The following is a 221877-nucleotide window of genomic DNA, read 5'->3' as shown; positions in this document are numbered from 1 at the left end:
GCACCCCCCCCCCCCCTCCCTGGCACACGATGCTAATGGCGCAGTGAACTTTTTCTTGCTGAGCCCGGTGGCGACATCCTCAAGGTGCTCCTCCGCCCAGTGCTTCAGGCAGCCAGCACTCGTCAAAGGGTTTTACGGGCCATTCCCTCAACCTGCTCGCCTTTAGCTCAGGCCATCTGCAGCTCCAGGTCTGTGCCAACGCCGGGTCACCCCCTTCCCACCCCCACACCTCCCAGTCCTGCCTTTTCTTGCCCCCGTGATGATGCGCTGTCTACAGCAGGGGGCAGCAAACTCTCTCTGTACAGAGTCAGGTCCAAATACATTCAGGCCCTAAGGCTGACCCTGCCTTCCAAGCAGTGTGGAAGCTACCGCGGATAATTGTCAATGAGAGGTGAGCCTGCGTGCTAATAAAACTTTATTGACAAAAACAGGTTCAGCCTGGATTTGGCCCGTGGGCTGCTGTTTGCCAACCCTGCTCTACAAAATAGGATGCGGACAGCTTGATGTGCCATAGGAGACTCCCGGGCTGATTTCTTTTTGCTTCTGCACTTTGACCTCCTACACTCCGTTCCTCACCCCCACCCCACACACCGCCAGTCCCACAATGCTCCCAGCCCACCCCCACCCCACCCCTTCGGCCTGGTGTACCTTTTGTGTTTCTGCGTTTACCGATTTCTCATCCTGACGCCTGGGCTCCCTCCTGCCCTTGGCCACCTGGAAAGCTCCTGCCCGTCCCTGCAGATCTGTGTCACCCCTCGTTGGAGGCCTTTCCACGCCCCTGCTCCCTTTCAGGCTTCTTCGCGCCTTGCCTCGGAGGACAGCAGCCCATCTCGCTCCCTCCTCCTAGGCTCCCTCCTGGCTGCTCCCCCTTGGATTCTGTCGGTCTCGGCCCTCCCTGCTCTCACCCCAGGTGTCTCCTCCCCACGCCCTCACTCACCCCCAGACGCTCCCAGAGGCTGCCTCCAGCTGGGCCCCTGCAGCGCTGGCGGTTCCAGGGTTCCCCTGCCTCCCTCAGGGCGTTGCCCCTCCTACCCCCACCTCCCTTCCCGTCTCGCCCGCAGCCCCTCTTTGTGAGAGGGCGTCTCAGCTGGACGTGTGTTGGGGGCATTTCCCAGCGCATGACAACCCCTTGGGCCCAGCAGTCTGTCCTGTGTCCCTGCCCTTGGTCGCACCGGACCCCGCTGCCCAGGGGAGCAGGAGCCCAGCTGGCCAGTCCACCCTCCGCCTGGGGGGTGGGAGGGTCGGAGCAGACAGTGCTGGTGTTTCTCAGGTGGCTGGGCCCAGGCCGGGTGGATGGGAGCTCTGGGTGTGGGGCGGAGTTCCCCCAGCACAGGGCTGGGGAAGCACCAGCAGTGAGAGGGAGAGAGAGAGAGAGAGCGCGAACTGGGCGGGCAGGATCAGAGGTGAGCAGGTCAGGGGACAGCGGGCTGCCCAGATGTTGAGGGGACTGCGAGGGAAGAGCGATGTGGTCCCACGGCTGGTCACCAGGCTTTGTGGCTCCGCCACTCCTTCCACCAGCGTGGCCCCAGGCCCTGAGCTGCTGCTCTCTGCCAGCTGGCAGGTCCCCAGCTCCTCTGAAGCTCCCTCACGCTCTGAGTGGCCGCCCCCACCCCCATCTCTGCCCCTGTGTCCCTCCTTGTTCCAGAAGGGCTGCCCCTCCTTCCCTTGGCCCACCGAGTCCTGACACAGGGTTGAGAGCAGGGAGGGCAGGGCTTGCTCTCGGGTCGGGCGGGTGGCGTTGCCAAAGCCAGGCTGGGCGGCTCCTCCGGGAGCCCGGGGTGGGGTCGGGCGGGCTCAGGCGCCGCTGCCCTATCTGGCTTTGGCACAAAGCGGTGAACCCTGTGTTCCCTCCCAGCCTGGACCGCCCGGTGGGCCGGGTGTGGACATTGCTGCACGGTCTCTGCGACCTCTCTCCAAGGCCGTCTCTTCCAGGGGCACATCCGTGAGAGAGGCGCAGGGGCCACCGAGGGCCGCAGAGGGCTCTCCCGGGGAGTGTAGTTTTAGGGGGCTTCTTAATATGCCTTTGGTCCATTTGGCTTTTCGTGTGTTGGAATGCAGTTCCTGTGGCCTCTCCGCTCCCCCCTGCACCCCTGCCCTCTAGACACCCTGAGACCCACATGCGGCAGGGACAAGCAGTGATGTGACTGGGGGGTGCGGGGTAGGTCGGCCTCATCCTTCAGGAGCAGCCCCACCCTTCCCGCCGCTTCACCCCGAGAAAGCCCCCCAAAGTCCAGGAGGACGGCTGAGAGCTCAGAGGAGCGGGGTGGCCCCTGCAGCCGGCCTGGCCTGCCTGTCCTGGTCTGGAGGCCCTCACTTTCTGTCACTGATCCCCAGGAGGTGCAGATTAGCAAAAGGTTTTGCTTTGGAACAAAACCCTCGGGCGGGGTCAGTTTTGGAGTAACAAGAGTGGGGGTGACGAGAGGTGGGGGCCCCTGACCCCTCGTTTCCACCTGAAAGTGCTGCACACGGGTGGGTGAGTCATTCAGCAGGACTTTACGTGGAGGAGGTGACACTCAGGCCCTGAAGGATGGGCAGCGTCGTGTCTGGGCCGAACAGAGGTGGCTGCGGAGGCTGGGAACCGGGAGAAGTGAGGGACCCGAGGGCATTGCCTGGCGGAGGCTGCGTTGCTGGGGTTGCCACTTCCACATGACCTTAGAGTGTCCTCAGGCATGACGAGACAGAGAGGGCCCTGTCTGTCCGTTTGTCCTGCTGAGCTGAGGCCCGGCCATTGCATGATGCTTGTACACCGTCAGCGCTCAATAGGTGTTGTCTGGAAGGAGGGGTCACCTGTCCACTATCCATCTGGAGACCCAGGAGCCCCCTCTTCTGGTGTCCTGAAGGGGGTGTGGCCACCCCGGGGGGGGGGGCCCTGCACCAGGCACTGCCACCCCTCCACAGGGCAACGGTGTTATTTTCTCTCTGGCATCAGCCTTCCATCATTAACAGTGCCTTTGAAATGCCACCTCTTAATTCCAGGAGCCACCTGCCCCCGGGGAGGGGCCTTTCCCCCAGACCCCCCCCCCCCCGGGGGCACCCTCCCCAGGAAGCACAGAGCAGGCCGCAGGGAGCGTGGGGTCCGTGCACAGGGCCTCTTTCAGGCAGTAGGCCAAATAGAAATTATTTTTAAGCGAAAAGAATTTAATAGAGGTCTTTCTAAAATTCTCCACCTCGTGTTACCTCTTTCCTGTATAAAAAGCACAGAGGGTTTTAATAGCTTAAAAATACTGTTTTGTAGTCGGATATTGAAACTTTAAAATCTGGGGCAGGTGGTGCCCTGGGTCAGAGGGAGGCCCCCTGGGGAAGGGCAAGGGCCCCCAGGGCAGAAAGGCCGAGTGTCCCCAGGATAGCTCTTCTGCCGTAACCCCAAGGTTGTGAACGAGGGGCCTTTGTGAACGTGTTACCCTCCCTCCATGTGAAAACATTCCCTCCGCCACCGCCCCCCCCCCCCCCGCAGGAAGGCAGGTTGTTTGTGTGAAATTGCCAGCCCAGATCGGCAATGACTTTCCCACGTGTTTCAGGGTCTGACCCACATGCCGATTTTCTCTTTGTTCTCAGAAACCAGAAAGAGCCAGCCCGCCAAAGCCAGGAGGGGGCTTCCAGGAAACATCTGGGCAGCCGCTGCCCGCAGAGGTGAGCTGTGACCCCAGCCAGCTGCAGAGCTCAGTGCTCCCCCCACCCCACCCCCCAGGCCAGCCTGCCACCCACCCCTGAGAACCCCACCCCCTGGGGTGTTCCTGGGTTACCTCCCAGCTCTGGGAGCCTGGTGTTTATTTTCATCTCCAAAAGCTCATTAAGATCAAAGTAACTCTGCCGTTCACCCTGGGGGGCCACGTGGTCTGGACAGGCTGCAGCACAACCTTGGCCGGCCCCGTGGGATCGCCAGCCTACCTCGGACCCCTGGGGAACCATTAGCATCATTTTCCTCCTTGGGAGCACGCTTGGAAATTTAGGTGATGCCGTCTAGTCTCTGAGGAGGACGAGGGGCTCGGGCGGAGTCGTGTAGAATCCTGGTGGCAGGTGATACACAGCCAGTCCCTGAAGCAGGTGTGGCGTAACAACTCCAGGCCTGCGTTTCCGGTCTGACTTACCTGCTGAGCAGGTGTCGCGGGTGGCAGGGAGCTGCCAGGGAGGGCCACGCCGCCTCCGCCTGGGGGGGCCTCAGTGAGGGTGTCCGAGGATGCATCTCCTTGCGGCTCCATCCGGATGTTCCGTTTCACATACGTCAGGGTTTCTAGCAGTGGCTTTGTGTCGGCGCCGGTCCAGGCGGTCATTCCCAACGCCCTCTGAGGCTGCCCAGCAGGTTTTCAGGACCAAGCAGACCCCCAGACTCAGGAGGGCAGGGGGCTCTACCCACTGAGACACCCTGAGACCCAGAGCGGGCAGGACAGGGTGTCGGATCCGCCCATCTCTTCTCACCGGGTGACTCCCGTTCTCACGCAAGTCAAACCACCAGGAGGGGCTGTGAGTTTTTTGAGAAAATTGTAACTCAATTTTTTTTAAAGATTTTATTTATTTATCTTTAGAAGGGAAGGGAAGGAGAGAGGGAGAGAAATATCAATGTGTGGTTGCCTCACATGTGTCCCCTGCTGGGAATTGGCCTGCAACCCAGGAATGTGCCCTGACTGGGAATCGAACCGCAAACCTCTGGTTCGCAGGCCCGTGCTCAATCCACTGAGCTACACCAGCTAGGGCTAACTCAATTTTTTCGATTAAAGATTTTATTTATTTATTTTTAGAGAGAGGGGAAGGGGGGGAGGAAGAGAGAGAAACATTGATGAGAGAGAGAAGCATCTATCAGTTGCCTCTGGGGACTGAACTGGAAACCCAGGACCTGGGATTGAAAGGGTGATCTTTTGCTTCATGGGACGATGCCCAGCCAGCCCACTCACCCACATGGGTCAGGGCTTCAAACTCAATTTAAAAAAATCAAATTGCATTTTTGTCAACATGCTCCAACTGTCCCATTCTGATGGCACAGTTGTCCCTGGGGGACTGTTTCCCAAATGCTATGGTTTTGCCAGCTGCGGGGACCTGGGTACGCCCGTGGGGGACACAGGCTTGCTCCTCGCCCGAGGGTCGTACGTGAAGGCCCCGCTCCATTCAGACTTGCTCGCATCTGCCTCCTCTGAGATAAGCGTCCTGGTTTTCGTATCACAGCCTACGCCAAACCGCAGAGGTTGCGAATCCTCTGCTGCTTCTTTCGTGACCCCACAGGCGGCGCAGCAAGCCCCGCCCACTTCCTGCTCACGTGTGCGGTGGCGGGACCTTCCACTCCAGGAGGGGAAGTCAGGAGCGAGGCTCGAACAATAGTGAAGCCTCTCCCGGGGCCGAGCTCCAGCCCTGCTTCCCTGTTCAGAGCTGGCCTGTCTTCAGCTCTGTAATCGCTCGTTTAACAAACTCCCGCCCATCCCCCAGCGCCAGGCCCCTGGCCTGGGACGTGGATTACCTCTACACTCAGGCATGAAGACGTCGATTGTTATCTCTTGCATTCAGTTTGTTCCTTTGGCGGGGTCGCCCAGGTTCCCAGGGGAGCTGTTAGGAAAGGGCCTTCAGGGAGAAGCAGGCAGTCAGGTGGGAGGCTGGGTTTGTGGGAAGGCGGCAGCCCTGCGGGGAGGCTGGTTTCTTGTTGCAAAGGGCAGAGAAAGTGTCCTGACAGACAGCTGGGCCAACTGTCAATCAACCAGCTGTCAACTGATTGGGTGCATTCAGCACACCTGTGCTCATGTGGGGGCCACAGCCCTGGTTGCCAACGTGGGGGACATACAATGACATAACATGGCGAGACCCAGCCCTCGTTGCTGTGAGTCCCTGCCCACAGCAAGCCACTGCTCCCTCTGGATGAACAGGCAGGGAGCGGATCCTTCCACCAGGGGCATCTGTCCCCACCTCCTGGAGCCAGGTGGGACTTCAGCTGCTCCCAGCTGTCCTCTCTCTGTCCTTCGTACATCCCCTTGGACTCTGAGTTGGATGTCCTCAGTGTCTCCCCCCAGCTCAGCCACTTATTCCATGTCAACCTGGCATCGGTCAGCACTTAATTTCTTCGCCTGCGATAAATGCTCCCACTGGTAGGGGTGCTGGAAGGATTAACGGAGCTACCGCACGTACAGTGCTGGCGCCTATTGTTTAATAGGCACCAGGTGGTGTCCTGCCGCTGCGCTCCCGGACTGGGGCTGGCTTGCAGGGGGGCTCTGTGGCTGCATGGGGGGCGGTGGGCAAGCCGCCTAACTCTGTATCTCCTCGTTTTTCTCTTCCCTCCAGCACAGCCCTTCTCAATAGTCACGCCAGGATGTAGAACCCTCACCCCCACCCCTGAATGCGCTTCGGAGTGGCCTGTTGAGCACCCAGGTTCACAGGGGCGCCCTGAACTCAGCCCACTCTCTGTCACCTCCCTCCCCAGGTGAGGTCACAGCACGCTGCAGGGGCATTGTCACAGGGCAGACCCTGATGGTCTTGTAACTCTCTGAGACGGTATGTCCGTGTTTCCGTGTTGTCACAGCGACTGCGTCACCCCTCCACGGCCGTACATTTGCTTCCTCTCTCTCTTCCTTACCCTTCTTTGTTCCCCCATGTGTTTATGTTATTATCCATCCAAAAAGCCTTTCTTAAAAACATCTTCACTCAAGGATCCTTTATTGTTGGTGAGAGAGAGAGAGATCAGTGTGAGAGAGAAACATTGATCAGTTGCCTCCAGTACATGCCTGGACCAGTGACCAAACCCACAACCTGGGTGTACACCCCGACAGGGGATTGAACCCACAACCTTTTGGTGCACAGGATGATGTTCCAGCCAACTGAGTCACCCGGCCAGGGCTATCCAACGAGTCTTTATCGGCCTGTACCATGACAGGGACACCAAGACCACGAAGATGATGAAATAGCGCCCGTGTTCAGTTTGAAGAGAGAGGCCAGCACGTCATCGTGTTGACTGAAGTGAGGCGATAGCAGGTATGAGGGGGCCCTTGCCACACAAGTCTCTGTGCCCTTCTGTGGCACGCAGGGCCTCGCGCACGCCGGCAGCCCTCCGGGGTGCTCTCTGCAGCGTCCCTGTGCCACGCAGGGCCCCGGGAGGAGCTGGCAGCTCCAGGGCCTGGCACGCCGGGTGCTTCTCCCGTGCACCAAGCTTTTCTTGTCCTTCCTGTTTAGGAACTTGAAACAGAGAATCAAGTGGTCAGATATTGTTTTATTGTCTCTCTCAAGTCCTTCAGATACATGACCAAGGAGAAAGTTGCCAGGCCCTTGGCTTCCGGTTTCATCTGGTCACGGAGATAAGGTTCTGGAAGGGTTCCTGAGCGGGGCTCACCTCCCGGTCGGTGCCAGGAGCGGCATAGGTGAAGCAGGCTCTGCCCTGAAGGGTGCGTCTGCCCACGAGTGTCCATCGGCCGCTGGCCACTTCTTCCACACCCTCACCTCCCTCATCTCTGTTTAGGGATTGTACACGGCCCTGTTCTTGGAAGAAATATAAACAGAACCGTGTCCCCTGCCACAGCTGGCTGCGGCGAAGCTAGCAGAGGGAGCTCAGGGGTGTCATTAATTATTGATTAAGTGGATTCAGAGTTTCTAACATTCGACACGTGGAAAATGGGAACCAGCTTTTAAAAGCGATCCAACTTCTTACTTGTCAAGGACATACTCCTGAGCCGAAGGCCAGATGAGGCAGGGTCGTTTCAACACGGGCTGGGGGCGATGTGACCTTCAGGAGCCCCGACTCCAGTCGCCGAGCCTGGGGTGGGCCCTGTCCCACACCCTCCCCTTTCTGTCTGAGGCGGGTGCTTTCTTCCCGTAGCCTCAGGTCAGCCCTCAGTGGACACACTGACCTGCGGATGAGACCGTGGAGGCCCTGGTGTGAATTCAGCGGGTGTCCCTCCCAAAATGCACTTCAGGGCAGAGAGCACGGTGGATGCACTGATGGGCCTGTGGCCCGCAAAGCTCATGCTCAAGTAATTTGTAGGACTGTCTGCCTACTGCGTAAAAGGGGGAGGGGGGCTAGATAGTTGCAGAAATGACTTTTTTGACAGGTGCTGGCTCTAATGCTATTTTGCAGGTTAGTGCTACAGGAGGGTGATGACCTTGTACCTGAGCTACTTAACAAATAGGATCATTCTGGATGGTCCAAGATAAACCTCCCTTTCTGACCTTACATAGGTAAGATGCTATTTTACTGAGATTTTTGAAACCTAAGCATGTAAAAAATCATACCCGCAAAATCACATAAACTTGAAGTAGACCTAAAACTGGCATTTTGTTTGGCAACGGGACTCCTTCTGGAGCGAGGCTGGGACTCCCAGCTCAGGGTACCACGGCTCGCTTTACTAGCCTTTGTGTAAACATACCCAAGCAAGGGAATATCTTCAGCAACTTAGTATAAATATGCAGTTTTTTTCCTGCCAAAACGATCTTGTTAAATAATCTCCAGAGTTATCGAAAAGCTATTCAAGATGACACTGTACAATTTTCAAATAAATCCATGTGGCAGTTACATTTCATCTGTTTAAAAAGCTAAAGTCACACATTATGTTGTTAGTCATTTAAGTAGCTATGTGTTCTGAATGAAATAAATTCAACACACTCTATGCTCCAAATAGGTTTTAGGTTGTACAATCAGTTAGAATGTTCTGACTCAAGCCAAATGAAGATGTTTAAAATAATCATGCAAATTTGACTTTAAACATGCATCTCAAATATTTTATGCCACTGTTCTCAAACATTTTAAACAGATTTAATCGTACTGGATCCTGTTCTAAAGATAGTACCACGATGATAGTGACCTGTGCCCTTGTTAACGAAAAGCGAGTCTTCTAAGACAGCCCTTCGGAAGAGAGACGTACGGGCAATCCCACAGAGTCCGAAATTAGGGCATCAGGGTTGAAAGAGTCATAGCCCTGGCAGGGTGGCTCAGCTGGTTGGAGCGTCATCCTGCACAGAAAAAGGTTGTGGGTTCCATCCCCAGTCAGGGCGCCTGGGAGGCAACGGATTGATGTTTCCCTCTTACATTGATGTTTCTCTCTCCCCCTCTCCTCTTTCTCCCCCCTTTCTCCCTTCCTTAAAAAATGTCAATTAGCATGAAGACTTAAAATAAGAAGGAGTCACAGAGCAAAGAATCCAAGGGTGAAGACCAGGGCAAGTTCACATGCCAGGTGTGCTCAGGGGCACACTCACGAGTGTTCTTTGTCCAGAAATGTAGACCCAAAGCCCAGCAGCTGCCTTCTGAGCAGCACGGGAATGATGGGAGTGAGTTGCCAGTGGGGGCTGGGATCCAAGGGCCAGGAAAACCTGCACGCTGCCCAGGGGGTCGGTGGGTTCAGGTGGGGGAAAGAGCAGACACTCTGGAGTCCTCGGGCCAGGGCAGATTTTCTGCCCCAGCACTGACTCGCTGGGTGTGCCCTGGTGCGAATGTGTTCACCTTCGTGAGTCTCAGTTTCCTCATCCTGGAAATGGGGCTAACGATAGGTGTGCCAGTGACTTGATTTGAGTCATAAATAAGGTGAAGAGTGGAAAGGACTTTCCCCACACCAGGGTCTCACTGGACATTACCAGTCCCCTCCCATTTCTTTCCTTTCTCCACCCACCCCGACGCCAACCTCGGGTGCTCCCTGCTTTTCATAAAGGGCCAGGGCAGGGCGCAGTTTTAGAGACAGGCTGGCACAGTCCCCGAAGAGCTAAAATCAGCACTGATGTGCAAGCCTTAGCTTCGACAGGAAGTGAGAAACAACATGCTAATTACGTATTACATAAACGTCGCCTGCATTTGAACCACAGCAGCTCCTGAGTGCAAGCTGTGGGTGGGCGGGGGGCGGGGCTGCCCTTAGGGACTCACCGTGTGGCAGCTGTGCCAACACAAACCGTGCGTTAGTGTTGTGCCTAAGTCCCACATGACATGAGCAGTAGGTTTTAAAAAGAAACAGTTCATTACATGTTCTGGATGAAGGGAGAGATGAGGGAGCCGGCAGAGCCCAAGACCAAGGCTGAGCAAAGGCTGTTCAGCGCAGTGGGCGGCGACGGTGTGGGAGCAGCGACCACGGCAGGGGGCAGAGAGACATGGGGGCAGTCGAGCCGTGCCCCGAAGGTAGAAAACTTCTTTGCCCACCTTACTGAGAGGAAACAGTTAGTGCCAGGGGAAGCTCTGTTGCTTCGGGTCTTAATCCAGCCTCGTAAAAACTGCATGACTAGGCCAAGAAGCAGAGAATTTACCATAGTCTGACAGTTTCTTACTGAACCAATCCTTTATTTACTTAATAGGGAGAGACACAAAAAGAGATAAAATATGCCGCCTGCCACGGGAACGGACGCCTAGAATATGCACGGTGGTGACAGGTGTATGTGGGGAGTGATGTGCGGGCAGAGAGGCAGGGGGGGCCTTGGGGGGGCAAGGACAGCCACTCTCAGGGGAAGGGGTAAAAGAGGAGGCTTATCTGCAGGCCCATCAGGAGTTTTGTGGACCTGGAGGGTGAAGTGGGTGGGGAAGGAAAGATGACTATAAAAAGGGACAGAGAGAGCTCAGCCTGGCCAAGGTCTACAGGGCAAGTTTCTGAAGGTCACAGAATTAAAAGGTTTTTTTTTTTTTCTGTGGGTATTTCAGGACCCCCAATGCACCCAAACAGAATTTACGTGATTTCTTAACAGTTAGTAATTAGTAAATGTTAACAACAATATAAGCTTAAATAATAATTACTCTCTGAACAAAGGATCTTTAAGTTTTAAGATGAATCCAGCAGCCCTGGCCAGTGTAGCTCAGTTGGTAGGAGCATCATCTGTAACTAATTCCTGGTCCAGGCACAGACCTGGGTTGTGGGTTCAGTCCCCAGTCCAGGTGTGAATACCCTTGGCCTGGGCGCATATGGAAGGCAGCCAATCAATGTTTCTGTCATTGATGTTTCTGTCTTTCCCTTCCTTTCTCAAAGCAATGGGAACAAAAAATGTTCTCAGGTAAGGATTAAAGAACAGAGTCACCCAGCAAGAAGGCTTAGATGTTCAGTTAGAACAGAATGGATGGGAAGACTGCAGATACAACAGTCTTATAGATTCACACACGTGTTACCGGAGGATTCAAAGCGTTTAGAGACACAGAGGAAAAACAGCACAGGTTTTAAAAACGTCTCGACACATCCGCTATTGAAAACACTCTTTAATCTACTCACAGTTGATTAAAAACAGCGACTTAATGAACTGGAAATAAAACGAAGTTGTACTAACTTGAATAATTGCATTGAACCAACCACAGTTGCCTTGCAGGGTAAGAACATTTATTGTCCCCATTTGACAGGTGAGGGAATCGAGGCAGAAAGTGCTGGAGCAGGACAGAGGGAGTCTTGGAAAGGGGTGCAGTGCTCCTGGCCCAGCCCCGTCCTCTGGGTTAAATAAATCAAGATCCCTGACGCGCTTAGAGCCGCCATCTGCAGAGGTAAGAGAGTAAGAGGTAAAGGTTAGCTCTTGCAGTTCTAGGGTTATCCCACCAGAACCTGCTGCTGCTTTTCCTTATCATCTGTTTCCCAACATGTTAGGGTACAAGCGTCCCTCCTCTTTTAAGTTCTCCTGCTGCGGCAGAGGATAGCAGTACTTAGCCCTGTCTGTCCAAATAGTTTCACTTTCTGGCCTCTGATAGTTAAATATTAAGAAGAAAGGTAAAGTAAGTATGTTCTGCAAATATTCCTAAGTGTCAGTGTTTCCAATAAAAAGGAAAAAAGGTGTTATACAGACAGATGTCGTTATTCCACTGTGCTAATCATGAACTGCACTTCCACGAGAACAGAAACCGCTGAGATCAAACGACATCCGTGGAAATGTGTTTTGATCAGATGACTCTGGGGACCCTTTCTGTAGCTCTGGGAGTGTACAGGTTTGTTCCTTATGAAGCAGAGCTACATGGGTTCAGCTGGACTTCCTGCCACATGAAATTTTACCTGCTTCCTAAAAGGTGTTTCAGTTCTGATCGCCTGTGGGAAGTGGAGCCAGATGATGGAATGCTTTACGCTGTGGTTCCTGTATTTCATAGGTAAGCCTTCCTGGGCCCACGTGTGACTTTTGGCTGTTTCAGTGACAGGGCTGAAGACCTTTGCTCCTCCGTCACTTTTCTTTTTCCTTATAAAGGGGGGAAGGGGACCGTGCCTCTCATGCCCACATTAACAAAAGACATGCCTCTTAAAGCGACTTTTATTTTATATATCTGGACAATCCACAACTTGCTAATTGTGGTTGACAGCATCCTTCTGAGAACTAAACGTGGAAATTCTCCACTCTCCACACTCTTGAGTAGTCCTAAAAAAGAAAAAGGAGAGGAAAATACAAACAGCTCCTTTATGGAGACAGTAGCCTAGATATTCATCTGATTTTCCCCAGTATATTTCCCTCCAGAAATAAACAATAGTTATTGTTCAGTGCCTCTGCTTTCAAAATCAGCAGATTTAAAAATGTCTTTAGATCAAATATATAAGGTAGAATGTGAACTGATTCTGTGATTCTGGTAATTTATAATTTTTAACCTCATTTTGTTTATGATGAGATTTTTATAAACCTGATCTTTAAAATGAAGTTTTATTTATTTATTTTACCCCCAAAATGCATCTTCTTTGGCTTCATCCAGGGAAAGATGCAGGGAATGTGGGCTTCAAGGGGAAGCCAGTAGAATCTCAGACACCTGGGTAGAATACATGAGAAAAGAGTGAAGTACTGCGTGGCTTTTAGGGATGGTAATTATTTTAGGGCCCCATGGGTCTGGTGTGGTGTTTTCACTTCATTGTCATTTGCTGCAGAAAAATGTGGTAGGGCTATTATTTCACCTTCAGGGTTAAGGCAACTTGGACTCAGGGCTTTGCCAAAAATCAGGTGGGTTTTGCTGACTTTGAAGTGCAGTGTGCGATTCTGTAGCTCAGATTTCCATCCAGGACCAATTCCATGTCCGAACTTACTCCCCAGAGAGGCTCCGATGAACTCATTCACAGTGGATGTGAATGACTGGATGGCCAAGAAAACTCAATGTGCTAGTTTGCTTTTTTGAGTAAACTCGGTTGCTTTGTAATTATAATTGAGAAAATGAGAGCTCTTGCACCTGAAGCTGGACCATCAATGAAAAGCCTATTTATTATTATAACTTAATGGATAGTGCTTCCAGAGTGGAAATTCACTTAAGTTTACCTAATAAGTTAGGTTAACCTAGTCATCAGGTTAAGAAACACTTTGATTAAAACCACACTACAAAATGGGGAACTTCAACTGGACTGCTTTAAAGTCTCCACCTCAAAGGAAGGAAACCAATTAACCCATAATGATAACTTGTAGAAGAAAAAAAGGGTTAGGATCCATACCAGATAATGATTCAGCATTTTGGAGGCCAGTGTTGCAACCAGACTTGTGAGAAGCAGGTTCAATGGTATCTCAGTGTGTAAGGAGCCACAGAATTTCTTGTGCCATGCTGTTATTGAGCTTTCTCAACCGTATCTCGGTAGGACCTCTTCTTAATATTAACACTTCTCTTCACAGCAGTTGCAGGAACTCTGCGAGTTGTTGGGGACCCTAGGACAGTTCTTACCAATCTCCTTCTGCCCACACTGGCCCCCAGACCGGTTTCTGTCCCGGTGCAGTAGCCATTGACAAGACAAAGAAGCCCAGATCTCCTTCGGAGCCACTGCTTGGCCCGGAGGCTTCTGGAGGATTTTAACACCGTAAGGAAAGCACTAATGGCGTTTTTGCAAGAAGCACCTTCGCTATCGGACAGTTATCTTTAGTTATCATTATGAGTTTATTTTCTTTGTAGTTTTTTACGATCTCTTTCACCAAGCCACCTCGCACCCCAAACTCTCACCGCGAATCGCTAGGCAACTGGCGGGTGCCAGGAGGGAAAGAGCGGGGAGCGTGAGGGTTCCTGGGTGCCAGAGATAAGGCCCCTGCAGGCAGACGCCCCAGGTGCTACCCTGCAGGGGCCGACTCACACGGATCCCGTTGGGCAGATCTGGGGCTTCGCCGCGAAGCGGGGCGGGGCGGGACGGGACGGACGCGCCACGGCGCACGACCAATCCACAGCGCTTGGGACGATTCAAAAGACCAAGGAGCCAATGGAAGCCCGCTCAAGGGGCGGGGCGAGGAGGGGGTGGGGTGCCGGGGAAGCGCGCGCCCGGGCGGCGGGATCGCGGGACGCTAGAGCCCGAGAGCACGAGAGCGCGGCGGGGCGGAGTCGCGCGTGTGGAACAGCCACCGGGTAGCAGCTCGGCTACTCTCCCAGAGTCGTTAGAGTCCCCGCCGGAGTCTGGCGTAGGTGAGCGCCCCCACCCCCGCCCGCTCTCTGCGGTGCGGCCTCCCGGGGGGCGGGCGGGGGAGGACCGCGGCGGGGCGCGGTTTGTGGGCTGGGGTCCCCGGGCGCTGGGCCTGGTGCCTTGGCCTCGCCCTCCCCTTCTCCGGGTCGGTCGGGGCCGCAGCTGGCGGGGCTTGAACTGCGCGCGGCCCAGCCCGGCCAGCTGCGGAAATGGAGCTGCCGGTTTTAAATTGAGGACGTTTCCCTCCATTTTGGACGCGCCGCGTCGCTGTAAAGTGGTGTTGGTTAGAGAGATTTGGGTATTGGTGACCCTCCCTGGACCCTTTGTCCCCGCCCGGCAGCCCCCGCCCTCCTGGGCCAGTGTCTTGCGCTTTTTTGACAGATAACTGGGTAGCTTCGAGGGTTGTGCGGGTGGGGAAGCAGGAAAGGCGCGGCAGCCTGGCGGACGGGGAAGTGGGGTTGCAAAGTTGACTAATTCGCACTAGTTGGCACTGGCCTTGAGGGTCGTGGCCGTCTCGCTTTGGTGGCTCTCCAGTGCGGGCTGCCGGCTCGCTCGCTTGCATGCGTTGCACTCTCGCCTGGTGTTTGCGCACACCCCAAAAGGGATCGTTGGGGAAGGCTGGCGTGCTTCTGCTAAAGTTCAATCCTGTTTTAAGGCATTTAAAAATGCTTCATAATGACCCCCGCTAGCAGTCTCAAGGGCCTCCCAGTAAGCACTTGATTGCAGAGGGCCTGTTTGCAAGGTCTTCACCTACTTGGTTGTATGAGCTCTTGGGAAGTCAGCCTGGGATACTCAGAACGACCCAGTGGATACACTGGACAGCGCTTGGACGATCCAGGAGTTCAGTCCGGAGCCCTTGGGCTTGCTCACCTGCTACGTGAGGCGTGGCCAGAGCCGAGCTAGTCCCAGCTCTCAGGGTCCTGGCAAATGAACGCGAGCAAATCTGTAACCACACCTGTAGCCGCTGCCAGGAAGGGCGGGAAGGGCTTCGGGAGGAGAGCGGCCGGACCCTGAGTTAGACTGAGCCCCAAACCCACTTGTTTTTCTTTCTGAGAGCCATCTTAGAGAGGAGGGAAAAGAGTGAGTGGGGAGAGGAATGAGCCTTACCTTCACTTTTTACTTCTTAGGGGGAACCTCAGGCTATCCTGCCCTTGCATCCTGAGCAAGGTCAGCGATTACCTGCAGAAACGTAGGCCAGATTTGGGCTCAGGTGTTGAAGGAGGGGGGTCAGACTTCATCTGAGCTTTCTGTTTTGGGCCACAATAAGACTAATTTGGAAAAGTGAAGGAAAGATGGCCCGAGACCCTTAGTATTACACAGATAGGCAGAGAATAGCAGCTTTCTCTTGCGTGGCTAAAGAGTAACATTGGAGCCAGATGTGTGAGGATTCTGGCGTGTTAGCAAGCGTGCCGCTTAATGGGGAAAAGCTGGAGACCCCCGTTTCCACCGCTTATGGGGAAGGAGGACGTTGTTCAGTAAGCAAATTTTTTCTTCGCTTGGCTAAAACTTCCCAAGGGAAGCCTAGTCACGTGTCTCTTGCCTCCAAAAAGTGAGTCCACGATGAGATGCACTCATGTCCTTTCTGGGTGACTTCACTCCTGCCCAGGATTGTATTAGGATGTGATTGCACAGCACTGCCCCGTGCGGCAGTGGCGCTTGGATCTTGTGGGAAGGGGGGGTGGACAGGATGTTGCTGGTTCCATCTTTTGGAGCATTTGTACGTAGGATAGTGAGAGCTGGTTTGTTTTTTCTAGTTCAACCACCATGTGCAACATGGCTCTCAGGTCCCAATTCCTCATTTGGTTTTTTAAAAAACTGAGCTTAGAGAGACCTAACATACCCACTAGATATCTGAAAATGTTTAACCCAAAATATTTAATTGGTTACAGAAAGATGCCAATAAATAAGTTTTTGGAAAGGTACAGAATCTGCTGGAGGGCCTTTGGAAAAATCCAGGAGGCCCCTCAGACTGTTTTCAAAAGTTTATGAACAGTAGTTTGAAACTCGAATGGCGTCCCGATGCAGAAAGATGTGCTTGCCTTCTTTCCACCCCGGTTGGCCAACATGGGAGAACTAGTGTCAGTAACAGGGGCTTGATTTGAGGGGGTCCAGGAAGAAAGGGGGGCACAGAGGAGAGAGGAGAGCCCACTTCCTTCCTCTTTCTTAGAACTTGGAGGCTCGAGCTACATGTTGAAACAGGCAAAGCTTGCTGTTGTCACCTTCCTTTTTTGTGCCCTTCCGCCATGTCCCAAGGTGTCCATTGCCCTCGGCTTCCCCAGTCCCTCTCAGGCAGGTGTGACTTCATCCCCAGAGCTTCCGGGCCCCTCTGCCTGGAACTCCACCCCGAACCCATTCATTCCGCCTGCGATGCTATCTGCGTAGGTGCCGGGAAGCAAGCTGTCTCCTCCACCAGATGACTAGTTGTGTTTCCTTTCATCTGCCAGCCTTGCTGCTGTCTTTCTGAACGAATGAAGCTTATTAAGTTTTATCTCAGGTGATTACCTGAAGAAAGGTGGTGTTTATGAAAGATGGTTTTTTTTTGGGGGGGGAGGGGACGGGTAGTGTAACTTTCTCCTTTCCTAATTCCAGAGTTGTGACACGTTCTTAAACGTTGTCATCATTGCATGACCAGCTCTCGGCAGGAGCTGGGTAAGGAGTGTGTACCTTTATGCCCAGATGATATACAGGCGATTGAGGGCGGGCCTTTTCATTGTTCTGCCTGCTTGGTGGCTTAAGCCCAGCCAGTCGAGGTGGTGGTGCAGGTCAGAGGCACTGCATCTGTCCCCGGGACACGGAACTCTGCCGTCAGTGGAGGGAGAAGCGGTACTCCCTGGTGGCTGGAGCACCCAGCAATCAGCTGATGTTTGAGAAAGGGTTGCAGTCAGGCCTCTTGTCAGTAGCAATTCCTGTGGGTTGCTTGTGGCTTCTTAGAATGTCATTTATACAAGGTTTTGTGGGCCACGTTTTGGTTTGGTGGCAAAGACAGTCGTAACGGTGGGGTGAAGGTCCAGGTGTGAGATTGGCCAAGTTCCTGGGTGTGCATTTGGGACTTGAAAGCTTTATGAAAGAACCCCAAATCTGCTGGTCATTGTAGATTTGGATTTTTTCTCTCCCTGTTGGTGGGCTATAATAATGTTAATTATACATCCTTGATTTTTCCAGACTAGTCTGTTTCATAGTTTGTTAACAAATATATTTTTCTTTTATTTTTTATTGTACTCTTTTTCCCATTACCATTTAGTCCCCTTACACCTCTGACCCCTCCCCCCCAACAGTCCCCACACTGTTGTCCATTGTGTGTGAGTCCTTTTCCCTTTTCGCTCAATCCCTATGCTAACCTCCCGGCCGTCATCTGCTCTCCATCTATGATTCTGTCCCTGTTTTGCTTGTTAGTTCACTTTGTTAGATTCCACACGAGTGAGATCATATGGAACTTGTCTTTCTCTGACTGGCTTGTCTCACGCAGTATAACGTTCCCCAGGTCCATCCGTGCTGTCACAGAGGGTAAACTTCTGATCTTTTTTACAACCCAGCAGTATTCCTGGAAATGCCCCAGAGCTGTTCCATCCCCTCACCTACTGAGGGGCACTCGGGCCGCTCCCACATCTTGGAGGTTGTAAATAACGCTGCAGTGAACACAGGGGTGCATATGTTCTTCCGAATTAGTGTTTTGGGTTCCTTCGGATACATTCCCAGAAGTGGCATCTCTGGGTCAGAAGACAGATCCTTTTTAAAATTTTTGAGCCATCTCCATACTGCTCTCCGCAGCGGCTGCACCTGTCTGCATTCCCACCAGAGGTGCAGAAGTTTCCCCCTTCTCCACGTTCTCCCCAGCACTCATTGTTTGTTGATTTATTGATGACGGCCATTCTGACAGGTGTGAGACGGTATCTCACTGTGGTTTTAGTTTGCATTTCTCTGATGATTAGTGATGTTGAGCATCTTTTCACATGTCTGTGGATCATCTGTGTGTCCTCTTTTTGGAGAAGTGTCTAATCAGGTCCTCTGCCCGTTTTTAATTGGATTGTTTGTTTGTTCAGTGTTGAGTTTTGTAAGTTCTTTATAAACTTGGGATGTTAACCCCTTATCAGCTGTATCAGAGAATGTGCTCTCCCATTCTGTGGGCTGTCTTTTTACTTTGTTGATGGTTCCCTTTGCTGAGCAAAAACTTGTTAGTTTGACGTAGTCCCACTTACTTTTCTTTTGTTTCCCTTGTCTGGGGAGATACAGCTGATAAGATATTTCAACAGGCCGTGGCCCAGATTTTGCTGCCTATGTTTTCTTCTACGATTTTTATGGTTTCAGATCTAACATTTAAGTCTTTAATCCATTTTGAATTTATTCTTGTGTGTGGTGTAAGAAGGTGGTCTAGTTTCATTTTTCTGCACGTATCTGTCCAATTTTCCCAACACCATTTTTTGAACAAACTATCTTTAGCCCATTGTATGTGTTTGCTTCCTCTGTCGAATATTAATTGACTATAAAGGTGTGGGTTTATTTCTGGGTTCTCTGTTCTGTTCCACTGAAAAAATTTATTTCCAAAGCCTTTGTAAGGTTAGATGCAAATGTACAAATCAGAAAATGAATCCTTGGGAGATTGTTCCTTGTTGATTAGCAAGACATGTGGTCACATTAGGTGGCAGAGCTTTGCGTGGGCAGCCACTCAGCGTGTCATCATAATTACTCCTTAGTGTCACATGTGCCACAGTGACCCAGCCGTCCAGGTGAAGGGATCCCTAACGGGACACGTTTGGCAGAAGGAACAGCCTCTGTATTGTCCCAACTCTGCATTTCTCGCTGGCTGTTTTCATGCCCTCGGACAAAACAGCATTCTGTCAAGCTTTAGTTTCTCACCTTGAGAATAAGGGCTTGCACACTGCTCCTCCATTCGTCTTTTGGCACTAAAATCCTGACCAATTAAAAGTTTGGAGAGTCGTATTTTAGTGTCCAGTCTATGAAAAAGGACAAAAGTAAGTGGATATGGCACTGACTCTGTTTTTTTCCCTCTAAAACCAGACTGATTTTCGAAAATGCCAAGTAGGAAGTTTGCCGATGGCGAGGTGGTCAGAGGTCGGTGGCCGGGGAGTTCACTTTATTACGAAGTAGAAATCCTGAGCCACGACGGCAAATCCCAGCTTTACACCGTGAAGTACAAAGATGGCACGGAGCTCGAATTGAAAGAGAGTGACATCAAGGTGAGTGCTCCTGTGGTGCAGCCGCGCATGCTCGTCGTAAGCACGTAATAGCGTGGTAGGTGGGGTTTTCCAGGCGGAGTGGTTAGTTCAGGCGCCGTGGGGAGGCACAGGGTCACGCTCCTGCTTTGGGTCCGATATTGTTTCTGGCTCCTGGAATGTGTGAGTGAGACTCAGTGCCCTGCTCCTGAGACGTTCCCAGGTGACTGGAGAAGAAGTACTGACATCGGTCACATTGCTGGCTTAATATGCTGTGTGACAGAAGTTTGTCGTGGGTCGGGGAGGACTCTGGGTTTCAGGGGAGGCTTTTAGAAGTGGTGACACCAGGGCAGAGTGCCGAGACCCAGTAGGAAAAACTCAGGTGACGGAAGGCGGCTTCCACAGAGGGCAGCGTGCAGAAGGCTTGGCGCTGGGCCAGCGCAGCCAGCCAAGGGCTAGAGGGGTGTGGTGGGTGAGGGCCAGTGGGAGGTGGGGTCAGACCTGGAGGGTTTGGGCCTCATCCCAGACCTCGAGGATTCAATCAGGAGAATAACATTAATTAGATTTGAGTCTGGTGAGGGCTGGGCTTTCAGATATCTGACCCATGGTGTACAAGTACTTATGCAAAAAATACCATGAAAATGACAGATGAAAAAGATGTACACAATAAGTCCTAACTTTTTATTATTGGATTCAACATACGTAAAATTACTTTGTCAAAACGCTGCAGACGTTTCTCCACACCTGTTTGTAATTCCGTTCTCTGTTGCAGATCAGTAACACCTGGTCTTTGAACCCCCGCAGGGCGAGTGTGCTGACCAGGGCCGGCAGGGTTGGAATGAAGGGGCAGATAGTCAGTGTTCCGGGCTTTAGGGGCCCCCCTGTTTCTGCGGAGTGAGAGCAGCCCTGGCAGCCGGTGGGGGGGGCGCAGGCAAGGCTGATCCGATGCACCTTTATTTGTGGACACGGAGATTCGAATTTCAGCTAATGCTCACGTGTCACAAAGTCTCGTTCTCCTGTTGGTCTTGTTTGCAAGCAGTTAAAAAATGCAGAGCTGGTCAGCATCACTCAGTAATCCAAGCTGTACTCGTGTCCAAGACCTGCCTATGTGTTTTGTTCGGAGTGAAACTGTGGGGCTCATTTTCTTGTTATTAGCATTTCTGTGGAGATTTCTCTTGTCCCATCATCTCAGCTTTAATCAGTGTTAATTGCAGCTCATCTTGTGAAAATGTACAGCCAGTTGGTTTAGGCACATTCATTTCGTGGCAGTGCTGTCAAAGAAGAACTAGGAGTAGGAGGGCTGCGCGTGTCTCCCCACGGAGGTCCCCTGTTGCAGCAGCCTTGCTTGTGGCCTCATTGGCGTGACCCTCAGGTCCCAGGGTTCCCCGGGCTGGTGGTAGAGTTGACGGCACCAATGACGGCCTTTGCTACCCTCTTGTGATTCGGCTCTGTCTGTGTGTTAGGACTTGTGCTAAAACCCTGCCTTCTGCTCCCTCTCTAGCCTTTAACTTCCTTCAGGCAAAGGAAAAGTGGCTCAACTTCCAGTTCTCCCTCCAGACGTCGAGGGAATCCATCAAGGTCACGGTCTCGATCCCGATCCCCTGGCCGCCGTTCCCCCAGCCGCCGTTCCCCCGGCCGCCGATCCCCTGGCCGGTCCCCTGGCCGACCACCTAAAAGTTCCCACCAGCCTGCCCCTGCCTCGCACCATGCCGACATTAAGGAAATAAGGAAGGAAGTGTTGGAAGTGAAATTGACTCCTCTGGTATTGGTACGTGCCTGTGTCTTTGGGAGATCTTACCCTTGCACAGTGCTCAGTCTGTCCAAGACACAGTCTTCCCCTTTAGGAACACGTTTACTCATATTATGTGCAGTTAGAAGAATTAAAATGCCAGTTGAAACATCAAATCTACGGTAATGACTTTCATAAAGAGATTTCATAGAAAATGAATGTCTGCAAGAATAGAAGGTATAATGCTTTTAAATGCCAATGAAAAACAATTTAAATTACAAGAACACTATGTGTTTTTTAAAGTAATTTTTAATATTAAATAGATGGAGATTGTAGTTTGAACCAGGTAAGCTTTTATAGTGTATAAAAGTTTATGTACAAAATAAACATCTTCTGGCCCCTTCGCATTGATATACTTACTTGATCACTTTTTCTATTCATAGATGACAGTTTTAATGGAATTACTTTAAAAGTTCAAGCGTGGAACTCTTAGGGGTGTGGGGCCTGCTGAACCTTGCACAAAGCTCACTGGACCATAGACCAAACAAGTGATTTTTAAGTAAAAGCTGAACAAAGGTCATTTTTTATTTATCCACTTATTGTTTACTTTTTCTGGATAAAATGCTCATAGATTTTTAAAATTACCTTAAAAAACTGGATTATGGCCCTGACTGGGTGGGTCGGTTGGTTGGAGTGTCGTCCTGTACTCAAAAGATTGCGGGTTCGATTCCCAGTCAGGGCACGTATGGGAGGCAACTGACTGATGTTTCTCACATTGATGTTTCCCTCCCTGTCTTTAAAATCGATGAACACATATCCCTGGGTGAGAATAAAAAAAACCTGGATCATGTACATACTTGTAGTTAGATTTGAAATTTTTTAAATATTGGTAATACCAATACAAATATTGGTACTATATTTTTCTACATCATTTTTGTTGCATGATATTATTTGCATACACAGATATACATACATACACACAATTGTTAAATACAGCTTCCTTATTGATAGGCATTTAGCTTTTTCTTTAGAAATTTTTCACTATTACAAACAAATATATTTTTTAAGATTTTATTTATTTACTTTTAGAGAGAGAGGAAGGAGAAAGAGAAGGAGAGATACATCTACCAGTTGCCCCTCACAGGCCCCCCAACTGGGGACCAGGCCAGCGGCCCAGGCATGTGCCCTGACTGGGAACCAAACCAGCGACCCCTCGGTTCACAGGCTGGTGCTCAGTCCACAGAGCCACACCAGCCAGGGCTATAAACAGATATTTTTATACAACATCTGGTATTTCTTTGGGGTAAATTCTCACTAGTGGAGCTGCCAGGTCAGACGGAGCGCCTCCCACAGGCGCCCTGACGGGGGATGGAACTCACAGCCTTTGGTGAACGGGGATGACGCGCCCACCATCGGAACCACCCAGCCAGGAACAGACTGGGGTGTTTCCTTTGTTTTCCTCCTCTTGGTTCATTAGCATTGCAATTTGTCATAATTTGTCAGTGACAATTTGAAGGAGCAAAGTGGTAGATGAGAGGTGTGCTTTGCCGGAAACAGCCGCAAGCCGAGGCTCTTTCCTTGTTCACGCTCGTGAGAAAATCCGTCTACTGCTTAGAGACAGAGAAAGCACGTTCAAGAAAGGAGACGGAGTCAGGAAATTTAAGGTTAAATAAGAACCAGGCAGCGTGAAATTGAAAAAGTTATCCGTGTGTGAGTCACTAGTAATACTGTTTAGTATCCACTGTTTCCTAAGTTCCCCTTATGGGCCGTTTTGGGGCAGTGAATGTCTTTTTGTCTTTTGTTTTTTTTTAACCAGTTAATGAACTAATTGACCACTTTTTACTTCTCTAACTCACGTAGCAAATACTGTTAGAATAGTTGTCGTTGAACAAGGACATTTTAACATTCAGTATAATTATGTTTATTTATTTTAAAAGACTTTATTTATTTTTAGAGAGGGGAAGGGTGAGAGAAAGAGAGGGAGAGAAGCATCAATGTGTGGTTGCCTCTTGTGTGCCCCCTACTGGGGACCTGGCCTGTAACCCAGGCATATGCCCTGACTGGGAATCGAACTGGCAACCCTTTGGTTCGTAGGCTGGCACTCAGTCCACTGAGCCACTCCAGCCAGGGCTCAGTGTAATTATGTTTAAAAGATGAAAGAACTTATGTGGAATCTGCATTATAAAACCCAATTTTTTGTAGATTGGGAAATTTTAGGTAATTTTATACCTTTTTGTTTTTAACAAAGGTATCCTGAATTCTTCAGAATTAAAGCTATGAAAATCTTTGACTTTCTTTATTGCTTGATAGCACAATGGTAAAGATTTACCATCAGGGTCCTTTTTAGTAAGTGACGATTCATATGGTTAAAATGCCTTATGTGCTTCGATTTAGAAACCATTTGGGAACAGCATCAGCAGGTACAACGGGGAAGCTGAGCACACGGAGAGGAATGACATACCTCACAAAACCCCTCAGGTATGACAGCGTTCATTTTCATCTCCGGTGTTTTCTTCTAAAGACTTTATTTAATTATTTTTAGTAAGGGAAACGGGGGGAAAAAGAAAGGGAGGGAAACATCAATATGTGGCGAGCCCCCTACTGGGGACCTGGCCCACAACCCAGGCATGTGCCCTGACTGGGAATCGAACCAGCGACCCTTTGGTTTGCAGGCTGGTGCTCAGTCCATTTAGCCACACCAGCCAGGGCTCAGGTCATTGTCTGGTAAAGTGACTTTCTCTATGAAGCACATTGAAAACCATAATACTTCTTATAATTGATTCAGAAAATTTGTTCTTCATTCAAGACTGACTGTAACTTAGCAAATTTATTCTTAGCACATGGCTATATTAAGATGCTGAATTAGTTAATATAAGCATTAATGATAATTACTGATTATAGATATTTTTTAACTAGGAAAAATACCATTTGTCAGAAGAAAGAAGTTATATATCTACACAGTACAGCCTTCGTCCAAGAGGAGAAGAGAACAAGTTAAAAGAAATAGACTTTCAGGAAGAAAAAGCTGTTACAAAAGGACCTACATCACTGAGAACCTTTGAAGTGCCTGCTGTGCAGACGAAGGACTTGGAGTTCGGAGGAGTACCTGGTAGGTGTCAGAACTGGGCTCAGGGTGGGGGGGCCCAGGGTGGGGGGCAGGAGTGGCAGTGAAGTGAACAGGCAGGGCCTTCTCCGCGGGGCTCCGGTCGGACGGGGCAGGCAGGTGGTGGGCGGGGTGGGAGCCTGGGGAAGAGCCCTCTAGCTGGGAAGGGCAGCCGGGGTGGGAGCGTCTTTGAGGATTACAATTGAGTAGAAAGGTGCCAGAGTGGCTGTAAATAAAACTTTCAGCAATCGATCGCTAGAATTAGATCAGCAAGGTGACGGGAGGAAGGTTGAAGTGAACTATCAGGGACAGGGAAGTCCGCCAGTCCTCCGACCTGCGGTGACAGGCCTGGCAGCGGCAGGGGCCGCGGGAGGACCCTGCAGTCATGAAATGGGGTTGCGGCATCTGCCTTACCGGCTAGACGGGTTGGCGATGAGAGTCGGAGATCTGATGTGTTCAGAGGCTTGGCGTTATTAAGTGGGCGGTGCTGGTGGAATTTTATGAGCTAGTAAAGGAAAACACTTCTTGACCACATGGTTCAAAATCTGGCGGGGCTTAATTGCTTTGGTTTTGTAAGTTGTTGGCTAGCCGGTCTGTTAAAGATGGCGTCCGGCATCACCGAAAGCCTGTGCACCCTAATTTGCCAGAGTTTTAACATGTTTGCTCCACAGTGGCTGGAGTGTAAATGTTCTAGAGCTTGGATGCTGGAAGTTCAGTGCCGGACAGCTGTGGCTGCACTACTTTAATGGCCACTTTGCTTGCCCACTGGACGCGACAGGTAGAGATGAGGACTTTCCGATGGGACACCAGAAATGGGTTTCCAGCAGCCAGCCAGCCTTGAGTTCTGACCTTAAAAGACCCAAGTGATTCATGGGGGCAGAGGGACGGGAAACACTGGGTTGAAAGCTGAGCCTTGAACTTCACTAATTGTCTGCAGGTGTGTTTCTTATCATGCTTGGCCTGCCTGCCTTCCTCTTCCTGTTGCTGCTGACGTGTGAACAGGAGGAGCCCAGCCTTCTGAATTTCCCGCCTCCTTTGCCAGCTCTGAATGATTTATGGGAAACCAGAGTGTTTGGGGTCTACCTCCTCTGGTTTTTTGTTCAGGCTCTGTTCTACTTACTGCCAATCGGGAGGGTAAGTTTTTGTGGTTGCGGGGTGCAGAGTGAAACCTCTCCGTGTTTATGTAGAAGTTCACAGGTTGAAGGTTAAAAGCTGTCCTTGGTCATAACTACCCAAACTTAGATTGTTAAGCCTTTACTCTTGAATCCAGTGACGCTTGCTTATTAAGTGGCACTTTAAAAATCTGAGTGAGGTCTCTTGTGTAACTTTCCAAACCAAATAGAAAAGAATAAACTATTGTGCAAAATAGCCTAATGGTAGAAGTTGCTGGAAAAAAATGTTCCCTGTAGTATATGTCATTTCAGATACAGAATTTGAAATGATCAGTTGGTAAGCTACTGAACTCAATGGATTTAGTCTGCATCTTTTACTTAATATATTTTTAAAAATAAGGTGAGTTTCTAATTTTCAGAAGTTAGTTGTCAGGAACATTTTCGGTTCTTTCAGACTCGTGAAATGTCTAAAATGTGTTCTCATTGCTAAGGTAGTTTTTTTCTCCTTTTGGTAGAATACTTGGATTATTTAAAGGAACATGAGATTCCTTGAGCAATAAATGATTCATTTGGAGATCTTGTTCTAGGGCTTTGCAAGTTTACCAACTGCCTGTAAACCAAAGGATCAGGTTGACTAGGAGCAGCAAACGCTGGTGACGGGGCGCCAGAGCCGCTGGCTGGGAACACTCAGAAATCTCACGTCACATTATATGGGCTGAGCGAGGGTTTTTGTGCTGTGGACAGTCAGGCATTGTTATGGTCAGCCTCTGTTGTAAAAATCAGCAGTTCAGATTAATTTAGGTAAGGCTAGTTAATCTCAAACTAGATAATATTCATTATGAAAAGCAGGTTTGATGGTTAAATGTGTGTGTCTGTGGGTATATTTATATATAGAGAGAGAGCGGGGGAGAGAGAGAGACACAAACTGAAACCCAGCACAGTATTACGTGAGACCTTTAATAAATTAGGGGCATTTGGAATTAGCATGTGTGGCTTTGCTAATCCTGTGATCTCAGAAGGTACTGAATTTCTCCTGGGTTCCCTTTTATAGCTAATGAAAGGGTCAAGTAGTTTAGCCCAAGAAAAATGATGCCATATTAGTAGTTGGCAGATGGTTTTGGGTAGCGAAATGTGACTGCCATTGACCAGAGGACTTGGACTTGAACTCACCCCATCCAAGGGGTGTGTTTCTTGAGCGCCTGCTTTGCGGGTGCCACCAGTGTTCTGCGTAGAGGTGAGTGGTCCCACCCAGAAGTGCTCAGTCTGCTATTGGAGGAAGAAGGGTCACCTGACAGGTCTAAGGGGGTGAGCATGTCCCTGCAGATGGCCGAGCGGGTCAGTGCGTGAGGGCACAGGCTGCAGCAGCAGGTACACGGGCCAGAGCAGAGGGGTGGGTGGGTGGAGCCCAGATGAAAACGACCTCGCCATAAAATCACATTGTTTACGAGTAAAAAGAAAAAGAAAAAAAAGGGCCTCACCAGTGCAAGACAGTGCAGCTGAAGTCGTTAAAGCTTTTTGACTAGAGATGAGGAAACACAGGGGTCGTTAGAGCTCGTAGTCACGTGGGGTGGTTGGGGGTGGCCGCCGTGATGTCTGGCACACTGAGGAGGGTTGCTAGGGTTGTCTTCCAGACGGTCCCCGAAGGTGGGCTCTCTCGGTCAGGGGGTTTGCCAAGGCAGGTTGGGGGGACTGGGACAATGGTAAAGGCACAATCACTAAAATACAATTAAGAAGAGAAACTTTTCACTAAGTTTCCCTACTAAAGGTAGCCCTCCTTCTTCGGCATGTGCAGATTTGTAGTATTAGAAGACGTGTAGGATGGTGTTATGCTTTTAAAATTTGTAATGAAAATTTTTTTCTTTTAAGGTTGTAGAAGGAACACCGCTGGCTGATGGAAGAAGACTCAAGTACAGATTAAATGGTGATTTTTTCCTAAAGACCCAAACTGATGACTTGATAGCTCGGAACTTTTGAGTGTTGTGCTCTGTGAACTGTCCGAGCTGGTTGGGCCAGAGTGGTGGACCGGGAGTTGTCCCCAGTTGCCCGAGGGCACGCGGTTAGGGTGCTTTGTACCTGCAGCCAGCCTGTAAAACGCGTGGGAAGCTGTCTCAGCGGTGCGGCGTCTTTGTTGAAGATGACCCCCCAGAGGTCTTGTTTGCTCGTGTATCTGCGCGTACTCGGCCTGAATGACCAAACCGAGACCTCAGAACACGACGCTGCCTTACATCGTGTGGGGCGAATCTCGTGCGGCCTCTGCGCTCACCTGAGTTTTTGCCTTTCCTTAAGGGTTCTATGCTTTCCTCCTGACATCCGCGGCGGTCGGGGCCGCACTGTCGTGGGGCGTGGACCTGCACTACGTGTACCGGCACTTCCGCCAGTTCGCACTGGCGGCGCTCGTGTTCTCCGTGGCCCTGAGCGTGTACCTGTACGTGCGGGCGCGGCGCGCGCCCCCGGGCCAGCTGTCGCAGGCCAGCTCAGGTGAGTGAGCGCGCGGGCACCCGCAGGCTTGCGGACACGGAATCTCTTCGAGCTTCGGTTTATGAGATGAAGAGACAAGGACAAATAGATGAAAACACTGAAAGAAAAATAAAGTTAAAGGAAGAAACTTTATTTCCTCCTACTCTATTGGTTTCTCATCTCTTTTTTAGTCGCTTGTTGACCGTAAGGCATTCCAGTACTTTACGTACAGTAACGTTATAGTGGGGTTAATGGCATCATAGTTCATTACACGTATTATTTTTCCCCCAAGTAGTAAATATCCTTTAAAAAAGACATTTCAAATTGGTTGATTCTGACCTAAAGTATTTAAACAACAAAAAAAAAAACGTTGCTTATTTTAAAAAGTTGTGAGTCTACTTTTACAAAAACCCCTGTAGTTTCCCTAGTCAGGGCACCTGGCCCCAGGGGCCCCGGGGCCGAGCAGCGGCTTCGGATGCTTCCAGCTGGGCGGGCGGCACAGCTGCTGGCTGTCCCCTCGGGCTCCTCCTCCTCCTGCCACAGCGACTGTGCGCCAGGCCTCTGGACTGAATTGTGACTCAAAAGCCTCTTATTGGGATTGGAATGGAGCTTTTCTAAAAAGCTGTTTGAATAAGAACCTTTCCCTTTTCAGGAAATGTCATCTATGATTTCTTCATTGGCCGTGAACTAAATCCTCGGATTGGTACTTTTGACCTCAAATACTTTTGTGAACTGCGTCCTGGACTGATTGGATGGGTATGTCTTGTCTTGTGTTTCTTAAATTTCAGTGCAGTAGTGCAAGTTAGTCTTGGATTTAGAAAGAACTGTAGAAAATTTCCAAGTAAGCTGTGGGTGATATATTTTTAGGAATAATTACAGCTTTCCCTAAATCTGTCTACTTAAAATATTTTCTTAGTATAAACATAGTCCAGAGGGGTTCAGATGCCCCTTTAGAGGTTATTAAAGCTTGAAGGAGTTTATTTTTATAGTCGTTTCTGTTTAGGTAGAAAAATGATAGTCGATGCATTCATGTAACAAAAAACATTTTCTTCCCTGTAAAAACAATGTATTTTAGACATAGGAGAGTTGCAAAAGCCGAATGTTCTCTTACGTTGTCCCTCCATATCCCAGTGGTAACGCCTGGCATAGCCCTGGTCTAGTGACCAAAGACAGGGTGGAGACACTGTTTACAGCCTTTTAACTGAACCCACAGGCCTGGAGTTGCACCAGCTTTCCCGCTGGTGACCTCGTGCTGTTCCAGCGCCCTCTGCAGGCCCCACAGTGCATTTCGCCGCTTAGCTTTGGTGTCGTTTGGACACAGTTGCTTGGCCTTTCCTTGTGTCTCCTGACTCTGACCCTTGGAAAGGACACTAATTTGGGTTGGCCCAGTGTTTTCTCACAATTGGAGGGGACGAGGCATTTTGGCAGGGATACTGTGTTCTCCTTAGTGCGTCCTGTCTGGGCTCCTGATGCCGTGTGTCTCCTCAGTGATGGCAGTTGCTCGGTCAGGTGGCGCCCGCAGGGGCCTCTTGGCTGCGAAGGCGCGGTCTTGCCGTCTGGGGGGACTGAGGGCCTCTGCGGAGGTGCCCCAGACTATTCTCGCCCCTTGTATTTCAGGTGGTTGTTAACTTGGTAATGCTTCTGGCTGAGATGAAGTCACAGAATCGTGCTACCCCATCCTTGGCAATGATTTTGGTTAACAGTTTCCAGTTCTTATACGTGGTGGACGCACTCTGGAATGAGGTAATTAATTTTAAAAGCAGAGGCCTTGGGGTCGGAGGGCTTTGAGTGTGGGCGAGTGACCTGACCTCTCAGGGCCCCAGCTTCTCATGTGCAGTGAGGACGACGCCCTGCCCTCGGGGCTCAAGAGCCCGGGGTCGGCGTCAGGGCCCCGAAGTCTGAGCCGGCCCAGTGGGCACAGCAGAAGGCGCCAGGCCCGGAGGTGATCTGGCTGCTCGGCTGTGCTGACCAAATGTGGACAGAAGCGTGTCTGTCCACTCAGCGTGGGAAGTGCGGTGGGCCCTGTCACCGGGTGGCTTGTTTCCTCATGTGGACCATCTGCCTGAAAAGCAAGATGGGATTAGAAGTCGTGCTGGTGCACGTGCACTTGACACAGGCAGCTGGCGATCTCGTTCTCCCGCCAGCAGACACACGACACGTCCTCCATGGCGGGCGGGCGGGCGGCACGCCGTGTGCTGGGACAGCGTGGTGTCCTGGTTTTTACCCCCTGGTCTAGTGGGGGAGAGCGACGTGGTCCCAGTGCCGTCCTACACTTGCTGCAGCCTCTCAGGGGGTGGGGGGGGCAGCGTGAGGAATGCCAAGTGGGAAGGGAGGGGCGGGCCTTGGCTGAGGCTGGAGAGGGGTGTTCCGGGCCTCAGCCAGGGCCAAGGTGGGGCACTAGAGGTGCCCCGGCCGTCCATGACCTCGGAGTGGGGGTGCAGAGTGACAGCAGGTGGAGCCTGCGGGACCATCTGGTGTGAAACACGCGCCGGGGAGCCAGAGTCCCCTCCCCACTTCCAGAACAGTTTCAGCTGAGGCCCTCCCACAGCCCTTATAAATCTGACTGTAAACTAGTACTTTATTTGAATACTTTAAACAGAAACTTTTCTCCCCTCGCCTTTTTAAAAACTTTCTTTCCCTTCTCTGCCCTTCCAGGAAGCAGTGTTGACGACCATGGACATCACCCATGACGGGTTCGGGTTCATGCTGGTGTTTGGGGACTTGGTGTGGGTCCCTTTCATCTACAGCTTCCAGGCCTTTTATTTAGTCCACCATCCGCACGAGGTGTCCTGGCCGGCAGCTTCTTTCATCATTGCTCTGAAACGTGAGTGTTGCCTTCACTCTGGGTGCTGAGCGTCATGCACCAGCTCTGTTGCGCTCTCCTCTCTACGTGTTTGGAACACGCCTTTTTAAGTGGCCGTAGTGAGCTCCATGTTAAATAATTTTGATGGAGGAATGATAAGATTCTTGCATCTTGCAAAGAAAATGGATGCTTCAGTGGTTCTCTAAAGAGAATGATTTGTTTTTAATTTTTTAACATTTAACAAGCTTTTGCAGTTATACTCAATGTTCACTGTTAGTTTGGGTGTGCAGCACAGGGGTTAGACGTTCCTCTAGCCCACACGGCAGTCCCGTCCCAGCCTGGCCCCCGCCCCACTCGGCGTTGTGACAGGAACTGCCGACTCTGTCCCCGCCCCTGCTGCACTTTGCATCTGCATTTTTTTCACTCTGCGCCCCAGACCTCCCACTTTGTGGCAATGATCAGTTTGTTCTAAAGAGACAGTTTTTGAACAAAGCAGTTTGCTTTTGAACTTAACTCAAATGTAATTGTTTAGTGACAATGCATTTTTTTTTTCTATTGAGCACCTGCTTTTTCTGGTAGGCCCCTGAAGAAGTAGGAAGACTAGTCTTGCCTCCTAGGACTTATATTCTGACGGGAGGACTAGACTCTCGGACACTCCCATGAGGCCTACGGAGGAGACTAGAAGAGGGACTGATAGACCAGAGGTGATGGGAGCTGAAGGTAGCGCTTCTCCCGGGGCACGTGGTGTCCAAGCAGAACTGCAGCGGTGACAGCGGGACCAGCGCAGGGTGGCCCCGGGGGAGACGTGCTCGGGAAGAGCGGAGGGCTGCGGCTCACCGTGGGCGAGTGACGTGGATTAGCTTCAGAGGGGCTTTCCTGTCACTGCCCCGCTCACTGAACTCCTCCCCCAGAGCGAGGGGAGGGAAGATCCGCATGGGCCTTCAGGTACAGCTGGTTCTGCCACACGCAGGAGGGTCTGCGGTTTGGCTTAGCCGAGCCAACCCTGCCTGTGGGACGTGTAAGACAGGGCGTTCCAGGTCAGTGGATAATGAGGAGTAACTTGGCTACTTTGTTGAGGACTGACGGTATCACAGTGAACAGTCAGTGGACTGTCAGGGCCTGTTAGCCTGGACAGGTTGAAATTTGAGATGAAGCCACCAGCTTGTAGGGCTGCCGTGGGATTTGACACAGACTCACGTGTGAGGTGCTGCCGTGTTAACAAGTGGTGTTCCTCCTGCGGCCAGTAGGTGTCACCACTGACAGTGTTCCTCAGTGTGCTCAGGCCCCAGTCCCAGCGCTGGTCACTGTGATGTGGGCTGTGTCCCATCCTGTTTGCGGAGGTCACTGTCGTAGGTTAGTTTTGCCTGAACGGCGCTCTACCTTTGGCAGTGTCCTCAGAGCTCAGAAATAACCTCTAAGTGGAGTTACAGATGCCTTTAAATGTTAGATTATATCTAAAGCGCTAACATGAAATTTTTAAAAACCTACAGTTTGTGGCTATGTAATCTTCCGATGTGCAAACGCTCAGAAAAACGCATTCCGGAAAAACCCCACTGATCCAAGGCTCGCACGTAAGTATTGGTTTAATATTTGTATTATTTGTATTGCAAAGGGGGAGGGAGAGGGTGAGAAGCATCACTGTGTGGTTGCCTCTCGAGCACCTGCAACCGGGGACCTGGCCCGAAGCCCAGGCATGTGCCCTGACTGGGAGTTGAACCGGCGACCCTTTGGTTCGCAGGGTGGTGCTCATACTACTGAACCACACCAGCCAGGGCTGAATAAAGATTTTATGCCTCTACTTGTCTGCATATCACCACAAACGTATTTCTGTTTTTATACAGACTTAAAAACCATTCACACCTCCACGGGAAAAAACCTCCTGGTGTCTGGCTGGTGGGGCGTGGTCCGCCACCCCAATTACCTGGGTGATCTCATCATGGCTCTGGCGTGGTCCCTGCCGTGTGGTAAGCCTTCGGGGCCGTGCTAACTTCACTCTCCCCAGCTGCCCACAGGGTCTGTGGGGACACTGTGGTCCAGGGACACTGGCTGGTGTGAGAAGGGCTGCCTGCCCGAGGTCGGGCGAACACGCAGCTCCGTGTACGTCTGGCTTCTGCGGGGAGTCAGCAGCTCCCAGAGCCTGCCATTTCACCCGAACTTCTGAAAGCAGAATTTTCCGTTTGGAACTGCCTTGTGCATCTTGTTACGTGGAGTACATGGAACCCGTGGAGGCTTTTCCTCGGTGTGCCTCCGTGCCGAGACCTGGGCTCTCCCGAGGGGCAGTGGGCGGCTCTGTTTGGTGGTAGCCCTGCTGCGCCCAATACGAGGAGTTGTAGGAATGGATTAATCACACTTTTCACTCAGTGCTGCCTCTGCCCTGCACCAGCGGGACTTCCTGAACTGGTTGAGTTTTCCCGGTTACTAAAGAAAATGAAGGCACTTCAGGGTTCTCTTAGAGGGTTTGGGGAAAAGTGGGCACAAGTGCGTATTGTGCAGGAGTAGAAATCGAAATACCGTTTCCTGCTGTTCTCCACAGGCTTTAACCACATTCTGCCGTATTTCTACGTGATTTACTTCACCCTGCTGCTCCTGCACCGGGAGGAGCGGGACGAGCGCCAGTGCAGGAAGAAGTACGGCGTGGCCTGGGACCGCTACTGCCAGCGCGTGCCCTACCGCATCCTGCCCTACGTCTACTGACCCCCGCCGCCTGTGCCGACAAACGCAAAGCCAGACTCCCCTGCGCTGCACTGAGTGTCTCCAAGTTTCACTGTGTGTGAGTCAGGGCTGCAGGCCCCAAGTCTTTTCCCCTCACCGTGTGTATTTTATTAAATCTGCATAATTAACATCAGGAAAAATCACAGAGGTGTTCGACTTTGCTGGTGTTCTAATAGGAAATTTTCAGTCCTGAAAAGTCTGATCAAGGCCCTGAGAAAAACACTTCTGATGTTTATGTATGAGTTTTGATCCTTTTGTCTTGTCGGTTGGTTCTTAAGTGAAAACCCTGTTACAGCTGAAGTGCATTACGGCGGTAAGAGAATCTTCATTTGTTTCCTTGAAATCGATGCATTAACTAGTCGTGTGACTGGCAAGTAAAATCCAGACTCGTGTCAAATGCGAGATGAGACACAGGGGGTTTATCGGTGGCACTGTTCTAGCGAGACAACTAGCAGTAGTTTGCTTAACCTGAACTTCTGAAACTGTGTTTGAAAATGTAATTGTATATAGCTTTTATGTAATATATGGTGACTTCACTGTTTTCTGTACAGTATTTTGAATGTGAAATAATTGCCAGGACTGAATATCTAACAAAAACATTTGCAGTATTTTAAAATTTAAATTAAATTTTGTAAAGTACTACATGTTAGAATTTTTGAAACAATTAGAATTCATTTACTATTATATGAAAGATGCTATTAAGATAGAGGAAGGATATTTTTCTTAATCCAAAGTTTGCAAATTTGGCTTTTTTCTACCTCAATCGCAGGTGTTTGTTTGCCTTTGTAAACTGTTGCAGATAGGAAAAAAAGATATATTTTTGCAGTAACATCCCTATTTAAACATTTTTACTCAGATTGGTGGTTGAAAATTTGGGGCTAATATTTTTATATATTTTTGACTTTTTTAAACTGTTTTTGCTACTGTCGTGCTCATGCAGTTTATACTGTGTTTCTATTTACAAAATTCTGTGAAGGAGTGTGTTTATCTAAAATCAGTTAAAGGGCATAGTTTAAAATCCTCTCTCTAAAGCCTATTTAGTTTAATAGCTGTGCATAAGGTAGTGTGGGCTGTCAAGTGCTAGTTAAGTTGAGGTAGCCTCATCACTCATTACTCGACATTGGAAAGCAAGTCCGCGGGCCTTCAGTACTCACATTGCAGTTGCCACTGTCTTACGTGTATGGGAGGCACTGAATCACGCGTGTTCTGCAGAGCCGTCTGCAGATGCGACTCAGCCCCTATCGCTGTGGCTCTGAGGTGGCTGCGCCCTGGCCTGGGCCGAGCAAGGAGGCTGTTGGCAGCTACAATTTGTTTTTTATCTTTGACAGGTTTTATATGAAGTTTTAAGTTGGAAATGTTGGGAATAAAAAGTTGTCCTCTTATCACTGTGGAGCCTCGAGTTTTCCTTTGCCCGTTATTCTGGGCTCATCCCAGGGTGCCCAGAAGACCGGCGGGACCCCCAGCCAACGCGGCCTTTAGTTCTTGTATGAGAGGCTGCATGTGTTGGTAGGTTCCTTAAACTGTTTGAGCAAATAAGCTTGCCCACCTTTTGTCTTTCGTTAAAACCCTGTACTTTTTATCATTTTCTTACTAATTCCTAAATGACAGGGACCAGGTCCTTATACTGCTTTTCTGTAACATTGTGTACACTTAACTCTTACTTTCAGACAGTACGATTTCCTAGACAGAACAGTAAACAGACGTTACTGTCTTGTCCATGGCTGTTATGGAGTCTGTTCCAGGTATGGCGGCACCAGCCTCCACGTGTGTAAAACGTGGCAGGTGTAACACACCGGACGGAGGTGGTCTGAGGGCTGTGTAGGTGTCCTCGTGAGTGCTCAATGTAGGGCTCAAGAATAAACACCTTACCTCCAGGAACACGTCAGGGCGTTAATCCAATGTGCTGAATTCTCGGGACTGGCTCTTCAGTGGGGGGAGAAGGCAGAACGAGGCTGTTCTGTGAGGGAAGGTCGTGTGCATGCGCCCGTGTGTGTGTGTTACTGTCTGCAGATGTAGAAACCACTTTTCAGGACCAAAATTTTGCAGAAGCAAGCCCTGGTATCTGCCGGCCGCAGCCCAGGACGTGCCCACTCACCTGCAGTCCAGCCGGGGTGCAGAGTCGTTGCTCAGAAAAGCAGCTGGAGGGTTCCCCCACGTGCTGACGTGTTCCCGAACGGCGAAAGAAAGAGACTGTGCCTGGCTGAACACACAGAGGGCTTTATGAGGGGTGTCACTATGTGCATGTCTTGACACACAAATCCGGTTCCAGGCCGAAATCTGATGGGTGGGGCTGTGAGGTTATTTCTCGTTCTTCTCACATAGCAACGCGACCTGCATGGTGATCCAGTGACTGGGAGGTTTCTTCGTGGGCAGATACACCGACATCAAAAAATTTGAGGGCAAGCCCGTGCTTGTCACAGTCCTTAACCTCTCAGGTGTCTGATAAACCGGGCATTCAAAAGCATAGAGTTCTGAATCTGTCTGGTTAGACGTGTTTGCTGTTTCGGTGGAAATCTTAAAAAAAGAAATTCGATAGTCACATTGCTTGGTTCAAACGCACCAGCAGCTCCCATCTGCTATGTGCCAGACCTGGGGGAACCTGCGAAAAATTCACACCCTTAAGGTCAGGCGTAACTTCTACGTGTAACTGCTTTCGGGGGCAGGGCTTTCTAGTTCGTGTTCTTGAGAAACAACGTTGTTGGCAGAGCATGAACTTGAGATTTTAGCAGTGCTTGGGGCTACTACTTTGGGAGTTCTCTGCCCGAAGCGCATTACCATTTTTAACTTTCCCTGGTGAGGCCACAGGGCGTGGAACTATAGAAGGGACGCTTGTGTGGCTGGGAAAGCGGGGAGGCTCAAGACTTAGTGATAAACACTCGGGCGCTTACCTTTGTGGGCAAGAAGTGAATTTCAGGAAAGTCGCAACACAGCTCGCGAGGCAGCGAGTCTTCCAGGACCTTTTCTCCGTGATCCCACCTCGCCCCCTCGATGAATAAACCAAACACGTGGACACCGACGTGCGTGGAGTCCGTAGCCTAAGATCAAAGAGAGGTGCTGTCGGGGGGTCCCGGGCAGGCTGCACACAGCCTGTGACGTCAGCTGCCCTGGGGACGGGCACGGAGGGGGCGGGCCGCTCCCCTTCCGGCCCAGGGAGGGTCCATCCCTGCGCTGGGCAGGTTTCCTCCAGTTCGAAGGTGAGTAGCAGTAATACACGAATAAACTGTTTTGTGTACGCACAACGAACCTTGCTTCTGCCGCACCCTGTATAATTGTTTCCGTCCCCCTGGGAAGAGTGGGAGAGGAAGTCTAATGGCATCTGGAGTCCAAGGGGGACTGTGCCTTGTGGGTGCTGCCTGTCCAGGGCCCAGCTCGAGCCGAGTGGCAGGTAAAGGTCTGCTGAGGAGGTGATGACTGCTTGCGTGAATGAACGAGTGAATGACGGATGCATGAGTGAGCCGTCTAGTCTCTTAAGCATCCCGGTACCTTGAAGGCTGTCCTGACGATGTTGAGCTTCTTCTGGATGATGACGGAGAGCTCCTTCTCTTCGCGCTCGGCGGTGTCCGAGACCACGTGGTGGGTGAAAGTGAGGGTGTCCATTGAGAGTCCTTGGGACCTTGCGTAGTCTTGAAGCACAGCAGTCAGAAAGGCTGTGGAGAGAAACACACCCTGCGAGTCTCAGGGGACTGTTACCACCACCAGTGTCTCATGGGGAGGGAAGGGTGTGGAGAAGAGAGAGGAGACACCCGAGGTGGGTGGAGGGCAGTGTAAATCCAGCCGCTGCCCGCGGGTCTTGGTGAGGGTCTCAGCGGCTGCTCGAGCTTCCCGAGGAACGTGGGTGGCTTTGTCGGCCCAGAGTCCCTCCCACATTCGTTGTGGGCGTAGAGGGGCTAAACTCCTGGGACCTTACCCACTTCTGACCCAGGCTTGGCTGAGGATAGTATCTTATCCTCCTGGCATCAAAGGTAAGTTCAAAGGTAAGTGCCCTCCTGGCACCCAAGGGCAAGTTCAAGATCCATGTGTATCAGAGACTCTCAAGAAATGATGTGGTAGAGTTTTGGCCAAGATGGAGGCATAGGCAGAAACCCTTCACTTCCTCCCACAACCAAAAGCAGGACAACAACCAACCTAAAATCAATAAACATGCACCCCAATGTTCAGAGCAGCACAATTTACAATAGCCAAAAGCTAGAAGCAACCTAGGTGCCCAGCAGTAAAAGAATGGATCCAAAAACTATGGTATATTTACACAATGGAATTCTATGCAGCAGAAAGAAAGAAGGAGCTCCTACCCTTTGCAACAGCATGGATGGAACTGGAAAGCATTATGCTAAGTGAAATAAGCCAGGCAGTGAAAGATAAATACCATATGATCTCGCCTATAAGTGGAACCTAATCAACAAAACAAACAAGTGAGCAAAATATAACCAGAGATGCTGAAATAGAGAACAGGGGGACAGTGACCAGAGGGGAGAGGATTTCAGGGGAAAAGGGGAAGGATTCACAGGAACAAGTATAAAGGACACATGGACAAAAACTAAGGTGGGGGGGGCAGGCTGGGACGGGAGTAAAAGACAGAAAACTGTACTTGAACAATAATTAAATAAAAAAATAAAATCAATAAATAGCCAGAAGTGCCAGAAAATCCAACTCTGACAACCAAGGAATTGAAACAGTCAACCAGAACAACCAGACAACCAGACCAGTAAGGCGGCTGGGCGGACTGGGTGGGCAGGGCTGACTTCAGAGGAAACTGAGAGTCAGAGTGGCCTGTGGACTGGGGAGAAACTCCCAGTGTCACAGGAGAGTCCCTGGGAAAGTGGGCTAGATCCCAGCAGGGGGCGCTACATTGTTCCCTCTCTGGCCCCTCCCCCACAGGCAGCGCAGCCAGGAGGTTTGCCCCGCCCTGGTGATTACCTAAGGCCCCACCTCCTTACGACTTAACAGGTGTGCCGAACAAAGAAATACGGCCCAAATGAAAGAACAGCAAAACTCCAGAAAGAGAGCTAAGCGATGAGAAAATCGCCAAACTGTCTGATGGAGAGAGTTCAAAACCCTGGTAATTAAAATGCTCACAAGACTGACAGCTTGGTCAAAAAATGAAAAAACAAATAAAAGATACCCAAAGGGAAATAAAGCAAAATATTCAGGGAACCAGCAGTGACAGGAAGGAAACTAGGACTCAAATCAACAATTTGGAACAATAGGAAGAAATAAACATACAACTGGAACAGAATGAAGAAATAAGAATTCAAAAAAAAAATGGAGACTTAGGAACCTTTGGGACAACTTGAAACACTCCAATATCCAAATTACAGGGGTGCCAGAAGGAGAACAGCAGAAAAATGAAAAGTTATTTGAACAAATAATGAAGGAGAACTTCCCCAATCTAGTGAAGGAAATAGACTTCCAGGAAGTCCAGGAAGCTCAGAGTCTCCCAAAGCAGTTGGACCCAAAGAGGAACACACCCGGGCACATTATCATCAAGTTACCCAAGATTAAGTATAAAGACAGAATCCTAAAAGAAGCGAGAGGAAAGGAGAGTTACCTACAAAGGAGTTCCCATTAGTCTATCAGCTGATTTCTCAAAAGAAACCTTGCAGGCAAGAAGGGGCTGGAAAGAAGTATTCCAAGTCATGAAAGGCAAGAACCTACATCCAAGATTGCTCTATCCAGCGAAGCTTTCATTTAAAATGGACAGATAAAGTGCTTCCCAGATAAGGACAAGTTAAAGGAGTTTATCATCACCAAGCCATTATTACATGAAATGTTGAAGGAACTTATCTAAGAAAAATAAGATAAAAAATACAAAGAGTAAAATGATAACAAAGTCACAACTATCAATAAATGAACCTAAAAAAAAAAAAGAAAAGAAAAACAATGAAATCAAAAAGTAAGCAAACAACTAGAACAGAAACAGAATCAGAAAAATGGACATCACCTGGAGGGATTTCAGTGAGGCAGAAGGGAGGAATAAGGGGGAAAAGGTACAGGGAAGAAGCAGCATCACTGGTAGGCATAAAACAGACAGGGAGAGGTCAGACATGGTATAGGAAACAGAATTCAAAGAACTTATATGTACAAGCCATGGACGCGAACTAAGGCAGGGAGATGCTGGAGGGTTAGGGAGTGCAGGGCGGAGGGGGGATAAAGGAGGAAAATTGGGAAAACTGTAATAGCATAACTAACAAAAGAAAAGGAAAAGAAATGACATGTGAACACTGGGAAAGGAAAGCTCTTTTCCCTCCCAACTCACTGATGTGTTTTCCCCAGTTTCGTGCAGAAAGGCTGTGTGCAGCAGAAAAGAACCAACGCAGAGTGGAAACAGCTGAGAGGAGGCAGGCTGAGAGTGACACAGGACAACTGACTACCCGGACCCTGCGTGCCTGGAGCCAGAGCCTTGGCATTCTCCCCATTTATGTGAGCCTTTAACTTGCCCCGTTGAGCTTAACCAAGTTCAGACTGCATTCTGCATCTTGATGTCAAGATACCTACACAGTTTAACTGTTTGTTCTCTTTGCCACCCGCTCCTCTCTCCTGTGATTGATTCCTCCTGCGTAAATCGCCAGTTTAGTAATTGCATCTTACTTCTCGACTGTGTAGCGGCCCTGCCCAGAATCCACCGCACCTGTGCTCACAGTGGATCTCCGTCTCCCTACCTGGGCAGTCAAACTTGCCACACTGGCCCCGTCTTCTCTGTCCCCGCTGCTACACAAAATCACAACCTAGACAGTGCGCCCGTCTCTCTGCCCCTGCTCATGCTGTCTGCCTTGGATCATAGTTCTTAAGTTTCCCTCCAAGTCTGCAAGGCCCAAGAAGCCATCTCTACCGGCACAGGCCGCAGTGACCCTGCCCTCCTCTGAGCCCCCCTCAGAGGGCAGCAGGCTCCAGGAGACAAGACCTGCGTTGACCAGCTTTGCCCCTGCGGCAGTGGCTGTCACACTGTGGCGTCACCTGAGGGGCTCAGTGGCCTTCTGCCTGAGGTCCAGCCAGGATAACCGGCCCTTACTGTCATTGTTCCCATCATCCAGACACCTCGGACGTGACATGGCCATCACCTTGCCCCTTGTCAGTCTGCTGCTCTCCATGCCTCCACAGCCTCAGTGACAGCCATCAGCCTCCGCTCAGTACTCCAAGCCAGAAACCCGGGAGCCACTCCCGCTGACCCTGCCCTCTTGGGCGTGGAGTTTCATGGGCCTGACTCCTGAAGGCCCCCAGTTGACTACTTTCCTCCTGCTCACCACCCCCGTCCTTGTCCACTCACCGCCAGCTCTGGCCTGGACAACACAGCAGGCTCCTGAGGGACTGGGCCCCAGACTGTGGTTTTGTGCCTCTCTGTCCCCATGCCCCGCCCACCCATCAAGCCATGATGTCCCTGGCCTGAAGCTCACCTGCGACTCGCAAGGCCACAAGGTGTAGACGCCCTGAGTGCGTCTCCTACGGCCCCAGCTCCGGGGGCCGGCCCTTGCCCATCCCTCCCCCTCCTTCCTGCACTGTCCCTTTGCTGGGTCCTCCTCTGTCTGGCTGCAATTAGCAGTTGGTTCCTCTACTGTGCTTGTTTTCTGTCTCGTCTCTGGGCCTTTAAATGGTTTCTCTCTAATGAGAACGCTATTCCCAGTTCAGGGCAGCGGTGAGACGTGAATTTCCAAGTTTGACCGAGTTCAAATCTTAGCTTAGTCACTTATTTGCTCTGTGACTTTGGGCAAATTACTTAACTTCTACCAAGATTCTCTTATCTGAAAATAGGGGTAATTACAGCAACAAATCCAGAAGGCTGTTCTGAGAACTGAATGACTTCATATATATATATTAAGTCCTCAGAACAGTGCCTGGCACCACGTAAGCACCACGTAAGGGTGGTGATTATCCTCTGAGTATTCTGTCCCCACCGGGATAATACCTAACTGGTGGCTTTAAGTCTCATCTCACAAGTTACTTCCTTAGTGGCTTCCCTGATCCTTAGCATAGGTCCCCCTGTTTCTTGCTCTGAAGTATTTAATCATTCATACATTCATTCGGGAATTCACCCATTCACTCTTCACAAACTTATTGAGAGCGTTTTAGGTGCGGCCGCGGCGGCCCGAGGCGCTCTGGGAGACGGGGAGGAGTCAGCCCCGCCCTGGCCCCGCCCACACGGAGCCTGCTGGGTAGAGCTGCCCTTTACAACTCCCACGGCTCCCGCCCCCACACACTGTTCTGACCCCACGGCTGGATACCTGTCTCTCCCGCTGGGCGCCTGGGCCGAGCAGGTGCGGCCCAGGACCCAGCCAACCTTCGTTCATTCACTCTTGTTAAATGAATAAATTCAGGAAAATGGCTGAGGCACAGAATTAAGCCCTTGTAGAGGCCTTTGACATCATAAAACCAATGGCCTGGAGTTGAGACAATGAGACACCTGCTCAGGTGCAGGGAGGTGTGTGTGTGGGGGGAGAGACTGCACGCAGGAGGCCCTCATACCTGTGGGGGGCGCAGAAGCCATACTATGGGCCTCTCCTCCGAAAGGGCAGGAGACAGACGGTGGTGGAGGACTGGGCGCAGCCTCCCCGGCCAGGGGTGGGGGCTGGTCCTGGCTCTCAGGCTTACCTTGTGGGAAGAAGAAAGCTGGGAGCCAGTATCTCACAGGAAACCCGCCCAAGAAATTACTGTCTTCATCCACAGGACGTCTGGGGTCGGGGCGAAGTGACGGGACGGTGAGCTTCGAAGCTGCGATAAATCTCTCGTACCTGTTGGAGGGCAGCCCCGGGTGGGTGGTTAAGGGCCTAGTAATCGCGCATGCGCCTCCCAGCGTCCTCCTTTCCTTTTCATCTCCGACTCTCCCCAACTCAGGCACCCTCTCCCGGACTGGACTGGAGCCCAGCTCCGGCCTTGGAACCCTGGCTGGGCCTTGCAGAGCCCTGGGGACTGTCCCGGAGCCTGACCGCTGCAGAGCGCTCGTTGCTGCGCGGCCTAAGAGGCTCTGTAGCGCAGGCTGGGAGCCGGATTTTCCGGGTTTAAATCTGTCCTTCAGCTTTCTAGTGGTGGAACCTCGGGCAGATGACTTGGTGTGCTTGTGCCTCAGTTTCCTCACCTCTAAAGTGAGGACCGTGACAAATGGCAGCACCAGACTTGGGTCCCAGGGCCCCTGTGACAGTCAGCGACTCAGCTGGAGGAAAGCACTGGGTGGGTGGCCCACTGCGAGGCGCTCCGCAAGGGCTAACAGTTTCCCTGCCTCTCAACCTGTTCTGGTCTACATACTGAGCACATTTAAAACGTACACGCTAGCTAATTCTTGTTTCTTTTCATACCCTCCGCCCCCCCCCCAGGTTTTTCACAAGACGGCAGAATAACGGAAGCAGAGATGTGCTGCTTCTGGTTCTCTCGCCATCTCTGACGGCCAAGTGACCCTGGATGAGACTCGGCTTCCTAGGTCTTCATCTCCTCACCCTAAACTGAAGATGAGAATCCCCCCCCACTCATTCCTTACTTCACATGTGGGTGTGAGACCCGAACAGGCCAAACATGTGAGATTCTTTTGTGAACCTCTAAGCTCTAGGTAACAACGAGGAAGCCATGTAAACCGGCTCTCATCCATACCAACGGTGTATTTCCCCATAAGCCATTTTGGCCCAGGTGTTGAAGAAATTCAGTCGCTGGATGAGATCATTAACCCAGGAACTCAGGGGTTTACACGACTTGTAGGCGTATTTCTGTTAGGATAGAGAGACAGGCATTGAATTTTGCAGCCAGTATCCACCTCACTCCCAGCTCCTACTTTACAAAAGAAATGTTTGTAGCCACCAGCCCTCCCCCATGTCCCTGGACACAGCGGCCCGGCTCCCTGTGGCCCCTGGCTCCCGGCAGGCCGGGGCCTGCAGCCAGCTACACTCAGAGCTGACCTGAGCCCTGGGCCGGCCTGGGAGCTGGGCCCCAGCCAGCAGCCCCTTCCAGCTGGCCCCTCTCCCCCCAAATGCCTCCTGGAGGCCCGCCTTGTTGGCTCTCCCCAAACTCTAGTTTGGGTTTCTCAACTCTAAAGCAGGTACACCTTTTCCTAAGCACATACAGGCACATACAAGCATGGATTTTATGTAAGTATATGTATGTTTTCACAGTCCTTAGAGGTGACATTTTTCTGAAACTTAAAAAAAAAATTTAACACAACTGAGCGATCTTTTCCATATCCGAGTAATATAATTTCATGAGATTCTTATGAATAGATGCTCAGTTAGTTTCAGCTTTATGCTGTTATAAACAGTCCTGTGACAAACAGCTCTTCGATACATTTATTTAGGAGAACTGCCAAATTCTCCTCGAAGAGATTTGATGACTATGTACTCACACCAACGCCATGGCAGCATCTTTCAGTGGGCACGTGGTATTCCTTCCCTGCCGCTGGAACCCACGTTTGCACCGAGCGAGGGGACGCGGGCCGTGACGGCCGCCTACCTGCCACAGCGGCGGCACCGCCGACTTCAGGAGAGACTCTTGCGTCTCCTCCAGGTCCTGGCTGAGGATGGTCTCTCCTCTTATGGCAAGTTGAAGGTCCTTCAGAGACTCGTGGATAACAAACAATAACTTATCAAATCGTTCCATTTCTTGCTTCAAAAAGGCTAGCAAGACGCTATGGATCAGGGGGTCGTAGCCTGGATCAAAACAAGAGATAAAATGATGATACCTTTCAGATAAAATGGAGACACACAGGGGCTGGAAGTGAGAGGAGTTTCATTGGTCTAGAGCAGGAACTGAAGACCCTCTTTCGAGGAAGGCCGCTTGGTCACTGGCTCGGCTCAGTGGGCCACACTGTCCGGGTCACAACCACTCCCCCCCTACCCATGGCCCCCACGCCCACCTCGGCGTGAATGCGGGCAGGTGGCAGGAAAATGGACGGCGAGGCTGTGGTCCCGCACGGCCTGACTTGTGGGCACTCAGATTCGATTGCCTTGCAATACGTATCTGTCACAAACTTTTTTCCTCCACCCATTCAAAACCAGGTGAAAATCATGTTAGCCTGCAGCCTTTGCCCAGCCCGATCTGGATGCAGTGAGTGCTGTTCTGACAGACTATTGCTCAACAATTGGTTCCCAAATGAATCTCTTTTAAAGGGTTAAAACGTGGACGTTGAGAATTTCACTGGGCAACTTACCACAGTCTGAAACTTCGGGGCCTCAGAGCTGGGCCTGGAGCTGACCCTGGATGCCCAGGTTCGCCCGTGTCGTCCACCCCCGCCCCCGAGGGTCGCATCAGCAGCCGGCTGGGCCCTCGTGCCCTGGTGCCGCCCCCCGAGGCAGAGAGGCCAGGACGGCAGGGGCCTCCGCGCTTTCCAGAATCTCCCGAGCACACCCGCTGCCTTCCGTTGCTACGGTGATTATTTCCTTCCTCTTAGTCTGGGGGCCATCACTTGCACGCCCTCCAAACCCGCCCCCCAAAACCAAAGAAACCCCCAGTGTCATTTTCTTCTCTGCTCTTCAGCTTCCAACCGGGAGACAGAGGGAGCGAGGATCCGGCTTTCTTTCCATCCATCTGCTCTCGGCCCCCGCACTGCTGTGATGTCCTCTGCTGAGGGGGCTGTGGGGACGGGGGAGGCTCGGGCCGTGCTCACCTTTGAGATTTTTACAAAGGGACTCCCAAAAGGGGCTCGACATAACGCCCCTCAGCGTGCTCTGAGGTCCCGTGCTTTCCTCCCGCTCCACGGTCAGCGGCAGCCGCTTCTGCAGGTCGGATACGATTCCCATCACCAGTTCGTCCTCACTCTTCTCCCGGCTGCGAGAGGAAGGAGGAGAGGGGTGACGTGTGTCCTTGGGTGGGGGGAGGGCCCTGCCGAATTCAGTCCCACCCGAGGCAAACACAGCCGCGGGACAGAACCCCAGTGCCACGAGAGGGAGCCTCGTGGGGGCCATGGCGTCCGTCACGTTTCACAGATGAGAAAACTGGTCCGCACCCCTTGGACACCTGCAAGGACACAGGCGTTTCTGACGCTTTCTTCAGATTTCTCTGTGCAAGTGCTGCCGTCTCGGTCCGTCTGCATGCAGGAAACACCGAGACCCGGGGGAAGAGAGGCAGCCGGGGTGCGCTCAGGTCGCCTCGCGGGTCGTTCGCCTGGGGGCCAGGTCCCTGTGTGTGCACCATGTCCCGTCACATGCTCAGTGGGTGGCGGCGGCAGGACAGCGCCTGTGCTGCAGGTCTGGGTGAGGGGGCGGCGGAGCGGCACCGACGTGGGGGAGCTCCTTGGACCCTGGTCGAGAGGGGGCGCCAGGGCCCAGGGAGGATGGCGGGAGTGCGCACTCCTCTCCCTGCCGGGCACTGGTTTCCCAACAAGCGTCCCAGGTGTCACACCGCCGGGGGGTGTCGTCCTCAGTGAGAAGCCAGGAGCCATGGTGATGCAGGGGGCTTCTCAGCCAGGTGACAGCTCTCGGGAGGTGGCCTGTGTCCTCGCTTTGTCATCCTGCTGGGTGTCTGATGTCAGGAGGAGGGCTGCCCTGTGGAATCCACCCACTGTGGTTCCCGCGGTTGGGCAGGGAGGGGCGGAATGACCCCGTTGGCAACATCGAGGGCTTCGGCCACCACGGTCGTACTTTACAGTCACGGGCTGAGGGGCCCCGAGAACACGGGGGCACGTGCTGTACCCCTGGAGTCTCAGTGCGGCCTCACCGGGTAGACCTGCCTCCACTCAGGGATGAGCCGGAAACGGATGTGGAGCCAGCGTGACCTTGGTCAAGGAGCTAATAGGAGGTAAAACTGACATGGGACTTTAACTGGCGTGGCTCAGGTGGTCGGATGGTCCCACAAAGTGAAGGGTCGTCAGTTCGATTTCTAGTCAGGGCCATGTGCCTGGGTTGCAGGTTCGGTCCCTGACTGGGGTACAGGCAAGAGGCAGCCAATAGATGTTTCTCTCACACGTGGATATTTCTCTCTTCTCTTTATCCCTCCCTTTCCATCTCATTAAAATAAAGAAACAAAATCTTAAAAAAAAACAATAAAAGCAGGGCTCCCTCCTCTTGACTGACTGTGCTGCCTTATTCTTCCCTGTTCCGCAGAAGGGAAATGACTTTTCATATTCAAACAAACTTGTTTTAAAAACACAGCTTACCAGGTACAGTTCAATAACTCACTCAGCAAAGATTTACTGAGCACCTACTACATGCTTGGTAATTCATACGTGTGTGTACTCTGGCTTCTGTGTCATTCAGAGAATCAGGTTTTATGCCTTTCAAGTGTAATTTTAGATTCTACTTTTCTATAAATTTTGTGCTACAGCTCTTCAAAGGGATGTTTTAATAGCTTTTAATAATACGTTTTAACATTTAACTGACGACAGTGAGTCTCACCTGATCATGAGGCTGACTGGGGTGGCTCTCGGTTGCAGGGCAATGAGATGGTTGACGAAATTCTGGCTCTGGGTCTCCCTGAAGCCCCTCATGGCCTCAGGGTGCAGCCCTAAAAGCTCGTGAGGGTCATCGTCCGGCAAGGCCTGGATAATGCGCACGTAATCCTTCATGCATGCCGGTTCTGGCACCGGCTGATGTAGCTGAAAAATTTTAAAATGTCACTTTTCGCCTAGTGAGGTATGTCCTTTCAGTAATGCACGAAGACAGTATTTGCCCATGACATTTTACACAGAAGGCTCTTCTTATTTGTAGGTGGTGTGTTCTAGAAATTTCTACCAAAAGCTACCTCGGGGCCACTGCCCTGGAACGCGCAGCTGCATGACACGCCCAGCTAGTGTTCTCATTGGGACGAGAGAGGAGGAAAGACAGACAAGTAAGGCTAGGGTTGTGCTGGGGTCCCGGGGCCTTGGTCAAGTGTCCCCTGGAGAGTGGACACACTCACGCCTGAACCAATCGTTTTACTTCAGTAAAACCTACAGAATCAACGAGAGAAAGAGAGAGAGAGAGAGCACAAGAGCTTAAGAACAACGGACCACTCAGGAATGGGTGGATGTTGTCAAAAGCTACAGACTTCCAGTTACAAAGAAAATAAGTTAAAAAAAAAGGAAAAAAAGGAAAGTTATTTAATGGGAGAAAAACAGCTCTTTCTCCTGGTTTACCAGTGTGTGTCTTCCTGGTCAGGAGCTGAAACCAGCGCTGGCTGGTCAGAGGCTCTGCAAGGGGAGCAGGGCCCGGATGGACAAAACAGTGATCGAGACAGTGATGGTCAGTTAATTCTGTAATTCTGCAAGTTAATAAAAACCGCCAGAAGGGAACGTCAGCACTGATGTAAGTGCGGATTTTAAATGCTTCACCAGTAGTTTAAAATCAGTCGCAGAAAGACACCGATGCCTCTCTCACCTCCACACTGGAGAAACTGAAGTTGTCTGTCAGCAGGTCGGGGTTACAGAATTTGTGGAGGAGGATGTTCAGGCACCGCTGGTCCCAGGGGTCGGTCACCCGGCCCCCGTAAATCACGTCCCCGATCTGGCAGCGCAGCATCCGCCAGGGCACGGCCGACTGCTGGGTCAGGGCGTTTTCTAGCACCATCATGGCAACCTTTGAAAAAACCCACCAGTTTTTGGTATTTCAGTATGTGTTTCCAGCTTACTTTGGTGTTTGGACATCACATCAGCGACTCTCACACAGCGGTCTAGAAATCCTGGCTGCTAGCGCCGCGGAGCTGGGTGGGCCGGCGGGTCTCTGTACCACCCTGTCGGTGAGGAGGGGACCTGCTGCTGGGTGGGACACTGTGCTTGGGCACAGACCCTCCCGGGGGAGGGGACGCCCTGTCCCCGCAGGGCGGGGTGTTTCCGAGGGGCACTGCCACTCTGACCAGAGCGACCCCTCAGCCTGGAGGGCTCAGTCCACCTTGACGTGCGTTTCCTCCAATGCATCTGCTGTCAGGGGGGCCCCCCAAACCTGGACCCGAGCCGCAAGGGCAGCCCGAGAAACATGATGCATCCGGGAGATCTGGCAGCCAGAGAGAGAAAGAGCACAGGAAATAGAAGAGAAAAGCAAGATCGTTTTCCATGTGTGCACAGGAATGAAAAGTAACAGGGCAGTTTGTTTCTTTCCCACCAGCAAAGCTGCTCTGATGTTTGCCACGCCAGAGGCGCGGTGACCCCTCGTCTCCTACACGGCACGGCTGGTTCTCTTTACCAATGTACCGTCTGCCCATAATGAAGCTTGGAGTGAGGTCTGGACAGGCGCCCAGAGTGCAGCTGTTCCTGCTTAGGGGCCAACGCCTGTTCTCTGCCAGGCTGAGTGCGTGAGCCCGAGGCCTCCTGTGGGAACGGAAAGGCCCCACAAGGGCAGGGAAGAGAGGGAAGGGGCGCCCATCTAAGGTAGGCCCAGGTGACAGATACCCAGAGGCAGAATCAGGATTCTCCTTGGGAAGTTTTTTGGGCATCTGCTGGAACAGAGACATGAACCGGCAGTTAAGGCCATGGTGGTGCAGGAACCTGCAGGCAGAAAAGTGGCCCTGGGGAACCTTTAAGCAGGTGGCACCACGTGCCTGCTGTGGCAACAAGGCAAACAGGCCACAACAGGGGAGCACATAGAGAAGTTACACACAGAGAACAGCACAGCAGGGCTATGCGCGGGGCTTTTCCTCCCACAGTGGGTCCGGGTGCTCCCTCTCGCTTCGTGTGGGTAAGTGAAGGCCCTTCTGCAGCGATGTGTCTGTGTTGGGAACGGCCCTCCGCCCTTCACTTACGTTAACCAGTCCGCCTCCTATAACTGCCTTCAACGCAGGTGCTGATGCTTGCCCTCCCCTCCCTGGCCCTGCCGCTTTCCGCCAAGGACACCACGACCCAGGGAGGTGAACCAGCTTGCCCAGCTCAGTAAACACTTGCTGAGCTGAAGGCAGTGGACATATGATTTGATTCCAGAACCACTGGCTTCAAAGTCCACTCTTTTAAACATCCTTTTTTTCACTCACAGAGCTCATTCCTGTACTACCACAAAAAAGGTGCTTGGTTTGTATTAGACTGTTATTTATTTCTTATTAGTGTTTATTTTGAAGATACCACACGTACCTTAAAGTCTGAAGGCCTAAAGTCGCAATCAATATTCCACCCGAATATTCCATATTTTTTCCTTTCATTGACCACGGCATTGAAAAAACATAAGCCAAATAAAAGTTTTTTCCACCATGGTCCGCAGTCAGGTTTTTCAAATATTTCTTCCGTCACCTCTCCACTACCACTGTATCCAAGCATCTTCAGTAAATTACTTTTCAATCCTACGGGCCTTTCCACTGTGACCTTTAAAACAAATGTGGGAAAACAGCAGCATGTGAGGACAGATGCGGCAGCAGGACCGGGGGTGACTCTCGCACAGCACTGGTGAGAGAACTAGCTGAGAATGGGACTTTTCGAGACTCAGTGGTAATCTATAGATTCAAGGCAATGCCTATCGAGATACCAATGATGCATTTCTTGGAACTAGAACAATTATTCCAAAAGTTTATATGGAATTGCAAAAGGCCCCCAGAGCAACAGCAACCTTGAAAAAGAACAAAGTTGGAAGGATCACATGACCTAATATTAAACTATACTGTAAGGCAATAGTAATCAAAACAGCATGGCGCTGGCATAGAAACAGACACATGGCTCAGTGGACCAGAATGGAAAGCTTGGGGACAGACCTACGCCTTTATAGTCAACATTTGACAGAGGAGGCAAAAACATGCCATAGACTAAAGGCAGTGTATTCAGTAAATGGTGTTGGGAAAATTGGATACATGCAGAAAAGTGAAACTAAACCACCTTTTCATAGCTTTTTGCCACATGCAAAATAAATTCAAAATGGATTAAAGACTTAAATGTTAGACCCAAAACCATAAAAATCCTAGAAGAAAACACAGACAGGACAATCTTGGACATAGCCTGCCGCAATATTTTTGCTGACGTATCTCCTTAGGCAAGAGAAACAAAAGAAAAAATAGACAAATGGGACTAGATCAAACTAACAAGTTTTTGCACAGCAATAGAAACCATCAACAAAATAAGAAGACAACCCACAGAATGGGAGAGCATTCACCAATACACCTGATAAGGGGTTCATATCCAAAATTTATAAAGAACTTACAAAACTCAACACCAAAAAATAAAAACAAACAAAAAACCCAAACAATCCAATTAAAAAATGGGCAAATGACCTGACTAGCTACTTCTCCAAAAAGAGGACATTCAGATGGTCAAATAGACATATAAAAACATGTTCAATATCACTAATCATCAGAGAAATGCAAATTAAAGAACCACAGTGAAATATCACCTCACACCGGTCAGAGTGGCCACCATCAATAAATCAACAAACAGGTGCTGGTGAGGATGTGGAGAAGGAAACACTTCTGCATGGAAAGCAGTATGGAGATACTGCTCAAAAAATTAGAAACGGAACTGCCTTGTAACCCAGCAATTCCACTTCTGGGAATTTATTTGAAGAAACCCAAAACACGAATTTGAAAGAATATTTGCACCCCTATGTTCAATGCAGCATTGTTTACAATTGCCAAGATGCGGAAGCAGCCCAAGTGCCCATCAGTAGATGAGTGGATAAAACAACTATGGGACATTTACACAATGGAATACTACTTGGCCGTAAAAAAGAAAATTTTACCCTTTTCGACTGCATGGAAGGACCTGTAGAGCATTATGCTAAGTGGATAAGCCAGTCAGAGAAAGTCAAGTACCACGCGATTTCACTGATATGTGGAATCTAATGAACACTCTGAACTAACAAGCAAGATAGAGGTGGGCTCAGGGAGAGAGCAGGCTGACAGCTCCAGGGGGCTCAGGTCTGTGGGGTGGAGGGACGGAGCACAGAAGGACTCACGGACACGGACAACAGAGTGGTGATTGCGGGGGTGGGGTGGGGGAGGTGGAAGAGGGTGTAAGGAGGATAAATGGTAATGGGAAAAATACAGTAAAAATAAATCACTAAAAAATAAATAAAAATTCAAAAATTCCCGTCGGTTGACTTTGTCACTAGGACAACTGAAGTGAGGGGGGCAGAGGTGAAGTGGGGAGAGTCAGTTGGGGGCTTTGTTGACCGTGTGGCCATGAGCACACTTATGTAAAGTTGTGTGGATATGTCATGACATGTGTCGATGTGTGTGGGTACACAGATACAGGATGTGTGGGCACATGGACCTGAGATCCTGGATCAGACTAATTACTTATTCACAGAGCAGCTCCGGTGCCCACGGGGAGACATAGTGGGGGCCCAGGTACCCCGTGCATGCACAGTGGGGTTCGGACCGCGGGGGTGGGACTCTACTGGTGAAACTTGGAGCCGACAGGACCGCCTGGCAGAGCGGCCCCTCCCCCTTCGAGACGGACTTGGAGGCTTCCACTGGGGGGGTACACGGGGGGGGGGGGGGCGTTAACAAATCCTTCCTGGGGACTTGGTCTCTGGGTTTTTGTAACTCCCACGGTGTCCTGCGGTGTCACGTGCGCGGACTCCGTGCCGCCAGTGTGAAACACAGGCGTGTGAGGGGCAGGTTCCAGGCCGCTCCGCAGAGCGGCACAGGGAGTGAGGTGTGGCTCTGGGCCCCCAGGACCGCTAACAGCGCCCTCTAGGGGTGGCTACAGGTGACACTTGGTCATCTTTGCTTCTATAGGATCCTTTCCCTCTTCTTATTCTTTTGTAAAATTTCTATGATGTTCTATGTCCTGTTTTTGCCTTCTGCTTCTTACCACAATCATTTCATGCTCTCCTATCATGAAATATTTCTTTAGAATTTTATTGTTGGTGGCAGCATACTATTCTGTCTTCTAGATAGACCGTACTTTATTTGGTCTTTTCCTAGAAGTGGGTCACCTGGTGGAACTGGATGACACTGTAAGACTCTCTATAAATTGCAAAAGTACCTTCTTTCCTGCATTAGTATCTTTCAGACATGAGCTTAGGAGCCGTGTGTGAGACTGGTTCTTTTGTAGGATCCGTAACGTTACTGATGACAGCAGAATGATATTTTAACCTTTGCCAACTTGATGGGCTATCAAAGGTGTCTCATTGTTTTGATATGCATTTCTGATATCTCCAGGCTGAATTTTTATTTTTTTATGTATTTATTGACCTTTTGTGTCCTTTGTCAATTTTTATGGGGTGTTAGTGTTTGCCTTAATCACTTGCAGAGGCTCTTACAGGAAAATTATCATTATCATCTCTGTCTGCATAGATGATGGTTCAGGAAATGCCTCGCAAAGTTTTATGCATCTATTTACCACAACCACATCAAAAATGTTTTCCTTGCTATTAGGACTCCAACTTTTGGTCAATCAGACACTTGTTTAATGAACAGAATTGACCACGTCTTAGCATTTATTGAAACTCAATGATGGAGATGAGGAGAAGTCACAGGACTTTTTACGCAACATCTCAGCTTGCTCTCTGCCAGCCCCTTTGCAGAGAATTAACAGTGCGCCGTGACGCAGGGAGCGCCGGGTGGGAGAGGGCTGCGTTCCACGCTCTGGTTTGTAACAACTGGACCTTGTTGGGCGAACAAACATCTACACTGTGAACCGTGTGTGTGTGGGGGTCTTGCCTGCTGCTGCTCTGGCGTCCCTCCAGGTCCGCGGCAGAGGGCTGAGCACCGGGTGTGGATCTAGCACCTGAGAGTTAGCACTCTCTTCTTCAGTGCGAATTACGAATGCAAGGTGACCTACGTTCCAACACTGCTCCTCGGTCAGCCTCAGGATCTGTTACTCTCTGTCCTTACCTTTAAACTCTTCTGAAGAATAGTGACTGGAAAGGAGGCATCGGACTCTGAGCCTAACCACAGCCTGAACTCAGGGTCTACCGTCACATCTGGACTGCTAAGCCTGCAAAATAAAGAGAGTTCAGGTACGGGTGTGAAAAACTGAAACCGTGCCAATGTGTTCCAAGAATCACAGCATTTCAATGTTTTAAGGGACCTTAGAAATCATTTTAATGATCAAAGACCTTATTGGACTATCCTAAGAACTTTCATGTTGCACAAGACTCATTAATTCTCGTTTTAAAAAACTGGTTTTAGGCCCTGACTGGTGTGACTAGGTTGGGTGGGGGGCGTCCTGCAAAGTAAAAGGTCGCTGGTTCGATTACCAGTCAGGGTGCCTGCCTGGGTTGCAGGTTTGGTCCCAGGTTGGCGCGTGGGCGAGAGGCAGCCGGTCAGTGTTTCTCCCCCTCTCTTTCTCTCTCCCTTCCCCTCTTTAAAACTAAATAAAATCTTAAAAAAACTCGTTTTTTTGCTTCCCTAAGCACAAACACAATATGCTCATCAAAAACCAGGGGTGAGATGGGGAGACAGTTTAAGAAGAAAACGCCTGTGGTCACGTCTGAGACAACTGAGCATCAGCCTAAGTGACGCAGTAACGGGTCACAATCCACTGAGTGCAGCAGGAGTCCCTGAGTCCACACCGACTCGAACACACTGATAGATGAACGGGGAGAAGAAAATCCTCTCCTCATACTAGACTCACTCAATTAATTTAGAAGGAACTGCAGAGTTTGGAAGTCACCACCAGCAAACCATACGGTAAATAATTCAGCCAAAAATAGCCGTGGATGCTAAAACCAGAGGGTGAACCTTCTCACTTACGATTCCACAATCGTGCACAGCGTTGGCATAAAGGATGCCGCGAGGTGGCAGTTCTGGAGGAAGACCCATTGCTCTCGGCTGCTCAGAGCCTTTGCCACAAGATCTTTAGCTTTCTCTGCCCGGCTGTGGCCCAGGGACAAGGTGGTCACGTGCTGGGTGGTCCCCTTTAGCTCCTGTGCAAACTGCAGGAGGGTGTCAGTGAGGTCGACCCCTGCGGAGCAATGCAGAGAGGTCCACACAGGTGTGAGCTCGTTCAGTTCCCTCTTAACAAATACAGTTCAGCAATTTTGAGTGCTGGCGGGAGGCAGCGGTCACCTAGCCTTTCCAACCGATGGGGATGATAACACCTACCTGCGTCAGCGCTCCCGGTTAACCTCTTCAATTCACCCGTCCCTTCCTCCTCTGTAGCTGCACCCCAGTGTTCCCTGGGTGGGCTGTGTACCCGGCTAAGATGCCTTATTTTTAGCCTCTCTTGCTGCTAGCTGCAGGCATCTAAGTTTTGTAAGTAGATGTTGGCAGCCAAGTTTGTTAACATTTGTGTGATTGTTCTTTTCCTCCATCCCGTTCATTACAACATGGATTCGTGACGGCTAGAGCTCTGGCTGCCACCTAGGGCTCTGTCCTCGAGAAAGGGACACAGATATTGAGAGCGCGCCGGGCACACAGCCAGCGGCTCTACAGCACAGGGGCGAACACATGGCCTGTGGATCAAACCCGGCCCCCACCTTGTTTTATCCGGCCTGGCGCCTTGTTTCTACCTGGTGGCAGCGCCGAGCTCCTTGCCCCTAGTTAAGGAGGAGTTACATGTACACAGTCCTAAGTTACATCCGGCTCTTTCAGGGCCACCCCGAGGCTGATGTGGCCCCCGGGGAAAGTGAGTCTGGCATCCCTGCCACGGAAGGGTTTCAGCTGAGAAACCTCCAGGCGCAGGCATGTTGGACGAGATTTTTGCCCAAAATTATTATACAGTTTCTTGTATAAGAATTGAAGTTTGAAAGTGGTGAATCCTAAACACATGTTTGACTCGGAGATGATGAAGAACAATAGATGGATGAAGAAAATATTTTGCTTTGGGTCTGTAGGTCGAAGATAAGAAAGAGAAAAGGAAAAGCATTTGGAGTTTTGAGGAATGTAAGGGCTGGCCCAATATCAGCAGGACCAATTTCTGATAGTTTATTTTATAACACATATATTTTTCATGAGTCAATGTTACTTACAACGGGTAATAAGTGCAAGGGAAATCGTAACTTTCTATTGAATCATAAGAGCTTGGGGATATTTTCTGCACAGACAGAGTGCTGATAAATTCTCCCATACATGTGAAGCCTTATTTCTCTTTGTTCTTCTACATTTCTAGAAAGGTCCTTTCTTAATATACTTTAAAATTTTAATCTGTCCCTTTCCCAAATACTCACGAGAATGGGAACCCGTTTTAAACGCAGAACGACCCGACACAGAGCCCGCTTCCCTGCGTCTTCTGACAAGTTGTGAGGTTGTCTTACCCGGCACCGGACAGCTTACCGTGCGCGTGAATAAGCACCAGGGGGGTCCTGGCGCTGGACTCTCTGTACGATTCTTTCAGATTAAGTCCACTTCTGTAAATGTCTTCACTTCCTAGTCTTTCGGTTATAAACTTTCTCACTGCGCTCTTTAATTGTTCTGGTCTAAGAATTTTTATCTGAAAGAAAAACCAGGAAGAAGGAGAGAAACACAGGTTAAGGCGTTGGCACCGTCCCCGGGACACCCTGTGCTCTCACGTATGACGGGGCTCCTCCGTCACCTCCCTACTGCTGGCTCCCACTTCGCTCCACCCACCAAGCCAGCATTTATAAAAGTTCCCACTGTTCTGGTTTTTAACCCGAGGACTTGTTTTCTGAGGGGTGGGGAAGAAAATGAGGGGTGGATCAAAGAAATGGGAGTTCTGCTGAGTTCAATTTGACTGGCTCTTTTCTAAGCAGCTACAACTAGTTCTGGAAATTGTCACTGTGACCACGTGCCCCATATTGCCATCTTCCCCTCTCTTTGCTGTCCAACAGGCTGTAGCAATAGAGAGAGGGGAATAAACTAGACAAAGGCCTTGCCCCATGATATTGGTCTTCCCTGGACTGAACCTTCTTTCTAGTATCTTCTAACTTAACCTCTTGTGTGGCAATCTCGATTTCTGACTCGCACAGGTCAGACCCAGTTTCCAATATTTGACCTCAGTTTCTCCCTATGTCCCTCAGCACTTTGCCAGCCCAGGCCTTCTGACTGGGGGTTTGGAAGATAGGGTCACTATGCTCATGAAGTTTCCAGCTCAGAAACCCAAACGCCTGGAGCTTATTGGGAGAAGGTAAGGCAGCCTGGGCTTTAAAGTCCCGTGATGTGGCTGTGGCCACACATTTTCACGCGGCGGCCATCTCAGAAACCCACTCCAGCACAGCTAAGAAGCAGAGCAGAACCTGTGCTTTCGGGAGGCAGGCAGGTCCCCTGAGGGACGCAGAGTCTGTCCCTCAGATTACCCACCTTGGAAGTCCTTCCTGCTCTCTAGGGAGGAGTGACGGAGGGGACAGAGGGCTGCCGGGAATGTCCCTCTAACTGGATTCCCTCCACGAAAGGACACATTCATATGGAGAGAAGGTGCTTCCCTCTAAATGGCAGCTGGGGCAATCGATGTTTTGCTCATACGGTTTTAGGTTTGACGGTGTTAGTGGCTGACAAAGTGCTCAAAATATGTACAATACCACGACTGGCTCACAGCGCATCTTACCAAAATAAGTCTTTGAAATGGAGTGAGTTTCTCCCAGGGAAAATTCACAGGTCTATGTAATTCTTCATTTTCATTCAAATGTTCAGCTAGATACAATTCAGAGAAAGAAACTGAGATTAACAATCAAATGCTTTGGATCACTAAAAGATACCACGATTGAAAAATTTTTGTTATAAAGTTGTGAAGTTACAGTTTAACAAGATGCTGGCCTTCTTGTACAGTGGAGCTTTAGTTCTATAGAATTTGCAGTATCACTAACTGTCTTTAAACTCGCAGAGGAGGTAGACATTAAGGTAGATTTAGATTCAATTTGGCCCTGGTGGCGAGACTGTAAAGTCGGTCTAAGGAGATGATGGGCAGCTGAAGGAAAACAATGAGCAGCGAAGGGCCCGGCGACCACTTTAGCACCTGCTCCTGGGCGGGGGCTGTTTTTCTGATGAACACAGGGCGGGGCGAAGGAGGTGACAGTTCTGAGTATGTGGAACAGAGTTTATTCTGGTATTGTTATTTATTAATGATTGCATTCTTTTCCATAGGAACAACTGTAAACATACTTTTGCCCCACCCCGTATAAACTAGTAACTTTAGAGGTTAGAGATGTATGTTCATACTCTACTTATAGGAAATGAGCACCAAATGAAAATGCAGCAAAACTGTCGAAGTTCTGAAAAACTTCATGCTACACATGTACGTTTTTTAACCCGGACCCCTCTCGGCGCGTCGGCAGGCTCCTGTGGGCCCTGCTCCTGCGGGCCGGGACGCCTCCGGGTGCTGGGCGCTGACCGGCGTGGCTGCGGCTGTCATTTCTGCCTCCCTCCCACTTCTGTTTTCCCAATGTCTACACGCAACTTTGACGAAAGAAGTAGCTTTTCTGATTGTAACTAAAATAGGTTTGTCGATCTTTAAAAAAGTCCATGATACATTAAAATTATTTAAAAATTAGTAAATTTGGGATCATTTGAACAAGAAAAAGAGCTTCACTTTACAAAACAGGCCGGTAAAAAGTTTCTTTAAATAAAAGTTATCAGCCCATCCCATAATATAATAAATGATGAATCCAAAATAGAATAGTAAAAATGCAACAAAATGAAATAGTAATGGCCCAGAGAGAAAACTCTAGAAGAGGAAGAGAACATCTTAATGAAAACTGGGAAGAAGCTCTAAAAGAAAAAAAAAAATAGACATAACTGAACATTTATGTTCAAACATTTAAACATTTGTGTGGTATAGATACTATAAATGAATCCAACAGATAAAACACATTTTGAAAAATACTCGAATAAAGAGGTTCATACTTTTTAACAAAACAAAAAATCATCTTTTAGACTGACAGGATTTTTACAAATGGACAAAAAAGATAAACCATCCAGTAGAAAACTGGGCTACGTACATGAATAGGCAACTCCGACATCTGAAAAGGTATTTTTTTAGCTAATAGGGACATTCGGGTCGGAGCAGTTTAAACTTTTCAGATTGGCAACAGGTAAAAAATTCAAAACTCCTCTTGGATAATGGGCACACGTAGCTTGCTGTTGGGAGTATAAATTATTGTGGACTTTCTGGCAGAAACTGTTACCATAGAAAAAATATAAAAGCAAAAGAAATACGTGTCGTGCTGTCGATGTTACCGCAGAAGCGTAACTGGAAACACAGTTGGAGACTGTGGCAGAAATTCGGCAGCAGCACGGAGGAGGCCGTGGCAGGAAGGAGGAGAGTTCAAAGAGGGAGGGGGGAAAAAAGAGGAAAAGATACGCTAAAAATAGCAAATCATTTAAAGTAAGTTCTATTTCCTCTGTGATTTTAAAACACGTACCTGCTTTATAAAAATATAAAACACACCTGTTCCATATACCACACATCTTTACATACGCAGGCCTGTCTGGATTCAGGAGCGAGGCCCCTGTGGTCTGAGGAACGGTGAGGGGTGGGGTTCCCCGCTGAAGTCTCGACCTCACTGGAGTCTTTGTCAGCAGCGCCCACGTTCACCAGGACCGGCTCACACGACTGTCACGAGGACCAGAGAACGCAGGGCGTGCCGGCGGCATAGTCACGCTCCGCCTCAACTTTTCAGGACAGAGGGTATTGAACTCGGGTCATCTTACAGACACAGACATGACCGACCGAGATGGAGACGCCGAGCGCTTGCTTACCTCCCTCCCCCGATCTCCTACCTTCCTCGTGCGAAGCGCTTTCCGAAGGGAAAGGCCTGCTCATCAGGACGTAGACAGCCTCGCTGTTTCGGAAAGCGTCCCACTGCGGCGCGTTGGACAGCAGGGATTCGCACAGCAGGGCGAAGGGCTCCAGCTGGCTGCTGGCGTGCTGGCTCTGCGTCCACCTGGGGCCCGAGAGCCACGCCAGGTGCCCGTCCCTGAGCCTCTCGTACAAGCCTGGTGGAGAAGGAAGGGGGAGTGGGCCCGCTGGGGAGCCGGCCCTCACCCGCCCTGCTGCGTCGCGAAGCAGGTGCTCAGTGAACACCTGCTGTTGGGGGGAAGCTATTCTGTGTGACAGTTAATTACCCGAAGGGCAATGTTTGTATTGTGGCAAAGAGAGAAAATTTACCATCGTAACCATTTTAAGGGTATGGTTCAGAAGAGTTAAGTATATTCATGTTGTTGTGAAACGTATTTGGAAGTTTTTCTGCAATGCTGTGGCTCTGTACACATTAAACAACCCTCTTCCCCTCCCCCAGCCCCTGGTAACCACCATTCTACTTTTTGGTTTTTTATCAGTTTGATTTCCTTCGATACCTTATGTAAGTGGAACCACGGAGTATTTGCCTTGTCACTGGCCTATTTCTCTTAGCATGTCCTCAAGTTTCATCCATGACGTAGCATGTGACAGGATTTCCTTTGTTAAGCTTGGATACTATTCCACAGTATGTATCCACTACATTTGGTTTATCCACTTATCCATCAGTGGGCGTTCTGGGACAACACAAAGTGTAATAACGTCTACATCACGGGGACGCCGGAGGGAGAAAGAGAGAGTGAGCAAGGGATCGAGAAGTCTTTGAAGAAATAATAATAGAAAACTTCCCTAACCTGGTGAAGGAACAGGACATACAAGTCCAGGAAGCACAGAGAGTCCAAAACAAGATGGACACAAAGAGGCCCGCTCCAAGACACATCCTAATTAACATGGCAAAAGTTAATGACCAGAGACTCTTAAGAGCACACGAGAGTGACAGCTAATTACCTACAAGGGAGCTCCCGTGTGTCTGTTGTCTACAAGAGATACACCTCGGAATGAAAGGCACACACGGGCTAAAAGTCAGGGGATGGAGAAAGAGATTTCGTGCAAATGGAAGAAAAACCCCCTGAGGTAGCAACTCTTATATCTGGAAAAAAACGGTCTTTGAAACAAAGGCTATAGAAGAGACAGAGAAGGACAGTACGTGATGGTAAAGGGAGCAATCCAACAAGAGGACATAACCCTTGTAAACACTTATGTACCCAGCACAGGAGCACCTGAATGCATGAAGCAGACCTCGATGGACATACAGGGAGAGAGTGGCAGTAATGCAGGCACAGTCAGGGGTTTTAACACCCCACTGACGCCAATGGACACATCTTCCAGACAGAAAATCAACAAGGAGACAGCAGCCTTAAGTGACATATGACACCAGATGGATTTCAGGGCAGTTCACTCCAAGGCAGCAGAATATGCATTCTTTTCAAATGCACATGGGCCTTTTAGATCAATGGAAAAGAACAGAGAACCCAGAAATAAACGCACACCTTACCAGTCAAGCCATGTTCAACAAAGGAGGCAGAACATACAATGGGGTGAAGACAGCCTGGTCGGCAAACAGTGGTGGGGATGTTGAACAGGTGTGTGCTAAAATAACGAAACTACACCGCACACGAGAATAAATCCAGAATGGATTCAAGGCTTAGGTGTTAGGCTCGAAACCATAAAAGCCCTGGAAGAAAACACGGGCAGTAGAATCTCAGGCACCTTTCAGAGCAGAGTTACCGGGGAAGATGGGAAGTGGGTACCGAAGCCCCTATTGTCACCACGTCACTGCTGTGTCCGCCCACAATCCCGTCTGTGTTTGCTTCCCATAATTAGGAGCTCTGAGGTGTGGTGCGTAAAAGCTAGTAGTTTTTGTATCGTCTTAATGAATCGACCCTTTTGTGATCATATAACGTCCTTCTTTGTTTCTTTTAACAGCTTTTGAGTTAAAACCCACTTGTTTCTTACGTCCGTGTACCTGCTTCGACTCTCCTCCAGCGGCCGTTCACTTAGCAGCCTTCTCCACCCTTTCGCTGCAAACCTGGGAGTATCTATGAATCTAAAGTCAGCCTCCTGTCCAGAGCACAGAGCTGTGTTCTGGTTTTTGTCCATTAAGCCGACCTATGTCCGTGGATCAGGGAGTTTGACCCACTTGCATTAATCATGGGTGGGGAAGGGCTTGCTACGGCCACTTTGCTGTTTTCTGTGTGTCTTGTAGTGTCCCTCCTCTTGTTTCTTACTGCCTTTGCATTTCACCACTTTTTCTGGTGATTAATCATATATCCATCGATCCTCTTTGTGTTTCCTCTGTATGTACTCTACGGATTTGTTTGTGGTTACTCTACGAGGGTCCTCCAGAGAAAGAGAACTAATCGGATATGTGTCGATCTATCTGAGGAGATTTATTGCAGGAATTGGCTGGGATGGTCCCGGGGGCTGGTCAGCAACTGAGTTGAAGATCGCCCTCACCAATGTGGATGGGTGGGCAAAATCCAAGCCACCGAGGGCCCAACTTGGACAAAAAAACTGAGAAAGGGCAACACCGCTCCCTTCCCCTGAGCCGCGTGTTCTCCTGAGTCTCAGCTCCGTGGACCCAGGATTCACCACGGCGGCAGTACCACCTCTGGCTCAGGCCCCCAGGGGCTTTCGGGCCTGGGGGCTCTCACCGACTCACACCTCTAGCTCTCCGGGGGCTCCAGCTTACGGGTGACAGATTGTGGGACTGCTCAGCCTCCATAATCACATCGATTTAGTAATCGATGTGATTACTAAATTATAATAATAATTATAATAATTACAGCAGCTGTCACGTACTCATTCATTCATTCGAACAGTACCGAACACCCACTCTATGCCTGACAGCGCAAGGGACACAGTGCTGAGTGAGACGCTGCACTTGAACTCAGGCTGCTTTTGGTCTAATCAATACAGAAGCACTGCCTTGGAGCACCGCAGAAATCGTGCAGCATCTTCCAGGGAGATGTGCTTTTACTCAACCCGGAGGAGCTGCTTTTGCTTACTGTCAAGCCTGGGATGAGGCATCGCGCCTTTGGTGGTCGGCAGCATGCCCGAGTACAAGAAGATGCTCCACTCTCTCTCCGAGAGCACCCCGAAGTCGTCCTGCGGCCGGCCCTCGGTGGCGTTGTTCCGCATGATCGCAGTGCAGAGCAGAAAGGCGAAGCAATGCTTGTGTTTATCGAACAGAGCCCACGTGACCACCTGTGGGGGAAAATAACTCTTAGGTTAACCCGGCCGGACTGAATCAGTTCGCGCAACTCCCATCAAAGAATGTCTCACCTTCAGAATAGTTCTCGTCAACGCATCCACCGAGTTTTTAAGATGCCTCTGTAGGGGACTTCTCCCCCGTCTTAACTTATGTCCTTTGGAGACGTTCACGCTTTCCTGAGGTCTTCTCGGATGCACTTTCTCCCTCTTCACACCGTGTTCTTCCTGTCTCTTGCTCCGGGAGGTGACCGTGGAGATAAAGACCTGCCGAAACCAGTCGAGGGAGAACTGATACATGTGGCTGAGGTGTGTGAGGCTGGCCACCACGAAGTACAGCAGGGCACCGCGCGTCGCGATGGGGAGGTAGGTCTTGCGTGTCACTTGAATCTCGCTCTCCGCTTTTTTGGTTGCGTTGATGCGCTTTGAAATTTCATTCGACGTAACTTTGGATTGCCTTAAGAGGTCTATAATCTCCTCGTTATCTAGTATACACCCTGAAAGCAAACACAGACGGATTTCAAGAAAGACCATCACGAGGTTAAACGCCGTCTCCGCATTCTGTCCTCCTCCTGTTCGAGTGTTTGCCGTTGGCTCCTTGCAGTTTCGCTCTGGGGATGAGCTCTTGAATCAGGGCCGGCACACGGGTCTTCACTGGGGGCCACGTCAGCCTCGCAGTTGCCTTCAAAGGGCGGAATACAGAGCTCCTTGCCCCTAGTTAAGGAGTAGTTACATTTACACAGTCCTACAATTACATTTGGCCCTTTGAAGGCAACCTCGAGGCTGCCGTGGCCCCTCGGGGGAAATGAGTTCGGGGCCCCTGTGTTAAGTGAAGAAAAGCCACAGTTCTGGTGCATTTGACTGACAGCTCATGTGCCACTCTCCCGACTCCTTCGTCCCTTACTCCTGTCACTCTAGTGTCCGTGGGGCCTCTTTTTGTGGCGGGCACATCCTAAGTAGCAATTCCATCACAAGGAATACGTTTCCACAGCGACCCACTGTACACATGGAAAATGAAAGTGAAACGCCCCGGAAAGAACAAGGGTGCCATTATTTCAGGTGAAGTGCTCCCCTATTTTCTAGAGGATTCTGTTTTTTAAACAAATGAAATTGATAATGACCAAAAAAATGGATTTCTCATCCCATGAATAGGGTGCCCTGATTTCTGGGAAGGTGAGAGGGGCTGAAGGTCGAATCACTCACCAATGGCCAGTGATTTAGTCAATCTCGCCTCCATGAAGCCCTCCCAGGACAGCGTCGGGGGGGCTCCTGGGTCGGTGAACACGGACTTGGGATGGACGGGAGGTGCACCGGCCGGAGTGAGGAGCTCCGCACCCTGTCCCTCCTCGACTTTGCCCTACGAATTCCTCGCGTGTGGCTGTTCCTGCATTATCTTCTTCATAATAAACCCGTGATCTAGTGCGAACGGGTTTTCTAAGTAATCCGACCTAAGGAGGGGGCTCCCACTTCTAGCCTGTCACCGATCTCTTCGAAGTCCAGGTGACACCCTGGGCTTGGGGTTCACATTGGAAGTGGGGGCAGGGGGCCGTTTTGCAGAGCAGAACGCTTACCCTGTGGACTCAGATGCCAGCTCAGGTGGACAGTGTCAGAGCCGAGCGAAGCGAAGGACACCAGCCAGTAGCGAGTTCTCACTGGCAGGGGGGGACGCCCTCCACCACGTTGGAACTGGGCATTCAGAGCCCCTTTTAGGGGCAGATAGATTTATAATGCTTTTTATCTAATTGTTGAGCTGTTCAGAAATTATGCTGTTTCCATTTAGAGGCTGTGGTTTCTTAGACATTTCTTGTGTTCAAGAGGAATGCAATTCCTACTGCTACTTTAATAAACATCAGGTTTTAATGGGATGCATATGAGTTGCTGGATTGTGTCCTTCTATGCTTTAGTTATGAATACCTAAAGATGAACTTCAGTTAATCTTTCGTTCTCTGTAGTCTAACTTGATACATGGAAGGGATGTCAGGTACCTGAAGGACAGGCACAGGGTGAGGAGGAAACGAACCAGTTTCCACAAGATTTTTCTTACAACCTACACTGACTTTATGGTGGCAAGGGACCCAGGACATGAAGCACTGAGAAACATCAAAATCCACATTGATTTCAGTTTGGACACAAGGCAATTCACCTACATTAATTGGTTACTGGGTGAACATTGAGATTTGGTAGTTTTGTTGCCAGCACGGCATACTGTCCTTAAACTTGTTTTGTGTCCGGCACCAAGGCATGTGCCGAGGTCTCCCAACAGCACCAGGCAGCTGGACTCACCTTGCGTGCTCTGCAGCAAGTTCAGGGCTTTCTCCTCCAGTTCTTCAAGAGCCACGGTGTCCAGGGAAATGCTCTCCAATAACTGGAGACGCTGGTTTTCCAAGTGGGGAACTTCGTGAGTCACCACGGTGGATAAGAGCTGGTCCTGCAGACCTTGGAACGTGACCGTGAAGTTGATCATGGTAACAAAGTTATACACGGATGGGGGGAAACTCGGGTTGTCTATTTCTGTGGAGATGTACAACCTGAAACGTGGGAAAGGCACCCTTGGTCAAAGGATATACAGAGGGAAAAGGTAGAACATTTATTTGATAATGGAGCAATATTTCTCCTAGAAGGAAATAAGGTCAATTTTTAGGGTTATTTGGCCTGATACACAGGAAGGCTCTCGATTTATGCTACGTGAAGACCTTGCTATTTCTGGCCTTACAAACGCAGATGTACAGATGTCCACATGGCGTCTGGTCTGAGCCTATGGACAGAGGAAAGACAAAGGCTAAATGTTACGAGTTCTGACCTGCCACCAGATCAGGGTAAGAACTATGGTTTGCACCAAGTAGGAAGCCAGTGGAGGGATTCGAGAGGAGAGGAGAGGCATGATCGGTTTTGAGCAGGACTGCTCTGGCTGCCGTGGTGAGAGCAGCTTGTGCAGAGGGGGATGTGGGCAAGAAGGCAGCTGGGGGACGGGGTGAAACGTGAGAGCCGGTGGCGGCTTGGAGCAGGGCAGCACCAGCGGCTGGTTGGGGTGGTCCGACGCGGCACCTTTTTCCTTTTTCAGTCGTTGCTGAAACCCAACCCAGCAGAGATGACCCTCCTTCCTCCTTTCACAGGGTGGAGCGGAGACTCAGGGAGGCTGGACGTGCTGCCCATGACACATGGCCAGCACGAGTGGGGACCTGCCTCGCTGCCCTCCTCAACAGGGCCCCCCACTCCCTTGACTCCCCAATTCACGCATGGGGGCCCCGCTGCCACCCCAGGAAGAGGTCGCCTCCTCCGCATCTCTGGAGCTGTGGCTTCACCCATCACCGAGTCCTCGGTGAGAAAGAACGAACGGGCTCACACCGTGTCCCCCCCATGTGTGTCCCACACGATGGTGTTTCCTGGCGAGGCCTTGCACAATAAGACGTTTTAAGTCCTTGCAGAAAAGCATCTTGTTTAACTGTTTGTCTCAGAGCTTTTTACAGACGAACAGGACCCCCTTTTCTGAGTGACACCTATTAAATCCCTGGAAATGTTGTTTTGCGGAAGATACTTCTGAAGGAGGCCGGAGGACAGGATGGATTCTAAGGAGCAGGAATCTGGCTGCCCTGCTCCGGGGGGCGGGCCCCGTGGCGGGTTTAAGAGTCAGGACCACGTGGGAAGCAGCCAGTCTGCCTGAGCCCCCGAGAAGGTAAGCACACCCGCTGGGGGCATGTAAACATCTTCTGGTTCTCCTCGCTGGTTGTTTGCTTGCCCAGCAGTCCTTCTTCGGATTACGAACTGGAGGAGCAACACTGGGACCTACCACCAAAGTGTCTCATCCCTTGGGAATGATACTTCCGGGGCGATTCATTTTGACTCTGCAACTGTCAAGGGAAGTGGGCCGGCAGCAGCAGAATTCCTGAGGGCCCTTTACTGCCTGGACAGGATACAATGGTTTTATCTGCCTACAAAGAAATCTCTATTCTTTTCTTCTACATATAACGTGCGGATTTTTTTTTAAATGGAAGCAGAAGCTTTTCCTGTCCAAATGAAATGCCGGGCAAACAGATCAAATCAAGCCCCTCTGGCTCATGCAGGGCCAGGCTCCTGCTGGCTGCCGTTCCCCCGCGGTTTCTGAAAACTCTCTGCGGGACCCACGGGTCTCCCCAGGCACCGTCTGAAAAATACCGGTTTGCAGTGACTTATAAACAAAAGTCCTTTCTCTGTTCTGCAGAGTAATGAGTAAGACGTAAGAAACTGGAAAGATGAAAATAAAAGGAACATCCAAAACACAACCTTCCTTTTTCTTCCACAAGACGCTTATCAGAGCTGAAATGCAGAACCTTCAATATTATTGTCTCAAACAAACACACAAACCAAACACTGGTCTCAATTTAACAGTGTCATTACCTGAATTTGGAATTATATTCAATCTCAGCATCCTCAACCCGTATGAAATGTTTTCCTCTTCTCTGATAGACAGCCTTCTTCAAAATCGCCTTTAAACCGGGAGCTAGTGTTTCAGGGAGATTCTGAAAAACCCGACAGACATGAATGAAAAATTCACCTTACGAGAAATAAACCAGTTGAAAAGGCACAGCTTTCACAGAACGCAAAACCTGTTCCTACGTGGGCAACCGCGCAAGGCAGGTCTGAGAAATGGCCGTCGCCAACTCGCTGTGTGTGCCTCTTTCCCCGGAAAAAGGTGCCTGTCACTTACTCACACCTCCTCGTGTCCGCGCTCGGTGCCCACAGCGGAGGGGTGCCCTGGGCGGAGCTGGGGGACGAGGCCATTTGGCACAGGTACCTGCAGGAGGACGCTGCCCCCCGACTTCATGGCCTGCTCGATTTTCCGGACGGCGCTGCTGTCCTCGGCCGAGAGCTCCTGCAGCCTCGGGCCTTCCATCTGCCGGATCCAGTTGTAGGCCTGCCTGTGTGGGTCGATGAGCAGTGGCCACTGCAGGCCGTTCTTGATCAGGATGGCGTTCTCCGTCAAATACTGGCCCAGCGGCAGCCCCTGATGGTGCCATTGGTGGATCTGGAACGAGATCACTCGCGAGTTCGTCGTTGTTTGGTAAACTTTACACCTTCGATGCCCGCAGGCTGTGCCCGCCCACCAGTCGGTCGCTCAGTAGCCCAGACAGACTCGTGGTCTCCTGGTGCTTGTGTTCAAGTCACCCTCATCTGACTTAATACTGGCCCCCAGGCGCCAGAGCAGCGATGCTGGCAATTCAGAGAAGCCGTGGGGCGCCCCCTGTCAGCGAAAAGGTGTGATCACACAGGAAAACCCCCAGTACAGAGAGGGCCCGGTGCCACCTGTGGCTTCAGGAATTCTCTGGGGGTCTTGGACCGTATCCCCTGCTGATAAGGATCTATAGATCAGTTTGGAAAAAACAGCCAGCTTTATAATGCTCACTGGTCCAATACATGAACACGGTATAACTCTTCATTTGTTTAGGATTCCTAAAGTTTATCTCAAAAATATTTTACGGTTGTATTTCTGTAAGTTTTACACAACTTTCTGATTATTCGCTTTGATGCTAAATGAATGTTACCTAAAACCACTGTGAACCCTGTTTTGTTGCTGGTGTCGAGAAATGAGATTGGTTTTTGCATACTGGCTTTAATCCAGAAATTTTGCTAAACTTTTATGAATGTTCCTATCTACACTTTCTCTTTGATTTTCTAGGCACGTATCTATCACCTTAAAAAATTTCTATTTTTTCTTTCTTTTCCAACCAGATCTCTTCTCTCTCTTTTCCTTGCCTTCCTGCACCGTCTGGGCCCCTGGTCCAGGTTACACTCCGGCGGAGGATGGGGTTGGCCCTGTGGTGTTTCCGATTGTGAAGGAAGACCTTCCACCAGAGGTTGTTTTCGTCAACCCTGGTTTCGTCGTGGTTAGTTTAGGTTTTTTACTAATGACCAGGCATATCGGGGTTTTCAAAGAAACTTTTAGTTATTGACTTCTAGCTAATTGCATTTTGATCAGAACACATCATCAAGTCCCTTGGCATCGCGCGGTCAGTTTGGGCGGAGAGTGCGTGCCCTGCAGTGTCCCGTGGTGCCTGCTGTCCATCTGCTGATTGTGTTGTTTGAATCTTCTCCACTTTCACTGATTTTTGTGTTCTTTTTTCCATGAGTTCCAGAAAGAAGGGTGTTAAAATCTTTCACTACAAATGCAGATTTGTCCATTGTTATCAGTAGTTCTTTAAAGGTTGGCTTTGTATGATTTGAAGTTGTGCTTTTAGGTACAAACACATTTAGAATTATCAGCAGAGTCTTGGAGAATGAAAGCAGTTCTTACTGCACTGTAGCATAAGGTCATACAACTTGAGTAATCGCTTTTTGCCTTAAATTCTATTCTGGCTTTTTTCAGGATTATCTATAGTAAGTCTCCTCCCATTGTCTATGGCCAATCTTAGTTTCAGATGTGTGCTTTCTAAATGACAGATGGTTTCTGCTCTGCATTTTAGTTCACATTTTTATATAGTCTTACAGTCTCAGCCTTTTAGCCAGACCATTTAGTCCACTGACATCTAATGTAACTATTTATTTATTTGGTTTTAAATTTGTTATTAGCATTATGGAAATGAGAAGCCAGCATTTGCCGCTGAGACTTTGTAGGCTGTGTGGGCAGTTTGAGTTATCAGCAGGGGGAACAATCTAAAATGACTCTCTAGGGATAAAAAAAAAAAGGAATATTTCTTTTTTATTCTCTTAATATCGGCATACAACTTACATAGAGGCAATAAATATTCATTGATAAATTAATACATGTGAAGTCTACATTTTGGCCATTTCTAAGAATACTACCTGTGATTCAGTAAGTTTATCAGTTTATTAATGGCAGGAGTTTCAGGGAAACTGGCTGTATTTATTTGACTGGCTGTATTTATTCGACGGGGTAGTAGGATTGCAACAAGAAAAGGATATTTTGTGACTTTTGCCCAGAGGATGAGAAATAGAAAATGTAACTAATTGAAGCATTAGAACTATAATTAAAAAAAAATTTTAAGCCTGGAACAGACTTCAGTGTTTTCATTTATCAAAATAATTTGGGGAAAGATCCAAAAGCGGCCCCCTCCCCCAATAAAATGCACACACACGTAAAATCCAAATCAACAGTAAAACCCCTTAAAGTGGAGAAGGGAAACCCCTTCCTACCTCCTGTTTCTGGGCCATCACTTCAACCAGAGAGAAGCCGGGAGACAGGGGAACTCCACGTTCCGCGCACAGGCTCTCCCAGCGGCTCACGATCAGCTGGCGGAACTCGGCCGTCAGGACACCGCTGTAGACCAGGCAGGCGGCCGAGACGAGGAGGTCGCCCACCACCCCCTCCAGCCTGAGGTCTATCTCATCAATCGTTTCTTGCCATCGGACCTAGAGGTGAAAATAAAAACGAGTGACTGACATTTGCTATGCAATCCGTGCTTCTGAGGCATTTTCGGATGTGAATGGTCTCCAAGTGGGATCTGTCTTTGCCATTTCTGTGACTCTTCTCATGCTGTGCTTCTCGTACAGTTAATAGTGGGTAAAATTAAACACACCCTTTGAAGTAGGGGAGGTAGGACCAAACCAAGGCTCAGCTCACGAGGGATTCAAGCACAGAGCAGGAAGACGGATTAGGAGAGGAGCAGTCAGAAAACAGGGCTCAGAAGGTGGGGAGAACAAAACATGACTTTCTTTCTCCTTCCCGGAGACAGCTCCTGCCTCTCAGCTCGGGCTGGGCCCGTGCCGGGAGGAGAAAACTCGAGGCCCACTCATGGCAGGTCTGCCTCGCAGACAGAAGGGTGCCGAGGTCTCAGACACAAGCCAGTGCAGCTTCTGAGCCTCGGGGTCTGTTATCGCTCTTTCAGACTCCCTGGCCGGGACTCCCGTATTCGTATCTGAATAGGAGCATCCACAGACCTCAACAAGCAAACGGAGAGTGAGGCTGTTTTAGGTGATGCGTGTGTGTGTGTGTGAAGGCCATATATATATATATATAATACACACACAGCCTTCACTAAAACGGCATCTTGGGGTTTGTGGGGCCCGTCGGAAGTGAACAAGGGGACACGCGAGGTGAAAGGGAGCCCTGCCTTCTCGTCCTGCAGCGCGGTCAGCAAGACGGAGGCACACTGCAGGCGCCTAGTGGCCAGCTGCCTTCGACTTGCCAGCACCTCTTTCTCAGCCACGACGTCTTGGTAGGTTGCCTGCAAAAACAGCAGGTGTTCCTCAACCTGAAAGACACATCGATTTACTTTCTGAAACATTATATTGATTATGCTGTTACAGTTGCCCAGATTTTCCCCCCTTGGACAACCGATTTATTAGTGAGACCAATCACACTCTCGTTTTGCCTCAGGCGCTCATTTTCATTTACAGAGACACAGTGTGTAAGCTCATCACCCTCGCAGCCTGTCCGACACTCTCTATGTATCTGAGTTTGTCAGAAACGCCCGTCGTGGGGGCCAGCCAGGCAATGCAGACGCCTGAAGCTTAGATCTCATTGTAGTCAGGTGAGACCGGGGTGGCCAGACCTTCTGAATTTTCAAGAGAAGATAGAAATTTTTTAAAAAGACTTATTTTTGCCCTGGCTGGTAGCGCTCACGATTCAGGACATGCCTGGCTGCGCAGTCCGAGGAGTGGTCTCCTCAAGATAATTAATTTTTTTTTTTTTTAGAGAGAGGAAGGGAGGGAGAAAGAGAGAGAGAAACATCAATGTGTGGTTGCCTTTCACATGGCCCCCACTGGGAACTGGCCCGCAACCCAGCCATGTGCCCCGACTGGGAATCGAACCTGTGACCCTTTGGTTTACAGCCCGAGCTCAATCCACTGAGCTATGCCTGCCAGGGCCAGAAGATAGACATTTTATCTAATGACATTCCCAGATTTAAAAATTTTGGCAGCTACTGCACACTGCAGGGGGTAGGGAGAGAGGCTGCAGGGGCCAAACAGGAGACGTCAGTGGGCTGAGGTTGCCCAGTGGACCACTGTCTCCCGAGACTGTGTCCCCTCTGACCACGTGTGTGACAGGGACTGGTGACCACGGTTCCATCTCTGGTTCTTATAATGCTACTCTATTTTAATTTTAAACCAAGACGTGTAAGGAATAACCGCCTGTTTACGAAGCAACAGAGTAACTGATGTAGACGGGTTAAGCACAGTTTTTTAAGAACACGGACTGATACTGAGCAAATGTTTGGTAAGCTAAAGTTATAAATGTCTCCTGGGAGAAACTTGGTCAAAGGCTAAATTAATATATTATTAACAGAATAATCATAATGAACATTATGGAGCATTTTATTAAGTGGCAGGTACTAAGACTTTTACATTTATATTATTTACTTAACCATAATTAATCTTTTACTATCTTTGTTATTATCCCCATTTTATCTGAAATCGATAAACTCTACTAAGATAATGACTTTTTCTTGATGTTTTTGTCTAGTTCACAAAAGCGTTGACAGTTTAGCAAGTAAAAAAGGTTCTTACCAGCTGCAAACCTCTCTGTTTCTCGGCCAGCCTCTGCCGTGCAATTGTGAGAACGCTCTGGGCTTCGGCCACTTGGGTCTGTTTGGGGCCCACCAGCTTGAAGGGAACGTCACAACATTCGAGTGTTAAAAAAAGTTCACTTTTTAAAATGCCACTTATGTTTATTTTATACATATATGTTAAATATTTTATTTATTTATTTATTTTTAGAAAAGGGGAGGGAGAAAGAGAGGGAGAGAAACATCTATGTGTGGTTGCCTCTCAAGCGCCCCCTACTGGCGACCTGGCCTGCAACCCAGGCATGTGCCCTGACTGGGAATCAAACCACTGACCCCTTGGTTTGCAGGCTGGTGCTCAATCCACTGAGCCACACCAGCCAGGGCCTAAAATGCCACTTATATTTAAAAGACATTTATGGATCGACCCTTAAAATGAACTCTCCTGGAATTATGTGTACAAAAGGAGTATAAAGCGGTTTAAGGTGGGGAAACACTGCAGCAAACAAATGAAACAGCAGCAGTTGCTACAACTAAAAAAGTTTGACAGGAGCACCTGATCTTCCTGTGCCTTAGCGTAACCTGCTGGACTAAAGTGGTTTTATTAGGTATTCTTTCCATGGAAGTTCGTTCAAGTATTGCGCAATAAAACATCATTTCCGGACACTCAGTGCCTCTGATGGGCCGCTCCCACACTGTCTGAGGTCTCTCGGAGGAAAGCCTACCTTCTGGACCTCGTTGTAGTTGTTCAGAGCTATGATCCACTCACACAAAGAGCAACAAGCGACGGAAACCAGAGCAATCTTGCTTGGGTTGAAGTCGGGTAAGCTTAAAATCTTCTTCAGCTTCATGAAAACCTGGGGAGAGCACGGTTCGTGTCAGACGTGAGAAAAAACATTACCGATCTGACGTTTTCTCTAATCCACATTAGGATAAGGTTTTGTTTTGTATAAGAAGCACCTAAATCCTCCTCCACAGTAGAAAAGACACCTATGTGGGAACACCTATTTCTAGCACCAATGGCTGTTTTGGGGGGAAAGCCTCTAGTACAAACATCTTGTTAGTGCAATTATCATTTCAGTAGCTTTGCTTTAGTTTTTGTAAAAAGAAACTCCATCTCAAAATACAAAGGAAACAGGTCAAATTTCTCCAGCTTCACAAAATTCGGTGCACAAGGAGGTCTGGAGCCCCCTCCATGGGCTCCCAGCTGTGCAGGGCCAGGGAGGGCTGGCCTCCGCCCCCTGCCCCCTGGGAGGGGCACGGGCAGGCCCCAGTCGGAGGGCTGGCAGGTCAGCGGTGGCTTCTCTCTTGCCCGAAAGGGCAGAGCCACTTTGCTGAATAATTTAGATGGTGGGTGGTCCATTCTCTACTTATTATTGGTGGTCTTATTACCATATACTGTTGGGCTTTTAGCTGCTTCTTTAGATGAGCTATTAATTATTTTTAGCCTGAAAGATCTCGTGAAACAGGGAATCATTTTTGCCAAGAACGCTTCAGAATGAGTAGTTGTTGCATTAATTCATGAGTAATAGGGATAGAAACACTGACATTCTGCTAAAAACATTCACCTTGTTCAAACGCTGCCCTGTGCATCCTAAGGGCACAGATCATCATCGCTACTAATTGATTGTATCAGCTCTTTAACATCCGTCTTCCCTGTTACAAGGTAAGCTTCATAACGTCCAGGAGTGAACGGGTTCTGTAAACTATCGTAATGTCTCATAATGGCTCTGACAAGGCAGAGCTCCACAAACATTCACGGAATGAGTTCACGTCCTTGGGCCTAGGACAGGCATTCACTTGTCTACGGGTCTGTCTGCCTTCCCCAAACTCGGCTCCTGTGTACTATCCCGGTTTCAACGCTCACCCAGCCTCTGAACGTCACCCAGTCTCCACTTCCACACTTTCAGGTATCTGTTATGGCAACAGCCACTTCTCGGTGCCAAATTCTGCATTAATTTCCTGGGGCCATTGTCACAAATCACTACGAGCTGGGCGACTTAAAACGACAGCAATTCATTCTCTCACAGTATCTTCCTGGGAGACCAGGAGGCTGCACGGAGGCGGAGCTTCGGCCTCCCTCTTGGGGGCTTTAGGGGAGAAGCTTCTTCCAGCTCCTGGTGGCTTTGAACCCTGCTCGGCTTGTGGCTGCAGCCGTGGCCTTGGGCTTTTCTGTGCTCCTATTGACTACGCCACAGTCCTGCCCTTGTGACATCTTGACTCCCCTGCTTCTCCCCTGTGACCCAGAGCGGCTTCCCCCACGACTGGCCTCTCCTCTGCCTCCATTATTTAAAGTGGTTCTGAGATGTAACACTTTCTGATCTCAGCGACACCCTGCTTTTCCTCGACACCCCACAAAACCTGCAGCCTCTTTCTGACCTTTCAACTCTCACCTTTGTCTTCCAGTTCCAATACAAAACCCTTTTTAATACTTCTGTTGAGCCCTACAGTTCATAAGTACGAAGGTATCAATTCCGCATTAATTAGCGATGACTCCGTACCTTCTGAGGTATGCTGTCCTTGTCCAGCTTAATCAGTTTTTTCAGGAACCCGGTCTCGGAGAGAAGCAGCTTGGCCGTGGCCCAGGAGGGCTTCTTCTGCAGGAGGATGCACACCGCGTTCATGACAGTCAGCACGAGGAAAGGGGGCCGAGTGTAGACCCTGCGACAGACGGGAGAGCCCGGTCAGCCTCACCGTGAAAATCGGACGCACCCTGGAGACCCTCAGGGGACAGTGCACACAGCTGGTAGCAAGGACTCTGATAAGGACACCCGTTTGCTGCTAGGTAGCTTTTTTCATTATTTGGGTTATCTTTCAACATTTGAGTATTTTTAGCACATGGGTAGGTTTGCTTTAGGAAGGTGAAATGCCTAAAACTTAAATACGGGGGACTTCTTGGTTAGAGGTTAATTTTTTCATCATAAGTGGATTTTTTGTAGAGTTCTTTAAAGTAGGACTTTCGCCCCTTTTCACCTACGTTCAGCAGGGTTTCACCCGTCCTGGCTTACTGCTGACTACTCGACAGAGACATATGTGTGTGTGTGTGTAGGGCTGGGTGTCTGGGGTCAACACTTGTGATTTAAGGGGTGCTGTAAGGCGCCATCCCCTTGTACCCATCCTCTGACTCAGTTGCTAATAATGTCATTGCTGGAGCACTGGAGACCGCCTCTTATCTGTGTCCTCATCAGGGGACATGCCACTGAGCCACTGATGAGAGGGTGGCCCTTGGGAAAGCCAGAGGTCAGGGTGACACTCACTTCTTGTGAGTTTCAGAGAAAAGACACCAGTCTCTGCACGACAGCACTTGGGACTTGGAGTGAAAGGGACGCGTCTGTCCAGGGGCACAAGTCTCCCCGAATGGAAATCGTGCAGCCCACCCAAAGGGAGGCAGGCAGGCGGCAGGGCCAGCTCTGCACACACAGTTACCTACAGGGGCCCCCAGGGAGCTCCCCCGCCTTACAGTCCATCACTAGGGATTTGTTCAGTTACAGTCATCTTTGTTCTCCTTAACAATCTTTTAACAAGCAGGCAGTTTTCAGGACTCAATAAGTCATTACCACTTATTTTGAACTAACGTATCAGGTTGCTTTGCTTTCCTGAGATTATCGGTCTGGGTTTTGTAAAATAAGTGAGAAAGATGGTAACAGAAGAACTAGGAAGGAAGAGGCAAGACTCACAGAGAAGTGAGAGTTCTGAGACCAGACTTTCCCTCCACTTTGCCTGGGTTTGAGTCTTTTTAAAGCAATCACATGGGAAATAAAGACGCACATGAAGACAAAATACACTGCCTGTGAATTTCAATGTATATGAAGGAGAAAACAGGACTGAGCTGGCTGTGGTTTACGTGCCCCTCTCCAGGGAGCCCCAGGGAGCCCCGTCCACACCGGCGGTCGGCCCTGAAGCCCCCCTCACCACACAGGGCCCTCTGTCCCGGACTCCCCCACCCCACCCCCCCCCCCCCCCCCCCCCGTTCGCTCCATCCGCCTTCTCTGCCACCTGCTGCCGTCTGCTAACGGCTGATGTGCCAACCAGCCGAGGATGGGACTGCCTCGGGGCTGTCGTCTGTTCTGATGCTGGAAACAGCAGCCAGGGAGGAGGGTGGGCCGCACCCTGCGTCCCCGGACGTCGCCCCCGGAGGCCCCCGGGGAGCTGCAGAGACCACGGCAGGAGGCACTTCGCTCCTCGGGCCTTTCGAAGTGAAGTGAAACGCCCAGGAGCAGCGTCACAGGGGAGAACCTTTAGAAAAGGCGCCTGCACAGAGTTCAGGCACGAGGTGCGTTCCCCCTCGGCGTCTGCAGGGCGCAGGCAGCGATAGGGGCCTCCAGTGGAGCACTTGCCTCTCGTCAGATGCTGGCCTGTGTTCCACGTGTTGTAACTCGGCCAACCCTTCAATGTCCGTTACTGGCCCCACTGCGTACAAGGGAAGCAGAGGTGCGGACACTGGCAGTGCCCGATTCCAGCCCGGACGCGAGGTGCCACAGCCGGAGAGCGCGGAGATCCCACCCTCGGAAGCCAGGCCGAGGGGGGGTCTGAATATCTGCCACAGGGAAGGCAAGAGACTGGGACTTGTGGAGCAAGGCCACGAGGTGGGGTGGGCCGCTTCCCTGCTGTCCTCTCCTGACCCGCCTCGTGCCCCCTGAGCATCAGCCCTCTGGTCTCACAGTCCCTGAGCCCAGCAGGCACACTTCTCCTCAAGACGTTCCTGCTCTCCGCCGCCCCTGCCTGGGGTCCTCTCCCCCTGGACCCCTTCCCAGGTTACACCCAAACCCCACTCCGGCCTCTGCTTCAGTGCAGTGCCCTGTGCAGCTGGAACGGGCCTGGCTCGTGGGGGGCGCTGGGCGCGGAGCCGAGTGAATGCACGCGTGCACACGCAGAACCTGCGTGTGAGGGGAAGACGGAGACGCACGTCTGGGACTTGCCCTCTTCCCCTTGCCTGTCCCTCTCCGCGCCCGAGTTTTCAGCGTCAGGCGGAGAAGCTTTGGCACTGACGGGCTCTGCTCCCCCCGCGAAAATACACGGGTCAAAACCGCCTGTTGCCGTATCCAGTTCTTGCCCCAAGTTCATAATGCGTTAGAAACGCCACGGCAGGGTGGCTTCCTCCTGCCGCATCTTCAGTGGAAGAGCTGCTTTCTTGTACCTGATGGGGACCTGGAGACACTCTGAGAGGTGCTAGGCAAGTTCCCACTGTCTGTGGGGCTGGACAGCTCAACTTAAAAATGATCTCATCCAAAGATTCAAATCAGAACCATCAGATTAGAAACTCTGCACCTTAAGGCATGTTGTTTCTTCTCGTGTTTTCTTAGGAATTTCTCTTCTGTAGCTTTTCCCATGCAGGCAAGGCCGGGTTTGGGAAAGTACTCCCGCAGCGCCCCCTGGTGGTGGTGGTCAGCATGGCGGCACCGGAGGCGGGTACTGCATCCCTGCAGCCGGCTCCCAAGCGCCCCCTGCAGTTAGACTGGCACAGGCCGCAGTGGCCGTCCTCTAAGCTCTGGGCCTGTGGGTCAGGCATCTATAGCATCACCAGGGTTTTCTTTCTGGTCCGGACGATGCTGTATTTTATCTGTTCTAAGATGTACAAATATTCAAATCAACTGTACATCTCCCACACTGGGATTCAGTTTATAACCAAAGGCACGTGGTACAGTTTACTTGGTAGTATTTTTTCTTTCTGAAACGTCCCTAAAACACGGATACGCCTTACAGTTGATGGTATCACACCACTGGTTAGACACAGCATAAATCACACACAACAAAATCTAGAAGTGAAACACAGACTTCGTTCCCTTTGCCGTGAACTTACACTTGACCTGGAGCTTTTCCAATGGGAGAGAAATGGGTGCGTTGCTCACCTCAGCTCGGCAACATCAGCTTTGTCCAGGGCATTCAGGGCCAACGTCGCCCTGGTTAAGGCCGGCAGGACGTTTTTCAGTTCATTGGTGGTCTTCTGCAGTAAACACAGAATCCCCCAAACACAGGTGAACGTGTATAGCTGCATGCTTGCAACTGTCATACACTAAACGTGGAAAACACAGCTTGACCTTTTTACCACGCCCCTAACTGACGCACCCGCATGCACCCTGGTGGCCATGGGTGGTGTGTCCTGGCTGCCGTCGGTCCCCCGCGAGAACCCGCCTGGGAGAAGCAAGCACACTGAGGGGCGTCCACCTCTCCCGGGAGACCCCGTGCAGTGTTAACAACGTCTAGCGGAAGAGCAGTTCGGTCAGCGGTGGAGTTGTCACGAAGCGAATGAAGCTGCGGCTTCTGAGACCCTGCCTTGCCCGGGACCCTGGAAGCAGCTCTGCCCATGTGTTGGCAGGGTTGTGTGTTGTTGTTAGACTTACAGAAGGCGTTTTAACTGCAACCGGTCAGGGTCAGTTTGTCTTTACACTCAGCTCCCTCTCTCTCAGGGTTCCTGCTCCGTCAGGTGGTGCGGGAATGGCTGTGGACACGCTTGGGGTCTGGGTAAGGAGCGGAGTTGGGAATCACACAGGCTGGGGCCAAAGTAGGTTCACAGTTGGGAGTATGTGAAGCAGTGTACTTTTGTATTGTCATTTACTAATCGTTGTATTGTTTTCCAAATGAACAACTGTGAACCTACCTTTGTCGCACCCTGTATTTATATTGCTCAGTTGCTCTCTGTATGATTAAAGCTATCTCAGATAGGAATGACTTCTAGAAACAATCTCCCCAAAGCTCCAGCGTTCCTGGTGACGGGGCACCGAGGTGCAGGGCCAGAGGTCACATTCTACCAGAGACCCCACCCTGGAGCGCCCAGCTCCGGAAGAGAGTGGGCGGTGGAGGAAGAACATGGTTTGCGATGTGTGCATCTGGAACCCAGTCTGTGGGGACCCTCCCACGCATTAGATGCAGAAAACCGAGTACACGGCCAGACTCCCACCGACAGGAAACGGCCACCCACTCCTTCCTGGGGCCACCGGAGAAGGCCGCACACACGCTTCCCGTTTCGATGGGGGTCGTGCAGAAAGGGCTCTTTAAAATTCCTGGGTTTTTCCGTAATAATCAGATATTTTGAAATGTCTTAATAAAATAAGTGAGAAATTACACTCCTTATATAGATACGTAGATATATGTGAAAGGTGTCTTATTTCATAACTCTGTTATTTACAAATAAGACAAAAATTTGTGGGATGTTAAGCAAAAGTGATTGTGTGTTAAAATCTACAGAGATTACTTTGCTATCAGGAATGAAGTGTAATAGAAATTTCAGACCAAAACTAATAATGTATTAAGAGGAAAAACAAATTTAGGATAGAAGAAATGATCTGGTTCTTGGTCTATTTTAATAAACCAATTAATGGAGAATGTATCATATAATCATATTAGTAAAATCTAAGGCTCTGGCTGAGTTTACAAGAAATATTGACATTAATGAAAATACAAATATCAGCAAACACATCTATAATGAAGATATTCAATGAAGAATGTGCTCAATTCAAAGAGTACTAAAAATTAATCACTACACAAGAAATCTTGAAATGCCATTGTTGCTTATACTACATTTGAGAGCAACCCCAATAAAAATGTTCATGATGTTATCAATGGTTTATAAAGTTGGAAGAAACTTTACTAAACTGTCAAAACAAAAACCATGGTTTGACCAACTACACTAATGATGCTGTGGAAAGTGATGTTACAAAATCATTAGACAAAGAAGCAATTGCAGAGAATACAGTGAAAAAAAGCCAGGAAAAAGTATTATGGGACGCATACGGCAGCTAATTACTAAATATTGGTATTTTTCTAGATTCTGTGGTGTTTATTATAATAATTGTCAGCTTTAAAAATTTCATATATTTGGACTTCCGCCAAGATGGAGGCATAGGTGGATGTGCCGTGCCTTCTCACACAATCAAGTTTAGAGACAACTAAATATTAGCAACAGAAAACACAGCCAGAACGCGGAAAATTGAACTTTTTGGAAGTCCGTTAACAACAAATTCTTCAGCCTGACCAGTAAGGGGAGAAACCAGCGGCTGGTGAAGCGGGGTTGCACAGGAAAACTCGGTCAGACGGACTCAGGCGGGCGGAATCCAGACGCGCAGAATCCAGGCGCAGGGTTGGACCTAGTGAGCCACCGAGCTAGCGAGCGAGCGACCGGGTGAGCGACCGCGGGGGAGACAGCGGGGGAGCGGTGCTGCGTGTTGACTGTGGTCACGCATTTGTGCACGGGTGGACAGGCAAGGGAGTGGGCGGTTGGACCGGGGCCGGCGGGTCCCTGAGGCAGGTGGCAGTGGAGGGTGCCACCATTTCCCTGCTCTGACCCCTCCTCCACATACAGCATCATAACCCAGCGACTCTGAGTGGCCCGGCCCAGGTGAACCACCTAAGGCGCTGATCCTCACCCAGCTGTGAGAAACAGCAGAGGGGGTCGCCATTTCCTCGCTCTGACCACGCCCCCACATACAGCGTCACAACCCAGTGACCTGGGAGTCCAAGGCGCCGCTTCTCACACTTAAAGGGCGCAAACAGACCAAAAATGTCACAAGAAGATCTCAAAGCCTCAGAGCCTATAGATCTAAGCGATGAAGAAATAGCAAAACTCTCAGACGCACAGTTTAAAACACTGGTCATCAGGATCCTCACAGAACTGGTTGATTATAGCCACAAATTAGACAAATATATGAAGGCGAAACTAATTGAAATGAATGGAATTGCACAGGACACCAATAGCAATGAAAAGGAAACTGGGACTCAAATCAATGGAGTGGACCAGAAGAAAGCAAATAATGGCCAAACAGAAAAGAGTCAAGAAGCAAGAATTCAAAGAAATGAGGAGAGTCTTAGGAACCTCCAGGACATCTTTAAACGCTCCAACATCCGAATTATAGGGGTACCAGAAGGGGGAAAGGCACAGCCACCAGTGGAAAACTTATTTGAACAAATAATAAAGGAGAATTTCCCCAATCTGGCAAAGGAAATAGACTTCCAGGAAATCCAGGAAGCTCAGAGAGTCCCAAAAAAGTTGGACCCAAGAAGGAACACACCAAGGCACATCATCATTACATTAGCCAAGATTAAAATGAAGGAGAGAATCCTTGAAGCAGCAAGAGCTAAGGGGACAGTCACCTACAAAGGAGTCCCCATCAGACTGTCAGCTGATTTCTCAAAAGAGACCTTCCAGGCAAGAAGGGGCTGGAAAGAGGTATTCCAAGTCATGAAATCCAAAGACCTACAACCAAGATTGCTCTATCCAGAAAAACTTTCATTTAGAATAGAAGGACAGATAAGGTGCTTCTCAGATAAGATCAAATTCAAGGAGTTCATCATCACCAAGCCCTTATTATATGAAATGTTAAAGGGACTTAGATAAGAAAAAGAAGTTAAAGAAACATGAACAGTGAAAGGACAACAAACTCACAGTTATTAACAACCACACCTAAAACAAAAGCAAACTAAAAGGACAGGTAGATCAGGAGTGGAAACATACAAATGAAGATCTCAAGGAGGGTTAGCAACAGGGGAGTGGGAGGAGGAGAAGAGGGGGGGAAGAGACAGAAAATAAGTAACATAGACAGTTGATAGAAAATAGATGGGGGGGCAAGAATAGCATGGGAAATATAGAATCTAAAGGACTTGAGACACATGGTCATAAACTAAAGGGGGGGTAATGGTGGGGATGGGGGTGTAGGGTGGAGGGGAATGAAAGGGGGAATAGAACAACTGTAACAGCATAATCAATAAAAAAATTAAAAAATTTTTTCATATATTTGATGTACTTATTCTAAATACCCACTTTCGAATTGGACTGTGAACAAGTGTGTATTCTTGTAAAAACATATGGCCTCAAAACTGCATAAGCTTCAGGTCCCATTAAATCTGGATTTACCACGGAAGCCAGACTCACCCTGTGGTGTGGCAAAAACAAACAAACCAACGCCCCCATTAATTTCTCTATATCCATTTCCTTTTGGCCTAAAAAATTAAAGACTGAGAACTAGGCTGGACACATATTTAGCATATTGGTTAACAGCGGCCCCTTGTGAGGTCGGCCTGGCGGAGGCCATGGGTGACTCCCTGTGACAACTCCTGCGGGTAATTTACAAGTAATTCCATGTGCAGTGGGGGTACAGGCTCATATGCATCTATGTATTCACTGGTGGAGCTGCTCGATCAAAGACCTCCGCACGAGAAAGACAAACGAAACTCCCCTCTCCTCCTCTTGAGAGCAGGGGTGGCTGCCGATCAGCCGGGGCTAGGCATCTGGCAACTTGCTGTGCCAGACTGGCTCCTGCTGGGCTTCTGACTGGAGAGTGTGGAGTGGGACGGGCCAGTGGAAAGAGACATACTCGGTCAGTGAGAGAAGGGACACACACCCAACGGTCCCCAGAGTGGCCTCATCTCCTGCGGGTGTTTACCAATCTGTGGAGGCCCCATGGATTTCCTCTGGGTCACGGTACCCAGAGAAGTGGTGGTCTGCTCCCCCCAGGCTGCAGGTCTCTCAAGGTCAAAGACTCTGTGACGTCTTTGTGCCCCCTCTGTTCCTGTGACGTGCCTTCCACGTAGGAGGAGGTACTCAGTACCTGCTCGCCCAGGGCAGGCGTTAAACGTACCCAAGGCTGCAGGGCTCTCTATTTGAGAGCCATCAGCCGACCTTTCATGCTGGGGACTTGGGAGTCATTTTGCAAACCCCTGGATGACCTTGACGGACCACATTCTAATCTTACCTGCGCATAGTTTTCCACGATTCTCACTTCTTCCGCCACAATTTCCTCGTCCTGCTTAACGAGCATCTTAACTTTCTCCACCACTTGGGAATCCTTCTGGAGCTTTTCCATTAAGCTTTCTTTTTCCTAGTGGACCAAACAGTTCTCAGCGCGGATTCTCAGAGACATGGCATCTTTTTCAAAAGGGAAATTCAAGTATCTTCTCCCATTGTTGTGACACTGACCAACACCGGCTTGAAATATATTTGTTGAATAGATGGACAGGAATAGTAAATATACAGACTAAAAGAGTTCACTGCCTCCAAACCAGTATTATATGAAATGTCAAAGGGTCTTTTTTAAGACAATGATAAAAAATATGAATAAAATGGCAATAAATATGTATCTATCAACAACTGAATCTTAAAAAACAAAATGAACAAATACACTGAACAGAGACAGAACCCTAGATATAGAGACGTTCAGATGGCTGCCGGGTGGGAGGGGGGCAGGGTGGACAGAAAAGGTGCAGGGACGAAGCAGCACCTGCGGTTGTCCCAGAGGAGTCACCGGGCGGGGGCGGGGGGTGAAGAAGAGGGAACAACAGTGTGATAATTGTGTCTGGTGTCGGGGGGAAGATTTGTCAGAACGATCTCCCACTAAGTTACCTAGTGTCCAGTCACTGGAGTGTGCACCTGAAACTAGTATAATACTGTCTGCCAACTGTCACTCAAAATTAAAAATAATTTTTTAATTTACAGTCTTCGTGAGGTTTTACACTTCACACAGAAAACATACCTGTCATTACGTTTAAACATCAAACTATAATGATGCCAATATTTTGTCATTGTTGTTACTGTTTTTCCTCATTTATTTGACAGACCAGAAACTCGAGGCTCAGACCACAGCTGCCCATCCCAAAGCGAGAGCCGTGCCCGCAGCCGCCCCGAGTCCTGGGGCTTCCGCTTCCGAACGCCGCTCCCTGTGCAGCCGGGGAACCTGAGCAGGGACCCCCTCGGGGTCTACCTGTGTTTTCTGCTCTATGTGAGGGCCGACGACCAGGAGCTCCTCCTGCATGTCTGTAACCAGGGCGGTTGCCTCCAGGATCTTGGACAGACCCACGTGGAAACGGTTCCTGGAGAGAAAAAGAAGCATCAAGAGGGAGAATGTATCATGAAACATCGGCGACGCCGGCTCTACTGTGAGCGCGGCCGGAAGGCAGCACGGGCCCGAGGCCGGTTCTCCCCAGACTCACACGGAGGTTCAATGCCATCCCGATCAAGACCGCAGTCAGATTTCTGTGCAGGTACAGCCAAGCTTACTCTAAAATTAACATATAAAGGCCAGTGACCTGGGATAATGGAAATAATTTTGAGAAAGAATTGAGTGGGTGGAATCCCCCCTTCTGACTGCCAGGCGGACTAAACAGTGACTTCGCGGTTGCCGGGTGCTGGCGGAGGGACAGCCGTGTGGACCGACGGGACGGGGCCCGGACCCCAGAAACAGGCCCGCGGGAGCACTGTCAACGGACTTTGGGACAAGGTGCAAAGGTCACAGAGGAAGAAAAGTTGTTTTAAAAGATGGGCCTTGGCCTACACCTCACACCTTCTAACTAACTCAAAATGTGAAAGCTAAAACTGTACTACTTTTAGGGGGGAAACAAGGGAGAAAATCTTTGGGATCTAGGGCATGGTGAAGTTCTTCAACAAGACGACAGCAGCACACTTCACACGAGAAAACGATGACCATACTGAACTCCATCAAAACTAGACCCCTTCTCTGGGAAGGACCCTGTGAAGGGGACGCAGGGGCAGCTCCCAGGGGGAACACACTCTGTCGCCGCACAGCTGTCAAAGGGCCCACACTGAGAATGAATAAAGAACCCCCGAGACTCAACACTGGAAGCACGGGAACAATCCATTTAGAAAACGTCCAAGAGATGCAACAAAGGGACACTAACGGTGAAAGGTGAGAAGAGACGTCAGACCGAGAAGGGTGTGTGGGTGGCAAAAAGGCACATGAGGAGACGTTCAGCATCACTAGCCATTAGAAAAGTGCAAATTAAGATCATAATCAATATGCCTTCACTAGAATATTGAAGATAAAAAGTGGTAACAGTGTCGAATGCTCACAAGGATGTGGATGGAGACTCGGGATCTCGCATACACTGGTGAGAATGGCAAACGGTCCGGCCACTGTGGACAACAATCGGGTATTTTCTGAAGAACCTCGGCATACACGTACCCCGTGACCTGACGCTCACACTCCTGGCACTGGCACTGGCCCCGGAGATATGGAAGTGTCTACCCACACAGAAGCCCGTGCACCTCTGTTCACAATCGCTCCACGTCGAAAACGGCCCAGTTCCTGCAGCGTCTGGATGCTGGACAAACTGGTGCATCCGCGTCAGGGAACGCAGCTCAGTGACCAAAAGAAACAGGCCACCAATACTCGTGACAGCGGGAGTGGCTTTCAAAGGCAAGACACACATCCCTCTAGGGAAGAAGTAAGGTGGCAGAGATGGCGCACAGGTAGGTGTCTGCAGGGAATTTGGGATGGGGAGGGAGTGACAGTAAAGGGGCGGCACACGGAGACAGTTCTGCATCTCGTGCCGTCTTGTGACAGTGCTGTTTTCTGTACTTGCTGCATCTGTGAAGCTGATGATTTCAGAGTGAAAAGGATGGAAAAAAAGGAGCTATCAGATAAAGTTGAAACTTTCCCACGTACCTATTCACTAGAATAAAAATGAGAAATACACAGTGTGCATGGAATAAATACCAATAAATATTTTAAAATAAGACTACAAACCTATTAGTCAACAAAGTTTTAGTCCTAACTCTACCAAGAGAGGGAATAAGCACTGTGGGGCATTTTTTACAAAACGGAAGATAAGGTTCCCACCTCTTGGACCCACAAAACCTCAAAGAGCCCCCCCTGGAGGCCCATGGAGGACCATCATCCACGCCCTTTAAACTGTCGGTTGCGAAAGCATGTTCGGCATTTTACTCTTTGAGCTAAGTCTAGGACAGGTCCTCAAAACTTCCCAGCTGGATGACAAGAACTTTAAGATCTTTGTTTTTATTCTTGTATCTCTCCACAGGTACTCTAGTCTAGTACCAGAGGGTTCTTACTGAAATGCAGCTCCATTTACTTACGTGTCTACTCACACGGTTACCATCTGTGGTGTGTTGTAACTGACAGACACTGCGCTCAGCATTCAGCCCATAAACCCATCACCCCTGAGGAGCAGGTGCGGCTTGGAAGAACACGGACCCTCAAAGGGAACAAGGGACAACGGAAGCCTGGCTGCCAGGGCAGCGCCCATTTGAGGGGGGCCCTTGGGCTTTACGTGTGGTAAGTCCCCGGAAGGATGCTCCCGCTTCAACAGAATGTTTAATTATGAGGTTTGGGTGGGGGAGAGGCAGAGGATAATTAAGCCCTTCCCTTTCTTTCTCCTCCCACCTCTAATCCTGGGAAACTGGGCTCCTGGAGTCTGTGAGGACAGCTGGGGACCCGCACCTGCTGCTCCTTTGACCATCCAGCCACACTTGGGAGAGACCAGCCATATGGCTGTGGATGACAGTAATCATGGCCCGAAGGTGACAACTTCTAAGGTGGACCTGGCATGACCCCCACCTCAAGGGGTGGAGATGTTCTAGGACAATGCAAAGGGCACGAGGAAGACACCACTGTGCCACCCAGGGTGTGTCCGGGCATGTGGAGTGGGTGAGGCGCGGGACGCACTGGGGAAAGGGTGATGTGACTGTGACAGGCACTGGTCACACACAGGGCTTGGAGTGGAGCAACAACCCAGGGGGCTGGAGCGGGACCCCGTGGGAACCCGGAGGTTAGAGCTGGGGGGAGGGGCCATGAATCCCCCCCCCCACCCTTCTCTCCAGGGCGCCTGGCCCTCGCTTTAACCCCTGACTGACCAACCAGTCTCAGTCGGAAGGGCTTTCCAAAACCTCCCCAGAGCCGCCGCCTCGTGGACTACACAGCCTTTACTCATGAAACAGAAAGAGTAACTTCCTGAACCAGCACGGTTCCCCTCATCCACTGACTCTGCCAACTGCTCCCCACTTAACTGGTGCTGCATCTGCCTTCTGAGCAAACACTTGATACGATTAGACCTTGACCTCGTAGCAGCAAAACGCTGCTGTCGTGACTGCCTCTGCCTCTTACGTGAGAGCCAGGCCTCTGCGTGTCTGCCCCTCACAAACCAGCCTCGACCCTGAAGCATCAGTGGGGATGCCAAGCTCAAGGCCCCGGGCTTCCTGCTGGCTCTCTGGGACAAATACAAGGGACTGCCAGGGCCCCCGGATGCACCCGGACTGGTGACATTTCTAACTGGCCCGGCTCCAGACGGGAGCCGACAGTGGTTGATCCTCCATGTCCTAGCCAGTCCTATCCGATGCCGCCCAAGACACACAGAGTGGCTTTGGTCCGAGCCCCAGTCAGCACACTGGGTCAGGCGATCTGACCGGGTGGCCCATTCTTTCTTAGTGGGACACACGACAGGCCAGAAGATGGCGCTGTAGAGGAAGGGCTGCACCGTGGCAACCTTCCCTGCTGCTGCCCAGGTTGTGTGGGTGCGGTTTCCATGCAGCTGGGCGAGGCCCTGGCCCAGTGGTCCTCCTAGACCACGAGAGCACGGATACTTGTGAGCACACAAGGCCAGCCCACTCACCTCTGATCCTCTTGGGAGGCTGCTGAGATCGTTTCTCAGTGTCTCCCGGGTCCCGATTAGCTCTGAGACTTCCTACCTCCTGCTTCTGCCCCCACCCTCCCAGGTACAGCTGCAGCAAGACAGGGCTCCAGCGACAGGTGTCCCCCGGTCTGTGTGGCAGTCGTCTGGCTCCTTTTATGTGGGTGCAGTCCCAAGGGATAAGGGGCGCGGGGAGTTGTGTACGTTAGCAATAAACCTTCTGAACCTAACCAGGGCTCACTGCCTCTTGACTGGCTGAATCTGTCCACCTTGCCCTGGCAAGGCGGCCTCTGAACGCCCGTGGGAGAGGCCGGCCTGGCCTCGCGAGCTCTTCTAAGGCTTCTGCCTCTTCCCACAATGAAAAGGCGGATTTAGTCTCAGTATTTTGTGTGTGTCTTTACAGATAAAAGCACCAACGAAAGATACATGTACACATAAATATAAAAATATATATGTTCTGATGCAAAGACTTACCTCTTTGTCTGCATTTCCTCCTCTCGTGACCTCAAAATGTGAGTGAATGTATCTATGAATCGCAAGTAGCTTCGGGGAGTAATATAGTTATGCCTCCTAGTTTTTTGAAAGTACTTTGTGTTCAAGTCGTTTATACTTTTGTGAATTTGGACACATGTTGGGGCAAGTTTTTCTTTTAAGTTCTGAAAAAGTAATTTTTAAGAATTAAGAAAAAGCAGTCCAAATATACATTAAAGAAAAAAAAAGCAAAGGAAACACGGTGAATAATTTGAAATAGTTTATCATGTTTGGATATGGGAATGTAGAAAAAGGCCCTGGATGAATAGAGCTGAGAACAGATGAGTGTCAGTGGTTGGGATGGTATTAGGGGGAAGAGGTGATGATATGTGATGACCAGTGACAGGCCAGACTCCTCCTCCTGGGCTGACCCCTCATGTCTGCGATGGCCACCCAAGGATTGAGGGCACCCTTGTCAACGGGCCAAGTTTATGGTGCTTTCTTTATCTCCAGTCTTTCTTTCTTAAAGTAGGTTATTGATAGCAGTATATTCAATTTCTTTGAGTTAACAGAAGCTACAAAAATGTAAGGGCCCAGAGGATATACAGCCGAACAAAGTGACAGCCGACAGAGAGTGCCCTTTGCTCAGCCGTGGCGAGAATTCTGATGTAGACAGACCTGGTCCTACCCACCCGTGTCCAGTCCATCAAAACCTGCCGACCGCCTGGCCGCTTTCTAGCCAGCTGCATTTTCTCCCTGGCTCCACCTGTCTCTACCCTTTTTGGCCTTTGCTTTCCTTGAGCCCTTGGACAAATAAGGTCACAAGCCCCTTCCTGGTGCCTCACTGGGTTTCGGGCCTCAATGCACCTGAAACATCTGTCGGTCCCCATGGGGCCTTCAGAGGAACCACTCTGGAAAGAACCCTTACTTGTGGCTCATAGACTCGGAGACCACTCTGTGTGTGGCTTGTGCTGCCACTTCTTTGTAGTCTTGCTGTTGCAGCCAAGCCAGAGAAGTGTAGTGGAAACACACAGAGGTGGTGGCAGTCTTATCACAGGACCAGGTGTGCACAATGAAGGCTGTTCTCCTTCATGGAAACTGGCTGTTCACGGGGGGGTGGGTGGGGGTGGGGGGGAGCGGGGGGCAGGCTGGCATAGAAGAGTGAGAGACCCAGGCAGTGAGGAACCTGGGCCTCTCTGAAATAAGGTGACTTCGGTGGCAAAAAAGACGGGATATCAATCAAGAGTCAAGATAAACGCTTGACTTATTTTATCATTTTACCTAGAGCTGCCTCTGTTTGTCCACCTGGGGTTCACAGCCATTCAGAGAAATGACACTGTCAGATTCTGTTAACACACTGAAACCTCCCCTCGGATTAGTTCTTTCTGAGAAGTTATACTTACCCCTCTGTTCTCCAAATCCACCTTCTCTCTTAGGAAAGAGCTGGCTACCAGAAGCAGGGCTTCTTCCGGCCACTTCTCGTACCAGTCGATGGTGCAGGCGCAGATCATGGAAGGGTATGCCCGACAATTCTGGCGCAGGTGAGGCCCTGCAGGACTCATTGTCATAAAAATATGCAAGTTTTTTAATATTCTCTGAAAATGAATGAAAACATAAGTTGTTAAAATGCAACCCATTGCTCGGAAAAAGTACTTGTTTCAATGACCTCCCCAGAGAGCAGACCGGAGGCCTCTCAGCTGCACACCGAGTGCCCGCCACCACCCCTCAACCCCATCGGAGGGCAGCGGCAGTTCCCGCAGAGCCCCCTGAGGGTCGCAGCCAGGTCCTGCCCCGTGCGCCCCCATCCTCTCTGCAGGGGAGACCCCGGACCCCAGAACATCCCTCGTACAAACCAGCCCTCGTGAGGGGGTCTGGCGCTAGGGTTCTGCTCAGTGGGGGCCCTTGCATCAGATGGTGATGCATCTGAGCATGTCCCCTTTCCTCTAGGGTGGGCGCATTAAGACCCACAGACAGCCGAAGGGAGCAGCGGTCAGACGCATCCGGGTGGAAGACACACAGAGAGACAGACCGGTGTTGGAGCCCCGGGAGGTGTCCACAAACTCCACAGCTGAAGGGAAAGCTTAGCGCTCACAGTTTGTCAGGTCCTGGGCAAAGCGTCGGTTCTCTGAGCCGTGCCCACATCCCTGCCCCCCACCCCCCAAGACCCCTTGGGGGTCAGCAGCTGTGCTGCTGCTGCTCCTGGCTTCTTGGAAGGACTTCAAAAACCGTATAAAAGCAAATTAAACTGCTCCATGCAAATTTCATACAACGCAGAAATGTTTACAGTGAAAACGAAAATATCTCTTTGCTCTGCCCGTGCCCGACCTCCACCTGATGTTCAAGGTTAAGTTTAAAGGGTGCCTTTACTGTCTATTACTGCAAGACACTGCAAATCATTTCACGCAATTAAAGTTGACCTCTAGCTGGAGTTCTCGGCTTGTCTTTTATTTCTGGAGTGCACTCCCCCGCCCCCCATACCCCATTCCAAACCAGAACTCTGTTCTTTTGACCAGCGGGCCGCAGGCGGCCAGGCTGGCTGCTATCCTCCTTTCCACCACCAGGAGGCCTTCTCAAACACAGCGACCCGAGAGCATCCATTCACAATGACTTGTTCTCTCTCAATGGTGGAATCTATTTATGGAGTTTTTTACGCCCGCTTCTTGTGCCAGATCGCACTGTATCTGTTGGGGGATACAGGGCTGCCCAGTTCAGTTTTCAGATGACTCTGCGAGAGGCAGAATCAGGCACCAGAAAAGCAATGGCCTGCATCACCTCCCCAGAGGAGTTTGGGCAATCACATCGGGTCGGTAGTGACACTGGAAAGACACAGGGCGCCTAGGCCACTGGTGTGGCTCAGCTCGCTCACCAAACCGGCCCTCTCGCAGCCACCCCACGTCCAGTGCCTTCTGGCACCGCCTGCTTTTTCTGCTCTTCTGTGCCCATCACCTCCGGCCGATTGTAGGGCCATGATTCAACGGGATAAAAAAACTGTTTTGCCTGCCTGCCTGCAAGAACCTGGGTGGGAGTCTCAGCGCAGGACGTCACCGCCAGCTGGTGCCATGTTTTTAGGCGCCTGGCAGCGAGGCCCAGCCTGTGGCTCGTCTTTTGCCTGACACCTTGTGTGTCTGTGTGTGCGATGGCAGTCATTACTGTAGTTTTCAAAACTCTTGTAAAGAACGAGACAAACCGCCCAGGTTGAAAATCCCGTACACAGAATTACGAATGTAGTCTATTTTTAACCACAACAGTCTGAGAAAGCCAATGCACAGAAAAGGTACCTTTTGGAAGAATGAAAACAAGGCTTCTCTGCCATCCATGTAACTGGTCTGCTCAGTGATGGATCTAATCTTTAGCACAAGAGAGTCCAGCTCCTCCTTTTCAAACATTTCGGGTATTTTCCCCAAACTGATAATGCTGTTCAAATCCTCCAAAAGTGCCTCCTTGGGTAAAACAAATATTTAAACATAAATGAGTAAATGAGTCATGTTTTCTACTCTAAACTCACCAAGCAATAGTGTTTAAGAAGAATTTAGGTTAAGTCTTTTTTTGAAAAACCAAAGTTCTCGAACCCATTTCCCCCCCCCCCCCCAATTTTTTTCCCCCTGAGTCAAGTAGGCTTCCTTAGGTTCCCACCCTCGGACATCAGAGAAGTGCAGGCATGGTGGGAGAGAACGCCGACCCTGCGCCGGGCTGCAGAGGTGCGGGGGTGGAGACGGTGAGTCGGGCAGGGGCGTTGCCTCGGGCAGTCTGAGGAAGACCCCAGTGTACCTACCTCCTCTCGTGTTCGAACACTGTACACACTGGGATTATTTTACTTAGGTCGAGTTTGTCTCTACAAAGGGCTCCCTGTCTCATGGCAAAGGGAACAGAGGAGAGAGCACGATGAAAAGAATCTCCACCAGAGGACTTGTTAAACATAGGAACATTTTGGCTTTGAGAGTAAATCCAGGCTTTCTTTAAAAAAGTAAGACCAAAAGCATTCGCCTTACACAGATGCCTCGGGATCCTCCTCAGGCTCTCCCAGGGTCCTGGAGCGGAGCCCAGCCCCGGGGAGGCGGGCAGAGAGCGGGTGGGACGGCCTCCCACAGAGGCCAGCAGAGGGCAGCAGAGGGCAGCAGAGGGCAGCAGAGGCTCGGCGCCAGTGCCGCCCTGTCTCTCGTCATGATGGAGGGCCACTGAGGCTCCTTCAACACGCGGATTATCGCCCACCTATCGAGAGCTGGGCTCGGCGGCTCCGCGTTACTGCTGCATCGGCATCCATTCGGTTCGGCCAGGTGGCTCTCGGGGCTTTAAACTGACACCAGCCCCTCATGCCCCAGACAGCAGCCGCAGAGTCACAAGCCCATGTAAGTGCCTGACCTGACTCCCCAACAACCCTGTGATCAACAGTCTCCCCCGCCTCCCAGGGCCTGTGTGCCTTCTGGGTCCCTTAGATAGGGCCCCACGGGGTTTACCAAAACCCCGCTCTTCAGGACTGAACTGACCCATCTGACCCTAACCCAGAGACCCCAGAGCAAAACACTGGGACCCTCGCAAAGCCATGCACCCTGGGTGCTGCCTCTCCCCGAATCTGTGCCACGCCGTCACCGCCCTGCATGGCCCTTCATGGTGCGCAGTGTGCCGCCTCCGAGACCAGTGAGTAACCAGCCTCTCTGTCTGCACCTGGCTCGTGGCCTGAGGCTTAACTGCCACTCAGCATCTGGTGCCTGGTGCACCACCTCACACAGGCTGACTTTACAGAGTCATGGCACCGTTTTATGGATTCACATAAAAACCAGTGACGTGGCCTGGGGAACCCTGGGGGTGTGGAGAGCAGACCCAGTGACCTTGGAGTCCCGCCGAACACGGGGGCAGAGGGGCCTTGTTCGTCTCAGCTCTGGGCAGACAGTGGTTTTCTAAAACTTATCTCTTAAATGGGAGCTATGCTCCCAGCATGACAGAAACCACATCTTCCAAAATCCAGAGGGGAGGTGTCTGGCAGACACCCAACCTGATCAACAGCACAGGGGATTTAAATTGGGGAAGGGAAGAACCTAGTTAACCCAGAAAAACTGGACATGGCGCTTGGATTTACTCTCAAAATACGACCTACAAGGAGAACTCGACTCTAGAGGGAGGCCCGGGGACAAGATGGGAGTTTGAACAATACCCATCACTGTCCTTGGGAGGGTCCCAGGTAACAAACAATGTCTCCCTGCAATGTCGCCGCAAAGAAGCAAATATAACTTAATTATGCTTTAGCTGTAGAAGGGTGTATGTAACTTTTGCAGATGAACATTTTCTGAAAGTTGGGTGATTAACCTTTTTTGCTTGTTTATAAATAAACCGCGTCCTGGGAGGGGAGTCCCCACCTGCAGGTGGGGCCCAGGAGGCTGGAGGAGAGGAGCCGCGGCCTGCACGGTGCGGGGGCACCGTGTGCTCAGACGGCGGGCGCCCCGGGCAGTGGACGTTGTAAACAAGGCCACAGAGCTGGTCGGACATGACCCAGCTGATGTCCTCACAGCACAGGGGGCAAACACAGGGCCCGCGGGCCGAACCCGGCCCTCCACCTTGTTTCTACCCCGCGGCAGCACCGAGCCCCTCGCCCTGAGTTAAGGAGCAGTCACATTTATGCTGTCCTACAATTACACGTGGCCCTTTGAAGGCCACCTCAAGGCTGATGTGGCCCCCGGTGGAAATGAGTTTGAGAGCCGGCCAACACAGACGAACGGCCATGATCGGCCAGTTACAGTGGGGACCAGAGGGAAACCGGAAGTGCTGCTGTGTGAGGCGGCCGCGGGACGACCCGTGTCACGACCATGCACACGCACACGCGCAGTCTAGGGCTCCAACGGGAAAAACGAGGATAATGGAAGGAGTTGACATGGCAGGTTAACAGGACTGTGCATGAATATTCCCTTTTCCAATGCTACATGGGTGGGGGGACTATTTAAACACCACACTGGAGCCACGGAGAGAGGCGGGAAGCACTTGCCTGGTCGAGGCTTAGGCTGGCCACCATCAGAGCGGTGGGGCTCCCTTCCAGTCCCGTCTGAAGGAACACCTTCCTCAAGTCCTCCTTGAACTCCACGGGGGCGTAGCTGTGGGACACCGGCATCTGGTACGCTTTGTGTTCCGCCAGGTGGCAGGCCAGCGTCCCGCAGGCTTCCTTCCCGCATCCGTCCATCCCGATCTTTGGGAGGAGAAGAAACTGACATTGCGTCCTGTGAGGCCGCTGGGGCCTTTCACTGCCGGGCTTCCGGCTGGAGGTGCCCGAGCTGGAGGCACCTTAGGCGGCCTTGTGACTTTTGTGGGGGAGGGGTATGTGAAACAGAGTGTTTTATCAAAGCCTCTGGAGCCACAGAAGAACGTCACTGGAAAGAAACTTGGAAAAAGAACTTACGTGGGCTTATAACTGACCAGTAGGTCGTTGTCAGTACTGACCCTTCACTGGTGAGCATTTAGACAGGTCTTTTCCCATTTACTTGGAGCAGCAAGCAGTTAAGTGCTTTTGGTAAAGAAGACAAAGGGTCGCCTTTTTGAAATAGCTGTACTGAAATGTAACCTACAGACTTCATCTATGTTAAGCGTAAAATAGTTCCTCTAGGGATTAAACTTTATATTTTAATTTACAAAGCACATTAATTAACATAGTATCAATAAAGCATATTTGTTAATAAAGTATTAATGCTAATAATTAATAAAGTATATTTAATTTATTAATTTAATACACTTTATATTTTAATTTTAATAGATGGATAAATTAGAGTTCGAGTCATACTAGCTTGATTCCAGTAAAATATGGGAAGTTTGCCCTAACAGAGTCCCATTTCTTCCCTCCTCTGTTGTGCTAGTTATTATTGTATATACTAAACCTTTGTTATAATCCTAACAACAGTTTTCTAATTATTGTTCTGTGCAACTGTTTTCTGGAGCAGCTAGGAGAGTACTAATACCTGTGTCACTGTCTGGTCTGTGACAGGCAGGCAGAACGACATCTTTGCCACCCCGCCCCCAATAACACGGCCACATCACATCCCCTGGATGGCAAGAGACTTTGTCCATGTGACTGAGGGCCTTGAAATGGGAGGTAGTTGGTGTTACCTAGTTGGGCTCAGCTGCCTCAGAAGCAGGGGCACGTTCCTGAGTGGGGTGGGAATGGCAGGCAGGCAGACAGAGGGACAGAAGTGTGGTGGCTGATGAAGGGTCAGGGAAACGCCACCTCGCCAGCTTGGGAGGTGTGGAGAGGGGCCACGAGCAAGTGAGGAGCACGGCCCCGAGTCCTGGAAAATGTACGGAAACAGACAGAAACGGTCGCCGAGACAAATACTCATAAATTAGTGAGTCAGCTAATTGGCCGAATATGTTGGATTTCATGCAGTCTTCCGAAAGCTTTTCTCTCTTCAAGGTATTTGGGGATTCTCCAAGAATTTAGCTCCCACATGTTTTCATGACAAGTACAACTTTGGGCGGAGACTCAGGTTTCTCAATCCAGTGAGCGCACTGTTTTGGTGCGTGGTACCCAGCACAGAGAGAGCCTGTTAATGCTCAGGGTACGGGGGCGGCGGTGCCCGAGCCACCCTTTTATCCATATCCGACACTTTCTAAAACACACGGCACATTTAGGTGCCGGCACATTTCTCACTCGGGCTCTGGAGAGGACAGGAGTCTTGGCCTGTGGCTAGTGACATTGACCTTTCCCATACGGGAAGTCAGGATGGACAAAGTGTCTGCGGGCCGAGCAGGTTTATCAGATTCCTTCAACTTCCACTTGACGAGCTTTAAAACCCGGGGGTGGGGGGCGGACGTCAGGACGCTCACCAGCAGCATGTGGCTCCCTGGCTGCCGCAGGACCCTTGCTGCCCGCACGATGTGCTGCACCGCCTCCTTGAAGAACACCATGGACTGCGAGATCTGGCAGGGGACACGGGGCGGGTCAGCTGGCTGCAGGCGCAGACAGCGTTCGTTTCGGCTTTGCACGTGAGGACGTGCACATGAGGGTCACTGTCCCGGTCACCTAGGCCCGGTGAGCTGGTTTGCCTCCCGGGCAATGAACCGGCACAGGGAGGACGGTCCCCAGGCGGTCAGGTCCCCGGCAGTCGGTTGAATGGGACTGGGGCTGGGCGTGGGCAGACGGGAAGAGAACAAGGGAGAAGGCAGGACCGGCTGCTGTTCTGCTGCCCTGTCTCAGGGTAGAGTGAGGGGTGGGAGGAAGAGTCTCAGGACGTGGGTTCGTGTTGCGGGGGGCTCTGCTGGTGCCCCTGTGCCGACACGGCCCTGCCCACAGCTACGGGGAAGGTGTGAACGAGTGCCGCCCATTCTGCTTGTTGCCGCCCCAGACCCTGCACCTCCCTCCCTCTCTCTCTCTCTCTCTCTCTCTCTCTCTCTCTCTCGTATTTCCTAATTCCACCAACTGGAATTATTCAACTCCCTCCAGCCTCGGCTGTGCACCAAGTACTTAAAATTTTACCCTATTAAATGAAATGAAATAAGATGAAATAGCATATAATTGTATTTCTAATGGCCTGCTTTAAAATATGAGGGCACTTTTTTCCCCGAACTCTCTCCCCTACACACACGCGCGCGCACACACACACACACACACCTTAAAGATATTTGATCTCACATACATATATGTGTGCCTATATAAATAAATGTATACATATCTATAGTATTTCTCATCTTTTACATGTTTTTACCTCCAAAGACGCTGAACTCAACTTCATCTGGAATTTATGAAGAACCTTGGCTAGTTTATCATAGTCACTGGTATTCTGATAGATCTTCTTTCTATGAGACTTGTTGATATCCAGGAAATCCACAAATACGGTTGAGTCACTCATCAGTGATTCTTGGGTCCACTGAATCTATTGTAAGACAAAAATTTAATAGTATCTGTTGAAAGCACAGCTCTGCTTTTCAGAACTAATGGAACACACCTGAGCCAGGGAAGCTCTCTACACAGCAGAGCTAGACCTCGGGGTTTCTTAACCCAGACCCCTTTTGGTGGTGAGAGGTGTGGTCTTCTCAGGATAATACTTTCAAATGCATACAGCAAGATACGAAGGTTGCACAGGAAACGAAATCCATTGAAATGCAGTCTCATCTAAGGGCTCCTTGAGGGTCCCTGGGTCCCATGGTAAGAACCCCATTGTGGAAAAACCATTTTGAGGTCTCACCAACAACTTGAGGAAAAAAAAAACTTCCCTTAATTGTTCATTACCACCACAGATCTGCGAGCGTCCACACATGCTTTCCCGGCCCACTCGGAGAATTTGCCCGTCCCGCACACCAGGGTCACCGGCTGCCTCCTCTTCGAAGCCTGACTGTTTCTCTCCCCCCTGAAGCCGGGCAGAGAAGAGTAGGTTTCTCTGCTTTGTGGCACCACCATGGCGTGTGCACGGGTCTGTCATAGCACTTACACAAACGCGGCACACTTGCCAGGCTGCAAGGGGTTTGGAGGCAGGGCCCACACCGGTTCCGGGCACGTGTCTAGATCCATCTTTAGGCCTTGTCACCAGGGTTCTCTCTTCTCCCTGTCCTCATTGACACGTTACTTGTTGATTTACTGATGATGGCTACTCTGACAGGTGTGAGGTGGTATCTATCTCACTGTGGTTTTGATTTGCATCTCTGATGATTAGTGATGATGAGCATTTTTTCACATGTCTGTTGGCTAAATGTATGTCTTCTCTGGAGAAATGTCTTTTCATGTCCCTGCCCATTTTTTGATCAAATTGCTTGGTTTTTTTTTGTTATTGTGTTGTATGTATTTCTTACATATTTTGGAGATCAACCCCTTAAGAGATCATTTGAGAATATATTCTCCCATTCAGTAGGTTGTCTTTTTATTTTGTTGAAGGTTTCCTACACAATAACATGCTTCCTGACCTCAAACTATACTACAAAGCTGTAACAATCAAAACGGCATGGTAACGGCACAAAACCAGACACAGATCAATGGAACAGAAAGAGAGCCCAGAAATAAACCTAGTTTTTGCGGTTAACTGATCTATGACAAGGGAGGTGAAAACAGACACTGGACTAATGACAGTCTCTCTATTTTTCAATTACTCTCGTAGACCACGCATGAGAAGAAACTTGAAGTGGGTTAAAGACTGAAACGTGAGGCCTGAAACCATACAACGTCTAGAAGAAACAGGAAGTAAACTCTCTGACATCAGTGTCGCTCTGCGTGATACCTTTTTGGAAACGTCCCTTTGAGCAATGAAAACAAAAGCAAAAATAAACAAGCGGGACTCCCTCACAGCAGAGGAAGCCTTCAACAAAACGAACAGTTACAACCCTTTTACTATCCATCAGTTCACTGAAACGCTGGCTTTGGGTACCTAGACCAAGAGGTGCCGTGGAAACCAAAGTTCAATGAAATGCTCGGCTGAAGTTCAAGGGCTGGAGAGGGATGAGGACCTTACGGAGGTGTCCAGAGAGCGCCCACTCCTGCTGGTTCTGGAGAAAATGAGCGGTTTGAGGTCCCGTGGGGGCCAAACCTCTGAGCAAAGGCATCGAGACCTTGACCTTTCTATCGTATCTAATCCGTATTTATCGTCTTCAAGTGAAACTTCCTTTCATTAATATGACAGAAATATCCATATACATGAGTAAAACAATACTTTTGCCCAAGACACCATCTAAAATAATTTTTAAAACACAACTTTACTACCTGGAAGTAATTCTCAAGTTCCTTTGAAAGAAGCTGATAGAAAAGCCTTCTTTCAGTATGTTCGATTAAGCGATCGTGAAACACTCGGGCGGCTTCGTGGGTGAAGAGCAGAGCAGCCATGTCCTTGGAGTTGACGACGGCCTTGTCTGCCTGCAGCAGCCCGAGGAGGAGCTGTTAGGGATTCGAAAACAACACTTTTTACACCATTAGCAGGAAGCGTGGGAGCAAGACCTCAGTTTTTGTAGGTTTACGTTTCCATACAAATAGAAGCAGCAATCCAAGGTACGAAGTGACAGTTTCTACCTGTGACCATTAGGGGGAAGATGGTTTCAGGACCCCCCATCCCCACCCAGCCATGCCCAGAGCAGGAGGAGGCCCTGCCAGGATGGGAAGCATGAGCCCAGACCTCGGGGCTGACAGGGACGCAGGGCTGGTGGGGGCCTCGCAGTGCTTCTTGAGGTTCTATTCCAAGATTCCTAATTTGCATTTAAAAATCTCTTACACCCTGCCTGGTGTAGCTCAGTGGATTGAGCGCAGGCCTGTGAACCACACAATCACGGTTCGATTCCTAGTCAGGGCACATGCCGGTTCCTGGCAGGGGACTAATGAGAGGCAACCGTACATTGATATTTCTCTCTTTCTCTCCGTCCCTTCCTCTCTAAAGATACATAAATAAAATAAAATAAATTTATAAAAAAATTAAGTCTTCATTAAAAAAACATCCCTTATAAACCACTTCGAACACAGTGTGTGCTACTTTCGTCTAAAATGCCATAGCCAGCGGAGAAAGATCAAATTCATAAATTGTGTTTCTTAACATTTTACTTCAGGAAATCGCACATGTGATGGAAGCCAATGACCAGTCCGCACTGTTGGCAACGTGCCCTGGAGTGAAAGCCGGGACAGCTCCGAGCCCGTCGGTGAAGTTCCTGCAGGCTTCCGTTCTCACAGTCTCACCAAACCCTCAGAAATAAAGCAAAACCACGATCTACTTTGTAACCGTGTCACTCCTGTCCCTGCTGAGACCCCCCAACGGGCACTCTGGTTGTCACCGACTGCTCTGCGGGGAGCTGTTCCAACGCTTCCTTAATGAGCTGCTGGCAAAGAGCGGCAGTCATCAACCCGAGTTTCCTTTCTGGCCCCTCTTAACAATTAAATGCCGACAGCATCAGTAAGTCAGGACAACAGAGAGAGGGGGAGAGAGGGTCAGTCAGTGAGATCACATTTCCTCGACTTAAATATTAAATGAGCTAGAGAATGAGCTTTAAAACAAACCTTAAACATGTCTTGAAGATTAAACATGTAGTGACACTTTGTTGGCGTCGGCAACATGCTCTGACACATGTGATGGTACATGGCCAGCGAACAAGACACTATTTGATCCTTACTTCTCTGCACATCGGCTGTGAAGTTGTAGATGGAGAAGTAGATTCCCAAATGGACCTGTAAAAGGGAATTTAGTAACTCAGTTTGCCCCAATGCTGAGCACAGACTGCTCCTAGCTAGATTCGACTGAAGGAGGGGATGTGTGTGCTGTACGGAGGGTACATTTTACTTAGAATGTTAGTAATTAGAGTCCACTTTAAACAAACAGCAGCCCCGTTAAAAAACATTCTAGATGTTACAGATCAGGGAAAATTCCAATGGGTCCCAGTTCCTTGAATGATCGAGAGGCGTGTATCCGTTCTCTGGGGCCTGTTTACGCCCCGTCGGTGTGCACACCGGGTGTGCGGGGAGTCCTTCCATGTTCCCGCTCCCTGGTAGGTGCTACCAGAGGAAATACACCGGAACATGACAGAACTAATATTTCAGCTTGGACTGGTATACGGATATACACTTTTCTACATCAGGTTTTCTCGAGGTGTTGATTACTGATCACCTGCAAAGTTCCTAAGTGCTTTTAAAAATGGTTAAAATTGTATTAAAGCTGTATTTTGCTGTGTATAACGTGCGCCCACATTTTTGTGCGCATACGCACGGGATTATTGTACCCAAAGTATGTAATCATTCTACCCACGTATAATGTGCATCCTTATTTTTAAAATATTTTATTTATTTTATTTTCTTAGAGAGGGGAAGGGAGAAAGAGGGAGGGAAACATCAGTCTCCTCTCACGTGCCCCGCACTGGGGACCTGGCCGGCAATCCAGGCATGTGCCCTGACGGGAATTGAACGTGCAACCCTTTGTCTTCTCAGTCCAGCACTCAACCACTGAGCCACACCAGCCAGGGCTGCATCCTTATTTTTCCCTCAAATATTTGGGCAAAAAGGTACACATCATACACAGCAAAATATGGTGAGCTTGAAATTTTATATGAGAAAGAAGAGCAAATGTTTAGTTTTGAAAAATTTAGGTCCCAACCCGGGGTGATGGAAGCGAGTTTGACTTTGGGTGGTGGGCACCCCGAGTGCAAGAGACAGTCGTGTGTCACAGAAATGTACACCTGAAACCTACGTGACTATATGAACCACGTCGCCCCAATACTTTAAAAAATAAAAATTTAATAATCCTGCGTAAGATATAGTTATCTAATCCAACTAGATTTCAACTGAAGCCATTTTTCTGATAAGATAGTCAGAATTTTTTTATCTCATTACTTTTTATCCTGTAAGAAAATGAAAAGACTCAATCAGTTCTAGCAAGAATCGGGTACGCCTGCTAACGGGTCCCTGAACTCCCTCCCGATACAGTGAGTTGGAATCTCTGCGGACAAACTCGTGGGGTCTGCATTTAAACATTCACTAAACAAGCCCTAATGTGTTTCTTACACACATGAAACTAGTTTTGATATTTAGGGACAAATCGTAGTAGGCCAGAAAATAGAGAGAAAGTAAAATTCATCATCTGAAGGTAGTTTTTGTTCGATATTAGTGGTTTTAAGTTCTCACACCTCCCCCCATAGTATGGAATTCACTTTTGTTTTCCCGGTAGAAAACGAGCTAGACGTGTGACCTGGAAGATAGTGTTCAGGGCACTCTGTGAAGGGTGAGGCAGCACCAGGATGGAGAAGTGTCTGAGGAGGCGGGGGCTCACGTCCCTGATGCCGACTGAGGGGGTGCAGGCTGCCACCAGGGACAGATCTGGAACATTCTGTGGGAAGAGTGAAAACGGAGACTAACTAAATGCATCTGTGGAAAAGGAAATGGGTTCCCACTTCCCCCAAGTGGACAAGAGACTTCAAATGTTGAACCAAAAAGATTAAGCTTATTATTCCCTGCAAAACAAAAACTGTGATGGTCATGGAAATCTATCTTCTTAGAAGTAAGCCCTTCCCCCAAAAGGTCATTTCAAGATATGTGCTTCCCAGGAACCTTTCTAAATGACATCAGGAAATAGCCTATTTTCACAAAAGCCATCCCTGGAAAATAAGCAATCTGCTCCTGGGGCCGCCAGAGAGGATTTGGCTGTAAGTGAGAAGCCAGGGAAGGAGCGGGGAGTGAGTCTCCGGAAAAGCCAGCTTTGACCTTGGGGGAGAACATGCCTGGCTACAGAGAAACAGCTGCCTGAGGTCTCAGGACATCCCAGCAGCACAGAGCTGGGTGGAGCCCCTCGGACAACCCAATGCTCTCCCCACAGGGTTGCTGTTCACAGCCCTTGCCCTGACCCCTGCCCTCAGACACAGAATCCCATGAAAAGCCTGCCCCGCTACGCTCTTGTCACTTCAAGGTGCTTCTTCCGGTCGTGCGTTCCAGCCCATGTCTCGCTTCCTCTTTTTCCCTCGTCTCCTGGACACTCCCTGGGTGACAGCACCTTGATTCTTTGGGCTCGGGTCCATGCCTGGGTCACAGGCTGACGGTGTCCGAGCTGCCACTGCTCACCAGCCAGCGTGCGTCCTCTGGGCTCCTGGGCCCAGGTTTGCCTGAGACCTGAAACCACTTGGTGACGTAGCCACACAATTTCACAGAAGAGGAACCGAGGCCCAGGAGGGTACAGTGGTAAGTCAGTTCGGGCGGGACCACAGGGCTTAGGTTTCCAGAGAAGGAAGTGCGTAACATTTAAGCCATTCTGACTTGGGCCGGTGTTAACAAAAATAATTGCCCAGAAATCCCTTCTTGAGATTTTCCTTTTTGACTTTGTAATACTTCTAAAAATCCTTGACCTATGTTTTGGAAAGCAGAAAAATGTGAGCAGTCTTACATAGAGATTGGCTTTTCCCAGAGGTACTAACTGCGGAAGCAATGACTCAATCTGACTCACTATTGAAATCTAAACCTACAGGACATACTTGCAATTTTCACTAAGGTTTAATCCTACTAAAAGCAGAATTCCTATGAACCCAGGGACTTGTGCTCAACTGCAAAGATGTATTTGGCATAATTTTTTGGCTCTACACATCCATTTCACTAGGTTTTCTAAATTTCTCACTTAATCAACTCAACATCGTTGTAAGTATTTAGTTTATTGTTAACTAATGACATTAAACATGAATTTTACCTTCCATGCAACTTTTTTAGTATCGTAGAATCCTCCCAGATCTAATAGTTGTCTGATTAACTCCAGGGGCGGCTGTGCTCCATACGCGTCTGTCTCTGGCATGTTCAGATCATCAACGAACACGACGGTCTTAAGGAAGACAAAAGGTGTTAAAAACTATTCATCAGTATTGCCTTTCTTTACATTATGAATCAGAAATATTAATCATGCTATGGTGCAAAAACAAATGCGTATGTAATGACATCCTTTTTCTTTTAAAAAGTAGCAGACCAAATTTTATTTTGGTATGACTTTAGAAAATAAGTTTTCAAAATAGCAGAAACGCTACTTATTCTCTACAGGCCTATGATACTAACAGTTACAGAACATTTGATGCTGGATAAAGTAATCTAATCACGCTGATCACAAAGGAACAGATGCGACTATTATTCACTCGACGTTTACTTCCGGAGCGGCTGCTACAGGCCAGGCACTGCTTCAGGTGCAGAGTGTTTCTTTTGCCTGCACCTGGCTTAGGAATAAGACCTGTCCTGTGGAACTGGGCTTTCACAGTTCCGCTGCAGATGCACTTGTCATGAACAACCAGCAGGAAGTTCAGACGCGGCTGCAACTTTTAAACTTGTGTTCTTTGCACTTCTGAAAATATTATGCCCTGAAGTGTACTGATTACCAGTATAATTTCTGTGTACCTCAGCCCCCTTAAATTGTAGTTATTCTTGTAAAACAAGTAAAAATTTAAAAAACATGAGTAGCAATTTATTTTGAGTTACCTAACTACCCAACCTGTAACTTTCAATGCCATTTTTAGATGCTCATTTTCCCATATTGTATCACAGACTGATGAAGGACTGCTTTGACCAAAATGTCCCCTGCGTGCATTTTTTCATTTGTGTGATCTGGTTGAGCAATTGCTATCCTTTTCAAAGTTCCTAAAATGTGCCCAGTTAGTCAAAGACCCACCAAACTCGTCCAAACCTTTGGTTAAAATGGAGGAAATCTGAAGCAAACCTTTCCAAGCTTCTGAAATGGACAGCCCTGGGGGTCAAACTCAGGTATCGCTCAGGGCCCCACGTGAGGACTTCTCATCGATGCCTCTGAGCTCGTTTTACGTTCCTGCACAGGAACTGCTGACGTGAAGTTAATCGGGACAGAGGGTTTGGCTTAACCAGGGGACAGTCGGTGACTGCCTGGAAGATGGGCTAAGAACAGGGAGTGCACGACCCCCTTTCCACAAACTTCTCTTTTTCTTACGTTCTCAAGCCAGGTTTGCGAGAAGAAAATGCAGTAAAGTGTACATTGATTAAACAATTGGCACCTAACTCATTTTCCAGTTATCTGCTTACATTGGATTCAGATTCCAGTAGCTTCTTTTGGTCTTAGTAATACTGAATCGGTACGACTCACCAGGTTAAAAAATGAGTCACAGTGATTTGAAAACTAAAATTTCCATTTAAAGTGCATTTAAATATTCAGGAGTATATGTTACACTTGCGTTTCTATGTTCATTAGTATTTATTAAAACAAGTTTATTGGTTGTTTAATAAATAACATGTATTTATTAAAACATGCCATCGATTTAGTGTGAGCAGGTTAGTCGACCAGTCTGAGAGGTGGTTTACCCGGCTGCTTCTAGGTACTCCAAGAGCGTCTTTCGTTCTTCTTCTGCACTTCTTAAGAATCATCTCCTGGATTTTGGCAGCTGTTATTTTGATGTTAAAATTTATCGTAGAGACCGTAACTCCCTTACTACTATCATTACTTTTAAATAAAATCTCATCCGATTTTCCTGGCTCTTTAGTGATCTTATCTATAATGTCAAGTACGGAAAGAAAAACAAATTTAGAAATACTTTCAAAATATTTTTTGCTTTATCGTAAGTATTAAGAAGTATGGAAATGATATAATTTTACTACATTGCTGTCATTCTAAAGAAATCGGTCTGTGAACAAATCATTGAGGGAAGGAACATCAACCTGGAAATGTTTCCAAATATGTCCTCATTTTTATGTGGGGAACACAGCCAAGGGCCACAGTATAAAAGCTCTGACAACCCTCTATTCATTTATTCACAACAGACACATGTCACTTTTACTGCTTTAAAGTATTTAGACTTGCAACATGCTATTTTTTAAATGAAACTGCACGTGGAAGATCTAAAAGCAGCATTTGGTGCACCCACAGAGGCATTGAAATGAGAACACTGTCTCTGAGTGAGGGTCATCCTGAAGGTTATTTAGGATGGCGCTGGAGCGAGAGGAAAAGGAACCCAGAAGGACCCTTCCGGTGGGAGCCTCCTGGCCAGGCTCCTTCCCCTGCGCACGGCTATCCCAGGGCCACCCCACCTCTTCCCCTTCAGTGGAGCTACCACGTCAGAAACTTCATGGATGGAGTTCCTGAGGCCTGCGTGTGCTCCTACTGCACAGTCTGATTCGAGGACTGGGGAACCGTAACTTCCCCACTGCGTTACTTCTGTAAGCATCACAGACCAGAATGGGCAGAGGTCACCCTCGGTTACTTCTGGCCTTGGTCCGGGGTCCCACCGGTCCCCAAGAGTCCCCAGCCCCTCCCGGTACACAGATGTGACCCTCCACTGAGGGAAGGAAGGTCTTCAAACTATTGTAATACATACCTAGGTTTCCAGTTGCTGTTTTATGAGTTTCAGAGAGCAAGATGCTGATATTTTGTCTCAGGCTGTTGGAATAAGACATTTTCGAAATTCAATATTCACTTATTTACCTTAGGAACCATATGAACACAATAAAATGAAAGCATCAGTGGGTGGCTGATTTTACTCCTATCTCCTATGAAGAAACAAATTTACTTCTCCTCTTCACATTTTTTACAGATCAAGTTAGCACCACTATCGGAACTGAGAGCCAAATTTAGCAACATGGCGTGCACTCGAAGACGCAAACTGGGCGAATTCCTAGGAGGCCCCGCCATGGGGCGTTTGGTCTCGTGGATCAGCCAACGAAAGCCCGCTCCCCTTCATTCTGGTTTTGTTCCCAGGTCTTCCCCTGCTTTGGTTACCTTTCCATATTGGTAAAATCCACTGCAGTTTAAATATTGGACACACAGCAGAACTTTAATTTTCTCAGACTCTATTCTTTATGATTCTAATAATGTAGATATGGAATGATTCTTATTGCATTAAATGCTTCAAAAACAATTTCTCTGCAATTTTAAGGCCTTATTTCAGTGTAGGGGGATTCCAGTCCAAAGCAGCTGGTGTCAGAGGAGGGGGATGGAGTCAGGGACCGGAGGACACTGAAGGGAGACATGGAAGGACGGAGGACGTGCTGTGGAGAGAGAGCAGACCTCGTGCAGGTGGTCGGGTCAAGGAGTCTGGCGAGTGGACGGAAGGGCTGATACGGGCCTCCCCACAGTCCGCCTCTTACTGCGTTCAGACAGCAGCAGGCTTCTCTGCTGTTTCAGCAGAACCAGAATTCCCTTCAAAATGTGTGCTTTTTGTTTGCACAGCGTAGACACACACGTGATGACCGAGACACAGTTCTCTACATGGTGGTGCCTTCGATAAGAAGGAAATATATTGCCCTGGCTGATGTAGCTCAGTGGACTGAGTGTGGGCCTGCGAACCCAAGGATTGTGGTTCGAGTCTCAGTCAAAGCACAGGCCTGGGTTGCAGGCCAGGTCCCCCATAGGGGACGCATGAGAGGCAACCACACATTGGTATTTCTCTTCCTCTCTCCTTCCCTTCCCCTCTAAAGATAAATAAAATCTTTAAAAAATGTTAAAAAAAAAGAGAGAAGGAAATACATTTTAGTGAAACACAACCAATTCTGCGGAACACTTTATTTGTATGTTTATCTACATTTTCCCAGGAAGGAAAATAGTTTATATCTGTACTTTGTTAGGTAAAAAAATATCAAAAATTAAATTTAGTGTCTTTAAATATAAGATGTTCTCAATTAAAGAAATTAATCTGGTTGTTAATACTTTGGAAAAGGGAAGATTTTTAACTCCTCTTTTGAATATTTCTGCATTTTTATACAACAGGTTTGCTTTTTGAAACAAGGCACACTTAGATACTAAAGCAAACTATTTCTTTTTACCAGACAAATCACATTGAGAGTTGTATACCACCTTGATTTTTTAATTTCGTTGTACAAGAGGACTTCTCCTAAGAGTGACCCGTACTTGACGTCCAGCCCTCCTGGGCTCTCTAACTTCTCGAGCATCTGATGGATGGTGGCCGTCTTCCCGACTCCAAAGTCTCCTTACGGGGGCAGGGGCAGGGGGGAGATACAATATGTCAGAGTTCTGTGCAAGAAGAAGAGCAAATACTAACAGATTCAAATGCACCGATACCATTTTCTTCCACGTGAAAACTGCGTGAAGAGTCTGGTTTTGCTCTTCCGTTTTTAAAAAATTGTGATTAAAAGTGGGTAAACCAAGCAGTTGATAATAAACACCTCTCAAAGTACTTATGTAATTTACATCTCTTACAGAAGAGTGTATTGGGAGTTAGCCATCACTTTTATATAGGGTTCATCTAGGCCCATCACAAAGGGTCTGGCTTACAGCACAGCAGAACTGCTACAGACAATTCATTTTCCCTGACAGTCTGGGGGCGGGGGCGGGGTGGAATAAAGTCCTGACTGCAGCAGAACGGGGAGTCCTGACTTTATCCGTCACCAAAGATGGAGTAAGGGGACCTCCTGAGTCCAGCCTGGGGCAGAGTGTGGCTTCTCTGAGCGTCCCCGCCTCACCGGCCTGAGTACTGACTCTGAGGGCAGGTCTGTAGGGAGAGGCAGCCGGACTTCTGGGTGGGAAAGGCAACGGGGTGGGCTGAGACGCGTGTTAAGGAACAGTAGAAGCTGTCTTGAATTATTCATTTGAGAAGGTTTACGACTGGCTTGAGGGATTATGTAAATTTTTTTGTAATGAGGCAATTTATTTATATGTTTTCTTTGCATACAGTTGTGTGTGGGTGCCAGTGTAAGCAAACCAGTCTCAGGCGCCCGCTGAAGACCTCGGCCCACAGGCTACGGAGGCCACGCGTGTATCAGCCCGACGCCACTGGGGTTTGCCGTGGAGTCATGAAAAGGTGGAAAAGACTTCTGACGTCCTGCACAGGTGAACTTGAGGAGAGGTGTGCCCTCACATACTGTCGGGAGGAACGTACGAAGCTTTTTAAGGCATTTTTTCCAAACTTATACAATAAAGTGGTGAGACGGCAATTCCTCAGACTCTTCCTAACTCTGAAATTCTCCTTCCTTACATACTGTGAATACCTGTGAGAAGCACAGGGCAGGAATTCTTTAGAAGCAGGCTCATGAGGAAAGAGAGGCATCTTGTGTCCCTGGTAGCGATGAAGTTGATGGTCTCGCCATACTCTGTCACCTTGTAGAGGTTCTCACTGGAGTCTTGGGGACCAGCCAGCATCGAAGTCCCTGAGTTAAAATTGTAAAGAAGGTGCAAACAGGCCAGAAAGAAACGTTCACTTCATCTCTTTGGTAGGTACTGAATACTTTAAGGACAGGTAGGTACATTATGAAACTATTTAAACATATACAAATAAACTGAAGTTGTGGCAAGTGCCTGGGGGGCTCTGCTGCCCTCAGCGACTGTCCCCTTAGTTCACACTCTGAGCTGGGAACTCGCCACAGGCTCCCGAGCCCCTCACATGCGAGCTCTCTGACCTTCCCGCCACCACACCTACCAATCGGGCCACAGTTGCTGACGAACTGCTTTTACAGGGAGCGTGTTCCCCACATTCCAGGGGAATTCGAGTGTGATTCCTGCAACAGCTCTTACCCCTTTGAATCAGCGTCTGAACACTGGGAAGCAGTTCCGCCCAGGGGATGAATTCCCCTTGCTGCAGGTCCACAAAATACCCAAAAACAGAGTGTTTTTCAGGTGGCAGCTTGATGCCTGCATTTGGAAAGAACAAATAGAAAAATACCAAGAAATCCAAGTAAGAATGACGTTCATTTATGAAATGTTTCATGAACAATAGGATCTCTCTTTGCGAGAGTCGACTATTGCACCAGAAATAATAAAAATTCACCACGGGTATATCCGAATCTATAAAATAAGCCTATAGTTTCTTCCAGGGTTTGGCTGTATAAAGGCAAAGTTTTATGAACTTTATGCCTTTTTTTCCCGTATCCAGAATGCCAGGTGAATCATGACCTGGTATCCTTTGAAATCTCAGCCAGAAGTTCTGCTCATTACCATGTGTGGGATATTGTCAAAAGCCAGCGACACACATATTGGCTGTGGTCACACAACCAATATGTTCTCTCTGCGTTAGAGAACTTCGGTACTTATCTGCAAATTATATTGACTATTTAAAAGTAATGCATTTTCTTAATAAATTCTAAAGGTTTTCTAATGAATTTTCTTAATAGATTTTAAAGCCTTAATAAATCTAAAGCTTTAAGAGTAATTTAGAAGCGGAAAAGAAGTCGGAAACTGTAATCATCTATGGAAATTTCTGCTGTATGGTGGTCTGTGTAATGCAGACCCGGCGATACAGTGGCTGGGCTCTCGGGCTGGGCTCCCAGTCTCGGGGCCTCACCTTGGCTCTGCCCGACCCGACTCATGGGTTCCTGGAGCAACAAGACCCAACCAAGAAGCTAATGTTCTCCTGCCTTCTTCATTGAAGAAAGGGTGCTGCAGGGCACTTATTAACACTCTTTTACCTTTAATGTTCACCTTTTAAAAGATGGGCCGAATCAATATAAGCCAGTCACAAGGAGTTTCAAGGTTACTCTCAGTTTGTTCTTTATTTCAATGTCTCAGGTTCTGTTTGGCTTGCTTGTTTGTTTTGGTGATTAGATTCCACTTACACACTTGTAGGTGAGATCATATGGTATTTGTCTTTTACCACCTGGCTTATGTAACCAGAGGAGAGGGAGGAAGGGGACAGATAACCTGGGAAAGCAGGGGAAGGCTCATCAAGGAACCCGTATAAAGGACCCACGGACGAAGCCAAAGGGAGGCAGGATCCAGGGTGGGGCAGGGGAGAGTCGTGGGGGGGAAATGAAGACAACTGTACTTGAACAGCAATAAAAAAAAAATCACAAAAAAAAGAGTTTCAAATTAATATTCTAAAGCAAGCATAATTATGCCTTTTCCTTGCTAGAACTTACCTACTTGTGGGTTGCCTTCAAATAATTCATGAACGAGGTCATCAAAATCATAGGTTACTCTGGTGAGAGAAGTAGGTTCAAAACTGGAATACAACAGTGTATCATTTTCATGCTCATCCTCACGTTTTAAAGTCCCTCCAAACGCCCATGTGAATGCAAACACGAAGAGCTTTTGGATCATTATCTTCAGTTTATCAGGATGCTTCTCCAGATACCATGTGTTGTCAGCCCTGGAGGGGACAGCTCTGGAGGGGCGAAGATTAAAGTGTTTAGCAAGCATTCGGTTAATTTATCTCAGTATCACATCAAAGTTTCCTTACTAAAAATTACAATAGTTAAGTGTTGACATAAAAACATTTTAAGTTAATGTATCATTTTCCTTCAGCAAGTCATCTAAATCATGGCTACTATTTTTCTTTTCAAAGCACCATATGAGCAAGAGATTTGCAGTTACCTTTGATTTATTTAGAACACATGACTCACTTTTATTTTAGGTCAATTTACTGGCTGAGAGTTTGCCTGCCTTTTGGAAGGGGATCAGATAATTCTCTATTTTATATAGAAGACACAAGCCAACGTCATTCACTGTGTACTCCTCTTAACCAAGTCCTAGAATGGACTCAGTTCCACGTGGCAGAAGCCAGGGCCTGTGAGTGTGGGCGGAGTCTCCTGTGACCCAGGTCGGCCTGGTCTTTGGGACCTTGAACTTCTATAGTGAAAAGGCCAAGGGGGCAGGGGTGGGACTGAACCAAGGCTTGGGCCTGACTTGAACACATTTCAAGCGGTTCGAGATTTAGCATTACCATAAAATTATTCATGTTATAAAAATCCTAAAAATACCTCACTGAACTGAAATGGATTGGCAACCGTTAATGTACGATGCACGTGTACAATTGCACCTGTACTTTCTAGTCACATGTAACAGTTTATTCAGCAAGTAAACTATAGTTACTGAATTTCGACTATGTATCAGTCACTCCAAGCCAAACAAATGTGGCCCCTTATTTCCAGGACAAGAAAATGAACAGTAGGCCAAGCTGAGAGTCAAGAGCAGAGTCAGCCACTCCATAGAGAATAACAGCGGAGATGACCTAGACCGTGGGAACCGGGGCAGGCGCCCGCCAGGAGCCAGCAGTTAAACTGAGACCTGGATGTGAGTGAGATTTGGCCAAACGGAGGCGGAAGAGCCACTGAGCAGAAGGGATACATGTGCCAAGAGCACAAGGTCAAAGGTCATGGCCAGTCCGAGGAACCAAAAGGGGAAAAAACCCAGGGGCTCGCCGAAGCATGCACCCCCCCCCACACACACGTACACACACACACAAACACACGCACGCGGTCAGCTGCAGACACTAGGTGGTGAGCTGCGCCACAGGGCTTTTCCTGGGCTTTTCCTTCATTCTGAGTGTCATGGGAAGTCACTGAAGACTATGCAGAGGAACATTCCAATTCGTGTTTTTTTTTTTTAAATCAAACTCCTGCATATAAATATGAGGAGGCAGGTACAAGCGTATCAATCACAGTAGCATTTGTAATCATGAAAACTGGACACAACCTGTATGTCTGTCCGTGGATAAATACATTGGACTGAGGTACACAATAAGCTGTCAGCCAGCAGTGGAAGTGGGCCAATCACAGGGACGTGGCGCTGAACAAAAACGTGGGACACGGAACACAGACCGTGACTCCACTGAAGCCAAAATGTGCAGCGTTGGAAGATGCAGAGTGTGGGAACCTATTACAACACAAAGCCCAGGACGGTGGTCATCTCGGATGAAGCGATACCATAAAATTGAGGTACGCAGGGGACTTCAAGGGTCAATTAACATGTTTTTTCCCCTGTAACTAACTGGTATGTACATGGATAGTGGTATATTGTGCTTTCTAACTCACACATATTTTACACATATTCTTTTACAGCTACCTGCTATTTAATGAAAATTAAAAATAATGTATGACTGTCCACTTGAGAATGGCCTGGAACCACTGAGGAGGCCAATTCATAGTCTATCGTGACAGCGCAGGCAGGCAATGGTACAGCCTGGGCCAGAACGCGGTCAGGCAGGATGTGTACGAAGGAGTGAACCCGCGGGCGGGGCTGACAGGCAGAGTAAAAACCATGTCCGGAATGTTCTATTGTTTAGAGGGAAATGAGACATGAATGTCTCGAGGACCCAAAGGGAGGCAGAGCAAGTCCTCGGCAGGGACTTTCCTGTCCCGCAAAATGGCAGAAGAATTATAGACTTAATAATTTCTAACACTGCAATTTATTGAGCACTTACTACGCACCAAGCACGTTCTACGTGTCTAGCACATCACATTACTCCAGTTTTTTTAAATGAGAAAAATCAAAGCTCAAAAATACTGGTAACTGGTTCAGTGTTTCTCATGTCATAAATGGCAGATTCACATGACACATTCATGTCAATTTTATTTTTTTCTCAAGTATGACAGAGAATGGACAAATGTATACGTTAGTCATATAACTTAGCATACAAATGTAGTTATCTTGTATTAAATATACAAGACATTATCTAAGCTGAAAGAAAATAAATTTCACTGGATTTAATGTTATAAAGTCATAAAAGTACTGGTTTGTTGACAAATGATTCTGTTTTCATTGGAGTGTCTGGCACCTAGTACGTATTGAAACATGTCTGTTGAAGGACCGTAACTGACCTCTCTTTCACTTCCTTGAATTTGACAGATACTTGTAAAAATGAACAGCTTTTCTCCTCAGTTGAAGTGTTCTCCAAATCTTCACCTTAAGAAGGAGAGAATATTTTTCCACAATTAACAGCAGACTTCAAGTTCAGCTGATTCACTAGTGAGGTTTAGTTGTCAACACCGTTCGGTTTGTGAATCATCAGAGGAGTGTCTTAGTTTTACATACAATACCTCAGACTGGGCTCACCTGGCCAAAGGGGGAGTTACTTTCCTAAGAAAAAAAGGGCAGAGGATGTACCTACAATTGTCCGAATCAATCCTTGTTTATTTGGAGCATAAATCTGCATACTTTGGTTCTCTGTTTTATTCCGGTAACTTTTCGTTAAAGCTGATGGTTCCACAGTGAAAACTAACACATCACAAACTAATAAACTGGCCGCTTCTGCAAAGTGGAGCACTGCAGAAGAAACCTGAATGCTTTCAGGTAGGAAACGTATCGAACCCTCTGCCAAACGGGTGCACCACAACTGTCTCCCTCCCGGGCACATCGCCCGCCTTTTTTGGCTCAAGTCATCTGTTTCACAGAGAAATGTAAAGAATAGGTAATTATTCATTCTTCCTTTTAGCTTTTTAATAAAAAAAATCACATTTGTTTTCTTTGTTAAAATAGCATAGGATTCTTGTAAAACAGGTAGAAATAATGAAAAGTATATAGAAGAAAATAACAATCACTTATAATTCTACCGCCCACAGATAATTATTAAATATTGATGGATTTTTATCGTGGTCTTTTTTATAAAAATATACTATGTAAATATTAAGTGTAGGATATTTTAAAATCTAAACTTAAATCATGGAGAGACTTCATTCTGCTTTTTATTTTATGTCTTATCTTTGTGTCTGTCCACTGAAACATGATATTGTTGCATCAATCACACTTCATGAATCTAGTCTCTTTTTGTTAGAATTCAGATTATTGCTGTTTTTCATGATTATAAATAATCCTGTTATAAAGCTCCTTGTGCTGAATCTGTACACTTCTGAGATGATCATACATTTCTAGAACACTAGAGTCTGGGGACATTTCCAGTGTATATTGCCAAGCGGATCACCGGGAAACGCTGAATCAACGCCTACGTGAGTACCTCAGTGAGAGTTTTCGCTGCAGCTCTAGCTGTGGTAATGGAGAGCAGGCTGCTAGGGCAATAAGTTATGATGTAACCACCACCACGAACCACAGGAGTGCTCCAAGTAAAGAGAGGGAGGTCCTTCAGCACCAGAAGCAAAGAAGGGAGTCAGAGGCAGGAGCGTCAATGCAGAGGTGTGCGCTGCCTGCCCTGGGGGGTGCAGCGGTGAGGTGGTGCAGCCACCGGGCCATGAGGACGAGCCCTCTGCACGCTGAGAGGAGGGCGCCCCCATCAGACCCCTGAATCAGCCCTGGGCCCTGCCGGGGCTCCCCATGAAGAGGGGACTAGGGAATCTTGGGCTGTTGGCCCAGCAAAGGCACAAGGAAACTTTTTCCTGCCTAGATTTCTGGGGGTAAGAGTGTCCTAGGAGAAATGAACGCTCGGGCTTGTGCCCTGAGCAAGTAGGTGCAGTCGGAGCAAAGCAATTCTAAATGGCCAGCATCCGTTTTGTTAACATTTTTATCATCTCTTGGCCCCGCCATGATGGCGCACTGTTCTCTTAACCCTTTCATTGCTCCTTACAGGTGGTTTGCCGCTTCCCACGGCTCTTTGCCTTGGTGTGAAATCCCACTGTTAATGTCTCCAAGAGTTTCTAAAACATGGCAAAAACATTCTTCCCTAACAGTGATCCTCTGAGGATTCTTCATTGTCGTTTTCTTTGTGACCAGTCGACACTTACAGGATGCTGATCTATTTCATCGAATGCTCCTCTGTCAGTGATTTCTAGTTTACGCCACGTGCCTGGCGGCTTTTGGTGCCGGCAGACTGAACGTGCCTGGCATTCCCTCCTTTCTTTTATGAAATCTAAAAGTGGCGGTTAAGTTACGGCACTAACTAGCTAAGATATAACACCATTAGCATGACTCGGGGAGAAAAAACTCACGTTGTCCGAAGCCTCCATTTTTACTCATGAACTCAAAGAAAGCATCAAGAATTCTGCAGAGGGTTATAACGATTGTTATATCTTGCACAGAAAATGGCTGAAATTTCTGATGTTTCTTTATAAACTCCAGTCCACTTCTGACACTGTTTTGAATCAAGAACTCAAGATAATCCACTCCTGATTGGCTCATAATTTTACAAGTTTTCAGGAGCCATGACTTAACATAAGGCTCCCATCCCAGATCGACGGGGTCCTAGCAACAAAAAGCACAAGACAATCTTATGTAAATACAAAAATACAGCTTCCCCCAGCTTTCTTACTTTTACTTACCGCTTCCCCTGCCAAATATGGTTCAGAGTCATCATTCGTTAAAAGGGCAAGTGATCAAAAAAGCTTAAAGAGTTACCCTCCTCTGAAGTGTTTGACTTTGAACAAAGGCCCTACAAGCCAATGAGCTCTTGGGACATTGTGGGTAGGGAGTGTGTAGGGGCTGTGCGCCCGCCCACCTGGTGAGAGGAAGCGCTCGCCCAGAAAGTCGTACTTAGTGGCATTCATAAAGCCGAGTTAACTGGGGCTGACGGCGGCGAGTCTTGAATTTCATGGATGGAAAACGATTCTTCTTCGTTGTGTCTTCTACCTCTTTGCTGCCCTTGGGAGCCTGTGCCCCGAGTTCTATGGGGCGTGCAGTGGGTTTAAAAAGGCTCCAGCCCATCTCCCCTCCGCTGGAAAAACAGCCCCCCACCAGCAGCCTAGCCCGTGAGCTGAAAGCACGTGGTTCTCACCGCCATGGAAAACGCTGATATTCCTATCACTGAGAAGTAGTGACAACGGTAGTAGTACATTCATATCCATCTTAGGGGACACTAAGCCTTTCACTGCTGGGCTCACTCTGCTGGTCACCATAGAACGAACAATGCAAAAGGCAGGAGGCAATGACCCGAGGTTACCCGAAACCACGTGTTTTCTTCCCGAGGGACTTCGAGTCTGAAAACTTACCATGTGGACCACCCCGCAGCGGCCGACGGTGGCGGGACTGGCCTGAGAGAGACTGTCCACTTCAAAGATCACTCTGATCTTCTCGGTTAAAGCGAGCCTCTCGCTGTTCGCCAGGCACAGTGTTCTCGTGTCATCCAGCATCAGGTTCAGATTCTCCACCCAGAAGGGGTCCACCGGGCCGTCCAGGACCACCCACTGCCAGTCGAACCCTGCGAGGAAAGCGCCTGCGATGGGACTGGGACGGCCTCGGTCCTCTTCCACCACAGTCCCGCAAACACTCTGGTTTTGTTCAGAAAGTGCTTTCTAGTTAAGGTTAGAAATGATACGCTAGAAAACATCAGAGCCAATGTGTTTGTCTATGGTCTTTAAAGTCTGTCAAATAAATACTCATACCATATACCTAATAAGGCCTTGAACGTTGTTTCCGTGATCTTAGGCAGCTGAATTGTACAACTGGCCCGTAAAACGTGGGTAAGGGGAAGAGGCATGAGCTCATCTTTTCCAGGACGAGGCTTGCATGCCCCCTCCCACCAGGAACATTCTGGGGAGACTCGGCCTCTGGGAAATAGGACAGGGAAATAGATGCCCTCGGAATAAAGAACCAGACAGACAAATTTCAGAGCACTCCCCCACACTGGGAGCCTGTTTACTCGATTTCCACACTCCGGACCCACTGCCTTGCTCTGGGAGTTTTAGAAAATCTGTCAGGATGGGGGAGGCATGAACGGGTGGCTTCAAAGACATGCAAATGCCGAGGAAGAACAGGAGAGGAAGAGCTGCAGGGATGGGCCCTCGTGGCTGAAACACCTGCCCTGGGGGTTTCCTTAAGACCCTATGAAGGAAACTGGTGCCCCAACACTGTACGAGTATCAACAAGTAACGCCCCACACTTTGGGAGTCTGAGGGGAGCGGAAGCTACAGCTGATGTCTCTTTGAAAGTCTGGAACAGGAGTGAACTTCAGGGGGATGTTGATTTGAGGTTCGCCGGGATGCGGTGAAAGCCGTGGTCTCGGTCCTGCAGGAGACCATCCGCCCCTTTGGAACAGGGTCCTCGCCACACGCATCTCTGCCCCCAAGCACACGGCAAAGAGGATTGGGGTGGGGGTGCTGTTAAAGTGAGACGTCCGTGCTCGAGGTACGTGCGCGGGCCTGGGGCCATGCGGCTGTCGGGAGCCCCACTTCGGAGGCAGCGCTGCGGTAGTTTGCCACCGCTGCGCACCACACAGTATTTATTTCTACCTGTAACGTCCACTTGGTATGAGCCAAAAGGGCTTTATAAGCTAACAGCCCTCACATTTACACAACATCATTATATATGTACGTGCTGTAATGTAACATGGGGCAAGATTATTCCAATTTTAAAAGTGCTCACGAGGGAAAAATAACAGTAGAACAAAGTATCACTCTCATCAAAAATGCTCGACAAATGTAAACAAAGCTCAGGTTGGTTCAGTGTGTCTTTTATGTTCAACAGTCATTTCATTAAGTTCAATTACAGCACTTACTCTCACTTTCTGTAATTTTAACATCTTTCTCCATCTCCTTAAAAATATTATCATCCATATCTGCTTCATCAGAGATAGGAAGTTGGAAAACCTAAAATAAGTCATCAATAACGTTTAGATTTTTATTTGATCATGTTTTCCAACTACAAGAAACTATACGTCACTATGCTTTTTTGTGTGTGATAAAATACGAAAGGCAGAAGGTTCCATAGTTGAAAAGACCAATATGTAACCACCACAGCACTATGTAACTGTTGGGACTACGGGTCATTTTCTTTTAGAGAATACTTTTTAGTTTTTCCCCAGAAAGGTAACACATGCCTGTTACATATTACTTAGTTAATACCGCAAAGCATGAAGAAGAAAGCAGGAGTTCTCTGAACTGCCACCATCTCTAAACAACCAATCGCAGTTGACATTTTGGTGGGTGGTTTTCCTAGACCTCCCCTCAGGACAGACTGAAAAGTTCAGGCTGCGTAGAGACACCCTGCAGGTCTGTCCACGCGCAGATTCCAACACCTCATCCTGAGCAGTTTGGACTGAATACGTTTGGAAAGGAGCCCAGGAATTCTAGTGTTACTATGCTCCCGAGGTGAATCTAATACGGCTTGTTCTCACACCAGTCTGAGAAGTTCTGATCGATGCACCTACTGAAGTCTTCCTTATCGGGGTCGGAGGGGCTTAATTATTTAATTCCCCAAAGGGGGTAAGAGGTCATCTGCTGCCTGCACCGCTTCCCTTCCACTGACAGCAGGAGGGGGAAGACCAACCTGTGAACTTCCCTATTTTACAACCTTGTCATTATGGAGTATTATTTTTTCTGTTTAAAAAAACTTTGCTAATCTATTTGGTTTCGAATATCTTTTTTATTAATATGGTTTAGCTGATGAAATATACTGGTAAGCCGATGAGGATACAACCTTTCAAATTTTGTTTTGCTATTCACATTTATTCTTTGGTGAATCTTGTATCAAATACTTCATTCGCTTTTCTATTAAAGCATTTCTGTACATCAGTGACTTGTAAGGTATGCTGGGGTATCAGAATCACCCCTTAATCCCCCTCCTGTAACAGCAGCATCGCTAACTTTATTGTTTACTGACCATTTTAAAACACAATGGCTTATTTTTATAGCTCATAATCTTTCTTTCTTAACTGATCATAATTTCTAAATTTACATTTACACTAGTATTTAATGGTGCTAATCTGTCTTTAGATAAATAATGAAATAACCCAGAACAGTAAAACTAAAAATAATTATTCCATATTAAACTTACATTAGATAAGTCTGAGATTCTTGACTTTAGTCTAGGAATGTTATCTTTCTTTGAATCCCTTTCAGTGTTTAAACACACATAATTTCGAATTGCTGCTGACAATAATCCATCGGTCCATTCCATAGTGTTAGGATCCAGGCATCCATACAGCTCACTAAGAGTGACACTCTTGGGGTTTAGAACGCAAATATCCACTTTGCCTTTTCTTCCTGCAATCTGAGGATAATCCAGTGTGGTTGTTTTTAAAGACATAACTATGATACGGTTATTTAATATTTGACATCGTTATTACCAAAGAGTTTTCGGAGAGATCTGTGATTCCAAAGAAAGCTCCTTTATAAAGGTAGCGGTTTGCGAGGAACAAGCAAAATGGATGCATTAAAATGAACCATTATAATAAAATACTGCTTTTAAAAAGTCTAGATATTACAAGTGATATCTCTGGAAAAATAATGAAGAAAAATTCCACCCTGCTCCCCCAGGAACACGGTCCGTGAGCAGGGAGGCGGAGGGCCTGGAGCCAGGGCTGGGTGCGGAGGTGAGGGCCAGCAGGGGGCCGTTCCTGGCCTCAGGGCAGAACCGGCACCCAGGCAGACCTGATCTGTGGTATGGCCTGGGGGGCTGCCTGAACACCTGGGGTCCACGCCACCCATCTCGGATCTCAGTTGGAAAAAGTGGCAGACACTGTAAAAACTGCGAGACTCTGGACTCACAGAAGCCTAAGACGAGAGACTATGGATGGAGACGTGTAACCAACCATCGAAGGCCCCAGGTTTAGAGGAGGGCCAGCTAATCCACGAAGAACGACCCCAGTACACACAGCAGGTCTACAAGGGCTGGAAAAGGGGGCTGTTTTTACTAATGTCTCGTTTCCAACAAATAATCTCAAGGCATGAAAACAGTCCATTCAAAGGAATACAATCAACTGAGAGAAACCATCCTTGAAGGGTTCACACATTGGACAATGCTAGACAAAAGTCTTTAACTGCACAAGGAGATGAAGGAAATCATGGCCAGAGAACTAAAAGAAATGAGAACAAGTAGGGAATGTAAATAAAGGGACAGAGGATCATGGAGCTGCAAATACAACTGAAATAAAAAATTCAACACAGACATCGATCAACAAAGTTGAGCAGACAGAAAAAAAGGTAAGTTATTTGAAGATGGGGCTGTTGAAATTACCCAGTCTGAGGAGCAGTCATAAATAAGGCAACTCTCAACAAATTTTAAAGTATTAAAATCATACCAACTAGCTTCTTCAATTACAATGGAATAAAACTAGAAATCAATAACAGAAGAAAAATTGAAAAAATTTCAGAAATACATGGAAATTTAACAACACACACTTAAACAACTAATGGATCAAAAGAAGTAGCTTCTGAGCTTGAGAACTGAAATATTTGAACATAAAAATACAACACACAGCCCTGGCTCCGTGGATTGAGCGTGGGCCTGCGAACCAAAGGATCATGGTTTGATTCCCAGTCAGGGCACATGCCTGGGTTGCAGGCCACTTCCCAGCAGGGGGATGCATGAGAGGCAACCATACATTGGTATTTCTCTCCCTCTCTCCTTCCCTTCCCCTCTAAAGATAAATAAGTAAAATCTTAAAAAAAACAAACCCCACAACACACAAAACTAATGGATACAATGTAGTACAAAGGAGAGAAATTACAACTACAAACACCAACACAGAAAGAGAAAAAGATATCAAATCACCAATTAATTTTATACCATAAGAAACGAGAACTAGAAGAGCAAACTAAACCCAAAGAGAGAAAAGGAAGGAAATAACCACTAGAGGAGATAAACAAAATAGTGAAGAGAAAAGCAATAGGGAGAACCAATGAGACCCGATGGTGGTTGTTTGAAAAGATCGACAAAATCGACAAACTGCCAGACTGATCAAGAAAAGGATAGAAAAGGCACAAACAAATCATACTAGAAATAAAAGAATGGACATTCGTACTTCTGTGAAGAATTTATTTATTTTTGTCTTTTTAAGTATATTTTATTGATTATGCCATTATGGTTGTCCCATTTCCCATCCTTCATTCCCTGCACACCCCCTCCCACCTGCATTCCCTGCTGCTGTGAGGAACTTAAAAGCATTATAAGAAAACACTATGAATTGTATCCCAACAAATCATATCATTTAGATGAACCAAATTCCTGGTAACACCAAAAATTAGCAACCTGACTCAAGCAAGAAATAGAAAATCTCAACAGATCTATAAAAAGTAGAGACTGAATCACTAATTAAAAACCTCCACCAAAGAATAGTCCAAACAGCCGGCAATGAAGTCTGCCAAACCTTTAAACAAGAATTACCACCCATCCTCCCCCAACTCCTGCGAAAAATGGAGGAGGGGGAACACTTTCTAACACATTCCCAGCGGCCAACATTACCTGACATCAAACCCACAGATACCACAAGAAAAGAACAGTTCGGCCAACATTCCTTACAAACAAGGATGCAAAAACCCTGGACAAGGTGCTGGCCACTGAACCCAGCAGCAACTTGAAAGGATTCTGCATCGTGACCAAGGGAGATGTATCCCCGGGATGCGAGGGTGGATCGACGTGAGAAAATCACCCAGTGTAACATGTCACCTTCCCAAAACGAGGGGAACGACCAGGTCATAGCTACAGGGTGGGAACCACAGAGACACCCATCCAGGGATGAAGAAAGACACGAGATGTGACGAATGGATGAACGGACATCCCACAGTGAAATGTTACTCAGCCGTAAAATGCAGTGCTGATACAGGCCGTAACCTGAGTCAACCTCAAACACATGTGAGAGCAGCCAGACACACGAGATCACATATTGTCTGATTCCTTTTCTATGAAATGCCCCGAGTGGGCGGGGCCACAGTGACAGAAAGCCAACAGTGGTTTCAGAGAATAAAGAGGGAAGGTAATAAAGAGCCATTTCTCAGTGGGCAGGGGGTTGTCCCTGGGTGATGAAGAAGCTCCGAAACAAGAGAGAGAGAGTGATGAGGACACCACGGCGTCAATGCACTAAATGTCACTGAACTGTCCCCTCAAATGGCTCCTCATCTGACTGGTGCATTCCACCTTTCAGTACGTGGTCTACAGTTGTGCCCTACCATGAACTGACCTCGCTGCTGGGCAGATGTTTTAAAGGTCCACCAAGATGGAGACGTAGGTGGAGGAACCACCTTGCCTCTGTGTACAACCAAATCTAAGAACAACTATTTTTAACAACAATCACAACCAAGCCACACAGAAAATCGACAATGTGGAGTCCAAAGACAACTAAATGCTCAGCTAAACCGGTAAGAGAAGCGAAGCCAACAGTGGAGCAGGTTGGCAAGAAAAAATTCCCGGGTGGTGCGCGGTACTCAAGCAGCCAAAGGCGCTGATCGCGAGCTAGCTTCGGGAGTGCACAGGGAAGAGGCGCGGCAGGCTGTCTCGGTTGGTCGCGCATCTGCGTGCGGAGAAACCAGTGAGAAGGGAAGCCTGCGCCGGGCAGCAGGCTCGCACAATTCCGATGGGATAAACAAGCCCGGGGCGAGTGGTGTGACTGGTCGGGCTGGGCTGGCGGAGAGGACCGCCATTGCTCCCTCTCTGACCACGCCCCCACACATAGCGTCACAAACCAGCGACCTGGGTCGCCCAGTCCTGGTAAACAACTAAGGCTTCGCTCCGCTTACTTAACAGCACGAATAGACCAAAAATGGCTCTAGGACAACTCAGAGCCCCAGACCGATAGATCTAAGCGATGAAAAAATAGCTAGTCTTTCAGATGCACAGTTCAAAACACTGGTTATCAGGATCCTCACAGAACTGGTTGATTTTAGTCACAAATTAGAGAAACATATGGAAGCTAAACTAATTGAAATGAAGGTAATACAAAGGAAACCAATAGTAATGGAAAGAAAACTGGGACTCAAATCAAGGGAGTGGACCAGAAGGAAGAAAAAAATGATCAAACAGAAAAGAATGAAGAAATAAGAATTCAGAAAAATGAGGAGAAGCTTAGGAACCTCCAGGACATCTTTAAACGTTCCAACATCCAAATTATAGCGGTACCAGAAGGGGGAAAGGCACAGCCACCAGTGGAAAACTTATTTGAACAAATAATAAAGGAGAATTTCCCCAATCTGGCAAAGGAAATAGACTTCCAGGAAATCCAGGAAGCTCAGAGAGTCCCAAAGAAGGTGGACCCAACCAGGAACACACCAAGGCACATCATCATTACATTAGCCAAGATTAAAATGAAGGAGAGAATCCTAGAAGCAGCAAGAGCTAAGGGGACAGTCACCTACAAAGGAGTTCCCATCAGACTGTCAGTGGATTTTTCAAAAGAGACCTTACAGGCAAGAAGGGGCTGGAAAGAGGTATTCCAAGTCATGAAAATCAAAGACCTACAACCAAGATTGCTCTACCCGGCAAAATTTTCATTTAGAATGGAAGGACAGATAAACTGCTTCTCAGATAAGACCAAATTCAAGGAGTTCATCATCACCAAGCCCTTATTATATGAAATGTTAAAGGGACTTACCTAAGAAAAAGTAGATAAAAAAGATGAACAGTGAAAGGACAGCAAACTCACAGTTAGTAACAACCACACCTAAAACAAAAGCAAACTAAGAGGACAGCTAGATCAGGAGCAGAACCATAGAAATGAAGATCTCATGGAGGGGTTAGCAACAGGGGGAGTGGGAGGAGGAGAAGGGGGGGGAGAAGGTACAGAAAATAAGTAGCATAGACAGTAGATAGAAAATAGATAGGGGGGAGGGTAAGAATAGTAGGGGAAATACAGAATCTAAAGAATTTGAGACACGTGTTCATGAACTAAAGGGGAAATGGTGGGGGAGGGGTATGCAGGGTGGAGGGGAATGGAGGGGGGAATAGAGCAAATGTAATGGCATAATCAATAAAAAAGTTTAAAAAAAAAGATGTTTTGAAGGACACACACATATGTAAGGGCGTGCAGTAAAGACATTAGAGAGGTTTTTACCCCTGTGACGAAGGGGTTAGAGAAGTGAAGGTTAGGAGACACAGCAAACTAACCTGAAACCAAAATACAGAGACGATCTCAGACCCATTAGGAAGCAGTCACGAACTCAGGAATAAGATCAAAAACCTTACTTAAGGTCCTGCCACCAGCCTACATACTTTTATTATGATATTTAAAAACCCTGAAATTTAAAAATGTTAAACACGACAGAATCACTAAATTATAGTATAGTTCCATATACAAACTAGAGTCATCAGAACGACACCGTGGGAGGTTTTAATGACATGGGGTTACTTCTCAACATATAATAAATATTAGGTGAAAGTGCTCACATTAGAAAAACTGAGATCACTTACGCACAGCATTATGTCGATTACTTTAAAATATAATCAGTGTGGGGAAAATAATCAAAGGAAATATAGCAAAATATTTGCAGGCATTCTGCCTAGTAATCAATCATTTTTTCATTTTTGCATTTTCCAAGTTTCTCACAATTGTCCATGTTTCTTTTGTAATTTAAAAAACTGATTTTTTAAAAAGATTTTATTTATTTATCTTTAGAGGGGAAGGGGGGAAGGAGAGAGGGAGAGAAGCATGTGGGTCGTGGAGAGAGGAGTGCCTGACTGGGAATTGAACGGATTGTATGGTTCGGTCGCCTCGGAGGCCTGATTTTTAATGAAACCAACTCCTGCTCACAGGGTTGTTCTGAGGATTATACAAGGTAATCCAAGTGAAAGTGTTTCAGCTGGTATTTGGCCCATTTACAGTACAACACAAATATTAGTTATTATTTTATTGCTGTGATAATTCACCTCTTGTTAATTATAGTAATTGCTTAAGAACTAATTAAGATCTGTTGATAAGGGGCATTTAGATAAAGTCTCAGGAACTGCCCCGTGAACAATTTTGGAGCAGGACATTGCACAGGAACAGAAAAGAACAGGTCTCCATCCCCGAGAACCTGCCTTTCCGAGGCTCTTGTCACGGACTGCCTCGGATGACTCCTTACGTAACTGAAGAGAGGACTACGTGTGGGAGTCCAACTTACAGTGACTAAAGCTGTGTCGTGAAAAGAGGGAGTTGTCCCGGGAATTCAAGGGCAATTGAACGGTGGTAAATCCGGCAACATAGCTTTGTACATTAACCAGTTATAATACAAAAATAGGTGCTAAAAATCATCTCATAGATTCCAGGAGTCAAAAACCAAAGTATAATGAGGATAGGAAAAAAATTCCTCAGCATGATAAGGAATATTTATGACAGACCAAGAGTGAACATCACACTTACCCGTCATATCAATACAGAAATTCTCACTGCGCTCAGGATAAAGTAAGAAAAGAGGTATTACAGCTGTCCCGGAGAGTCCATCAGTGCAATAAATGAAGAATATCAGTTATATAAATATTAGAAAAGAGATGAAATTATATTCACTTCAGGATGATTCAACTGATTACCTAAAAAAATTACAATCTACCAGTCCATTAAATAAGGTAACTAAATAAAAAATAAACACTTAGGCCAATTGTTTTATTTTACATTAGCAATGACCAGGTTGAGCATCAAAATTCAAAAAATCCCATTCACTACAATTAATTCCTAACTACAAAATTCCTAGTAATAACGTCAATGGGCCCAGGACAGCCTGTGTGAAGAGAACATAAAATGTAACCGAGCGTCAGACAAGATCCTAACCGATGGAGTATCTCGCAGGACATGTACCCACCTGTGAGACAGGGGCCTCTTCTTCAGGCGCCAGTAGGTCTTCGACCGGCAGCAGCACCAACGCTCTCTCGAGAATTCTCCTGACCGTCGTCTTCCCCCCGCACGTGGGGCCCACCAGCATCACACCGACGAACGCCTGAACACGAGTGCAGACGTGCCGTGTGGAAGGTTCTTGTTTAGAAACACGTCTCTGACCACATGCGCAAACCCTCCCTCCAAATTACTGCGCAGTCCACTGTCCTCCGGGCCGGTTTATTGACCAGGCTAATGTTAAAATCACCAGGAGTCCAATTTTAGCATTCAAAGAAAATTCTCCAATTCTTGATCTTGGACAATGTATCTCACTTTCTGACTGTCCTTCATTCCTGTACCTTGCTCTACAACTGGCCTCTTCTGTAACGAAACTAACCTGGCTTTCCTTGGCTCCATTTTTCTCTCTCTCTCGAATTCCGATCATTCCTTCCACGTTAGTTTTCTGTAATTCACTTTCTCTCTGTCCCCCACCCCCTTACACTGACACTCTCTGATCTCATCAATTCAAGTATCTTTCCCTAGATCTCAACTTCTAATGACTCCCTAACATATACACTTCCCCAGTCTTTGGTTCTGAGTGGCAGAGTGAAATTTCAAAGGTCTACTAAATATTTCCCACTGAGTGTCTCACAGGGTTTTCAAAGTCAACGTCACCTAATCCATATGCTTTTTTGCACTTGTTGCTTCTCTTAGGGAGACATCCACCTGGCTTTGTGAGGTGTTCTAACCGCTTATGGGATTTGTTCCACTTTTCGGACCTGGGACTTGGGACGGGGATGGTTGAAATCGACACTTAGGCTGGCCTCATGCTACTGTTGACGGTCCTACTGAGAGCAGCCTTACTTAAATGCTGCCTGAGAGGAACTGAATGGATGTGATCTTAGACCCCGTCAATCACATTAATCAGAGAGGGCAACAATACGGGATATTTTTGGGGAAATTCACCAGAAGACAAGACGGTGTACAGACAGGGGGAGATATTGTTAGGAGACCACTCCTTACAGGTCTCTGACGTTACCACAGGCCTCCGAGCAGAGCATCAACTGCTTTGTTCAGAACTCTCTTTTCAAGGGTGTTTACAGAGCAAGCAGTTTTGGAAGCTAAAGACAGTGTTTCCTATCAGGATGCAGGACAGATTGACTGGCTGTCCCAGTGAAGATGATGGAGATGTCTCCTTCAAGAGCACAGGCTGGGAATACTTGCTGGTAGGACCCTTTTAGAGGGGCACGCTCTTCTCCTGTAAAACAACTCGCCGTGGGTGCCGCTGTCACCTGGCCTTGTCACCTGGCCTGTGAAAACTAAGTCTCGGAAAAAAGGCTCCGCCACTGCTGTAAGGACTAAACGGCCTGTTCGGACCTAGGAGTCCAGAGTTTCCTGCCACTGGAGAACTCGGGCAGGCTTACAAGCAGAGTAAACCCTTGACAAACATCCACGGAGAAAAAAACGTGGTATCTTAAAACGCACATTCTCACCATAATTATTCATTCAGTTCTATCCCAATCTAAACCCATGCAGGACGTTTTAAATGGCAGCCAGCGGGCTGATTATTGAAGATGTTTGACGATAACAAAGATGGAAGGTTACGATGGGGCTCGGGACACACCACCCCCCAACCTGGCACCTGCGCCTATTAAACACATAAAACCGAATCAGCGCTTCTAGATAAATGGCAGAAGCGGGAAGGCCACCCCAACTCCCCGCCTCAGCCTTCTTCCCTAAAACGGGTCATCAACCCCACGTGTGCTGCTTCCAAACCCTGGCGAGTGTCAGTGTTGCTGCGATGAACAGAGGGTGCATATAGTCTTTTGAATTAGTGTTTTGGGTTTCTTCAAATCTATTCCCCAAGTGGCATCACTGGGTCATGGGGCAGGTCTATTTTAAACCTTTTCAGGAACGTCTGCTCTGCTCTGTTTTCCGTAAAGATCGCACAGGTCACCTTGTCCTTTTCTTCTTGACCACACCCTCCAAAACCCAGGGGTCAGGAACGGCCAACACCCGTTCTCCACTCACCTGAAGTTGATTGTGAAACTGTATGATTTTCTCTTTCTGAGCTGGCAATTGCTGTAAGCCCAACTGCTGTGTTGCCACAAATATTACTTTCTAAAAGAAAATAAGTATATTAATTTAAAATGCATTGCAAATCAAACTCTTGGTCTGTGATCCTACAAAATCTCTCCTATCTAGGGACCAAATATTGTACTTTAAGAGAGTAGTTCCTAACATTTTCGTTTGCCAACCTGAGAAGAATGAAAACCTACTTTCCACATAAAATATAATACATCCAAATCTTACGCTCACAGACCCCAGCAGCATATTCACAGGCCCTCCCCAAATTTAAGAACTCATGCTGTTCTTAAATTTGATGTATTTAAGAACCAGCTGTTACCAAAGTACAGTAGTTTCTTCTACAGCAAAATAAAATGTAAAAGATCCCACATCTTTGTATAATTCTAATCACCATTAAAGTACGTTTTCTATTTTGTAGTGATTATTTTCACATTTCCATGTTTACAATATTCTAAGATATCAAGTAACATTTAAAAAATCACCAAGTTGCTGTTAACTATAGGAAAAAAGCCTCAGAGACTGGCTGTACCTTAGAGACTCAATATTTCAACACTTTAAGTTGTGATATGAGTCATATACTATCATTTGGTAACATCTTTTAAAATTTTTTATTTACTGATTTTAAAAAGAGAGAGAGAGCCCTGGCTGGTGTAGCTCAGTGGATTGAGCGCGGGCCTGTGAACCAGACAATCGCGGTTCGATTCCCAGTCAGGGCACATACCGGGGTTGCAGGCTGGTTCCCTGCAGGACAGTTCCCAGCAGGGGACCCATGAAAGGCAACCATACATTGATGTTTCTCTCCCTCTCTCCTTCCTTTCCCCTCTAAAGATAAATAAATAAAATATTTTTAAAAAAAAGAGAGAGAGAGAGAGAGAAAGAGGAGGAGGAGGAGATGGGAGGGGAGAGAGAGACATCAATCTGTTGTCCTACTTATTCATGAACTCACAGGCTGTTTCCTGGATGTGCCCTCACCAGGGATCGAACCCACAACTTTGGCGTCATTGGGACCTGGCCAGGGCCCAATTTGATCACCTTTTATTAAACAGTTGACAGCTTGCATATTTATCAAGTAAAAATTATGCAAATAAGAAAGTAGCTGAATAAAGTGATACACTTGTATGGACAACTTCCCCATCAACTCAGGCTGTTACAAACTGAATTGTAAAACTGATGAAAAGATGAATATATAATGAGGTTCAAGGGTAAAACCATTAATGTACAAACAGAACGGACAGCAGGATGGCCACGCTATTTGTTTTAGCTGTGACTTGCAGAATGTCAGAGGCAACACTAGAGGGACTTAAATGGGAGAAGTGGGGAGGGATGTGTAGCCTCCTCCTGGGAGGGACGGAAGGATGGTTACACAGAACAGAGAAAGCAAATGTTTGCTTTCTGTCAGCTGACATTTTCCTTTTGTTTTTTCCCCCAAAGTGAAAATCCACAAAACGTACATGTGAACCTTCAAAATGTAGGCAACAGCTTAGACCCAAGTATCCACTGTACTTCTCCTAGAAACCACACAGACCAAAAACCAAAAAAAATTATGTATATTCAGATTAGATCATATAGTCAAACCCAACTGTATGCTGTTTAAAAAAGTCACATTGAAAAGAAAGTGATTCATCAAGTTTGAAAGTAGAAGAATGATCGAAAGTGCACAAGGCAAGCAAAAATGGAGTCAGTCTTACCAAGGTGGAATTCAAGCCAAAACAGTGGAGGAGAAAAACAAGAGCACTTACATACTAAAGGGTACATTTTGTAATGATGATTTACCATTGATATTTATATAGCGGACCACCTAGTAATAACGACTAGAAAGCAGAAATATGAATGCACTCAGAGGAGACACTTATCGACTCCTCTCAGCCCAAGGAAAATGAGGTAAACTACCACCGCTGCTCGCCCACAGGAGACCTAAGAGAACCACCAACGAGAGGTGCAATGGTGTCCAGGGCTTAGCTAAGCTCCTCCAGGGCATTTCCGCCTCAGCGTCCCTTCCGCTGGGTGAAGCGGCCTTCGAGGGCCTCACACTGACACCAGCCTCCTCGATCAGACGACTGCCCTAGATCAGAAGCCAATGCAAGCTCCCGAGATGAGTTTCTCCACGGCTGTAGAATCAAGTCTCCCCTGCCACCCAGGGCCTTTCCTGTGTGTGTCCCGAAGGGAAGACCACTGTGGAGTTTACGAAAACCCTGCTCTTTTTGGTTTGAACTGCCCAACCCAGCCGCAGGCTGAAAACCCCACGGCGCTCCCCCCCACCCCGGGGACCCTCCTAGAGGCACGGGTGCCAGGGCCTGCCTCTCTCCCTGTGTCTGTCCCCACCTGCACCCTGCCTTCACTGCCCCACGTGGCTCCTGGGAGGCGGGCAAGGTGTCCTTTCCACAGGACCTGTGAGTCATCAGCTCGATTTTAATTTCTTCTGTGGTCTTTTGTTGAACTGTGGTTCACCATCCCACCCTGTGCCCCATTTAACAAATGTTAATGAAATCCGAACAAATGGAAATAAATTGACCTCTGTATGTTTTATGTGACCTTTGAAGTTATAAGAGAATATGCTTTCTTTTCATGTGCATATGAATATTCAAATAACCTATATATTAGGTTATAAAAATTACTGTATTTTATATATTACTATATAAAAATTAGTAATACCCTAAATTACTAAGCATAAATTAAGAGAGGAAATATTCTCATCACAATAGAGTAAGATTAGAGATTAATAACAAAACATAAAAATAAAAAGGTCCCTTACTTGAAATTAGACACAGGACAAACCTCAGTCTTAAAAGAATAAAGGGAAATAAAGGAATCACTAACTACAAAATTTCTGGAAAGCAATTTTGATAAAACCCTACGCATCTAAACTCATGGCATGTATAACTGAACAAGTGCTAGAAGGAAGTTTCATAGTCTTGCAAACCTATACAAGTGAACAAGGACACTAAATCAGACACTTTACTCCAAAGGATGGAGAATGAATGACAACACAAAACCCGGAGGAATAAAAATGTCTAAAAATATTTATACAGCTACTAAAGAGTTAAAAAAAGGAATTAAATAAATAAAAGGCTAGTTCTTTGAGAAAAAATAAAATAGGTAAACTTATAGGTAATCTAATGAATGAAGACACCCCAAATTAAGAACAATAGGAAATGACTGGGAGGATAATAACCTCAGAAGCAGATGTTGAAAGAATCATAAGCTAGTGGTTTGTTCATATCCATACTCCTACCTTTTAAATCTTGAATGAAATGAGAATATTGTCTAGTTTAACAAAACTGACCTGGAAGAGCTATAAACTCAACGAACAAACTACAACCATGAAAGCGCCACAGTCAAACTCATGGTCGGATGGTTTTCAAGGGGAAGTTCTTCCAAACCTTCCCACCTGACCTAGTGAGTGGTCAGGGTTTTTTGTTTGTTTGTTTGGAGTAAAGTGCTTCCTGTGTGCTGAGAAATCATACATATTCTGTGTTTGGTGGGTATCAGGTTATACACATAACCTACTAATTGTACTTAAAGAAGAAATAATTATGAAACTGGTTAAACTATATTTTCTAAAATACCTTTAAAAACATCATTTTTAGAAGATGGTAGGGACCCAGGGAAAGGAATCAGTAAGTTTCATGGCCTGACTCCTGGTAAAGGCCAAGGAAGAGCCAGAAAACAAGCAGAGATTCCAGGTAGAAAAACACATGGAGGGGAGGAAAGAGTGGAGGAGGGAAAGAGGGTGTGGTGGGAAGACCACCGGCCCGGCCAGACTGCAAAAGGCACCACCTACCAAGACAGTCTGGGTCCGCACTGCAGGCAGCCCCGCCCACCCGTGGCTCTGTCGATGTGGTCGGGCACCTGTCTCAGGAAGGCAACTCTCCTGGCCCGCTGACAGCGTCCTGGACGCAGGGAGCACCCCAGCACCGAGGGGTATCGGGGTCCTACCTAGACTAAGCAGTCACTGTGAGACTGTACATGTAAGAGAAAAAAATGGAGGGCTCTACAATTACAGTACGTAACTTCAGTGATCAGGAAATATTTACATTTGGAAGTCTTTTTTCATGACTCTGATCTAATTTGATTCTTACAGCACCCGCTTAAAGTAGGACAGCAGACATCATCACTATCATTCCCATTTGAAAGATGGGAAAATTGAGGAACCAAATACCTAGCAGCCTCCCTTGCCTGAAGGTACAGTTCATCCTTCCTTCCTTCCATTAGGCCGCAGTGCAGTCCAAGCCCTTTCTCCCCCAAGGGGAAATACATCTCCAAGTATCTTTATCCCCCAAATTATTACAGAGTATTTCAGAAAAACTCTTAATACTTTTAATCCACATCTAGATACTCTATATGTAAATAATTTATGGCAATTTTCAAAGGTCTTTTTACCTCTAAGGCAATTTGGTTTACTTTCGAAACGGTCACTTGAGGAAAAATATCTCCTATAATTTGTTCAAAAAGTGGGACGTCTTCTGCAAGAAATTTTGGTAAACACACTTCTCTCACAGCTTCAATGACAATCGGAGTTTCATCTGTTTCAGAGAGGTCGTCATTTGTGTCACTGTGATAATAGAAAACAAATATAAAGAACCAGTGAGCAAGCGTGTTTTGCTGACAGTCGAGACCGCGGACAGTCATTTTTAGAAGTGGCTACTCCAGTGTCCTTGCCTTCTTCCTGCCCCTGCAAAGCAGCTCTGTGGCTTGGAGGGGGTGAGGCTGGCGCCCGGCTCAGGGAGGGGCCGACTTGCCCGGAACAGCCAGGGCAGCGTCCTTCCCCCAGTCACGGTCGGAGGGACGGACCATTGCATTAGGGCTTTCTTTTAGCCGCAAGCAACAGAAATGAATTCTGGCCAACATCGAATACAAAATAACGTAACGATTTATTAAAAATCCCCAGAAGTGGGAGAGTTCCAGGCTTTACTGCTGGGGTTCTAGGGAATAACCCTGACCCTTTCCACACTTTTCCCCCAAGACAGATCCCGCTTTACACTGAGGATGATTATATGCCTGGCTGTGTGCGTTGCCGGGGGGGGGGCGGTAATATTAGATATAGACGGGGGAGATAAATAATAGCTAATGTGAAATGTAGTGTAACAAACCTCGGTGTCAAATCTAAAAATACCACTTTACTAAGATTCTACAAACAATGATTTGGGGGGTTGGCATCTGGGAATGCCACGGGGTCTGTCTGTCCCAATTTAGGAATGAAAACTCAGTGCTCTGGTTAAATGCCACCTGTGGTGCCGCACAGATACTGTGTTTTCTGCAAATCTTGCATTGTGGCCCAGCAAGCCTATCAGCGCCACTTCTTGATAATGTTCTCGCATGTCACGTCGCCGGGTCGCAGACCAGAGAGGACGGTGCTCTCAGTGACAGGAGACGGACTGCAAGTGAACTGGAAGCCGGAACGCCAATCCAGAGGGGGCCTGTGCGACCTTGGGGTGTCCTGCGACCGGAAGAAAACTTACAGGGACTTGGAAAGCAGAACAGTGCGGCCTTCGCTGGAACTGTCCTTCGGAGAACCAGACGGCTGTTGGAGCGAGCAGAGCACTTGAGGACTTCGGGGAGCTGACACCTGGTACTGCTCCCCTTTAATTAATTTTTTTCAATTAGAAAACATGTCATTGCAAACACCTATTTCCATGCCAGTAACACTATACAGGCCGTTCTTCAATATTTGCCTCAGTTCTTCTTTCATTCTTAAGAAACAAAATAGTGTCCTAGAGCTAAAGCCTTAGTTAGCCCTTGGGCTTCTCCCAACATTTGATACTTGTGATTGTATCTGTATGTAATCCATAAACAATGATAAGGTTTACCGTTTAAAAATTTCATACAAATAGCATACTGATATATCTATCCTTTTGTGGCATTTTTTTTTTTGCTTTTAAATAGGTAATACCTCAGCAGAGCCCCAGTCTAACCAACAGTGGGAAACAAAGCCTGCTGCTCTGAAGCCTGGTCGACAGAAAGCGCCCCCACCTGCTCACTCCCGCCCACTTGATGCGCGAGAAACACGGCTGCGGCGGGCTTTTGATGAGCATTTCTCCCCTCACGAGGGAGGCCAAGTGTGTTCTCACTCACTCAAGGAACTGCTGTTTCACTTTCTGAGAACTGTCTACTGGGGCTCCTTTGCCCACTTTCCTGGGAACACTTTGTACTTTATGAGAATGAGCTATTTAACTGCAACATGAGTTGCAAATATCTTTTTTACTGGTGTGTCATTTGTCTTTTAACTTCAAAAGTAGTGTCTGTTCACTTTTATGGCTTCTAGGTGGAGTCTTAGTTTTAAAATTGTCTAATGTCTAAGGACATAAAGGACATTTTCTTTGTTCAAATACTCTTAAGTTTTACATTTTTATATTTAGAAACTTTAATACTTTTAAAAAATCCTTTTTGAGTTTATCCTGGTAAGTAATATTGACCACGATTCCCACTTGATCTTTACCCAGATGGCTGTTTAGTTTTTCTAACACTATCCATTAAAAATCTGTTCTTGTCTCCCAATGTATGACGTGCTAAATGCCCAACACAGATAGTCTTACTTCTAGACTTCCTCTTCTTTTCCAATGGTTTGCCTGGTGACTCATAAAGACAGCACCACGATGCTCTAATTACTGAAGCTTTATCATATGTCTTAATCCTTAAAGGGATATTCCTCCCTCATTGCTCTTGTTTTTCAGTATTTTTCTAGCCAGTCTTAATTGTTTATTTCCTATGTAAACTTTAGGATCAGCTTGCCTAAAAAACTACACACACACAAAAAAACACCACCTTTGGGGTTTTCAATGGCATTCATAAATTAACTTTGAGAGGATTTAAATCTTTATGATGTTTAGTCCTGTAAGATGTTAAGTATGTGCCACATTAGTTCATTTATTCGTGTGCTTTCATTTCTTTCAGTTGTGTTCAATGGCTTCCTCATTTGGGTTTTATACATTTCTCGTGCAGGTGTGTTCGTGCAGGTTTCACACTTTCCATGAAGTCACTGCCGTCTTACATGGGCTCTTTCATTCTATTACACATTTACGATGTGAATGTGGCCCACTGGTGAGAGATGGGTTCACTCGTGGGAGGGCACCCAGAGATTTTGTGCACTTTCTTCTTCTTTTCTTCATATTCTTAACAACCTCTACCATGGTTTATTGTGACACTCTGGGAGCTTCCTATTTTACCACTACTTAGAATTTTAAACATTATTTTCCCAGTGTTGTAGGATTCCCTCTGACCTAAAAATTCAAAATCCAACTAACCGTTGAAGCTTGCGTTTCTTCTTTCCGGCTGCAATTATAATCGTCTTCAGCAACCTCAGGCCAAAATTATAATGATCCTATCAAAACATTGCAATATTTGAGTTATTAAGCGTCTCACGGAAAAGTAAAATAATCTGTCAACAAATGAGAGGAGCATATAATTCATTCACTAACCCACTATGCTGTGAAGGGGAACAGGGATGTAATTCTAGAAACACTCGATTTGATTCTAACGCTCTCACTTCCCTCTCAAACTGGTGCTCATGCAACTCTCCTTCTTGAAGAACAACAAATCTGTATTAAAGGCGTTAAAAACGGAACGAAATTTTCTCCGACACAGAGAGATGCACTGAGATAATACTGGAAGGAGAAATGCTCTGGAAATAACCATGGTTAGCTACCCAAACCACTCGGGGCTATAAACAAATCCTCAGGAGGCTGGCGTGTCCTGGAACAGTAATTTTTACGATGTGGTACTCTCGGACCACCAGCACCAGGCATGCTGGAGAGCTTGTCAGAAACGAAAATTCGTGAGACAAGTGAGAAAGCTGGCAGTGAGGTCCAGCAATCTGTTTCTTAACGAGTCCTCCAAATTGTTTTGCTGCACAACAAAGTTTGAGAGACGCTGCTCTAAATGCTAAGGTTCCTGCCCGCAGGACACCACCTATAATTTGAAATGACACATCCTCAGTTACTCTGCCCAGATCTTGGAGGGAAGGTTTGCAACCTTAGCTGACTGTACACGGTGCCTTACATTTGAGACAGGGCATGGACTTGGAGTGCTGGTAGGAAGTCCAGCCCCGTTACTGTCCCAGGTATTCCTGGACCAAGCCCAGAAGAGTTTCACATAGTCATGATCTGAGAAAAGCGGTTCATTACCTGTTGCGAGAGCTGTTTGCTCGCTAATTCGTTAAGGGTGACTAGTTTTCTGGAGAGTAACTTTGCAGATTTGAACCCAACTGAAAACAGAATTATTTCAGCAATCATTTCATAATGGGGCGTCATCATTGCCAACGGGCGAAACAGGGATTTCAAGTTCTCCGGGAGTTCTACTCGACCTTTGTATCTTCAGAGGGCAAGAAAAACAAGGAGACAAAAAACACCGCTTTTCAGTTTTCTAGATGAGGCACCACATAATGGAACTCCCCCCCAAAACTCTATTGTTAGTGAGCAATATTATTACTGGCTTTCTATGTGACCTTTATCAGAAAAGAAGTTGAGCCCTGGCTGGTGTAGCTCAGTGGATTGAGCGCGGGCCTGCAAACCACACGATCACGGTTCGATTCCCAGTCAGGGCACATGCCTGGGTTGCAGGCCGGTTCCCTGCAGGCAAGTTCCCAGCAGGGGACGCACAAAAAGCAACCATACATTGATGTTTCTCTCCCTCTCTCCTTCCCCCCTTCCCCTCTAAAGATAAATAAATAATAAAATATTTAAAAAAACATTTTAAAAAAAAAGAAAAGAAGTTTACAAGATGGTTTCTATTCTACTTTTCATCTCACAAAGGGTATCTTGGCTTATGGTCTTTTCTTCCTGGGACCCCGCCTGTGGGAGGGACTCCATCCCGCAGAATTCCTCCCATCCGTCGTAGATGAGAAATAAGTCGTCCCAGATACAACCTTGTTGTTCCAGTGGGAAAGGGGGTGGCGATTCCCTCTAGGAGAGAACATCTGGAGCCCCTCTCCCACATGGCTTTTACTGGGAATGGCATGCATGCATAGCTCATCAGTCAATGTCAAAAGGCTACAGTCACACAAACGCAGGTATTATCTAGAGATAACAATTGAAGGAACATAGAGACCTGTCACAGGTCAGGATCTGTAAGTCATGCTGATGCCACAGGGTCTTTAAGACCTATTTCATGAGATAAGGCGTTTACTCCTCATGCCTTGAACTTAAACATCTGGTTTATATTGACAGGGCTATACCGATCAGAGGAAGGATGCAATGTATTTATCAGGCCTGATTCCACGGGAATCCTCGGTGTTAGAGTTGGGTCATGTCTGCCACCTGCATTACCTGGTTTTCCAGGGAGACTTACTAGCCCCTTTCAGAGCCTGCTCTCGAGGGGTACAATCTCCCGAAACCACACAGAGTGTTCCCCAACACCTCCCCCTTTTTTGTTTGTTATGGTGGCATAACCAGAAACACTGGTGCTGCTGTCACAGACAGGGTTACACTAGGCAGAGCAGGCTTCAGAGGACAAAATGTACAGTTCAGGCCAGATTTGCCCCCAGAGCCATTCATCCTGGTACAAAGCTGCAGCTGCCTCTGGCATCATTTTTAGGCCGAGTCGGGGGGGGGGGGCGAGCAAAGCAGCCAAGAGACTGAGGACTCAGGCTATGACAAAGCTGAGGGGTGAGGGTCTTTCTGCCCCTTCTCTGTAGACCCCTAAGTCCTTCCCCAATGGCCCATCATGACTGTGCCTGTCTTAGGTTGCCCCTATGCCTTTGAGGGGTCTTACCCATCATTGGCTAACCAGTCATTCACCTGGGCCAAGCAGGGGGAAGTGAGGGAGGCAGGAGCGCAGGGGGACAGGCTCTGTCTCCTTTGTGGCTCATGGCCCCAAGGCCTTGTCACTCAGCCCCAGCCGTGGGTCCCTTTCGTCCGTTAATGAGGCTACAGTCCCTGAAACCAGGCAAGACAGCTCCCAGCATTCCCCCACTTTTGTTTGTTATGTCAGACATGCGGTAAGTCCGATGAAGCCTGCTACCTGCCCTTTGTGTGTACAATCCCTGGAAAACAATTTGTATATGCATTTCAAGACACAAAAGGCCACAATGATTAGAAGGCATCCCATAGCCCCCATGACCCAGACACGCAAATTTAGTCCTTCAAACCAAGTTCTTGGATTGAGCCACTGTAAGCTGTCATGCAGGAGGTCATGCAGGGTCTGAACTGCCTAATGTACTGAAGTTGGTGATGCAGCTCAAGCTGGAGTTGATCGATTTGTCCCTTGAGATCAGTGGGAAAGACCCTTTGCCTGCGCTGTTGGACCTCCTCCCATGAGTACTGACTGGAGTTCCACTTCAGAGGGGTGACACGTAGCACAGAGCAGCCTGGATCACAAGTGAGCTGGTGAGTGACAAGAGCATCTTCATCATCTGTACTATGCCTTCCTGGATCAGGGGAGTCCAATGTTAAATGAAGGTGGGGTACAGGCAGGGAAGCCTTTTGTATGATATGGCTTCACCCCCTTTGCCGGCAGCTCCAAGGGTGCTTCAGGAGAGGAGACACGAGCATACCCTTTTCCCCCAAAATGGAATCGGTCCCCAACACCCTCCCATAATTCACTTCACACTACTTCTGTGTGGTTCCCTGGGCCATCGTCCTGACATTTCAGCAACAGATATTTATGAATCTGCCCCGCCTGCACCCCCAGAACCACCATACTCTTATGCTTTCTGCTGTTCTCATTGGCTTTTCTGTCTGTATCCTCTTTGTGACAAATTGTTGACCCTTGTTCAGAAGCTGTGAGATCAGGCGCATGCATGGATAAGAGGAGAGAATAGCTGTTCATAAATGGTGTGGGTAGCAGAGGGTTTAGACAGGTGGTGGAGGGTGAACGACAGGCATACGATGTCAGCAACTCCACCTAAGGTTAAGACTTTAAGAGAAGTATTTTGGCCTGTGTCTACTTCCACTACACATTAACTGACACTTACCCATAATTCATGGTGACAAATATTGCACACGACAAATTGATACGAATTTCTCTTCCTTCCAGTACAAACCTACAAGACATCACAGTATTCATCACTAAGAGAACCGTTTCCTCTAACTCAAAGTACGTTAGAACTACAACTGAGTTTGGGAGCTTCCTGAAGGCGAGGTTACGTCACACACCGAGCCCAGCATGCTGGGAAAGGGCAATGATAAGAGGGGAAATAGGAGGCTCATCTTAAGCCAAAATTGTAAGTCCTGCTGAGATTCTGATGATTTGATCATGTGTGAAGGTGCCTGAAGTTTGGGGGGCGGGCTTGAGACTTGGGGTAGGTCTGCTTGGACTCTTGGGTACCTCAGAATGAAGCCACTCACCAGGGAAAGAACCCACGGACAGCCGTGGGGCAGAGCCCTGACCGGGCGGCACAGTGCAGCAGAGAGAGGCCGCTGAGTAGAGCCCGTGCCTACACCCCAATTAAATCATTTGGGGAGCCTGTGAGAGAGCCCTCTGCATGGACATTAGTGTCCTGCTGTTGGCACCGGTGCTAGAGACGGTGGGGAGGAATCATGTGGTGACTTAATGGACGGCTGATACCAACGAAGGTGGTCAAGACAGGGGACGGGGCACAGTTGGGACAAAACCTGAGGCCTCCTGGACATGGCCAAGGGAAACTTTACAGAGGCTGAGATGGGCTGAAGAAGTGGTAAAATGTGGGTCCTGTGACCCCACTTACAACTGGGCTTGTGAGGCTCTGACGGTTTGAACAAAGCCCTTGAAGGTAAAGCTAGAAGTGAGTGTCCATTAGCTTGCGTTAGAAATATCAGATGTGAGAAACACCGTCAACCCACAAATCCAATTCTGCCCATAAAGTTAATCGTGTACGTCCCTGAGTATATCCGAAGAGAAAAATATTTTTGTTTGGATTACTAAACGTTAGTAATCCTGACAAATATTATTAGTACAAGGCTTTTTAATTCAAGTACATTAATGGATTAAGAGAGGGCTTCGGGATGTGGCTGGTATAATTTTTCTTTTTTAAAAAGATGTAGCATTACTAAAAAAAACCCGCTGATTTCTTCAAAAGAAACAGTGTAAGGTGAAAAGTTATCGAGAGAATCTAAACTCAAATATTTTTTCGTGTTTGCCGAGCACAGGAAGCATTCTGGGTAAGTGCCAGCCCTCTTGTTGTGTGTAGATGCTCCCCAATGCTTCTTGTGGAGACGGATTATTAGTAACAATTTCCTCATAGTCATTAACTAGACAGTCAGTGTGGACCACACTTGCAGCCCAGAGGCAGGAATGTGTGCCCCAGATACCGGACGGAGTAGCTGTCCTTGGCAGCCTTGATGGTCTGGATCTGCGAGGCGACGACCGAGAGAACCTCCCTGTCGATGCGGTCGATCTCGTCGAAACAGCACCACGCTCCTGACTGAACCAGTCCGAAGAAGAACTTTCCCATTATCTTAAACAAAAATAAAACGATTATGGAAATTACTGTGCAGGTAAAAATTCAAGTAGGGTGTTCGTTTTTGCACGTTCTCCCCATTTTAGCCAAACCAAGCAAACGCCGTTGTTTGGGCAGGTCTGCTTGGACCCTCCTTGGGTGACCGTGTCTGGTAAAAGCCTAAACACCCTGATGGGGCCATCGAGGGAGGGCCCCAGCGTCGGCTGGCACGGCTGAGCCCCCACCCGCCACCCGCAGTGCCACACGCGTTCACTGCAGAGTCCTGCTCTGTCCTGAAGTCTCTACGACAATTCTCTGGTGGATGGCTGTCAAGTGTCTGAAGGAAGGCGCTCCTTTTCCTAGGTGGAGACAAGGCTCCAGGGTTCGTGGCAGGTGCTGGCAGGTCGTGAGGGTTGCTGGGCCTGACAAGGCGGACCCCAGGCCAGTCCACTGTGGGCCTGGCCAGAGCGGGCCGCTGCCACTCAGCCAGGGCGGTACAGGGTGGCAGGTCTCCAGTGACCCTGGGAGAGGCTGGACATCTGGGTCAAAATCTATTGATCTGCCAATGCTGGCAGCTAAAACAAAAACCAACAAAACTGAAAACACATGGTCAGCCCAAACAGCGCCTGTGAGCAATGGGAGCTTCCACCAGGGGCAGCGGAGAGAGGGGTCCCCGGGCCCCGGAGACAGAGCTGGTTTCTTTCTCCCTCTGCCCAGGAGTCAGAATTTGTCTTTCTTTTAATGTTTAATATTTTGCTTATCACAGGGTATTTGGGCATTAATTGTGATTCTAAAAACACTGCATTAAAAACATTATTTATCTTGATTACTAGGCTTCCTGGTTTCCCTTTAAGGTTTTGCTCAGCAAACAAGAGCCTCCCCTGGGAGGCGGTTTCCTTCCGGAGAAGGGACCCTCCGTGGCGTCTCCATCAAACCAGCTTCTTTATGTTACTGAACGTGCTAAGTGAGCACAAATCGGAAATGCTGGATCTCAGACGCAATGCGCTTTGAACCGCAAATAAAGTGACAGCAATAAAACGGGAAAGGTTGGGACTTAACCCACAAAGTGTCTTAGAACTTCAAGTAGGTTTGTGGCAGGCACAGAGTACATGAAATTTTAATAGAGATTTCCGACTGTTATGAGATATATCTTAATGTGCAAGGCAAACAAAATAAGGCTGATGTAAAGTTGTAATCATTTATGTAAACTCTGACTCAAATTTTTGTGTTAATCTTAAGAGGCTCATTGTTCTTAATGATTTACCTTTTTAGTAAATTAATGTATAGGAGTAAAACATATAAAATAAAACAATACTCTTAATTTTCTATATATTTATGTTCCATATTAGATTTTGCTTGGACAACAAAAAGTTTGAAAATGACAGTCTTGAGTAGTAGTTCAGTAGCATAAAAGCAAAATGTATAATGTTTTAAGTTTATATTACATTCTAAATTTCTATTCTATTAGTTTAAATTATTATAATAGTTACAGTTCTATTAATGCTTAATGTATCTCTAAGATATTTTTCTTGGTCTTTCAATCCTCAATGAATTATTTCTTTTATTTGTACAATATTTTTACCTGAGTATGTAACTTTTACCTTATAATCCAAATCCTCAAAACAGTTGAAGACCACACAATGTTTACCTAAGGACTGGAAAAAACATTATTTAAATATATTTCTTGCTTTATGACACAAAATACTAATGTTAACACTGCCAGAGTAATAAAATGTCTTAATCTTTTGAGAAAACTTTTACAATTAAAGATGAATTACATGCCAAATTGAAAAAAATACAAAACTCATTTTAGTCAAAACACACATACACTATTACAGTTTAGATGATTCGTACATGGAGCATTAAGGTCGTGTTTGTAAACACATCAAACAAATAAAAAATGAGAACAAAGCCTTCCAGTGCAGTCAAGGAGATCCTCTCGTGGGTCACTTCCATCTATGACCTATGTCCCATCTGTGACTCACTCACACACACCAGTCCCCAAGACCAGGCAAAGACCTGTGTACCGGATTCCAGATAAAGGAGTCCCCTCCAGGAAGGGGTGGGGGGCCAACCTGCCATTCACAGGGCAGTTGGCGGGTACAAGGGTGTTCCAGGTAGACACACAGAGCACAGTGGCTGACTGAGGCCCCAAATCCCAACGGATGCTAGCCATCCGAAAATTAACCCATGAAGTGTATGAACGGATGAATGGGCCCATTAAATGTCATGGACATCTTAACGATAGAAAGGGTGAATTTAAGGTACCATTCAAGTTTTTGACTCTAAAAAAGGTTTCGACTTGGGACACAAAACCACTAACTTTTGCCAGATCTCGGACGCTCGCGGTTTTTCCCGTGCCAGTCGGACCAGAGAGGCAGCCTCCAAGGTTCAAGTGCAGAGCTCCAGTGAGAGTCAGCCAGCACCGGTCAGTGAGGGGCGTGACCACCAGCCGCGGGGTGCAGCCCAAGTACTCGTAGCCGTACGTAAAGCTGGCCTCCCCTTGAGACACATAGCACAGCTTTTGTTTGTCATTCCATTTGTACTGCAAATGTCTGAAAACAATGTTTTAAAACAACGCTCATGTTATGGGGGCAAAAATTACTTCCAGTTTTTTGAAATGCAGAAACATAATGAAAATTAAAAATGAAAATGAAGGTCAAGTGAAAAGTGACAGATGATTCATAATGGCTATGCTAGCCCTCGCAATGAGAACCCGTGAGTGCTCTTCCCCTTGAGAAAGCGGCCTTGCTGAAGCACGCTCCTTGCTGTGAGGCCGTCGGTGGTGGTGTGCTCAGGTTCCCTTCTCTCTCCTTTTTGTGTATTTGTAAGTTTTTGCTTTGTGGCTTAGTTAAAAGATCCTTTATTTACAGCAGGGGCCACCTGTCAAAGGCTGTAGCTTTAGGTCAAGGAACATCGAATTTTCTGTTTGCTTAGAATTTTTGCACACCGCAGAAAATTAAAATTCAGGTGTGGCAAAGTTTGTGGTAGAGCGTTAACTCACCGACAGGCGTGAAAAATCATTTTACGTAGAGTCGCACTGAGATCAACCTACCTCGTCCACTCGAAATCCTCTGCACTGAAGATACTTTTAAGCAGCAAATCTCCCACGATGTCTCTGCAGTATACGTGGAGGGTGAGCAACGCCCCGAGCACCGTTTTCGCCCGTGTGTTGCCAGGGCCCAGCACCACCAGCTCTGCGGCCTCTTCTAGACGGCCCAGGATCCCCGCATGGACCCCTTTCAACTCCTCTCTCGGGTGAGGGCTCACGAAACTTTTGACACAGTCATTATAAAACATGATCAGGCTCTGAAAAAGTAAGACACGGATATGACAGTTGAGGCACAGATGTTATGAATTAAATGTTTTCAGGATGTGTATGTGCGAGGTATGTGTGTGTGTGAGTGCACCTGCGTGTGTGTAAAAGAGCTTGCACATTTGTACGTACGCGAGAGTTAGAGACTGAATTTTGATGAATGAGGGCCTTAGTCATTACTGAATGGAATAAATTTATCACCAATATTTGTAATTTCTAAGTGTTGTATCTTAATCACTAGGTTAAGCGGGTGACCTGGGGACAGTCAAAATGGTCGAAAACTTCAAGATGAAATTCCTAGTGTTTCCTCAGTTGAACTCAGAAGCACTATCCCTAGAAAACGGTAATCACAGCTTTAGAAACTTTATATAACTGGTTATTTGACCCATTTGTTGACACTCTGGTCATAGACACCAGAGCTGTTATGCATGAGAGGGCTACTGGATTGATGTCAGACTGACCTGGAAGTGTGCAGGGGCACAGGTCAGAGGCTTATAGGTCACTTGAATGGGCCGTGCTGTCACGTGTAGCCTTGAGATTGGAGACATGTTCTGCCTGCTAGCAGAGGGAGATGTGACCGCAGCAGACGGCTGGAGAGATGCAAGGCATTATGAAACGAATACCTATATGCCCACCACCTCTATTCTACAATTAACTCTTGCTGCCTTTATCACACATCTGTCCATCTTGTTTCTTGATGCATGTCAAAGTAAGCTAGGTAACACAAGCCCCTTCACGATGGCTTATCTCTAAACCTTTCCTCTCTTGGCCACAGAGAAGCATGGGTGTGCCAGCGTGGTGCCAGCCTACCACAGTGAGCGCCACTTGTCCGGGATGAGAAACCGCCCACAGAGCGAAGGGCTGCTGGTTCCAGTCTTCCACCCCTTGCCTCACGAACCTGTAAACAGAAAGGCATTATTTGTGCTATTTCTATCAAATCATTGATTGTGGCCATTTAATGATCGAGCACAAGATCACAGGGGAACTTCCCTACAGGGTCTCTGATTTTTTTGTTCTAATTCAGGTAAATGGGACCAAAGAGCATTAAGAGAACCTTAACTCGTGCATAAGTTACATCCCTTAAATTCCTCTTTAACATCATCTGTGTGTTTTCCAATGAGGCTGCTGGGTTTCCAGGATGGAAAAACTGTATTAAACCAGGAGATGGCACCTGTCAGCCTTGGATTTCTAATACTACCAACGACAAAATCAGCATTTAAAATAATTTCTACAATCCTGAGTACGGGGCTGAAATCCCAGGTGAATGTTAATGGTAAAGTACTGTATTTAGCTTAAAAAATTAATTATAATTATGGTGGAAACGCTGGGTGGGTATTTAGGATAATACTAACAAACACAGGTATTAAAACTTCGGGGCCAATAGCTTTTCTGTAACCAACAGTGAAGAGTTAGAAACGTAAAAGACTGCTGCAGTCAAACTGACTAGAGACAGAGAGCCATGAAAAGGGTGACGCTGAAGGGAACAGGGCAAGGCAACGGCTCCAGGAAACAGACGCGGGACGGGAATGCGGAGCCGTGAAGGGGCTGCTCCCAGAGGCCCGCTGGGCACTGCGTCTCAGGGCAGCAGACCAATCTGGCCAGCGGTCAGACCCTGAAGAATCTCGAAGCCCACAACAGCTGAATGTTGTCCCTGATCACACCCTCAAATGGACATTCACACTACCAAACTGATTATTTTGTCATCAAATTCTATTGAAACAGGACAGGACTCGAGTCTGCATTTCTCTGCATAGTTCCCACGTAGATTAGTAGATCATGGACCCAGTTTCAATTTATATGTATAATACTTTTAGGATCTGACCACTGTACTTACTTTTTTAGCATATTGAACATACTTTTCTCTACGTTTACCAGCCACTGTTCTACAGCATTTCTTACACGAATTTTCCTGTAATGAAAAGAAAAGTTCCTGAGACATTCCTCTGATGAGCCAGTAGGCTGAGTTTTCTACACTCATAATGTTCATAGGCCAAAGGCCTATAACTCTATAATACCTTTTTCTTTTTCTAGATTTTAGTTTGGAAAACTACGCAAAAAAAATGTCTCTTAGTTCTAGTATACTCTGACATCAAAACCATGCATTTACAGAAGAGGCTCCATTAAACATGAATTTACAAACTGGATAAATTATATTTCAAAGCACTTTTGGATTCCTCATCAGATCATCTAAACAGGAACCCTGGATCTGGGCCCAGCTGGCGGTTTTGGTGGAAGGGAAGACTTGGGCACAGCATTAAAAAAAAATCCGTTCACATCAAGAGCTGTGCGCCAGTCAGCGAGTCATTGCCACAGCTGGCCAATGGGACCAGTGCAGCGGAAGGGCCTCGCCTGTTACAACTGCCTGGGAGCCACTTGTGGCGAAGCAAGGGTCACAGACGTATCCGAGGGAGCCGGGCCAGCAACCCTGAGCAGATTTCCTTCTTGTATTCAAACAACAAATCCTTGTGTTGGCTTTTGGGATAATGTTAATCAGTAATGGGCATGGAAAGGTAAAATTCCACATAAGTAAATTATCTTTGAAGAGAGAGAGTTTGCTTAGCAAACTTGTCTGACAGATCAGAAATTTTCCAAGCAGAGGTTTTAAATAAAATAAAAATTTTCTTTAAACTAAATGCTTAGCGTGTGGACTTCCGCCAAGATGGAGGCGTAGGTGGAAGCACTGTACCTCCTCCCACAACCAAGTTTAAAAACAAAAAAGCTTTAGCAACACACCAAGGCACATCATCTTTACATTAGCCAAGATTAAAATGAAGGAGAGAATCCTAGAAGCAGCAAGAGCTAAGGGGACAGTCACCTACAAAGGAGTTCCCATCAGACTGTCAGCGGATTTCTCAAAAGAGACCTTGCAGGCAAGAAGGAGCTGGAAAGAAGTATTCCAAGTCATGAAATCCAAAGACCTACATCCAAGACTGATCTGTCCAGCAAAGCTTTCATTTAGAATAGAAGGGCAGATAAAGTGCTTCTCAGATAAGATCAAATTCAAGGAGTTCACCATCACCAAGCCCTTATTATATGAAATGTTAAAGGGACTTAGATCTAAGAAAAAGAAGATAAAAAAGATGAACAGTGAAAGGACAGCAAACTCAGTTATTAACAACCACACCTAAAACAAAAGCAAACTAAGAGGACAGCTAGATCAGGAGCAAAACCATAGAAATGAAGATCACATGGAGGGTTAGCAACAGGGGAGTGGGAGGAGGAGAAGGTACAGAAAATAAGTAGCATAGATGTAGGTAGAAAATAGATAGGGGGGAGGACAAGAATAGTATGGGAAATACAGAATCTAAAGAACTCTAGACATGTGGTCATAAACTAAAGGGGGGAACGGTGGGGGAGGGGGTGTGCAGGGTGGAGGGGAATGAAGGGGGGAATAGAACAACTGTAATGGCATAATCAATAATATATACTTAAAAAATAATAAATGCTTAGTGTGTGAGCCAAATCTCATACTTGGGCAGCAGGAGCATCTCTCCTTCGGCAGATACGAGCATGACCACAGCAGGAGGGCCGATCTCTTGTTTCCATATCATCAGTCGTTTTATATTTTCAAAACACTTCACCAGGTAAGGCTGTGGACCAGGAGCAAATGTCAGTCATGCTATAAAATTCTGACCTGGTGGGGAAATGCCACTGCTGAGCAAAGAATAATGGTATTACCTGGACAGATTCCGGGTTTCTGCTCTCAGCCAGAATTTGAAGGAGCTCAGCATTGCTAAGGAAGTAAAATCTTGGGAACAGCATTCTTTTAATTTCAAAGTAGTCCTGTCCAGAATCAAAAGCAGCGCGGTTCAGAGCAGGTTGGATCACAGCCTCATTTGGGTGCCCCCACACAAAACCCATGATGTCAAAGTTACGGTATCCACAGCGGCGCCCATCAAAATAACATCTCACGTGCCATGAACGTTATACTTAAACTGCTAAAGAAAAAAATGCTAATAAGGCAAAACTAAAACAAAAATACCCCCCCTCCCAGCCTTCCACACACGCGCACACACCCGCACACGCCGTTGTGTGACAGGTCGGCACCAAAGCTTGGTTTCTTGGCATTGCGGGCACTGCGCCACGGCCCCCCGCTCTCTGCTCTCAGACCCCTAGGCTCCTGGAGAGTACACTGTCATCGGAGCCGGTCACCTCCCATTCCGGCGTCCACAGAAATCCTCTATCCCCACTCCCTCCCCACAACTGAGCTGCACGCACCGGCTTTCCCTCTTTTCTGGGGAACAGGTGCCCCTCCGGTGATGCCAGGCCGAGCTATTCCTGTTTCACTCATTACTTGTCCATGTCTGCAGTCTCTCTCATGAAACGTGGAAGTAACGCTCTCGGCTGCCAGCCCGCCTGCCTTCACCCCACAGTTCTTAGAGTCTGTAAAGGCAAGTCTTTACTTCCCCCCTCTGTCATCCTCATGCTCCGCCCTCCCCGCCTCCGGATTCACTGGGACCTTTCTGGTCTTCGTGCTGCGGGACAGGCCCCAGCACTGGCCTCTGCTTCGTTTTGATTTCTGGGATTGGCTGTTTGCCATCCCTCGGCCACTTCTCATCATTCGCCTTCAAGGTCCCCCTTCGTCCCCAACATGAACATCGGAGGTTGACGTCTGTGGAGCTCCAGCCTCATCATCCTTCCTCCCGTTATGCTCTTCCCGAGCAGTTCCGACACGTTCCCGGCTGCCCTCTGGCTCAGCGCACGTCCCCTCTGCCCTGGGTCTGTCACCCAGATGCTGCTGACTGAACGTGCTTACCTGATTGTCACGCAAGTGCTTTATTTCCACCACGTACAAAACTTACTTCTTTCCATACAAGCCCCCCTATCTCTCTAGTCCACTGCCTTCCGCTCTGCTGGCCGAGACAGAAGTGCAGGTGCGATCCCACCTCTCCTTCCCGCAGCCCCTGGCACCGCCTTCCTGCGTCCTCCCCACGGTCTCGCTCGCAGGCCCCGATCTTTCCAGTCTTCCGACTGGTTTCTTCATGTCTATTCTCACTGCCACCGATCTATCCACACTCGATGCTTCCGCACTGGGGGATATTTTTAAAATCAAATCATTTCACTCTCTGGCTTCAAATCCTTCAGTGGCTACTCGGTAAATTCAAAACTCACTGTAATACTCCAGGCCCTTCCAGATCGGTCCCCTGCTTCCCTGGAGGGTCCCGTCGTTCACACTTATTCCCTGGAGGGTCCCAACCCGCAGCCTCTGCTCCGTTTGCACCATATCATTCATGATGCCAGGAGGCGCCGAATTTGCCGATAGGGCCACATCTGTTCTCTTCTCCTGGCTCCGATCCTCCTCCCTCCCACGTGCCCACACCCTGTCTCCTTTACCTGGCTAACCCACACATTTCTTCCGAGGCCCAGGCCGATGACCACTTCTCCCAGGCTGGGTTCATTTCTCCTTAACATGGTCACACCATCCAGCCCAGCACACACCGCCATGCAATATGTCTTTACCATTTTTGTTGCCTGCAACAGACTCTCAGTTCTGTAACAGTAAGGAATGTGTCTTTTCTCTTTGCAGTCCCAGGATCTAGCAGCAGCGCCTGGTGTAATACACCCCATGCTCGGGGTACAGGGATGAACGGAAAATTACTGGTTGGTAATGATGCTTAGTCATAGCCCAAAGATACACTAGAAATAATTAGAGCGCTCATCTCAATGGCCGCTGTGCAAACTGGTTATTATGAACCAGATCACTGCGGGTGCAGCCCCTATGCCCGCCCCAGGTCAAGGATTTAAGCAGCAGGGTGTTGTCCTGGGCAGAGAACTTCCTACAGGCGGTCACATGCTGCGGGCACCCCGGAGGAGTCAGCGCGACCACTGAGGCCTGTGTGCAATGAGAAGAGGCCGGTGTTTGGAAAATACCTTGGCTTCTAAAGTGAAGTGAATACGTTTACCATAAATCTCAACTATTGAAACCTGGTATTTAAAGGACAAGTATGTGTAGCTGACAACTTAAAGTTCTGATGTAGAAATTTATAAAACCAGTGATATAAATTTAAAAAAATCTTAAATCTTCAACTTTTGCTGACTTCCTCACAATGATAGCAGTGCTCATTGGAGTAACATTCACTGAGCACTTTCTGTGGGGCAGCTCTTGCACTTTCAATGCATCACCGCCTCTAGACCACAGCCCCTGCCATTAATCCCAATTTAAAGCTAAGGAAACGAGGCTTGTAAAAATCTGATACTTGCCCTGGCTGGTGTGGCTCAGTGGACTGAGTGCCACCCTGAGACCCAAAGGGTCACTGGTTCGATTCCCAGTCAGGGGACATGCCTGGGTTGCAGCCCGGGTCCCCAGTAGGGGGTGTGAGAGAAGCAACCACACATTGATGTTTCTCTCCCTTCTTTCTCTCTCCCTTCCCCTCTGCTAAAAATAAAGAAAATCTTAAGAAAAAAACCCCTGATACTTTGCCGAAGGTCACTGAGACTGGTCCCTTTTGATAGTATTTTCATTCACCATCCAGACAGCGAGAGTTGGAACTACTGTTGGCAGCTGGAGTCGGGAAGACCTGCACCAGAGCTGGATTCCATAGCGCTACTATACTTTGTCGGTTAGTGGTTGTCTGCCTCGGGACTCATCATTTTACCTCAAGGCTTTTCTTTATATATCCAAGAGACACGTTGCAATTTTGCAGAGTTTTAAGAACTCCCGCAGAGGTGGTTACGTGCAAAACATCCAGCTTGTTTTGTACTTTTAACATTATTTCTTTCCACATGGATATCACTTCCGAGAAGAGCTTTGCTTCTCCAGGGAGCTGTCTTTAGAAAGAAAGTTAGAGATCATTTTATTTTTTGATGGTACTGTAATTAAAATCTATAACCTAGATGCACGGGGCACAGAATATTGTTCAATTTACGAAGTGTTTTGATAAGTTGCATTTTTGCTGACTGTAAGTTTATTTTTTGAGCATCATTACATACAAGGTTGGAGACACTATGCCAAACTGGACGTCCATCCATCACTGAACAGGATTACACTTAATCCAGGGTATAGGACAGGCAGGTAAAAGCTCTACGTAGTGCAAGTGGCAGTGATTTTGTCCCAGGAAATGAAATCAAACCAAGGGCCACTGACATGCTGGAGCGGAAGTGGGGCCTGGGGACAGCTGCTTGGAGGGGGAGCTGTTTCATCCGCGGCTACAGGAGGAGCAGGGTTTCCCCACGAAGGGATGGGCACAGGGGCATCTGGCCTCGGAACAGGGTAGACGGGCGCGTGTTAAGAAAATTCCAGTTCCATTTGCGATGATCTACTCCTAGGGGACGAGGAAGCGTGCAGCGGGTCCCGGAAACTTCCTCCGCACAACTGTCATTATTCTCTCCCCCTGGAAAGCAGAAGCAAACCCGCGCCGCCCACCCTGCCGCCCACCGACACTCTGACTTGAGGTCTGTTTCTGCTGTTGCTGAAGCCGGGAGAGGGAGGCGCTGTCGGAGGGTGTGTGGCCTTGCTCTGCCCTGGGCTCTGCTCACCTGTGTTTCCCACGCCCCTCCCACTCTAGCCCCAGCCCGGTTCAAGCTCCTCAGGACTGGGAGGTTGAGGTAGAAAGAAATGAGAGAAAAGGCCTTTAAAAAGAATTCAGCCCTAGTTGGTGTGGCTCAGCAGACTGAGCGCTGGCCTTTGAACCAAAGGGCCGCAGGTTCAAGTCCCAGTTAGGGCACATGCCTGGGTTGTGGGCCAGGTCCCCAGCGGGAGGTGTGCAAGAGGCAACCATACATTGATGCTTCTCTTTCTTTCTCCCTCCCTTCTCCTCTTTTTAAAAAGAAAAAGAAAAAGAAAAAAAATCAGCTAGTGTTACTTGCAATTTTTTCTTGCCTTTTAAATGTCCTTCAATGACATCGGGGCAGGTACCCCTGGGGTGCACTGCCAGGGCCTTCGGGGTACCCCAGCTGGCACGTCTGTGCTGCCCTGCTCCCGGGCTCTCCCCAGCTGCCAGCGTACAGTCATTCCTCCTCACTGCTGCAAACGGGGCGCCTCCCATACAGGCCTCCCCCACTTGGCTCTGACCAGCATCTGTTTCAGTGGTGATGTCTCAGGATGGAGCCCTCGGCTGTCTCACCTCAGGCTGAGCCAGGATTTCTCAACATGAAAGCACTGCTAACACCTGGGGGGCCAGACCATTCTTTGCTGGGGTGGGGGGCGTGCTTTCCAGGGCACTGTACATGCATAACATCCTCTATTCACTGGGCCAAATGCCGTTTGCACCTCCCGCCCCCCCCCACTGTGATCATCAGAAGTGTATCCCACGTTGCCAGACGTTTCCTGTGGGGGCAACATCCCCTCCAGGAGAGAACCAGGGGTCTGAGATAATCCCGTAGCCTTGCACCTTTTGCTCTGCTGTTAGAGGCTGCTTCAAAATTCCAGCAAAGAGGTCAGGCCTAGTTTCTAGCACCCCTACCTTTAGGGCAGTGCTTCCAGAGGCCCTCCCGCCATCACCCCTTTCTCCATATTGGGTGATGTGCCGAAAAAGACGGCTCAGTAAAAATCCTATCAGAGGACACTCCAGCCCGCCCTCCCTACACCTGCTCCCCGGGCCTCTGGGATTTTCTGGTGTAGCTCCCAGTTCGTCTGGAGGCAGGTAAACAGCGCAGCAACCTCCCCCACCACCCCGACAAATTCCCTTCAAAGAACGCTCCCCTCTAAGGAGTCTCTCTCGCCTCCTCTCTTTTTCACCGTTTCCCCTTACGGTCAGGCCCACTGTCCTTCTCTGTCGTCAAAGGCAAGTCCATCACGGTCCCATTTTTTCCCTTTTCTTTACAACTGTTGTACAGGAGCCTTCGGCCCTTAACTCCAAGCCACCCTGTCTCCAACCTCATAGCAAGTCCTGTACAAGAACAAGCTGGTGACATTTGGAACTCCCTTCCCTAGGAGCTTTATGTCTCCGTTAACTAAGTGTTTAGTTTGAGTTTAAGGCACTAAACTGTAGTCATAAAGGATATACAGAGCCCTGTGCGTTGGGTTTCTACTCTGAGGACTATCGGAATGAGTACAGATTAACACAAGAGCCTAAGGCATCGAAGGACAAGAACTGGACACGTACAACAGAGGTGGATACTGTTCCCGAGAAATACTAATGATCTGAACGTTTTTCTTTTGTAAACCTCTAGCAGTTCCCCTCTTGCCTCTAAAATAAAGCTCAAAATGCTTCAGCTGATACTCACGATTTTCTATCATCAGCTCGAACATGCCTCAGAGACATGTCTGCCCCACGGCTTCCTCCCTCACTTCAGATTGGCTCCGAAGCCCGAGCGTGGGACTGACCGCCCGCAGCTCAAGCTCTGCCTGGGTAGGACAGGTGCCTCAGCCTGAGCACTCGTAACACCAACCCCTTGACAAGGAGACCAATCAATTCAAACGCTAGCGATGAGAAGGCACAATTTTTAACATCGTCTAGGCCCTCTATTCTTTCACATGGGCCAGAGCGACAAACCAGCATTCATGGACGGCTGCTGTGAAGACATGTTTAGTGCCCACATCAGCACCACACTAACACTCGGGATTTTAATGACGTCTCTGACATTTCCTCCCCACTCCTTAACAGCTTTCTACCAGTAACTGACAAAGAAGGCTTTAAAAATGGTATTTGCAACCTTTCATGAAAGAAACAAACATAAGAATGGTTCAGCAGATTACAGTCCTATGCCTACAGAAAGGATTCTTTTAGAATGTTCCCAGGATGACTGGAAATGAAATACACACTGTGCCTTTTTTTTTAAACCTGAATGTGGCGTATTTTAAGTTTTTACCTTTGTATTTCTAAAGAATTAAAGACTGGTTCAAGGGAAAGCCACGACCTTTGGCAATTCACCCATTTCTCGAGAGTGTACGAGAAGAGAGCCAGGTTTTGGTCCCACTTGTCCACAAGATCCTGCAATGAATGATAAACGCACACAAATCTAAACACGGCAAATGACAGGTCATAAAACAGAAACTGAGGTCAAACTCAGAAGTGACCGTCAGTCGCTGACGTACAGGAAGTAACTAGTGGAGGGTCCGTGCAGGAGCGTGACTGTCATTGCACTCAGTCTGGGGAGAGCAGCAGTGCGGGAAGCGGCCGTGAAGCATCCACTCTGCTAGCAGCTCCGTCTACCCACCCCTGGCACCATCCCCACCCTCCACCCCGAGGGGTAGGGGCTCCAGTACAGTCAGGCCTCGGGGGTGCTATTTTGGTCCTCTCTGAAGGACACTGCCCAAATTAAACTTCCTGACAGTTCCTCCTGAGCAATGAATAACGTTCCCATAACAAGTTACTTTTGGTAGTTTAAGCACTAAATATTCAATCCACTTCTATATAACTGCACGAATGAGTTACTCAGTTCAAAAGCTCACAGGACCGCCAAAACTTAAAGTGACACAAAGGTGCAGACAATTTCAACATTTTCCCTTTGCCGCGGTATCTACCTTCATGGGCTCGACGTAGGAGGACCCTTTCACTGTTGCCAGCACCAGCTGGGACTCTTCCAGCTGAGCGAGCAAGTCGTCCAGAGACGAGATGATGAGGATCGCGCCTGCCTCCGTGTGGTGCAGCACCAGGTGCAAGGGAGTCGTGTTCCAAAGGTCAACGATCTTAAAGAGCATCTTTTCGAGAATGCTCTCACGAGTGGCTGCGGTTGATATTTCATTTATTTCACTTTCATACTGAAACATCTAAAGTGAGAGAAAAAACACATTTTTTAATATCCAGTGGAGCAAATAGTTCCTGGTACATTCAAGATGGGAGATTTACACGAGTGTGTTGAAGGTCTGACTCCGGTTAGGCTCACACTGTAGCCGCAGACTTCCTGGCTGAACCTTCGCCGCACGGCCCCTTCGAGTTTGCCGTCGTCGTCCTTGTCACGTTCTTCACATTCAGCAAAGACTTCTAACCACAGTGTCTGCTGCCTCGGATTCTCGTCAGCGAAAGACTAATTAACAGCGCCTGCCGTGCATGTGCAGACGGGAGTACTTCCTCCGACTCTTTTTCTCTGTGCTAATGCCCGCTGTTGTCTTGTGACGACATGCTTGCACTTTCTACAATAATTCTTGGGATGTGATCTTAGCCGGGAGAATGTTACTCCAACGGAGCCAACCTTCCGGGGCTTCCCTCTCTTTGCCACCTCTTTGGATGCGGTAAGGTTTTTCTCAAAATATGTTAGTGAAATTTGTGTAAGTCTTCTCTCCATGTGCCCTGCCTGGCAATTCCCACAGGACAAGACTGTGATACAAGAGCTCTGGGTTCACTCACCATGATGCAAATAGGGAGCGTCTCACCTGCACATCTCAGCACCAGCACGCCGGACCGGCTGCTCTCACCTCTGAAAGCAGACCCTAGAAGACCCTAGCCCTGTTCTCCCACGTCATTCCTATGGAGTCGAAGAGTGATAGCCACTCCCTAATTTTCTTAATGCAGCTCAGTGGGGACCGTGAACAAATATGAACAAAGTTTTCATTACATCTGTTATGGAAACTGCGAATAGATATAAGGATGGTGGCATCAGTTGGCTATGTGTGGCCTTCAAGGAACAGTTTTGGGAAAGAGGCTCGCCTTTTGACACAGGTGACTCAGCTAAAGGCAGATGAGAAACCATGGGACTAAGTTTGTGTGAAGAAAGAACTTTGTGCCTAATGTGGACATACTGAAATTGCTAAGTACTACTAAATCCAGACACTGAGAACATCTAATGCACAATTGCAACTGAATGGCTCTAGCCCCTTCTTTATGTAACAGGGTGCAGCCAAGGTACAGGGGATTTTGAATGGGGTCCAGAGCTCAAAATGTCCAAGATATATTAGAAAGATATATAGGATGTGCTCACCCCTCCCCCCCTACTGGTGTGAGTTGGGGGAAGGGACAATGGAGCAGGGCTATTGAGAGCTGTTGTGCATAGCAACAGCTTTGCGGCTAACCTCTGGCATGGTCATTTAACATATCTATAGCCTTTAACTGGTTTCACAGATGTGTTAAATAGCTGTGGCCATGCTTGGAGCCAGGGAGAAAAGAGTGACTTCCACCCAGGATGTAACTGGGAGGCAACTCCCTCTGGTCAAAGAGCCTGAGTGAGAGCTTGGAGATGATTGGCTCCACGCCATGGGGCCACGCCTGCCCAGACCCACTATGGCAGCCCAGTAAAGCTGGGAGGATATGGGAGTGCTGGCAAGTGTAGCCAATTGTGGGAGGAGTCAGAAATGGGGCTGCAGAGGAAGATTGGCTAGGGATTTAAACCCAGACACAGAAGCCATTAAGAGTAGAACCACGCAGCTTTGGCCAGAGTGGGGACTCCCGCAGCCCTGTGAGGGAGAATCACCATGTGGCTTTAGCAGAGAACCACCACTCAGCTTTGGCAGAGTGGTGAACCCCCCCTTCCTGCAGCGTTGCCAAGGAGAACCATGTAGCTTTAGTAGAGTGAAGACCCCCTCACAGCTTTGGTGGAGGGGAGAACCACGTGGCTTTGGCAGAGTACAGACCCCACAGCTTTGCAGAGAACCACATGGTTTGATCCTGGCTGACGGCACAGCTGATGGTGCTGGGAGCCCGAATCACAGACTTCTACTTCTTTTCCTGAGAATCGGTACCCAGATTAGAGCAGAGGGAGAGGGAAGCACTGTGTGCGTCTGTGGGTGTCCTGAAGGACTTTGGGATTTTGATGAAGACATTAGGTCGCTACTTTAAGTCTGTAGAGCTTTAAATAAACATTTCCTTTCCTTTTCACAAATCTCTGGCATTGAGAGACGTCTTTCCTCTGGTGGTGGACAATGTGAACCTTGTGGCGGTCCTTTCAGTAACAATGTATTGTTTCCCCCCCCTTGGCCCCTCCCTGTTCTGAAACAGTTTTTGGCCTCACTAGTGGACCAATAATCACGTCTCCCCCCCATCGGCCTCTGTTCTGTAACATTTATCATCAAAGTTTGGGACCTGACCAAACGAATGGTCAGATCTCCCAAATGGGTTGGTAATAGTTGCAAAATTTCAGATGAATCTTAATATCTATCGTAATTATTGCTGCTATTATAAAGCACCTGGCTCTCGAAAGTGAAAATGGTTAACCACGAAGTAGCTGTGTTCATCTTATGCACACTACGCACCTCTTCCACTTACTGTGACATTGCTTTTCACGTTATGGACTTTTCGGAACCTAACGCCTTGGACAGAATGGTTGTTAGATAAAAGCAAAATGTATTCAATTAAGAGGGTCACAAGGGAACTTGTGCCCATGCCTGCCCTGGACAGCCTTGTGGCGTGACCGCCTTCCCTGGGTCAACCCCAAGTGACATTGTATGCGGCTGTCGATGAAGGCCAAGTCTGCCGGCAAAGCCTGTCCAACTAGGCACTTGCATTGTCCTGGAGGCACTGCTGGATTTCTACAGGATGACCATGACCATCCAGGGACTCTCAGAGTTCAACTAAGATGGCCAGCTGGTTGTCCGTCCCCTCTATTACAACAATTAACCTCTGACTCCTGGCTACAGCATTTCAGAGGCTGAAGACCTTGTCCATTTTTGATTGGATGTTGAATTATTTTCACGTGGATCCTCCACGGACTGCACGGGACTTCCTTTTAAACCATCTGTTCCTGTGAGACGTGTAAGGGTAGCTTCCTGGAATCCTTGGAGGGACTGCAGGCCCCCAGTGGGTCCCCACCAGGCCTGTCGATCCAGCCTTCCGCTGCCTGCTGCTGCACTTTGTCTGCCAAATTTCACCCTTTACTTGTCCAGAAATGATTCCAAGAACCCAAGACTCAAAATAAAAAATTCACTGAAATTGTGCTAGACTTTTGGAATGCTGGTTTGAATAAACTTAGCTGTTGGCATTGACCTATACGTTCTGAAATTATCTAGACACTTTGCTGAATTCATCCTTGGCACATAGGTCAGTCAGGAAGCTGTATCTTTCCTGACCCAGGAAAGAATGAGAGATTTAGATGGAATGAAGAATAAGAGCAAGAGAAGATTAAAAGATTATTTCATAATTTTTAGCTTAAGCAGTTGGGGGGTGGTGGCGGAAATGGAGATGTCATTATTGAAATGGGGAAGAGAGGAAGAACAGAATTGGGAGATGAAGAGTGAGAAGTGACTCTTTGGCTACGTTAATTTTGACGCACCTTTTACACATGTAAGTGGAGATACTGAATAGGAAACTAGGTATATGAAACTTGGGAGGGAGAATGAGCTTAGGGCTGGAGATATAAAATAATTTAAAAAATCAATTAATCTTTTAAAATTATTTGTTAAAAATAAGTAAAAAATTCTTTTGAAATATTTAATCCCATTTCATCATTACGACAAATCATTTAGTAAAAAATTATAGGTATAAAAATAATGTTACCAATTTCCTTAGACTCGACACATGAAACATCAGTGGAGCTTAATGTAAACCAGGCTCAAAAATAGAAGAACTTTTAATGATAAGAATCGTGGGGGCCCTGGCTGGTGTGGCTCAGTGGATTGAGCACTGGCCTGTGAACCAATGGGCTGCTGGTTCCATTCCCAGTCAGGGCACATGCCTGGTGGCCAGAGGGGTCCCCGGGGAGGGGGCGTATGAAAGGCAACCACACACTGATGCGTCTCTTTCTCCCTCCCTTCCTCTCTAAAAATAAATCTTTTTTAAAAATCATGGAAAAACTATTTTTATAATAAAACCTACATGGCATATCAAAAAGTTGCTAATTATGTATTTAAAATACAATATTAAGTTATTGGTAGGACTATCCTAACATGTTCTTAATATATTTTCATTTTATATAAAATGGGATATATAATATTTTGATTTTTCTATGCCCGTAAAATATCTTCTCTATTAAAACACTATAAATAATAAAACACTAATTTCGTCTGTTACACATGAAAACCAGGGTTCTAATCACTTGGGTAACAGTGGCATAATGAACAAATGGATGGATGGATGGCTGGCTGAACCAACGCGGCCAATTAAACAGAACCGCCTATCGCCTTTCATCTGCCAGTAAACTCCCACTTCCCCAGACACTCCACTTGTTTCTCCCTTTTCTCACTCCTATTCCCTGCAGATCTACCTGCTCTCTCGAGATGGGCCCCTCTGGCATTTCACCCTCCTTTTTCAAACCGTTTGCCCTTACCTTGACTGCTAGAAGACTCTCGACCGTACAGTTTTTATGGAGATAGGTGGACTTTCCAATAACCTCCTGGAGGGCGTTCCAGTGCCGGGGCTGGAGGCAGGGGTTCCCCAGGGCGGTGATGATGGGCAGCTGCTGCTTGAAGTCTATCACTGACTGCTTGAGATGCGCCACCATGTTGTTCCTGGGCAGCCCTGTGGGCAGCAACGGCCGGGGGGCTTACCACGCGCTCACCACATTTTCTACGGCAGACTCAGTTTATCGGCTGTTGGTCTGCCCTGAAATAACGCGCTTTGTTCGCGCAGCCTCCCTGGTACCAGGAAAGCTGGCTGCTGGGGGGCTTCCTGGATTGTCACCGACAGAGAAGACAGGCAAAGGGACAGGCAGGCACATGTGTTTGCGTTGGAAAGGCTGTCAAGGGCTCTGGGTTTTTACCTGCTGCTCAGTCAGAACATTATGGGGCAAAGAGTCACTTCTGTTTTGTACAGAAACTATGTTGACACCGAACTGCAGGAAGGTAGGTGAGGACCTGGGTGGGGACCAGCGCTGCTCTGTCCTCTGGCCCTGACGGGGCGACGCTGACATGCAGGACACAGAGCCTGCACCGTTCAAGGCTCTTCGTCCTTGGCTGTAGAAGGGCAGGGAGGGGTGGAGACCTGGCCCAGGGTGGGGACTCGGGAGAACTGAAAACTGTACCCAGTTCGTACAGATGGGGCTTGTGAGTAATCAAATGTTTTTCAAGACATAGTTAAATAAAAGGACAAGAAAATAACTCTGGTTTTTGCAAGTCTATACTTTGGCAAACAGCATGATTTTACCTGGGGAACTACGGATAAAAGAAGGAGCTGTCTATCTATTATGTTCTGTACTGTTCTCCAAAACATACCCGACAAATAGAGAGAAGGCACCAAATGCGTGTCACGTAAAAGCAGGAAGGCTATGGGCGATTTGCCCCCAGTTTTTCTCTTTACTGGACTAGTGTGAGGAACAATTATTCCTTGTATGATTGAAGCACAAGCAAATGAGCGTGTTTGTCTGGAGTACAGCTGAGAGATAAGGGAGGGATTTAAAAACCTAAAGCGTCCCTTCCCAAGTGAAACATGAGCACCCTTGTGGGAGGGACATGCCGTCACAAGAAGTGCTCCCATGAGAACAGCCTCTCTGCACGGACCAGACCTCAGAGCTGATGATGGCACCAGGGGAACCTCTCTGAATGACTTTGAGGACGTCACTGCCCAAGGACACTGCGGGCGTCCACAGTGAGGATCTGGGTGAAGCTGCTGCCGGGGGTGCCCCTGGTCATCAAAACGTCAGCTCTAAGAGGAGCCAGAACCCCGGGGCAGTGTCTGGGCTCCAGCTGGGGACCCAACTTTTCAAGGACACACAGATCGTTATTAATTACTTATGTTTTGGCAAAGTTTTCATCTCTTATTTGATCGAGAAAACCACCCTACCCATAAACCCACACTGCCTCCCCCATCGCTAACGGCCACGCCTCGGGAACAGGTAAACACACGTGACCTGCTGCCCCAGAGGGCATTCTGCGTGTAATCCTAGGCGGGAAAACAGGAGAAAGGCACTCTTACCTTTTTCTAGTACGAAGAGGACGTTCATCCATTTTGAAACATTTCTCTGTATTGATTCTGTATCGATACTATGAAGAGTACTGTTTCTCCATTCCTGAAAGAGTGTTCCCCATTCCTCTTGGGCATCCCATAATATTTTCCTTAAGGTTAAGTCATACTCAATGTTGGAGATCTCCGACAGCGCAACCTGGGTGATCTCTTCCAGGTTAAAAGAATGCATGTGAGCCTTGGCATCAGTGAAATAATCTGGGTAGTTTGCGTATATTTTCACTTTGTGGGCTAGGCTTGCAGCTTCCTGGGAGAGGGTCTGGATCATTTCCATTGCCACTGGCATGCGAGTACCAGCATGTAAGAGGATGGGAGTGCTTATCTGCAAAGTTACAGGAAGACATTCTGAGAGCGGTTACGCACGCTCGCCGACTGCCTGGCAGCATGCAGCCTGAGCTTTACTGAGCAGGACTGGCAACCGCCGTCTAGAAAGATTACCTCTGGTATATAATTATGTGTGCTTATTATGATTAATTTTAATTATTATTGCCACCAGATCTATAGCTTACTGTGTGCCTTCTCTATTCCAGGCACATTACACCTCACTAAATCCATGCAATGATCCTGAAAGATAATTAATGCTTTTCACCAGTTTCCAAAGAAATTCTGAGGTTATAAAGAATTTCCCCACCAGCAAATGGTATGTGGAGACTCCAGGGACTGGCCTCCATTTCCTCCTCCTGACCCCGTCCAAGTCTGTCCTGCTTGCGTGCCGCGTGCAACGTGCTGCGTGCAACGTGCTGCGTGCCGCGTGCGACGTGCTGCGTGCGTGACACCTCCTGTGAGAGCCTGCCTGTCACGTGTTTGCCGAGCGTTTGCAGCAGTGGCCTCCAAAGAGGGGCACAAGTACTATTTTGCCCCAATTTTCCATGACTAGATTTAAGATTAAGGGCAGTTTCATTGATTTATTTTTTGTGCGCCTCGGAGAACCTAGTATAGCACAATGAAGAGGCAGTGGTTTATTGAACAGTTGTTGGAAGAATAAGTGAATTTGGATCTTGTCATCTTTTTTTTGCCAAACCAGCCCAAGGAATTGCATATAACATTGTTTCATGGGTAGTGTGGTCATCAAAATAAACACTAATAACAGTCAGTAAGTAGTATAAGATTGATAAACCCTATTTCTGTGATAGTGGATAAGGCTTAATATACAATCTGTAACGGTGATAACCTATAAAATGGATAAAATGCTTTTCCCTGGGCTCCTCCCATACCTCCCCATTCATTTGTATTTCTGTTTGTAAACCAGTCACCCCCAGCTCTCGAGCAGTTCCGGGTGGTGCTGGTAGCTGGTGGCAATCAAAGCCTCAGGAGCTTCCTGCTGAGCTGGGGTCCCTGGGAGGGTCAACCCTGGTGATTTTTTCCTGTCTGGGTTCTGCTGCTTTGCTCTGGATGAGGGCACAGCTGTGGAAGTGGATGGCAGAGCACTGCTACCAGCCCCGGCTTTCTAATCAGAGGACTGAAAAGAACAGCGCTGGGAATCTGGAAGACAGGGATCTAACCCTATTCGGCACTGCAAAATCTCACACTGAACAGTCCACTACCCAGAACCAGACCAGCCGCTGACTGGTGCCCCCGTGTGGTGTAAATCTGAATAGCACCACAAAGGCTTCAATCGAAATGACACCAGAAGAGCGGCCCCAAAAAAGTGGATTGAAACATGTCACCTACACCTAAGTCAACTGCCTTCTAAAGAACCAAAATATCAATGTTCTATGGCACAGGGGCAAACACAACACCCACGGGCCGAACCCGGCCCCCCACCTTGTTTTATCCGGCCCAGTACCTTGTTTCTACCTGGCAGCAGCCCCAAGCTCCTTGCCCCTAGATAAGGAGCAGTTACATTTATACAGTCCTAAAGTTACATCTGGCCCTTTGAAGGCAACCACGAAGCTGATGTGGCCCCTAGTGACACCCCTGTTATGGGATTTAAATAAAACACAAGAGTCTCACAGCCTATAAAATCCAGAATATATAACTCAAGGTTAATCTACAAAAAATCAGGAAAACCTCAACACATGTGGGAAAGATAATCAACAAATGCCAGATGACACAGATGTTGGAATTATCTGACAAAGAGTTTAAAGCAGGAATTATAAAAATGCTGCACCAAATAAAGAGAAGAATGAATACTCTTCAGACCAGGGGTAAAAGAGAAAGCCATAGCAAAGAAAACCAAAAAGATGTCATGAAGAAACATACGGAAATTTCAGAACTGAAAAACAATAAAGAAACTGAAATCTCCCTGGATCTGGTGCAGCAGCAGGACGGAGGTGACAGAGGAAAGGACAAGAACCCAAAGACAGGAGTTCACCCTGCAGAGCCCAGTCCCTCCCAGGAGCCACCGTGGCCACGAAGAGCTAAGTTGCCCACTGTCACACTGCTCCACAGGCACAAGGTGCCAAGGCCCAGCCCGCTGGCTTCCCTCCAGGACAGCGGCTCAGGGCCATGCTGGTTGGAGAGGTCCCTACAGGCTCCTTCGTGTCCTTTGTGGCAGTCACACTGCATTTCCGCATCCCCCTCCACCCAACCTTGATTCCCTCGCAATGAACTGATTGCAACACATCTCCATTCAGTCGGGGTCCAATGTAATACACTGAGATACAAAGAGGGCCAATGAGGAACTCTGCCCCCCATGTGTCTGTACATTTCAGTAGCATTTCAAAGACTGGGATTGGGTGTGTGTGTCCAGGAGTCTCCTGCGATCTTTGTTACATTTCTGTGGAGCAGAATGGGCCAACTGTACAGATGGAGAAACTGAGAAAACAGCAGCAGTAAGTAACACTGTGCCGAATACGTATTAGGTACTCAAAATAGAGAGAGGAAATACAACGTATTTCGGTGGTGAGGGTGAGGGTGAGGGGGTGGTGAGGAGGGAGGGTTCTGGTGCCCCAGCTCTTAGTTGCTGTGAGAGAGAAGGCGAGTGGCATAGCCCTTTAAATCTAAGGGCTAGATTTCCCCGGGGGACAAAAGAGCAGAGCATCTGGGTAGTCACTGACACACGGTAGAGCCCTGGTAAGTGTTTGGAGTGTAGGTTACAGCTCCCTCCCCGTGACCAGTGAGTGTGGCTGGAACTCTCTTGACCGCTGGGCCCAGACCGGGCCCAGCACGATCTCCGGGTTCCTCAGCCCTTCCCTGCCGTGCCCCGCTCTGGAAGTCTGTGGAGAAAGTCACCAGCTTGGCTGTGATCTGCTGTCTACAATCACTTGCGATTAAAGAAAATGAGAAATTTTGGTGAGAGGTTAGTGAGCCAGACCTGTGATTTCACACCCCATTTGAGCTCACCAATCGCCAAAATTCCGTTGTGGGTTCCACGTTAAGAACACACGGGTTAAATTATTTGCCTATGAGTTCATGGAAAGAAAATACCCATTTGCTTAGGTCTACATGAGACTAAGCTCCAGTTGACTTTTTAATGGGAAACAAACACTTACTTTGGCCTTTAGGTTGCTAATGTCGACCCGGAGACCAGCAACGTAAACTTCCAGGTTGTCTCTGAACTGAGTGACAGCAGCATCTTTGTTTATCTGGCTTAACTTCATGGTGGCCTTTAGGTGACTGAACTTGATGAGAAGGACTTTGTGCAGGGCGACCTGCTCTTCCGAAATGTGGATCTGGTAACGCCTCAGGACGGAGTACAGCTGAACGACTGTCAAATACTCTTTCTCCAACTGAGAGATTTTTAAGGAAACCGCATCCAAAAAGGTAAAATGTTCCAAAAATTCCTCTATTTCCTTGGGATCCCGTTCCAGCTCTCGCAGGGACGATTCTACAACCTGAAAGCATCGGTGTTGTGATTTTCTCATTAATGCCCGATTTTTCTCTTCTTCCTTCTGTCAAGTCTGTCAATCACTAAGGCCCGTGATTCCCTCTGTCAAACACCTTCTACCCCGTGTGCTTCCCAGACCCCGCAGGGTTACTTCCCAGGTCCAGGCTCCCCTCGCATCCGCCCTGGAGCCCAGAAACAGCTTCCCCCATCCCGGCCCACGTCCACTGTCCACCGGGCCTTCACGTCGCAGCTGAAGCGGGCCTCGCAAACACCGCGATGGCTTCGCATCCTATCCCTGTCCCAGCAGGGAAGGCAAGTAGAAGGTGGTACCAGGTGCGACTTTAGAGAGGGTTTGAGGAGCCGCAATGTGATCGAAGGCCCAAACAAATACAACGCACGTTGGAATTTTTTGGAGGATAACACTATCATGTATGTTTTCCAAGTCCATATCTTATAATCTACTAATCTTAAAGATTCTCAAGCAATAGGAATGTCCAAAACACTTACTTCCAATAGATCTGTGTTCTTTTTTTCAATTGTAGATCGCAGGAGGTTCTGGCTTTTATGGATGACATTCTGAATGTACGGTAAGCATTCTGACTGGTAGCCGAGACTTGCAACACTGAAAATACCAATACGCTTCTCAATGGCCATAGTGACAATTTGTTCGAGATAATTTCCGAATCTAGCTAGTATAGCGCTAAACTCTGTTGAAGTCAATTCTTGCATAAATGATATTTTCAGGCTCATGATTTTGGCCTTCTCCACCATAGCACAATATTTTATAAACTTGTAGCAGTATGCACTGACTAGGCACATTAACCTTCCAATGATACTCAGGATACTCACAATCTGTAAATAAAAATGTTAGAAAGTCAGAATTTTCCTTTAAGGGTGATAAGAGCATGGCCTGAGATACTAATAACTCTGCTAAAAATACGTACCAGTTGTATGTGGAGCTCGTTTCATCAGAAACCTCTACTAAATACATATGTTGAAAACCTAAGACTTTAAGAAATTCACATCACTTTTTGTATCCGGCTTTTACAGAAAGGTTTACAAGGCCGTTTAGCTCTATAATTAGCATGTTATTCGCAGCCACGTTCTAGAGATGCTGGCTGGTGATTCCTTTGCTGGTCACCCTGTGCCACTGGCCACACTCTGTGTCCTAAGAAGAGGCCACTGCCGTGTACTACGGGGCGTTGCCCAGTCCCCAAGATGTGGCTATTTTGGATGGGGTGGAATCCTGATCCAAACTAAGACCGTTCCATTCCCTTGTGACTTGGAACCGAAACACCCAGTCTCATGGTGGCGGGAAAGCCAGAGCCATGGCCAAGTGGACATGTCGGCCGGACAGTGCCCTGAGAGAACCATAGAGGACCGGGCTCGTTTTCACAGGGGAAGCTGGGAAGAAAAGGGTGAACAGAGAGGAAATGCCACGAGGAGGACAAACTGGGAATGATTTTCCAGCTGCTATACATTGTGATACGATAATCTTTCCTTAAATCCTTTTCATCTAAGAATGTCAGTGGGTTTCTGCTCATTAAGCCAAATGTTCCCTAAGAGAAACTTTTCAACTTACTTTACTTTGGTAGACAGGGTCCATTTCAAAGAGGATCTGACAATCTGGCCATTTGGTTTGCTTCTTAAAGTCTATTATACTTCGTGAGTTGCTAGATAAATCCGTAGTTAAAATCAAATCCGTAAAGACAGACAGGCGGGGATCTTGGCAAAGCGGAATAATCTTGGCTAAAACACAGAAGCAGAAAGTTAGTATTTTAAGAAGTCCCAACATAAGCAAACCCTGAAAATGATCCGTGACATCTCGAACTGCTGATGACTAGGGGCTGACTCTGTACGGGGAGCGGGGAGTCTTCTCGACTGATAAATGGGATTCAAAGGCAGGTGTAGAAGTTTGGGTTTAGTGTCATGCGAACAAAAGAACCGGTCTCAGGTAACTGGGGCGGGGGCGAGGCGGTGGTGAGAACAGAGACTGGGCTAAGTCACTGAGCACACACTGAGACGAAGTGCGTATGTTGCGTGAAGCACGCCATCCTGAGGATAGTAACACGAGGACATGCAGCCTCCATCACTAACGAGTTCGTAATCTAGCTGAGCAATCGGATATTCAAAGGCAAAAAAACAGCTTGGACTTCGCTTTACACATTTTAAAACAGCAACTCAAGATGAATCATGTACCTAGAAAATAAAACACACGTCTACGCATCTTCCGGAAGAAGACACAGGGAAAGTCTGTATGACTGAGTTAGACAAAAAGAAAGTTTTTAAATACAAAAGCGAAGGCATCATCTATAAAAGGGAAAAAAATCAATAAGCTGTATTTTATCAAAATTACTAAGTTTAGCTCCGTGAAAAAGAATGAAAGGATACGGCACATATGGGGGAAAATGTCTACAGATGTTGTAACTGAGGAAGAACCTGCATGCAGAGGGCATGTACAGACCTCTCGCAACTCCACACTGAGCGCAGGGAGGCAGGCTGGACTCCTCGGGCCGGCAAAAAGCAATCGGGTAACGCCTCAGACGCTGGCTTTGGCTGGAAGGAGGGTCTCTGAGCACAGCAACCACGCGATGTGACCGGAGAATGATGTCGTGTCTAGGGAGCTGCAGAGGGCCCCGCTAGTTCAAGGTCTGTGCCAGACTTAGGTTGTGGAGGAGGGACCAGTTCACGGTCAGTCTAGTAATTGCCATGTGGTCTCAGGTGCCGTTCGTGCCGCCGGAAAAGAGTGAAACTCTACATAAGGTGGAAGCAGTACCTTTCTTTTGCCGCAATACAGAAGGTGCTGCTTACCTGCTTTAAGTCTCTTAAGACTCCGTCGTACATCAACTGGAAAAAAATCCAAGCCTTCTCTGTTTTTCCTAATTCTACGGTTACGTGATCAACTCGTCCATGCTTAAGTAATTCCAAATTCACACTGATTTACCCCAAAGAGTGTGGATTTATGTCCCTAATATACCATAATGTCTGCCACTTCCCTGGGTAAAGGCATTAAAATGCCTAAATTGAAGAGAATATTGCTGAAGAATACAATGTATCTAATTAAACATTTAAAACACTTACTTATACATTTTTCAATGTCGGCCACCATATTTTGAATTTTTACTGAAAACTCCAATCTGTTGGGAGCAATAAAGAGGTTTGTGGGGAATTCTACAAGTCTAGGAGAAAAAACAACAAGAGCACATTTCAGAATAATGTAGTAACTACCATATAAAATACGATGACTTATAATGCAAAACTGTTTACTACTTACTCATCGTATTTATTCTCAAAGTCAAAGGAGACATTTTCATCTATTAGGATCCAGTGAAAGAAAGAGAACAAAAAAATCAATCAATATTTATATTGGCTACATGACAAGTTGAACCCTGGCTGGTGTTTCTCAGCAGATTGAGCACCAGCCTGCGAACCAAAAGGTTGCTGGTTCCATTCCCAGTCAGGGCACATGCCTGGGTTGTGGGCCAGTCCCCAGTAGGGGGCGTGTAAGAGGCAACCCCACATTGATGTCTCTCTCCCCCTCCCTCCCTCCCTGTCTCTCTAAAACTAAACAAAGGACAAGCTGATGTGTGCCAACGCTTTCCAATCACCCTGAGGATAACCTGGAAAGACTGTGTTCGAGCAGCGCGCACCCCGATTCTGATTACGGGGGTCTCCAATGGAGTCCGCGAGCCTTCACTTTTACTGGAATGCCAGGTGCTGCTCCTTGGGGAAGGGGGTGCTCGGGGCCCCTCAGCGACGATGGCACGTGTGTGGAGGTAAAAATGCCTGACGGCGCGGTTACCACGTGCACCACGGACGAGCTGGGGGTTCGTGCTTGCTGTGTGTGCCCTTCAACACACGCGAAAACCACACCCTCCCGACCGACGGCACACAGACAGCTGTTTCCTCCCACCTGTTCATTCCCAGCTGTCGGGATACGTCCCTTCACTCCTATGTATTATAATTTACCCTCATCCGAGGATGAACAATAATAAATTGTTTCACTGCTTTCAGAAAGAGATGAAGGGAGGAAGGGGGAGAGAGAAACATCGATTGGTTGCCTCCCACATGCACCTGGAGCAGGGATCGAACCCACAACCTAGGCGATGTGCTCGGACTGGGACTCGAACCCGCAGCGTTGTGGTCACCAGATGATGTGACGATTAATCCACATTGGCCAGGGCTCCCCCTTCCTTCGTAACACTCTCACCTGTCTTACCTGAAAGAATCTCCTCGAGGCTGTCCCTCATTTTTTTGGGTTTCATTACTGGGAGGACATCACTGGAGAGTTTTACGGCACAACGGGCTCCCCTTTTTGGTATTTCCTCTCCTTCGCACGTCGCCGATTTTTCAGAGCCCTCAGCAGATCCCTGAAAGTTCTCGGCAGAATTCTCGGAAGAAGTGCTCTCGGCAGGAATTCTCAAGTGCAGATTTACTTCAAATATCGGTGCGCATATTTTCCTCAAATCCTTATCCACTGTAATGCTATTCAAAATCTAATTTAACAGGTAAGATACAGTTCCAGGAACAGTATCGTCATGAAAAGAACATTTCATTTAGCGTAACACAGACCTAAATTTTACATGACAAGTAACTTCAGTGTAACTGAGTAACACTGTATTACCACATAACTGATACTTGCATGTTAAAATAAATGAAAATAAATTATGTACTCCAGTATTCCCCCCTGAAAAAAAAGCTGTGTAAATGGATGCCAGAATGGCCACATATCAATCATCTTAGAGCCTGTTCAAAATACGCATTCCCAGGCCCTAGCCCAAGGACGGGCCCCAGGAAGCCGAATCATTTCAAAGCTGAACTGGCGACTGCGCCCTGTACTCAGCTTTAGGACCCTGCCGGTCAGGAAAGCATTTCCTGTGCGTTCCCACAGGTCCCAGCTGTCCCCTGAAACCCGGCCATGCAGGCACAGGTGTCCCAACGGGAAAATGGCAGGGGCAGGAACAGAAGGGACACAACGCAAGTGTCCTGGGGCTCAGGCTAGGCACCCGTGTCTCACTGCAGTCATGGAATCACTGGCCAGAGCCTGGCCTTTGGTTCCAGCCAGAGACAAATAAAGGCGCCACCGGTACAAGCGAAGGCCATGGGCACGCTATTGAGCTGTGGGGACAGAGCCTGGGTAGGTGCGGGAGGTGCCGTGTGAGCCCGGCAAGCTCTACACAAATGGAGCAGAGCTTCTGCTTGCGGGGAGGAGAAAGTTCTGGGAGTGGGTGGTGGTGACAACTGCACTACGCTGGGCATGGACTAATGCCACTGAATTATACACTGAAAAATGGTTAAAATGGTCCATTTTAGGTTACGTCTTATCACAAGAGAAACATCCATTTGGACAAGTCCAAACAAGTATATAATGTGTTGCAAAGCTTATTCTGGAAAATGGCCCCTCCCGCTGGAATGACTGACCCTCAAGCCCTATTTACCTTCTGATATAACAGAAGCACAAATATTTTGCACGGAATCATTCTTGAAGTGTATGTCCCACAGTGTGACAGGCAGACATATATGTTGGTATCCTTATTTCTGACACAGAACTTACAGTGCGCTCCCACTGCACGTAAGGAGAAACTGGGGCTCCGGGAGCTGGTGTTCATGGGTCAGAGGCGGTCCTGCTGGCACGTGGCCTGGAGGTGAGTCGTGGGTCTGTGACTCCCAGCCCCAGTGACGACACGGACTGGGGCTTGAAAATCTTTTTGTAGAAAAGTCATGTTTTTTTTTTTTTACTGTTAGGCTTTTTGTGCCAACAAGAATGACTCAGACCGTTTGATTCCTCTTGGTGGCAAGCTCGGAATGCAACAGTAACTTCGGCAGCATTCCATGGGAAGTAAGGGAAGGACTTCAGCCCGATCTCTCGAGAGACAGAGTCAGAGCCGTATTTCCAACGTCCTAATGGGTATTTTCACCTGGGTGCTCACCAGTACCTCTGACTCAGCGTCTCCTAAAAAAAACTAACTGCTGTATCTTGGACTGGGTATTAGGATGAGCTCCAAAGGGCAGTCCACATCAGACATGGGTCAGCACAGGCAAAAACAGCAGTGAACCAAGGTCAGGTACTGGGAGCAAAGTGTGATTGAGATGCCAAAACCTGGGCTGTGAGCAGAAACGGAATCAGGAACAAACAGGAGTCAGAGAGGCTGCACAGGTCGAATCGAATCCCAAGCAAACTGGGAAATTAGAGTCAGTGTCGAGTTTTAAAACATCAGCAGTAGGATTTTATGTGATGGAGATCCATAGGCAAAGTTAACCGGTGGGGACGAAATTGAGAGGTACTATTTATAGTCTAAAATGAACAAATAATTAATACCTAAAATATACCAGAGAGTCCTAAAAATAAGAAACCGGATAGAAAAAAAAAGTTCAAAAGACAACAACAAGCCACTCAAAGAAGGAAAATAGTTAATACAGATGCTAAGCTTCACTATTAAAGAAATGTAGAAATAAAGAGTGAGACACCATATATTACACATCAGACTAGCAAATACCAAAGACTAAGCGGCCATCCAATATGGAGAAACGATACGGACCAGAGATCCGGGAGAAGCGCGCTGGCGATGGGAACACGAGTGTTTGAAACAAGCCGTCTCCGCCCTACGACCCCGTGGTCTACGCTGACGTACAACACGGGGAAGTTTTCACTGCGTCCAACACGTAAACCAGCTCAGAGGCTGCTCACTGCTGCCTTGTTAGTGGCCCTGCAGCCTCTGAAGTGACCTGAGTGTGTGTGGGACAGACACACAGAAGCTGGTGTGTGGAAGTTCATGCAACAATCAGGAACAGTAAACTGCGTGTGTGTGTGTGTGTGTGTGTGTGTGTGTGTGTGTACACACGTGTACTGTCACAGATTGGGTTCCCGGGAGGCAGACCCCAAGGCAGGCAGGGTGTTTGTTAAGGAAGGTGCTTGGGGTCAACACCTGAGGGAGGGACCTCACGGAGGCAGAGTGGGTGGAGGCCAAGCTGAGCTGTCCCACGGGCCGGGCGGCAGCCTCGGCCAGCCCTCTGGGAGCTCTGGGGCCGGGGCAGCCCTCTGGAGTCTCCCCAAGCTGCGCTGCGATGCCACGCCGCCGTTTCACCAGGCAGGATCATCAGTGCATGGGGGCCGCCGCACAGGGGGACTCGGCCTTGGACTAGGGGGTGCAGTTGGGGCAATCTCAGACAGCCGACAGCCACAGGCTACCCGCAGACAGCGCTCGCAGCCCCTGGGGCCACAGGACCTTCACGGGAGGGCAATTCGGTGGCCCATCGCCATGAGATCTAGCTGTACTTCCCGCTCTATCTGAGATGAATCTTAACAGCATGATGTGGAGTGAAAAAAAGTAAAAACAGATGGCATTTATGCAAATGGCAATGTGAATGCACCAATAACCAATAAGGAATTTTTTAAAGTTCATTCTAAACTTACGGAAAGTAGGTCGAAGACATATACACAAACTAGAGCGTGGTGAGTTCTCATAGAGGGAGGAAGACTGGTTAAGTATAAGGAAAAGGAAAAAAATAAAATAGAATAAAACAAGCAAGAGGCCTTGAATGAGCTGATGAAGACAGCATCCCATGAAGTAAGAGGAGGACCAACTCAGCTCTCTGATCTGGTCTCTTCAAAAATAAAAAAAAATTACAATAAAAGAACAGGTATAAGAACCTGTAAAAATTCAGCACATGGTAAAGATACATCTTAATTAATTGGAAGAGGACAGATTGCTCAATACACTACGGTAGTGCATTTGGGGAAAATTACTTTAGCTGTCTTATAATATGTATACCAAAATAAGTATCAAACAAAAAAAAAAGACTTTTCGCTCCACCGTATATTTCTATGGCCTTTCTTTGTCAAACTGCAGCCGGCTGTACCTGCGGGGCTGTTTCTGGGCTGCCCACCCCGTGCCGCTGACCTGTCTGCCTGTTCTGTCACTAAGAAATCACCGCCCTCGCCACGCAGCTCCGGGAGAACTCCTGACGTCAGGGGGCGCGAGTCCTCCCACTCTGCTCTGCTCCTTCACCACCATGCTGTTCTGCGACCTCTGCGTCTCCACGTAAACTCTGGCCTCAGTCTGTCACTACTCACAACAGAACTAGCTGGTGTTTCCTGCGGAGCTGCCCACGGCTGTACTCCAGTGCCCCGTTCAGTGCCCGGTAGATCGTAAGTGCACGATGATGCCTGAACGAAGGACCCGAAAGAGAGAAGTACAAATGCAGCTTCCTACACTGGGAAGGGGTGTGTGTGGCTGGGCAAGAAACTATTTATTGTAAATCACATTTCCATTTCAAAACTTACTCATTTTACTTACTTATTTTTCATTTATTCATTGAAACCTATGTTTATATTTTTCAAAGAGCATTTTTACCTCCATATCGAGGTCGGTTTTCACTTCGCTCTTTCTAGAAGAAGTAGCACGTAGGTTTGAATCAATGACGGGTTCTTCGGAATCCCTGATACTTCCAATAAAAGGAGAGATGTCCTCATATATTCTGGAATAAGAAATGGAAAGGAAAAACAAAGTCTTTAAACACTTATATCTCGTTAACATCCCTAAAATATAAATAACTAAACATTCCTCCAAAGAAATATGGCCAATAAGTATGCAGAAAGACTGCATAGCATCTCTATGTGTTAAGCAAACACAAACCAAGACCGCAATGAGATACCACTTCACAGTAGGACGGACATGTTTTTTTTTAAAAAGGAAAATAACAGTGTTGGCGAAGTAGGAACCTAGTGCTTTGCTGGTGGGAATTAAAATGGTGCAGCATCTATGGAAAACAGGAAAGAAGTTCCCCAAAGAGTTAAGTGTGGGGTTGCCACGGGGTCCAGCAACCCCACTTCCCGGCACATACACTGAAGAGGTGAAAACCGGACCAGACAGGTATCTGCACATCCGTGTTCGCAGCACCGCTGTTCAAATAGCCAAATGGTCAAAACAACCCAACCGCCCATCAACAGATGAATGAATCAACAAAATATGGTCTATACAATGGAATATTATTCAGCCTTAAAAAAGAAATTCTGATACACGCCACGCCACGGATGAACCTTGAAAACATTATGTTATGTGAAATAAGCCAAACATAGAAGACAAATACCGTGTGATTCCACTTATGTGAGCAACTTAGGACAGGCCAGTTCCCTGACACAGACCGTATCTTAGAGGTTACAGGCTCGTCGGGGGCTGTGCACAGGAAAGCAGATGTTACTGGTTACGGGAACAGGGTTTCAGCTCAGGACAGTGAGCAAGTTCCAGAAATGGACACGCTGATGGTTGCCCAATATGTAAAAATGGTCCATTCATGGTATTCGTGTTTTACTGCCATGAAATTTTTTGTCTCATTTAAGCAGAATGGGGAAGTAAAAACATTCTGCAAGTCTTAACTGAGGAAAATAGAGACAAAAACATTTACAGAAAACATTTATAGAAAAGTAACTATGTACAAGTATATAATAAGGAAAAATAGTTTTAATCATAATTATTAAAAAGATGATAAATTCATACACACACTGAAAAGTATAAAGAACTCTATAAGGTAGAGGGTAGCATTGGGAATTAAGAGACATCTGACTGATAACTTCAAAAATAGGAAAACTGGAAAAGGGGAAGAGGAAGAGGGGAAGCGGAATCAACAAAAACAAAGTAAAATAAGTAATAGGAGTAAAAAAAAAAAAAAAGGAGGAATGAGATTAAACCATACCAGCCATTACCAAATGTGAATAGGCTCAATTTCCCTAGCAAAAGACAAAAAACTATCAGGTTGGGTAAAAAGCAAAAATCAAATAATACTAAGATACATGTCTGAATACAAAGTGAAAAAGTAAGGTTGAAAATAAGGCTACATGAGTTTCTGGCCACAAGAGAATAGCACGGAATCCTTTTCTTTTTCTCTGTAACTGAGGCTCCGCGGACACATTAGTTTTAGGTGGACTGCACTCAACATTTGTAGTACTGTGAGACAATCAACACCACAAATCTAGCTACCACTTACCACCCTCCAAAATCACGCCATTTTTTCCTTTGATGACAACTTCTGCGCCTTACTCTCACAGTAACAACCTTCAAACGCGTACTACAATGTTACTGATCCCCACGCTGTACTTCCAGTTTCCTTGACATTTACTTTGTAACTCCAAGGATCTCTTAACCCCCTGCACCCATTTCGCTCACTGCCCACTGCCCCCCAGGCAATCTCCAGTTTGTTCTCTGTATCTATGGGTTTTGTTACGTTTATTCGTTTGTTTTGTTTTGTTTTTAGATCCCAGGTGTAAGTGAAATGCTATTCGTCAACCTCTAACAGGTCTCTCTCCACGTTGTTGCAGATGGCAAGCTTTCATATGTGAATACACACACACACACACGAATGTATAGCAAACACCTCTTCATCTGGTCATCCATCAACGAGACATTTAAGTGGTTTCCAAATCTTAGCTACTGTAAACGCTGCTGCAATGAACGTGGAGGTGCGTATTATCTCTTCAAATCAGTGTTTTCATTTCCTACAGAAAAATGCTCCGAAGTGGAACCGCTGGGTCTATTGGCAGCTCTATCTTTAAGCTTTTGGGGAACCTCTGCACTGCTCTCCTCGGCGGCTGCACCGGTTTCCGTCCCCTCCAACAGCGCACGAGGGCTCCCGTAGTCTCACGTCCTCGCCATCATGTCACCTCGTCGCCTTGGTGAACATCGCTCTAACAGGTGAGAGGTGACGTCTCGTTTTGTTTGGTTGGTTCGCTTTCCCTGGCGACTCGTGACATGGCGCTGCTTCTCACGCGTCCGTGGGCCGTTTGTGTTAAATTAAATGTCTAGTCGGGTTCTCTGCCCATTTTGTAATTGGATTTTGGTTGCTGTCGAGTTGCATGAGTTCTTTACCTATTTTGGATATTGACTCCTTATTGAATCCATGATCTGCAAATACTGTCCCCCACGAGCAGGCTGCCTGTTCATTTGGTTGGTGGCCTCCTGTGTTGAGCAGAGCTTTCTAGTTTGATGTAGGCCTTGTCTGTTTTTGCTTTTGTGCCTTTGCTTTTAGAGAGAGGTCCTGCAGCAAGGAGCTCGCTGCCTGTTTTCTTCGGACAAACAGGGATGGGAAAGCTGAACACTGACATGCCAAACCATGAATTCAGAGTCCTGACTCTATACACTAGAGTTGACATAAAATGTATCACGATTTTAACGCAAGGGCTAAAACTGGAAAATAGTAAAAGGTAACACATGCATAAATCTTCATGCCCTTGGATTAGACAATGATTTCTTAGAATTGACACCTAAACACTCTCAATGTAAACAAACAAATAAATAAATAAAGTAGACCCTTCAAAATCATTTTTATGCCCTAAAGAATACTATCACAGAAATGTAAAGACCTATAGAATGGGAGAATATTTTTTAAAATAATCCATTATTTAGTAATAAAAGTTTCCAGTATCCAAAATGTTTTTGTTTTTGTTTTTTTAATTCTTACAATTCAACAATAAAAAGACAAGTGATGCAATTTAAAAACAGACACAGGATTTGAACAGACATTCCCCCAGCGAAGACCCACAGACAGGCAGTGAGCTGCACACCGCCGGCCGGGAGGGAGACGCAGGTCAGCGCCGTCGGCAGGTCAGTGGGGCCAGAGTCAACGGTCGCGGCTGCTACTGACCAGACATTTGCTTCGTGTTCATTCTCCAACAACACCAGATACATACGGTTGTGATCGCCAGGTTACAGATGAGGAAATCGGGGTTTAGAGAACTTATGTGAGCTCCGACAGATTAACAGTAACTTAAGTCACAGGACTCATCAGAGAGAAAAACAGGGCTCACAACCCAGGTGGTCTGACGCCAGGAAAAGACGCCCTTGAACCAGGACCCACGTGCTCCTCCTGTGACGGTGATAAAGGCGTGCAGGGCGTGCTGGATTTTTAAATGGGCCATAGAGCGGTACACGAGGATTATAAAAGTGGAAGGACATACAGAAGTCCGGGAAAGACACACCAAAGTAAGAAGACATTGTATTTAAGTGACAGAATTTTTGTTTTACAAATTTTCTAATACACTGAATGAATAATAATTATGTTCAGAATAAAAACTTTTCCTACACACACACACACACACACACACACACACCAGTGTTAGAAGAACTAAAATTATGGTGTGTTGTCTGTAGACGGTTCTGTTTTAACGCAGGTTGAAGTCCCGGCACTGACTCAAGTCAGTGACGAGGCCTTGGGTAAGTGACGTAAGCTCTGTGGATTCAGTAATAAGTTAGAGAACCATATACTCACTTTAAGATTCTTTGGAATTCTATGAATTGATATATTTTAACTACTCTTCAATTATGATACTAAAACTTTGATTTGGTCGAAATGATGTTAATTTTGACGGTTTGGGCATAATTGTAAGTACTCCACAATTTCAGTTCATAGGCCATGTTTCACAAATTACAGTAGACAGATACCATTGTGGGAATAAGAAAAATGCTTTTTTAAAAAAAACGGTGTTTAAATAGAAGGTGAAAATATTTTGTATTCAACAGATCTTATACAATGGAATCAAGTCAAATTCAACTGAACTTTATGGCTCCTCCTAGAATCACTCTTGTATCTTTAAGAACTAGCTCTGAACTTTAAAGACATTGTGTGTCTATATGTAGAATGACCATATTTAGAAAAGTACAGAACACTCAGTTAAATTGGAATTTCAGACAAATAATAATTTTTAGTATAGGTAATATCTGGAACATACACATACTTAAAAATTACTCATTGTTTATCTGCATTTCATATTGTACTGGACAGCCCATATTTTACACAGCAATTTGACTTACGCACAATTTGAAAAAAATTTTCTGAAGTTTTATGGACAGTATGAAGTAAACTATTACCAGATCCTAAGTTCAGATAATTGTAAAAATTAAGTACACACAACTTGCTATAAGGAGAACTTTCAAATCTTAGCTTCGACTACTGGGTGTCTTCTCCATAGGTGGCGATAAATATGTACAGCCCCACGATTACAAATTCCCTTTATAAATAAAAAGCGTGATTTACTTGATGAGGTTTTCGTTCCTTCTTTCCACGGAAAACAGCACTCTGGCGGAATCGCTAAAGAACTCGCAGAGCAGAGTCACAGCCGTGTTCATCAGCTGGCGGATGAGCTCCTGGAACAGGCAGTCCACCAGCACCAGAAACCGCAAAACGGTTTGGAAAAAACGCCGACATTTAGGCAGTTTGAAATACGCCATGTTATTTTCAGAGAACTCCAACTTGAAACATTCTCTAATTTCTTCCTTTTTCGCTACCTACAATTCAATCAGCAATTGAGAGACAAGTGAGGATTTCCTATGTTAACACAGCATGGATTCTAGTTCACGGTATTTTTATTAGTCTGAGTAACATACTGGAACTAAAGATAACGCTTTCCACGAGAACCCCGCCTTATGCTTACGCTGCATGCTCACCTCGTGCTTAAACACGAGGCAAGAAGAAGACAACTTACGTTCTGAAGCCTGTACAGTCTGGCGTCTCACTTGTAGAAGCAGGTTCATTTGGGAAACCGAAATGGGAAGTGCACACTCACAAATGTCTGTGTTCCTGCGCAGAGGAACCCTCCTCAAATGCACCGAGGGCTACTGGGGGCAGGGGTGTGTGAAGTCTTAATGTACGGATTCCTAAAACGCAGGCCAATGCTGCCTCCTCTGTGCTAGGCCCCAGCAACTAGACTCTATCTTACTTTTTCATCCTCACCTGAGGGCATGCACTTTGACCTTAGAGAACGGGGAAAGGAGTGAGAGGGAGGGAGGGAAATGTAGACTGGCTGTCTCCTACACGCACTTTGAGCACGACCCAGGAACGTACCCCCGGGAATCAAACCTGCAACCTTCCTGTTTATGGGAGGATGCTCCAGCCAGCTGAGCCACGCCAGCCAGGGCCAGCCTTTATTTTAACACATATATGCTACATGACACAGAATTAAGAAAAAATTTACGTTCGTCAAATTTGATGTTAGATTTTTATATGTAAGTATAATTGTATCTCTTGAGACAACCAACTTGGCCGGTCAGAAGTGAATGTCATGTCTTGATCAAAAATACAGGGTGACATGAGGACCACCGAACACTCCTAAATTGTGATCCTAAAAATAATCTGGAAGCTACTCAAAAGGATTCCTTTTAGAGACACAACCATTTGATTCCTGGTGGACCTTCAAAATTCTAAAAATATTTCCAATTTCTGTACTCTTGTTAATTGGTCCTGCTTTTTCATTTCTGCTCCAATTGGTACCTAAATGCTTATAAGTAGTTATCCTTTTCAACCTGTGCTCTAATTTTTAAAAATACAACTGCATTAGTTTTTTATGTCACCTCTCTTCATATTTCATTTTGTTCATTTGTATTTTCTTTTTTAAATTAACTAGGTCAGTTGCTTTACAACTCGGCACATTTTTTCCAGTATGGGCGGCTGACTGGAGAGTGGCTTACCCAGGTGAGGAAGTTCTTTACTGAATCCACAGCTGTTTGAAGAAGCCCGGCTGAAGAAAGACGGGCCCCCAATTTCTATACCTGTCACGGGCCCAGCCACCCTGGGCCTGACAAAGGGAATACAACTTTTTAATGGATTACACTTTTATTGAAAAGGTTCTGTTTTCCGGGGAGTGATTTGAAGATTTTATGTGCATAATGCATAGATTTTTAATTGGTAAAATGGGCAGAGCCTATTCATTATTCAAAATAAAGATTTTCAGCCCTGGTACTAAAACAGTTTTAAAGAGCTTAACATGTACCTGTTTCAGTATGAAAATTACACAGTGATAGGCCTGGTCTTTACACTCAACACCAGTGATGCTGATGGGAGTCCTGCCCCCGGGCAGGCTCACGTGCCCTCTGCCGCCACTGGGGTGAGTGGGGCGGCGTCCCGGTCTCCGGGTCTCCAGGTCTCCATCACTGATTCTGGCTCTCTGTCCCCGTCCCATTCATGCCTGCGCTGCGTTCTTCCAGAGCCAGGCCGTCCCCAACGTCGCCCAGAGGAACACTTTCCAACCCAGGGAGGGGCAATTCAGAGTCACTTCGGGGCGTGTCTAGCACTGCCGGGCCCTGACGGCAGACATTCTCATTCCAGGGGTCTCGGGGTCCCAGACACACTTCATTTATGAAAAGCCGCACAGGTGCTTCTAGCAGGCAGCCTGTTGGAGAAACACTAGCCTAGAGTTTGGCCACCGAGTAGCTGGACATTTCAGTTTGAAAACTTCATCCAAGATGGCAGTGGAGGTGACTCCGGCCTCCGTGCCACGAGCCTGTGGCAGCCACAGCACTGCACACTGACGCTGGGTCCCGGCAGTGTCCAGGCGCCCAAGGCGGGCCTGGCGCCTGCTTCCTGCCCAGGCCCTCGTCACCCTGCCGCTGCACGGCCACCGCAGAGGCCCCAACAGCCAGGTGCACGCACAGCACCGGTGCCGGCCACCCCCGGCACCTGCCTTGCCCCCTACCCCCTGGACCTCAGGCCGCTGCTGAGTATCCCAAGAGCCCTTGCAGCCCCTGGGGACCCACTGCAGTGGTGTCCAATGACCGCACGGCTTCCAGTCCTCAGAAGCCTCAGCCAAGAGACATCACACCCCTCACAGGACCTGCCGCCTCCACGGGGCCCCGCGTCTGGCCTCCTGCACCACCAGACTCAGGGTCACAACACACTCCAGCATGTCCCAGCCACAGGTGCCAATCTTCCCTGATTGAAGTCAGTCCATAAAGAGATGACAGCTTCTTTCAATGCACATACATTTGGGTGAGGCCGCGGGGATCACGAAAATCAGGGATTCTCAAGTCCACTGAAGGAATATAGTCAACCTCCGGCCACCAGCCCCAGAGAAACAGACATCCAGGAACCACCCAACAAGGAATTCAAAGTCATCATTACCAAAGATGCTCAGGGAGCTGCAAAGGAGACCTATCAGGGATCACAGTGTAAAGTAGATAAATGTCTAGCCAACATGCTGTACATAGGAAACTAATATAACACTGAATGTCAACTGTAATTAAAAGTTATTTTAAATTAAAGAAAGAAGTTATCCAATCAGAGAGGGAAAAGAGTGAAAAACACCTACATCGTCAATGGGAAATCAAAAAAAAGTATCAATTGGTGAATGACCAGGTTCCAGAAGGAGAGCAGGGGTGAAGGGGGCAGGAAGCTCATCTGCAGAACACGACTGCAAACCGCGAAAGACCCCAAACAGCCACGGAAATCGTAAGGACAAAGTTGGAGGCACCCTGCAGTTACCTGGTATCAAACTCCACTACAAGGTTATAGTGACAAAAACATGGTACTGGCATAAAAACAGACACATAATCAATGGAACAGAACAGAGAACCCAGAAGTAAACCCAGGCCTATAGGGTCAACTCATCTATGACAAAGGAGACCAGAATATACAACGGGGAGAGAGTCCCTTCGATAAATAATGTCGCAAAAACTGGTCAGGCACATGTGCAAAAGATTAAACTAGATCACTTTCTGACACCATATACAAGTAAGTGGATTAACGACTTAAATGTAAGACCCAAAACCATAAAAGTCTTAGAAGAAAGCGTGGAAGACAGTCAACTCTGTGACTGCTCTTAGCATTGTTCTGGGGGGTATGTCTCCCCAAGCAAAGGAAGCCAAAGTAGACAGACAAACAAATGGGACCATATCAAACCAGAATGATGTGCACAGCTAAGGAAAGAAACCACCAACAAAAAAAGACAACCTACCGATTTCAACAGCAGGACTGGCGGTCGGGCTGATGAGTTCTTCTCAGAAGTTGATTTAAATGGAAATCCCTCAACAAACACTGATGACCAGACCCTGGCGATGCTGCACAGGAGAAAGCAGGGTGGCCCTGACAAATACTTTTACTACATCTCAGTGGCCTGAGTTCTTTCGTTAATGCCTAGTTGATCCTGCTGCCCATGGCCAAATTGTCCCAGAGTCTGTCTATGAATGGCCACGCTGAGGGAGGTCAGGACGATGAGGAATACGATAAGGAAGAGGAGGCTTTATTTCACGGACATAAAATAGCCCCACTTCGTCTTCCTGTCAATAGGCCTTGCAGACACTGCTACCCAGTATCTATCGAAAGTCCAACTCAGAGAAACAATGTGTGAAAATTAGTTGAGGGAGACCCCGCCCATGCAGTCCTCCAGGGAGCCTCAAACATCCTTCTGGATTCAGCCCAAGCAGCAGAGAGAGGCAGCGAGGCCTCCGCGAGGTGACGCTGTGTCCCCCCTTACCCAAGTGCATTCCAGAATCCCGTTCTGTGCGCTGTGGTCCCCACACGGGGGAGCTACAGGAAACAATCCTGTGACACGAGCCACAGCATATCGGGCACGAATGCTCTGAGGACACTGTTCACTGTATTACTGAGTCTTTTTAATGAAATCCTTAGGGAAGTTTTATCTCATCCAGTTACGCTTCTCCTGAGCAACGAGTTTTTGTCTTAGGGATACTGAGCTTGTAACCATTTCCTTTTATATGTCAGCTCAAGTTACACTTGAAGCGTCTGGAAAGTATATACATAAAAATGTACACACAATGATGTATACAAAACACAATAATACTGACATGCACGTGTATTTGCGTTCTGTACAGCATGCAGGAAAAGTGCCCGTACTGTGCCTTGTACGCACAAAGTACTAGCTGCTCGGCTAATTAACCACCTTTGTCTCTCTATCCACCCATTTCCGACACTTTTTCCAGGGGTGCACTTTAGAGCAATTGCCTTAATCACTACATAAAAACTGATAAATTGACAGGATACAATTAACAAATTACCTTTAAAATTGTTCTTTTCATTTCTGAAATAGCTTTATCCCTGATATCCTGAAGCTGTCCCAGTGCCTGGGCAGACTGCTGTAACTGCTCTTCACAGAACTCGTCCAGAGAGTACGTTCGAGACCTATCCAGCTAATTAAGTGACAGTGAAAGCAAAACCAAAATTCAGTTACGAGAGAGAGAGAGAGAGAGAGAGAGAGAACATGTCATAAGAAGGAGCGTATTTCATACTTTCATTTGTATGTTACTCTTTACATTACACTATATGCCTTACATGTTTTTCATATTCAAACACCCATTGTTAAATATAACTAAATCTTGATAAAAGACAGAAAAATATAGATATTTTCATTGTAATGAAAATTAAGCGAAAGCAAGAAGATTCAAGAGCCAATGTATTTTTTGGGAATATTCGTGAACCTGGGGAAGCAGCCATCCCAGGAACTGCTTTGCTTTGAAGTCCCAATTATTTGTCAAACTTAAAAATCTGAACACTAAATGTAGCATAAAGAGGTTAAAACTAAATAATACCGATAGGGTAAGAATTATGCTGAATTTTAATGTTTTAAAGGGTAAAAGAGAAAGATGAAAGATAAAAATAAAATGGATGTTGAAAAAATAAAACAAGCTCTTGATTTACAATATTAACTTTATTACATGAGTATAGTCGAACACAATTTTGAGCTGATTGTCAAATTTATAACTTGTTGAAGTCTAAGTATTATTTCTCTTTCTGGGTCTAGATGACTCTCAGTTTTACTTTTCAGTATCTCCCTCATATGGTGGCTAAGTTAGCTGCTGGAATGCTGTTTTAAGTGTTTAAACACTTAAAATCTATATTTCTATATACTTAACTTTGCTGAAAGAAAACTATTCCATATAAATCAAGTCACTCATTAAGAAGGTCACCCTTTCTTAGAATTATAGAACAGGAGAATTCATAAATTTAACCTAAACCTCCAAGTTGCAACTTAACACAATTTTTTTGACATGCTACCTATTGAAAGAAAATTAATTAGCCACTGTCAATTATGTATTAAAGATAATTATTTATAAATATCACACGTTTGGAGTTTTGAAAATAAAGAAAAAGCCTAATAATAGACTTAGGTTAAGTGTACAGAAGAAACTATGCATAAGAAATGCTAACTTACAAGTGACTGCCCCAGGGAACAGTAATGTTCCTTGCAGGTGTTTTAGAGTCGGGCATCCAGCGGGCTGGTTCCCTTACGGGTCTAGGTACCCGGGCCCCTTCTATTCAAAACCCCAACTGTTCTCCCTCATTTCTACGCACCAGTCTTGGCTTATGGTAACACACCTCCACTCACCTTCACAAGGCGTATGGCAGATGGATTATCTTCATGTTCATTAGCATTCTGGGGAGTAACCGCATCCTCACAAAGTCCCTTTATGTAAAGCAAACAGGCCTGAAATAGCTTATCAGCCCAAAAAAGATGCTGGGACAAAAATGACCTGGAAGGTAAAGATTTTCCACAGACTCACCTCTCCTTGGAAGTGAATGAAGTTAATTGAGAACTAAGTAGTGTAATTGGTTTCATATGCCCACGGTTGATATGTATTGCCTCTGTCACATTTTAAATGACACCGACAAAGATTAGTGAGCACTGCGGGTTGTGTCCGGCTGACAGGTCGAAGGCAAGGTGTTGGTGCTGCGAGTGAGAACCAAACAGGAGGGGGCACGAGAGCTGACGTGATTCCGTCACGCCACCCGGTTCTAGCAGTTCTGAAGCAGTAGGCAGGGATCTCCGCGAGGAATCACGTCACCCATGTGCATTAAATTTAAACACATCCTCTAACCACCTACATCCTAAAACAGAGAGAGAGGCCCTCAATAGGCCCTTTTCTTCGCTCTGTCCCTTCCCACTGGTGCGCGATCACGGCCACCACAGTGAGCCAAATCGCTTCGGACCACACTGGGAGGAGAAGCGCAGGCCAGGGCAGAAAGAGGCAGAGCGGAAGTGCTGAGGGCGTCGCTTTATCGAGGGGATGTTACTGAGTGAAAGCCCACCTGAACCAGCCAGCTACTGAGGCCGCAGAGTCGCTTTCTGGTGTCAAGGAGCAAGTTAACTATCCCCCTAACAACTGGCATGTAGTAGATGCTAAATGAACATTCTCGTACGTCAAAGAAAGGCAGGCCAAAGGCTGGGAGCAAGTATTTATAAACCAGTTATCTTAACAAAAAACCACATCTAGAGTAGAAAAAGAACTAAAGATTCAGCAGTATACAGATAAACAATCCACATAGAAAATGTACCAAAGACATGATGTTTCACCAAAGAAAATGTACAGGTGGACAATAAGCACATGAAAAGATATTCAACATCATTAGTCATGCAAATGCAAATTAAAACCACAATGAGATATTACCACATACCTCCCAGAATGAGTGAAATAGGATAATGAAACAGTAACAACCCCAAGTGCAACACAAACGAGGAGAAACTGAATCGCTTCCACATTGCAGGAATGGTGGAAATGAAAGGGACTGGCACAGTCCCTTTGCAACTCTTTGGTAGTTTGTTAAAACCTAAACATGCAGTTACCATAGGACCCAGCAATTGCACTCCTGGACATGACACCCCCACCCCGGAGAAATAAAAACACGTGTTCACCCCAAAACCTGTGGGTGCATGTTTACAGCAGCTTTATCTGTAGGAGACGGAAACTGGGGAACACCCAGGTGCACGCCAACAGGTGAGTGGCTGAACAAGCAGGGGTGCGCTCACACCAGGGGCTGCTACTCAGCAATGCGAAGACAGCTCACGTCTGCCGCCACCTGGCTGCCTCTCCAGAGTCAGGCCAAGTCGAGAGCCGAGCCCGAAGGCTACGCACTCCACGACTCTATCCAGACAAGATTCTTGGGAAGACAAAGTTCCAGAAGTGGAGAACAGGTGAGCCCCTGGCAGAGGTGAAGGGGAAGGGGGGAGGGGGAGGGGAGCAGGCAGGGTATGGACGGGCCATGGGAGGCACTGCTGTGTCCTTGGTCGTATCAATGTCACTGTCCCAACTGTCATACTTCACTCTCAGTTTGCAAGATGTTACCCGGGGGGAACCTGGGTAAAGGGTACACAGGATCTCTCTGGAGCGTTTCTTACATCTACAGCTGTATTTCAATCACAATAATCTCAAAGTGAAAAGTTTCATAACAGCAGCAGCAGCAGCAGCAGCAGCAGCAGCAGCAGCAGCAGCAGCAACAAAGCTTGACTGCTGGAGAGCCCACAAAACAACTAACTGTCATCGATCTCGGATTGCTTGATCATTCCCCTTTTGGAAAGCATGAAGTTGGGTCATGGGACCAAGGGACTCGGGCATGAGTCCCTCACAGCACCCTGACCTCCTCGTAGCACCAAACGACACACTGGGAAGTACGGGGCGTGTCTAGTATAGAGAGGGTCCGGCAGAAGTGAGGCCGGCTGGGGCGTGGCTGGTAGGGGAATAATACGGGCGTAGTAACTCTTACTTTGAACATTTCATCTAAAACGTCATAGGGTATGCCTGAGTGTGGTATTGTTATGCTACAAAATTACATGCTCATGATTTTGCAACAAAAGATTTTATAATAAAAAGGGGTGTTATTTGTGCTTTACCCTATATATACACATTTATACACACACAAACACACATGTTTAATATATAAAAATATTAATAGTCTCTAAAAATTAGATGGATTAAAATTAATAATCAAGGTTCTGGAAAGTGACTTTCTAACCACTGAGTGAAAACTGGTATCTGCTTCCATAATTACATATTTAAAATAAAGCTCCCTCTTAAAATTTCTGTAAATAGACTGCATATTAAGACTTACCTGCTCTTGGCCCTGGCTGGTGTAGCTCAGTGGATTGAGCGCGGGTTTGTGAATCAAAGCATCACGGTTCGATCCCCAGTTAGGGCACATGCCCGGGTTACAGGCCAGGTCCCCAGTAGGGGGCGCTTGAGAGGCAACCACACACTGATGTTTCTCTCCCTCTCTCCTTCCCTTCCCCTCTAAAGATAAATAAATAAAAAAAATCTTTTAAAAAAAAAGACTTACCTGCTCTTATCTGTCTTAATCCTTTTAACATTACATTTCCAAGTAACAAATGCTTTGTTAACTCTGAAAAGAAAAACACTTCTTACATTCTATACTCATCAATTTCAATTATGTAAAATATATTTAATAAAGGTTTAGTAATACTAAAAAATTCTCCAGAACAGGTCTTACCCATGTGAGTTACCTAAGGCCAATACTAAACCACATCACTTTTCTCCTAAATGATCAACAGAATACAGGGCAAAATATAAGTGACTATCATTATAATTCTCACAGATGCATAATCAACTTATTTCTAACATTCTGATAAATATAAAAACTATAAAATAATATATTCTTTTCCCTTATACATTTATTGGATTACTATTTTTAAAAGAGACTCATATTTCGAGAGGAGTTAAGATTCAATTTTCCCAGATAATGAAAAGCACATTAATAAGACATCATTGGATAGTGGTAAGTAAAAAGTGAAGATAATGTATACTGTTCTAACAATACGACACTTCTGTTTTTTAAAAAGCATGCATTTGCAATTTTAAAAACTCAAAGAACCTAAGTGAGGAGGAACTGACAAGCTTCCCTGGTGACTGTTCATCGCCCTTAGCTCTCACTCAGGACAGAGATGCGTCCAACTGGGCCCAGAAGTCCCCTTCGACGCCTGAGTACACTTTGCCGCCTGTCATCTGCACCTGTGGGGCACATGCCACGCACAGTCTGCTTCGGAAGCAAGATGTCTCCACCTTGATGGGAACACTCTTAGAGAAACAGCGAGTTGTGCTGGGATGCTCATTTGCCAAAGTGAGACCCCCTGTGTAGCCGGGAAGAGCTGCAGGGGGAGAGGAGGTGGTGGGGAGAGCGCCCACGGGCCAGCCACCCAGCCTGTTTTAGTGACGTGATTGGCCCGAGCCACCAAGCGGCTCAGAAAGAATCTCAGGGTGTCACTCAAACAGGCACACGCAAGGCCTTAGCAATCAGACGTGCCGCAGGGAAATCCAGTGACTCGGCCTCCACCAGGCTCCAAAGAGGCGCTGTAAACCAATTCCTGTCTCACTGGTAGTTCAGACCCCTTGAGTCCTGGCACCTCTGGATTTAGAGGAGCCCCGGGGGCCCCGATGATTTCCGGGGAACCCAGGTTGTCCTGATGAGCATCTGCACCAGGCCACAGGACCGCTTCTCCCAAATGTCTCAGGCAGTAAAAAAGCCACTGACGGTGCTCAAGTCCTCCCTGCACCGGATGTGTGGCGTGGCCAGTCTTAGTGGTTAACTCTTCATTTATCTCACGTTTGTGTGTGAAATGTTTCTAGTTACCATGGGAGTGACGAAAGCTTTACAAAATACGTTAAAAATAAAGTTTAAAAACCAAATAAGCTCTCCTTTTAACCCAACTAACATGTAACTTGCATTTTTCTTAACATGAATAAAGACAATGAGTGATTTTCACTGAAGCCAGATGCCATATAGAAAGATGATCCTTGTCCCAATTCCAATCGGGTTTCACAAGTGCATCCAGTGAAGATCATTCAGAGCAGGACGGACCCTGAGGATTCACTACAAGGTGAGGAGAGTGGTGGTGTTAGGCCTGGAATTAGATAAAAGTAGCCAAGAGGAACCTGAGGCAGGCTCCAAACTGTCTCAGCAAGGAAGATCGAAAGTACAGAAAGTACAAAGAGTGCTGGACAAGATACACCGCCTGTGCATGACCTTGTCTTTGCATAAAAGTATCCATTGTTGCAAGCAGAGAGCATAGCCATGTGTGTTCTCTTGAGATAGCCAATTGCTAACAGCTACGTCTGCTTCTGTATTTGCTTGCTTGCTCACCCCAATAAAAACCCCAGGCTGTAAGCGCCAGGCGCGACTCTCATCCGCAGCCATTTTGGCACCATGTCCTCGGACACCCGAGAGTTTGCCCCTGCTCAGGTAAAACTCTGAAACTTTGGCCAATAAAGTTCCATCATAAACTCCTGAAAGCTTCTGACATTTTTGCTCGCATTGGGGTATGTTACAGTGGAAAGGCCAACGCAGATAGGGTGCGAGTCCTCTGGGTGAGGTGAGCTGACAACCCAGAATCGAGAGCACCCGGCTTCACCTCCAGTGTCCACTCTACAGGGACCCACGGACCACGCACCCACATTCTGTACAAGAAACTTCCCGGGGTTGCTGGTGGAGTGTTCACACCACGCGTAACTCGGTTCCGGACACTAACCGCTCCCGCCTCTCACTCCTCCGGTCACGCCAGGCCCACTTGAGAACAGCCCCCAAGGGTGACCCTGCCTAAAACTTGGGACTTGCCACAGTCTGTCAGGAACTCCTTCCTCTCCAGACCCCACACTGTGTATCCTTTTCATCAGCCATCCGACTTAAAGCAGCAACACACATCCACACACACACGAAACTGTTTTATTTCTCTATCTTTCCGGCCCTTAACGCTACCTGGAACTATCTTATTTGTTTACTTATCATCTGTCTCCCTCCAGAGACCGACTAGAAGTCCTGTTGGTACAGAGACCTGTTGGCAGGGCCCCCAACAGTGGAGCAGCAAAGGTGCACGAGGAATATCTGCTCAGTAAGTGAATTTGCTAGTGAATCATTTCTCTGCTGCAAAATCCACTCACTTCCCTCCCTCGGAAGTTCCACAGGTTCTTAGTTATTTCAACTATTTGCAAGTTAAATGGAACAATTTAAAATACTGTTTTTTTTCTTTTCCTAGTCCCCAGCAGGTACCAGCAGATCACAAGAAAAGGGACATTAGAGAGGAACTAAAGAAATTATAAAACTAGATACAAACGCTAAGAGAACAGGAGTCTGGGACTACCCTGTGCAGGATTGAAGGGTCTCAGAAATCCTAATATGCTGTGATATAAACTTAGAACTAGCCAAATTTTTAAATGACCTTGAATCAATAAACTGGCCCAAGCTCCCTAACGCTCTGTTTTATTTTCCGCTGTAATATCTCATCTCCCTCTGACATTTTGCATACGTATGTGTTTCTTATTACCTCTCATCCACTACAATCTAAGTTCTCCGGGAGCGAGGCACCTGGGAGATTTGCTCAACAGCATCTAGCACAGTGCCTGGTTTGTAGCAGACTCTCAATAAACATTTGTTTAATAAATGAAATGCATGAAAAACAAGAGGTAAATTAAGGTCATGATGATCTTTTTAAGTTCACTTGACACTAAAATATCTCTTTCTTATGATATTTATCCAGAAATACAAAAGAGCTGTAACCCCTAAGTTGGGAAGCTCCTTTTAACTAAAATTTTTTCTGGGCTGCCCCATTTGCTCTGTTATTCCCCATAAATATAACGTCACTGTAGCAGAACCCCGATGTCATCCAGCGAATTGCTATTTCAAAAGGATCATATTACAGATAATTCGTTTCAGTTTCGTGCATCTCACCGAAAACTGGAAAATATCTTGAACTGCTGTAACGAATAGTAGTATCTCCTTTCCACGAGCCACTCCAAGGAAGGCGTGAGCTCTGCCACTTCTACGCCGTCCACTTTGGTGACCTGCAAATATAAAGCACAAAGATGTCACTTCTGAAAACCACGTGTCATCTTCAAGAAATCTGGAAAGCCTGTGTTTGGCTCAGAACTGCTTGTCTCTAGGATTAAGGTTTTCCTCCCTCTGACCTTCCCCACTCCCCATCGACGCTCACACGCCACTGCCCTTCACCTTTGAAACGAATGACGCGGTAACCGTCCAAAACTCCCTTCGATGCCGGGCTCTCTGGGCAGAGACGACCTGGAGGTCATACGCATCATAAAAGACTTTAGGATTTTTCCGGGGAAGGCAATATACAAATTCTCCATCATCTTTCAAAGGTTCCTGAGGTTAATAAAAAAAAAATTTTTTTTTTTAGTTCACTGGCCCAAATTAAGTAGTAAAATGGCTGAACAGATGACTCAGGAAATTGAAACAATGTTACTGTAGCTTGAAAATAACATCAGTTGGAAAAGCTATAATCAAATCAGGTCCGACCAGAGTCCAACAAGATCAATCTTAAGACTTAAAACATTTAATTTTCATTCTTAGACATGATGTGGTAATAAAACATGCGTGAACACCAGCCTGTACGCTTACTAACGTATGCTTGGGGACCCAAAGAACTTAGTAACACCTTCAGCGTATGTGCTGTGCTCCCAGTCAAGCTGTCTACCAACAGGAGAAGCCATGTGAGTACATTAAATTTATCGTTTAATTTGATAATGATGGTGGTTTGGTATAATAATAGCTAATACTCGTCAGGTAATGAATACCTAATGAGTCGTGTTTCCCATACGCACCTTCACAACCACAGGGTTTCTAACCTCTTACATTTAACCTGTTACATGGAAGAGACGATGGAGTTGGACCTTTGCAACCTCACCAAACAGAGGCAGAAACCACTACGTGGAGAAATCGGGAAATCTGAGAAGAGCCCCCCAGCCAGAAGGTGGAAAAGCAGGGCTCTGAGCCTCGGCAGCGTACGTGGCGGCCTCTCCCCAGACCGAGACGCTGCTGAGAAACCAGACGTTCCACACACAGAGGATTTCTACTCGAAGCTTATCTGAGCTTTGAGACGTCTAACTTTTATTGATAAAACACTGCAACGAAGTTTTGTTTAGTCTTGTGGGGTAATTAAATTTTATAATGAAAGAGCATTTAGTATTCTTGATTATAACTCAATGACTGATGCCTCCAGAAGCTCTTGAACTGAGTAACTAAACAGCTTCTAATCGCTGTAATTTTGAACTTTGGATCCAGTTTTACTTTCTAAAAAATAAAACTGTCAGTCTTAACGACTGTTAGGGTTTCTCCTCCATTTTCTCAGTGGCTTCATTTTCTTATTTTGACTCCTAACATAGTGGGTACCTAGAAACCTTAAAAAACAAGTTTAAAAGCTGCAAACAAAATGAAATAAACAAACTCTGAGTGATGAGGTACAGTATACAGGCTTTTTATAGCTAGTAGCCACTTGAGGCATTTCCGTTCTAATTTATGTGTCCAGAAAGTTGAGATCACTAGAAACTTAATGTAGACACAGTACTCAAAATGGATCATATATGTAATTAAATAATTCAACTGTAGAAGCACAAGAATAATATATTATAATTAAATTATTCTCAATGAAAAAATGATTTTCATATTCTCAATTCTTCTTCCAAAAATGACACACACCTCGATAGAAAGTCTAAGGATATTAAACTGATGTACAGCTGCATTTTTTAACTACTCCACCCCCTTATCTGCCAGGCCACATGCATTATTTCATTTAATTGTCAAAGCTCTCTAAGGTAAGTATTATCGCGTTCATTTCAAGGTCTAAGAAACTAAAGCTTGGGGAGGTTAGAAACTTGCCTAAAACAACACAGCAAGTACATCAACAGAGATTAAAAACCAGGGGAGTCTCGCTCTGTTAGGCACCTACTTTCCTTTAAATGGAAGCTGCCCTGGACCAATCGCCAGACATCCATTTACTGGCACTGTGCCAGAAGAGGGACCGGCAAGCTCCGGCCAGGACCAGGTGCCTATTTCCATGAACAGGTTTACAGGATCACGGCCACCCCTGTCGATGTTTAGTCTCTTGCTGCTTTTGCACCACCATGACAGGATGGAGGGACCAGGACAAAGATCACAGCCTGCAAAGCTGTGATTTAATATTTACTGTCTGGCACTTTTTGGAAGAAGCCTGCGGACCCCTGGTCTAGAACAGAGGCTCTCAGTTGCCTGTTGGCATCACCAGAGAGCTTAATAAAATACAGGTGGCTGGGTTCCACCCACAGAGCTCAGGTAATGAATACCTAAGGGTTTTTAACCTAAAAGGTATAATGAAGGTCGGGGGTGGAGGTGGGAACATGCGTTTTTGTAAGTTCCAAGGTGACGCGGAGGCTGCCGGCCTGGGCACTGCACCTAAAGGACCTCTGATCAGAAAGCAGGACGAGATGGCCCTGCTCAGTCTTCGATCACCTGTCATAAATGAAGTCATGGGAAGCAGACCTTACTTCTTACCACGGCTTGCCCCCTGGTCACATGGTGCTAGACAAGCTAAAATCTCTCTGAAGTGGTGGGTGAGGAGAAGGTGGAAAGGATAAGGGAACACAGATGCGGAGATAAAAAGTCAAGCACGAGGAAGTAAGAGGGAGAGGAGCAGAGTGCTGCAGAAGTACACTGGGACTTCTCAAAGCACAAAAACCTGATGAACGTGAACGTAAGTGTAGCTGCGAATTTCAGGCATCTGCTCTCCATTCTTTAAGTGAAATGATGCAATCTCAAACGCTTTTCGTGAGCATTTACCATGAAATGAGATAATCCAATACTAATGTAACAATAATGCAATGGTAATTTTGATGTACGTAATAAATAAAATGAAGAGTAAGACACAGTTTCAAACACTCGCCTTCCCAGCACGAAACCGAGTGAAATGGGATGATACCTTTAGCATGATCTGGGCTGCGCTGCGGGGACTTCTGGGTCCCAGGCTGCCGTCGGGTAGTACTGTTCGCCAGCCGAGCTTCTCCCTCAGCCGAACGATGTTTCTCACCACGCTGTCATCCTCTGGTTCTGGTTTGGGACACGAAAACAAGACCCAACACAAGTGTGAATATGGGCGCCAGTTAAGGGCAATGCTGAATGTTCCAAATATTTCTACACGGAGGAAAAATATAAATGGCAACTTACACTGAAAGTTACACAGACTATATGATTGGGGGAGAGAATATAGCTTAAAATTCAACTTTAACAGAAGCTGGAAGGGAGAAACAATGGTTTTCCATTTCAGAGAGAGGTCACAAAGGACCTAATTACGCGGGTGGTCAGCCAGAACAGCACACTACACAGAAACTGTCAGAAGGCTTTTCTGAGTCAAGGCCTGGGCTGCAGGTCAGAGGGGATGGTGACATGAGATGTGAGACGTGAGACCTGAGATGCGAACGTTCTCCCCGAGAACACCCATCCCACAGGCCCTTTCAGACTGCATCTGCCTTGCTGTCTTGGCAGCTGAGCCGTCTCTCCTTCTAGAAACAGTTGCTTCTCTTGGCCCTTGGTCACCACGCTCTACAGGTTGTCCTTCTGGCCCCTGAACTTCTGGGTACAATGAGTCATGGGAGAAGCACCCCAAGAGCCGTGCTGGCATAGCCGGCGGCGCTATGAAGCCGCCTGAGATCTCCGCTGCTCCAGAAATCACACACACCAGCTGATCAAAACCCCTTTTTAGCTCAGGATTCAAGGCGACTTGAGCTGTTGTGCAGAAGAGTGTGAGGATCCCGATAAACTTGGTGTAAGACGATGCAAATTTGTTCTCTCTCAGTTTCCACAGGTCAGGAAGAAGCCTAGTGGACTTCAAGCTCTCGCAGGGCTGAAATGGAGAAGCTGGCTGACCACGCCTCCTGCAGAGGCCTGGCTGGGACAGCACTGCCTCCATGCTCCCCTGGGGCGATGTGACTGCAGTCCCTGTTTTCTCGCTCCCCGCTGGGCAGGTCCTGTTCTCAGCTTCCGAAGTGTATGCACCTCTAGGCCCTTGCCCTGTGGCCCTTCAGACGCGGCTGCAAGGCGGCGTCTGTACTGTCTCTGGTCTCTTACAGGCTCAGCTGATTAGGTCGGGCTTGCCCAGGATAATCCGCCTTTTGACTGACTCAGAGGTAACTGACGAGGGGCCTTAACTATGCCTCAAAAATGTGATACAGAATGAAGTGATGAGAAGGGTGCTATTCTCCCACTCTCCCAGGTTCTGCCTGCACCGAGCGGGAGGGGGTTAAGCTGTGTGCACGGGCGTGGGGTTACGGAGCATATTCCAGAATTCTGCCTACTACAACTTCTTTTTTAAAAAGTGAGAAAATGTTAACATCTGTGAAGTCTAGGGAGTGAATACTTACCTGTTAGATTATTTTCTCTTTCATATTTGAAATTTTTCATAGTTTTAAAAAACATCCTAAGTACTTACGATCTCCCAGTCTGTCTTCACGGGTCTGTAGATGCTACAAAGGAAAGCACCTTAAAGAAATACAGTCACTAAAGGATTAGACTGTTTCTATTCATCTGGCAGCCATTAAGCCTAAACAGTTGCTCTTTCTTACACTGAAACCGGTTTCAGAACAACAGGACAATGTGACAAAAGACTAAGAATTCTTAGCACATACAGCAGTGGCTGCATTTGTTGTGATGAGAGCCACTGTTTTAGTTCCCAGAATACACTGCAAACTGAGAACAATTTAGTGGATGAAAACAATGCAATTCCTGTGGGTCAGGAGTCTGGATATGGCTTCCTGGGGGCTCTGTGGGGGTCTCAAAGGCTGCGACCAAGGTGTTGGATGGCTTGGTTCTCTTTCAGAGGCTCAGCTGGGAAGGGTTCCTCGTGTTTGCTCCTTCAAAGCCGGCAGAGGGGAAAGAGACTGTAGAATGAGTTTGCTAACAAGACGGAGCCACCTACAAGGCAATATAATCACAGAGTGACAGCCCATGAGTCTACCCTATTGGTGGGAACCAGTCACAGGTCCTGCCTCCACCCAGGGGAGGGGGTTAGACAAGGGCACCAACACCAGCACATCCGTGCAGGGCTTGGGCTGTCTGAGGCATTTATAATTCTGAGGATCTTCTCTCTAAAAAAAAAAAAGCAGCAGCAGCCTGGGTCCATGAGGGACCCTGAGGTTTAAACTTCAGCAGCTTTACTATAAATCTGCCCTGGAGCCCAGGATGTCAGTGGGAAATAGAAAAGCTTCCTTTTTCCTATTAAAACTTAAAATATTAATACAAGTGAGAATTTCAGGTATAGAGAAAGCACAAACTGAAAAGTGCTAGTGGAGGAAAATCTGTTTAAATGAGTAATTTATTGGGAGATTTCCTCTATCTCAGTCAGTCAAAGACATAAAATTATTCATTCTAATGACACCATCAAGTTTTACTGAAAGGATAAAACAAAACCATCCAAGTTTATCTCATTTCTAGTTCCGTGACCATAACCTTCAGAGATTTGTCTTAATTAAGAACACAGGCACTGAGCGGTCTGCCAAGTTTTTAATGTATTGATATTTCAGGTTTTCAGAAAGACCGTAAACCACTGTTCAAGCAACCGAACACAAAACCCAGTAAGACTGTTTCCTGGAAGCTCGCTGTCCGATATAAGCACACACGGCTATGGAACAATGTGAAAATGCGCAGCATTTGCTAAGCCGGCTGGGTAACGCCACCTACCGGTTCGATCGTAGGACACACGCCTTTTCCGCCTGGGTTTTAGGTAAGTGTGAGTTTGTTCTTGAGTTTGATCTTTTTTCCCCTTTGATTTCTTTTTATCCTCGTGGCCGGCTGGCTCTGGAGCAACAACTTGTTGAGTTCTGCTTTCCTGAAGGTGATCTGAAAACAAAACCAGCATTAGCTGAATCACCACGTGAGCTACAAATACCACGGTAATTCCACACGCCAAGCAACACAGCTGATCGTTCCATCAATACTGGATTGTACAGTATTTACACAGACTTTGAGTCAAAACGCCGTGGTTCCCAGCTCAATTACAAGCTCCCCCACTGTTCTGTGACTGACTTTGTAAGTTACCTGTCTGCCTTACTTTACTCACCTTCAGAATAAGGGTTGTGACAGTAAAAACCTCACAAGGTGTCCCAAGGATTAAGTTAGTTCATATGGTTAAAGCACTTTCTGAGGGAAATGATAATTATTGACTTTATTACAAAATGTGAATCCTCATGTGAAATACACACCAAAACCCTTTTTATTAACTGTAATTTGATAACTGAGACCAGAAAATGTTTAGACACGAGTGCAGAAAAGTAACATAAGACCTATTTCTCATTCCTTCAGTGACTTACCTTACTGGTGGATTTTCAACACAAAGAAGAATGAGGAAATTATTGGAAATCGGGTTTCTTTTTCTTTTTTAATTTATTTTTTATTGATTATGCCATTACAATTGTTCTATTCCCCCCCTTCATTCCCCTCCACCCTACCCCCCGTCCCCACCATTACCCCCCCTTTAGTTTATGACCATGTGTCTCAAGTCCTTTAGATTCTATATTTCCCATAGCTATTCTTGCCCCCCCATCTATTTTCTATCTACTGTCTATGCTACTTATTTTCTGTACCTTCTCCCCCCTTCTCCTCCCACTCCCCTGTTGCTAACCCTCCTTGAGATCTTCATTTCTATGTTTCCACTCCTGATCTAGCTGTCCTTTTAGTTTGCTTTTGTTTTAGGTGTGGTTGTTAATAACTGTGAGTTTGCTGTCTTTTCACCCTTCATGTTTTTTTAACTTATTTTTCTTAGATAGGAAATAGGGTTTCTAAGAAGCAAAGAAATTTGATTTTCACTGATTTAACAAACATTTATGCAGTGTTGGCCCTGAGCTCCCACCAAGCAGGTGATGAGACAGTAACTACAACCAAAACAAAATGGACACAAGTGAAATAGTAAGTTCTGTTTCAGCCAGAACCCGAACTGCTGGACGGAGCCAGGGGAGACCTGCCACGGACCTGCCCCATTCCAAGGCACCGAATGTGAATGACGGCGCGGTTTTCAGTTCTGTGGCGGGAAACAGGGCTGGGGATGAGAGAAAGACAGGAAAACAGAAGGGCTGTTCAGATCGGGAGGAGAAAACGTGGGCCTCGGTGGCAATTTCTCTGAGACACTTGTGAAACTCCCTTTATCTTTAACATCCATTCCAAGGGCTTCCCCCACTTCCTGGCCTCACCTGATACCTAGTTATTTTCTAAACGCATCACTGACAGGTCAGCCTCCCAAGTAGCGGCTGGCTGTACCCCAGCACCCCACGCATCTCGGGATGGGGACGTGGGCTTGCTCTCCTCCTCGCTCCTCCTTGCCCTCTGAAGGAAGGAGAGGAAGCCCCCGCCCCCTGAAGCACAGGGCTTCTCATCACGTCACCCTCCCACTCGGCGTCCACATCCACCAGCCGCCCAGTCACGCCCTGACTCTGGAACCCCAGCCCCGGGAGGGCCCTGTGTCCTCTGGGGTGAATCTGCCACAGGCTTCAGTGATCAAGAATTAAGACTTGTCTGACACCGTGTCCCTCCCCCCAACCCCGCTCTCTAACATCCTCCCATCTCTAAGCCACTTCCATGGCTGCCCCCAAGATTACACTCACGTGCCTGTCATCGTCAGCCTCCGTCCTCCCAGCACGCTCTACCCTGCGAACATCCCCACGTTTACACCTCGTCGGTCCTCTGGTCGTTGTCCCGTGACGTTCTCACAACCCACCAACCCTCGGCTGTCTTCCATCTTTCTCTTTACCCGGCTGAGGTTACCTTGCCTTTCAACAAACTCCCACCAAATCCCCAACTCCTTCTTTCCCTCTCGGCCGTGCGGCAGAACACCAGCCCTGGATGAACCTGACACCATGCCTGTGCCCACATCCCACAGCCCAGGGCTGTCAGAGAAAGGCCCACGCGTGGGTGGGTTGGAAATCTCCAAAATTTGTTTTAATGGACCACGAATGGATCCTGCACACAAACCTGAAATCCTACCGCCTGCCTGGTTAATGTGCTCTTCTGGATTTTTACAACCGTTTTGGATTTCTCCATGTGCCTGAAATCTCCAACCCTTTACCTTCCAATCTGTTTCAACACATCTCATTGCCTTCTTCCCAGGAACTCGGACATCAGGTGGGAATTCCTGCAGCTCGCCAAGTGAGCCGGGTGACTCTCGCCCGCACCCACCCTTTCCTCCTGCCCTGCTGACTGAGAAAGGGCTCAGTTTCCCCTGCCACACTAGTAACCCTTCCGTTCTCCGTTGCCTCGCCACGCAGCTCCGCCTTAAATGAAACCTACGCCTAGACCACGGCGCCTTCTAATTAGCAAGCTATACCTCGCCTGTCTTCACTGTCCAATTTCTTAAAAGAGTTGCATATAATCACTGTTCTATCGTTTACTGACTACCTGCTCCTTAATCCATTCCGGTCAGGTTTCAGAACCCCCATCAAACAGTGGTCAGTGAGCATGTCCCTCAGGCGGTAAATCTGATGGACATTTTCAGCCCTTGTTTGACTTGAGTCATCGGGCTTCCTGGGTGCGTGAGACCACATCTGCCATTTTTATTAGGATATAACTGACAGACAACAATGTATCAATTGCAGGTGTACGAGATAATAGTTTGATACCTATGTATACTATGAACTGCTCCCCACAGTATGTCTATTTAACATCCACCACACACAGTCACAAATGTTTTTGTGATGAGAACTCTGAAGGTTTACTCTTAGCAATTTTTAACTTACAATCCAGTATTAACAACAGTCACTGTGCTATACATTACATCCCCGTAAGTTGTTTATAACTCGAAGTTTGTAATTTGCCCGCCTTCAACCACTTCACCTACCCCTACCCCAGCCTCTGGCAACCACCGGCCTGTTCTCGGCATCCATGAGTTTGACGTTTTTTTGTCTCAGGTTTCACATGTGTGTATTTTCCCTGCAGGACTTGTCTTTCTCCGTCTGACATGTTTCACTTAGCAGAATGTCCTCTAGGCCCATCCACATTGTCGCAATGACAAGCTTTCCCTCTTTTATGTGGCTGAGTAACATTCCATTGTGTGTACATATATGTGTATATGAATATACGTATATGTATGTGCACTGTGGTATACACATATTATATATATGCTCATGTGTGTATATGTACTACAATTTCTTCATTCAGTCATCCACTGATGGCCACGTAGATTCTTCCTGTGTCTTATAAACGATGCTTCAAAAAACATGGAGGGGCAATACATCTTTTCAAGTTAGAGTTTTTGTTTCCTTTGGATAGGTGCCGAGAAGTTGACCTGCTGGGTCACACCGTAGACAGGGAGACAAGAGAGAATGTAGCAGATGGACCTGAGCCCCCAAGGGGATGGCCGGGGAGGGGCCCCAGGGCTGGGGCAGTGGGCTTGCCCCGCCAGGGAGGAGCCGCAGCCCCTCCCAGAGACAGTGCACACTGCAGGAGGGGCTGCGGAAGGGCGAGGTTCCCATTTGATTGCCCTTGTTTTTAACTTTTATTGTTAGAAAGTAGGGGCACAGGCAAGTAAGAGCCTGGCTAATGCTTCATTGGTGACAGTTTAAACAGATGCTGTGACGCGTGGGAGGAAAGAGCTGAAGAGTGACGTGAAATGACACCGGGCAGCCCTGAGGGTCCGCTGAGGCTGGCGACTGTGAGTCAGGCAAAAGCTGACAACGTGCTCCTGTGGGTTTTCTGCAAAAAGGCTCCCTGCCCCTCGGGGGACAGCAGAGGAAATAGACAGAAGCGCTGGTCAGAGCCAAAGGGGAAAGAGATGGGCCAACGGGGTGACTGGCCACCCCAGGTGCTGGCCACAGAGCGGCTGGTCCAGGACACAGCAAAGTGCACAGTGGAGACCCAGGAATGACCTTGGTGCAAGGGAGGGTACAGAGGAGCTGGACGCAAAGGGATGGTGTGGTTGAAAAATTCTACACATTACAAATGGCGGGACTTGGGGTAAGGAGAAGGAAGACCAGAAAATGGGGTTTTGTGGAGGGGCCATCGGGACACTGGTGGACAAGACCCGCAAGGCAGGTCACAGCACGGACAGAAGGCCGGGGACCCAGGAGGCTGCTGACCCACCTTTGGGGTCTTTTCCTCAGGAAAAAAAAACAGGTGACACCCGAGAAAGAGGGAGGGGAAGGAAAACCGCTACAGGCATGTCCGGTATTCCTGGTGGGGAATGCGGTGATGCCGCTGCTGTGGTTATTTTTAATATCGTGATCAGGATTGAGATTATGTTCCCTTTAAAAGACGATGTTTATATACGAGATATTGCTCATTGCTATGACTAACGAAATCAGTAAAGCACCAAATCCGGCATTTTAAAAGCAGATGCGAGCATTTCCATACATTTCACTTCATGCTATGAAACTCCCTTTCACCCCCATGTAAGGAAAGACAGACCAACATGCCTGGATAGTGACCAGCTTCGCAAACTTCTGCTGCTTCTGTCTCCAAGGATACGGAAAATGGCCGGCATTTTAATGTTCCCTTTCCTGTCGTTTGAGCTGGCTGATTCTCTGGTAGCGTGACACACTCGCAGTTTTCCTCTTCACATTTTAGAAGTCTAACAAGACAAAGAAAATAAAATGCGACGGCTGACATTCTTTGCAACTTCGAGTTTAAATCTTTATTCTGTCCTGTACAATATAGGATGTACCCTTCCAAGAAGTTTTTGATGGGCACTTTGATAAGATCTAAAAACCTGCGCAGTGCATTTAAATGCTAAATAGTTCTAAGTGATAGTATCATTAACGTGTTGATGCCGGAAGGGACTTCAGACTTCATCTAATTTTAAAAGGTGAAGAAAAGTTATCCAATTAAGTTAGGGGCAGAGTAAGGGCAGAATAGTTTTCTGAAATTCAATACTCCTATCTTACCCTCCTGCATAAAACAACAAAAAAGTAACCACCAACAACCCATATCAGGGTAAAAACTAAAATCTTTTCACAGTCTGTTAGCCAACTGTCTGCTTTATAAATGTTGGCGAGCCTTTTCATGAGAACGGAATCCGGACTCACTGCCTCCCATTTTCACGAGGCAGCGGGAATTCACGGTGCCGTACATCCTTACATATACTTCTCAGTGGGAAAAAAATACCCCTTGGTACATTAAACAAAAATACCTGAATAAGAAGCTAATACTTCTCTTCAAAGACAAATAAAGCACAACTCCTCTGGACTAGTTAATGGAGAGCCTTATTAGGCGTTCTTAAGTCCTTTCCCTTCGAGTGCTGACTTCCAATCGGCTTACACTCTGATAGTTTCCTCCTCACTGAAGGGTCTAATCACGTTTTCTCTCTCTCTGCAATGAACTAGTTACTGTTTTCTTAACGTTTAGAAATTCTTTTCACATTTTGAATGGTAATCTTTCCTCATTTGTGTTGAAAATATCTATATCTTCAGGTTTGTACTTTTTACTTTCTTGACGAAGTCTTAATAAATGTAAGTTAACTTGAATACAACCTGTTTATCTATCTTTGCCTATGCAGTGTGTGTTGCTTATGTCTTGTTTAGGAAATATTTCCTTACCTCGAGATAATGACAAAATTCTTTTATACTTTTAAGAACAGAGTTAACATACTGCCTTTCACAAGTCTTATAATTTATACGTAACTTCTTCAGTCCTTGAGTCTTGAGTATGATGTGCGGTGGATCTAAGTTCCCACCCCGCCCCTCCCCATAAGAATGCACAGTTGTCCCGGCTCCGTTACTGAAAACCCCGTCTTCCCCTCACTGACCTGTGACACCAAGTCGGTCATTAGCCTGTCTACCACGCTCAAATGATAGACAATCCTCCATCCCTGCTTCCTCATTTTTCTGTCCTTCTCTCCATCTCATACCAAGTTCATTACTAGAGTTTTGATATCTGTAAGACGCAAATTTTCTTTTTCTTCAAGAATGCTTATATAGTCTTGGCTCTTTGCTTTTCTTTATATATAAATTTTGTTACATTCTGATTTAAATTTTATCATTTTCTCCATAAAAATCAAACATATTCAAAAAATTATTTTCTCTAGGTACCTTATTCTTCATACCTATTACAAATGGTAGTTATAATCTGATGACATTTCCAACCTGGTACTGGACTACAGAAATGCAATTCACTTACATATAGATTTTAATCTAGTAGTCTTGCTAAATTCGCTTACTTTGGAAATTCTTCTGTACTTTCTTTGTAGATAATCACTTCATCTGTGAGTGATTATAGCTGGTTCCTTCTTTGTCAAGCCTTATAGCTTCCATTTCTTTTTCCCCTTTTTTGTATCACTGCCCTCCAAGAAGGGTCCTTGTCACTTTTCTGAATTGAAATGTTTTTAACACTTAACCATTATACACAATATCTGCTTTAGGGTTTTGGTAAGTGCCCTTAGTCAAGTAGTTTGCTAAGAGTTTTTATCAAATTGTATTAAATGCTATTCCTCCCTTAACCTATGAATGGTGATTGATATTGATAGATTTTCTAATGTTGAGCTAACATTGCATTTTAAGATAAACTATTCAATTTGATCTCGACATATCACTCATTTTTATACACTGCTATAATTTGTAGGTTAATATTTTATTTAGAATTTTTTCGCTTTTAAGGTTGTGAATGAAACTGAATTAAAAGGTTATTTAAACTATCTTCATAAATTGAGTCAGGGACAATTTTCTCCTTTTTTCTTCTGTAGAAGTTGTGTAAGACTGGAATGACCTGTTTCTTGAATTTTTGTTAGAACTCATAAATCTGTCAGAAACTCAAAAACTAAATTTGTCTGGGCCTGTGGTGCGGGCGCTGTGAGGGAGGAGGATTGGCTGAGGTGGCGGTAACTCAACCATTTCAGCGGTCAACAGACAGTACGTTTTGCTTATTACTGAGACTGTTTTGTTTGCTTGCATTTTTCTTAACATTTTTATCTTTTGTGTAGGTTTTCAACTTACCACCCAGAAATGGCCCACCGTCTCTTATTTTTTTAGTTGCAGATTTATTGTACTTAGCTCCTCTTCTGATCCAATATCAGTCCCTGGGCCATGCCTGGCACGACTCCACGGCACGCCATTCAAACTGGGGTCCCCTGGGCATGTGTGTTGGGGGGCGATACGTGAAGACAGCACAGTGAACGGTGCTTCCTCACCATCTGTCTGTGATATCTCCCCGCTTCCTTTGGCTTGCTCAGGCTTGTCACAGCGTTGTCAATTTTACTGACAACTGTTGCCTTTGCTGATTTTCTCTATTTTAGTCTTTGATTTCTATTTTGTTGATTTCTGATCTTTATCTCCTCCCTTCAACTTTCTCTGTGTTTATTCTGTTCAATTTACGCCCCCCCCCCCAATTTCTCAAAGCAGATTGTTAGCACGTTCATTTTTCAGGCTTTATCTTCATGTAAGTGTTTATGACTACAAACCCCTCTCTAAACACTAAAAGCGATATTACACAGTTTTCATGTGTGTGACATAGTTAATGCAGTAGATAAAGATCCTTTTTTTCCTTTCTTTTGCTATGTATTCAATTCTAAGTTTTTCATAATTTCCTTTAGGGGTCCTCCTTTCACCCATGAGTTATTCACAAAAGTGTTTGTTTCTCAGATACTGTTCCATTCCTAAATGTCCGGGGCGGGGGGGGGAGGTTCCGCTTAACCTCTTGTAATTGATTTCTAATTTCTCCATCTTCTCTGAATTGCATATTCTACCCATAGTCCATACCCAGAACCAACCACCTTTCGCCTTCCTGGGACTTCCCAGTTGTTGGCCAATTTCTCACACCCTTCAACCTCTTTCTCACTTTTCCCCATATCCAAGGGGACCTGGCGGAAGGAGTCAGCAGCCGGTGTTAATGTGCCTCTCTCTTGAGGTCCCAGCGCCTGAGAAAGTGAGGCTTCCCAAACTCCAGAACTCTCACCAACCCTCCCACGGCATCTCCGTGGTCGGACCGACTTCCCGCCAGCCATATAGTGTTGAAATGAACTGTATTATTTCTTATTTTACCTTGGTGTTGCATCGCTTTTCTCCTTGCTCGCATCTTGATTTATTTTTGTGGAATCGGTGGGTATACATGTTGCCATATTTTTTTTCCTGAATAAAACTGTGAAGCACTGGGCTGTAAAAAATATTTTTCAAATACAAAAGATGATTTTGCAGCTATAACTATAGGCATTCAAAAGCGCACGTGCAGTCCCCAACCAATCGGCAGGCTGAGTTTAATGTCCCGCTTACCTTCCAGTATGCCTTATGCCTAAGAGAATTTCCAGACCCTTCCCTGTGCTAGCAGCGCCTCTCAGGGTGGTCTCTGTGGGACCCCCCTTCCTCTCTAAAGCAATGTCTCCTTCGGACCTCGATGAGTTTACGTAAATACGATTCTAACTTACCCTGGTGAAGATAAGTTTTAAGATCATCTCCTCAGGGAAAATCATTAGAAAGAACTTAGGACCCTGGCCAGGCAGCTCAGTTGGTTGAAATGTCATCCCCATATACCAAGGTTGTGGGTTCAATCCCCAGGTCAGGGCACATCCAACAAACAACTAATGAATGCATCAGTAAGTGGAACAAGAAATCGATGTTCTCTCTCTCTCTCTCTCAAATCAATTTTTACAGAAAGAACTTAGGGAAGTCAGCTGAACAGGTCGCCTGGGCTGAACTCAGGCTGTTCCCCAAATTCACTAAGTCTAATACAAAGAGGCCACATTCATACACTGGCAGCCTTTCTCAGATAAAAGAGAAAAGAACACAAGGGGATGGGCTTTGAAACAGGAAAAAGTGAGGGCTGCTTTCTGATCAGGCAGGGAAATCTAACAAGACGCAGCAAGTCTCCGAGCAAAGATGACACATGGCAGGAAAGTAGACGCCAGCCAGAGCCTTTCAGCCAAGGTGCCAGCCCAGAAATCAGGGTAAGATATTGTAGAAATAGCTCCAACTGGCAGGGAACAAGCTTCAGGAAAATCAAGCAAGACAGACTGAAAGAGGCCAGGGGCAAAAGCAGTTCTCGCTAGAACAGCAGTGATAGAAATCTCTGCCTCGGATAAGTCGCAGACAGCTACAGGATCGGTGTAGGAGGGTCTCCCTAGTGAGGAGACGCAGGGTGCAGACAGAGCTTCCGTCAGCACGCAGATGGCACCAGGAACGGCCATGGAAGGGTCCTTCACTGCAGCTGAGAACTTCAGGGGAGAGCTCTGGGGTCCACACTCGAGAGAAGATGAGAACAGATGCTCAGGGAGAATCGTGCTGCGTTAAAACGCATCGCCGAATCAAATCCATTCTGGATCAGCAATGGAGTAGAGGTCCGCAGACTTTCTCCAGAAAAGGGGCCAAAGAGGAAATATTTTAGGCTCACAGGCCAGAAGGCAAAAAATCAAAAATATTACACATATCTTCGTAAAACAAAAAACACATTTCCACAGATGTTTTATGGAGGAAATTCAATATATGATCATAATAATTGACTACAATTATTTTAAAAATACAGGCCTATTAATGAGAAAAACAGAACGATTTTGAGGGGGATAACGTCACTTAATTGGGACTCAATGTCAGTATTACCAGTGATCAAATTCCTTTGTAAAAACCGCGCAGCTGCGGACCATCACAGGAACAGGTGGGAGGCCAGACTTGATCCTGGTCCATCACCTGCCAGCCCCTACTACAGAGTCTGTCTTACTCCCAACATCTGCTTCGACTTTGGAATGGCTCATATTTCCTGTCCTCACCATTACCATCAAACACCCAACAAACCTAAGAAAAGGGACTCAACCTCACTCTTAATCCCAAAAGAATGGCTTCAGAATTTTACTCAGAGCCAAGTTCCGTGTTAAGTATGAAGAGAAACATTTTCAAACATGCAAAATTCAGGAAAGACATCATCCACAAGGCCTTTTGCTAAAAAGTATGTGATAATAAATCCAAAAATCAGGACTTCTGCCAAGATGGAGGCGTAGGTGGAAGCACTGCGCCTTCTCGCACAACCAAGCTTAAAAACAACAAAGTTTTAGCAACAAAAACGCAGCTAAACTACAGAAAATTGAACTATATGGAAGTTTGACAACAACAAACCCTTCAGCCAAACCAGTAAGAGGGGCAGAGCCAGCAGCAGAGTGGGGTCGGGCAGGAAAGATCCACTGGACTGACCCGGGTGTGAGACCTAGGTGCGCCGGCAGCCGTAGGCGGATTCCAGGTGTGGAGAAGCGGGCGGACCCACTGAGGGCACAAGGTGGTAGACTTACCACCTTGGTAAGGGCTGACCACAGTCACACACTGGCGCACAGATAAACCAGTGAAGGAGCGAGCGGTGAGACAGACCGTGCAGGCCCCAATGGCGGGAGGGAACTGCCACTGCCCCTCTCTGAGCCGCCCCCACATACAGCATCACGAACCAGCGACCTGGGTGGCCCTGCCCTGGTGAACACCTAAGGCTTTGCTCCTCATACGTAACAGGCACAAACATATAAAAACATGGCTCAAGAACAACTCAGAGCCCCAGAGCCGATAAATCTAAGTGATGAAGAAATAGCTAAACTTTCAGATGCACAGTTCAAAACACTAGTGATCAGGATGCTCATAGAACTGGTTGATTTCAGTCACAAATTAGAGGAACATATGAAGGCTAAACTAATTGAAATGAAGGAAAATGCACAGAAAACCAATAGTGATGGAAAGGAAACTGGGACTCAAATCAAAGGAGTGGACCAGAAGGAGGAAAAAAAGGACCAAACAGAAAAGGATGAAGAAACAAGAATTCAAAAAAATGAGGAGAGGCTTAGGAACCTCCAGGATATCTTTAAACACTCCAACATCTGAATTATAGGGGTGCCAGAAGGGGAAGAGGAACACCCACGAGTGGAAAACTTATTTGAACAAATAATAAAGGAGAATTTCCCCAATCTGGCAAAGGAAATAGACTTTCAGGAAATCCAGGGAGCTCAGAGAGTCCCAAAGAAGTTGGACCCAAGAAGGAATACACCAAGGCACATCATAATTATATTAGCCAAGATTAAAATAAAGGAGAGAATCCTGGAAGCAGCAAGAGATAAGGGGACAGTCACCCACAAAGGAGTTCTCATCAGACTGTCAGAGGATTTCTCAAAAGAGACCTTATAGGCAAGAAGGGGCTAGAAAGAAGTATTCCAAGTCATGAAATCCAAAGACCTACATCCAAGATTGATCTATCCAGCAAAGCTTTCATTTAGAGTGGAAGGGCAGATAAAGTGCTTCTCAGAGAAGATCAAATTCAAGGAGTTCATCGTCACCAAGCCCTTATTCTATGAAATGTTAAAGGGACTTATCTAAGAAAAAAGAAGATAAAAAAGATGAACAGTGAAAGGACAGCAAACTCACAGTTATTAAGAACCACACCTAAAACAAAAGCAAACTAAGAGGACAGCTAGATCAGGAGCAGAACCACAGAAATGAAGATCACATGGAGGGTTAGCAACAGGGGAGTGGGAGAAGGAGAAGGGGGGAGAAGGTACAGAAAATAAGTAGCATAGACAGTAGGTAGAAAATAAATAGGGGGGAGGGCGAGAATAGTAGGGGAAATATAGAATCTAAAGAACTTGAGACACGTGGTCATAAACTAAAGGGGGGAATGGTGGGGGGGTGTGCAGGGTGGAGGGGAATGAAGGAGGGAAATAGAACTGTAATGGCATAATTAATAAAATATATTAAAAAATAAATCCAAAAATCATGCTGGTAAAGAAAATAATAGTAAGAGCATTAAGCTTACTTACATACATATACAATTAAGCCAAAACAACTATGAATTAAGAAGAAAATAAAAGTGGAAATTACTCCTAAATTAGAACTATTCAACAATGACAATATCACATATTCAAACCCGGATGCGGCTCTAGCAGTTCTTAGAACCTAGACACTAAAATTTAGAAGAGTATTAAATGCACTGAGAATTTTAAACACTGAAATAAGTAGCTTGATAAAGGAGCTAGAAAATGAACAAGCTTAATGGAGGAGAGATTAACATAACAAAAAACAAGCAATAATCTTGATCAATAACTAACAGCTGACAAAGGAAAAAAAAAGGGACAGTACTCAAAAGACTCTCCCTTCTGCCAATGAAGTGAGAGACCCCAGGCCCAGAACGCTTTACAGGTGAGCGCGATCCAACATGCCGGGAACAGAAAACCCTTACACAGCCTCATTCAGCAACAAAGACGCAATGCCACTAGGCTCGTTTTTTTGAAACTAAAACAGCAATGATGCCCAAATCAGACAAAAACAAACACTTGCACCAGAAAAAATGTGCAGAAAATAACACTTATGAACATAAATGCAAATACACTACATATTAGCAGAGCAAATCCAATAATCAGTGTTGATGTATATATATGAAATTGCTATAGATAGATGGAGTTTGAATGCAGGTAGAACACCTGTGAATGTTATTCATGTAATTCTATATGTTAACTTATTAGAAGTTGTATCTTCTGCATTAAATCACATATATACTCATTGATATTTGTGTTATGCATACATATATCGGTATGTATACTTTATACAATAAATGGTGGCAAAGTTTTTCAAAGAGTTCATCAGTCACATGACTGGGGACCCCCCCCCCCCCGTTAATTGGGGAGAGAACTCACCTGGCCGGATGAAGAGGCAACTTGACTTGGGGTGGTGATCATAAATGTACAGGTGATTTATAATAGAATTTTACACCTGAAACCTATGTAATTTTATTAACCAATGTCACCCCAATAAAGTCAATAAAAAAGAAAGAAAAGGAGCTTCTTCGCACTGGGAAGGGAAGCCTTGGGCAGGACCTTTGAGTCCGTGCCTGGTGTCTGGTGGGCGCTCCATGAATTCCTGCTGCCTCATTACAGCAAGTGGGGTTCCGAGGCACCCCCCGCCCACGCTGGGGAACAACAGGGCCCTGCCCATCATTTGCAAGCCTCACTTCCACTCGGCCCCCTGGGACAACACCAGGGTTTGTCCCTTCACTGCCCTTTCACCCCAGGGCTTGGCAGACTGACCCGCAGGGCAGGTGTCAACGAGGGTCCCTGCTGCCCTTACCCGCAGAGCTGCGTGGCGCCCGACGACAACCTCAGCCTTCCTTGCGGCCCAGTGTTGTAGGTCCGGCCTGCACGTGCTGGACAGGTCTAGGGGAAGACGACCCAGAGGGACAGCGGGGAAACAACCCTTCTTGGCCCTAACAGCCCCGCCGATCCAGGCTGCCCAGCACACGCCCAGCAACGCCCGAGGCCCGTGCTGCCGCAGGGTTGGCTGGGACGGGGGTGGGGGTGGGGGTGGGGGGTCGCACGGCCTGCGCAAAGGATGCTGGGGAGAGAGGGGAGGGGCAATGATGGAGCCGGAAATTGACCTGGAAATGGAGGCGGGGGGCAGGGCGTCTCCTATGAGATTTCCATCCTAGCGACGCCACAGCCCCCAAGGGCGTCCTGACGCTGACTGCGTGCCTTGGAAGGGGTGGGGGGTGCGCAGTGCACTAATGTGCAAGTCACGTATATAGTGCAAGTTAAAGGCCCCAGACCAGCCTGTCCACCACCTGCGTGCCTATGCAGGTGTGGCCCAAAAAGCGTGAGACCACGGGACTTTGCAGAACAGGTGATTCTGGGAGCCCTTGAATGGAGCGACTTAATATTTAAAAGTTTCACACCTGTGGTCATAAACTTACCACTTAAAAGCCTCCATTATTAGTAAAAAAAAATATGTATGGAAATGTAATAAAATAGGTCTAAGACCCAGGAAATCTGAGAAATAATTTAATATATAGAAATGTGTGTATGTGTGAGAACACCTCTTTTCTCTTTAACTGTCTTTTAAATTTAATCGGTGAATGTCCTGTTTTTCACTCAGCCAGTTGCTAAGCACTTCTGTGGCAGGCCCTGAGCTGGGCACACAGACGCTGGGCCCCTTCCTTACATTTCTCCATGGTGGCCACGTAAGAAACAACGTAGAGATGTGTGAGGGTCTCCTATACCCAGGACGGTTTGATTCCTAAAAGAACAAACGTTCCACTTCTATTAGTAATGAGCTTGGATATGTAATCACTCATCATGTCAGAGTAAAATTTGAGCATGAATTTGAGTCTGTGGGAAGCTGTTTGTTAAGACGGTTTGAGGATTAAGGGTGAGGAAAGAGAACACTGTAAAAGGAAATGTTATTTTGGAAATAATGTTACCTTACACAATATTATGATCTCTGTTTGATAAAAGTAGTCAAAAGTTGAGAGTCATAACTCAGTAAAACATCAGTCAACAAAAGTGTCTAAAACCAGACAGGACAAGGAGGCCATCGAGTCCTCCTGGCTTTCCTCGTCTCGACAAACAGCACCTGTGCTGTGGCGTCTTTCACGGGCCTCCCGCTCCCTGGCCTGCTGCTGCACTTCAGTGTGTTACCCAGTCCTGTCGATCCTTCCAGAAAACTCTGTTTCGTCCGTCACCTTGGCTCCATCACTGCTGTTTCAGCAGGAGGCAAAGCGGCGGTCTGTGGGTGCGGCACCTCTGGAGGAGGCGCAGACTCTCAGGGGGCCCAGGGACAAGTCCCATCCCTTCCCCTTTAGCATCTCAGTAACCACCTTGGCTACGAGCACTCTCACTATAGAACTAACTTACCGTAAGGCTCTTTTGCTGTACCTACCTTCCACATCTTTTGTCCATGATGTTCTACTTTGTTTATTAATCGATCCACATTTGCCATTGTCACCAGTTCATTGATAGACATTCCGAAGCTCTACGGGATGGGTTACTGCATGGGGCACACGCACTATTACTGAAGAACCTGCATCCTGGTGTGTGATCACTTTCCAAGGTGGCACGCAGCCTGGCTCAGGAAGTTTAACCACCGTATTTTCTTCCAAGCCCACAGACGCAGTCATCACTCACTATTTTCAGAGCACCACGGGTCCTCCTGCCTGTCCAGATCACTCTGAGGGTGACGATGTGCATGACGTAAAAGCATGAATGCTGTGAAAATTGGTCAATGCAGAAAGGAAATGAAACCAGACTATCAGCCACTGCTTTTCCCCCAGATGGCAAAATAGTCTTATTGCCAATTAGTTCTGCCATGAAAATGTATGTGGCCAAGATGTTTACCCTGAAAATGCTTATGGGAAAACTCCTGGGACTGTGAAGGCAGTGATGGTGAAACAGACAGAACAAAGTGATGAGGTTGTTCCTCAGTACCTGGAACACAGAAGATTGAACCCTTGTCTGTTACTCTTTTTACTCATCCAGTTCAGTCCTCAGTAGTTTTTCATGGGTGCTCTCTGTTCAACTGTAAGTTTAGGTTATCATTCAACAGTCTCTTTTCACTGATTTTTTTTTTTAAAGAGAGGAAGACAGAGAGATAAAAAAAGAGACATGATTTGTCGTTCCAGTCATTGATGCATTCACTGGTTGATTCCCGTATGTGCCCTGATCGGATGTCGAACCTGCAACCTTGGCGTATCAGAGCAATGCTCTAAACGACGGAGCTACCGGGCCAGGGCAAATTTGCATTTGTAGAGCTGAAAAAGGTTTTGAAGATCATCTGGTTTTTCTTTTCCACTTTTAAATGACAGCAATTTTACATGGTCACATGTACGATTCTTTCATTCCGCACACAATTTTCATTTTACTTTCTTAAATTAAAATTAATCAGTATTAAAATTATCTCCTCAAAGGAAATAATCTTTAAATCGTGCGCTTAAAAGTTAAAAGTATTGCTCTGCTCCTTTACATGCTTCCTTCTGGCTCATTTACCACTGTAAAAGAGTCTCCTAAAATTCAGTTATTTTAGGTTATCTAAATATTCCCCATTGCTAAAAACCTGATGGGCACCTATACACCTCCTTTTAATGGACTCATCTATTCTTGGTTAATCCCAATTTGAATTTCAAAAAAATGTGAGTGGCGCCTGGTTGATTTTTACAAAAATATTGATTGCTTATGTCCAAATGTGGAGCAGATGCTTAGGACAGGTTGGGCCCTCTCAAGCATCCCCCCCCCCCCCCCCGTGCTCACTCACCGCCCTGCTGGTGCTTTGGCGCCAAGGAGATTTCGTTCTATCGATACTCAAGTGTAGCCCCTCATAGGCAAAAATGTCACTCAAAAACATTACTCCTTTTTCTACTTTAAGGAAACCACTAGATATCTTCATTCTGTAACAAAAAGCGAACTTCTGGAAATTAGTTGACTCTTTCTCCTTGGCAAATTTACTAGACGGCTGGATTTCTTGAATATGTATGAAAGACTTAAATTTTATAAAGCAACTTCATAGAGAAGAAAATGCAGATACTAGCACTTTTGAATGTAAACTGTGTAAATGGATAAAGAGAACATCACTCACAGGGCACTATTTGGATTTTTAGCGAGATGTTACACAAAGATTCTCATGATATCCTATGAACACAGTGGTGATACTATGCTTAGCTGGGTTTGTAATTAGTGGGGAAGGGCCTCTAACATCATGTTGCAGGCTCTCCTTGGCCCAAACTCATTTCAAGTTTGTTTTGAAGACTTAGGCTGGCGTGTGACCTAAAGCTGGGGTGGGGGCTGTCCTGTGACTGGGCCGGCACCCAAGAGCACCTCAGAGAGCTGGACCAACAGACCAAGTCTGCCATGGTCCACCGCACGGGGGAGCGCGTGGGTGGGAAACACATCTGGTCAACAAGGCTAACTTTGCCCAAACACAAGCGGTTAGAAGTGTTTAACAACGGCAATCATGAAAAAGTTTAATGTTTGTAGTCAATTGTGAATTCATCGACTTAACCATACAATTTGCCTGACCACAGAGCTAATTCACAAGTATCCTGAGGAAATGGGAACAGATATATTCTTTGATGCATGTAACTACCGCTTATGCATGGGAACTGCAGGGAGGCAGACTGAATTAAACATAAAAGTAATTTTTCGGATTAGTCAAGCTAACCAGGAATCCCATGCCTTAAAAAGTAGTGATGTCTCAGTTTTGTATCTACCTTCTAATATGCCCTAGTTATCTGCCTAAAGTAGTTTCTCTGACTTGAAAGGTTATTTATTGGGTTGTACAAATAAGAATATTTACGGAAATATCTAGAAGAGGACTCCTGAAGCTGAATCATATTTCCTTATAAAACTCAACATTTAAGGACAAATATCATGTTTATTTCTTCTGCATTTCCTGCAGTACCCAGCAACTGTGGACACTCCATAAATATTTACTAAATATGTTTAATTTAAAAACAAAGGCCAGGGTAACAATATTTAGACTATTGAACTGTCAGAGAGGAACAATGGCTTTCATGCAGACTGAAAAAATATAGATGGATAGGATTGATGGTGTTTGCAAACAGAAACTGAATCCATTCATTATTGCTACTTGTCTTAAGTTCGATGTTTAGAAAAGACAATGAACATTAAGCCATTTCAGTATGGTAGAAAATTTTGACAATTTGCTCCTTTCTATGTTGTAACTGAAACACTTTCATTCAATATACTGTAATTTACTGCAAAATTGTAATGCAGAATAGTGACTTGTGAATTTGTTTTCTCAAAGAAGAAATTCATTCAAAATGACAGCAGAAAATTATAGCAATTAACATAACCAGCCACAGCAATACTTTCTAAGCATATAACATGACTAGCATAGTCAGTAAAAAAATGCAATAATTTGAATTCAGCAAGACATCAACCTTAATCAAGAATCTTAAATTCCTAAATGTAAATCAAGTTATAGAAATCAGTATTCATGTCCTGGCTGGTGTGGCTCAGTGGATTGAATTCCAACCTGCAAATCAAAGGGTCGCCAGTTTGATTCCCAGTCTAGGGCACGTGCCTGGGTTGTGGGCCAGGTCCCCAGTAGAAGGCACGAGAGAGGCAACCACACACTGATGTTCCTCTTCCTCTCTCTCTTTCCCTTTCCCTCTGTCTAAAAATAAATAACCAAAATCTGTTTTTAAAAACTCAGTATCCATCTAGTAAGAAACCTAATGACTTCTCGAAGCCAGCGATGGAAATAAGAGGCTTGAACCATATTAAACACCAACATCATCCAAACACTTTGCACAGACTCTTGTCTGGTAAGATGCTGCTGATGTTGGTAAGACAGATCACACCCACAATTCACCCAAGTCCAGAATGTCCCCAAAGTTTGAATTAGTGTCCACCTGTGTAGAGGTGTCATCCTTCTCAAGTCACTAGACAGTCTACTCTGAATTACATTCACGGACAGTTCCCAGACTGACTTGCTCAGCCATGAATCTTACGGACTGGAGGTGAGGTCAGGGGAAACATTCTGGGAACTAAACCCTGGGGGTCATGCGAGGGTCCTGCAGGGACACGACTGGGCTAATCTCTGCTTCACCAGTTTTCCAGCTTCTGCACTGTTTCCACGCTGGATTATGTATTTAGGGCTCACATGCATCTAGATTTGTGGGTTTTCTCCACACAATTCATTTACCCCATTTAGTCCCATTGGGAGTATGAATCTTTCTTGGCAGTACACAAATAGGAAGCATATTTGAATGAAGAAAAAAAAAAAAGAAGTAGAATTTGAAAAAGTCCCTTTTCCCAGACTCATGACACTGACCTTGCCTTGGATATTTGCTGATTTAGATGTTTTCTGCTCTCTTTTCTATCTTCTTTGTTCCACCTAAATGATCAGCTGGCCACCCCACTGCAAAGAGGTAGACAGGAATCTGTGTGACTTGAATTTGTGACAAGCCCTACGCTGGTCTATTTCCAATTAGAGGTAATTTTCTCTCCACCTGATTCATTTATGCTGCTTAATTTTCTGTTCTTCCAACCGACGTTGCTAATTTGCATCAAATTGCTTAGAATAACAGATTAACCTCCTTGCTTTTGACAACTTCCGCAGCCCAAGTCCCTAACTTAAATTCTTCCTTCGACTCTCTTTCCCTGTAATTAGGTCAGAAGTGGATTTTTCAAAGGACATATACGATTAAGCTTGAATTATGCATTCATTTATCTGATTACAGTCCTCCCTGGCAGCTAAGTGGTTTTGACTATAGGTGCAGGCACGTGTGCTCGGAGCAGGCTGTAAAAAATAAAGACCCTTGATCTTGGGGTCTGGGCAGCTGCCTCAGGAAATCAGTTGTGAGGACCCAGGATACAATGTCGGAGAATACAGAAAAGAAGGGTAGAAGGATCTGGAAGCCCACCTTCACTTCATCCAGAGGACTTGGAACCTGTCCTAGTAAACAGAGCCATCTGCCACCTTGTATACCTGCCAGCGTTCTAAGAACAACACCCTCTTCAGCCTCCTTGGACCAAGGGCTACCGTCAGTCCCCCAAACCCAGGGCCCCAGGGCCCTGCAGTGGTCGTCTACGCAGTGACACACCCCTTAACCAGATTTTCTCCCTCCCTGGTATCACTTTCCCTGCTTCCTCACCAGCCTCTAATCCTTGTCTTAGTTTATTTTAGGGGAGCCAAAACTTTTAAAAAAAGAGTAAAATCAAACATAAAATCTTGCTAACAAGTTGACTATTTTTTGAACACTGTGTTCCCATCTCCTGATGTCGTAGCTGCTGATGGTGGAGTTGTATCAGGGTGTGTAGAGAGGGACTTGAACCCTAACATGGCCTTTGACAGGGAAGGGAAAAGAGGCTCCTTATCTCTTCAGGACCCTTGAACGCTGGGATTTTATTGTGTATTGTAATGAAACAGGTGCTCTATAACCAGCCTGACTATTCGACAGACCAGTGCTTTCCAATCAAAGCACCCCGGAAGCGGCGAACATACCAATGCCTGAGCCCCAACTTTGATGTACAGAACTGGTCTCTTTGGGAGTGTGTGAGTGGGTGTGTAAACCCCTCCGGGGATCCAGATGCACAGTTCAGCTGGGGAAATGCATGGGGTTTAGCTTCTTCCACCTCTTGTCCTTAAGTGGACGGTCATCGGTGGGGGGCAGGCAGAGACAGAAGGTGTGGAAGCGGAGGCTTGGCCTGTGCGGTGTCATTGAGACATTCGAATTTAACAGCTGCGTGGTGACAATGGTTTCGTGACAGTGCAAAAGCCTGCATCCAGAATTCCTGAGATTATAATTTAAATGGTCACAGGGCACAAGCCACTTTGACGAGAAAGTGTTAGCCTTGAGTGTCTTTTATGTAAATGTAACCTTTAGGTGAGAAAGGAGGGGAGAGGCACTCAAAGGCAGATCATCAGCACCTCGTGTAGTATTGGCACGTAATTACAAGGCTGAGAGTCTCATAATTTGATATTTAGGCAAAGAAATAAAGAAAACACCTGCAACTCGTTCTGCAAGGGTAAAATGGGACTCTCTTTAGTCCACGTTCAACACAACAGTAAACAGCAGATACTAACCCAACCCCCTAAATGTTTGGAAACAGTCAATCTAGAAAGTAGGGACAAAAAAAATCACTTCTCACTTGTCTATTTCAAAAAAAAAAATCATGACAAACGAGATTCAACAATAACCCTTCATCAAAATGTAAAGAATGTATTAAATTTTCTAATGCCATGAAACACCCTTGCAACCATATCTCAGCCTGGCCAGCTTCCATCGATCCCGGCACATACGACAAAGTCCAGACAAAGTGCCGCCGCGAGAGCACGTGGTTTCTGAGGTCTTACGTCTTCCCTCTGTGGGTCACGTGACTCCCCAGTCCAAATTGGTCTTGCTGATCGAGTGCGCTCAATTTCCCTTAAAACATGGTAACAGCTACTCAGTTTTCAGAGCTGCTGCTGTTTCTCCAAAGCAGCAGCCCAAAATAACCCTTCTGCCCAAAAGGCATATTTTGCGGCGGCGTGCTCTGCCACCCTTCCTTCCCTGCCTTTGTAGCTGCCGAAGAGGTTTCGCCGTCCAGAAGCGGAGCTGCCAGGTGACTTCCTGTCTCACTGAGCCAGTCTCTTAAGCGTGAGAAGAGGCCAGTTCAGTAAGCAGCTGGGTCTCATTTCAGCAGGGGGTGTGGCCAGTGGGCTCTCACCTAACTTTAACCTCTGCTTGGTGTGATCGATCACATGTAGTGTAAGAAGCATTTCCACGCAAACAAAAGAGAAACAGAAGTTAGCAACTGAAAGCAGACTGTAAGGGGCTTCCGGGTCCAGAGGGCAGCCATGGGAGAATGTTTCTGGATATTGGTCTCAAAGCACCTTTTGCAGCTAGAGTGTCTCTGCTGAGGTCATCAGGTGCTCCAGTGAGCTTCCCGAGTGGCTCACACAACACATCCAGAGACTTGCCCAGGCGTGGCCTGTTGTGCTAACTTCTCTGAAGTTTGTATCACGCCATCCAGAGCTTTGGGAAAAAAGGGCAGTTTTTATTCAAAGTGACTCCGAGTCAGAATGGCAGGACAAATTGGAGACATTCATCTGGAGAGCTGTAGCTAGATATGTGCAGAAACTAGAAAAAATACAGGGTCCAGTCTGTTTTACAGCTGGACAGCAAAACCTCAGAGAAAATGAACAGGACTAGACGTGGGCATCCACGGGGCAAGCTGTAGTTTTCTGCCGGAACGATTTCTCCCTCTCCCAATCCTATTTCTTCTACCGGAGAGAATCCCAGTCGGCCTAATTTGTTTGCAAAATAAGTCTAGTCTCATTACGCTCCGCCTGATTATTTACAGAAGTGCAGCAGGAAGAGTGATAAAACATCCGGGCTCCTTTTAAGTCTGCTTAGCTGGGACTTCTGATAAGGAGCATCACACCGGAATTTCAAAAGCCTCTCAGGGCTTGGAAGCCAAGTCAAGGACTTGCCATCAAACGGGGCCCACGCTCCCTACAGATTTGGGTGCACGCCCCTCCCTTTGACGACTTCAAAATACTCCTCGGTACCTGTCCCTGCCAGGAAGAGACTTGCCTTGCTCTGCTTTGAGGCTAAGAACCCTGGAAGCCAGGTACCAGGCTGGTGTTTCAAAGGGCATCTGTATTAGCTTCACAGAGTCAGCCTTGGTTCCTTAAAACTGTCTGCGTTGTGTCTGATTCTGGGCACGTCAGCCTCAAACGTGGCCTTGCAGGCAAAGCGCTGGCGCTCTACGCAGTGTTTCTAATTGTGCCTTGTTACAAGGAGAACAGATTCTCATTGAACGTATGCAAATAACTCCATTTCCATGAAAATAGGAATACCCAATAAGAGTTTCTGAATTCTGGAGGGACCACAAAGGCAGAAAACGATAGATGTTTCAATTCTTTACAGAGGTGTAATTTCCCAATTTGCTCTAAGTTTGAGATAGCTTACAAGAAAAAAAGAAAATGTGTTCCTTAAATCTGAAAAAAAAAAAACACCCAAAACATTAAAGAATCGGCAATGTTTCAATTTATAATCATCCTCCTTAGTTCATTTAGTCTGCTGTCATTAATTCTGTAGTTTTTTTTTTTTTTTAAATCCATCAGTTTTTTTCGTTGGAGTTCTGGAAATTTTGACCCAGTTCAGTGGTATGATTTTTAAAGCTATCAGAAACCTGTTCTTGTGAGAAACATTCTGGGCAGCCTGACATTGTCACAGCGTTCGAGGACACGGCCTTGTATTTTACTGGAGTATTATTTCCCACCGTATGGGATGGTCCTTCGCCATACGGAGTGAGCGATTAGAACGTATCTTAGGGTATGGGGTGTTTTTTTTACCCATTGTTTTGTTTCTTAGCTTTTGCATCCTCTGCTGAAATGGAAAGAAAAAATAGGAAAACATTTGATTTTACTCTTCTGTTAAAGATCTCAATTGTCCATAGTAGATTCACCTCATGAATGACAATAAAAGAGGAAATCCCTACATCCAGGCTGTGACTAGCTCTGCTGTCCTTCCAGGACGTGCCCAGGGCTCCTCAGCCGTCAGAGGGGCCAGTATGCCTGGGTCTCGTTGGGCTGTGTTCCTGCCGAAGAGGCGTGTAGCTTCTATTAACAAAGCTTCCTGCCCTGGCTGGTGTGGCTCGGTTGATGGTTGGGTTTATCGGTCATCCCATAAACCGAAAGGTCGTAGGTTCAATCCCAGGTCAGGGCACATGTGTAGGTTGCAGGTTCGGTCCCCAGTCAGGGCACATACGAGAGGCCACCAACTCACATTTCTCTCTCGCATCAGTATTTCTCTCCTTCTCTCTCCCCCTCTGTTCCTTTCTCAGAAATCAATAAGCGTGTCCTTGGATGAGGATAAATTTTTTTTTAAAGCTGTTTTTCAAGCTGTGTATCCTGCTTCTAAGCAGGCAAACGTGAACCGTCGGCTTTGAGCTGTTTTCCCTCCTGAGCAGCAGCATCTCGAGGCGAGTCAGTAAACAAGTCTCTCCAACCTGACACGTGGGTTAGGCAGGGGCAAGGTCATGTCCGCTTCTGCAGAGCCACGAAGCAGCTGCTCCAGGAAACACTGATCCCCACTGGTCCTCAGAGCCCAGACGCTGGTGTCCAGAGCGTCGTCAAGGACTCCAGCCATCAGCTGGTCCAGCACAAACACACACACTCACAGCCCGGGCCCAGCTGGCCCGACATGCCCCGAGGCAGGGCTGGTACCCGCGGGGACACCTTGTGGTCCAGGACCACCAGCACTGCCTCCCCACCACCCACCCTGCTCCAGGCCTCTATCTGGCGCTGCCTGTGAAGATTCCCAGGGCGTTTGGGAAACCTACCTACACTGTACCATCATGCATTTGTTCTCCAACTTGACTGCAAGATGGAATCCTCTGGGAAGTTCTAGAAAATACTCGTGCCTCCCCCACCTCCAGAGCTCCTGATCTCATTGGCTCAGGGCATAGCCTGGGCATCAGGAGCGTTGAAAGCCCCTCCTCCATGTGATTCCAATGTGCAGCGGAGTTTGAGGGCAGCTGGGACGGCCGATCACCCGTCAGAGCTAAAGAGAAGAAAATCACCCCAAGCGAGGGCTCTGCAGGGGCTCCCACCGAACACACAACTCTTCCCGAGGTCTGTCCTGCCCTTGGCTTAGGTGAAGGCAGCGTGGGGCCCTCCTGGCAGTCCGTGCTCCCGGAAGGCTATACCATCCCGTCCCCCTGCCGCGGCTAAGAAAATAACAACAGTACTAATTATAATTGTAATTGTTTCTAAAAGATAAAAGGATGTTCCCCTGAGAGGGTGCCAGCTCAATAAAAATGCCAGCAGCGTAGAGGACAAACTGTGAATTTTATTTCCATTCTTGAAAACTGCACAGTGCTTGCAAAATTGCAAGTGATTCACAAGAATCACATATATTTAATTATTGGAGAGGAACTCTATCTACTTTGCCCACTACTTTTAAGGGGAGAAAAATAGAAAGAACATGTATTAAGGAGAACTGTGTTATTATAATTCAGTAGCTGAAAGGGCCTTCTATTGGTCAAGAGAATATTTGAAATAAAGGAGCTACAAGTATACATTCTGGGCTCATCCCTACAAAAAAAGTCAGAAAGAAATCTACACTCCAAAAGTACTTACTTTGTGCCCCCACAAGGCCTACCCTACATTGCATTTTTTCCTCAAAAAAACACACATATGGAAATACCTATTACACATCCACACACATGCATGGCAGAGAAGAGGTGCTCTGGGTAACATTTAAACGCGCGAAGGCAGGCTCGGAGCCCTGGGCAGAGCGTGCGGGTTTGGAGTCCAGCAGAACTGGCTTTGAATTCTGCCTGTTCTGCAGTTGCAGGGTGACCTTGGACAAGTTCCTGAAACGCTGCATCTCCTCTTCCTATAAAGTCAGAATGTTCTCCCCTTTTTCACAGCACTGTGCATGGCTGAGGGGAGGGGGGAAGGGCTAAAACTGAGGAACATCTGTGCTGCTAGTCAAATCTTGGTTCCTTCTCTTCCCTTCCCTTAAATTCATCCAAATGAAAACCAGCACTACCCATCTGCCCCTCTTGGGGCACTGTCTACATTGACATAACTTCACTATTCCATTACCTTTGTGAACACGGTTTTGCTCTTCACGGGATACTCTTGCCCAAGCAGATAACCTGGTTGTTCATCACAGGAACTTCCCCAATAACTCATCGGCTCTTCAACAGGAAGCAACAATAGACAGTTTGTGGCCTGAGGTTTTCTTGCTTCAAAAATCTCTGCCCCACAGGCAGTAAATATAACAGTATCTATGTATGGTACCAGGTGGGTACTGGAAAGGTTGGAGGGAACACTTTGTAACCACTATGCCGTACAGCTGAAACTAATACAAAATAGTGTGGAAGGTAAATGGCTTTGAAAAAGTAAAAGAAGCTTCCCCTTGCTGTTTCTGCCCATCTGAAACCACGAGAGACCATATACAATGGACAATGACCAGACCACCTGCAAAAGGAAAACCCTGACCCCAAATCGGCAACAGCCAGCCTAGGGAATTAACTCCTTATCAATGGCAAGCAGCCCAGGGAGCCAACCTGATATCTGTAAGTCAGAGGACTTACTGGAAGTGAGCCCACTGTCTCCATCAATCAGTCCAGCAAGCCAGACAAGAGGGTCTAGAGATTTAGTCATCCTGGTGCACAGACCGGGTCACCGATAGAAATGTGTCTCACAAAAGGCCAACTTCTACTCCGCTGTCAGAGCTTTCCCTTTGTCTGCTGTTTCTTCAGAACACCCAGCTCCAGAGAGTCCTTGTGCCAAAGAGGCATATTTGGGGGTGACAGCGTGAAGGAAGGGAGAGGGCTGGCCAGGTGGACATCCCAGAGGAGAGTTCAGGCAGAGGGAACAGCCAGAACTGAGGGCAGAAACCATCCCACGTATCAGCCCCTCACAGAGCAGAAACTAGGGTTGCCCGAAATGCTGCTTTTAACTCTACCTCAAAAGAGATTCGTTTGTATATGCAATTCTGTTTCCAATCAGAAACGCAACGCTATAACTCTCAGTGCACAGGAGAGAGAGTTAATAAATTATGCCTGACATTCGCAGACAGAAGCTTCTTTACAAGGATTAAACTTCATGGTGCTTAGGAAACTAAATATTTTATAAGGTTTGCAGCAAGGAAATGCCACAAGTAAGGCCACAGTTTTAACGGCAAAAAAAACACAACAGCAAGGTATTGCCATGTCTTTGCATCTACAAGCCCTTTCGACATACGAAAAAATAAAAAATAAAATCAGATTTCAGTGCTTAAAACACAATAAAAGATTGCTGTTGGCTGTTACAAATGTCTTTGCTTTGGTAGTTTTTATTTTATTGAATTAATAAAAACGAAGTCATAGTCAAACTGTAATTGGGTGGAGAACACCCACACCGGATACATGCAAGGTAATAAATGAGACCAGTTCTGCCCTTGGGCAGTTCACAGACGAGAGAGAAAAGCATACAGGTGAATAATCGAAATGTCAGCGGCCAGCAATGCCAGCAGGGTCCTTCGTCAGGGTGCTGATGAAGCTCGCGGATGACACCAGCAGACACAGCGCCCGCCGAGTGCTGGGTGTGGCCCTGGGGGGGTCAAGCCAGGCACTCGCTTTCTCTGAACCGCACGGCCATGACGGACCTCGTTCTCATCACATTTGTAGACGAGGACATCGGTGCACAGAAAGGTTGAGAAGCTTGCCCGAGGCTAACGCAGCAGAAGGGACCCAAGGCAGCTGCCCCCTTTGAAGAAAAATGTCCCCTTTGTGTTTTTTTCAGTGCCGCGTTTGGGGAGGGACTTGTGTTGTGCAGATCTCTGTAAACCTTGAATTTTGAGGGTTCTCCTCAAAACTCATGCTTCCTGAAACTGCTCCCACCTTGTTTTTAATGAGTGATGAGCCATCATTCACTGATAACGCAGCCATGGCTGCCTGTGTGGGCAGACCACGAACTTCTGCCGGAGCACTGCCCCTTCTCCCAGACTCGCAGCGGAGGCTCACAGCCCCTTCCTTTCCCCGTGGCTGTTGGGCTGGATGTCTGCCGTCTTGCTGGACCTGCAGGGTCTCTACGCTCATTGCGAACCCTCCCGTGGATCATTTTCCTAACTCACCCTGGGAGCAGGACCAGCTTGTGCAGAAGCTAGCTTCTCTCTGCGGCAGGTCCAGCATCTTTAGTAAAAGGTAGTTACTAAAGCAGTTAGTAAAGTCACTACTAAAGTAGTTATTACTTACTCCACAGCAGTAAGTAGGTGCCTTGTCTGGGCACACAGCCTCCTCACCTGCTCGCAGATGGTGTCACTTAGATGTCCAGTGCGGTGGCCCAGCCGGGAAGCGGGGGTGGGGGAGGTGACCCACCCTTTACTCAGCGTAGGGCAGGAAAAACATTAGGGCACTCGTGCCAACAGAAAAGTCACTACCAAAAACGACTCGTTATCAATTTGACTCCATATTCCCATTTAATGGTCATATTTAATACTGTTTGTAAGTGTATGCACACTGCGCAATTTATTGGCCATCCAGTAATCCTTGATAAAGTCTCGAAAATAAATTGAGTGCCGTGAGAGTCTCTGCTACCAGTCACTTCATTTCCAAATCTCCTTGGCACTTCATTTTTACTGAATGTTGTTCTATTGGAGTCTGAAGCCCTCCAAACACTGAGTATCATTTTTAAAGGTGATAGTAAACAAATGGTCTAAAGAGGGAAGCTAAGGATGGCAGCAGAATTGAACGTTCATTGTAGACAGGATTTCAGCGGTCTGGATGAGTGAAGGAAAGGGATTCTAAATGAAAATGTGACTAGGTCTACCATCGACTCTAAGCTCGTAGTTTGGTCTCTGACCATAGCCTGGAAGTTGCCAGGTCTGGCCTGTCGTTTCTGCCTTTCATGGTTCCAAGGAAAATGCCCGGCCTAACTCCAGG

The 221877-nt window shown here is 47.3% G+C and overlaps 2 protein-coding genes and 1 long non-coding RNA gene across 5 annotated transcripts; 1 reads left to right on the top strand and 2 right to left on the bottom strand.

Annotated features, from left to right (window-relative positions):
• Positions 1 to 11907: 11907 nt before the first annotated feature.
• Positions 11908 to 34712, top strand: LBR (lamin B receptor). 3 transcript variants are annotated; one of them, XM_053659600.1, is made up of 14 exons: positions 11908 to 11989; positions 19260 to 19438; positions 20916 to 21182; positions 23538 to 23621; positions 24060 to 24252; positions 25184 to 25380; positions 27225 to 27279; positions 27645 to 27836; positions 28468 to 28571; positions 29433 to 29558; positions 30471 to 30639; positions 32109 to 32189; positions 32460 to 32582; positions 33152 to 34712. In XM_053659600.1, the coding sequence occupies exons 2-14, from the start codon at positions 19274 to 19276 to the stop codon at positions 33310 to 33312; spliced, it is 1917 nt and encodes a 638-aa protein (XP_053515575.1). In that variant the 5' UTR covers positions 11908 to 11989; positions 19260 to 19273; the 3' UTR covers positions 33313 to 34712. The 3 variants fall into 3 exon arrangements, with proteins under 3 accessions (XP_053515575.1, XP_053515574.1, XP_053515576.1); XM_053659599.1 differs by lacking the exon at positions 11908 to 11989 and adding an exon at positions 14127 to 14245; XM_053659601.1 differs by lacking the exons at positions 11908 to 11989; positions 20916 to 21182 and adding an exon at positions 14127 to 14245.
• On the bottom strand, positions 12137 to 13909 carry LOC128626580 (uncharacterized). The gene is made up of 3 exons (XR_008390546.1): positions 13299 to 13909; positions 12546 to 12631; positions 12137 to 12252 (listed from the first exon to the last, which is right to left on the bottom strand). It is a non-coding gene; the product is annotated as an uncharacterized LOC128626580 (long non-coding RNA).
• Positions 34713 to 35628: 916 nt separating the features above from the next.
• DNAH14 (dynein axonemal heavy chain 14) lies at positions 35629 to 199355 on the bottom strand. Its single transcript, XM_053659549.1, has 84 exons — positions 199310 to 199355; positions 193983 to 194141; positions 191230 to 191357; positions 188490 to 188642; positions 188211 to 188323; positions 184812 to 184874; positions 182089 to 182233; positions 180761 to 180892; positions 176010 to 176260; positions 171338 to 171461; positions 167203 to 167479; positions 166258 to 166297; positions 166065 to 166162; positions 164566 to 164732; positions 163491 to 163835; positions 162649 to 162990; positions 159167 to 159536; positions 157584 to 157774; positions 152914 to 153159; positions 152259 to 152380; positions 149105 to 149276; positions 146187 to 146291; positions 145980 to 146098; positions 144343 to 144417; positions 143319 to 143406; positions 142248 to 142501; positions 141516 to 141747; positions 140794 to 140847; positions 139065 to 139210; positions 137750 to 137818; positions 134964 to 135150; positions 134085 to 134161; positions 131224 to 131395; positions 126787 to 126876; positions 124745 to 124879; positions 118032 to 118247; positions 116755 to 116845; positions 115250 to 115458; positions 114254 to 114506; positions 112196 to 112280; positions 109517 to 109746; positions 108177 to 108293; positions 107654 to 107812; positions 106500 to 106635; positions 105028 to 105089; positions 104018 to 104205; positions 102399 to 102527; positions 100917 to 101054; positions 99239 to 99406; positions 97964 to 98134; positions 95982 to 96149; positions 95104 to 95196; positions 93278 to 93475; positions 90582 to 90743; positions 88707 to 88898; positions 87307 to 87488; positions 83154 to 83262; positions 82149 to 82274; positions 77313 to 77407; positions 73965 to 74124; positions 72189 to 72320; positions 71468 to 71563; positions 70072 to 70212; positions 69155 to 69370; positions 66798 to 67028; positions 66401 to 66522; positions 64310 to 64554; positions 62102 to 62523; positions 61825 to 62023; positions 58720 to 58956; positions 56570 to 56655; positions 55342 to 55498; positions 53821 to 54031; positions 52960 to 53062; positions 49268 to 49495; positions 47589 to 47786; positions 46629 to 46828; positions 44903 to 45063; positions 43750 to 43946; positions 42901 to 43013; positions 41911 to 42050; positions 36814 to 36977; positions 36219 to 36365; positions 35629 to 35844 (listed from the first exon to the last, which is right to left on the bottom strand). The coding sequence occupies exons 1-84, from the start codon at positions 199353 to 199355 to the stop codon at positions 35629 to 35631; spliced, it is 13686 nt and encodes a 4561-aa protein (XP_053515524.1).
• Between the last annotated feature and the right edge of the window lie 22522 nt (positions 199356 to 221877).

The sequence above is a fragment of the Artibeus jamaicensis genome, unplaced genomic scaffold, assembly GCF_021234435.1.
Source record: "Artibeus jamaicensis isolate MK-2021 breed Jamaican fruit bat unplaced genomic scaffold, CSHL_Jam_final scaffold_754, whole genome shotgun sequence".
In the NCBI taxonomy this organism is placed as follows: Eukaryota; Metazoa; Chordata; class Mammalia; order Chiroptera; family Phyllostomidae; genus Artibeus; species Artibeus jamaicensis.
Note: the sequence above shows the minus strand (reverse complement) of the source record. Positions and strands in the feature narration are given on the sequence as shown.

Bases quoted from the DNA above. Each gene is read 5' to 3' on its own strand.
- DNAH14 (XM_053659549.1), bottom strand. From the start codon at position 199,355: ATGTACGGCACCGTGAATTCCCGCTGCCTCGTGAAAATGGGAGGCA. The intron at 191,358-193,982 runs GTAGGTGGCGTT...GTCCCAAACCAG, and splicing joins TGTGTCCTACGATCGAACCG to AACCAGAGGATGACAGCGTG. The intron at 182,234-184,811 runs GTAAGTCTTTTT...TTTACCTTCCAG, and splicing joins ATTAAGACAGATAAGAGCAG to GTCATTTTTGTCCCAGCATC.
- LBR (XM_053659600.1), top strand. From the start codon at position 19,274: ATGCCAAGTAGGAAGTTTGCCGATGGCGAGGTGGTCAGAGGTCGGTGG. The intron at 25,381-27,224 runs GTAAGTTTTTGT...TTTTCTTTTAAG, and splicing joins ACTTACTGCCAATCGGGAGG to GTTGTAGAAGGAACACCGCT. The intron at 29,559-30,470 runs GTAATTAATTTT...CTGCCCTTCCAG, and splicing joins TGGACGCACTCTGGAATGAG to GAAGCAGTGTTGACGACCAT.